This window comes from Martes martes (assembly GCF_963455335.1).
Source record: "Martes martes genome assembly, chromosome: 10".
In the NCBI taxonomy this organism is placed as follows: domain Eukaryota; kingdom Metazoa; phylum Chordata; class Mammalia; order Carnivora; family Mustelidae; genus Martes; species Martes martes.
The window spans coordinates 46,920,086-47,208,443 of record NC_137898.1 but is presented as its reverse complement, the minus strand read 5'-3'; the positions used below and the strand labels follow the sequence as shown (position 1 = coordinate 47,208,443).

The following is a 288,358-nucleotide window of genomic DNA, read 5'->3' as shown; positions in this document are numbered from 1 at the left end:
TAAAAGCTGGCTTCAGTCTGTCTCTTCTCCTTCCATCTCTGCGCTCCTGGGGAGCCTAAAGCAGGGTAGTTATTTGTATTCTGTAAGTGTCTCTTGTCTCATCAAGAAAGGGGCCCATCCAGGCTTATTTTCGGGTGCGTTTGGAACCTGACACCCAGGAGATGGGGGTAGCAGCAAAGGAATCAACCAAGGCATCTATGAAGGTGTCAGCCAGGCAAGATCCATTCCTCTGCAGACTCTTGCCAGGAGGGAAGAGGCCATACCATTATGCAAAGGAAGATCTCATAGAAGTGTGTGATGCATTTAAACAGAAATGCATTCTGTCTTCCATAACTTGGCGGAGTTGCTATTGCACTGGGATCGGGCTGACATGGGATTGGGGAGGCTTGGGCTATGGTGTGACTTGTCACACTAAGTACACTTGTCTCCCACGGCAACGGGTTACTGGGCAGCAGGAGACAGCAGGGCTGGGAAAAGCATTCAGGGGAATGGTCAACAGGGAGCCCTTCTTTGCATATTTATCCGGCCCCAGATTTGGCTGATGGCTTCAGAATGTGTTAAGCGGTCATCAGCATTCCCTGCTGTTTTGCGGACAAGGCTGCTCTGGAGGAAAAAAGAATCAAGATCGGCTTCCTGATACTTGTTACAGGAAAGTCAGACATCCGGGGAATCCAGCCATGAAGTAGGTGAAGTCCAGAAGGTATGTGAATGTAAGGACACACACATACAAATACACACTACACTGACTCTCCTCAGGGCCCTCACACTCACATAGTTGATGTGTAATAAATATTTACTCCCTCTTACCTTGCTGTCTCTAAAGAACCTCTCTTAGAGATCTATATGTTTCATCACTGCTTGCTTACAACTGTCTCTGCCCACCAGACTGTGGATTTTGTGGGGAACAGAGACTGTGTGTTCTTCTCTTAGTATTCCCAAGATCTAGCAATGTATGTGGACCTGGTGTGTGCCAAAAAAAAAAAAGAAAGAAAGAAAGAAAGAAGAGAAGAGGAGAGGGAGAGGAGAGGAGGAAGGAAAAGAAAAGAAAAAAGAAAAAAAGAGAAAAGAAATTTGAACTAAATAGCATGTTAAGGTTGTATATAACCTTTTAGCTGGAATTCTATTTAATTAAATTATCCCATCAAGCCCGTGTGGGCGGTTTTATTGTTCCTATTTTACCAGACGAGGAAACTGATGTTGAGAAAGGTTAAGCAACCTGCCCAAGGTCATATGGTTGGTGGAGCTGGCATTGAATTTCAAGTTGAGCATCTGATGGGTGATTAAGACTCACATAAAAATCAATCAACCTATTATCACATTAAGACACTAACTAGGATGACTGAAAGAAAATGCCTGAAGCTTCCAGGAAATTCAATATCATCAAAGAGCTTACATTAATTGCCTTCAGACCCATGGCACTGAGCTAAGTGCTATAAGAGATAATCCACGCAGGTGGCATGGCTCTCTAGTGGATTTTTTTTTTAAATAAAACCTACACATAGAATATAATTACGTGTAAGAGGAAGATTAGTACCACCATGAACTTGAACCAGTTTGAATGTGGACCAGATGGACGAGAGCTCCCTGAAAAAAAGGACTGGGTCTTTCTAGTCACTGTGGTCCCAGGGCCCTGCACAAGCTGGGCACAAAGCTGGTAGCATTAAGTGCTGCGGAGAGGGATTCCATTTTCAGTGTGAAGACTATGTAATCATTGGGTCTGAAATACAAAATGTCCATCGGTAGGGTCAGCCTCAAAGTGAATGTACCCCTCCTTGCTAGCCTCCCCACTTCTGCCTCAGGTCTTATCTGTAGGATTTCCAGGGTGTTCGTCTCACTGGGCTTGAAATAAAAGCATCTTCTTAACCGGAATGTTCTCGAGGTTAACGTTGCAACCCTGACCATAGGCATAGATGGGGGTACCTAAGGGTCAGAGGAATGGAAGACAAGTTCATCACAGCGTTAAGACTATGTCTTCCCCTCCATCCTGGAAGCAGGCTAGGGGTGCAGAGAAATCACCAGAGAGGTAGGCTAAAGATAGGTTTGGAGGCTCTGTTACCAGAGCCTGCGGGGTGCCTTAGAGTCCAAGGACCAGCACTAGGATGCGGATGACAAGCCCCCAAACACAGGGCTGCCACTGGGCCGAGCACTTCTGCATATGGGATTGGTTGTAAGTGCAAAGCAGGAACAGAGCATACCCCAGAGGGGAGCCTGGGTCCCAGATTGTGCAGAGGAGGACTGGTACAGAGTGGGGAGGGTGAGCTAGGAGACCCACAAGTTCTACAAGGTGTACCATGTGCTTGGAGGTGGGCCTGGGGAAGGCTAGAGGCAAGCTAGGGAATAGGGGAAAACACTGGGAATTGAGGCAAGAGCAAGCTCCAGGATTTCACAGTAGAGAGAGGAAGCCAACAGTAATTTCAGGTGACAAGTGGGAAAAATAAAGATGGAATAAAGTATGGACCTAGAGGGTATTATGCTTAGTGAAATAAGTCAATCAGAGAAAGACAATTATCATATGATCTCTTTGATATGAGGAAGTGGAGATGCAATGTGGGGGGGGGCGGTTGGGGGGAGGTAGGAAAAGAAAAAATGAAAGAAGATGGGATCGGGAGGAAGACAAACCATAAAAGACTCAATCTCATAAAACAGACTGAGGGTTGCTGGGTGGGGGGGACAGGAGAGGGTGGTGGGGATATGGACATTGGGGAGGGTATGGGCTATGATGAGTGCTGTGAAATGTGTAAACCTGGCGATTCACAGACCTGTACCCCTGGGGATAAAAATACATTATATGTTTATTAAAATAAATAAATTAATTTTTAAAAAAAGATGGAATAAAGTACTATAATTTTAAAATTACAGATGAAGAAGGTTACTAAAAGCTATTATGTGCCAATAGTTGAAGAGATTTGGGTTCAAATTCTAACTCTGTCATAAGGTTTGTGATCTAATGTAAGTTACATGAGCCCAAATTAAGCTTCTGTAAAATGGGTACAATACCTCATGTTGCCTCATCTGTAAAATGGGTAGAACACCTACCTCACAAGGCTTTTTAAGGATTAAATGAGATACATGTAAAGTGCTTAGACACGGCCTGGCGTAGCAGTACTCACTGAGTATTAGTTGTTACAGCTAGTGCTACTACAACTCCCACTCACCAAGCACTGGGCCAAGGGTTTTATGCTATTTAAGTTTTTTAAAAGATTTTATTTATTTATTTGCGAGAAAGAGTGTGTGAGTGGGGCCGGGTGGGGCAGAGGGAGAGAGAGAACCTCAAGCTGACTCTGTGCTGAGCAGGGAGTCCAACACAGGGCTTGATCTCATAACCCTGATACCATGACCTGAGGCAAAACCAACAGTTGGGTGCCCAGCCGACTGAGATATCCAGACACCCCTATGCTATTTCATTTTTAGATACATTCTGTAAGCCAGTTATTTTTATTCTGACTTAGTACATAAGAGCATCAAATCTCAAAGTATTTAACTAACATAGGTAATATATAATAGATCTAGGACTCATCCCAGGCATGTCCAGTTTTAGACACACTACTCCATTCACTATCCTGCTGCTTTATTATTATAAATATATTCATACATATCTATGGAAACTGCCTAGGATAATGCTTGGATAATAATCATAATGATAAAAATTATAAACATACTCTTATTTCGTATATTAGTAAACATTTATAATATTCATAGCAAACTATGTATTTTTAATTATTATATTTAGAACAATTATTATGTATTTGTAATAATTATTATTATAATGGTTAGTCTGTAAGGGAGGTACTTTTCATACATTAGTTCATTTAATCTTTATAATAATCCCATGAATCAGGAACTATTAATATATCCAGGTGACATAAAGTGACTTGCCCAAGGTTACATATCTGAGGGCACCTGGGTGGCTCAGTCAGTTAAGCATCTGCCTTCAGCTCAGCTCGTGATCCCAGAGTCCTAGGATCAAGCCCCTACTGGGCTCCCTGCTCCGTAAGGAGCCTGCTTCTCCCTTTCCCTCTGCCTCCTGCTCCCCTTGCTTGTGCATGCTTTCTCTCTGTCAAATGAATAAATAAAATCTTAAAAAAGAAAAAGATTACATGTCTGTTAAATAGTAGAGCTGTGTTGTGAATGGGGGAGGGGAGACGCGGACACAATGGGTGGGGCTTGACTCCAGATTTCACTCACTTTATAGTCGTGGGACTTGCTTCACTTCAGTGCAGAAAATTTTCTATCTCTTTCTCTGATTTTTCCTTTTTCCTATTTCTCATCCTTTTTCTTTCTTCCCACTGGTGTCTCAAGAGCACCTCTCACCCATTTCTATCATCAGGTTAGGGAATCACCCAAACCTCCAAAAGGGAGCACAAATCTGAAAAAAATAGCATTTACCCTGACTGATAAGCAAAGAAGTGCAAATTAAAAATGAAAATGGCGTGAAGGCAGTCAGAAAATTTTGAACGCAGAACCCCAAGTCCATGGAGAAGCAGGTCCCATTTCCTGTGACAATGTAAGTTGGTAGAGCCCTTCTGGTGGGAATTTGCATTAGATAGTCAAAGCCACAAGAGGACAATTTCTTTTAACAGTCATTTACTCACTTACCATACAGCAATACAGCAGCTTGGGAATTTACTATAACACCATGAAGGAAATTACTTTCTTCTTAGAGGAGTTCCACTTAAGAAGGGGTTGAATGTTACTCTTTACTCTTTTCCCAACCATCTGTCATTTGGGGGACTCCGCTGGGGCTGGCTGGGAGAGGCCAGCTTCAGGGTTATGGTCATTACCCCAGCCCCCAGTAAGCGAAAGGTATTCCCTTCCTGATGGGGGGAGGCAGTAGATGGAAACCTTAGCTCCTTTATTTTTTTTAACTGAGCTATCATTTTAAAAAATTATTTGTTTTCAACTTTACGGAGGTATAATTGACATATAACATTGTGTGAGTTCCAGGTGTACAATACGTTGATTTGATACACTCAGCTATTGCAAAATGATTGCCACTGGCTTCCTTGGTGAAGGACTGCAGAGCTCTCCCAGGTAGAAGAGGCTGACTTTGTCACAATGATTTACATCCCATCATTGCTTCTTGCTGACCTGCCGCCAGCCCCGCCACGCCTGCCTGGGAAATACTGGTTTCTCCTTAACAACCTTACTCCATTCTGAGTGTCCCCACTGGAGGGAGGGACCGTAACACTGTGCCAACCATTTAGATAAAAAGAGTCTTTCATACCCCCAGCTGGATCCCACCTCTTCCCAGCAGCCTGGAGGTCCTGAGCAAATGAATCCATGGTCATGACCTTTCCCTGGAGCTCCGTGGATCCAGTCAGCTCCACTGGGATGACCTCGAGGTCTGGGCAGCACACTTTAAAAGCTAAGTGGTGTTAGCTCTGCCTGGGGCCAGGGCCGGGCCACGGAAGGGGGTGGAGGGCCATGCAGGTGTCAGGGAGCCCAGGCGCTGAGCATTCTCCCGCATCCGCTATTGCCGGCTATTGATTTTCTCCCGCCCTCACTCTTCCACTGCCCTATAAAGGAGCCAAAGTAGTAAAGCTGTCAGGACATTTTCTAGAAGAAAGATGTGCTAAATGGAAATGTTGTTAGTGTGTCTTAAACAAAGAGGGACAGAGTGGCTCAGCGGGAGCCGCTGGCACTGCCATGGGCTGCGCGAGTGGAGGTGGGTCCGGAGAGACAGCCGCACTGTCGGGGGTGTACCTGCTGATGTTTCTAGAGCTGAGGGGAGCATCACAGGCTAATCCTCTCCCCCAGGGAGGAAGCACAGCTCACAGGAGAGTTGCTGTACCGCTTCAGTTCCCCAACATGAGGCTGAGCATTTAAACGGCAGGGAGTCCCACAAATCAATGTAATTCAAAGTCTCTGTCCCTCCTTGGGTTGCATCCCCATTCCGGAAAAGAGAGAAGGCTCTGAGGACTGGAGGTATTTGTAACACACAGAATCAGTGCATCTTGAGAAGCACCACTGTCCACCTGCATTAATGACAGGATGTTTGTTATGACGCTCTCAGATCAGGATTCGTCTCAGCCATTTACAGGCTCTGTGATCTCGGCCAAGGGGCCAAGGTATACAGGAGCCTCAGTTTCCACGCCTTTCAAAACACTGATGCTGATACCTACTTGCAGGGCTATTAGAAATCTGAAAGTTGAATCCTATTTTATTTATTTATTTATTTTTAAGACATTTATTTATTTATTTATTTGACAGAGAGAGAGATCACAAGTAGGCAGAGAGGCAGGCAGAAAGAGAGAGAGGAGGAAGCAGGCTCCCTGCTGAGCAGAGAGCCAGATGCGGGACTCGATCCCAGGACCCTGAGATCATGACCTGAGCCGAAGGCAGAGGCTTAACCCACTGAGCCACCCAGGCACCCCTTGAATCCTATTTTTAAAAACCTAGTCTAGGGGCATTTGGGTGGCTCAGTTGGTTAAGTGTCCGACTTTTGGTTTTGGCTCAGGTCATGATCTCAGAGTTGTGGGTAGAGCTCCACGTTGGGCTCCAAGCTCAGCAGGAAGTCTGCTTGAGGATTCTCTCTCTTCCCCCAACCCCCACTCTCTCTCTCTCTCAAATAAATAAATCTCTGTTTAAAAATCTATTCCAATGTTTTGCACATATGTGCTCAATTAATGTTTCCGTTGACTCGTTTTCAATCATTGGCCAGAGCCCTTAACACAGTCTCTGCATGGCCTTTTATGTTTTGACAGGGTGTTATGGATGTTCTAGGACTTGGTGTCTTCCTGGTTTGTTTGTTTGTTTGTTTGTTTTTTAAGATTTTATTTATTTGACAGAGAGAGACACACACACACAGTGAGAGAGGGAACACAAGCAGGGGGAGTGGGAGAGGGAGAAGCAGCCCCCACCCACCCCAGCCCCACTGAGCAGGGAGCCCGATGCAGGGCCCAATCCTAGGATTCTGGATCACGACCCAAGCCAAAGGCAGACGCCCAACAAATGAGCCACCCAGGCACCCCATGTGTCTGCCTGGTTTAACATAGCTCCTCTAATGGCTAAAAAAGCGTTCTTGTACCAGAGTATAAGGCAGTATACCACATCAATTAAAGCAGGAGACTGACATTATTAATAATGACCTCAGACAAGTAATATCATTTAGTTGCTCATTTTCACAAAAATGCAGTGTTTATAAAAGTGCTTAGCATGGTGTCTGGCCCAAGCATCAGTAAGCGTGTGGTAGGCAGAATTCTAGGATGGCCCCCGAGATTCCCTGGTATGCATGTCTCCTATAATTCCCTCCCCTGGAGTGTGGCAGGATGCAGTGGGGGACTTGTGAATAGTGATGGATTTCCCTCTAGTAAGGTATATGGCAAAAGTAAAGGGATTTTACAGATATAATTAAGGTCCCAAATTCATTTATTTCAAGTTAATCATAAGAGACATTATCCTGGATGGGTCTGCCTCAAGTAAATGAAAACATCTCCTGCTGGCTTTGAAGGAGTGAGACATTATGAGGTCTACAGCTGCTGGAAAATGAATTCTGCCAACAATCACATGAACTTGGACAAGAACCCTGAGTCTCAGATAAGACCAAAGCCCTTGATTGCAGCATGCAACACCCTGAGCAGAGGACCCAGCTAAGCTGTGCTCAGACTCCTAACCCATGGAAACTCTGAGATAAGCAACACTATGAATGGTAACATTTATGGTAATATGTTATGCAGCAATAGAAAACTAACACAAAACTGTAGACATTTTTAAAAATTACCAGTAGTCGTGGAAAAAAAAAAAAAGAATCATTCAGATGAACCATGGTCCAGACAAAGGACCATATAGATCAAGATACTAAGATCATTTTTCTAGAAAATGCCTGCTCCCCAACAAAATAAAACTCCGTTCCTTCAATTCCAATACCTTCTTCTGAGCAAATGCCCCTTGCAACCCAATAAAGTTCATCCTAGGAGCGAGCATTTCCAAGGAGCACTACTAGGTGGGGGAAGCGCGGGCTTGATTCTGGACCCTTGGAGTTGAGATCAACCTAAATACGGAGGCAAAATGAGGCACGATCAAATGACCAGAAATGGAGCTTATTCAGGAACAGCAGAGGAAATGCAATTCAGGAAATGCATGCTGTCAGAACAGGCAACGGAGGACTCTGGGCTTGAAGAGTAGATTAGGAAATAATCAAGTGAGTAAGGGCCAGGCAAGCCCACTGAAGGTTTGGGGAAGGCTGTATTTATGGACCAGACATGCAAAGGCGGGGAAGTCCACCCAGAGTTGAAGCAGTAAGTTCACTGGCTTGCGGATGGAGAGGGATTCTGGGCAGATGTTCATTGGTCAGGAGATAAATCTTGGTCTTCTATAAATCAGGCATTTAATGAAAATAAATCAGTCTCTCAGTTCCTAAGTTCCATTCTTCCGAGGGACCATGCATGAGATGCTCCAATTCTTATCTTCCAGTTCCGCTTTAGATTGAAATCCTTTCACGTGGGAAACAGGAAGCAAGTGTACTGGGGTAATATTTTGAAATATGAACATGTCCTCTCCCTCCATTCCCAAGAGTGGACATTCTCTTGCTCAATTAAAATTTTCTGAGTTCCTAGTCTCCGGAGTGAAATGAGCCCCAGAAAGAGAGAGAAACCAGAAGCTTTTCTGCTCTCGGTTTTCAGAAAGCCAGTCCTCGGGGGCAACAGGAGGACTCTGGGCCTGAAGAGTAGATTAGGAAACAATCAAGTGAGTAAGGGCCAGGCTCTACTTACTTCCAACTAGAAAGAGTCCATGGGGTGGGGGAACCACCCAGGAAGGCATAAATGCATCAAAATTGTGGCTCTCTGAAGAAGGTACTCATTTATCTTTTAATCAGGCTGAGTTCAGGACGGATGCTCCAGAAAAGTTGAGATGAAAGACTCTTGTCTTATTTCCTGTGTGGAACTCAAAAGTTAGCAAGACTTCAGGAAAAGAAGAACTGCATAGTGTATGGACAGGTCCTTCAGCAGCCCCATAGAGATTCTCACAGCCTAGTGGGGGCATAGGGGTACAATAACTGAGAGCACCACAGAGCGGCAGAATAGTAGCTGAGAGGTGGCCAGACTTCAGGGGACCTGCATGGACCCTTGATAGAAGAACCAGAACATTCCACAGATGTCATTATGAATAGACTGACAACCCATAGCAGAAAATGTCTCCCCAGCCCTGGAAGTTGGATGGGACTACCAGGAAGTAGAAGGAAGAGGAAGAGTAGAAGAAGAGGAAGCAACTAAGAATGAAATTTAAATTTTTACCATCCAGCAAGAAGGGTGTATGTGTGGGAGGGGAGGCACTTTCAATAAAATTTATACTGAGTTTAACCAAACTGAGTTTTGCAACAGATTTACGTGCATTGAACAACCAGTCTACTGGGGAGACCCAGTGAGAAGCAAAGGATAGCTTTCCAAGATCCTGACAGAAATGGCCCCAGGTAATTATGCTTGCTTATCCCATCTCATTTTACACCCTCTCCCATTGCCTCCTGTGACCTGCTTACACTGATGGAACTATAACAAATGTGAGGGAAACTGAGGCTTGAGCTTGCACATGGGTCCGTGCCCTACGTCTTGCTGCTTTGGGAAGCCATCTACCAGAGGAAGAGTCCAGGCTAGCCTGGAGATACCCTGCACAGCCAACAGAGAGCATCAATGCGTGAGAGAAGCCTTTTCAGATCATCCAGCCACAGATTGTTGCCACCAGATGACTTCAGCTGCACTCACTGTCGTTAACTAATCTGCTGACCCACAGAATCATGAGTAATCAAAATGGCGGTTGATGTCAATTGCTGTATTGTGTGGTGGTTTGTTATGCAATGAAAGATCACCAATATAAGGGCACGCAGGGCAACTATCCCAGTATGACCCACGAAACTGGGCTCCAGTTAGGATAGCTCAATGCAAATGAATGAACCGATGAACCAACTTAACTGTACATTTTGAACCAGGAGCCTATGATTCCATCTGATTTCCCACACTGGCCCTGTGAAGTGAGATTTATTATAGGTGAGACAACTCAGACCAAAAGAGTTGTGTGAAAGCCCCTGGTTTTCCACGGAATTCAATCTGTGTTCTAATAACGTGCCTGGAACTCTTACAGCACTGTAGCATGTACCAGAAGGTGGAACCACGCACTGGGGTGGGACCCAGTAGGCATAATAGCTAGGGCTTTTTCCCTTTCTTGTTCTTTTGGAGACCCAGCCCCCAAACCTGCAGCCTATCTACCATAAGCCCTTTCTCCCCCAACCTGGACAAACAGAAGTTAGAGGAAAGAAAGAGGGAGGGAGAGAGCCCTGGGTGAGAGTTGAAAATCACCATGGAGCTCGGTGGTCTCATACAAGACAAAGGCATTCAATTCTCTTCTGTTTGGACAGCTGAGACTGGGCCCCTTCTCGTCCCAGCATGCATGCCAGGAGACCCAGGCTGAATCCTAATGTCAAGCATAAGAGGGGGCTTCTCAGGGAAGATTTTCTACAGCAAATAGGTGAAGACTCTCTAGTGACCCAATGCGGTCTTACAAGAATACTTAAAGAAAACTTCTGGCTCTCTTTTCTATCACTCCTCTGACTTTTTTCCCATCAAACTCCGAGAGCTGAGTGGTATAAAAGCAGAGAATGTGCTGAAGAGGGAGGGGGAGGAGATCTCTGAAGAAATCATTGAATTCACAGAGTTTTAGATTGGGAGATTCTCCTGGGCCTTGTAAGCCATAAAAAGAAGCATCTCTCTGTCCGAAGGCCCTTTCTCCAGAGCAGCTCTGACCCAGCCTGTTTGCCCTTGGAAGATGCTGTAGCCTCTAAGGCATCCAGACACCATGAGTCAGCACATGGTATCCTCTCCAGCTATGCTCCCAGAAATGCTGCACCTTCTACTTTTCCCTCAACTAAGAGAAAGGGTTTCATATGCAGAATGTGGCAGAGAACCCTAGCTCCCTGACTCACAGGGTATCACTTTGGCCCTGAGCTTCCTCAGCTGTAAAACACAGATAATAATGCATGCTTTGCTGTGTAGTGTGAGGACAACATGGGATGGTATGTGTTAAGTACTTGGCTTGGGTTCTGCACATCTTGGCTACCTCCTGGCACTGACACTCATTGCAGGCCATCTATGAACATCCATTCCACATATGTATTTATTGGAGTGGTGGAATGGCCAACAGCTTATAATTTTTATTTTGGTCAAAAAGGCAGGAACTCTTTATTATGTTTACAGAAGACAGGAAATCTTCATTTCTTATTTCTTAAAAAAAAAAAAAATCTTTCCAAAGGCTCTTTTGGTCCTCTGCTAAATTGGAAAACCCAATCAACCCCTCTGGTGTCCACTCGGTTGATTGCCCCCCCAGCATCTATTTCTCCCCCACTGTTATTTCCTTTTCCTTTTCCTCCTGTGTTTTAGCTGATTTCATACAGATATTCATGCTTCTCCCTGGACATGTGCTTCAAGGAAAGTAGCCCCTGCCCCAGCTCCAGGGAAAGATTTGGCTTGGTCTAAGTCAGGGTTTCTCAACCTCAGCACTACTGATATTTTGAATGAGATACTTCTTTCTTCTGGTAGAGGCTGTCCTATGCATCTTAAGAAGGTTTTTCAGTATTGTTGGTTTCTGTCAACAGGAGTGCTGTTAGCACTCCCTTCCCCAGTCATGACAATTAAATAGGTCTCAAGACGTTGCCTGGTAGGTGGGCTGGGGGTGACAAATTCACCCCAGTGAAGAATCAGCAGTCTAAGCTGATCATAGTGGCCCCACTATCCCCACCATTGATTAATTTAGACATTGGTATGTGATGTTCTGGCCAATATAACTGAAGGGAAGTTTGCTAATGCTTTTGAAAAAGGTCTTCTCACTCTTTAAAAGAGAGTCACAGAGTAGATAACTGCTTTTCCTTCCACTGGACATTTGGGGTCTGGTCATAAGGATCAGAACTATGCAGCCATCTTATAACCATGAAAAACTAGCCTGAAGTTAGAGCCCACTCGCCAAAAGATAGACTGAACCTGAATCCTTAATATACTAATGAGCCAGTGTTGATCAAGCCTGGAACTCACTTACTCTTATATGAGATCATTCATGTCTTCACTCAATACATATCTCCTAGATGCCTACCATGCACAAGCTACTTTTGTAGAAAATGGAGCTGATTGGTGAACATGATGGGAAGATTCCTGCATTTATGACACCTGTATTCTAGTGAATTTAGTGCCTAGACAACTTTGAAAATATTTTCTATTACTTGTCACAGACAACCAAACTAATACACCTACCAAATGCTAAAACTCTAAGCATCTCTTGGGCCTTCAATAATACCTAGGAGATTTCTTTGTTTCTTCTGTTTGATTCCTATCTCATTCTCCACACTGACTGTTCCAAACCTTCTAGGCTTTCCTCAAACCCCTGACTACCAATGTCCTTCTCCAACGTGGCCCTTATTTTTGAGCTACTAACTTCTTATTATTCCCCATAGCATCTTGTGCATACCAATTCCATTGCATTTGTTCCATCATATTGAATTGTCTATTGATTTATCTTTGTAGGTTCCAAGTGGAAAGGAGTAGCTGGATGGACCTACAGAGTGCGCTGAAATGCTGAATGTTACAGAGAAGCCACATAGAAGACCATGTCTATTCCATAGTAGACTGAAGTCCAGAGAACTTTCTATTTTCCTTTTCAGTTTCCATATGTTCTTACTATACCTTTATAAAAAAAGGATCCTTCTTTTGAACCAGCCCTAAGGGTAGCTCTATTTGAGGGATCAACAAACTATGACCTGTGGACCAAAGTTAGCCTCTGTCTTAGAAGTTAAGAATATTTTTTGCATTTCTAAGGGGTTCAAAAAATCAAAAGAAGAATAATATTTCATGAACCATAAAATTATATAAAATTCACATTTCAGTGTCCATTGATAAAGTTTTATTGGAACACAGCCACACTCATTTGCTAATGTATTGTCTATGGCTGCTTTTACATTACAATGACAAGAGTTGAGTAGTTGCTACCAAGATCAAATGACTTAAAAGCCTAAAATATTTATTACCAAAAGTTTGCCAATCCCTCCTCTGTTTCACAAAACAAAAAGGTCCCTGTTTAATACATGTACTTTCCGAAATTAGAGGTTATGAGGATCTTTAAAATAGAGAATGTTTACTAGATCATTTAGCATATTTCCGATTGGGTTTCATGGAATCATCTTCTGCTCCTAAAAAAATCCAGTTAGAAGGCAAAAGCAGAGAAGGAACGTGGATTTAGCCTGGCAGAGATATGGCTGGCCCCCAAAATAATTAATTCAGGCACTTCCTTCTTTTGTCAGTTGTTTCCCAAGTGTGTTCTGCTAAGACTCCCGGCATTTTTGAATGGTGAGGGTTGCTACACAAATACAGTCAAGTAGGACAGTCAGCCCACACTGTCCATGTAGCAGAAACAAAACCCCAAGCCATGCCTGTACTCCCTGAGCAACTGAGTATTCCTTGTATTTCTATGGTTGACTGAATTCATTAGATTTTTCATATCTTAGATACATACATATATTAGGAATTGTGCAAGGAAGGCTGGAAACCAACTGAGCAGAGATGTGCAAGAAATGTCAAGATAAAAAAAATAGACTTTTTTCTTCTGTCTGGAAGGGCCCAGCATTTGTGGCTGAAGGAGGGGCTGTAGAAATAGAGGATGACAGAGGGAAAACAGAGCATCTCTTCTTCTTGGCTTCCATCTTTGTCAATGAGAGAGCTTATTGGACTGTAAAGAGTGAAACTGATACTGGCATGAGAGACCTGAAGTCCAAGAAAAACTATTAGAAAAATGAGCCACTCATGAAAAAGTGCTCAACGTCACTCAGGATCAGGGAAATACAAGTCAAAACTACAATGAGATACCACCTCACACCAGTCAGAATGGCTAAAATTAACAAGTCAGGAAATGACAGATGCTGGCAAGGAGGCAGAGAAAGGGGAAACCTCCTACACTGTTGGTGGGAATGCAAGCTGGTGCAACCACTCTGAAAAACAGCATGGAGGTTCCTCAAAAAGTTGAAAATAGAGAGACCCCTTGACCTAGCAATTGCACTACTGGGTATTTACCCTAAAGTTACAAATGTAGTGATCTGAAGGGGCACGTGCACCCAAATGTTTATAACAGCAATGTCCACAATAGCCAAACTATGGAAAGAACCTAGATGTCCAACAACAGATGAATGGATAAAGAAGATGTGGTATATATACAATGGAATACTATGCAGCCATCAAAAGAAATGAAATCTTGCCATTTGCAATGACGTGGATGGCACTAGAGGGTATTATGCTGAGAGAAATAAGTCAATCAGAGAAAGACAATTATCATACGATCTCTCTGATATGAGGAATTTGAGAGGCAGGGTGGGGGTTATGGAGGGTAGGGAAGGAAAAAATGAAACAAGATGGGATTGGGAGGGAGACAAACCATAAGAGGCTCTTAATCTCATGAAACAAACTGAGGGTTGTTGAGGGGTGGTGGAAAGGGATAGGGTGGGGGTGATGGACACTGGGGAGGGTATGTGCAATGGTGAGTGCTGTGAAATGTGTAAGCCTGATGATTCACAGACCTGTATCCCTGGGGCAAATAATACATTATATGTTAATAAAACAAAAAAGAAAAAAAACTAAAATGTGTTAACCAAAACAGGAAACAAAAAAAGAAAAATGAGCCACTCAAAATGAGGCCAAATCTTCTGAACTGAACAAATTACCCACCTCATCAAGAAGGTAAGTTGTCAACAAGATCATGGGCATGTAGATGGTGGAACTGTGGGGGAAATCAGAGGTGCTAGAAATCAGAAAACAGTGAAACATCATCTTTATTCTATAACACAGAAGAAGATGGAGTCTTCGGACTACAGTAGTGGTGGTGTTGATCCTGGTCAGGATTCTAGGACAGGTGTATCCCTTTGGAATCACATGTGTCTGTTAGTAGTTGAAATCCCTAAAGAGTAACTTAACCAATTTAGAGACTTACTTTTCTCATTCTGTGAACAGCCCTAAGGCAGGCGTTGGTTTAGCAGCTCAAAGATATCAAGATTCAGTTCTTGAGATCCTCTTGGCCTTTCCTTCATTGTCACCCCATGGTACCAAGATGGCTTCTCCATCACCAACACAAGTTTCTGTGTGCTGGGCAGAGGAAAGGGGAAGGACAAGAGCAAGTTGACTCTGCCCCTCCCTCCCCACCTACTCCTTAAGGAACTTTCCCCCAGAGCCCTATCCAGCAACTTCCACCTATATCCCGTTGGTGAGAATGAGCCAGATGGTCCACAATTTCTGAAACAATTGGAGGATATAGTTGCTTTTACCTGGGCATATTGTTCCCCTTTCCAACAAGACCAGGGACTTGTTAGTGAAAAAAAAGGTGATTGTTGGTGCTGATTATACATCTAGCAGTCTTTCCAACAACAGATTTTCTGAGAAACAGGTTTAGTAAGTACGTTAAGGAGAAAGAAAGGGAGAGAGAGAGAAAGAGAGAAAGGGAGAGAGAGGAGGGAAAGAAGGAAGGAAAAGAAAGAGAAGAGAAAAGAAGAGAAGAAGGAAGTAAAGGGAGAAAGACTTGATCATTGGGAAATGCCATGAGTTTGCAAAGGAACTGTCAAAAGAATTAACTGACTTTTCTTCAGTGAAAATGATCCTAGGCTGGTAGAGAAGGAAATATGGTACATATAGTCAGTGCATTCATCATCAGCAAGGCACTTAACAAAGTCACTTATAATGTTCTTAGAGATAAGATGGAGAAATATAGATGATGTGACAATAGAGTAAGGTTTTATAACTGGTTAAAAGATTTATAACTGGTTAAAAGACTCAGAGCACTGCTGCTGCATAGTCAATGTCAGCTCTATTTATAAGCAATAACTATAAGTGCCACATTGTATTATTTTAATTAATATCAGGCTTTAGAACAATAATGATATACATAACTGGCAGAGATTCAGGACTTGTTCCAGTCACGTTTATGTCAATTTCTAGCATGAATATCTAGCAGAACTTATAGACTTGAAGGTGATATAAATCTGGAATGACAGATTCAGAATCCAAAATTAACTAGATGGGCAAGAATGGTGGACCAAATAATATTAGCCATCATTCACTAAACACCTCCTACATGCCAGACATGATGCTAAATGCTTTTCATGTGTAATCTCTTGTCCTCTAAATAATCCTGAAGTGTAGGTCTTTCTATCATCCTCATTTTAGAGATGCAAAAAAACCAAGACTCCGAGAGTTTGAGTTGTTTGCTCAATATCCCATAATTGGACATAAAAGAGCGAGATTCCTTCCCAGGTCTATCCACCTTCAAAACCTATTCTATTCCCCTATGCCGTTCTGCTTCTTATGCTAATAGATGTAAACAAGTCCTATATTTCAGGACCACGCAGGGGATGGAGAACAAATAGGTAAGAGGAGGTAGCAGGTAAGTAAAGAATTTGGAGGTTTGGGTTGGCTGCAAGGTCAGTGTGTATGTCTTCAACTTGTTTGAAATAGAGCTAACAAGGACAAAAGAAATGGTAGAGGGACGAAGTGATGGATTTGTGATAAAGCATGATCGTTATGGAATCCGGGTAGTGGATATGTGGGTGGTAATCATACGATTTCTTCAACTTTTACATGTTTGAAAATTTCACAGTAAAATGAAGCCAAAAGTCAATGTCAATTGATGGCATGATGTGACCATGTTTAGATGGGGAAGATAACAGCCTCTCTCTTCTGGAATAACACAGCCATACCTTAAATTCTACATTCAGACCTTGGTGCCAACCTTTCTCAGGGTGAGTGACAGGATGCAGCTGTCCTTGGGAGAGAGAAGAGGATGGTGATGGAACCAGAAACCATGTCTAACCTGGAAAAGAGAAGAAAATATTACCACGTGGTAATTTTTAGCAAACACTTCAGGAATTATGTATGAGTCATCTGTTGCTGTGTAACAAATTACATCACAACTTAGTTGCTTAAAGTAATATTTATTATCTTATCATTGCTGTAGGTCAGAAATTCAGAAGTAGCTTATCTGTGTGGCTCTAGCTTGGGGTCCCTCACAAGGTTGCAGGCAAAATGTCCATACAGGTTTCAGTCCTCCAAAGGCTTAACTAGGGCTGGAGGACCCATTTCCAAGACCGCTTACTCACGGGGCAGGAGGGTTCAGTTCCTGTTCCATGGGTCTCTCCATAGGGTAGCATGAATGTCCTCATGACACAGCAGATAACATCCCCCAGAGTGAACTCTCTAGGACAGCAATGAAGAAGTCAGAGTGCCTTTCATGATTCTGTCTCTGAAACCAGTTACCGTAACTTCTGTACTATTTTAATCATTAGGAGTAAGTCACTGGATCCAGCTCACACTCCTGGGGAGGAAGATTAAGCTTTACCTTTGGAAGGAAGGAGTCTCAAAGAACCTGGGGACCTATTTTTTTAAAAAGAACAGTCTACTTCTTGGCAGAGAGTTAGGTCTATTCTGTAAGGATCCTAGCAAGGTAGTTTTTATTTCAATAGGAAGAATGTTTGCCTAATAATTAGAGACACCTAAAGGGAAGACACCCCCTTTAGTCACACCCTTCTCTGTGCTCTCATTAGTAGTTAATATATATGATTCTTTCTTTTACAAATATCTGCTTTGTCTGTCTTTGCAGCTTCTGGAAGGCAGGAATTATGCTTTATGTGTATACTACCCTCCTCCCTTCACTCGAGAAACCCAAAAGGAATCTGAATAGGTAACTGGAGAGGTGCTATTCTTTCTTTTATTCAATCGCTATCTGGGGAACATTTGCTACATGCCGTGCACTGTGCAAGGAGATGTAGGTGCAACAGTGAGTAAGACAGGTGTGGCACCTGCACTCATATGGGGTTTGCCCTGTCCCCAGATAGGGAACAAGCAAGTCAAATAATTTCAGATTGTGATGAGTGTTATGAGGGCAATAAATAAATAGGCTACGCTAAAGTTCTAGGGAACTACTTTGGTTTTATAGAGTTTATAAAAGAGATTAAGGAGCCAGATAATCTTCTAGATTCCTTCCAGTATAATGATGGTGACTCATTCATTCCTTCATCTAATTCTTTATTCATTCAGCAGACCCTTAACTAAACATCTACTATATGCCAGGCACTGTGCAAGGCATTAGGGATACCAAAGAAACAGTTCCACGATGTAAGGACCCTGGGGTCTTCTAAGAGATACCAAGGGCTCTACATGGATGGTGATCCCAGGTGGTAAGTACTACAGGGATCTTGCACAAGGAGCCCGGTGCACACCCGAGTGACAGCTCTGCCCAGGGCATCTGTGAAGGCTTCATGGGGGTGCCATTTAAGCTGTGTTTTTCAAGGATAAGGAAGGGGACTGACTATCCGCATAAGAATCTTTCTAAAAGGTCAGCTTCAGAGATGCCAGGATGTGTTAAGGAGAGCAAAGGAACAGAGACAAAAGTGAAATGTAAGTTTAATGAGTTAATGGAGCCTGATGAATGAATGCTCTCTGAATTCTGGCTTCTGTATCACACCATTAAAGTGCACTGGGCCGAGAACTAAAGCTCATTTCACATTTAAATCTTCGCAAGAGGAACTCCCAGTGCCGCAGGCTCATCACAACTGTCTCTGTCGTGACAGCTTCCCTCGTGATTCCCTGCCACGGGCCTTCTGCTCCAGACCAAGAGGTCCCTCACCCCTCCGCCTCCTGTCCCTGTAGTCTGTGCTACTCAGGGCACCTCTCCCCCCTCAACTCTCCACATCCTACCCCTCCAGCAGGCCCTACTGCTCCCGAGAAATTGTTTGGACCACACCAACCTATAGGGATTTCTCCCTCTGGGGACTTCACAGGAAACACAGAGACCATTTGTCTTGCTCTTTAGCTGCCACTGACATCTCTCTTACAGATCTGCATGGGCTCTCAAATAGACTGTGACCTTGGGCAAGCCAGTCAACTAACCTCCTCGTGCCTCACTCTGCTCATCTGCAAAATAGGGGTTATAAAAGTAGGTTGTCGTGACGATTAGATGAGTCCACGTATGGGAAGTAGGCCTGCCTGGGGCCACGCACTCTGATTATAGCAAGCCCTTTGTAGGCAGGAGGCAGGCCCTGCCATCCTTCGGAGACACAATAAAGGGCCCAGAATTGTCAATGTCATCACTGTTTAACAAATGAATAAAAAGTGCTTTATTCTTACTCTCTCTCTTAACCCTCAGACCCATAAATTTGGTTTCAATTTTCCAAGAGAAATGAGTTTGGGGCTGAACAGTGTTCTGGGGACTTTTCCCCCCCAGGTCCTCGCCCTTTTGGTATGTATTTGAAGTAACAGTGGGAGGCAGCTTCGTTAAGCCATGATCCAATCCATAAACTTGACACCTCAGCAAGAGTATGTTCCGGATTGGGAGAGGTGCAAAGCTTGGGCCACAGTTAATTGGAAGGCAAAGAAGGCTTTGTTTGCAGCACATACACACTTCATTACGGTACTAGGAAGAGAGAAGCATCTTTTCCTCTGCCCTTTCTTCGTTTCTCCTGTGTATGCCTTTTCATACCAAATACACGTTCTGGCCATTTCTATGTTCTCCCTTGACCTCCTCCTCTTTTTATTGTGTCTCCTTCCCTCCCTCTGTTTCTTCATGGCATCAAGCTGAAAGGATGTGGGTCCATTTTCCTCTGTCAGTGCTTCCTTCCAGCCCTGGGTGTGAGCAGAGGAGCTAACAGCCAACAAGCTCTGGTAGTTCCCCAAGGCCACAGATACACACCTTGCAGGTGACGCCATCTAACATCCTACCTCTTTGCTCACCCTGGGACACAGCTGTGACCGCCATATATGTCACCCGGTGAGCCAGGTAGGGGACACAGAAGATTATTCTTTTTTCTATTAGCATTCTAGCAATGGCACATTTATCAAATTGGCTTCTTTGTTTGGAAATCAGAGCACAAAGCAGAGAGGAAGCAACAGAGGACACCTAAGCTTTGAACGCATCTTAAAGGGAGGGTTGGGGCACAAGATCTTACCAACTTCTGGGTCTCTGTCTCCAAATCGCACCTAGCTTCGGAGCTGGAGACCTATAACCTTGGACAGTCTACTGTCAAAGACAGACCTTTGAAAGACCCCTAAGATGGGACATAACCACAGGTGCATACATATAATCTTCTACTATCCTCCATTCCCACACACGCTGTGGCTTCTCTTCTTGAATCCATTATCTCAAGTCATTCTACCACCATGACACCCCCCCCCCCACCGTGGATCAGGGAAGAACCCACAGAGCTCTCCAGCTCCCTTCTCTCCTCCTACACATCACCATGCACTATGTCCTCTTCACCCTAAAGAACCCTTCATGTCATCCTTTCTCCAGCCTCAGCTGTGGCCCTCCTACGGACCGCTGTTGAAGCCTCTGAGCATATGCCCATGACCCACACGCTCACTGACAACCCATCGTCATACAGTGCCACTGAAAAGGTCGCTCTATTACCCCAAGGACACATCCTGCCTTTTCACACACCTCTGCTTTGCACTAGCCATTCCCTTTGCCTAGAACACCTCATCTCTTGTGCAATCAGTAACTTTTCGTCTGTCTTGCAAGAGGGCGTTGAGTGCCTTTTCAAATGTCACATTTTCCTGGGCCCTCACCCCAATCAGAATCAGTCACTCCCTTCTCTGGGGGCTCACGAATAGTATATACGATTCTTTGTTTTACAAATATCTGCTTTGTCTGTCTCCGCAGCTGCTTGAAGGCAGGAATTATGTTCTATGTTTATACCACCTTCCTCCCGGTTGATCAATAAATGTTTGTTGAATGCAAGGATTCAATTTCACCAAAAATTCACCAAACATCTACTTCATGCAGACCCATTATTCTAAACACAGTGGAAAACCCAATGACTCTATTACAAAAAAACAAACAATCTAAAATAAGCCCTTGGAGGTGACCTTATGAGCTCCAGTGTTCCTTATTTAATATCGCTGCATGTTCTGTTCTGTATCAGCAGGTGGCAGTAGTGTGCCATGGTCATGTGGTCTAAGCTATGAAGTTCCCAAACTTCAAGGAGGTGGCTTTGCCTGGTGGCGGTGGCTGGATTCAGAGCAAGAAAGCCCCAGAGGGAGTGTGGGCTGAGTCTGGGTCCCATGGCTGAATTTGCAAGGGCTTGTTCTTGGTTACTGCCCATAGCTGCACCTCACATGCTGTATTGCATTCAGACGCGATGCTCTCTCTTATCCATAAATCCAAAGCAGGGAGGCTGAGAGGTCTCCAGGTTGGGACCAGGTCTGCACCTTAGGCCTTCGCCTTAGACCTGTTCCCACTGTGCAATTCCCTTTAAGTTCTTTTAGTGGTGAGTTCCCATTCAGTTGTGCAATGACAGGGGTCTACCTGATGACTTGTGTCTAGCCGAACTCAGACGATGACTACAGCAAGTTGGAGGTCTTAGGTGACCTCTGTTGGAACAGTCATTAAGAGATATGAGCTGATCCCAAACTGCATCACATGTGAAAATGAATAAAAACGGAGGGAGCGGCAGTGTAGCAGGCAGGGGTGGGGTGGGGGGAGCATCTCTTTCAATAATCCTGGCTCTGAAGCACAGTAAGAAAATTGCTGGAGAGGGAGAGAAGACAGGTGAGATGTCCAGTGATGCCTAGTGCCGCCTCCCTCCTCATTCCTGATCCCACCCCAGGATGGGGAGAGACTCACCCACTCATGCATGCCTGCAGGCTGTAGACATGAACAGGAAGGGAAACTGAAGTCCAAGAGGCGGAGAGGTTCACAGCCAGATTAGCGTTGTGCAGAAGGCAGGAGGGAATTGAGGACAAGACCACAGGTAGGGGAATCGGCCTTGGAAGAATCAAAGAGTCAAAACCTTCTGCCTTTGAGGCAAGAGATGAATTTGGGTTTTGCCGATTTGGTGCCGATGATAGAGCAGACAGAGATCTAAGGAAGTTTTGTCTTCTGTTTGGGGGTTAGAATAAGAGACCAGGTTATCCCCTCCTTCCTACCAAAGATCGAGAATATCAAGGGTGATTGAGCAGGTGATTGAGAAGGTGGTAAGGAGTAGAAGAGAGACGTAAGGTATTGGGAAGAATGGGAGAGGAAGCTGGCTAGGAATCAGTGTAAAAACTGTGGTTAAGAACAGAGTTCAGGGGTTTGTAGTAAGGCAGTTGGTGGGGTTATCAGGCTTAATGCAGCAGGACTCAGAAGTACGAGATAGCACCATGGTTCTGTTTAGTTGATCTAGGGTTGGGGGTTAGTCAGAGAAGATAGCCAGAGAAGTAAAAGAGATGATGTCATGAAGAGCCTTGGTGAGGATGTGGTTAAAATGGTTAAGCATGGTGTCCAGACGGGGTGGGAAAGGAGTTGACAACAAGGTGGGCTGGGAAAGTCAGAAGTGAGTAAGCAATAGTAGGTCTCAATGACACAAAAGGGTCAAGGGGGTGAGGACGTGGGAAAGCTACAAGTGGAATGATGGAGGGCTGCTGGGAATCCAGATCTCCAAAGGGAGGTTTCTGTCACTGATGGCTGCTGACAGGGAGGGAGCCACGCTCGTCGGAGTAGAAGAGGGTAGACAGATGACCGTACAGCGCTCAGACTTTTTAGTCTCCCAAGACTACAGCAAGTGTTAGGGTGGGCAGGAAGCCTCTGGCCAGTGGCAGAGTTACCTGTGGCTGCAGGAGAATGACCTGGAGGCTATAGATGATGGAGGTAGGACGAGGGGGAGGATAAAGAAGTATAGCCTGGATGCTTTAAAGTTAGAGGGACTTTTGTAGGACATTTAGAACGCCAATTTGGATGCAGCAGTGGGAAATAGGTAGAGAAATGCTCAAGGAAGGGCAAAGCTGAGTGGAGGTCAAAGGACTGGAGAGATCAGGTGAACAGAGACCTCACAACTCAGGTGGAATTGTGATATGGACCCAATCAGCTTCAGAATTCCAAAGGTAGGGTCGTTACATAGGATATGGCTGATGCCTGGAACACAGCAGGTGCTGGGTAAATATCTCTTCAGTTAATTGATTTTTTTTTTTTTAAGTAAGTTCTGCACCCAACATGGGGCTTTGAACTTACAACCCTGAGATTGTGAGTCACACGCTCTATTGACTGAGTTGCCCAGGTGCCCCATTTGATTTTTCTTGTATAATTTTTTAAAAATTTCCTTCTTTTTTAAAGATTTATTCATTTATTTAGGAGAGAGAACAACAGAGAGTCAGCACACAAGTGGAGGGAGGGGCAAAGAGAGAGGGAGGGAGAGAGAGGGAGAGAAGCAGACTCCCTGCTGAGCTGAGAGCCCAACACTCACTTGATCTCACCACTGTGAGATCAAGACCTGAGCCAAAATCAAGAGTTGGCCTCTTAACCAACTAAACCCCCCAGACACCCCTAAAAATTTTACTTCTTGTATTCCTCTTCCATAACTTAGTCCTGAAACATATTGGCTCACCCGTAGACAGCTTCTCTGCATGAAAGGTTACAAATAGATTTTTCACAGTGATTCAGCTTCCGTTATTATCTATCTACTTTCTTTTTCTAGAAACCCCTTTCCATGGAAGCCTCTGAGTATAACTCTAGGAATTAGAGAACGTAGGTATTTCCTGATTCTTGTTCTAAATTAATGAGAGTAACAATACTAATTTTTGCATTAAGTCATTTTGAGGTTTACAAATTACTACCACAGTTACCCATTTATTTCTCAAAACCCCAGGATGAAGGCAAAATGCATGTTACTATTTTCAATTTTGTACATTGAAAATAGTTTAAACTGGTCCTGTGATGCCAAGAGCACTCAACTTCGCATAGCCAAATGTGGGAAAGCCAGACTAGAACCCTTGCATTTCAAGTCTGAGGCAGTGGTTTCCTAAACTTTGGCTTGAATTTGTTCGAAGTGCAGATTCAATAGGTCTGGGGTGGGATTTTGGAGTCTGCTTTTGAGGCAAACATCTACTGCTGATGCTTCAGTGGACATACTCTGAAAAACACTATCTAGAAACTCCTTTTCCCCTTCTCTCTTAAAGGAAAAAAAAATAAGGCTGATCTCACCTCTTACCAATCAAAGGAATTTTTTTCTTTTTGGGGGGGGGTCTTGGATAAGTAGGGCCCCCAGCTCTTCTTTTCTGTGACTTACCCACACACACTGATAAAGTTAATTATCTGCCCAGGCTAAATGACTTTCCCTAGCAACACCCTAGCAACTAACATCAGCTCTGCCTTAGGCTACAAAACTGGAAGGAGATTTCTTGAAGTCCAGTGTATTTTACAGCAGAACAAAACATCTGAACAGGAAATTACATAGAAAGTAAACTGGATTCATAGCTAAGAGATGAGACACAGACACACACGAAACAGTTCATGATGATCCATGAGAACACAACAGTCAAAATACAAACTTTCTCCTTGTAAGTTCTACTGAAGTCCAGAGGAGAGAATGCAGGATCTCATTCCATGGAGGAGAGAATATAAATGGATCGTGGGAGGGGAAGGTATTCTAGGTGATGGGAAGCTACTGGCAAAGATGTCAAGGTAGGACTGAAAGCAGGGGACACAGGGAACCCAGCTGGCAACTCTGAGAGCTTAGTCTGGGATCTATATCCAAATCATGGAGGGCCTTGAAGGTCACTTGAAGAACTTGGGCTGTGAAACACTTTTTATTCCTAGAACATGATGTGCGTGGAGAATAGGGTGTTGAACCACAGAGGCAGTCCCTACCCTTACAGAGCTTAGAATCTAGTGATGGAGACAGATGTGGAATAAGTGCACAATGCAAGAATCAAACATAAAAATGAATATGGAATTATAAATCTTGGGAATATTAAGAGAAAATATATCCGATTCCAGGAGAGCATATAAAGAGGAAGCATATAAATAGGCAATCAGGAAGGACTCCTCCGAAGAAGCAGTTTTGCATGGAGATCTGAGAGGCTCAGGAGTTGGCTGGGGATGGTGGCAGGTGGGAGAGACTCGAGCGTGGGGCGTCAGGCAGAGAGAACAGCACAGGCGCACGCTCAGAGCACCTGGGACCCCTGGTGACTGGAGCCTGCGACAGAAGGGGTGCATGGCCCGAGAGGATTCCGGAGGGCATTGGAGGCCATGCTGAAGGTTCTTTCTTTCTTCGGAGAGCCCCAGAAAGCCACTGAAATGGATTTTAACCTTGGGATTAACATTCAAATCTGCATTTTAAAAAAGGATCATTTGGGCTTCTGTGCAGAAGGCATATTGAAAGGAAACAAGAGTGGACATGGGCAGCCCAATTAGGAGGCTGAGAGATGGTGACACCTGACTGGTGTGGTGGCAGAGGAGAGGGAGAGAAATGGACAGGTTCAAGAGGTAGTTAGAAGGTGCAACTTGGTGATGGATTGGTTGTGTGGAGAGAGAACAGAGGTCTGACGTGGCAGCAGAGCTGGGTTGGGAAATCTAGCTTGGAGAGTGGCACTTGGGCTGCTTAGAGCCTGCTGTCATAGCCCAGATGACGAGGTCAGCACTGCGTAGTGGTAAGGACCCCATTCTGGTGCTCGGTGAGACCTATTTTGAATCTTGCGTCTTTCCCCCTTACTAGCTGTGGGACCTAGACACGAGACTTTATAGGTTCCTAATTTGGGAAATGAGGCAGGAGGGGAAATGGACCTCCTTCTTGACATGGTTTTCCTGTCAACGTTTAATAAAAAATTAACTCTTACATCCCTGCCCGCTCCATCCTTGTCCAGATTTGAATATGTTGATTTAGATGAAAAGAGCACATATTTGGGTTCTTGGACATAGAGTAAGATCTGTAAAGACAGAAGCCACATTTTATGCAACCCTGTATACTCACTGCTGTCCTCTGAGATAAAATCTCACACAGTACTTATTTTAGTTTGTAGCATATATCACAAGTATAACTTGAAAAGATTCTGTAACTATGTATTTAATGTTTCCTTTTCTCCCTGAATTGTAAGATCCATGAAGACAAGTAATAAGTCTGTCTTGCTTCCTGGTGCTGAGCACACGGAAGGCCCTCAACATGAATGAATGAACAAATGAATGAATGAATAAACGAATGAATGAACGAACGAACAAATGAATGAATGAATAAACGAATGAATGAATGAATGAATGAATGAATGGATTTTTTCCCCTGTGGTGCCCACTGCTCAGCACAGACTGGGCCCCAAATCTGCACTCAACAGAAGCGTCTGGATGACTGGGACTGTGCACCACGGAATCTAGCATCAGCCCCAGCCAGTGACACGGGAGATAATTCACTCGGGACACAGACGTGAATCCGAGTGTCACCTCTATAAAGGAGGGCTGGTCAGCTGGATCAGGAGCTGCTGAAGGTCAAGGAAGTTCAGGACTGAGAAAAGAGCAGAACTGGCTTCAGTAAGGGGACACTTGTGGGTGACTTCCCAGAGAGGGTGCCCAGTCAACAGTCTTAGCGGGAGTCCCAGGACACAGACTGAAAGTTAAATGAGCAGGTGTGGACGAATGGAGATCTCCAATGCAGACAGCTCTTCTGAGCTATTAGTGTCGTCAAAAGGAAAAACCTGACTAGGAAAGCAAAGGAGATTGCTTTTTAAATGTAGGCCCTTAAGATGTGCTGATGACCCAGGGGGAGGAAGGGGGGGTCACTAAAACTCGTGAAAGCACCTGGAGAGGGGTGCTTGTGCACACTGAGGGGAGGCACGGGCCTTAAGGCATCTCCCGGGTGGGCCTGGTCTTCCCTGCTGTGGTACCCAGAACCAGCCCAGACCTACCCATGGGGATGGAGTGGGGGAGCCCTGGAGCCTAGGCCTGGTGTTTTATCTGGGTCATTTCCTGGAACTGTAGCACCGCCTAGAGGAAGGGCGTATTAGCCTGGAGGCGCACGCAGGTCCCTCCAGACCAAATAAATCGCCAAGGCCTCACCGTAGGTGAGGGGCGGGACTAAAGTTTGCTTCAAGTTTGTCCCCAGGGAGACGCTGGGAGCGATTCCTTCACCTGGGCCTTTTCCCGTCTGGCTTTCGGATTGATGCCTCAGGCTCCGTTCCTCTCTAAACATCGGTTACTGGGGACGGAGAACCTGAACCAAACTCTAAGCCAAGAAAACACAGACTTTTCTTTGAACCTTTCGAAACTCCTTTTTAGGGCTACATGAGGACTTACCCGGGACTTGGGCACTTTTGTCTTTGGGGTCTTGGGGGTCTCTTTCCTTCTTAAAACAATAGTAAACATTCTATTTTATGACTGTGTAGGTATAAGTAGAAATACATTAACATTATATAGGATAACATTTTATTAGACCTAAATGGTTTTTTCTTCTTCTGATTTTAAAGAAAATATTTTCAGGAGTCTCCAAAAATATTTCAGGCCGTAGGCGCTGTGCCTACTGGGCGCAGCTGGGTGAGTCATTCTGCTCCTTTCTCATCCTCCAGTCTGACCTGCTCCAAAAGAGCAATAGAGTCAAACAGTCGTGGCGTCCGACCCTCCCTTAACTGTTCATAGCAGCAGGCCTCAGTCTGCTCATCTGTAAAATGAGTGAAAGTGCGGTCCTGTTTGCTGTGTGCAGGGAGAGTGGAGAGTGGAGCAGATACCCTTCGCCAACCCCCAGCATACTGGTAGGCGCAAAGTAGGTGTGCAACAAAAGTTAGTTTTCAGTCTTTCCCTCCCCGGAGCACTCTACCGCGCAGGGTGCAAAGGTGTAGCTGGGGTGGGGACCTCAGCCTCCTTGGTGGTGGGACAGAACCCGTCGCGTCCCCGTGCCTTATGATTTCCTCGCCAGACCCTGGGAATCCGGCGTCGCAAAACAAACACGGCCGCGCCGCTAATCGCCCTCTCGGAAACAAAACAGCGCTGCGCTCGGGGATCTGGGCAAGATCAGCCCGCCCTCCTCCCCCTACGCCGCCGCCCTCCCTTCCTCGCGCGGCTCGGGAGCTCAGCTCAGCTCAGCGCAGCGCGGCGCAGCTCCGCAGCCGCCAAGGCGAGACCGGCACGGTCTCCCGGTTGCCAGCGCCGGCTCCGATCTCCCGCTCCTCGCCCGGGCTCCGCCGGGTCTCGCTTCTACGGGGACCCTCGGGCAGGCGTCGCGTGGCGAGGGCCGGCGGCAGCCGCACAAAGTTGAGCGCCCGCGAGGATGAGGTTGGCCCCAGCGCCCCTGAGGCTAAGTCGGAGTCCAGCGCTGCTGGCCCTGGCGCTGCCCCTGGCCGCGGCGCTGGCCTTCTCCGACGAGACCCTGGACAAAGTGCCCAAGTCGGAGGGCTACTGCAGCCGCATCCTGCGCGCCCAGGGCACGCGGCGCGAGGGCTACACCGAGTTCAGCCTCCGCGTGGAGGGCGACCCCGACTTCTACAAGCCGGGAACCAGCTACCGGGGTAAGTGGCCCGGCGTGGCGCGGGGGGCGCGGACCCCGGCCCCCGGAAGGGCGCCGACCGCGCGGTGCCGGAGGAGGGCGCACGGTCCCCGGGCGCACGGTACCGGCGGAGCCCGGCCGGGGCCCTCTGTCCTGGCTGCCCTCAGCCCCTGTCGCCGCGAACCCTGCGCGGCTCCCGAGCCAGCGTCCGGGGCCGTCGCGGGGGCCGCAGCCAGGCGGTGCAGCCCCAGTTCGGAAGCGCGGTCCCCGGGCGTGGGCTGCAGTCGAGCTACGCGCCACGCCGGCCTGGCTGGGAGGCAACCTGGCTTCCCCCCTTCTTCCCGCCCCCTAGCCCGCTCCGGGAGAGCAGTGGAAACCCGTCTTTCTCCAGATCCGCCTCTGGAGTGGAGGAACCCTGGTTTCTCTCTGTCGGGTCCCAGACCAGGTGGGGGACAGGCTTCCCCCTCTCCCATCCCTGAAGGGTAAGATACCAGCTTCTCTGAGACCAGCCCCCGGGACGGTCACTCCAGCTTCCTCGGACAGACGCCTTCAGGAAAAGGGACTTAGGCTTCTCCCTTGACTGGTCCCGTGGCACGGGGAGGAGAGGAGGACGAGCATGAAGCTTTGGGAAGGGCCCTCGGAAAGAACTCTCAATTATTTTCCAATGGTCCCGGGCGAGGGAGGAGAGTCTGGATTTCTAGGACAGGCTCCCAATGGAATGGGCCTCCAAGGAGCGCTGTGAGGGTTTGGAATGGGAAGGGAAACCCCGCGAAGACGGAAAGGGAAGCCCAAATTCCCGAGACCTGCTCCCTGGAGGCCGGAGGATCCTGGCTCCAGCCACCCCGAGGTTCTGCTGCGGGGGGTGGGGTGGGGTGGGGGGATGTCGCGCCTACAGTCCTCCGCCGAGCGCGGGCTTTCAGGGGCGCGGGCTTTCAGGGGCGCGGGGAGGGGATGTCCAGTCAGGTGAGCGCCTCCTGGGCAGGAGAGCCGCTCGACCCGCGCATACCTAAAGCCCCCTGACTCCATCCCCACGGCCCACCACCTCTCTCCGCAGCCCAGCATCTTCCCTAGACCTCTTTTCCCCTCGCAGCAGCCGCCGTTCTCCAGTTGGGTGACAGGACGTGGGGCAGGGAAGGAAGCCTGCCGGGTTTCACCTGGGGCTCCGCGGGCAGGGAGTGACGGGCTGCGTGTCCGCCCCCCCCCCCCCGCCTCTTCGTAGGGCAGCCCTGGCGCCTCGCGGGTAAGAGCGGGTCTTGGGGGCAGCTGGTGGGCTCCAGGCCGCCGCCCTTGCATCCCCGCCTTCCGGGTTCCCAGAGCGCTGCGGCAGGAAGCGGTGGAGAGCACTGGAGAAAGTTTGGGCCACTGTCAGCGGGCGCACCCGCCGCACAGGCCACCGTAAGCAGCCGCTACCCTTCTCTGAATACTCCTCCCGGTTCCCCCGATCATGTCCCCGGGATCGTGTCCCAGACCTTGTCCACCTGGAGCTTCCCAGAGCGGCGTCCGGGCGCCCCCCTCACGCAGCAGCGCTCAGAGCGTGGCGAGCCCCTCTGACCCCCGCGCACAGACCAGCGGGACCCTCGGTACTGCGCGCAGAGGGAACCCCCGGCCCAATCCGGGAAGGGAGCCCGCGGGTTAGTGGGGCTTGCGGGTGCGGCCTCAGCCTTTCCGAGGAGCTGGGAGACAGCCAGTCCTCTCCGTGGACCAGAGGGAGGAGGGAGTACTCCCCTTGGCCTCTTGAGGCCTCACCAAAAACCCAGGACCTGGTTTCCCTGGGGAACCCGCCCAAGCTCCACGTGGCAGGGAAAGAGGCAGCTTTGGAGTCAGACAGACTCGGCTTTAGTAGCTGTGTGACCTTGTGCAAGTCCTTTAATTTCTCTGAACTGATTTCCCAGCAGTGGAAGTAGCTATTTACCCAACCGCTCTGGTGGTTGTAGGGAGTAAATGAGATGACAAAGATGAGTCGCCCGAGGTGCCCAGTACATGTTTGCTTGAGTTGGATATGAGGCCCTTTTTGGTTTAATAACAGAGGGATGTGCCTAGTCAGATTTGATTTTGATGTGTGTGTATGTAATTAAAAGTAGGTGTTCTCAGCACTCCTTAGTCCACTCTACAAGTGAATGGTTATCTGGGTTCTCATGAATTAATGGAATGAATGAACGAATGATTTTTTCGTACTAGCCCAAGATTGTTCTTAGTATAAGCCCAAGAGGATATTTTTAGGTGATTTAGGCAAGTCGAGGGGCCCATGCACCCTGTCCTACCAGGCATTTCTTTCCACACAAATCCTCCCTGTTGGACTGAGCATGGGCAGCAGGTACCCTAACCCTGGGGAGTAGAGGTCCCTGGTATTCTCATGATTGGCAGAGTGTCCATGACCCGGAGGTGAGAACCCGGACTGGGGGTGGGGAGCACCAGACTTCCACCGACAGGTTTTTCCAGCCTAAACATTAGCCTTTTGGACTGTGACTCCTCACTCAGGCTATTGGCCTGCGGTCTCCTTTTCTCCCTTCTGGTGCCTAAGAGATCTTGAAAGGAAGATGTTGCAGCAACCATGCTGGGGCCTTCTGAGTAAATACCCTGAGATTAGCAAACCTGATTCCACCACTCAAAGTTAGGAGGAAAAGGGTGCTCGCCTAGTTAGTTTGTGACATTTTCTGTTGGCTTATACTTCCTTAGAATAATTATGTTAAAAGTAAATCGAATGCATTCTGTTCAGGGTATTGACTCAGGGCCGTGGGAGTTAACATTCCTCTGGTGTTCTGGTTGCTTTTTTACTTTTTCTTGAGTTAGAGCCCCTCACAAGCCTTGGAATCAATGGCTTGTTTTCCTGCCTGAAATCTTTGTCTCCAGAATTCTTGTTCATCCCTGAATAGCTTCTGCTCTCCATGCCCCCCACCCAGGATCTCCTTTAGGTATTCTACACTGGATTAAAATGGGCACTGTGTTAACTATATATATATATATAGAGAGAGAGAGAGAGAGAGAGAGAGATGAGATTTCTTCTCAACAGCCAGGATCCAATGGAGATTATTATTCAGGCTTTTCCAAGTTGTTAGTACTATATTGACTTCCTTCTCTCTCTCACCACTTCTCTCTACTCTCCCTCCCTCTTTCCCCTGTCCCCCCTCCCTTGGCAATAACTGTGCTTTAGAAAGCTCTGAAAGGCCTGCTCTGTTTCTGACCATGGCCTCCTTTGACAAGGAGATTACAGTGATTAAAAATAACAAGTTGAGGATCCTCAAGGGGCTTCCCATATAGGAGGACAATTTGCAGGACCAGCCATTCCCAGATCACAGTTTCAAGCCAAATAGAAGAAAATCAGCTGAAATGTTCAAGAATTGATTGAAAATAAAAGAGGCTCTTTTGTCTAACGAAAGGTCTGTTTATGAGGAAAATAAAGCCAGACCCTGGCTAATGAGAGTGGCTTTTCCTAGATGCTCTTTAAAGGGAAATTTCAAGGAACTTGATGGGAAAAGAATGTCCAGTTGAGGTTTCAAAAGCTTGTCCAACTTCAAGCACAATTGGGGGATTTATTCTAAACAGGGAGGTTTGGAGACCTCCAAAGCTGCTTGGTTTTCTCTTTCTTTATCCCACCCTGGGGCACACAATGCCATAGGAGTGGGGGTCCCAGAGAGCCCCATCTCAGTCTGGTAGAAAGAGCGTAGGCTTTGATGTTGACTGGGTCTGTTTCAACTTCTGTTCGGTCGTATATTCACTGTGTGACCTCAGGCAGGCTACTTCACCTCTCTGAGCCATAATTTCTCCAGCTGTAAAATGAGAGAGCTCCCCCACTCCTTACAGCATTGCTGTGAGAGTCAGAAATAATCTGTCTGGGGGGGGGGGAAGCTGTCATAGAGTAAGTGCTCAAAAAACATATATATAATAAGATGATTATTTTGGAAATAGAAAAATAGAAAAATACTTGGCAGGGACACTGGATGAGCCATTGTGTTAAGTACTTCCTACTCATCTCACTTATTCTTTCCAGTACTTTGAGGTAATTTATTGTTATTCTTATTTTACAGATGTGAAGACCAACTCTCAGAGAGGTTTAGTAACTTGACCATGATCACACAGCTAATAATCAGTAAAGTCAGGATACAAACTAAGGGATGTTTGACTCCTAAACATGTGTTCTTAACCAGCCTTCTATATTGACACATGAAAATGAAGGGGGAATAAAATGAATTCACTGTAGCTACCCTCGGCTTTCTGGATGGTGAGTCTTCATTGAAGGGAAGAAGCAACATTTCAAGATAATAACTGACATATCTTGGGATACAAAATATAAAGTGGTGGCTCCTTATTTACATTTGCTTTTTTTCTTTTTATAGACTTCAGGACTGCATTTCCTCATAAATCAGAGAATTAATTTAGGAACATGAACAACCTTGTCAATCTATAGCCAAGTCCTTTTGTTTGTGGGGAACCAGAAACAAACTGGATAGGGAAAAAGCCCTAATTTGATGTTTGGTTTATTTTTACATGCAGATGTATACCACCATGCCTACCATGATGGATTTGGAAAGTACATACAGAGAATCTGAGAAATTTTAACTGGATAAGGTCTTTTAAGTAAACTATTTCTGCTCTAGTGGGGTTTTAAAAAATTAAGTACTGGGGCACCTGGGTGGCTCGGTGGGTTAAGCCTCTGCCTTCAGCTCAGGTCATGATCTCAGGGTCCTGGGATCGAGCCCCACATGGAGCTCTCTGCTCAGCGGGAAGCCTGCTTCCTCCTCTCTCTGCCTGCCTCTGTCTACTTGTGATCTCTCTCTCTGTCAAATAAATAAATAAATAATTTAAAAAAAAAATAAATAAAAAATTAAGTACTGCTGATGAAATTGTAATGCCTGTAAGTCGCCCCTCCCACCTCTCCTCTTTTCTGCTACCATCCCCCTCTTTTTTAATCACTTACTTAATTTTTTAAACTTCCACCCCTTAAATAACTATTTAGTTCAGATTGATAAAAATTAAGAGTTTCATGAAATACAAAAAAAAAAAAAATTAAAACTTACCCAAAAATGAAAGCATATCAAATGGACATTTGTGAAGGTTAGAACTTGGTACTTCCCCACGCACGGTGCAGTTGTCATTCCATTGCTGCCGACTGACTCAGCTGGAACCATAGGGTATAACTGCTGATATGTCCACCAACATGGGCTGACACAGCAAGAACGTTTCACCATTCCTCTCCATTTGCTTGTTTCACAGAGTGTCAGATGTAGGCCAATATTAATTTTTGTGGGGGAGGAAAACCCCTTACCATGTTATATTAGTTGAGATACAGGTTGAGCTCGTGTTCCAAAGAGACCCCAAAATACAGTGTTTTAAATAAGAAGTAAATGGGAAGTCTCAGATGATGGACAGCTTTGATCCACAGGGTCAGCCAGGAACCCAGATTCCTTCTGTTGTGTTGCTCGGCCAATCCCCTAGCACTCTGCTGTCCCATAGGTGGCCACGAGTGACAGCACCTGAAATGTAGCTAGTCCACATCGAGATGTGCTATGTCAAGTACATACTGGTTGTTGAAAAATTAGGACGAAAGAAAAATAAACTTCTCCAATAACTTTCTATGTTGATTACATATTGAAGTGATAATTATATATTTTAGGTTAAATAAAACATAGGGCTAAAATTAATTTTACTTGTTTTACACTTACATCTACCAGACACTTGTTAACAAATACAGTGACTTTCACCTGCCTTGAGCTTATTGCTACTGGACAGCACTGTGGGAGTGCTGTAACCAGCACATCATTCATCAGAATGGTTACAGCCGTGTCACTACCAACACAGCTGGGTTCCAGTCAGCTGGCAGCTTTCTTTTGCATCACGTGACCCAGAATGGTGCCCAGCACTTCCAAACACACTCCACTGGTAAGAATGTAGTGACTTCACCACACCTAGCTGCAAGGGAGCCTGGGAAATAGAACATTTGACTGGGCAGCCACATGCCCAGCCAAAACATGGGGAAAGGACTCATTGTTTTCCAAAAGGATGAAGGTGAAAATGGATTTAAAGGCACAATTAGCTATCTCTGCCACATGTTTTAATGCACAGTCGTATGAAAACACAGTATTTTGAGTCCTCTCACTTAGTGAAAGGTATCTAGACGGTCTTCTCAATAGCATGTGAGGTTGATATACTTGCTAAATGAGTCCATAGGGAAAGGAGTGTGCCTGTGTGTGTGTGTGTGTGTGTGTGTGTGCTTGTGTGTGTGTGGTATTGATAAGTTTCATAATGAGAAGTAAAAGAGGGCCAGTATGTCAGACTGGCCTGTTCTGTCTCACCTTCTCCCTCAGTAAAGGAGGAAGCTATAAGGAAAGAAAGGAATGAAGGTGGAAGTGGATAAAACAAGACAATGAGAGCGGAGGAGGAGGAGGAGGAGGAGGAGGAGGAGGAGAGGTGGAAGAAGCGGAGGAGGAGGAGGAGAAGGGGAAATAAACTAAAAGAGAAGAAACAAAAGCTCCCTGGGGTATATATTCAGAATGAAAATGAAAGACAATTGGAGGAGACAGGAGACCCAGGGTTAGGTTCAAGAGGCACTATGGAAAGCAAAGATCCCATAAGTCAAAATTATTCCTTAAAAATCCTTTCAAATTGTACATAAACTACACGGGTAGTAGACTCAAGGTAGCCTTATCTGTGTCCCCTTCCAGACAGTTCTGTTAGTGGGGAATGGAAGCAAACCAACATTTCGCAGAGGTCCAGCGCTTCTAACTGTCCTTCCAGCACTGGAAGGGATCAATGCTCCCCCAACTGAGTAACAGGTAAAGCAAGCGGTTTGCTTGTCCTCAACCACTGACGTGACAGGTACGTAATACTGTGATGGGGTGAGGGGATGAGAGTCTCCTCTCATGCACACTCAAGCACGTGTGTGCATTGAATGAAGTGGCAAGTGGCCCAAATTACCAAAGGTGTTCTTTCTTCTATCTTCCTCTGACAGCGTACAGTTGTGTGTGTGATGACGTCATAGACGTCTACAGTATCAGGGAGCTCATCACGTCATAGAACGCTTTCCGCATGGCTGGCCAGCTCTTGCTGGTATACATTTCCCACTTAATAGGGTGTCTTGGCTGGGCTGGAGTTGGGGCTAGGATGGGAAGAGTAAGGAGTTAGGTGACATCACCAGATGTCCTTGGGAGCTCGACATAGTCAAGGCTTCTAACTTTCACAGAATATTCAAAACTTCCATGAAAAGTTCTGGAAAAGTCAAACACATCTATGGGATTAGCTGAGGCCCGGAAGACCCATGGGAAATAACTTGAACCCTGTCTACAGTTGTGGCTCAGTATTTGCAGATATGCATCCCTGGACTTCAGGAGGGCAAGGAAGGGCTCCACGCACAAGCCACCGCATGTGGGGGGTAGGAGTGTGGGTGGATGGGCAGACTCAGAGCAGGTCATGAAAACTGGATGGTGATTCTAGGTGCTATAGGAAGCTCTTATGATCCTCCTCCTCTTCTCTCCTCCTCCTTTTCTCTTTCTCCTTCTCTTCATCCTTCTTCATTTTCTTTCTTTTCTTTTATTTCTCCCCACAGCTGCAACATTACCCTTTGAATTTTACAGACACACCAAGCTCATTCCCACCCCAGGGCCTTTGTACATACTCTTCCCCATGATGAGAATGGTCATGCCCACATCCTCGCCCCTCATCTTTTAAGTTCAACTCAGATTTTATCCCTTTAATGAGGCTTCTCTGACCACCCGTTTATGTTCCCCATTACCTTTGCCTGATTTTGTTTTCATTATAGCCCTTATCACTCTCTGAAATTATCTTGTGTATCATCTACCTCCTCATGCTAGAATAGGAGCTTTATGACAACAAGGACTGTGTCTTTCTTATTTGCCATTTCTAGCACCCAGAACAGTCTGTGGACATAACAGGCACTAAATCATCATTCTTGAAAAAAAAAAAAAAACCCAACAATGAAGAATGCTGGTGTGACATCTCCCTCTAAGAGACTTAGATATGAGAAAGAGAAAGCATTTCTCTCTCAGCCAGAGAAGTAAGACCAGGGATGGGGACCAACAGCAAGGAGGGAGCTCCAGGTGGTGGCAGCAGAGAGAAAGGATGCCCGGTGCCCTGGGGGCATTGGCTGGGTGGTGGTGCGGGGCTGAAGGCAGGCAGATGCCTGGGTCCCAGGTGAAGACTGTTGGGAGGAAGGCGATCGGCATGCTGGAAAGCCAGGTCAGGGATGGTTCAGAGGTGAAGAGCAGAAGGACGGCAAGCAAAAGAGCAAAGGGAAGGGGCTCCAGCTTCAGACACTGGCTCAGATTGAATGAAAAAGAGGGCAGAGCGGATTCTTGATCCATCAGACCTAGACACCAGTTATCAAGTGACTTTCCCTGGAATAACCACTTGGTGGGATTATTTGTGTGGTTTCCAAACCTAGCTATGCATCAGAATCACTTGGAAAAGTAAACAAACAAACTATAGCTTCCCTGGACCCACCCCAGACAAAGGGCTGGATTCCAGAAATCTATTATCTGCCTTTTTTTGCGGGGGGGGGGGGGATGATGAAGAGGGAGAGAGAAGTGGAGGGAGAGGGAGAAAGAGAATCTTAAGCAGGTTACACGCCCAGCACAGAGCCCGATGTGGGGCTCGATCTCACGACCCTGAGATCATGACCTGAGCTGAAATCGAGAGTCAGACACTTACCCGACTGAGCCACCCAGGCGTGTTCCCCCAAACCTTTTTTAAAATTTTAAAACAAGATGGGAAGAGACAAAGAGAGGGTGACCAAAAGGTAGTCACTTTTCTATGAGCATGCTTCCCCACCACAGCCTCTCCCAGCCCCACCACAGCCTCCCATGCTCTATGTAGGTTAACCCTGCTCACATCACTGCCCTTTCTGTTACAGTGAGTGGCCAGTAGAATGTCCTTGAAGCTAGCATGATAGCAGCCTTTCCCTGCCTTGGCCATGGAGTGGTGGGGAGAGGAGAATCGAGAGCTTCCTTTAGGCGACGACATTCCCAAACCAGCGGAGCCTGAGGCACAGCTGGGCTGGTTATACTTTCTTCTTGCCAACATTTCCCTTCCGTGTAACTTCTGCTCATGGGTCCAAGTTTGGTTGTTTGGAGATGAGCAAATAAGGTCTCCCCCTTGGTGACGTGTCAGCCCTTGAGGTATGTGTGGAGAAATACCAACTCCAACGTCTCTTCTGACTCGAATGCCCCCTTTCTTCAGCCATTCTTTCTAGAGTGCTGTTTCTCGTCCCCCTGCACTTTGTACTCCAGATGTGCTCTGATAGGGATGGAACATGAGGAAGGATTATCTTCCTTGTCCCGAACACTGTGTTTGTGTTAAGCCGGGTCTGGCGTTTGCTGCTTTGGCAGCTGTCCTGTGCTCTGGGATTGCGCTGAGCTTGGTGCCAGCAAACATTCCTGTGAACTCCTGGGAAGGCTTGCATCCCTCCTCTCCCGGTACTGGTGTGACTGGTTCTGGAACCTAAGATTTGACACGATTCCTCCTGACTCAGTCTTAGCCTTCCTCAGACTTCATCCAGCATGTTTGGGCCCCTCCCTGTAGCTGTCAACCACTCACGAATCTGGATTCTGTCACTGAGGGATAGAGCCACATAATCTAATTTTGGATTATCTACAATTTTGATAAGCAGTCTTAGAAATCTCTATCAAAGCTGATAAGAATAGTTGAGCAGGTCAGGCCTCCTTTGACTTTCCTTGAGTTTTTCCCTAAAGTTGACATCTAGTTAATAGTTTTGAAGTCAGCTGATTTGCTGTCATCTCAGTGACCTTTAAGTACCAACTGCCACCTTCCTGGTCAGCCACCTCGGTTTAGCCACAAATACTGTTCCCCCAGACTGCTAAGGAATCATAGAGTCTAGCAGAATTACTTTCTTTCTTTGTTTCAAAATTAGTGGAGGCTCTTTCCATGCAACGTGACAGGAACAAAGTTAACCTAAGTAAAGCAAAAAGAGAATTATTGAGTCTCATATTTGGAAAGTCTAGGGGTGGATCTGGCTTCAGGTATAAATGGATCTAGGAATGCAAAAGGGTTCTCTCCTCCCTTCTCTGCTTTCCACACCTTCGTTCTACCTTGTCTGTCTCACTCCTCCCGTCCTTTATCTCTTGGCTGTGTTTCTATGATTTGTCCTCATTTTTCTTACTACAGATAAACTTTCTCCAAATAACAAGGAGGAGAGCTGCCAAGAACCTTGAATGAAAAGCCTTTCAGTTAGTTCTGTAACTAAAAGAAAGGCCCTTGTCCCTTTAACTGTAAACTGGAAAATCTCAGGGAAGGATTCTGATTGGTCCATCTTGGGTCATAGACCCAGGTGACTGGGATGTGGAGAGAGACTAAATTTGGGTCACAGTCATTTCTGTGATGTTATGTTTCAGGAGGGAGATCATCCATCCCCAAAGATCATCCAGATAGGGGAAGAAGTGAGGCTCCTGGGCAGTGTGCAGGCCTTGGCGCTACCTGCCCTCACCCGTGTTCCCAGCTACACTCTCTTGACTGACACATTTCCAGGTCCCCAGGAGCTTCCTTCCCACCCATCCTGCTTCCTGTCCATGCAATGGTCAGTTCAGAACTCATTCATCTGGCTCCCAGCTATCCCATGAAGAGGGAGCACACAAGGGAAAGAACGAGCTTCTCTTGAGCGTTGCAATGTGCATCATACGCATTCCCTCTTTTCATCCTTACAACAAACCCATTAGATGATAATGATGATCCCTATTTTATGGAAGAGAATGATTTATTTTTAAGACAGCTTATCACTTTAACATTTATGTATACTCACTATTACAAATATTAATTCATTGTCATAATAATAATATGAGATAAATACTATTACTGCCATTTTATAGGAGATTAGAAGCTGCAGCCGTGAGAGGTGAAGTCACTTGCCCAAGGTTGCACATAGGAAATGGGTGGGGGGACTCAAACCCAGACTTATTAGCTACATCCATTGTAGAAAAACAGTTTTTGATTTTTAGATATGTGTGCTATTTCATTTGGAATGGGAGATGTTTCATCTCTGGCCGGGGATGCTGCATCACTGGCTAAAAGATCATCCAGGGGAGGAGGGTAAGCCAACCCCACCATACACTCTTGCTCACCTTTAGATTTTCAGCCTTATCTTCACGTCTGTCAACCCATCACTAGCATCTCCTGTCTGATCCGGGCTGGGTCGGTTCAACTGGGCCAATTTCTAAGTGAAGTGTATGAGTTGCAGCTTCCTGGTGCTCTGAACGTCACACAGAGCAGGGAGGGGACCACGGTGGCTTGTGGACTGCTCCAGCAGTCCTGGGAACCCCCCTGTTGCAAGTTAAGGCAGAAGTTAAATTCCCTGTAGTTGACATGTGGGACATGAGGACTGGGGCAGCTCAGTTATATTTAGCAGATGGATGGTGGATGCTGGCCCTGGGATGGAGCTGGGGTCTGGTTCGGGGTATTTTCACTGCTGTTGGGGCCAGGGAGTCTGAAGCCCACAGGCAGAGTGGGGAACATGATGATAGTAGGTGAGCTCCAGTGAGGGTGATAGGCACAACGGAGGAACTGGGTAATAGCTCTTCAGAGTGTGTGTTACATGGTCGATGCACCAACCTCTGAAGGACCCAGAACAGTTTTGGGGAACTGGGGTTTGCATATGGCCAGTGTACCCAGGGCTGGGGAGAACTCAACCTTGCACAGAGATGTAAGGCCAGGCTCCAGGGTGAAACATCGGTCCTCATACAAGCAAGGCAAGCCAGAGAGGCCCTTGGCACTGGTTAAAGGGAAGGGCTATTATTCAGTAACCACACAACTTCTAGCCTCATCTTCCTAAAACATAAATGTGAATATGACCTTCCCTAATTAAACCCCCCTTTCTCCCCAACCCAGGACTCCCTCATCACCTCCAGAGTGGTATCCCAAGGCTGTGAAGGCTTTTAAGTTTCTACTCCCTGTTTGCCTTCTCCACCTGACCTCTAGCATACATACTCGTCCTCCCGGCTCGCATTTTATGAAATAGAGAATTTCTTCCGGTTTCCAAAGCTGAGACTGGCTTGTCATGCCTTTCCCTCTACCTGGAGTGCTGTTAGTCCTCTCGTCCACTGAACAAACTCCTGTCCCTCATTCAACTTGGCGCTCAAACGCTTCCTCCTGGAAGCCTCCTCTGGCTCCCACAGTAGACCCAGATGCTCCTCCTCTGGGATCCCAGAGCACTTTGTTCTTACCTCCGTAACACCCATTGTATGCTGTAAAAAATATCTGCAGATGTGTCATGTCTTTTTTTTTTTTTAAAGATTTTTATTTATTTATTTGAGAGAGTGATCGAGAAAGAGAGCACGAGATGGAGGAGAGTCAGATGGAGAAGCAGACCCCCTGCTGAGCAGGGAGCCTGATGCGAGGCTGCATCCCAGGGTCCTGGGATCATGACCCAAACCGAAGGCAGACTCTTAGCTGACTAAGCCACCCAGGTGCCCCCAGATGTGTCTTTTCTTCCCAGCTTTTAGATTCTATGATCCTAGAGGGAGAGGCCCTGTTTTTTCTCTGTGTTTCCAGAGGCAGAGCCCTGGGCTGGCAGAGACAAATGCTCAGTAACGAAAGGATGAGGGAGGCTAACACACTCCACATAGTAACCCAGGGGGACTTTGGAGGAGGGACCAGAGCAGGAGGGAGCCCACTGTACATTGAAGACAAACGAACACCTTCTCATTCATTCATTCAGTGAGTCTTTATTGAGCATTTACTGTGTGATAAAAGGCACACTAAAGGCTAAAAATACAGTGCAGCTTAAGACAGACTTGATCTCTGCTCTCATAGAGTTTACAGGTTTTTAGAGGAGACCAGCATTTAACATATAATTCACAAGTAAGTATATACTTAAAACTGGGTGGGAGGAATTCTGGAAAAGGGAACGAGTGTTGGAAAGTTATATAGTGTGGGGGGCTGAGGGGACTTCACAGCAAACCCTATACTGGGTGTGATGAGCTACAGGAAAACTATTCCTTACAAGTGCTTACCCAGATCTCCCCAGAACCTGGCCTGTGAGGATCGTCCCCAAATCCTGTGAGGATGATCCCCACTGCGGTCCTCTCAGGGGTCCTCCATTGGCACCTCCTAGAGTTTTTCTTGGGTGGTTCAGTGATTGTCCCTGCGGACCAGCTTTTTGAAACCCATTGTTGGTTCAACAGCCTATTGGGCATCACGATCTTTGTCATCATAATCATCACCTTTGTCATCATCATCTTCTTCAGCCCCAACATCACCAGCACCACTGCCAGCATCCATTACAGGTCTCGAATCCTTTTATGCCAGGCTCTGTGATAAATGCGTATTTAATCCTCTCCACATTCCCACAAGGAAGGCAATATCGTTAACTTCTTTTTAAAAATGAGGGAACAGGGAGGTGAAATAACTTGCCAGAGGTCATGTAATTAATAAATGATAGCTCTAGGGTACTCATCCCAAATCTTTGCTCTTAACCAATTCCCCAGATGTGCTCACAGGATGGCTCTGGATGGACCTTTTTTGTTTTTTTCAAATCCTTCATAAACATTTTTTCTTGAATTTCTTGGGTCTCTTAATGGCCTCTCTTGGGAGGTGCTTGGGAGGAGTCATTAGAGAGAAGATTCTATTATTTATTGCCGAGCTGTCATCTTCAGTCATTACTGGGACTCAGAACACACTGCACTTTTGTTTCTTTCAGGAGAGTCATATAATGGGGTTCTCTGGAGGGCTGGGATCTCCTGTCTTCCTTCAGATTATACGGTGTACCACCATCGTCACCAGTGATAATTAGGGATCAAAGCCCCACACTGAGCTCTGCCTCCAGAGCCGCCATCTTGTTGGTTGTACTCAGTGAGGGAGAGTACCCCTCAGTGTTTTGTTTTTGTTTTTAAGATTTTGTTTATTTATTTGAGAGAGATGAGTGAGAGAGAGCATGAGAGAGGAGAAGGTCAGAGGGAGAAGCAGACTCCCCAAGGAGCTGGGAGCCCGATGCGGGACTTGATCCTGGAAGTCCGGGATCATGACCTGAGCCAAAGGCAGTCGCTCAACCAACTGAGCCACCCAGGTGCCCCCCCCCCCCCAGTGTTTTTGAACCAGCAGGAATGCAGCACTCTGGGAAGCTGAGTTTATGGTTAGCCCTTTAAGTGCACTACCCAGATGTACAAAAAGGTGAATATTTATCATTCAGAAACATTACTTTATAATATTTTTATCAAAATATAACTAACCTGGGGAAAAGTTCACAAATCACACAGCTCAGTGAATTATCACATGTTGAGTACACTGGGGCAACCAGTCCCCAGATCGAGAAACAGAACATGATCTGTGCTCCAGAGGCATCTCTTGTTCCCCCCACCCGTAGATCAGTTCTGACTCCACTTTGCCTCATGGTAACTGCTGTCCTGACCTCTGCATCCTAGATTACGTGGTCTGTTTTTGAACTTTGTAATCATCCCAAGTGAAAGAAGACACAGCTTTTGTATTATTTTGAGTGTCTTCTTTCACTCAGTTATGTTTATAAGATTCATCCCTGTTGTATGTAGTAGTAATTCCTTCCTTTGCATGACACCAGTGCATTCAATTATACGACTATGCCATGACTTACATACCCATCTTACTGATGATGGACATTGAGCATTTCCATACAATGTTACTATGAATCTTCTGATGGGTGTTGTGTGGTCCCCATCTGTATGCATTCCTGTTGATTTAGGGTGGCATTACTGGATCGTAGGGTGTGTATGTGTTCAGCCTCAGTAAATACCGCCAAAGAGTTTTCCAGTGAAAATTGCTTATTTTTGTTTCACCGGTGTGGGAAAGTTGCAGTTAACGTTTGATATTGTTAGTCCTTTTATGTTTAGTCAACCTGGTGGAAATGCAGTAATTTTTATCTCCCTGTTGGCTAACGAGGTTGGGTGTCTTCATATGTTTTTTGGCCGTTTGGAGACCTTCTTTTATGAAGTTTTAGTTCATGTGGTTTGCCTGTTTTTCTCTCTTGCGTTGTCTATCTTTTTCTTATTGATCAGAAAGAGGCTTTATATGTTTGGATTAAAGTCAATTGTAGTTAAATGCATTGCAAATACCTTCTTCTGCACTCTGCCCTGCTTGTTCCTAATGGTGTCTTTTCTTGAGCAAAATTTTTATATCATCTCATTTATGTATCTTCTCCTTTATTGTCAGTGTTTTGTTGTTGTTGTTTTGTATGTCCTGCTTAAAAAGTCTTTCTGACTCCAAGGTCATTCATATTTTATCCTTGGCCAGCTTCTGAAAGCTTTGTTGTTTTGTTCTTCACATTTACTCTGCCGTCTGTGTGAAGTTTATTTTGTGTGTGATCTGTAAGACCAAGAGTCGCTTGTTTTTACCTGGTTGTCTAGTTGCCCCAGCGGCTCTGTTGAAGATAATTGTCTTTTCCCCCAGCTGCCCTGCAGCCCGTCCTTAATCATACGTCAAGTTTCCAGGTACTCGTAGAACTTTTGCTAGACCCCAACTATACAATTAGCTTTTTTCCCCTTCCTTGCTAGAACACACTGGCTGAACTTCTGTAGCTGCATTCGTCTTGACTCGTGGTAGCCCAAGCCCCCCAACTTTTCAGCTCTCTAGACGGCCTTAGATATTCTTGACCCTTTGCATTTGCATATATGTTTGCAATCAACCTGTCATTTCCCCAAAAAACATGATGACAGTTTAATTTAGATTGCACTGAATCTATAAATCAATTTGAGAAGAACTGACATCTTTATAACAGTGAGTTTACTTGTCCATGAACACAATTCAGTAAACTTAACCGCACATCAACTCTGTGCTAATCCCTGTGCCAAGCCTAGATGTGGTTCTCGCTTTTGAAGGATTTGAACAAGTAGGTAAACAAACACTTATCCACAAAATGCAATGTGATCATCTCATCACTGATAATAAGAGCTAATATTTATTAAGTGCCTATTATATTCCAGGCAGGATTTTAAGAACTTTACATGTATTAATTCATTTACCCTTCCCACTGATACTTGGATGTAAGTGCTGTTATCATGCCCATCTGTAGGTTTTTTAATTGCAGTGAAGTCGACATACCATATTATATTAGTTTCAGGTGTACAACATAGCAATTCAATATTTCTGTCCATTACAAAGCAGTCCATGATCAATCTAGTTACTACCTGGGGCCACATAAAGGTTTTACGATATGATTAACTGTATTCCCTATGCTGTATGTTGCATCTCCTTGTCTTATTTATTTTATAACTGGAAGTTTGTACCTTTTAATCCTCTTCCCCTATTTTACCCATCCTTCCCACTCCACTCCCCTCTGACAACCACCGGATTTTTCTCTGTTACCGTGAGTCTGTTTCTGTTTTCTTTTATTTGTTCATTTGTCACCCCACTCTAGATAGCCTCAGACTGCTTTAAGGCCAGCAGTCTGTCCCTCAGGGATCTCCGCTCTTTCTTCTGACGTCATAGTCATCATTCTCTGTCGGCTGCTCTTGAGCACTATACTTTCCTGACTCTATTTTACTGGGCTTTTCCTCTCACCCTTTCTTCCTTACTAGGAAGGTCTATTTGACCTTTTCTAGACATCAGTAGCCAATTAGAATGCTCTACTGCTTTTATGGGATGAACTGACCAATTATAGCATGAGATTTGCAATCTTTGCGTCTCAAAGTCCTTCCCTGAGATGTCATTGTGACCACTGGTGCCTTATCTAAGATGGCTGTTTTAGCTTTTAGGGTTTGGGGGTCCTTTCTTTTTAGGACTGAAACTAGAAGACTAGAATATCCTTCCCTGACAGGGGGTTGCTTATCAGAATCATGTAAATGTTATATGTTAAATGAATTGATTTTTAAAATTTCAAAACTTAACCCTGTGGAATACCCATGCTATGACTAATATACTCACTATGTGTAATTCTGGGCGGAATGTTAAGCTGGGGAGGGAGTCTGGCCCTAAGTCTGCCTCTGGGTCATCTTACCACCTTGGGGTGTCTGTTGACCTCTCTATGTCTTTGTTTCCTATCTGTGAAATTAGAAGGCTGGAATGGAGGATTCTTGGGAGAGGCTTGAGGCTCTAAGAGTCTATAATTCCACGTTTGAAGGCCAGAATCTTAGCACTTTAATCCACACAGTAATTTAAATCTCAACTTACATAAATTTCAAGAAACTGGAATTGAGTTTTTTTTTTTGTTTTTTTTTTTTTGGATGTCAGGCTCTGTGCTAGGGGATAGAGATACAAAGAGAATTAAAATGAATTCCTCTCCAGCATAACTCACAGTCCAGTGGAGGAGGCTGGTAAAAAGAGTATTGCAATGCAATGCAAAAATTGTGAGAAAGCCTTTCCATCTCGGGAGATTGAAGATACAAATGAAGAGGTGACCGTCATTGCTGAGTAGACCCTTGAGCTACATTTTCATGAAAACATAGTTATATTTTATAACTGTAGTTTATTTCCAGTTCATGCACAGTACAACATGGATATTTCTGATCCATGAGTGATTCTCTGTGTAGTTATTCAGAAACCCAGGTTCCTTCCCTCTTGTGGCTCCACCATCTTCTCCCACGACACCAGAGTCTCCTGCTGGATCCCTTCTGCAGCCATAGGTGGGAAAGCAAGAGTGGAAAGTTTGTGTGGGCCAGGCTGGAAGTGGGATTCATCATGTCTGTCTGTGCTTTCCCTTGACAGAATGAGGGTGCAAACAGACCTAACTTCAGGTGAGGCTGGGAATATGGCCTAGCTGAGATCCCACAAGAAAAAGGAAGTATGTTTTGGAAAACATACAACCGTCTCTGCCCCCACAAAGGACTTTGTAAGGGAGTCTCTGCTGTGGGCAGCTAGGTTTCCCTCGGACCAGTCTAATGGTGAAATCTAACATGACACAGCTGTCAAGACGGGACTACTGACCAGGGACTCTCTTTATCAAATTGTGGATAGTTGGAGAGAGCTCACTGAAGCCTTTGTTGGTTCAGGGGGGCCCAACTGAGATCATAGTTGAGGCATTTCACAAGTTCTGAAATGTAAGGGGGAGCAGGGTGGAGGGTGATAATTCATGACTCAAAGGGATAAGGCTTTTTCACTGTCCACGGCCCGTCCAACCCACAGGTCTGGCATACTGATGGAGAACTCGTGAACATCCATTTGTCAGATGGAAGCCAGCTGATTCCTGTGCTCTTAATTTGCTTTCTTCTCTCTCCACAGTAACGCTTTCAGCTGCCCCTCCCTCCTACTTCAGAGGATTCACATTAATTGCCCTCAAAGAGAACAGAGAGGGCGATAAGGAAGAAGACCATGCTGGGACCTTCCAGGTAAGACCCCTCTGGGCTCCTCTGTGGCCCCCGTGCCCTCATGGGTGGAAGCCAGGTGAGAGGCGGGCAGACTGAGGAGCTTAAGTGACAGCAGAGACCCAGGGGCCAGAGGTGGCTGAGGTGCCACTTCCTGAGGGCACTTCCCTTGACCACAGGCATGGCGGGTCAGGTCTGTTGGAAAGATGCATAAAGGAGTAGGCAGCAAATGCCGGAAGGCCTTCGGGCCCGGCCAGCAGGCAGGGCTCTTCTCTGGGTTCCCAGTGCCTGCGGGCGGCGGACAGCCCAGCTCTGTGGGAGCGCTCGGAGCCCTGGCGGGCCCGGCTGTTTTTCCTGAGAGCCCTTTTGTGACTGACCGGCAATTCTCAAGCGTCCACGGAACGAGAGCTTAGGATGGCCCGACTGGAAGGAATACGAGGCATAGGAGAAGGACTATTAAAGGGACGAAGAGATTGATTTATGAGAGGAGATTAGAAGAATTAAACATGCTTTGCTTGGCTAAATGAACAGGGCTGAGTGTGAGAGGTGGTAATGGTCTTTAAATGTCAGTCCTCACAGAGCAGCCTCCTCCAGGGGAGGCTGCGTTTGACTTTGTACAAAAGGGCACGGCAAGACGAAAGTGGGTCGAGAGAAGAAAGAGAATCGCAAAGGCGAGGGCCCTGACAGTGAGTCATATTTCACCGTGGAATATTCTTCCAAGGGAAGTGGCGGGAACATCATCCCCTTTCAGAGGTTTAGAAAAAAGGCCGTCCAGGCGTCAGAACGTGTCCCAGAAGGATTGGGGCCATCCTAGGAGGAGGCCTGGCCAAATTGGCTGGAACCATGTCTCATCTTAAATTTCCATTGTTCTAGAATCCATTTTTTATCTGGCATTTGCAAACTCAGAAGAACAAAATAAAACCTCAGAAATACTTACACACGTAGTTGACTGCTGGGGCCTCTGGTGCAATAGAGGGTGCCGTAGAGGGCCCTGCCCCAAAATATCTTCCCCATCCAAAGATATCTTTTAATCTTTTTGTAGCCAGGTTGTAATTTTGAATCCCCTGTTTTAAAAAATGTCCATTGCTTTGGCTTATGGGCCTCCGGCCTGGTGGGACTGTTAATTCAGGGCTCATCGTAATGTCCTTGTACTTAGATAAGAGCAGGAACTTTCTTGGCATATATCCAAAGACGTTACCCAATTATAATACTAACGATGGCCAATATTTGTTGGGTTCTGACCCTATGCCAGGCATTAGGTTAAGTTCTTTACCTTATTTTGGTTTCTCTCTTAATCTAATTAGTATCCCTCATCTCGCTTCGGTTCTCCAAGCAACCAAGTAGATAGGAACTCGTATTCCTGTTTCATGGATCATGAAATTGAAACTAGCCAGGTTGCATCATTTGCTTAATCAGCTAGTGAGGAGTAAGGCCAGGTTCCTCCACCAGGTGTCTGATTCCAGAGACTGAACTGTTTAAGCTCTGAATAGTGCCGGATAAGCTCCAGGCACAAGTGTGTTTGCACAGCATGTGGGTGGGTGAGGTCGTCATCATTGCGGAAGAGAGATTCAGCCCACAGAGCACTGAGGTCTAGTCCCCGGTCCTTGTGCTAATTTACCTGGAGGTGTGGATGGTGTTTCAGACTTGGGCAGCTGAGAGATCTGGGTGCCTGAGTGTCAGGAGGGGTAAAGTTCTACGAAGGGAAGAGGTGGGGGGGGGGGCGGGGCGTGTGACCTTAATTGTCACCCAGACAAAATGTGTCTGCTCTAAAAGGATGCTTAGAGATACATGCTCAAAAGAGTTGAAATCAGGGTTCAAACAGAGATCTGTACACCCGTGTTCATAGTAGCAGTATTCACAGTAGCCAGAAGGCTAAACAACGCAAGCACCCACCAAAGCAAGAACGGATAAACAGACATGGTGTACACACACCATGCAATATGAATTCTTAAAAAGAAGGGGAATTCTGGTGCACGCTACCACATAGGTGACTTTGAAAGACACCGTGAGAAATGAAATAAGCCAGTCACATACCATATGGACAGTATGGACAAAAGGACACATACTGTATGATTCCACTCATGTGACAGACCGGGAGTAGTCAAATCCCAGAGAAACAGGAAGTCCAGTGGTAGGTGACAGGGGATGTCCAGGAGGAGGGAATAGGGAATTATTGATGAACAGGTACACAGTTTGGGTTTGGAAGATGAAAAAACATTCTGGAGGGGGGCAGGGGTGATGACTGCATGAAAATGTGAATGTACTTGATGTCACTGAACTGTGCACTTAAAATGGTTAGGATGGCCAATTCTATGTATATTCTACCCCCCCCCCCCACACACTCACAAATGATGCCTGAGTTAGGCCTGATGGGGACATGATGTGGAGTTAGGTGTAAGGAGTTACAAGGCTTCTTTCTTTAGAGGCTATTCTGTTTTAATTTGATACACTGATAGTCCTCTCCAACTCACTATCCTTCCTACTCCGCTAAATCTTGGTCCCTTCAACTAATGAGTGAATATGGGGCCCAGCTCACAGTGGGCAATGAGTAGATGTTTGTTGAATGAATAAATGAACATGTTACTCTTTCCACTAGTGTCCACTGCTCAGTCCTATTTGGAATTTTCCAGAACTCCTATCTCTTTAAGCATCCTCCCTTCTTCCTTCTTTTGGAGCTTTGGACATCATTTCTTGTTACCTCACGATGGTTCACCACCAGAGTGTGGTCCCTGGACCACCCGGTCACCACCACCTGGGCACTTGTTAGAAGACAAAATCTCAAGGCCCACCCAGACCTACTAACTGCGAAACTCTGAGGGTGGGGGTCTCCGTGACCTCTGCTTTCCCAAGCCTCCGGGTGAATCTAGCATCTGCTAGAGTTGGAGAACCATATTGAAATGAGACCTGGATCCAGCCCATCCACCATGAACCACAGATCCATCTGCTCCCACATAGCCTCGCTCCTCCCGCCAGCCCTGGAGGAATCAAAGTGGGAAACAAACACAAAACATGCCGAGCAGACAGTAATAATGCTTGTGTGCCTGATACTGTTCTAAGTGGTTTACATTTATTAACTGATTTAATCCTCAGAGCAACACTCTGGATGGGAGTGTTGTCCTGTTTTTCGCAGAGGAGGGAATTGTGGCACAGAGCAATTAAGTAACTTTCTTAAGACCACTCAGCTCTGAGTGATAAAGCTGGGATTCAGACTCAGCCAGTCTGGCTGCAGATCTCTGCTCTCGACCACCCGACCACGGTCTACACTGCCTCTCCATGTGTCCGCGTTCAGTGAAAACATGAGGGTCTACTACAACTTTTTTGTGGGGGTAGTTTCTGTGCCAAGGGCTTTACATGCATTGTCCTCTTTAGTTCTCACAGCAACCCTGGGAGGTCAGTGTTGTTACCTCCATTTTCCAGAAGATAGAACAGAGTCTCCAGGGTACTAAGTAAATTGACCAAAGTAATCCAACTCCTCCGTGGGGGAGAGGGGCCAGACCTTGTGTGGGTGATATTCTCACACTTCCTGTCCCCTCCCCTCCGCCCCTGCCCTGGTGCACTAAATGCACACTACACTTCCGTTCCTCTCATCTCAGAGGTTGGAGGGGGAGGAATTACAGCCCATGTCTCCGCCTTCCCTCTCCTGCTTCAAACACCGCTGTCTCTATCCTCGCCCCTCCCACTCTATCCTGCATGTCTTTTCTCTGTCTACCAAAGCTGTCATCTTGGGGGTCACTCATTTATTCGTGAGCATTTATAGAGCGTCTCCTGCATGCCAGGCACTGAGATAGGCACTGGGGGTAACAGAGGTGAGAACAGCAGACGCAGCCTTGCCCGCCTGTGGCTGACGGTGGCCTCCTTAGAACTGGACCCTTACCTTTACCTCTGTGACCAACTGGCAGCGAGTCGTCAGTGGGAACCGAGCAGGTGACCAGAACCTACAAGTGCCCTCTTGATTTTAACAACATAACTCGTAGCAATGAACACATATTTCCGTCTACTTTGTTCACACCCTCACTCCAAAGACAACAATTTTGAGGACTTTCACAACGGAAGCGAAATTCTCATCCTCTTTAAATCTGGTCAAAGATGATATTCTGAGTTCTAAAAAGTGGCTCTGGGAGTGGGGGATTTTGCTTCTACACAAGGGAGCCCTTATGCAGGGCATATAGACTCACCAGGTACAAACAAATGTGAATTTTAACGCCCCTTTAGACTCGGCGGGGGAGGGAACAGGGTGGCTGGGTACAGGGTCACGCTGTTACCAGGCAGCAGAAGGCCCAAGGAGACGGGGGCGGGTTGCTCCTCTGCTTCCGACAGCGGGTCCAACATGGCAGCCTGCACCAACTAGGGCGTCTGTCCCTGGCCGCCAGAAGGGAGAGACATGGGAATCTCTCTCTGATGAGCGAGCTCGTGTACTTACGGTTAATTGGAACTGACAAGGAATGCAGGGGATGGACGGCCTGCACAGAAGTAACCCGCTAATCCTTAAAATTGTATTTCTAAAGCCCAGTTGCTCCCTGGAATGCTCACAACCCAGCCAACTGTCCAGCTCATTCTCCCATTCCCTTCCGGTCTCTGCTCAGATGTCTCTTTCTCGGGGAGGCCATCCGGCTCACCCCATTTGAAACTTCCCTCCCCCTCCTCCTTCAGCTCCCGGGCTGGACTTCCGAGCCTTCTTCTTCCCCACTTAATCTTTGTCTTGTTGCCTTTATTGGCACCTGATGGGCCATTTGACTCGTCGACTTCAATGCTCTCTGCCCCCTTCCATTTCAATTATAAGCCCCATGAGAAAGGGATTTTTATTTATCTTGTTTGCTGCCATATTCCAATACCTACAACTGTGCCCCACATGGAGTGGGCACTCAAATATTTATTGACCAGATATTAAGCTGCTAATTTATAATGCCATCCCTTTATTTTATCCTTAAGGCCCGTATGCATCAACCAGTTTAGGTAATAGTCTGCCAATCAGAGGAAGAAAACCTCATTTATAAAGTGTTGTCTGCCTGAGAAGATCCCTTATCAATACCATACAAACAAGTATCTTTTTAAGAATGAATTATCCCATACTCTTAGTCACCTGTTTCTAACCCGTTTTCATTTTCTCTTCATTAATAATCTGTGTTAGCATCTAATGGGTCCTGAGCCATGTGAGGAGCTCAAAGAGGTTTGGACACACTTTTCTAAAAATAGGAAAATTTTCTCTTCGTATAGCCATCCAAGCTTAATCATGCCCGGTAAAAGATACTAGGTTTTTTCAGTCTGTGATTCACTGTTATAAATAATGGAGTAAAAACATCTTTTGAAAGTGTTTTCCTTGTTTGGTAATATTTTGCTAGAATAGATTCCCAGAACTATAATCACAGATGCAAAAGATACAGACATTTTAATGTTTTTGATATGTATTGTACAGGTGATTATAAAATTCCATGCAGCACTCCTTTCAACAACCTGAAATGGGCCTTTCATCGTGGTAACCACACCCACCTACGTGAAGGGGACAATATATTCCCATGTCAGGACTAGGATTTGGGCAGTCCTCAGTTATAGGTTTGGCATAGGTCAAGTTGATAGACCAGATATAGCAAGACGAAAGCTAATGGAGGAACACAGAAAGTCACCTACTTAGATCCAAATAACCAATGGCACATATACAAGAAGAGACAGTTGAATTTATGGCAGCACATTAAGCAAACAACAAAATACCTTAGGATTTTTAGTTACCTGTAAGTTCAGAATGAGTCACCTATGAGATAGCACCATGAAAAGCTACTGAGGTCTTAGGACCCATCATAGGAGCATAAACACAGGAGTTAGATTATCTTATGGGATTCTTTTTTTTTTTTTAATCATATAATGTATTATTTGTTTCAGGGGTACAGGTCTATGAATCATCAGTCTTGCACAATTCACAGCACTCACCATAGCACATACCCTCCCCAATGTCCATCACCCAGCCACCCCATCCCAACCCCCCACCCCTCTGCTCCAGCAACCCTCAGTTTGTTTCTCCGGATCAAGAGTCTTTTATGGATTCTTAATCCATCCCAAGAAAGCTCACAATATTCTCTCTATATATAGAGTATACCTTCCTAGTGAATGAATATTACAGTGTTAAAATATGTATTTCATTCATTCATTTATTCAGATAGTTCCTTAGCATTCATAGCTCTCTGTACTTTTCCTTCAGCATGGTTTTTAAAACTTATAGTTATATGTTTCTTTGTTGGATTGTTTAACATTGCTCAACCCCTACCAGATTGTAGGGCAAAACTGTATCCATTTTATACACTAGTTTATTTCTAACAATCAGCACCATACTGGTGGACACTAAGTAAATGCTGGCCGAGATGCATTAGTGAAAGCACTAATTACCAGCGATGTGAAAGGCAACACACTAGGCTCTGAGCACACCGAGATGAATAATTAAGGCCTGGCCCCTGGTATCAGGAGGTCGAGATCTACAGCAGAACTTCCCAACCCTGGTATGCTGGGTATACTGGAGGATCCCAAGTGGGTTATAGGAACACCTAGATATTTATTTCTTTATATATTGTGGTGGTCTCCTTTGTTTACCCTAGGGAAGTTCTATCATTTTGCACCTGTGACAAAGAGCAACCCAACTGCGCATGTACAAGAAGAGAGACTTGGCTTTGTGGAAGCACGTTGAGCGAATAGCTAAGAACTATATAGAAAGAACCATACTGCACTATGCTAGGTACTGGAATTGCTGCACGTGTGCAGATAAGAAAGCAGGCATCTTCAGGAAGTGAGGCATGAGTGCTGATTTGGGAGGAAAGAAAGGACAGAGAGGTGATTACTTTGAGTTGTCTCTTTGGCTGGTTAAAGCTTACAGGCAGACAAGGGGCGAAGATGAAAGGGATGTGTGAAGACCACTCTGCTCTTTCCTCACACCTCTATTTTAAAACTTTCCCTATTTAATGTTTCAATATATCATCTTTGATGAGTGCAGAGAGCCCAGCGAGGATGCAGTAAGTTTTCTTTTCTTTTTTTTTTTTTTTAGGATTTTATTTATTTATTTGACAGAGAGATCATAAGCAGGCAGAGAGGCAGGCAGAGAGGAAGGGAAGCAGGCTCCCCACTGAGCAGAGAGCCCGATCTGGGATCATGACCTGAGCTGAAGGCAGAGGCTTTAACCCACTGAGCCACCCAAGTGCCCCCACAGTAAGTTTTCTTACGTGAATGAATGAATGAATGAATGAACAAATGAACCAGGGGATGAAAGAGGTCTTTCATGCCATCCCTTTCCCTTCAGGAGCTCACTTAGTATAAAATGTCTCTGTAGAGATGGGACCTAAGAGAACCATCAGAAGAACACATTTTGAAAGCAATACCTCTTGTTCAACGCTTAGCTTTCTTTGTTAAAATTACTGTCTAAAATCATTTGTAAGAAGAGTGAGAAGCAGCTTGCCTTGTGAATACCTGGGGTAGACATTGGGTCCTCAGGCCTCCACAGCCCCAGTCTCTGGTGTCTGCTACCAGGAAGGACAAAAGGTACTTCCAAGCAAGCAAGTAACTAAGTCTGAGAACCAGATGCTCTGTGGGGACCGGAGCACAGAGCATACCCTTGTTTTGTGTTGAAGAATACAGAAAAGGATAAATACAGAGAAGGATAAAGAAGAAATAAAAAATGTCATCTTACAGATAATCATTACTAACATTTGGGTACGTTTCCTCCCAGATCTTAAATATAGATGTATATATAGAGTTATTCAACAAATATTGGAACAAAACTATATATAGGGTCTTATATCCTCTTTTATTTTTCATGAACATTATATTTCAATGCAATTAAACATAATTCCACAGCATGAATTTTAATGGCTTTATAATACTCCACTATTCCATTGAATTATAATTTATTCAATTGTTCCTCTATTGTTGGGCAACATAGGTAGTTCTAGTTTTCCTCTTTATTTTTTTTCTCTTTACTCCTAAAAAAAGCCACTGCAAGAAATATAACACGTAAATCTTTTTTAGTATCTGTGAGCATTTCCTTATTATTAATTTCAAGAATTAAATTACAGGGTTCAGAGCCTCTCTTTCTCTCTGCACACACACACACACACACACACACACACACACACGTCTATGTTTACAGTGTTATTATGCTGCTGGGTTATTATGGGTTATTATGACAGAAGAAAGCAGTTCTATTTCTAGGCTGATTTTCTTCCTCAAAAAGGACCATGCATTCCATCATTCCCCCAATTCTAGCTTAACTTTTCTATTTCCAATACAGCAGACCTGGGCTCAAATTCTGTCTCTACCAGCTAGGTAAAAAAATCACTTAATGTCTTTGAAATCTTTGTTCCTTCATCTATAAAACAGGGATGATAAAGGTTATTTTGAGAATCAGAGGAGATCATTTATGTAGAATTCCCAACACAGTGGACCCTCAATCAATGTTTCTTCCTCCTGAGCCAGTAGCTCAGTGCCCTTTCCACGTCCCCGTGGCCAGTGAATCACCAACCCCATCCCTCCGGACACGTGAGCAGACACCCTTCTGAGGTAAAACCAAGCCGCTGTCTGACGCCACCAGTGAGGGGAGAGACAGGCTTGTCTCACTCTTTCTACCTTCATCGTCATATGACTGAGAAAGCTCTAAAGTAAAATGGAAAAACTTCAGGGTCGCTGGATCCAGGATGCCCAGTAAATAAATGCAGAACTCTGGTCAACGAGGGTGCTGGGTGGTTGGCTCGGCTCCATTACTGGCTTTGTGAGCAGACAGTAGCCTTACTGAAAACTGGTTCAAGTGATACATTGACAAAGGCTGTGCATGGGGGGAATGAACAGAGGAAACCACACCTGTCACCTCCGGGTACGAACTAGTCTGTTGGTTTAATTCTCTCTCTCTTTGCTGTGAAGTTCCATGAAGGACCGCCCATTTCGCTCCCGACAGCACACCCAACAGGCACTCAGCACACACTTGTCACATAAATAACTAAATGTACTGATTTCCTGTCCATTTCTGACCTTCCCATGAGGTAGGCACTGTTGTCATTCACGTCACACAGGCCAGGTAACACTAGAGTGAAACAGGTGTGACAAAGGGCACAGGGCCACAGACGGCCGTGGACCGGGATGGAGACACGTGAGGACAGACTCTGCTATTTCATCCTTTCAGCATCTCCAGTAGCTGTGGGAGGAGAAGTGTGGGAGGGACACACACAGGTTGACTCTTTGTCCCCTAAAATCCTTTCAGGGTCATTCCAGAAGCACACAGCGTTTATCACCCTACAGGTCCTTCCTGTGCCATCGCCCCTGACCCCACCTCCTGCTTCCATCCCATTTGGAGTCTGGGCCCCTCCCCCATCTCTGAGCTCTCACATGCTTGGCGCCTTTATCCCAGTTCTTCACACCCTGTGGCCCTCCACGAGTCTGCAGAGTAGCAGAAATCTGGGCCGTGGCCATCTCTGTATTCCCACGGCCTTCCCAAGGCTTGGCACTCTGGCCAGTTGATAAATGTTTTCCAAATTGATGGATGACTTGCTGCTGGAATTTCTGGCCCTTCCATCTTGTTTGTGGGCATGAGTTGGTCTCACGCTTTCTTGCCTGGGAACTAGTATTGTTTCCATCTATCTTTCTAAAGGTCTGGAAATCATTCTCAAGTACCTTGTAGAATTGTGTAGCAGACAATAGATACCTGTTACTGCCCTCAATGAACTTTTATCAGGTATGTGTTAAGTAGCTTAAAAATGCCCATAAGCACTGTGTAGCCTTGCAATCCTCTCATTTTTATTGTTCACTTTTGTTATTGTTATTTTTAAAGATTTTATCTTTAAGTAATCTCTACACCTAAGGTGGGGCTTGAACTCACAATCCCGAGATCAAGAGTCACATGCTCTTCTGATTAGGTGCCCCTATTTTCACTTTTAGATTTTTATTTTTTTTATTTTTTTAAAGATTTTATTTATTTATTTGTCAGAGACACAGCGAGAGAGGAACATAAGCAGGAGGAGTGGGAGAGGGAGAAGCAGGCTTCCCACGGAACAGAGAGCCTGCTGCAGGTCTCGATCCCAGGACCCTGGGATCATGACCTGAGCCGAAGGCAGACACTTAATGACTGAGCCACCAGGTGCCCCTATTTTTTATTAATTTAATTGAAGTGTAGCTGACACACAACGTTACATCGGTTTCAGGTGTACAGCGTAGGGATATGATAACTGTCTACGTTATGCTGTGTTCACGTCTGTCCCCAAGCAGCTCTATTATAATACCATTAACTCTGTTCCATAGCCTGCCCCTTTCATCCCTGCAAGTTCATTCCGTAATTGGAAGCTTGTATCTCCCACTCTACTTCACCCATTTTGTCCGTCCCCCCAAATGCCTCCCCTCTGGCAAACATCAGTTTGTTCTCTGTACTTACCAGTCTCTTTCTGCTTTTTGTTTATTCATTTGTTTTGTTTTTAGAGTTCACATACAAGTGAAATCATGCAGTATTTGTCTTTCTCTGTCTGACTTAGCATAACTTCGGCTAGGTCTATGCATGTTATCCCAAATGTCAAGATCATATCCTCAGGCTGAGCAATATTCCATTATATAGAGAGAGGCCTCGTCTTCATCCATTCCTCTATGGATGGACTCTTGGGTTACTTCCATATCTTGGCTCTTGTAAATAATCCTGAAATAAATATAAGGGTGCATGTATCTTTTCAAATTAGTGGGTTTTGTTTTCTTTGGGTAAATTACCCAGTAGTGGAATTCTATTTTTAATTTTTTGAGGAACCTCTATACTGTTTTCTTTTTTTCTTAAGATTTTATTATTTATTTGAGAGAGAGAGAGAGAGAGAGAGAGAGCATGAGAAGAGAGAGGTCAGCGGAAGAAGCAGACTCCCTTCTGAGCAGGGGGCCCAATGCAGGACTCGATCCCGGGACCCCAAGATCGTGACCTGAGCCCAAGGCAGTCGCTTAATCCACTGAGCCACCCAGGCGCCCTCTATACTGTTTTTGACAGAGGCTGCACCAATTTGTATTCCTGTCAACAGTGCACTAGGGGAGTAGGGGTCCTCTTTCTTCACATCATCGCCAACACTTGTTATTTCTTATCTTTTTGACTCTAGCCATTCTGACGGGTGTGAGGTGACATCCCATGGCCACTTGGCTTTGCATTTCTCTTCTAATGATGAATGATGTTGAATATCTTTCCATCTGTATGTCTTCTCTGGAAAAGTGTCTATTCAGGTCCACTGCCCATTTTTAATCAGACTATTTGTTTTTTGATGTAAAGTTGTCTAAGTTCTCTATATAGTTTGGATTTTAACCTTTAATCAGATATATCATTTACAAGTATCTTCTCTCACTCAGTAGGTTTCCTTTTCATTTTATTGATGGTTTCCTTTGCTGTGCAGAAGCTTTTTATTTTGATGTAGTCCCAATAGTTTACTTTTGCTTTTGTTTCTCTTGCCTCAGGAAACGTCTAGAAAGATGTTGCTAAGGCCAATGTCAAAGAAATGGTCTCCTGTGGTTTCTTCTAGGAATTTTATGGTTTCATGTCTCCCATTTAGGTCTTTAATCCGTTTTGAGTTTAGTTTTGTGTCTGGTGTTAGAAAGTGGTCCAGTTTCATTCTTTTGCGTGTATTTGTCCAGTTTTTCCCAACACCACTTATTGAAGAGACTGTCCTTCCCCATTGTATATTCTTGCCTCCTTTGTCAAAGATTAATCGACCCCGTAAGCATGGGCTTATTTCTGGGCTCTCTGTTTTGTTGCACTGATCTACATATCTATTTTTGTGCCAATGCCTTACTGTTTTGATTACTACAGCTTTGTAGCATATCTTAAAATCTAGAATAGTGATACCTCCAGTTTTGTTCTTTCTCAGGATTGCTTTGGCTGATCTTTTGTAGTTCCATACACATTTTAGTATTATTTATTCTGGTTCTGTGAAACATGCTGTTGGTGTTTTGATAGGGATAGCATTGAATTTGAGGATTGTTTTGGATAGTACAGACATTTTCACAATATAAATTCTTCTAATCCGTGAGCATGGACTATCTTGTCCTTTGTTTGTGTCCTCTTCAAAAGAATTTTTATCCCATATGTATTAAGTAGCTTAAAAATGCCCATAAGTCAGTGTGTGGCCTTGCAATCCCCTCATCCTTAAAATGAGAATAATGAGCCTCCATTCCAGATCTAATTATTTTATGGGACAGATCTTAATTCTGGTGTTACAAACATTTAAACCATCTGCTTGCTTTTTAAAATAGAGTTAAATCCAAAGAGTGAATGGATGATAGTTTACTTAAACAGTAGCCTGTTGTAGGAAATTTTGGTATATTTTTAAAACATTAGAAAAAAATTTGTGTAAAGAAATCCCTTTTCATTCATTCATTCCACAAATATTTATTAAGATTAGTATGTATGAGGCATGTTATAGGCTATGAGGCTATACCTATGATCAAACAGACAAAAATCCCTGCCCTGTGGACATGACTTTTCTATATTTGAGATCATTTCCATGGGATAGAACCCTGAGTTTCTGTATCAGATAGTTTTTAAGCTCTTGATGTATATTATTATATCACTTTCTGTCCCATCTGCCCAAGTAGGAATTTGAGTAGGAGCCTGATTCAGATCTTACTTTCAGAGAGAATGTATAAATAACTTTTGCCAAGTTACTTCGTCTTGGCGAGCTCCCTTGGATGCAAAAGCTAACCCCTCCAATTGCCCCCTACTGATACCTGATGTTCCATAGTTCTTTGTTTTGGGGAGGCCGGAGTATTGGCTAGAAGGAGTTCCCATCCATTTACCACATGGTTACTAAACCACAACTTGCACAAGCCCATTCTTGTGCAATTAACTTCTTGAAATAAAGTTCAAGACCTTAGATTTTTGCCATGATACATTGCTTGTTCAATGTGGCTCATCTCTGCAGCATTTCTTTCTTTTTTTTTTTTTTTAAGATTTTATTTATTTATTTGACAGAGATCACAAGCAGGCAGAGAAGCAGGCTCCCTGCTGAGCAGAGAGCCCAATGCAGGACTTGATCCCAGGACCCTGGGATCGTGACCTGAGCTGAAGGCAGAGGCTTTAACCCACTGAGCCACTCAGGCACCCCTCTGCAGCATTTCAAGATTCTACTAGATCTGGCATCTTTTATCCAACAAAGTTCATCACTGTCCTCACAGCTTTCCATCATCCGCAAATTGAATGAGCCTTTATTTTCAGCTACGCCACTGACGCAGGCTTCAGGGACTCTTTATTTCCTCTTCCCTCTAACCAGGATGCTCTTCCCCCAGGTATCCAAAAGGCTCTCTCCCTCACTTCTTTCAGGATCCTGCTTATGGGTCATTTTTGTCACAGTCCATTTCTGACAGTATCTTATAAAAACAATACCCCCGTTACTCAATCCCATTCACCCTGCTTTGGTTCTCTTCTTTTCACTTGTCACCACCTGGCATGTTCTAACTTGAGGACTTATTAGCTATTTCTCCTCACTGCAGTGCCTACTCTATGAAAGTAGGGGCACTGATTTGTTATGCACTATCACAGTGCCTGCCACATAGTAGGCATTTAATAAATAGCTGTCAGTTTCTTAGACGTGGCTTTTTACTTACTTGTTGATTTCCGGAGAGAGTGAGAAAGAGCGAGAGCACACACACGGAGATGGGGAGGAGCCGAGCGAGAGAGAGAGAGAGAGAGAGAGAGAGAGGATCTTCAGCAGGCTCCACGCTCAGCCTGGAGTCCAACATGGGGCTCGATCTCATGACCCTGAGATCGTGACCTGAGTGGAAATCAAGAGTCAGACGCTGAACTTACTGAGCCACCCAGGTGGCGCCCCTTGTGTGCCTTTTAAAATTCAGCCATCAATTGGCTGAATTGTTCTTTTTGACAATAGAAGGACACTGACTTTTTGGTAAAAACAAGGATTCTGGTGCCTACTTTCAACCCCTTCTCAAACTCCGCTGACATCCTAGAGTTCCTTCATGTGTATCCATGTGAGGACACACACGCTTACCCACACCTCCTGGCCTCTTTCCAAAGCAGCCTGTCCTTGTGCAGCTGCCTTTCTGGAGCCTAGTATAGGACTTGGCCTGCCTCCCAATTTAATTGTATCATTTTCGTGGCAACATAGCCGCTCTACCCCTCACTGACTGCATACGCTTGTGCCACTTAATTTAACCTTGCTAAGCTTCAGTTTCCTTGCCTGTCAGTTTGGAAAAATACTAACTCAGAGAGTTAGAATGATGAGATAAGGATTTCCAGTTTCTGCCTTGACATATAAAGAGCTTGGAAGTCTACTCCTGTCCTTACCAGAGAAAAGCTGAAAAACTGAAAATCAATAACTCTAATTATATCCATCAGTGAATTGAGGACACAAGACGAACTGCTCCTCCTTACCCCAAAACTGGAGAGACAGGGGCTGTTGAGAATCACAGCTTCTTAGGAGCAGAAGCTGTTGGAGACAGTAGCTGACATGGTCACTGACAGAGAGCTAGAGACTGAGTATAGACTAGCTTGAGAGTTAAACTCCTCAGAGCCCAGTACTGGGTGATCTCCACATTCTGTGAATTTTACCTCTGAAAACCCCACCATATTCTTACCTGGTGAAGATCAGAGAAAAATTCCCTTCCTGCTTCAGGCAGAGGGAGGGGGAAAAAAAATAACCGTTTTGAAATATATCCAGAATAATCTCCATAGTAAGATCTGCCCTCAAGTGAAACTACCAGAGCCTTATCTGGGCTTTGGGAAGGGCAATGAGCCAACTCTAGTCTCCTCTAGCCTTCCTATCTCACATAAGGGAGGGAGAAAAAAAAAAAAAGGCTAAGAAATTCTTCTGAAAGTCATAGTCCAGATACAGACCCAGTAAAGAACTGAGATTTAATCATAAGGTTAAATACTGTTTCTCCCTCCCTATACATTATTGTCCCATCAATAGGACTCTAGTTTGACAGTGGACTATAACCAAGAGAGATTCAAGATACAAACTCTATTTAAGAAGGAGTTTTCTAGAGAAAACCAATAATAGAGAAGACAGAAAAAAAGGATACTGGAGGGAATTGAAGCCCCTGACACTTACAGCCACGGCAAACATTAAACACAGCCTAACTTCCAACCAGATAAACGGTAAACCTCACACTAAAGTTTTATTCATCTCGGTTCCTGTCATCCTGTAGATCGTGTCTGGCTTTCAACACAATTACAGGGCATGCTAAAAGGCAAGAAAAACACCATCTGAAGAGACAACGCAAGCATCAGAACCAGACTTAGAGCAGAGATTTTGCAATTATCAGACTGGAAATTTAAAATAATTGTGACTGATAGGCTAAGGACTGTAATGAAAAAAGCAGACAACATGCAAGAACAGATGGTAATGTAAGCAAAGAATTTGAAATGCTATGAAGGAGTCAGAAGAAAATGTTAGAAGCCAAAAACACTGTAACAGATATGAAGAATACCTTTGTTGGCCTCACCGGTAGATTGGACATGGCCAAGGAAAGGTATCAGTGAGCTTGAAGATCTGTCAGTAGAGGTTTTCCAAACTGAAATGCAGAGAGAAAAAGGAGTGGGAAAAAAAAAAGTGGGGGGTTGGGGAGAAGATCAGAATGCCCTAAATTGTGGGACAATGACAAAGGGAGGGTCAAAGGCAATCTTTGAAAGAGGACTTACTCTTGACCAGGGTGGGAGGGAATGTTTCTTTATTTGAGGGTAGGAGGAAGGCAAAGGAAACTAGTGAAAATATACAACAATTTGATGAACTAGAAATGAAGGTGATAGAATTCACGTAGGATGCTCTCCACATAATACAGACTTTAATAGTAATACCTCACTCACGAGATTATTGAAAAAATCAAGTAATATATACCACTGTTTTTCAAATTGTAGTGAGCATCAGCATCTCCCGGGTTGTTCATAATGCACCTCTCTGAGCCCCAACCCAGAGAACTGGATCCTATGCGTGTACAAGGGTGAAGACTTGGGGCAGAGAAACGCCCCAGGTAAATTTACAGGTGTCCCGTAGACCACACTTCAAGAAATATATAAACATTGAGGACAGCTTGGCCAGAAACGTGCTCAACAAGTGTTTTTCAAGCAGGTAGAGGCAAGCTCATCTGTAGAGGAGAGAGGACAAGGCTGAGGGCTAAGGAGCTGGAAGAGGCTGGAAACAAGGGCAGGACTAAGTATGAAGTCTGTAAGGTGAATGGAAAGACCACCGAATGTCAAGAGAGACCCAGTTTAGAGCACTCATTTCTAGCAGGAACCTTCAGACTAGATGTGAAATTTTCTTCATCAGCCCTCAAGAGCCTGGTTGCAGGGGCCAAGGGAACAGGTGGCATGAATTTTGCAGGACTGGCAAACCCAGGGGTACAATGGAAGATGAGAAGGCACAGGCATCTAGCCAAGAGAAGTGGGAACCAAAGCACCATGGAGAAGGCTGGTCAGGGGTCCAGGTTGGGTAGGAGGCAGTGCCGCCAGTATCTCCTATCCTTAAAAAACCCAAAATGTCCTAGAACTGCACATCTCCTCCCACTACTACCTCGTTTCTCTGCTCCCCCTCCAGAGCCAAGTATCTCAAGGGAGTTATGCCCACACATTGTTTTTCTTCCATCTTCATCATCCATTCACATCTTAACCCCATCAGCCTGGATTTAGTCCTGTGACTCCACTGAACTGTTTTTTCAGTGGGCTCCATGTTCTCAGTAGACACTTCTCCATCATCTCCTTACATATCCTTCAGCGTCAGAGAGGACTAACCTCTCTGGGGACTAACCTTCTTTTCTTTAGGAAACTTTCTGTTTCCTAAAACACTCTCCTCTCTTGTCTTCCCTGTATTCTTTATTTTTCTTTCTGACCATGGGCTTTATTTGCTTCTCCTCTCTACCTGACCTCTAAATCTGTGCCTCAGACTCGGCACTATTGACATTTGGGATCAGATCATTCTTTGTTGTGGGCAGCTGCCCTGTGCATTGAAAGGCATTGAACGTCATCCCCGACCTCTACTCACTGAAAACCCTAGCAGCCCCCTCCCCCCACACACATACACAGTTGTGATAACCCGAGAAGTTTCCAGACAGTGTCAAATGTCCCCTGGAAACAAAATTGCCCTCACTGAGCCCCACTGCTCTAAATGTTGCATTCCCCCAGACTCGATCTTGTGTCCCTTTCCATTCTTTCTCTACAGTCTAAGGTAGGCTCATCTGTTCCTATGGCTGCAAGCACCATCTACATAATAATGATGGCCATTCATGCTTCACTTAAATGTCTGTTGCCCACTGCCATGTTCTAGACTTTGGGCTGAGAGGGAGGATAAATTAAGACTGGGTTTTTGAATTAGATAGCATGGATTTAAATCTCTGTTCTACTCTTGCTAACTGTGTGTCTTGAGTCCTCCTAGTTTCCATTCATTTGTCTAAAGAATAGAAATAATGAAGAGGTTAAACCCATAAGCAACTATCAGAAGCCTGGGCCCATAATAAGTGGTTCAATATTAGTTATCATAACTTTCATAATCATGAACACAGCTCCTTAGGGTAAGCATGACGAGCTTCTGAAGCACAAAAGAGGTCTGGTCATCCCCACTGGGTCCAGTAATACAGTGTTGACAGTTCACCTCTTGAGCCCGAGAGACTTGAGTTCAAATCCTGATTCTGCAACTCCATTCCAGGCCTCTCTAAGCCCAGTTCTTCCTCCCTGTAAAAGGGGGATGGTAATAATGGTACCTACTTCATTGGGTGAATCAAAGGAGGTAACTCTAGGAAAAGGATTTCCCCTGATGTCTAATACATTGGTACTTAATAAGCATTAGCACTTTTCATTAGGGGAGCATGGGAGAAGCCAATCTTTGGCTGAATTTCATAGCTTGTGGAGAGGGAGGCATTGGCAGAAGGAAGAACAAGTTGCTAGTGCCTAGCTTGGGGCATGAGAGGAAACTGATGAAAGCCAGAATCTAAATCCCCTTCCATGCCAGTTTAGGGTGATGGACTCTATCCTTTTTCCAACTGCGGAGGCAAATATGTTTGTTGACAAGAGGAAGAGTTTTAGACTAGGGAATGACATTTTAATTAATTATAAGCAAATCCGCATTGGGGAAGAGAACTCTTATTAGTCTAGAAGAATTTGGAAAATCTGTAAGACCAAAGGCAGGCTGGCTGGCTAGGAGGTTGTGGCAACAGCCATAGGAGAGATGACGAGACCCACCCATCAAGAGAGGTATATTCCCTGACATTAAAGAGCCTGCGTGGCCGGGGTTCCTGACCAGCTAAATACTGGGAACAGATGAAGGGCTTAGTAGGATTCAGAGGTTTCTTGCTTGGACCATGGGTGGAGGGCAGCCTGTCCACGGAGCCTTCTGCTCTCTTTCCATCTCACTGCCCCCTCCTCTCTTCTTGCCCCTGTTCATCTAAACTCAATGTCCCACTAATTCTCCTGCTGGAACTCAGAACCTCCTTACCCCTGTCTTCACACCTACCTGGCGAGACTCCAGTGCTGAATGAGTAAGTCTTCTGTTTCTCTGTGTGCTTGCATCTGGGCCCTGCAGAAAGTCTCAGTGCAGTACGGGTAGGTGGATGGACATGGTCTGAGTTTCCTGGGGCTCCTGTAATAGAATACCACAAACTTGGGGACTTAAACAGTAGAAATTTATTCTCCTGTAGTTCTAGGGTCCAGAAGTCCAAAATCAGTTTCACTGGGCCGAAATCAAAGTGTCAACTGGGCCGCATTCCCTCTGGGAGATCTAGAGGAGAATCTGACCTTAGAGGGCCCTCAACCTGGCTGGCAATCTGACTAAATTATTCTGGAAGGTTCTATTTCCCATTTCCCTACTGTTGATTTCCTCTAACTTCTCACCTTTCTCTACCTCTTTCTACATTACTCTCATCAAATGGTCTGGTCTTTTTTTCTATAGGAAAAATAACAATAACAACAACAACACAAAAAAACCAAAAGGGAAATTCCTGGACCAAAACTCCTTAACTTGTTGGTATCAAGTTAATCGACCTACCTGCATCTTTCTTCACCGTCCTCCCACTAAGGTGACGGAGCACATTCTCCCTCCTCCCAAGGCCAGGTTCTCTACTTGGGCTCTGAGAACCTCCCTCTCTAACCTTCTTGGGAGCATTCAGAGGACAGTGGCCCCTTCTCCTTTTGGTAGAGCCAGTCTTTTCTTTCCCCTTAGACCCTTTCCTTCAGCTCAGGGTTTACATTTCTTCCTTCATGACTCTCCCTTTTTAAAATAACAACCAAAACTCTCATAATAAACAAAAACTGACCATTCTCTGACCAATCTACCACTAAGTCCTATTGATGGTGCCTCCTCAGTGCCCTTCTCGTTCACCAGCCTCCTTTCTTCTCAGCTCAGTCTTAGTCCAGTATATTGTCACGTATGCTGGGTGAGCACAGTGACCTCCCTGTCTCACTTTTGCCACCTCACCGTGGTTCTGCTGAGGACCCTTCAGTGCCTGTAGGACCCATATGTCAGCTCCATGAGGTCAGGACTCTCTTTCGTCTTCTGCTATATTCCCTGTGTCCCCAGCATCTAGAGAAGTGCCCAGTAGAAAGTGGGTGCTCAATAATTATTTGTTGAAGGTAGTCAATTGATTACTAAAATTTCAGGAAGGAGACAAAATTTCACACCAACCTATAAGGCCTAGCAAGGTCTGGTCCCTACTTCTCTCTCTTGCCACTTCATCTCCCCCTTGCTCCCCAGGCTATAGATACACTCATCTTTGAATAGTCTGGTTTCCCTCCTGCCCCAGGACCTTTGTAAATAAATGTTTTTGTTGTTGTTTGGAACACTCAACCCATCTTTTCCTACCTAATGTCTACCCAGTCTTCAGATCACAGCATGTATGTTGTAACTGCTTCCATGGAAAAGTTTTCCTTAGCACCCTTATATGCTCTCATTACACATATATCCTTCCTTTGTAGAAAATGCACAGCTATTAATCATGTTTGTAATTAAGGACTATGTGTTTAACGTCCATTTTTCCCATCAGTTGCTGACTGCACCATTATATTCCTAGCACTTATCATGTTGTCTGACACACTTAGATGCCCCAAAAATACATATTGCAGGAATAAATGAATGGATAATGGAACAGTGGTGGGGTGGAGGTCAGATACAGGAAGAAAAGAGAGATTGGTGGAAAAGTCACGACTCTGTCTTGCCCCTGTTAGAAGGCCCAGCAGATAGTTCAGTTGGAAGTGTTCATTGTTGGTTGGAAATTGGAATTGGGAGCTCAAGACGGCCTTCAGCCTGGTTATTTGGACTTAGGCTGTTAGTGAAACCATGGTAGACAAGAAAGATTAGTGATACAAGAGGATTAGCATCTGGAGATGAGAGCAGGGTGGGATTAGGAGCAGACAGGGAGCTCGTTCTGGAAAGGAAGAGGCACAGATGTGAGAGATGGATGTGGCGGAGAGAAGTATGGGGCGGGAAAGGGAAGGCAGAGTTGGAGGGAGACACGAGGCAGAAGGTGAGGCCAGTGAAGGTGGAGGGGTTTGGGGAGGATGGGAGCTTGCAGAGAATGTGGAAGCTTTACGTTTGCTCAAAGGAGGAACGCTCCTGCTGCCGTAGATGAAACAGGTAACCTACGCGAGCGCATGTGTGTGTTCCCTACAAGTGAGTGTGTATGTCTGGAAACATGATTATGCTGTTCTCAACGTGAGCCTGTTTCTCAATAGATCACGGCTCCCCAAACTCACTGAGGCAGGTAAGCCAACTGTGATGATCTTTGCTGTCTGTATGGTATAGTAAGTTGGAGTTATAGCTTGTGCCTATGTTTTTTCCACTAAACCACACTTCCTCTGTGGAGCTGCTACTCTTCCTCCTCTGCCGGCCCAGCCCCTCCCCAGCCACCGTAGGCTTCTACTGTCCTTGGTTTGGGTGAGTTTTCCTTTAATTTGTGCCTCTTGTCTTCATTCTCCTAGAGTGCAAGTCCCTTGAAGGTAAAGCCTATTTGAAATCATCTTGGGATCTCCAGAGTCCAACGCCAGAGAAATTAGTTCTTGGTAGTTAATTAATTAATAACAGCTTGTTGAACAAAAAGGTAGCTCTATTTCATGTTGTGTTTCTTAGTTATCAAATATTATATATGTCTGTTTATATATCCTGCCTCATTGGAGAGGTGCTGCCTGTCTCCGCACAAAATGGTCCCCAATGACTGTGCTCTTTCTCACATCTTTTCCCTGTGGGTCTGTTTCTAACAGCAACCCCATCCTCCAAACATAATTTCACACATGTTACTAAATCAGTTTGTTCCAGCCTGAACCTAGGTTCTTGCCTGTCCTTCAGAATCACTTGCAGGCTGGAATATGGATCCAGACAGTCCCAGAGGCCCGTGCTCACAACTCCTGCTAATTCTTGGGCTGATTATGCAGGTTATTGAATAGCTAGTCCTTGTGCTTCTTGGTCTTTGGACGCACTCTGGGTAGCCTTGTCTGCTTCATTGGTAAGGGCATGGGGGTGGTGCTCAGAGACCGAGAAAACCAAGCCCACTCCGCTTCCTTTTGGGTAGCTTTTATCCTAGTTTGGGATTTGGGAATAAAAAAAAATCTGACTCTATTAGTAAAGGAGTTATAATTGGTCATTTTAGAGCTACTCTCTGAGTAAGACTTGCAAATTAATCCACTTTGGCTATTCTGTTTAAAAAAGGGGGGGGGAATGAAGGGGCTTTGTGACAATTGTTTTCCTCAAATTCTCTGGCCCACCAGTGGTTTTGTGGCTGCATTGGCCCTATGTTGCAACTTGCCCTGTGTTGCCTGGATATTGGGTAGGATCTTCCCAGGGTCTGTGCAATTCAGATGCAGTGTTGGAAGCTGCCTGAATTCTGTTCACTGTGTACGCTGCCTCTTAAACTCCCAGTTTGCCCAGCCGGGGGAAATCTAGCTCACCTTATTAAATTTCTAAGTGCATCCCAGAGCACTTGTTCTTGAGGAAGGTAGACTCTAAGAGACAGTTCTGACATATCTGGACATGTCAGCAACTTAAAAAATTATTCACTTTTATAGATTGAGGCTCCGTTGGGGTCAAGCACACCCCCTAGAGAATGTGTTAATAGTTTCACTGCCTTTATCCCCATCCAACTCTTCATAATGGCCAGCACTGATTGAGTGCCCACTGGATACCAAGCTATGCACTGGGTGCCCGTATCTCCTTTACCTCTAATCTTTACAAGCCAGCTGTAAGAAAGTGTTATAAATATTTTAGAAATGAGGAAACAGACTCTGAGGGATTATTCACTGGCTCAAGCCCACACAGCAAGGATTCCCAAACTTTGGGCTGTTTTTTTCCCTTGGGATTTTTGTAGACAGGAGAAAGAACGTTAAAGCCTCTTTGCAGTTGCTGTGGTCTTAAGAGAAAGGGGAGCATTAAGCATAGTAAAGTGAAAAGGCTGGTTCTTTTGAAGCTTTGTCTGTAATTAAATTAGAAGCTTATGCAGGGGAAAGGCTGTGTGAGAGACCCTGTCCTGCCCCTCTCCCAGCCCAAGCCGCCTGTGGTCTACTTGAAACTGCCAGCCACTTTCAGATCCTGGCTCTTCTCCCTCTTCCAGCCCTGCCCATTGACTTCTCTCCGAGCTACGGCTTCTTCACAGTAAACGGTTCTGGTAGCAAGCACAGAATGCCATGGGGAGGGCTAGACAGGAGGGGCCATCACAGACCAGGGCGGGCTATGGCAACTTCCGCTGATTCTGAAAGGCCCATTTTAAAACATGGTAGTGGGAAATCAGAATACAGCTTATGATTGATAAGCACATGACACGGAGGAGCCCTTCTCCCCAGATAAACTGTGACGGTATCACTGATGCCTCCTACCCTCGGTGGCGTCTTAGATTTGAGGGTTTTGTCCCGTGTGTCGGTTTCTGATCAATTGGTGGAGACCACGTAGAGTTCAGGAAGACAAGAGTCCAGTGCCATGTTCTGGGGAAGAATGATAATCTGGGGTGTCTGTGTGCACGGGAGATGGTGTGGAACCCCGGATGCCAGGCATTTGCACCTTTGTGCCCTGTCTTTGGAAGTACATGGAGGAATGAACGCCTGCTGTATCTTTCATTGTAAACTGAAGGACATAATGCGCGTTAGACATTTCCCAGGGACCAGGTCAAAAGTTTGCCTCGTCTTAGGCAGATTTGTGACCTGGTCCTTTGAAATAGCTTTCATACCTTTGAAGTAGTAGTTTAATTATAAAAATAGTACATTCTTGGGACGCCTGGGTGGCCCAGTCGGTTAAGCCTCTGCCTTCGGCTCAGGTCATGATCCCAGGGTCCTGGGATTGAGCCCCACATCGGGCTCCTTGCTCGGCAGGGAGCCTGCTTCTTTCTCTGCCTCTGCCTGCCACTCTGCCTGCTTGTGCACACTCTCTCTCTCTGACAAATAAATAAATAAAATCTTTAAAAAAATAGTACATTCTTTAAAAAAAAGTACATACTTATAGAACAAAGATATAGAAGTATGAAATTTTAAAATTTCATTGTATAGACTATGACTATATGACTATTAATGGCTCTTTCGTTGCATAGATTATTTTTACATCTTTTTCTATTGCAAACCAATATGCATGTTCATATATGTACGTGTGCACACTCGTGTACACACCGGTATATGTATAAATTTTAGAAGCAGATTTCTGGGTAAATATCATTTTTAATAGGCCCCAAATAGCCCACTTAACATTTCCTCATTGAGCTGTAGCTTGGGGATTATTTTCTGTTTTTTTACTTATATAAATACTTGGGGAGAAAAAAAATAATCTTTGACCAATAAAGCTTTTCTTATGTTTTAGATTAACTCATGAAAATGGTTTCCCAGAAATGAAATTAGTCTGTTAAGAGCTATGAACATGATTAAGCTTTTGATAATTTGTGAATTGATGTTCCAAAGACTTGGTTGATTGACACTTGGAACTATGGATACATCCAAGCTTGGAATAAAGACTTCGTGTTCCCACCAAAAACAGCACGAGAAGATACTGGAAATATCTCAGTGCTCACCATGTTGGCAGTTTGGCAGCAGCTCTGCCTGGGAGTTAGAGCAAGTCCGTGCTGTCCCTGTGTCGTGTGTCAGGGACTCGGGGTCTTAGGAACACCCGCAGGGAATATGTGGGCTCTGGGTCACCTCCGGCTTTACCTGCCCGCAGAATTGCTCATGGCAGACTGGGGAAATGCCCCCGCTGCCAGGACTGTAGGAGGGATCTCTGGAGTGCCAAACCATTGCCTTTCCCTCTTAGGGGTCAAGTGTGGGTGGCCACAGAGGCCTGGGGAGCTGAAGACTTATGCCCCAGGGTCACCTAATCTTGGGACAAATTCTTTTTCTATCCCTTGGCAGAGAAGGGGAAGGCCGAAAAGGGGAGAGACTCTCATGGCAGGCACTATTGCTCCTGGATACCCTGTTGGGGATGCCTCAGGAACTTTCTTTTCTCTGTGGGTGCAATGCTAGTGTCTACCCTTCATGGGCTCACTTAGGTTTAGAGCACTTTTCACAGCCTATCTCATTTACTACGATTCATTTGACTGAACCACCGAGAAGCTAAGTGGTTTAGGAAACGAGGAAGGTGGGTCTACCATCTGTGAACTTCCCACTGCACTCACCTGTGGAAGGTTTAACTGCTGAAGCCAACGGAGGGGCCAGAATGAGTCTTTGGTGCTGTCTCCGCGTTCAGCAAGAAGGCAAAACCATAGGCATCCAGGTGGACATTTATACCAAAATAACAGCCAACGTATTCATGCATTGATTTGGAAAAGGGCCCACAGAGCTAGAGCATTGGTTATATTTTTTTCCTAAACTTAATTAGTAAAGTCAGCTGAACATACTGTTCACTTATTGCTAATGGGTGCTTTAAAACAAGTTCTGAGTAAGGTTTTTTCCCTGCTATATTTTTATACTCACATGAAAAAAGAAATGTAAGCCCAACCTTGTTCAAAAGGAATATAAGATAGCTCCTATCTGGTTTAATCTAAAATTAACACGTTCAAAGTAGAATTTTAAAGTGATCATTTTAGGAGCGCTTTGGGGACTGGAGTTGGGAAAGTCAGGAAGCTTGGTGTTGACTCACACAATGACTTCGATCTCTGCAGAAGGGAATGTGCCCTTGCTTCGCTCCAATCCAGGCACCCCCTGGTGATCGCTTAGTAAGCCAGGCACCACGTTTGGCCAGAGAGACCTGCGTGCGACACTGTGTGCCAGGCGGCTGCAGACCGCTTCCAGAACGACGTGAGGCACTGCAACTCTGCGGGGGGTCTTTAGCCCCGCTTTTCAGGTGTCCGTGGACTGCTGGTCCCCAGGGGGACCTTTGTTCAGTCCAGTGCCGCTGCCGGGCCCATTTGAACTGGCAATGGCCCTCCTGGCAGAGAGTTTCGTTTTCCTACGTTCCCATGAGAAATTTAATTTTGCTCTCCAGCAGTACTCATTATTAAGGAAAATATTACAAACCACTTTCCAAGTTGAGACTGAACATAGGGCCAAGTATAACTGAATTCAGGGCCCTGAAATCACGACATTGTCTCTTTAGAGCATTTTCATTGAGATGAAAGCCGGGGAAGTTATAAATAACAACAGTTGTTTAAAAAATTGTTTTAAAAATTTCCCACCCCTTTAGTTAATAGGGAAAGTGAAATAATTAAATGAAACAAACTGATTTTAAAAATCAGTATCAGTGTGGTTTCTTTTTTTAATTAAGATCCCTGTTTTCTAGACTAAGCATTCACTGAAGGATCTTAAAATTAGTTTATCATTATTTCTGTTTAATAATCTGTAAACAAAGCTTCTCTTTTTTTTTGTTTGGCTCAAATAGGGACTGACCCTTTTGCAAAATGCGTCTTACATTTCTAGAAAACTCAGCAGTGCTGACATCGTGTTCCCATCCACAGTAGCCCTGTGGTGGAGACAGAACTGTGTTCTTATCCACATTTTACAGGTGAAGAATCAGAGGTCGAGCGACTTGCTGGAGGAGACCAAGCCAGAAAGTGGCAGGGTCAACCAAATTTCATGGGGCCGTGCTGCCATTGTAAATAGATACAGAATTAGACCCTCGGATGGAAGGTCTCCACAACTCTGCTGCTCTTCAGCCCATTGCAAAAATTAATTATTGGGTTCACGAGGACTAGCTAGGTGTCTTGAAAAATATGTACATTCTGATAACGGAGGCATCACATCCACTATTTTCAGGCTCCTTGTGTTTTCATACTTGTTACGTCTTTGTAATGTTATCGACCAAACGCATGAGTCATGAGCTACTTAGAATGAGAGCTCACTATTGTTGAATGCTGTGTTTGGTGTTATATTTTATTGATCGTCTGCCTGATTGATTAGCTTACACTTTACTTGGTTTTAAGAAGTCTTTGCCAGAGCTACTGTGCAATTCTTTACCTCTGTTCTCCTGTGAAATAACCCTGGGGCAAGGTACTGTTCAGAGTCATTGGATCTTGTTGTTAATTTGAAAGAGGTGAAAAGGGTTACAATGCAGGGATAAAGTCGATCAACAAAGAGGCAGAGGGCTTCTGTGGGAATTTGAAGCACCTTTGAAACAACCAGCTCCATCTCTTAGCCCTGCAGAAAGTCCTCACTAGGTCCCAAATAAAAAAAGCGATCTCCTTTGCCAAAGTTATCAAGCCCGAGATCTTTTTTTTTTTGAACAGATTTTATTTTTTATTTTTTTTAGAGAGAGAGAGTGAGCCCAAGTGGGAGGGCAGAGGGAGAGGAAGAGAGAGAGAGAAGGTTCCCCCACCCAGTGCAGAGCCCGAAGCTGGGCTTGATCCCACGACCCTGAGATCATGACCTGAGTCAAAATCAAGAGTCTGATGTTTAACATCAGATTGACTGAGCCGCACAGGTGCCCCTCAAAGATGAGATCTTAAAGTAACCAGGTAGTCGCTTGGGAATGGTGGAGAAAGAAGGGATTCAAACATACTAGAGGTTGGAGTTTGGTGTGATGTTTAAAAGAGGAGTCGGAAATTCCTGGTCCAATGATGCCCATAATAGAGATAGAGAACAGAGGGAGGGCAGGGGGAGGGGGAAGGGAAGGGACGGAGTTTGAGGAGTTTATAACCTGGTCTGGGAAAGCAGGGTTGACAGGGGGAGGGAAACATAAGCAAATCGATGATTAAACTACACTATAAGGGCAGCAGGGAGATTGGCAGAGCATGCTGGGAGGTCAGTTCGGGAGTGGCGGCGGTGATCGGAAGGCCTCCTTGTGGATGTGACACTTGGGTCACATTGTAGAAGAATTAATTAGGGAGGGTGTAGCCCTCCTCCCAGCAAAGGAGACAAGATAGTATTCAGAGACCCAACGTAGGAGAATGGCCAGTAGATCTGGGAGTTCAGTGGGTGGGGGGGTGGTTTTGGAGAAGGACAAGACAATGGGGACTGCCTAAGCCATGAAGAGTCTGGTAATAGCAGCCAGCATTTATTAAGCATTTACTGTCAACCAGGCCCCAAAGAATAGCTCAAAATATGTTCAGAAGGTAACTGATTGGCCGTGGGCGAGGAGAGAGGCACAAGTCCAGCGAGACTCCCAAGTTTCTGCCTTGGTCAGGAGGGATAGTGTGGAGGAGAAGCCCGTTTATGAGGGAGGAGGATACTGAACGCCCCTGGGGGCACATTAAATCCCAGGCCCTTTATCATCCAGGTAGCTGAGAGGGGGTCTGACATTGTATTCGAGCATATGGATCCTGAAACCAGACAGCCCTGGTTTGAGTCCCAGCCCCGCTGCTTTGGAGATTTATGGCCACGGGCAAGTCCCTTAGTCCTCAGTGTCCTCAGCAGTAAAACAGGGGTAATAGTAGCACTTCAGCATTTCCCTTTTGGAGTTGTAGGGGATGCTCGTGGGAGGAGAGGAGAGGCAAAGAAGAGCCCGTACAGAAGCGGGGGGGAGAATTTCCAAGAGGGCGCGTCTGCGGGGGTCCGTGAGTCAGAGCTTTGCACAGGAAGAGGCTGGAAAGAGCTGTCAGATTTGGCAGTGAGAAGGCTGTCGTGGTCATTGCCAGAGAGATTCCGTGGCGCCAAGGGTTGAGAAGGGAACGGCAGTCTCTATCGAGTGCAGTTGGTGGGAGTGCAAATCAGTTCAACATTTCTGTTGGTTTGGCAACGTGTATCAAACGTAGAACGTTCATACCCTTTGACTCTAAAATTCCGCTTCTATGAATGAACCCAGCAGGCAGAATGAGATGAGTACAGGCGGATACAAGCAGAAGAATGTTGACTGCAGCCTTCTTTATAACCAAAGAGAAAGAGAGAGAGAGGTAATTGATCTAAAAGTCCATCATATAGGATTAATGAAAACAAACGATGGTACATTTTGGCAACAGAATGCTGCACACAGTGGCTGAGAGCTGGTGTTCCAGAATCTGGCTGCCAGGGTTTGAATCCTGGCTCTGCCATTGGCCAGCGGCATGACCTCGGGTCTCCGGGAAACTTCCTGGGACTCTCCATTTCCATAGCTGTAAAGTGGGATAATTATAATACTACCTCACAAGGCTATGCTAAGGATTAAGGAACCTGATACAAATGAAATACAGAGTATATGTCTGGCACATATTATTACGCAAGCATTTAGAAATACAGGGTAGACATAGATGTATGGAAGTAGCTATTTGTGCGATATTAAGAGAAAAAACCTGAAGCCACGGAACTGCAAGATAATACGATCCAGCAGTTAAACAGTGCTTTTTTTTTTCTGGGAAGTGGAAACATGGACACAGTTCACTTTCTGCTCTGAAAACGGAAATACAGAAAATAACTTTCTGTATTTCTTACCTTTACAACACAGTTGTTTAATGTCCAATTCACCTGGCTGACTATAACGCAGGAGGGGCAGGGGCCACTTTTCATTTTGTTTCTGTGTATCACAGTATCTGGCACATTGCTAATAGGTGATCGACATTTGCCGAATGAATGAATGAATGAACGAATGAATGAGAAATAAGAGCTTGTGTTTCGGAGCGAGCTGCATAGACCAAGATTGCAAAGATGCAGCTGTTCTGTACCGACGAAAGCCAGGGTGTCCTCAGGGAGGAGGTGGTAGGTAGAGCAGAGCTCCGGGCTGAGGACACTTGTCACCAGCCTGGATGCTGCTGTCTCCCAGGACGGGGACTGCATGAGGAGAAATCAGGCTCCAGAGCCCCGGAATCCAGTCCTTGGTCTGTTCACTTCCCAAACAGGCTGACTCTGACAGCAGAACCCTATACTGCCTGACCGCAGGGGATTTCTGTGCTACAGAGCCATTTCTCACAGGAATGCACCAAAGCCCGGAAAGGTTAGGGGAGTTCCCTGACTGCCCCAGAATGTATGCCTCCCAGTTCCTGTTCGATGCTGGTTCCTTCCTCCAGGGACCTACCAGTGTGGGTATTTCTGATCTAAATGAAGTTGTTGTGAGAGGACATTTACTGGATCCCGGAGAACCCATTTCTTGTATGTAGTATGACTTGCATTACTCAAGTTCACTGATCACCCATGCCCTTTATTTGTAAGGAACAAAGGGACTAGGCGCAAAATTAACTCACCCACATCTCCCATTGTCCTTCAGTCTTTTGTGCAAGCACTGATTGTTGTTTCTATTGTTGAAAGTGGGATTGTTCTCTTGGCAACAGGCATCCCGAAAGAGAGCTTGGCGGGAGGCTCAGCAGGTGACACTGATGCAATTTGACCTTTAGGTTCCAGCATAAAAGAAAAAGGCAGAAAAGCACGAATAGAGCCACAGGGTCATTTTGAATTGGTTACCAAGCTAAACTAGAGAATGCTTTGGGAGAAAAGACATTGGGTTATTTTCAAGTACAGTTAGGAGTTCAGAATATCAGCCAACTGAGCTCTCAGGTACAGGCCCTTAAGGGATCCGATGTAATGAATATTTAAGAACAACTTACTGCTGAGATATTACAATTAGTACAGGTAAATGGAAGCTTCAGATGTGCTCTTGGAAAACAGCCATTTCTCACTTTTATATCTTATATCTTTTATCTTATATCTTATATCTTTTATATCTTATATCTTAATCGTGACTTACCCATACATTGTTGTTTACTCTGAGGTGTTCCTCCCCACCTGGGGGCACGGATGGGGGTTGGGAGTGGCCAGGAGGATGTGCTGAGTCAGGGAAGACGGGCAGCTGAGAGGGAGCCGGTGATTTGCCATCAGCCACAGCTGGATAGAATAGTGGCTCCATCCATTAGGAAAGCTGTGTGTTCCTCGGGAAATCACTAACTCCCTGGGACCCCACTTTCCTCCTCGGTAGCAAAGGTACTACCTATCTCAGAGGGGTGAGCTGCTGATCCAATAAAATCATGCTTAAAAGCCCTGGCGCCTGGCTCAGTAAATTCTAGCTTCTTTCCTCTAAACTTCTGTTCCCTTACCATCTAAAAATATCGAGTTATAAATTCCCGCAATCTTTCAGTAGGGGCAGAGCAGGCAGCGTACTTGGCTCTTTACCACATTTCGCGTAGGCATTGGACTTTATCTGCAGAAATCAAGTTGTGTCCTTGCCCTTCCCGCATCAGTACATGCAGAAGCAGAGGGAGGAGCAAAACTAAAAGCAGGTTCATGTCGGTTCACCTGGAAAACTAGCTGCCACCCAAGTCTGGAGTATATCTGAATTCGTTCCTCGCTCTTTCCCTTCCTAATTCTTGAAGATCTCTGGGTAGGATCACGTAGGATGGAGACAAGCCCAGGGAACCCCCAAAGGCTCTGGAGTGGAGCATATTTAAGAGGGGAGCATGGTGGGCCGATCAAGAGTGGCAGGAGGTGATGTCCGGGAAGTTGGCCGGGGCCGGTTCAGGTGGGGAATGGTGGCTGGCGTCCCTGAGTTTGGACTGTCAGTGCAGTGGAAGGCCACTGGGAGTCGTCACACAGGGAAGTGACATGATTTGATTTATGGTTTTCGGTGTGCCCTCTGGCTTCTGTAGGAAGATTGGATTGTGGGGGTTAAGGATGGAAGCCGAGAGAGAAATGAGGAGGTGGCCACTGTGTTTGCGGAGTGTGGGTACTCTCTGGGTGCTGGAGAGAGATTCTGTGGAGGCACTGCTGGCAGGCAGTCAAGGCGAAGCTTGAATAAGACAACGTCGCTAAGACACGAGCATGTAGTACACATTTCACAAACGTGAGTTCCCGTCTTCCCTGGCTGGTGCTACAACTGTGTCTGCAGAGCAGTGCTTTTCTCTTTAACTGGATTTCAGGGGATGATACATTAATAACTAAATTTTCTGGGCTCTGGCTCTACGCTTTGGAGCGAGGGCTGACCAGGGGACGAAGGCTGGCTCCCGCTGACCAAGCCTGCCTCCTGGGAGAGCTTGCCAAGGGAAGGAGAAAGTAAAGAGAGGCAGGAAGCAGGGAAAGGGGTGTGGGGGGGGGAGAGAAGTATGTAAAAAGCCTGAAAGGAGCAATCCAGGGGCCTCCTGACCCATGGAAAGGTGCTGAGTGCGGAAGGTGCTGGCATCAGAGCTGGGCTCTCATCCTTCAAAGTGACGGTATAGGTACGATGTGGCAGTTGGCTGTCATTCGAACTGGAAGGAATCCTCCAGGCCATCTCACCCAATGTCGTCATTTTAGGAAACAGCTCCAGAGAGAAGGAATTTGTGAAAAGCCACAGGGGTGCCTGGGTGGCTCCGTCGGTTAGGCATCTGCCTTCAGCTCAGGTCATGATCTCCAGGTCCTGGGATCGAGTCCCAACGTCACATTGGACTCCTGGCTCAACAGGGAGTCTGCTTCTCCCTCTCCCTCTACTTCTCTGCCTGCTTGTGCTCTTCTCTGTTTCTGTCTCTCTCCCTCTCAAATGAATAAATAAAATATTTTTTTAAAAAAAGGCCACATAGATAATGGCAGAGGCAGGGCTGATAGCAAGATATAGTGGGAAAAGATTGATTTGTAAAAGAAGAGAGATCAGGGACATCATCCATACAGGAAACCTGTACTGAGCTCCTGTTCTGTCTGAGACCTGGCTCTAGGCACCGGGAGCCGACAGTGCAGTCAAACAGACAGGGAGCTTACCCCCCTTTTATGGCAACTCTGCCACCACACACCAGTGATTTTTGCCTCCATGATTCAGTTTCCTCCTCTCTGAAAAAGGAGTGGTAATACTTGTCTAATTTTAATTAATTCATTTATTCGTTCTGCAGAGATGGATTAAGTGTAGGGGATGTGCCTGGCACAGGGCTGGGGGCCGGTGACACAAAGGTAAGTGATATTCCGGCTTTTGGATATGATGGACTAGACTCAAGATGGTTTTCATCCCAAGCATCCATCAAAATCACCTAGGTAGGGCCTTTGAAAAAAGCACTACTACCCCAGTCCCACTCCCAGAGCTTCTGATTCAGCGGGTCTGGGTGGGGCTCAGGCTTCGCTACTTCACAGAGACCCCAGGTGGCTCAGGTTTGGATTCAGACTATGAAGGAGCACTGGAGACGTGAGGATCCAGGTGATGAGGGTGGAGCAGGGAGAGTGCAGCACAGCTGGCTCAGGCCTGGAAGGCTTCCCGGAGGAAGCGGCATGTAAAGTGAGATCACAAGTAGAAGCCAGTCTGGCAACGAGAAGAAACAGGGTCTGGGGTTGCTGCAGTCCCTCTGGGAATTGCCCTGAGGGTCGGAGGGATCACAGATAGACACATTTAACACAGTCTGAGGCCAGAGAAGAGCACTGCATCTATTGTTCCTTTGCCTGTTTCTCTCTTTCCCTTTGTTCTTCCTGGTCCCACACCCTTCCCATTAATGTTCTTTCTCCTACAATACACTGTGTTGGCCAGACAATGGCTGATTCTCCAGCTTCTAGTAATGATCTTGGAGAACTTCCTCATGCCCTCATGAGCTGGTGAACTGCTCTCCTGTGGGCTCCCTGCCCACTGCCCCCAGCTCAGGGTGCCTCACTGTAACAGAGGGGAATGCCTCACTCTTCTCCGCATGATTGGATCGGTGTTTTCACCCCAAGGCTCTGCCTTTAGGCACACAGAGACCAAATGCATTCTCCCCAGATATTTGATTTGTTTTGCAAGTGCTCAGCCCTCACAGACTGCTAACCACCTTGGATGTGTTTGACAAATAACCACTGAGAGTTAGTATAAATCCACTCTCTTAAGAGAGACCCTACCTTACTGTTAAAATCTAACTAGACTGAAGTTTGGCATTCCCCCAGGGGTGGAGAAGTTCACAGATATGTACTGTATCCAGTAAGATATAATAAGTCCATGCACGATGTCTGCTGTTTTCACGCTAAAACAAACAAACAAAAACAAAAACAAAAAACCGAGAGGGAAACCTGACATGCTTTTGTGTCCCGGAGAATGAAGGCATCCCGTGACCTGTTTAAGCCCCTTGTGCAATAATCCTCAGCAGTACCTTACCTCTTCCTCAAGGTGAGGGGCTAGGGGGGAAGGGACCAGAATTTTGATCCTGTGATCGTATCTGCTGACTTAAGCAGAGTACAACCAAGCATCAGAGGTAAGGAGGAGACTGGGGCATTGGAGAGAAAAATCAGTTTTCTGCTGGAAATGTCATTGTCCGATGCTAGGGTAGGGGAGAGTCAGAGAGTCTCACTTTGTTATTTTTAATCTTCAAAATGCAATGGAATAAAAAAAAAAGAATTATATTCATTTTTCTGCCTGTAAGGTGGCCCCATCCTTTTCCACCTCCCCCCTCCCTACTTTTCCTCATTTTGGGTCATGTTGACATATGGGTGAGACCAGAAACAAAGGTTGCTGGCTCATCCCAGCAGCCATCTGTCCGCACTTGCCAGTGAACTAAATTTGCCAAGAACGCCCACTCCACAGGCTCTTGGGAGAGGCAGTCTGATAAGCTTGTGTCTCCGATAAAGCCCACGGCTTTGGATGATCTGGACAGGGTGGGGAGGCTGAACCTGTGGGGGAACTGGGGCCCCCATGGAGCCAGTTTCTGTCTGGAGGTCCTGACACTGTAAGAATGATGGAAATGAGGCTGGGGTGGGGGGTCAACTCAAATATTTAAAGAGCCAGAGCATCAAATAAAATCTGGCAGGGATTCGTTTTTTTCTGCATCTGACCTTCCCAGAATCCTCTTTCAAAAATCTAAGTCTTCTCTGGGCACACAGGGTGTTTCTGGAGGCTGGTGATGTATGTAGTAGAAGAGCCAGGGGTTCAGGGCCGGCCCACTGGGTATGAGTCCCCTGTAAGCCTGGGGAATCTGATTCAGTGACCCCATTGCTCTGAGCTTCAGTTTCTTCTGTGAGATGGCAGAGTCCCCTCCCAGAACTGTTGTGGGCTTTAGATGAGCCAACACGGGTAATGCATGTAAACTCCAGCACAGCGCCTGGGACACAGAGGGTCCTCAGCAACCTGAAACTTCACTCCTAACTTTGTCCTTTGCTAAATGAAGTCACACCTTCGAAAGTCCTCTCCGTGTACGAGAGCCATCCATTTGTCCATCCCAGAAGGTGCTAGCACAATAGAAAAAGGCTTCCCGAACAGCCACAGGCAGAGCAGGCTAGAGAGATGTGCGCTTTGCTGAGCTGATCATAAATCTGAATGAAATAATTATGTATTCAAGAGCAATTCAGTGAGAAGATGCCTCATCTGCCTTGATGGGCTTTTCAATTACTCATTTTTAGTACTGCATTATACCATTCTCTGGCAATAATTATTAAACATTTCAACTGGATTGCCATAGAAAACTTAAAAGGCTGATTTATTTCCTAGGCACTAGACTACCTAGTATAATGTCCTCCAATTAGATGGTTCTGTTTGTTTAAACCTATTTATCAGAGTGATTTTCTAGCATTGAGTCAAAGCTGGCACAGGCTCCCTGAATGTAAGATGAAGGGACAATGAGTTAGAGCCAGTGGATACAAGCACTAATCTTGGGGTCCTGGGGGATGTGAGCCCAGGGTCCCCACTTCCTAGGCCCAGCTTCTGAATTCACAGGCTTGCTGGGATGATGATGTGAACATGAAGTGTTAGCAACAACATAGAGGGTGGACTCAGTAAATGTAGATGTTATTGCTATGGCTGTGCACTGTGGGTAGCCCTGGATTTCCTGCTTATTCACACGTGTGTCAATCACCTGCTAGGCTCTGGGCACTAAGGGTGCTACCAGAGCCCATTCTCTGTTGTCTCCAAGGGAAGTCACAGTTATTGGGCACCTAGCCCTCCCAGGCACCTTGGAGATCTTCCTTTGTCAGCACTACACTGCTATTTACACAGGTAAGGACACCAAGGCCCAGAGATCAGTTACTTTTTTCAAGGTCATTCAGTTACTAAGACAGAAATCAGACCCAGGTCTTCCTGGTTTGCAAGCCCAAACCTCATACTCTCTCTACCACCCCATACTGTCTCTCAGGACTCTGGGAGACATATTTCACTTGGTTTGAAGGAGAAATCTTCCTTCTCTTCCTGGTTCTCCTGAAGGAGATGCCTCGTCTCTTACTGGGAATTACCTACCCCTAGTAAATTACCAGTTCTCCCCAAGTCCATTGCTGCCTGTCTTAGCATCTCCCAAGTTATTTTTTTTTAACCAAGGGCTGTACTGTAGATAGAGTGATCAGGCAATGACCCCAACACACACACACACACACACACACGCACGCATGCACGCACGCTCGCACACTGGCTCCACTAAAGTTTGTCCACTGTACTTGAAGCTCCCAAGCCAAGCTGGATAGAGGTGCAGGCCAACTGCGTTGGTGCCAGGATAATAGTCTATAAGAATCCCTACAACATCACTGGAAATGTAATGAGATGTGAGAAAATGGGCTTTACCAGAATTAGAGAGAGTAAGCATGAGATGAGAATAATGATAGTAATGATATTTATTATTATACACAGTACACCACAATGATAATACACACAGGGATAGCTTCCTGCCAGGAATATCTCTAACTATTTTACATATATTAATTCATTTAAACCCTTCCAGCCTATTGAGGTCAGGACTATTGTTATCTCCCACTTTACAGATAGGAAGACTCCTTCTGGAAAGGTTAAGGAATTTGCCAGAGTCACACCACTAATAAACAGGCTGTTGGGCTCTTTCCCAGGCCCTTCACCATTGCCTCCTGTGTAGGAGGCAAACTCCCAAGAGTGTTTAAGTGACCAGAGATGGTGTCTAGGCTGGCTTCCAGGCTTCCTTGTAGCCAGGTGAGGTGTGCAAGTTCAGGGCCAGGAGCTGAACTGCTCAGAGCAATAAAGAGGGAACGAGTGCTGAGCCAGCAGTCTTCCTGCCTCCTCCTACACAGCACTCATCGTCTCCTCCCAAGGAATGTTGGGCAAATATTTAGAGACTATCCTTTTGAAAAGAGGCCAGATTATTAGCCTGCTCAGGACACCCATGTGTCCTGGTCCAGCCTGGCTCCCAAACCTGGCCTGCTGTGTTTGCTCTCAAAATGTGAAACAGCCCACATAGTAGGGAGGGTTAATCTGCTCTTCTGTGGGGAACACCATACATCGGTTCTCAGTACTCAGCATCTGTGGATCAGAGGCCATGTGCCCAGGACAAGGTGACAGAGGGGCCACCTACAATGCTCATGGTCACCTCTGCCCTGCTCCTCCCCCAGGTCCTCACATGTTCTCAGGTCTGAGAGGTGGTGTGCACACCCCTGGCAAAGAGAAGATGGAGCAGAAAGGGTAAAGGAGATGAATAAAATGAAAATAAGAATCTGTTGGAAGAGATGCTAGTGCAGAAAAGGTTGATGGTAACTGGTGAGAGGGTGTAGCTAGGCACGGAGAGGTGAGGGTCTTGGTAGGGAAAGAGGGCAAGATTTCGACCTAAATCGTCACAGCCCAGAGGAGGGACCATCCAAAGCTTCCCTGCACAGTGCAGCCAGTCCAGACATTCAGATGCTGTTTCTGATGTGTCTAGAAAAACCTGCAAATGTGGGAGCTTCTAGGACAAATGGAAAAAACAAGACACAACATTATACACACAGTACAAACACAACTATCTGCAGATTTCAAAACAGCAAGAGAGAAAAGTCTAGAAGGAAACAAACAGACCAAAATGGCTGAAACAGCGGGACTTTCCTCGCCTTTACTTTTCTGTCTTTGTAAACTTTTCTAAAATGTATTTACGCCTTAGAGCACTAAAGGCAAAATCCTTCTTCAGTTTTTAAAAATCTGTATTGAAAGCTCTTTCATAAATGACAAAGCAGCTGTCTTTCCTTCCATGACTTTTGCACTAAAAAAAATAATAATACACATGGGAAACTAGAAAGTGGTGATTTAATGACCGGGATTATTTTCTTTGGATCCTCACTCAGATTTTACTTAAGTAGTTCAAAATCCCTTCCTGGAAAGACCCATCAGTAAAAACCTACATTAATTTCACTCCCAGAAAAATTAAAAATATGAAATTTAGCCATAAGGGATGATCATAATAGCCTAAAAATGTTAAGCAACAAAATGTTCAATGCTCTGAGGTTTTTTAAGTAAAATATGGAGAGTCCATACCATAGCTGCTATGTAGTCATAGAAAATTTTATTGAGAAATATACTGAGTAGGAAAGAAAGTTGTTCATGATGTGCTATTGAGTGAAAAAGCAGGTCACAAGACAGTAACTATCATATTTTCTAAAATCCCATATATGTGTGTATATATATGTATAACCTGAAAAGATACACATCAAAAGTTTAATAATAACTCTCTTGGGGGTAGTAGAATTACATGTAGTACTTGTTTCATAGTGTTTACTTCTCTATGTGTTCTGATTTTCCTACACTGAACAAATATCTCTTATGTAGTCATAATAAAAAGTTTAGACCTGCTTTACCTCTTCAGGATGTCCTCTTCCTATGTTAATATGATTAGCTAGCAGAAGCTGTTGGGGGAGCATTTCCCTCCAGCTACAAAATACTGAGTGCTTGTTATGGGTATTGAACGCTTTGTAAATACAACCTCATTTATTCTTTATGGCAGTCAAGCAAGATGGGTTTTATTATCCGCATTTTTCAGATGGGAAAACAGACTTGTAGAGGTCAAGTGACTTGGCCAAAGTCATCCATCTGGAAATTGGCAGAGTCAAGATTTAATCCAAATCTACTTGACTGAAACGTTCATGCACTTTCCATCTACCATACTACTTTGCACAAATATCCAAAGAAAACATATTTATGAGATGATGCCAAAGGACATATTTTCCTTCATTCAGCCTAACCCACCCCACGCGTTATTGTTGCCTGCACTCTCGGACGCAATAATCCCTATTTAGATATTCTACTGCCCTCTCCCTCAGACTCAGCTCACCCACTACCAAGATCAATAAGGACTTGAGGACAGCATGCTTAAGCAACCACTCTTCCCAACTGAGGGTTATCACATCACTGTCCCTGAGAGGCATCCTTGGTTGTGGTGCCCTGTGTTGACTAGTGGGCTCCTGAGTTGTTCTCCTACTCCCATCTCACATCCCCCTAGGAGAAGTCCCTTCTTAAACTAAGGTCCAGGTTTCCAAACCTACCCTCTCCTGCCGGCTCTGCTCTAAGACCATGTTCATAGGGCCAGTTTCCTGTTGTGGGTGCCATTCCAAGTTCTTGTTCCAATTATCTGACTTATCCTTGGTTCTCATGTGGGAACTGGAGCCTCAACCCTGACCACCAGCCCTCACCTCTATGCCTAAGGCTCTGCTTCTTGAAGGCAAATGTCCAAGATGCCACCTACCTGAATTTCTGGATAGTAATTCTCCCAGATATCCCACTGCCATGGTCCACCCACTTCTTAGAATGCCCAAGACTCCATCTGGGGCCTTGACACTGATTAGGTTAATCTCCTGAGGCTTCTGTCTGTCAGACCAGAAAGGGTGAGACAACATACCAGGAGAAGACCCAGATCAGAGCTGAGGAGAAGGATCAGGATTAGATTTAAGAAAGAAGTATTGTGTTTTGAGTCTGAAAAGAAAGCGAGGCCACAAATATGATGAGGAAGGAGTAGATACCCTAATGGTAAAGACGGGTCCTGAAGCAGCTTTCAAAATGGTATGGCATGTGATTCAGGACGAAGAGTGTGAGCAATGAAAAGTTTTAGAAACTCTCACAGGCATCCTGAGGAGGTAGTCCAGAAAGCCCCTAGTATTGAAAAGGTCTATTCATGACCAGATGCCCAACCAGTTCCCTTAACTACAGGTTGCCAAGCATTCTGGAAATTAAACCTTGTCCCCCTGTTTGAACCTGGATTTGTCTTACATGCCTATCACACTTGGCTGGATGGGGACTGGCCACAGGTCCCTTGAGCTCTCTCTTGAAGGGAGTCAAGCAGCCCACTTTAGCAGCAAATCTCTCCCAAGTGACTTTAAACTTAAACTTAGCCTCAAATAGTTTGTTTCAGCCTATATATATATATATATATATATATATATATATATACACACACATATATGTGTGTATATATATATATATATTTTTTTCTTTTTAAAGAACAACAACCGGGGTTTCTGGGTGGCTGAATTGGTTAAGATTCCAACTCTTTTTTTTTTTTTTTAAAGATTGTATTTATTTGACAGACAGATCACAAGCAGGCAGAGAGGCAGGCAGAGAGAGGCGGAAGCAGGCTCCCTGCTGAGCAGAGAGCCAGATGACCAGAGAGCCCCTCTCTCTCTCTGCCTGATTCTCTGCCTACTTGTGATCTCTGTCTGTCAAATAAATAAATAATAATAATAAAATAAAGTAATACATCATCATTGTAGAAAATTTAGAAAAAACAAAAACATAGAAAGGAAATAAAAATCACCCATAATACTACTACCAGACCCAAACGCCTGTTGTAATATGTCTTAATTTTCTGGTCTGGGATACTCAGAAAAGAAATCACAGATTGAAATGAATGGTGAACGCTTTATTTAGTCAGATTAGTTGATGGCTAACATGGTGGCTCTACTCAGACCCCAAGAAGGGTGGAGATTTTGGGAGATGGGGCAAGGTACAAGCGCAGGTTTTGATAGAATCAAAGCTTATTGGAAGAAGCTAATATTTTCTGAAAAGCAAACGACTTTGGGAGCATTCTCTGAATTGGAGGAAACAACTCCTTCTGTTCAATGTCTAATTACCATCTGGCAACGGAGGTTGTGGATAAACAATCATATTTACCTGGGGTGGCTTCAATGTCTTGGAAAACATTCTTTGTTTCAGTACTGGGCCAAGGGTCTTGGTCTTACCCCAGCCTGGGATCTTCGTCAGAGGCAACTAGAAGGCGCACAGGTTTTGGCTTCAGACAGTGCTAGGTCATAATGGATCACCCCGAGCTTCATTTCCTCACCTGTAAAATGGAAATAATTACTCCCATGAAGGATTCAATGATGTGACCATGCTAAGTAACTGACACATGGAAAATGTTAATTAAACATTAATTACTTTTGGCTTTACTGATATAGTCACCTAGAACCTCCCAAAGATTGTAAATATTTAGGGTTAAAAGTTCTAAAAGTTGGGACACCTGGGTGGCTCAGTCGGTTAAGTGTCTGCTCAGGTCATGATCCCAAGGTCCTAGGATCGAGTCCCACATTGGGCTTCTTGCTCAGCAGGGAGCCTGCTTTTCCCTCTGCCTCATGCTCCCCAGGCTTGTGCACACACACACACTCTCTCTCTCTCTGATAAATAAATAAATAAATAAATAAATAAATAAATAAATCTTTTTTTAAAAAAGTTCCAAAAGTTCTCTGTGACTCCCAGTAAAGGGGGTTCTCACTGGAAGCCAAGTGCACAGGTCTAAGAAAATCACAATTGTTTGGAAACCCACCCTCACAACAATAAAGCTGCAAGGGAAACTAAGTGCCCTCTAAGAAAATCTCAAGCAAAGTACTGTTTACATTTACCAAGTACTTATGTGCATGTTGGAATGGGGTATTTAGTTGTGGGCTGGTCCAATGTATGTGGTTCCGTGGGACTAACCTTGACTAGAGAGAAACTTCTTACCTAACATGAGGGAATGACACTGTTAGGACAGCCTGTGGCATAGGAAAGGAACACAGAGATTAGAGCCAGGTACAACTCAAACCCTGGCTCTGCCCCTGTTGGACTTGGACAGTTTATTTAACCCATCTATGTCACAGTCGTTTCTTGAAGGATAGGCTTATCAGTTTTGGGGGGAAGTGGAAACAGTATATGTAAAGTTCTTGGCCAATATAGTCTCAAAAATGGTAGTTATTGTTATTATAATTAAGGCTATTATTTACCATCTAGAAAAACAAAGTCCAAAGTCAGAAGGAAGTCCAGGGAGTTGTCTAAGAGAGCTAAGGCAGATATTACAATCCAGACACAGAGCTGGGAATCTCACAACCAAAGGGAGGAGGCAAGTACACCAAGTTCTTCAGCATACAACTATTATACAACAGGTTCTGTGCTAAGTACTGGGGAAACAATGAGAAAAAAATTAAGAGACATGGTGCCTGCCCTCATGTGGCTTACAGGTTATTAGAGAAATAGACATTAATCAAGGAACAAATATACAAATATATTCAACAAATATATGTAAAATTAAAAAATAAAGTGTCTGAAAGGAGAGAGATGGGTCATATGAGAACATATAAGGGAAGAAATTGCCATAGTGAAAGAAAACAGGGAAGGCTTTTCAATGAAAACAATGAGTGAGCTGAGGTGAAGTAAGGAAAGGGGAAGGAGGAGAGGGGAGAAGGAGGGATGAAAGGAATGGGGAAGATGGAGGAAGGGAAAAGGTGGGAGGGAAAGAGGAAATAGGAATTGGTCAGTCTTTGGCAAGAGAAAACACGAGTTCAAAGTAGCCAAGTACAAAAAACAAAGAGGTACAGTATGAGACTAGAGAAGTAGGAAGGTAGATTCAACTCTAGTAAGGACTTCAGTCTTGATTCTAGAAGCAGTGAAAATATGTAAATCATTCTAAGGAGGGAGATATTACAATTAAATTTGTGTTTTTAAAAGATCACTTTGGCTGGCCATATAGAGAACAAATTGGAGAAAGGCAAGAGAGAATGTACAAAGGCTACTTAGAATAACTTTATTTTAGTTCAGATTAAAAATGATGTAGCTCAGTCTGGATAGTAGTAGGGATGTTAGTAGGAATTCAAGAGATACTTGGAAGGTAAAATGGGCAGCATTTGGATGTGAAGGGGAGAGGGTAGGAAGAGCCAAAGAGGACATCTAGTATTTCTGACTTGTACAACTGAAGTAGGGCCAGGCTAGGGAGAACATAGTTAAGTCAGTTGCTGATGAGGTAGTTTGAGGTGGTTTTGATCCAAGAGGAAATGCAGATAGAAGATAGAAGGTCAGAGAGATATGTCTGGAGATCAGAGGAATGACCAAGACTGGAAATACAAATTTGTGAACCATCCACACATAAGTAGTAATTAAAGCCGGTTGAATAAGATCACCTAAAGAGATAGAATGAAGTCAGAATTAGAGAGGGTTTAGGACTAACCTTGAGCAATTACAGAGTCAAAGGCCAGTAGAGGAGGATGAGCAGTCAAAGAAAGAAAGTGGAGAAAGGAGATAAAGTGGAGGCAAAGAGGAGGGCAGGAAGGAGCCATGGCACTAAAGTCAAACAGGGAGAGAGTGCTTTGAGAAGAAAGCCTACAGAGGATTTACTGGATTAAGCATTGCTGAAGGCACTGATGGTCTTAGCTAGAGCTGTCTAGGTACCATGATGTTCCCAAAACTCCTGGGATTAAGCTGAGAAGGAGTGGGAGCTGAAGTGAAGACAGTAAGCATAGTCAACTCCTTCAAGTCATTTGATTGTGATGGACAGGAAAGAGAATACCCGCTCCTGGGGAGGAACAGAGGGATAACTCAGGGTCACTTAATTTTTAAATTGGAGAGACCCAAACGTGCTTAACAATTATGCTTAACAGGCTAACGGGAATGATTCTACTGGGACAGAAGTTGAATCTGGCGGGGAGACAGTCATTCTTTTTTTTTTTTTTTTAAGATTTTTATTTATTTATTTGACAGACAGAGATCACAAGCAGGCAGAGAGGCAGGCAGAGAGATAGGAGGAAGCAGGCTCCATGCTGAGCAGAGAGCCCGATGTGGGGCTCGATCCCAGGACCCTGGGATCATGACCTGAGCTGAAGGCAGAGGCTTTAACCCACTGAGCCACCCAGGTGCCCCAAGAAAGTCATTCTTAGAGTCAGGAAGAAGTAATGAGGACAAAGCAGAAATGTAAGAAAAGTAAGGTTCCTTTATTATAACAGCAAAGAGGAGGACAGAGCAGATGCAAATGAGAGAATGAGGCACTGTACATCTAATGACTTTGATTTCTTCTGTAAAGACACAAGATAAAACAGTAAGTGAAAAGGAGAGATAAAAGTTGGAGGTTTGGGGAGAGTCAAGAAGTTCTGAAATCATCATTGTCAAGAAAGGGAAAGTAAAATAACAAATAGGAAGTATTTGGCCAGAATCTAACCTGCTGAGGTCTTAATCAGATACACACAGCAGTGCAGCAGGGCAGACTCAAGACTAGAAGTCAGTTAACATAGAAGACAACTGGCCCTATCATGGAGTGAGTACTTTATCTAAGGTTGGGATATCATCACATCCGGAAGATAAAATGACAGAGGTAAGGGAGTTTTTAGAGTTTATATACTATATATGTAAAAATAAAGACCTACAAATAGATAATACCATGTTGATAAGAAGAGCAAGGAAAGGTAACTTGCCCTTCTAGAAATAAAATATAGTGCCATGGGCAGGGGGTGGGCAGGAGACTAGAACAGAAATTCCGGGACTAAACATCAGTGTTTGGGAACCTGATATATGACTAGGTTGAATATATGCCCCATTTGCCTGGGAAAGTCTCAGTTTTGCCTGTTATCCCAGAACAGTGATTAATAACAGCCTTTTTATCCTTGTTTAGACAATAAATTATGTTGTCATTCTATATATGACTGAGGTGGCATCACAAAAAAGTGGGGGAAAGATGAATTAAGTAGCATAAAAATAACTCACAGTGTGAACTCCTGGGGTCCTATCCCACGTGTAAGAAGAGGAAGTCAACACTGCATTCTAACGGCAAGTAAAAAACTAAGCAAACTGAAAAATCAATAGCTCTTAGATCCACCAGAGAGAAGTAAGTCCACAGGGCAAACCACTGCCCCCAATATTGGGGAGACAGGAGGACACAGAGGATCACAACTCACCAGAGCAGAAATCTCCACATGCCAACATAGGAAAACCTCAACTATAATTGCTAGATTAATATTAGAGGCTCAGTGTGGACAATTCTGAGAGATAAAAACTCCAGAGGCACCCAATCATGGGGCTGTGGATGGGGGACAAAATTTTGAGCTTTACCTCCAGGAATTCGATTAGATTCTCAAAGTGAGTATCAGAGAAAAACTATGTTGTGCTTCTGGCAGGGGGAGGAGAAAAGAAACCATCTATGAATACACCAAAACATTCTGTTCTTAAAAGAACCTGCCCTCAGGAGAAACTATTTTACCAGAGCCTAACTTGCTGAGGTTTTATCAGAGCCTAATCTATTGGGGGGAAGAGAAATACTCAACACCAGTCCCTCTTGCTTTCCATGTGGTGGAAGGAAAATACACAACTACAGACACTTCAGCCATCCAGTACCAACTAAGGCAAAGGAGGGTGGTCACAGGGATGGCTGAGAAGCCTAAGTGAGGTTCACAGTCCAGGGGCACAAGTCACCAACCAACAGACGAGACCTGATCATAGCACTAGAGAACACATCCCCTCCCCAACAACTTTCTACCACATTACTAAAGGATGATTTATTTTAATTCCTTTTACCCAGTACATCATGTCCACCTTTCAGCAAAAAATTAGAAGGCATACTAAGAGGCAAAAAACACAATTTGGGGGGCACCTGGGTAGCTCAGTGGGTTAAGCCTCTGCCTTTGGCTCAGGTCATGATCTCAGGGTCCTGGGATCAAGCCCCACATAAGGGCTCTCTGCTCAGTGGGGAGCCTACTTCCCCCTCTCTCTCTACCTGCCTCTCTGTCTACTTGTGATCTCTATTAAATAAATAAAATCTTTAAAAAAACACACACACACAATTTGGAAAGACAGAGAAAGCATAAGAAGCAGGCATGACAGAGATGTTGGAATTAAGACTGGGGATTTAAAGCAAAGTGATTACTATGCTAAAGGATCTAATGGATAAAGTAGACAGCATGCAAGAACAGATGGGCAATGTAAGAAGAGAGACAGACACCCTAAGGGAAAAAAGAACAAAAGGAAATGCTAGAGATCAAAAACCTTGTCAAAAATGAAGATTGTCGGGGTGCCTGGGTGGCTCAGTGGGTTAAAGCCTCTGCCTTCAGTTCGGGTCATGATCCCAGGTCCTGGGATCGAGCCCCACATTGGGTTTTCTGCTCAGCAGGGAGCCTACTTCCTCCTCTCTCTCTCTCTGCCTGCCTCTCTGCCTACTTGTGATCTCTTATCTATCAAATATAAATAAATAAATAAATAAATAAATAAATAAATAAATAAATAAATAAATAAAATTTATTTAAAGATTCAAAGATTATCTTTGATGAACTTATTAGTAGACTGGACACAGCTGAGGAATCTCTGAGCTTAAGGAAATATCAATAAAAACCTCTAAAACTGAAAAGCAAAGAGGACAAAGACTGAAAAAAACAGAACAGAATATCCAAGGACTCTGGGACAGCTATAAAAGATGTAATGTATGCATAGTGTGAATACCAGAAAAGAGAAAGGAACAGAAGAAATATTTGAAACAATGGGGACTGAGAATGTCCCAAAATTAATATCAAACACCAAACCACAAATTCAGGAAGCTCAGAGAATGCCAAGAAGGATAAATATCCAAAAAGACTGCACCTAAGCATATCATTTCTAAGCTAAAGAAAATCAAAGGTAAAGAAAAAAATCCTGAAAGAAGCCAGAGCAGGGGGGAAATTCTTACCTATATAGGAATAAAGATAAGAATTATATCCAACTTATCCTCAGAAACCATACAGATAAGAAGAAAGTAGAGTGAAATATTTAATGTGTTGAGAGAAACAAAACTCTGAGAATTCTGTACCCTATAAAGTTATTCTTCAGATGTGAAGGAGAAATAAAGACTTTCTCAGACAAACCAAAATTGAGGGAATTTGTCATCAGTAGATATGTCTTGCAAGAAATGTTTTTAAAGTTCTTTATAGAGAAGAAAAATAATATAAGTCAGAAACTTGGATCCCCATAAAGAAAAGAAGAACATCAAAGAAGGAATAAGTGAAGGAATAATAAAAAATTTTATTTTTCTTATTAATTGATCTAACAGATAATAGTTTTTCAAAATAATAACAGCAACAATTCATCCAATTATATATGTTTATGCCTACATACATACTTATGAATAAGTAAAATGAATGACAACAACAATGCAAAGGAATGGAGGAAGGAACTAGGAATATTTGGGTATTATAAGGTGACTGAACTATCTGTAAAGCAGTATAATGTTATTTGAAATTAGGCTTGAGCTAGTTGTAAACATATACTGTGCACTCTAGGATAACCACAAAAAAGCAAATAAAAAAGGAAATATAATTGATTTGCAAAGAAAAGAGAGAAAATAGAATCATATAAAAATGGTTAAAGACAAAAATGAAAATAAAAAGGTAAACAAATAGAAAACAAGTATGGCATATTAATCCAGCTATATCAGTAATCACCTTAAATATTAATAGTCTAAATATGCCAACTAAAAGATTATCAGAGTGAATCAAAAACAAGACCCTGATATGTTGACTACAAGAAACCCACTTTAAATATAAGGCACATGTGGAGGTCTGGATGGCTCAGTGGGTTAAAGCCTCTGCCTTCAGCTCAGGTCATGATCACAGAATTCTGGGATTGAGCCCTGCATTGGGCTCTCTGCTCCGCGGGGAGCCTGCTCCCCACCCCCCACACCCTCTGCCTGCCTCTCTGCCTACTTGTGGTCTCTGTCTGTCAAATAAATAAATAAAATCTTTAAAATAAATAGAAAGGCACATGTAATTAAAAGCAGAATGGAAGATACACAATGCAAACACAAATCATAAGAAAGCAAGTGTAGCTATATTAATATCAGACAAAGCAGACTTCAGAGCAAGGAAGGTTATCAAGAACAAGAGGAGCATTACATAATGATAAAGGGGTCATTATTCTAAGAAGACATAATAATCCTTAATTGTAAGCACCTAACAACAGAGCGTCAAAAATATGTGAAGTGGAAACTGATAGAATTACAAGGGGAAATAGATGAATCCACTGTCATAGTTGGAGACTTCAACACCTCTCTATTACATATGGACAGACCCACCAGTCAGAAAATCAGTAAGGACATAGTTGGACTCAACAGTACTATCTATAAAGTGGTTATAATTGATATCTACAGACTACTTCATCTAATAATAGCAGATTACACATTCTTCTTAAACTCACATGAAACATTCACCAAGATATACCACATTCTGGGCCATAAAACACACCTTAACAAATTTAAAAGAACAGAAATCATATAATGTCTGCTTTCAGACCACAGTGAAATTAAACTAGAAATCGGTAACAGAAAGATAGCTGGAAAATCCCCATTAACAACACATTTCTAACCAACACATGGGTCAAGGAAGAAATTTCAAAAGAACTTTAAAAATATTTTAAACTAAATGAAAATGAAAATATAACTTTAAATTTTGTGGAATGCAGCAAAAGCAATGCTTAAGGGAAATTTATAGCATTGAATGTATATATTAGAAAAGAAAAAGATATAAAAGCAATGATATTAGCTTCCTCCCTAGAAAAAGAAAAGAAAATTACATCCAAAGTAAACAGAGAAAAAGAAGTAATGAAAATGAGAGAAGAAATCAATGAACCAACAAAACCAAAAGATCGGCTCTTTGAAAAGATCAAAAAAATTGATAAGCACCTAGCCGAGCTAACTAAGAAAAAGAGAGAGAAGACAAAAACTGCTAATATCAGAAATGGAAGAAGGAACATTATTACGGATCCAGTGGACACTGAAGGAATAATAGAGTTCTATTATGAACAATTCTGTGCCCACAAATTTGATGACCTACATGAAATGGACCCATTCCTTGAGAGACACAATCTGTCAAGACTTAAACAAGAAGAAATAGACTGAATCTAACTCTGAATAGGCCTAATCTATTAAAGAATTGAATCAATGATTAGTAATCTCCCAAAACAGAAAGTACCAGACCCAGATGGGTTCACTGATGAATTCTACCAAACATTTAATGAAGAAATTACACCAACACTCTACTTTCTAACTCAGTCTATTATGCCTGTGTCACCCTAACACCAAAACCAAAGACTGCAAAAAAAGAAAACCACCGACTCCTATTCCTCATGAATATAGATCCAAATTTCCTCAACAAAATGTCAGCAAATCAAATCCAACAATGTACAGGAAGAATAGATACCCTAACCAAGTGGAATTTATTCCAGGTAATGCAAGGCTGGTTCAAAATTTGAATATCAATTAACATAATCCATCATTTCAACAGACTAAAGAAGAAAAATGTGATCATTATCAATAGATGTGGAAAAAGCATTTGGCAAAACCCAACACCCATTCGTGATAAAAACCCTCAACAAACTAGGAATGGAGAGGAACATCCCAACTTGATAAAGAGCATCTACAAAGAAAACCTGTCCCTAATAGCATACTTCCTGGTAAGAAACTTGAAGCTTTTTCCATAAGATCAAGAACAAGGCAAGGATATCCCCTCTCACCACTACTTTTCAGCTTTGTACTGGAAATTCTAGATAATGCAATAAGACAAGAAAAGGAAATCAAAGGTATACAGATTGGGAAGGAAGAAATAAAACTCTTTTCTCAGATGACATGATTGTCTACATAGGAAAATCTGAAAGAATCGATAAAAAACCTCCTGGAACTAAAAAGCAATTATAATAAAAGATTACTGGTTGTCACGGGTTGGAGGGAGGGAAGGATGAACAGGCAGAGCACCAAGGATTTTTAAGGCATTGAAACTATTCAATATAATATCATAAAATCTCAGTGGTGAATGCACGTTATTAATCATTTGTCAAAACCCATAGAATAAACAGCACCAGGAGTGAACCCTCATATATACTCTGGACTTTGGGTGCTGGTGATGGGTCAATGTGGGTTCATCAGTTGTAATAAACGTACCAGTCAGGTGCTGGATGTTAGCAATAGGGAAAGTTGTTCATGTATGGGGACAGGGAGTCTATGGAAACTCCGCATTTTCTGCTCAATTTTGGTGTAAACCTAAACTGCTCTTAAAATAGTGATTTTTTTAAAGTAGCTCACAGTGTGGAGAAAATGGAATTGGAACCCTACTCCACTGTATTAAAAAATAAACTCTAAATGGATTGAAGACCTATATGTGGAAGGTAAAATTACAAAGCTAATGGTTTAAAAAAAAAACCAAAAACTGGAAAATATCTTTGCGGTCTGTTTTTTAGGCAAGACCACAAAAGTGCAAGCCATAGAGAGAAATTGGTGAATCTGACTAGATGAAAGTTATTTCTGTCCAGTGAAGAATTCCAAAAGTAAGATGAACCTCTGGGGGAACCTCCCACTACATGGTTTATATTACTGAGAAACTCTCATGTGGGTTTGCAAGTAGAGCAGCATGAAGAGCTTCGTTGCAGCAATGTTTGTGGAGGTAAAAATCTGGAAGTCAGCTGACTGCACGTCACTGGGGGAACGGACAGGTGCAGTAGAACGGTAGGGCGCAATCAGAAGCAATGAATTACATTCACATATAGTAACTTCGACGTACAGGTATCCCCACTTCTTGAAAGTTCATGTTATGCCACTTTGCTTGTATGGAAGACCTACACTACTACCTGTTTTCACCACCCGAAAGAAGTCCCAAGAGGATTTTCACTTTTATGAAAAGGGCAAAAAATGCAAATAGCACTCAGCTTTTGTTTTACAGTGAGCCGTTTAGAGGCAGTGCAAAACAGCAAGAGAGATAAGGCCAAGCTCCTTCTCCAGAAACTACACTCAGAATCTCAGCATCAAGCCCCGTGTAGCTTTGAACTGTGTCTGGGAGCATCTGTGTTTTATCTTGATTGATTTTGTGCATCTGTTAGCAAGATGTGTCCTAAGGTATCAGAAAAGCCTGAGAGAGGTTATTTTTGGGGTATGGGAACACTTAAAAAATTTTCCATATAAATTAATGGTAATTGCTTCTTCAGTTTATGCCATTCCAGCTTACAAAATATTTCATAGGTATGCTCTACTTTCAGATAGTGGGGGAAACCTGTATCTTAAAAACATAAAAGATTAAGTGAAGGAAACATTAAAGTACAAAACAATTCTATGTAACTTCAAGTAAGTTACATATGTATGTATATGTACATATATACACACACACAATATGTATATAATACATACATATATTTTATGTATACATTATGTATTATAAACATTTGTATGTTTATGTATATACACACACACTCAGAAGAGCATATATAAGTGGGAGTAGGATAAAGAATGTTGAGATAAATACTATATAAAGAAGAGTGCTTTTGCTTCGTCCAGGGGTAAAAATATATGATGAACTAAAGAGTTTGAGTGACTTCATTGTTTTTTTTTTTTTTTTACCTGCTATCCTAAAAGAAATATGATTTTTTAAAAAAGATTTTATTTATTTATTTGACAAGTAGGCAGAGAGGCAGGCAGAGAGAGAGGAAGGGAAGCAGGTTCCCCACTGAGCAGAGAGCCCAATGTGGGGCTTGATCCCAGGACCCTGAGATCATGACCTGACCATGAGCCAAAGGCAGAGGCTTTAACCCTCTGAGCCACCCAGGCGCCCCAGAAATATGAATTTTTAAAAGTAAAATAAATACAATATGGATGTTATCATCTTATTAAATTTTATTTGAAGATTAAGTGAGTAAGTCAGATAAAGCACTTAGCTTAGTGCCTACCACAGACTAAACACTCAATAAATGTTATCTGTTATTGTTATTAGCACTACTCATGATACAGCAAATACCAGTGAATTGAAGTTGGCACTTGGATTTAGATGATTCCCCCTGAGAGATCCTTCCAGGTCTAATAGTCTGTAATAATACTAGAGGGGTAGGCAAGTTCTGGCAGCATTTCAGGGGAAATGCTGAACCAGTCTTGGGGAATGGGAATGGCTACCAGATTTTTCGCAGTGTCTGCGGAAAGCTTGATGGTTAACTTGGGAGACCCCTGACACAGTGCACAAACTCAGGAGATCGAGACTGCCAAGGAAGTAGTGCTGTGAAGCTGGAATAGAGTTTATGTACTTTGGTGGACTTCCTCCAAAGGGGTGTTTTCTTTTAGCATTTCGATTTCGAGTTATAAAACTGTAGCTGAATTGCAAATTTTAGCTATTTAGAGAGTGTTGGCTTTGGATTATCCCCTCCCCCTCCTCTTCCTCCTCTTCCTCCTCCCCTGAAGCTGGACGCCATTATGATAGCGAAATAAGCAAGACCATCACCTAGTGACCTGTTCCTCAAAGTGCTGACACCAGATCCTGGTCCCAGAGAGCAGAGCACAGGTGCCAAATCGTTGCGCTCATGTTAATTCAACAAGCATTGACTGGAACTCTGTGCCAGGCACTATTCTGGTGTCAGGGGATATAGGGCTGTTAACACAAAACAACAGGTTTAAAAATAAAATTGAGGGAGTGTCAGCTCGGAAACTTAAGAGACTTCCCAGAGTGACGTTGCCTTTTAATGTGTTTACTTTCCACAGATCATAGATGAAGAAGAAACACAGTTTATGAGTAACTGCCCCGTTGCGGTCACGGAAAGCACCCCACGGAGGAGGACACGGATTCAGGTGTTCTGGATAGCGCCCCCAGCAGGAACAGGCTGTGTGATTCTCAAGTAAGTGAACCAGGGGGCCGTGGAACACTTCACTCTCCCTCCCTGTGGTCTGTCACAGACTTCATGGTAGGGTTGCAGAAGGAAAAGTGGCTTTGTTGGGGCATCAGGTGAATGGCATCATCTCTCTCCCCAGGGTTATCTTAACTCTGAAATGGGGTCAAAGGCCATCACTAATGCAGTGCTGTAGAAAGAACCATTTGCGGGGTGCCTGGGTGGCTCAGTGGGTTAAAGCCTCTGCCTTCGGCTCAGGTCATGATCTCAGGGTCCTGGGATCGAGCCCCGCATCAGGCTCTCTGCTCAGCGGGGAGCCTGCTTCCTCCTCTCTCTCTGCCTGCTTCTCTGCCTACTTGCAATCTTTGTCTGTCAAATAAATAAATTTAACAACAACAAAAAAAGAACCATTTGCCCAAATCTCTATTTTTAGAGATTTCAGTGATTCTCAAATTCAGTGATTCTCTTGGCCACGCTCCGGCTTCTAGAGATATTAATACTAGGGCTGGCTAAGAAAAGTTACAAATCAGGTAAGGATGCTCTCTGACTTCCTCCATCTGGAATTTAACTATCCTTAAATTTCGCTAGGCTGACCGGGGACCCAAATGTAACCTCCTTAGTCTCTGGCCCTGCTTTATGGTTTTATTTTCTTCCTCCTGTCTCAAACTGCCCTCGTGGGCCACTTCCTACCTGGTCTCCTAATCCTCCCTTTGTTAAGTTACAATACATGATAAGAGGTATTAACTTGGGGCACCTGGGTGGTTCAGTCGGTTAAGTGTCCGACTCTTGGTTTGGGCTCACATCATGAACTTGGGGTCCTGAGATCGAGTCCCACATGGGGTTCTGCTCTCAGCTCAGAGACTGCTTGAAATTCTCTACTTCTCACTCTCCATCTGCCCTTCCACCCACTTGTGTGCACACATGTGTGCACGCATTCTCTATCTCGCTAATAAATAGAATCTTTTTTTTTTTTAAGAGGTGTTAACCAGCTCATAGTTTTCCTGTGTAAGGTAGCATTATCTCAGACCTGTGCCTCCAAAATGGTATGCCATAGGGTCATGTTCAGGGAGATGTAAATAGGTGGGCAGGAAACCAATTTCTGCAGTTAAATAAGTTTGGAAAACGCTGTAAACTCTATCCCCTTCTTGCAGATTCACAACTATTATTAGCAGATTCAAGGTTTTATGAAGTCCTACTCAAATGAAATATGTTTAAATTGGTTTCACCAGCATTTCCCAAAGTATTTGACTCCTTTTTCTCCTGAGACATGTGTTAACATTCACCGGTTTGGGAAATGCAGCCATATCCTATTTTAAATAGATTTAAAGACCATGTAGAGGGATATTGGGAATTTTAAGATTTCAGACTGGCAAATCGTCATAGGTAGATGGACAAGGCTCCAATCTCAGCATCCAAGAAGCCATTTTCCCATGAGCATAAGGGGCTGGGACCTTCCCAACCATCTTTCTCTTATTTGAGTCCCCTGGGGCCTTATTTTATATATTTGCACCTCCAGCAGTTGGACATTTCTACAGTCTTAGAACTGCGACTAACTCCAGCCTAGCTCTGGGGAGGGGCTTGTAAGGAAGCATTCCATCAAGGCAGTTTAGACCCTGCAGCTTCTGGATGCAGCTGTGCCTGGCTTATGGGAAAAAGGAAAAAAAAAAAAAATCCCATAGAGGTCTCTGGAAGCCTCTGTCTATTGTCCAGGCCCAGCCCTGTCTTTGTCTAGCCTCCCTTTGCTGCCATCTGTCCATATATCCCTCGTTTCTTGGTTCGGTGCAAGCTGAACGGGCTTACTCAGATTCCTTGAGAAGATTGTCTCTTGGCATCAGTCTGTATCAGTGAATTTAAAAAAAAAAGAATTAGCGGTAGAACTTTCAAAAATGAAACCTTATGTACAAACCCAGTACATAACACGTATCTAGTATTTAGTTAAAATACGGGAGAAGGCCCCTGGAAATAAAGGCCCCCGAAATGAGAACACACGGGGGCTATTTATCAAGTGCTGACTGTATAGCTAGGGAGTCAGCTGCCACCGCTAGCATTTGGCAGGGACTCCAAGACCAGAGAGGAGTGGGAAAGCTTTATAGGGGAGAAAAGGGCAGACTATAGGTATGTTCTGATTGGAGGGTAGGGGATTAGCTTGGGGAGGCTGGAAGCAGGATAACTAAAAATGGAGCATCTTATGTGATTGGTTTGGAGAGCATGTTTGGCTTCCCCTTGTTAGTCCTGAGTTGGAAATAGAGGAGGCTGTGGGGGCAAAAAATTAAAGGAGCTGGTGGTCACTGACAAGTCCTTAATGTTCTGGGCTGACACTATAGGGGTGTGTGGTTTCCAGGCTGATTGCAGCCAGATTTGGGGGTCAGAGTTCTATTGTTGTGGTCACATGTGGCCCGCCTTTTGTCCATTGGTGTTTCTGGTGTCTCAGCCTGGAGACCAGGTTCCCGGCGTGGCTTTCTGGTACCCACACTCTGGCCCCGGGCTGCCCGGTCTCTCGGCAGACTCACTCCGCAGAGCCTGGGGCTCTGAAGAAGAAAGTTGGAAAATGTTAGATTTATGTGGTGAGTCTTCCTGCTCTGAAAATCCTGATCCTGCTGGCCCAGAGCTCTGGTTTTCTTTGACTTATTGTTCTCACAAACCAGAAGTGTTTGATCTTCCTGGCAGAAGCCAGAAAGGCATCTCTTGTTTACCCGTTAACAATGAACATATGCGAACATATGTTTATCCATTAACAATGGACAAGTGTGGCTTGTTCAGTCGCTCGTTCTTTCAGCAAATGTAACTGAGCTTCTTTGTGCACAGACATGCAGGATATATAGACAACCTACATGTATTCTTGGCCCTCGGGGTTCCACGGGCCAAATGGAGGAGAGAGAAAAGGTCAACCAATACTTTCTCTGTACCAGGAACTCAGCAGGCACATCTAGCAGGTTTTTTGGGTTTTTTTGTTTTTTTTTTTTTTAAGATTTTATTTATTTATTTGATAGAGAGAGAGAGAGAGATCACAAGTAGGCAGAGAGACAGGCAGAGAGAGGGGGAAGCAGGCTCCCTGCTGAGCAGAGAGCCTGATGCGGGGCTCGATCCCAGGACCCTGAGATCATGACCTGAGCCGAAGGCAGAGGCTTAACCCACTGAGCCACCCAGGCGCCCCAACATCTAGCAGGTTTTAACAGATTTAATCATCCTAACTACTTCTATTTTACAGAGGAGATCCCGGGAAAATTAGGCGAATTTCTTGAGTCACACATCCATTTAACTCCAAAGTCCTGTGTTCTTCCTTTCTTTTGTTGTTTTTTTTTCCTGTTTGTTTTTGTTTTGTTTTGTTATGTTTTTTGAGAAGGTATGGGGAGGGGGGACAAAACAAAGATATCCAGCACAGATGGGAAATGAAAATCTGCTTCTGTTTCTCAAAATGGCTAGTTGGTTATCCCACATCCGTTTATTGAATGTTTGTCCTTTCCCCAGTTGCTTGAAATGCTACTTCATCTGTTCTGCGGGTCTTTTTATCTATTCCTGCACAAAACGCACACCATTTTATAGCACAATTTTATTTTGTATTTTGATAGCAAGTCATCGCCCATTAATCTTCTGGTTCAAAATGTTCATGACCATTCAGGCAGATTCGTAGTTCCAGACGAATCGTAGAATAAGTTTGTTGTAGTTTAATAAAACTTATATTGGGATTTGGAATGGGGTTGCTTCGAATTAATAGTTCAGTGTGGGAAATGTCAGCATCCCTACAATATTTTTCCCCAGTCAGAAATATGGAATATCCCCTATTTATTCAGGTCTTTTATTCCTTCAGTAAAGTACTGTGATTTTTCTTCATTGAGATTGCACATTCTTGTCTGGCTTTTCCCTCTTAGGGTATTTTATAGTTTTAGTGCTTTGGGGAATGGGCTCCTTTTTTGTTCCTGTTATATATATTATATATATTATTGATTGCTTGTGTTTAGGAAAGCCATTGATTCTTATTTTCTGAGTTTGAATTTGGACACTGTTGAACTCACTTGATAGTTCTAATGGCTTGTTCATTCATTCTTTTGGGAAATTATGAATAAGTATACCTTGTGTTTCCTTTTCATGTTTTAGTTTATTATCTGTCACGTCTAGTAGACCATTAAATGGTGGTGTTCCTGCTCATTCTTGATTTTAATGCGGATTCTATGATATTTTACTTTTTTAAAAAATATTTTATTTATTTATTTGATAGAGAGAGATCACAAGTAGGCAGAGAGGCAGGCAGAGAGAGAGAGAGGAGGAAGCAGGCTCCCCGTGGAGCAGAGAGCCCAATGCAGGACTCGATCCCAGGACCCTGAGATCATGACCGGAGCCGAAGGCAGAGGTTTAACCCAGGCGCCCTATGATATTTTACTTTTTAAGTATAACATGAAGTACAGATTTCAAATTGATGCTTTAATCGAGTTAAGAAGGACTCTTTTTTTTTTTTATTTTTAAGAGAAGGGGGAGAGAGAGTGGGCTGGGGGAGAGGGAGACAGAGATTGTTAAGCAGATTCCATGTCCAGAATGGACACAGGACACGGAAACCCTGAGATCGTGACCTGAGCTGAAATCAAGAATTGGACACTTACTTGACTGAGCCACCCAAGTGCCCCGAGAAGGACTCTTGATCTAGCTGAGAAAGTTTCCTTCTTTTCACATAGAAGGCAGCATTTGGGGAATTGGCCAACCAGTATTTCCTGGGTACCTGCCCTGCACCCAGAGCTCGGGAAAGACACAAGATAAACAATGATCCTGACTTCCAAGGTATTTTTGATCTGGTTGTGGTATAAATAAAAATATGTACGCCAAGGTTAGCAAGCCCAAGACAAGCGGGACTTGGGGACAAATTAAATGTGGTTAGTCAGAAATGAGATGAGTGAGGAATGGAAAAATGGTAGCACCGGAGTTTCTCGGAAAGTTAGTGTATCTTGAAGGCTGTAGTAGGGTTTGGATAAATGCACAGAAGGACGAGGTTATTCCAGGTGACAGGGGTGGATCTAGGGGAACTGAGGTGAGAGGAAGCATGGCAGCCCGGGGGAGACAGACTGTGAGATTAGAAGGTCTTTGGGGGCCGAAATCCATTGCTAAGTCCTGGAGGTCTTCTAGTGTCAAGATGAAGAGATTGAATTTGATTCAAGAGGAACCAGGGAACCATTAGTGGTTGTTAAACAGTGGACTGACATGCTGGGAGGAAAGTTCATTAAAAAGGTAGGAAGGACACTTAAATCTGGCCTCCAGGCTCAGGGCAGATGAAAGGGGAGATGCCGGCGTTCTTGCAGAACCCTCGCTTGCAAAAAGGAGCATTTGGGCTGCGGTGTTTGGATACTATTCCTGGTTGAATAAGGTGTGGAGTCTGCTGAATGTCTGTGGGTGACAGCTCTGAAGGCTGCTCGGTTAGTTGTGTTCCTTTGCCCAGGAGGGCAGGCGGGGAAGCACATAGCAATTACGACTTTCCTTTTGGCGCAAACCTGACAGCATTTCCATTTTCCATTTGGATGCAAAGATTTGAACATTTCTAAATTACAGGCTTTCCAGGCAGACCTCCTTATAGCCTTCTCCCTACAAATGAATGACCTAGCACTTAGCGTTGCCCCAGCATGCTGCATGGCTGCCAGAATGCTGTAAACAGGATGGCAAAGTAGCAACCGAGGGACAGAAAGGGCCCCTGTGGATAGAATGGCTGTGTACAGACCCCACCGGGGGGAAATCTCGTCTCCTTAAATCTGACAAACGTTTTGTCCCCTGAAGTGATCCTCTCTTTTCTTATATTTATTACCTTTATTACCTACATTTATTACTGGGTTTCTTACACCCATCCATAACTTTCTGGGAGGGTCTGAGATGTGGGTCCTCCAGCTCCTGAGAAGATAGTCGCTTGGTGAACCACTTGGGAAATTCCACCTTATGAAACGGGCTGGTATGGGGTCCAGGGAGTACCAAGAGCCTAGCCCTGTTCTAGGGGCATTACAAATACTTGGTAATCCTCACAGCCACCCTCTGAAGCATATACTACAGAGGACACTGAGGCGCACAGGAGAGAGTAAGTGACTTGCCCAAGGTCACAGGGTACATGACCGAGCTGGGATTTAAACAGAAGATCAGGGCTCCAGATCTGATTAGATGTCCAGATCCGATCTCCAGTGCGATCTGCATTCTACCATCGCAGATCCACGCTCCTGGGTCAGGTTCAACTCTGACTTCACTCTCTCCCCCTACACTGTTAGTTGCCAGATCTGTCTCTTCTGGCTCACACTTGCTTCCTATTCGTGGCCTCATCCACAGACACTTCTTGCCCCAGTATTACAAGAACCACCTCTTTGCTCACTCTGGTTCCTTGCCCTCTGCTCCTGCTGCTGGGGTAGGACTTCCTGTCCCCATTCGCAGCCGAGGCACACCCCTCACCTCTCAAAGCTGAACAGGGCTCTCCGTCACCTCCAAGATAAAGTCTAGAATTTTAATCAGAGCATGTAAGTCTCCCATGTCCTTTACCAGAGTCCCTGATCAGATTCTTCTTGCCCTGAATCCCTCTGTGAACCCTGTGCTCCAGCCAGGCTCATCTGCTCGTTCTCTTGGTAACGTTTAGCGAGCGCCTCCTGGGTGTAGGCACTGAGGACTCAGAGGCTGGCTGAGGATGTCACACGCAAAACAGTTCAGGTGCATGGTCTTTCATCTGCATTTTGGAAATCCAAGAGGCTCTAACATCCAAATGATTTTTTTTTTTTAACTCACGAGGACCCCGACCTGCTCTGAACTGACTTGAAGTTGTTCATGGTCTTTTAGTGTAAATATTCATGTGCAGAGGCTGCCCCAGACCCTGATAGGAAATATTACAAAATATATGGAATTTGCATTGCATTGTCTTTCTGAAATCCAAAAATATTCTGAATTCTGAGATGCACCTGGCCTTGGGGGTATCAGATAAGGAAGCTTTGCACTGTGGATACAGTCCCGGGTGGGAAGTTTGGTAATAACAGGTATCACTCCCAAGGGTACAAAGGAGGTAGCCCCGTGGGCAGGACTGGGTTATACATAAATGTTAAAAAAAGAAGCAACAGGGGCGCCTGGGTGGCTCAGTGGATTAGGCCTCTGCCTTCGGCTCAGGTCATGATCTCAGGGTCCTGGGATCGAGTCCCGCATCAGGCTCTCTGCTCAGCGGGGAGCCTGCTTCCCCCTCTCTCTCTGCCTGCCTCTCTGCCTACTTGTGATCTCGCTCTGTCAAATAAATAAAATCTTAAAAAAAAAAAAAAGAAGCAACACATTTCTTGCTCAATTTCATCACCTGTTCCCAGCTGCAGCTGCTACAGGATCTGAGAACTTATTCAGTGTCGCCCATTGCCAAAAAATACAGTTAACGTGGTGTCCCAGGCCCTTCGTGACTTGTTTTAGTCACCTGGACAGCCTCATGTCTAGGTGCTGAGACTGAGCTCAAGAGGGGAATCAATTTTACTCCTCTTTGTGGCCCTGGTGCAAGGGTTGGCAAATCCAGCCCACTGCCTGTTTTCGTGAATAAAGATTTATTGGAATACAGCCACATTCATTCATTTATGTATTGTGTAGGGCTGCTTTCATGCTATAGCAACAGAATTGAGATGTTGCCACTGTAAAATATTTTTTCTCTGGCACGTTCTAGAAAATGCTCTAATGCGTACCCCAGCACTAAATCCTTTTCCAGGTTCTCTGAAAAAAGCTGGGTTTTTTTTTTCAGAGACAAAGGCTTGTATTCAGGTAGTTTATTTGGGAGGTAATCCCAAGGAGCAGGGGAAGGGGGTGGTAGGGAGGACGGAATTGAGTAAAGTGTTATTAACTTGCCCATCACTGTAGGCGACTGGTGCTTGATCCCACTGGAACCTTTTGAGAGCCCTTATGACACATGTCTCAGAACAGTGTGCCCAGGAATAGAGGAGAAGGCCATTATCCATTGGCTTCCATCCTCCATTGATCAAGATTGGCCCCACAAACATGAACTCGGGTCTTCTGGGTTGCAGCGCATGTGAGCGTCTGACATATTCTGAACTCGGGCTGTAGCTTCAGCGAAGCTCAGGGACAGGAAGCAAGAGCGCCCCATGTGGACGAAGTGTGCATCCTGCAGTTGCGGTAGGGAGAGCTGGTCAGGGCTACCCCCGTGACTGGGGTCAGAGCTGGGATGGGAGGTTGAGAGGAGGTGGGTGTTCAGAGGTGCCCGATGCATCAGTAGTGTGCCTGACGACACGAGTAGCTCATATTCCTCACCAAGCACTGGGCTACGTACACTGTGTGCCTTCTCTCACTTAATTCCTGCAAAAGTCTCTGGGGTCTTCTTTCTTTTCTCTGTAGGGTTTTCTGATTTTGTTGCTGAGAAAAATCAAGGTTTAGAGAGTTCATATTCAGGGTAATAAAGCAGCTGGGACTTAAACCCACTTCCACCTGATGCCAAAACCTTTCTTGTTAACGAAACATCACTGAACTACCCTGACTGAGTTCAACCAACCCCCACCTACCCTCCGCCTCTCACCTCAGTTGGTCTGTAAGGTCTGTGAGTTCAGAGCCCCTTCTGTAAACCAGGAGGTAGGGGACTCTCTGTTGGGGGGTCGGAGGCGGGGGTTGTGGGGGGGGGGGGGGGGGATGTTGTTTCCCCAGGGAGGAAACTAATTGCCATTTGGCAAATGGAAACAAACTCTGCACCTGGCAAGGGAAAGGCTTATTCGTGGGAAGAGAGGCTGGGTATTAAGGAGGAATTAGGGAACACTCATAATACTTTGTAACTTCATAGAGCTCACCAAACCTTTTTATCTTAGAAGGAAATAACAGAGGAAGCCCACATGAGATGACTGTGTATGATTTAGAGGAAGCTGGCAGCGTTAGGAGGACCTGGGGTGCAGCTTCCCCCACAATTTTTCTGGTGTGAGGTATTGAGAAGAACTACCACATCTTTGTTATAAGTCAGGGGGGCTCTTCCCACGGACCGGCCGGGGCATCAGCAGGACCCCACAGGGGAGGAAGCCAGGAGTGGCCAGAACAGAGCTGGGAACCCCCGAGCCTGTTGAAGTGGCTGGTCCTGGAACAGCACTCGAAAGATGGAGGCGATGGCTAAAAGGGCAACATGTGCTCGGCTTAGGAAGACTTCGATGCCCAAAGACCTATCATCTATTGGGTAGAATCCAGATGCAAGGAGTTCCTGGGAGGCCGGCAGTGGTGCGGTTCCAGGAGAGCGGTCCAATGGCAGCAGTCGGATTCAGCAGCTGGAGTGCCAGGTGCAGGATCCAGCCGCCTGGGGAGAGACTGGCAAGCACTAAACAGGAAGTGTAGGCTGCAGAGAAGCTCCAGGCACAGCAGTAGACTGAGGTTCAGATGGAACCCTGAAGCCCTGCTCTACGGATGGCGCCAACGTTGCGAGGGGCCGGGGGCGTACACACACAGCCTGTCCCGTCCCCATGGTGCACCAGGGCCCCACGTCTCCCACACCAAGATGGCTTCCAGTCCTCCCCCACTGATGGAGCAGGAGGTGCTGATATCCTCCTTGCCCCGGCTAGGGTGGGATCAACGCAGGAGGTTTTGACCCGTGGACATTTTTTTAAAAAGCTAAGATTCAGTTCAGGTAACGTGAAATTAACCATTTTGAAGGCATCAGTTTCGTGGCATCTAGTACATTCGCACTGTTGTACAGCCACGCCCTCTGTCTAGTTCCAAAACATTTCCATCGCTCTGGAATAAAACTCCTCCCCATTAAGCAGTCTCTTCCCATTCTCCTGCCTGTGGGCCCTGGCAACCACCAATCTGCATTTGTCTATGGATTCACCTATCGATCAGATAAATGGAATCATACAATAGGCGGCCTCCTGCATCTGGATTTTTTTCCCGGAGCTTAGTATTTTTGAGCTCGATCCATATTGTAGCCAAGTATTGGTACTCCTTCCTTCATATATCTGAGAGATGTTCCATTATCTGTCTATACCACAGTTTGTTTATCCTCGTGGGCATTTTTGACATGGAATAATCAAAGGACCAAACTAGAAATGTTTGGGCAACGGTGAAAAATTCCCCGTGGTATCACACCTACCTATACTTAGTCTATTTTTTTTAAACTGGGCGGTAGACGCGAGAGATGTGTCGCTCCACTCCTGAGCCACACCCCATCCCTGAGAAGGACAATGATGACTCGGGGACAAGGGTAGAAAAGGACAAAGAATGGGTTCCATGTCTACTTTGGCTTTCAGGGTCATGAAGTATGAAACAAGTTAGCATCTTCTACCCTATCAGCAAAATGGCTTGATGAGATCATTCGCACCCAGTATGGAATGGTACTATCACCAAGTCATATAGACCTGGGCATTCGTTACCGCACTTGGAAGGGGTGGGGGCGAAGCCCTCCATAGAATTGGATGATGCTGACAACAAGCCAAAGGTCCTCGGTGCCATAGAAGACATTTCCTCCGAAGAGACTCACAGCTCCACCACCATTCATTTTCAGCTACTAAGCAGAGACTTGCCCCTGAACCCTGAGCCTCCCTGGAAGCCTGCTTGCCAGAGACAGCACTCAACCTAAAGCCGATGGAGAAACGAGATGGTGTAAAAAGAAAGAACGTTCCCCATTCCTTCCATGATTGATTAGTAGGCCGATGGCAGTCCCATTTTTCCCTGGGCATTTCCCGAAGATTTCGCATCACACAGGCCCTGGAAGCCAGGAAAATAGGAGCGAAAGCTCCCTTCTATCTTACTTCTCTGCTATTCATAAATGAAAATCTTGTTAATTCAGAGTTTGACAGCTGTGGTGCTTTTGTAAGTCCAAGGCAGCTGTCATCGGCACTCCGGCTTATTTTTCAAACAGATGTTTAATTTGACTTTAGTGCTATTGCCAATTTTTTTAGGAGAAAAAGAGGGGGAAGCAGAAACAGAAATAATCATTATATTCATCATTTGGTTTCCTTTCAAAACCTAAATCGGCGTGATGAACGATGACCTCAGACTTTCTCTAATTGCAGTTTTGGGTACGGGAGTGGTTAACTACCACCTCCTACATGGTCCAAGGTCCATCCTTCCTTTTTTTTTCTTTTTTTCCTGAAGTCAGAGGCTGTTTTGTGATAATTACACCCAGACTCTGAACAAAGTCCCAGCTACCCAGAAAAGCCTTCCAGAGTGCAGAAAAAATGGGGGAGTGGTGAGCGGTGGGTGACTGGGCCACAGCCCCAGATGAAAGCCACAGGGTTGAGTCTCGTCTTGCGGCTCTGGAATCGGGAGACCAGGCAGAGCCCTCGGAATGGCAGCCAGGTCTCCCACTCACTCTCTTCCTATCTCCCATGCTTCTGTGGTTCAGGCAGCTGGGTTTGTGCATGCTCACAGTGTGCAAATCATTCTCAATGTATAAAATTAAACACATCTGTGGCTCCACGTAGAAATATGATGAGTCAGAATGTGCTCGAACAGGCCCCGCTGTACCACGTTGCTTGGAGGACTCTCCTTCACACCAGCTGTGTTGCTAGGTAAACCGACTTCCCAGATCTGATGTCTCTACCTTTGCTTTTTTGTGTGTGGCTTTCAGTGGTCTCACTTGGCTCCTACTTGTACCAATCGCGTGTTCCATCCATGGCCCTCTTTGACAGTACCTCCGTAGCCGGGACACTGGAGGCAATAACACACTTCCCGCGTATCTCTGTACCCATCTCTTTGGACACTGGGATGGAAGACACCATTCCTTCTTCCTCGGTCAACAACTGTGACAGGTGCTATGCTAAAGAAGAATCCATCCCAAGGAAAAATTTGGCAGACGTCCTGGATCCCGGCTCCGAAGTCATGGTTTGAAGGAAGAAATGATCTACAGCTTTATCCAGCTAGCGCTGGGAATGACAAGACGCTCTGAACAGAACCAAGGTGGGCTCCCAGGGCCTGACTCCTCAAAGAGGGGGGCCCTACATCTTTTTAAATAGAAAGTAGTTTTTGAAGATTATTAATTAAGAGCTAATTCTTTCTGAACTACAGATATACCAGGCTTCTGCCATGGTGACCACCCAAGAATTATGGAGAATCTTTAGGGAATGATTACATACATCAAAACCTCCTGGCTATTGCTTGCCACAGCAGCCATCTACCTAGGGCTAGACTATGGGTCCATTCCTCAGGCAATTTCTCCCCAACTTTGCTCCCTACTTGGAGCCCTGTCTCTTGGTACTCCACGTCATACCTAAGGCCAAACCACGAAGGTTAGTAAGACATTGTTGAAAGCTTAGGGAGTGTCAGGAGGGAATTATAGCACAGAGAAACTATAATTGACTTCTAGATTTTGGCTGCTGCTAGGGCCCAGAAACCCAAGCTCATCCTTAAAGGTAGAAGGTGGGAGGAAAGAGGAGGAATTCCTGCCCCTCATGTTTGGTGAGCATCGGGTTCTCTGCCTACCCTCGGTGGCCAGTTTCCTAACCCCCGAAAGAATGCCTTTGCACAAATGCCTATTTCCCCAAATTCCAGACCTGACTCCCCTCTGGACTAGTTCGTTCAGCATTACAGATACAAAGGTGGAGTCACAGGGCAGGTGACCTAAGACTGAATTCTGGTTCTGCCACCTAACTAATGACATTAGGCAAGTCATTTTAAAATTCCCAGGGCCTCACATGTGGTGGTGAGCACTGGGTGTTACACACAACTGATGAATCATGGAACACTACGTCAAAAACTCATGATGTACTGTAAGGTGGCTAACTGAACATAATAAAAAAACTTTAAAAATTGAAAAAAATTAAAAAATTTCCAGTGCCTCAGATGCCTCCCCTTTAAAGTGGGGATAATAATAGTACCTGCCTCTTGGATTCACCTGAAGATGAAAGTGTTTAAGAACAACATCTGGTCTAGAAGTTCTATAAATGGCCACATGACTGTTGTTGTGATTATTGCTTTACATTTGCAATAAAATGAAGAACTCACATACAGCTTCTCAGACAAAAGTAGCGGTTCATCCTTGGCTGTGATTTCCGGTTTCGGGGCTCTTAGGACAAAACCAGTACATTCTGAAACCCGGTGTAAAGCTTGAAGCCCTATTAGGTTTCGGTCTCGCTGGGTCTGCTTTCCGTTTGCTTGTCCGCTCCTTGCCAATTCCCATATGGAATACGAAGTGCTATTAAAAACCACATAAAACAAAATAGTCATGTTAAATTTCAAACCTCGAGACCAGGGCAAAGAAAAACTTTAAAATCTTAACATCAAGAGGAAGACCAAGTACAAATAGACAAGGGCTGTCTGTCCCCACAGAGTGGTAAGAGTAACGTCATGGGTTGCGGCCCATTCAATAAAATGGAGAGCCGGGGTTGTCCGATACGAGTCAGCACACGAGCCACTTCAGTGAATGAATGAGTAAACAAACCAACAAAGAAATTTGGAAAGGTTGATAAGGAACAAGATGTTCATATCATCCCCAAGTCTCTGCCCCTAAAATGGATAATGATGAACAGGAACGTCTGGCAGACACCAGTGATGGGACAAATCTAAACTTAAATCGCGAGCCCCCTGATAGGATGCAATGAGAGGAACACAGCGTCACGTCTATGATAGTCCCGCGGAAGATGCGTAACCTGAATCTAATCGTGAGGAAGCGTCAGACAAGCTCAATCATTTCATAGAATTACCTGACATGTAATCTTCAGAAAGTTTCAAAGTCGTAAAAGTCAAGGAAGGACTGAGGAACTGTCCTAGTCATAAAATCCAAGTACATGCTGTGATTCTAAACTAGATCTTTTGGCAATAAAGGGACAATTTAAGTCAAAACTGGAATAGGGTTTGAGGGTTGGGTGTATTGATGTTAATTTCCTGTGTCTGGTGGCTGTGTGTGGTTACACAGGAGAAGACCTTTGTTTGCAGGAAATACACAAAAAAGTACTTAAGGCGATTGGACGTCGTTCAACCACCTGCTCGCAGATGCTTCAGGGGAAAACAAGTTCTTTGTGCTATTCTTGTAAGTTTTCTTTAAGGTCGAAGTGGTTTTGAATTAAACAGGCCCAGTGCAAAGGCGGGGGGTGGTGGGGTAGAAAGGGAAAAGGGAAGAGCTGCATTTGTATCTTTCCTTCTAGATTTTTCCCTTTTCTTCCTGGTTTCCGCCTCTCAGAAGGCTGGGCTAAGGTGTGGATGAGAACATGCTGGGGATCAATCAAGAATATAGACAAGGACTCGCCAGGCCTGACCTCCAGGCTAAGTTCATCTGTTCCTTGATTCCTTCCCGTGGCACCATAGGTCTGTACTAGGCACCATGCCCAACACGAGGGCACGGCCTCGGGAACAGTGGCAGGAAGAGGGCTATATGGTGTAGAAGGAGCCACACGGGGAAGAGTGCAGGACTGGGGTGAGTGGGCACCCAGCCGAGTCTGGAGTGGTACAGAAGGTCCAGGGAGCACAGCTGGTAACCTGACAGACAAGGCAAGAGGGCAGAGAGAGGGAGGAGACAGAGTGTGGGATTGTTCCTAGTCCAGAGAAAGCAAGGAATGTTTGAGAACCCTCATGTGGCTCCAACTGGTGGAACAAGAAAGAGGGCCAGGTTGAGGGGGGAGAGGGTGCAGAGGTGGTGCTCAATTGGCTTTGTTCCCTTCTCTCTCTCTTACCTTCACCAATACATCCTTTCTTGGAACATTCAGCTGGGTATTGCTCTAAATTTTTATTTTTATTTTACCAAACATTAATTTTTCAGTGTTCCAAGATTCATTGTTTATGCACCACACACAGTGCTCCATGCAGTATGTGCCCCCCTTAATACCCACCACCAGGCTCACCCAACTCCCCACCCCCTTCCCCTCTAAAACCCTCAGTTTGTTTCTCAAGAGTCCACAGTCTCTCATGGTTCGTCTCCTTCTCCAATTTCCCCCAATTCACTTTTCCTTTCCTTCTCCTAATGTCCTCCATGTTATTCCTTATGCTCCACAAGTAAGTGAAACCATATGATATTTGACTTTCTCTGCTTAACTTATTTCACTCAGCATAATCTTCAGTCCCGTCCATGTTGATACAAAAGTTGGATATTCATCCTTTCTGATGGAGGCATAATACTCCATAGTATATATGGACCGTATCTTCATCCATTCGTCTGAAGGGCATCTTGGCTCTTTCCACAGTTTGGTGATTGTGACCATTGCCGCTATGAACATTGGGGTACAGATGGCCCTTCTTTTCAGTATATCTGTATCTTTGGGGTAAATACCCAGTAGTGCAATTGCAGGATCATAGGGTAGCTCTATTTTTAATTTCTTAAGGAATCTCCACACTGTTCTCCAAAGTGGCTGCACCAACTTGCATTCCCACCCACAGTGTAAGAGGGTTCCCCTTTCTCCACATCCTCTCCAACACTTGTTGTTCACTGTCTTATTAATTTTGGCCATTCTAACTGGTGTAAGGTGGTATCTCAATGAGGTTTTGATTTGAATTTCCCTGATAGCTAATGATGATGAACATTTTTTCATGTGTCTGTTAGCCATTTGTATGTCTTCTTTGGAAAAGTGTCTGCTCATGCTTTAAATTTTTAATAACAGAAATAATCAATAAAATATGTGCCGACATACCTTCTTATGACAAAGGGAGTATTGTCCCATTTTATGGAGAGGAAACTGAGGCACATCAAGTCCAACATCGTAAGCAATAGAGCTGGGATTTGAACCCCAGATAGCCCAACTCCACAGCCCAAGCTTTTGTTTGGCCACAGTGTATGAGTAGATTGTTGATGAGGCTGAGTTCCCATGAGGATTACTGGTCTTCTGTAAAAAGGATTGTTGGGTGGTTGGGTTATGGACACTGGGGAAGGTGTGTGCTATGGTGAGTGCTATGAAGTGTAAACCTGGCGATTCACAGACCTGTACCCCTGGGGCTAATAATACATTATATGTATAATGTATAATGAAAAAAAATTTTTTAAAGGATTGTCTTTTATAGCTAGTTCTTGAATGGTAGGGGCAAATGAGAGAGATGCTTGGGAACAGTGGTGGTCGGTACATCTTACCCACTGGAGTCACTCCCCTCTCACCTGCTCAGGGCCTCCCCTGCCCACACTGTCAACAGTCCTGTGAGACCTACTGTGGCCCCAGGCAAGCCCGGAGCCTGGGCTGGACCTGGCGATGGCTGGACCCTGGGGGGTTCCAAAGCTGACACAGCTCATGGTGGTGGAAGGAAACAAAGGGTCAAATCACAGAAGAGAGCCTGAGGGTCAGGTCCGGACCCTGGGGGGTTCCAAAGCTGACACAGCTCATGGTGGTGGAAGGAAACAAAGGGTCAAATCACAGAAGAGAGCCTGAGGGTCAGGTCCGAAGGGCCCTCGGTGGGAAAGGCAGTCACAGGGGGAGAAACAGGGCACCGAGCTGGATCAAGGCGAGCAGTTCGGATGGAAACTGTAAATAAGGCAAAGGTGTTCAAGGCCCCTTGGCGTGTGGTGCCGTAGGTGGCCCTTGGCCTCAGGGGGAAGGGAGGGCACTGTGTCTTTCTCCACACCCTAGCCCTCCACAGGACTCAGGTATTCATCCTGACAAACATTTAGTGAGCATTTACTGTGTGCCGGGCTTGTGCTCGGGATGGGGAGGGATGAAGAGGGAATAAGGCTGAGGGACTGGCACACGAATATTGATCTGAGAACAGGAAGTGCCGGGTTCTCTCTGGAACAAGCCTGCGTTTCCATTTTCACTTTAGCCCCTGGAACAAAGCCAGGATGAGACAGAGATCGCCTGGGGGCAAGGGGAGTGTGGGAGGGAAGAGCAAGCTCCCCCGCCCCTACCCCGCCCCCAGCAACCACTATTACGTCCATTTCTAAAACATTGCTTTTTACAGAGAGCCTAATTTCTCCGGCCATCACCACAGATTCCATCGCTAATCCCATTTCGCAAGACGGTTCTTGACGGATTGCAATGTCACATTAGAGAGTTTGCCCCTCGCAGATGTGGTCTGGGTCAGTCAGGTCAAGGGTCGCGTGTTGGCTCTGCCATGTCTGAGCTGGTTTTCCTCCCTCTAAGACGGAGTTGAGGAGCTAAGGCATGGGGAGTTCCCCTTTGCGTTCTTTAAATGGGTCTACGGTCTACAGACCACCTGCCCAGTACTCTTGCCAACTTGACTGCATAGTCATCACGGGGAATTAAGGCTCAGAGAGGTACTGCGAGAGGTACCACTTTTAAACAGAAAGGATTTGCTGTGCTTTTGCTCCTTTTCTTTTATGATGATCAAAGTCACTGTAGAATGCTGGGGACACCGACATAGACCCTCTTTGCCAGGAGTTTTAGCTCGGAATTTCCTTATTGCATGGGAGTCGGGCGAGCCCCGTGAAGAAAGCTGTGGTTTATGGAGCCAGCCTCGCTGGGTTTCTAATCCTGCCTCACTGATTAAGAGTAACGTGAACCTGGTTAAAATGCTTGGTCCCTCTGTGCCTAGGCTTTTTTTCATCAGTTATGATCGTACTTACCTCAGTGACGGGAGAATTAAACAGGAACATCTATGCCAGTGATTTTTCAACTTGGGCTGCACATTAGAACCACCAGAGCAGCTTCTAAACTCACTAGTGTTCTGGCCCCACCTCTGGAAATTCTGATCTCCTTGGTCTAGGGTGGAATCAGGGTGTTGACGCTTTTTAGAAACTCCTCCAAATGATTTTAATGACTAACCAGGGCTGACATTAACAAGAAAATCTCAGGCCCAAAATGGTGTCACTTAGGTTAAGACTTCAAGTCAGTAAACCAAGACTTAATACCTAACCTAACTACAGTTAACCTAACTACAGTTACACCCCTCATGGAATATAACTATTTTATTTTACTATTTTGGGGGGGGGGTAGGGGCAGAGGGAGAGGAAGACAGAGACTCTTAAACAGGCTCCACACCCAGCAAGGAGCTTGACCTGGGGCTCAACCCCATTACCCTGAGGTCATGATCCGAGCCGAAATCAAGAGTCGGACATTCAGACAACCAACTGACCATCCAGCTGCCCCCAAAGAATATAACTTTTAATGAGTCTCTCAGGAATTTTCTGGTCAGCACAATAAGGTAATCAGTTCCATGGGCCCTTTTTATCCCCCAAAGGAAGATAAAGTAATTCAACCATGAAACCCCCTTTATCCCCAAAGGAAGGTGACCACACCTGAAACAATCCTTTTTTCTGTTTTTTGTTTTTTGTTTTTAAGATTTTACTTATTTATTTCACAGACAGAAATTACAAGTAGGCAGAGAGGCAGGCAGAGAGAGAGGGGGAAGCAGGCTCCCTGTCGAGCAGAGAGCCCGATGCGGGGCTCGATCCCAGGATCCCGGGCTCATGACCTGAGCCAAAGGCAGAGGCTTCAACCCACTGAGCCACCCAGGTGCCCCTTTATGTTTTTTGTTTTTTGTTGTTTTGTTTTGTTTTGTTTTGTTTACTTCCTTGCCCTGCCCTTAAAAAATCTTTGTCTTTCTGTAGCCCTTTGGAGTTCTCCTCTACATGGTAGATGGGATTCTGCCTGTTTCATGAATCCATTAATAAAGCCCATTAGATCTTTAAAATTTATTCAGTTGACTGTTTGTTATTTAACACTGAGAAGCCTTGAAGTATATGAAATCCTTACTACAGGGTGCCTGGCACATGGTAAGCACTCAATAGATGTTAGCCATCAAGGCCAAGGCCTGCAGACTAACGCTGGTGAACTGGTATGAGCCTCCAGGGGGCCCCAGCTACTGGGCGGAGCCCTGGGGGTGGGTACTGAGATGAGCAAGAGAAAGTCCCTACTTCTTAAGGGTTTAATTAACTCTTTAGAGGGGTAGAAAACACACACAAAAAAAATACATGATAAGTTAAATAGCCACATGAGGTTTAAAGTCGAAAGAAGAGGGGCGCCTGGGTGGCTCAGTGGGTTAAAGCCTCTGCCTTTAGCTCAGGTCATGATCTCAGGGTCCTGGGATCGAGCCCCGCATCGGGCTCTCTGCTCGGCAGGGAGCCTGCTTCCCTCTCTCTCTCTGCCTGCCTCTCTGCCTACTTGTGATCTCTCTCTGTCAAATGACTAAAGAAAATCTTTAAAAAATCTTAAAAAAAAAAAAAAGTTGAAAGAAGAAAAGAAGATTTGGCATAGGTGCTTTCCATAGTGGTTTAGTTCATTAATGCTCACAAGAGTGGATATGAACCCAAATTTGTAGGGGAGGAAAACTGACACATAGCTGTAAATCATCTGACACCCTGCAGAGGTAAATCCAGGACCAAACCTGACTAGAAAGGTCTTTCTCTTATATCATGTCTTTATCATTCTGATTTCATGGTGATTATAAAGAAAAAGTAATGAACTAGCTGGGATTAGAATTTAGAAGGTTTAAAAACTGTCCGTTATTCTGTTCATCATTCTTTCCATTTATCCTTCCTTCCTTCTGTCCGTCCATCCATCCAGATCGGTTACCCAACATGGCCATAAAATAAAATTTTTAGGGGAGCCTGAATGTTTCAGTCTGTTCATCATCCGACTCTCACTCTCAGGTCTTGATCTTAGGGTCATGAGTTCAAGCCCTGCATTGAGCTCCATGCTGGGTGTGGAGCCTACTCAAAAAAGAAGATGTTTAGGGGTGCCTGGGTGGCTCAGTGGGTTAAGGCCTCTGCCTTTGGGTTCAGGTCATGATCCCCGGGATCGAGCCCCGCACCGGGCTCTCTGCTTAGCAAGGAGCCTGCTTCCCTTCCTCTGTCTCTGCCTACCTGTGATCTCTGTCTGTCAAATAAATAAATAAAATCTTAAAAAAAAAAAAAGAGTTTTAGTTTCATCCAATATTTTAGCAAATATGCCAAACTTTGGGGTATATTGGGGGTCTATTTTAAGTGAAGTTTAAATGAAGTTAAAAAAAATTATCATTAAACTTCACTCCCAGGAAACCAGAGAGGAATAGCATAGCTGAGGATATGCTTCAAAGATGCTAATGGCATCAGAGTATTTAGTGCAGATTAACTACCCCTCCTAAACAGTAATACAAATAGAGGAAAACAAAATTAACATGATTCAGTACATTCAGAGACTATTTATTCTGTTAATTGTTAAAATTTAGGCAACAGTCAGGCTGCAAGAGACTTGCAGCTGCAGCTCAGAAGAGCCCGTCCTCCCCTCAGCTGCCGCTAATTAATGCGATTTTCCTAATAACAGTTTTCTGATAGCAGAGAGACAGTGGTAAGTCAAAACAACTTCATTTTTATGCTGATAAGCCCTGACAACAACAACCGAAAGAGCCCAACGGGATCCACATGGAAATGCTGCTCGCTGCTGGCTTGTAGGTAGGATTTGTCAGGCACAGCTGACCTTCAGGGCTGGAAACTTCTCACACTCTGTGCACGGGTGTATGGGACAGCACGGCAAGTCCCGTCAGCACATCGGCTATGGCTGTACTGGGTCATGATGGGGTGATGCCACAGGCTCCAGAAAGGAGCAGAAGAGTGCTCTGGACACTTGTCCATTGCCTGTGTCAGTGACCCATCTTCTTTTGATTTGTCTGACTTTTTTTTTTTCTTTACCCCCGAAGGACAACTCAACGAGGCCAGTTTGTACCATTCAGTATGCAGAACTCCTACTAGGCAGAGTTAGCAGGAAAACAGCTCAGAAGTTGCCAGCTTCTCTGTGGCCGCCTTTGATCTCTGTATTGATCCCCAGTCAGTTACAGTCAGTTGGTTTTCCCAAAATATGTTACACGAATCAGAACAATGTATTAGTCAAAGAACTGGCTTGGCCTTCCTAAGGAGGGTACCAGACACGTGGAAAGCCAGGATCTATTAGCTCTTTCTCCTGACAGTCCAGCACAATGTCTTCCCAAACTGGGCCGGTCAGTGGCATTGAGACCTCTGGCTGTGGGGACAGCCGGTCCTCTCTGGGACAGCTCGAACAGATAAGAATCCAAGTCAGCAGGAAGTTGAATTCCAGATTTTCAGGACCAATGACATCAGTCCAAAGGAACACTATGCATGTCAATGCATTTGGATTCTGTGGGATTACACAGAGTAAAAGTGTCCTTCACTGCAAGGTCATTACCAAATATCCTTCTAGGATAAGGATTCCGCTCGTTCGTTTTCTTGAAATGTATCCTACTTTGTATCAGAAACACCGACGTGGAGCCATTCAGAAAAATAGGGAAATGTGCATTCCAATCCAGATGGCACGAACTCAACCCCTTGCAAACACAAAACAAAGTAGTGCCCGGGGCAGAGACCCTGGAAAGAGTTCCACCCGTGGGTTCACCATGCTGTGAGGGTCCAGCTTCCAGGACGTGTGTTGTGCTGCCCCCTGGAGGTGGCCACCCTCTGATTTTACTCTTGTTCCCTCATAGAGATGGGAAAACTGAAGCTTCCCCTCCCTCCCTCTCGTCCTCTCCATCTTCGAGGTGACTTCTGTGCATACTCTGTGAAGGTTCTAAGCATTTCCCAGGGACACATGCTTTCGAGCTAAACATCCTTATCTCTCCAAGATGCACAACATGTAAATGTGGTTACACATTCACCTTTGCCAGAGATATCTTCATTGATTTGTTGGGTTTTAACATATTCCTTGCCTAGTTGAGGAGAAAAAGATTTGCAGTACCTTGTTTAACGTGGATAAGAGGCTCACTCTTAACTACCCCCATGTCAGGAGTTAGTGAAAGTTTTTTTAATTTACCATATATTTTTCAAAGAGAATGTGTCACTTGCATTCTTCTCTGCACTAAAATGAGGTCTCATTACTTCTCTTCCACATTATTTTTCAGAAAAATAGAGCTCTTGGCTCACCTGCTTTCTCTTTCTTGCTCTCTTTCCTCCTTCCCTCCCTCCTTCTTTCCCTTCCTTTCTTAACTTATCTCGAAAGTATTCTCTACGAGAAAGGGTAGAAAACAGGACAGATCATGCCCAGATTTTGTGGCCTACGTGTGTTCTCATGTCTTTGCTCTGGAGCTCTGGGGGGGTCCAGTGTGACCACGGCATAAGGCTAATGAGCTCATATGACATAAGAATGAGGCCAGATGCTACGAGAGGGCTGTAGATGTTGAAAAGAAGAAACCTGGGACAAATCTGGAGTGAGTCAAAAATGTAAGGCCTATGGGTGTCTTTTTTCAAAGAGTCAACTCAAAGGATGAGCACAATGGCGTGCATAGTGCAATCAGCAATGGTTTTTCCATAAGGAAAGCCCTGTCCCGGGTTTAACTTCCTTCTGGCAGACGTATCATCATTCTGCCGATGCCCAATGTTGTGAAGGGATTTTGAATTCAACCCGAATGGTTCCTTTGGCGAACAATGGCTGTCATCGGCCAAACAGCCTGGCTTGAACAAAGCAAAGCAGACTTAACTAGGCTTTATGCAGTGGGAAATGTTTTGTGACTCAGGCCAGTCACTGTTTGCTGTTCACCCAGCACTCTGGGTGGCACTGCTAACACAAAGGACCTTACGCTTCTTGCCAGATCATGGACATATGGTAGACACGCAACACGTTGTGTTGAATATAAAAGAGTTGACTTACGGGTATAGACAGTAATGTGAAAACATATCTCATCGACGTGCCTTCGGTGCTTTTTACTCAGAAGGCACTATGTCCTGGGCTAGAGGGGCCAGTGTGTACAAAAAGTCCCTTCCCTGAAAAACCTCAGAATTCCGCCAGAAGTACAAAACATAAACACACAATAAGTTAAATGGTAGGACAAGACATTAAAGTCGAAGCAGACATCGAGTGTCTGGTGTCTGAATGCCAAATGAACGAGAAAGATCCATGCTGTTCTAGAAACCCAGAGGAGTTCGCTGCCGACAGTCGCGGTCAATGAGACTCTGGGGCAGCGGTGAGATGGTGACAGATGGGGGTGGGGGAGTGCATTCTTGGCTTATCAAGTAGCGGGGGCAGAAGCCAGCAGGGGTTGTGTGTCACACGTTCTGCACCCAGTGACAAGGCAGGGCTGAGTTCAGGTAGTTGGGAAGAGTTGGGCTCAGTGGGGGTGAAGGGGTGTGTGGCTCAGACCTGGAAGGCAGCTGGCATCCTCGTGTTCAGGAGTGTGGACATTTATCCCAGAGTTTGGACCATGATCTGTAAGGGAGAGAGGTACCTTTGTGTAGAAAGGCCTGCTGTGTGCCAGACCCTGTGCTAGGGTGGAGTGGGGCAGGGTGGAGTGGGAGATGACATCTTAGGACCATGGTGCCACTCTGCCTTAGAGTTGGCGAGAGGAAGTGGTCATGTGCCGGAGGTGATGGTTCATCCCCTGGCAGAGCGTAGGTGAATTGGATGGGTTGGCAAGGAGAGACGATGCATTAGGAGGTCACCACCGTAATTGTCCGGGGAGCCCTTCCTTGACTCCTCTGGGCATGTCTTTCCTCGGACGGGGAGGGAGGTGGGCCTCCTGTGGGGGCTAACTGGCGAGAAGACCATGACTCTGAACTTTAGAGCAGTGCTGCTTATAGAATCTCTCCCTAAAATAGTTTTGCAGTTTTTTCAGGGACTCAGGAATCTTCTGAAACCCATTCATGGGCATGAATCCCTCGCTAAGATCCATCATCACCACCCCCCAGCCCCACCACCGCAGTCCCGAGCCCAGCCTAGAGGAAGGAGACTCTCCCAACACACAGATCTGCTGCTGTCCAGTCTCCACAGCAGAAAGCCGTGCATGGCAGGGAGACTCTGGGAGGAACGGAAAGGATGGCAGGTGCCCTGTGCGGGAGGACCTTGCTCTGTCACCTGAATGACTTCCTTACATTTGCGAGAGCAGTGCTGCCAGCCATGGCTTGTGGGAGCCCACAGAAAGGGGAGGCAGCGGAAGCCACAGCGGAGCGGGACCAACTGGGGAAGGTGATGACTTGTATGTGCCAGCTGGGAGCACCTTTTTGTGTGGCAGCATTTCTTGGAGTGGAGAGGCTGGGGACAGCCGTGCCCTGTCCAGAGCAGCAAGGCCCGCAAGGCACGCTGGAAACCCCAGGAGTGATGCTGCTCTTCTGTCTCTTGTTATCCGGCGGAAGCAGGTTCTATTTGGAATCAGAGCATAGTCTGGAGAGAGAGAGAGAGAGAGAGAGAGAGCAGTTGAAGCCTTGGGTGCTTGGAATAAAAACTTAACCTTTATCTTTAGAAAAAAAAAATCCTATATCTTAGTTGGAGGCTTTATTAAATGCAATGACAGTCCTGTGATTTCACGTATCTGCTATCCTTCGTTTTAGACCTAATAGTGGTTCTGAAGCTTTTCAAGGCCAGGAACCCCTTTGAGAAACAGAGGAAGACTATGAACTCTTCCCCAGACCTATGCACTTGTGCACATCACACAAAATTTCATCATCCTGAGACCTGTCTGCAGACCCCCAGATTAAGAACCCCGGGTTCAAAGAGCCTCCGCCAGATCGTCTGCTAGTTTCCAGGCAGGCAGCAAAGAAGAAGACAGGCGGTTCCAGGGCTGGAGGAGCTCACAGTCCGCGGAGGGTTTGTAGATGTAAAGACGATGGAGGGAACAGTGAGGCAGGCGTTGACCAGCAGCGTGGCTGGATGAGACTTTATCCAGCAGAATCATGGGTTCAGTGGTATCAGAGAAGCAACGAACCCAACTGTCGGTTGTCCCCACTGGTCGCACCCCAAGTACCAGTAGTCATGTTAGGGAAATCTGAGTAGCTTGCTAAAGCTGACTGGGGAAAAAGAAAAAAAAAAAAAAGGAATTTGCAGGGACATCAAACCCCAGGCTCTTGTAATCTTAAGAGATTTTTGACCTAAAGATGTATCATGACATAGTGCCTTCACCCCAAGCTCAACAATTAGATACTGTTGAGCTTGTTGAGATTGTTGAGATTATACCTCTTTGCAAGGTGAAGAAATGTCACAGATCGGTTAAGCCAGGGGGAAGAATCCATGAAGGGTCAAAAGATGCTGAAAAAATATTGATAGTTTGGTTTAAAACAATTCTAGAAAATAAGAAATAGTCCTGTTCGCTACCCATAACTACCTGCCTGTCAGATCTCTAGCAACTGGGAAATGCATCCTGCAGTCTATTTATTTTGTCCATGTGCGTTTATTTAAGATTTTTCCAACAGATGACAAATTTCCAGGCAGTGATCTAACAGATTCCCCTAAGGGATCCTGCTGTTTCCTCAGCCACAGCTCACAGGCATGTAAAAGCCTCCTTCGGAGAAAAAAAAAAGCATATTTCACTCTCCTGCGTCAAACTCCTGTCAAACTCCCACCCACCCTGCTTCCTTTCCAGCACGTCGCTCTTCACACTGGCTGGTACCTGCAGGCCTGCCTGCTCTCTTCCGAGTCAATGTGAACAGGCCCCTGTCCCTGGTGTCCCGTCGAAAGTCCCAGCAAGGGACAGAATGATTTCCCACCAACCAAATCCACAGCATCTTTCTCCAAGACTCTTAGGATCAAAGCATCTCTGCCCCCACTCCCACCAGCATCCTCCAGTGGCTCCCCAGTGCCATTTTCTGGCCCGGTACCTAGGGTCAGCACAACGGGCTCTCCCTCCCTCTCCCTTTTGAACCCCTGTCTCCTGTGCTCCCACAGTGGTTTGTTCGTACAAACCTCTTTCTGTCAGTTAGGCGTGCTTTTGAGAGCAGCGCTCAAGGAAACTTGACTAATGACAACGTCAAAAAAGAGATGGTTTTTTTGGTTTGTTTCTGTTCTAACACAAAGGCCAGACCTTAGGTGACTGCTCGGATGGTTTCTGTAGCTAAACAATGTCAGGGCCAGTGTCTCTGCTTTTCTCCTTGGCCTTTTCCTCGTGGCCACAGAATGGCTGCTTTGTTTCACACATTGTGTTGGTAGTCAAGGCTAGAGAAAAATAGGACAGGCAAGGTAGGTCATTAATTTTTTTTTTCATCTGCAAAGCAAAACTTTCTCAGACGGTCTCCCCTCCATCCTGCAAACCTCCCCTTCTGACACTGAGGCCGTGTGGGAGGCGCATGCACCCGTTCCCCAGCTGCAAGGAAGGCTGGGACGGTGAGGACAGGACTGTCATGGCTGGCTTACCCAGTACCAAAGATCGGGGTTAGGAAATCATGGAAGACGGAACCAGTGGGTACTGAGTGGACGCCGGCGCTCGTTATGCTGGATTCTGATGAGACAGATGGCGCATCTCTCTCTCTCTCACAGGCTGTTGACTATTTGATGTCACACTAGGCCTTCTTTGTCTTCGTACCTCTACTTCCTCACACAGCTCTCTGGCACCTACTCTGATCCTCAAAACACAAGAAAATGAAGGCCTGTCTGGTTTGAATGCCTCTGCTATCTAAATTAGCTCTTTTAAGACAATCCAGTTTTATTCTTTTCTTTTCCCCTCTCTCTTATGCAAATCAATTCCTCATTGTTAATTTCCCACTGGATCTGGGGCAGGTAAAATGCACAGTGATGGGAGTAATAGTATCGACAAGCTATGTGATAAAGATTAGGTTGGAAATTGGGACAATAATAAGAGAAAAATGGAACCATGAAAAGCTCGTTATCCCCAGGGTCACGGGGGTCATTCTGAGAAGAAGTAAACTGTGTTTAAAAATACTACTTCCCCAGTTTTTGTCAAAATTGAAACCAAGGCTTTGTAGACCTAACTACGTCCAGTGATGTGAATCCAGAGCTTGAGAAATCCCGTGATCATCGTACAGGGTTGGGAATGGGCTGTAGTCTTGTTAAGAACTGAACGGACCTCTCAGCCAGATTCTCATCGTAACATAAGCTGTGTGTGAACGCGCAGCACTGTATAGAGCCGGTAGCCTGGTTTAGGTATAGAAAGACCATGGATGGGACGCCCAGGTGGCTCAGTTTGTTGAGCATCTGCCTTTGGCTCAGGTCATGATCCCAGGGTCCTGGAATGGAGCCCTGTGTCGGGCTTCCTGCTCAGTAGGGAGTCTACTTCTCTCTCCCTCTCCCTCTGCCCCTCCCCACTGCTCATTCTCTCTCTCTCTCTCTCTCTCAAATAAATAAATAAATAAAATCTTAAAAAAAAAAAAAAAAAGAAAGGACAAAAGGACCATGGATGGTAGACCTGCCAAGGTCTAACTGCAGCTCTAACTGCAGCAAAGTTCCCATCCCTAGTCACAGACTCAGCTTCTGTGGCATCTTTCCAAGAAGTTATTCTGATGGACCTCATTCCTACCAATAATTCCTCCTACTCTGCCCCTACCTCCACCTCATCCCAGCCAGAGACGGCCTGCTACCCCTGTGTCACCGTGACACTTGTAGATGATTCTCCGTTTAGGGTCCTAACATACCATGTGTTCTGAGAGTTATTCGAGAATGTCCTTTCTTGGAGTGTGGCAGCTTGTCATAGGCGCATGACATCTTTAGGATGGCATCACCTGGCCTCACCTAACCCTATTATACCATTTTGCTACTAGATTCCAGCCTGATGGATGGTACTAGTATCAATATCCTCACTATAACATTGCATAGACTGAACTTTTACAAAATGTTACCATTTGGGGAAAATTGGACAAAGTATATGGTTTCTCTGTATTATTTCTTAAAAATGCATGTGGATCTGCAGTTTTCTCAACACAAATTCCAAAAATTAAGAAAAAATAAAAAGCAATACCCTTTTACCCCTTTTGTCTTTTATTTCAGTGGTTAGCATTACCATCCCTCCCCCTAGTTACTGGGGTTTGTATATGGGCTGTCACTTCACGTGCTGCCCATTGACCGTTGTCTCATCATAAGACAAGGATAATGGTAGCACCTACTTCATGGGGTTGTTGGTTTTGATTAAGTGAGTTAATATTTGTGAAGGACTTGGGTGTTTCCTTGTTAAAGAAACGAAAAACAAATAAACTCTCTTGGACTCAACCTCCTCTTTCTGCCCCAGGTCCTGTTAGTTACCCAGTCCTGATAAATTTTCCCCAACATGTGCCTCACATTCCTATTTCCCCTGCCCCGATCTTCATTCAAACCTTCAGGGCCGCCATCATTGCCTCCCGTCAGAACTTTGCCAAGGCCAAGTTAGTCGCTGCTCTTCTGCCTCCCATGGCTCCTCCATCATCTCTCTCAACGTCGATTTCCTGTTTCCTTCATTTGTCTTTCTCTTCTCCCACTGGACTAGGATCTCCTTACGAGGAAGGACTGTCTTTTATTCATCTTTGAATTTTCAGCTCCTCGCAAAGTGTCTGACACCAAGTAAGTCCTCAGTAAATGTTTTATTGATAACTAAGCAGGAATAATCTCATGGTGGTTTACTAACATTGCTTTTTCGCAATAATGGTAGATGACTATACCAGGCTCTGAGTCTGTAGCTTTGTGACCCCAAACACAGATTATGACTTTACTATTGGGTAGCAGGAGTTCACATGGGGGTTTTAGATAAGGCCCTGCAGATAAGCTTTCATTTTTCTTCTCCCATGAGCACATTATAATGGCATGCCAGGGTGCCTATTAACTCCTGGACATGGCTTCATGTCCCGACCTCCACCTAAAGCCATATAAATAATTGGGAGGAGTTTGGGTTACAAAATGCACCAATCTCTCTAAATATTTGTTGTTTAACATGAGACCATGGTCAGGTTAGTACTTGGCATCCTCATGAAGTAAAACAAGGCAGAGAGCCTCGGCCCCTGATGGTATTACCGCTACTGTGACGCTAATATTTTATTTCTGGGTGCTCCCACAGAGGTGTTCTTTCACTGGTAGAAGGAAGTGATGCCACTGGTTATAAACTGGACTGCTTCCAGGAGAAAACGTCCCTGAGATCATAGACAAAGTTTTTGTTTTTGTTTTTGTTTTAAAGATTTTACTTATTTATTGGACAGACAGAGATTACAAGTAGGCAGAGAGGCAGGCAGAGAGAGAGGGGGAAGCAGGCTCCCTGCTGAGTGGAGAGCCCAGTGTGGGGCTCGATCCCAGGATGTTGGGATCATGACCTGAGCTGAAGGCAGAGGCTTTAACCCACTGAGCCACCCAGGCGCCCCATCATAGACAAAGTTTTTAAAGCACCCCAAGAAATGTTCAGGAGCAGGGATGTTACTGGACTTGGGAAGAGGGTTGGCAACCTTAGTCTGGAGGCCACAAAACTGAGCTTCATTTTGACCCTTCATTATCTCTGCCTGAAGCAGCTGACCGAGGTAGCACCCTCATTCCTCTCTCCACAAGCCAAGGAGACAGACCCAATGTATAATAATAGCTACCGTTTACTAAGTACTTCCAGGCACTTGCTAGGAGGTGATGATTTAACAAAAGTAAGGTTAATGGCTACCACATAGTGTCTATTTACTTCATGCGACACCCATGTATTAAGGACATTACATGAATTATCTCTATACACCACTGACCCAGCCACGGAGGATCCATGTGAATTTTGAAGTCATTTCCTGGCCTGATTTCTCCCAAGTCCTTCAGTTTCTGATGTCTCCCTGTCCCTTTTCGGTGAGAGCAAGGGTCCAAGGCTTAGCCTGAGACAGCATACCCACAACTTAGCAAGCTCTGACTTTATCCCAACAGGAAAATTCCCCCAAGGAAAAATAACATCAAATGAATAAACCTGCAGACAGAAAAGGGTCAAACGTCTAAGAGATCCAGGATGGTGTTTCTAGAAATGTTCCACCACTTGAGGTTTAAAAGAAACTTATGGAAATGATTAGTAAGTTATTTAGAACCTCAATATTGCAAAGTTCGAGAAGCTAACATACTGAGAAATTTAATTTAGATTTCCTTAACACGCTCTCTCATGATAAGAGAGCATTCAGCGTCTCAGCGTATAAATGCTATGCAACAGGACTGCCAAATTGCAACACAGAATGGGAGAAATTTGTCATTTTGAAATGCTAAGGGAATTCTTACTAACAGCTTTCTCATCTTGTAAAGCTATTATTTTTCTGAACTATAATATGATTTATAAATCTCAGCTGAGTTTTATACTTTTGATGGGAACAGACTCCAAATGAAATGCATTTTCTCAGAATATAAATTTTCTCAGGAGTTGACCGGATGAGGAATAAAAAGAAACCTCTTCGGCAACCAAGCGTACCAAATCTTGGTCTCTACCAGCATATCCACAGGTGAATGTTGGTCTTCTCCAGAGTTCTGGGTTCAGCCTCTCTTCTCACTCTGCACACTTGCCCCGGGTGACATCAGCTGCTTCGGAAGCTTCACCTCTTACTTCTGCCCTGGTGACCCACATGCCTCTGCCCCCCACCCCTCACAGCCCTCCTGAGTTACAGGTCCCTATGTCTAAGGTCGACTAGATTGGCCACCATCATGCCCAACAGACCACTCAACCTTAAATCCTTTCCTTTCCCCAAACTCTGTCCCTCCTCCTTGAATCCCCGTACTCCAACAATACTAACATCAACAGAAATAAGGAAGATACAGTTCCTGATCTTGAGAAGCTTAGAAACTAGCCCAGGAGATAGAAAAATAAATAGGCAACTATAGTACAGATTATTAAATGCCGTGTGGGACAAACCCAAGAGTCCTCTTCATAGGAAGAGCAGCCAGTCAAGAAACCAATCCTAGTGGGTATGAGTTCTGGGTAACTGAACTGTGTGCGTGTGTGTGTGTGTGTGTGTGTGTGTGTGTGTGTGTTATGCTCATATGTGTGTTGAGGAGTCACAGAAAAGGAAAGGAGTCCCACAGACAGAGGCCCAGGGGCAGAGATTGTGAAGGCAAAGAGAGGGTATGGCTTGGACAGAGTGCTCAGGAGGGATTAGATAAAGATGAAGTCAGAAAAAAAAAAAAAAATGAAGTAAGGTCAGAAAAAGACTCCTATCCCGCATTTGATCTGCACAGTTTGGAATCCAAAGGGCATGACCAGAGGTTTGGCCGAGCCTGGGCATGGAAATATATGCTCAGTCTTCATGAAGAGCTCCGGGGGTCACAACCCGGGCTCCAGGGAGACCCACCAGAGCCTCAGTTCTTCACAGTGGGTTCCATGAGATGCTAAATGGATCCAAGGGAAATCAATTTGAGGTTACATTTCATAATAGCACTTACCTCACCTGCCAATTATACTTTTTATATGTGATCTTTAATCCCTTAAAATCATGCTAGGCAGGTCATGAGCTTTGGGGGTCGAAAGGGGAAACCTTAAAACCTTGAGCGGGCTCCTTGCCTCTCTGCATCTTGGTCATCATCACCGGTAAAGAGGAAAATAAGCTACAAACCTTCATCTTAATCCTTCTAAAAATAAGAGCATTTTAACAGGTTTGCTGAAGTTGACCTAAACTGACAGGAAAGCTATTTAAAGTTTTTATTTACTGGCTTTTTATGAATATTCTTACATTTTGCTATGGAATATGGATGGGCTTGATTATGGGGATGTTAATAGTATATTATCATCTTAACTTTCTAATACCTGAAAACCTCCAAATTAAAAAAATGCATCTAACCCAAGAGTTTGGGATGAGGAAGGAATTTAAGAAGCTGTAATATATGTAAAACATAAGATATATAAGGTAATGTATATGTATTTATGATATTTATATGTATGATACATATTACATATACATATATACAATTATACATGTTACAAATATATTATACATAATATTTATGTATAAAGGGCCTCCCTGACACGCTGGCTGGCACACAGGAAGGGCCCAGAAATTAGAACTATTATCAAAAAGAGAGAGTAAATCATCATAGACTTCATAAAACAAGACATGAGGGAAATGAAAACATCTTAGAGGAAATACATCTTAGAAGAAATTTTTCTCTCTGGCTCCCCACATTTTTATAAATATACTTTTGAAAATTTGGGGTGATTTAATTTTTCTAAGCATGATCATAGGCTTTGCCATTGTTCTCTTGTTCAAACCAAGAGGAAGAAAATTCAGAGTATTTACAGATGCTAACAAAGGCAGATGTGGGGAGATTCTGGGAGAGGAAATAGCACCAGTAAGGGCCCAGTAGAGTGGAAGCAGTGTTCAGATAAGGGGAATGAACTTCTCAAATTCTAGATTCATGCCAGGGAGCATGGCACAAAATGAGGACAAATGAAGTCAGAGGGGCATTGGGGAGAAATTTTATGAAAACCCTTGAATACGTGGTAATTTTGTATTTTATCCTATAGATCAGGGATTTTCAAACCATTTTAGCAAGAGAATGTCATTTTGTTCTGTTTTAAGTAGGCTCCACGCTGGGCCCAACGAAAGGCTTGAACTCAAGACCCTGAGATCAAGACCTGAGCTGAGATCAAGAGACCAACACCCAGCCGACTGAGCCAGCCAGGCATCCCAAATGAATTTTGTTGAAGTAGAATTTAATTTGCCTGAGAACTCTACACTGCAACCACCCACCAACTCATTTTTACTCTACGGTCCAAGTTCTCTTTTTATTTTTATTTACTTTTTTTTTTTTTTTTTTTTAAGAGAGGGGAAGAGGTGGGGAATCCGGGCAGAGGGAGAAAGAGAATTTTAAGCGAGCTTCATGCCCATCATAGAGCCTGAGATCATGACCTGAGCCACAATTAAGAGGTGGATACTTAACAGACTAAGCCACCAAGGCACCCCCCAAGGGCTCTTTTTATTTTTTTCCTAAGATTTTATGTATTTATTTGAAAAAGAGAGAGCACAAGCCAGGGGAATGATCAGAGGGAGAAGGAGAAGCAGACTCTCTGCTGAGCAGAGACTCTGATGTGGGGCTCGATCCCGAGACCCTGGGATCAGGACCTGAGCTGAAGGCAGATGCTTAACTGACTGAGCCACCCAGGTATCCCCCAGGTTCTCTCTGTAAAGGAGCAAATCTGATTATCTCACATCTTCGGATGCATTTGTCAAAGAGGTCTTATCAAGCTTGGTATAAAATGCCATCTCCCTGCAGATTCAGGGTGAGTTAGCCCTGCGCACCTCCCCCACTCTTCTCACACCCCCTTCCTGACCTAACCATGGGTCAGTTCTGCAGTGAGCTATGAGTCTCCCACCCCAAAGATCTTTAAAGGAGGTCCTCTCCTTTGTTTCTCCCTCATACTTGCCCTAGTAAGTGCCTACCCTTTCCAGTTGGAGCCTTCTTGTCTGGGGGGAGTCTTCCCTGGCTTGGTCAGGACCCCTGTGTTATTCTCTCCCACACCCTGGGAACGTCTCTGTTGAGCACTTAATCACAGTCATGTTATATGATTAGCTGTGGATTTAGCTGTTTGGTGCTTTCTGCCCAGTATTTTGTTGATTTTGAGAATGGAAAGCGGCCCCATCCGACTTGTTCACAATGGTGTCCCTGACCAGTGTGTGGCCACCAAGCAGGCCTCCAACAGCTGTTGGTTGAAAATACACCAGTAAATACAACAAGAAGACAAATGGGGGAGGAGACCACTTTGGTAGGTAAGAGAGTAAAGCCTTTAGTTGAAATGAGAATGCCAGGCCTGGGCTACTTCCCACAAGTCCTTCTCCTCACCTTCCGCAGGGGTCCCTGAGGCACTTCCTGGTGGGCTACACTCAGGAAGTGGTAGGTAATGGGATGCTCTGACTAACAAAAGGCTTTGTAATTTGGCTTTGGGATTAGTGTTCTCAAGAGGTTTTCTTGGCCTGAGGAAACTTTCTGCTTGATGGTCAACAGAATGGATCCATGATCAAAGTAGCTTTGCGGAAACAAGAAGCATATTTCATTCATTTATTTCAACATCTCATCTCTCTTGGGTAAGAAGAGACTATAAAAGACATCTGTAGGGTGGTCTGAATTTTATTCTTTTGTGCAAGACTGGGTTTAGAGTAGATGTTTCTTTGGAAAATAATCTTGGCCCGGCCCACACCATCAAGAAAGCCACCTCTATATTCTGTAGAGCGGTGCACATGTGGGCCCCTGCCTGGGTCTGCAGTCATGTGACACAGGGCAGATCATGTGACCCTAATCCTTCTTTAGTGTGCTTAGCTGTAATGGAGCCAAGGGATCCCTTTCTCTTTGAAATAGGGCCCATCAAAGTAAAAATTACCTTTTGATTGAGTAACGTTGCTGAAGATAATCAATAGAAGGGGCTCGAAATCCACTGGTACTGTTTCATTGTTAAGTGCTGTAGACTTCACACGCAGGAACGCTGGGTTTCGGGGTTCACCGTCTACGAAGCCAGCTGAAAATACACAGCAGAGTGGGTCAAAGGAGAAGGAGTCTGTCTGTGCAGTCCGAGATTAAGGAGAAAATATGTGCTGGCCAGAAGTAATTTTCAACCTCCAAATATTCTTTCCAGATTCTAAGATCCTGTGTTTGACATGTTTAAGAGAGAGATACAACAGCTGAAATTGTCTTTGTTCAGAATGTAGGAGACAGTTTCGTCTAGACTTTCAGGAAAGATAGAGAATGACATTTTCAGAACAAATCAAAATAGATTTTTAAATTCTCTTTTTCCCCTTCCGGAAGAGGACTTGACATGCTTTTCTGATTTGAATTTGGTGGGTCTATAAATGGCTTCAGTCATTTGATACAAAACTAGAATAAAATGAGCCATTGAGAAAAGTTACTGAAAATGACATTACTTCCCTTTCTTACCTTAACAATACTATTAGCCCCACCACCGGCAGCACAACAACTAATATATATTGAGTGGTTTCTAAGTACGTGCTGTGCTCTTGACATACATTTTTTTTATTTAGTTCTCAGAGCAAACCCATGAGCTATGCATTATTATGAATGCCAGCTTTCCAGTGATCAAACTGAGGCACAGAGAGTGGGGGTGACTTGCCCGAAGCCACACAGCCATAGGTGGCCAGGCCAGGATCCGATGTCCCTCGAACCTGCTCTCCTCACCACAGCACTCGTGTCTTCTTTCCCAACAGGGCCAGCATCGTACAGAAACGCATCATTTATTTCCAAGATGAGGGTTCTCTGACCAAGAAGCTCTGTGAACAAGGTAAGGACTGCAGGTGGGGGAGGGGTCGCAGAAACAGAAGGGGGCTCATTCCGCTGGTCCATGCAGCGGCAGGACTTACATGACGGGCTTTCTGAACTTCTCCAGGTTCTGCTTCCTCCCGTAGTGCTGATTTTTAATCTGGCTCTGCAATGGATAATTGGATCCACCGTAAGCTCTTAATTACTCAGCTTGAGTCCCTGGGTAGGAGATAATGTACCTTATACTGGTGTCGTCTTCTTATTTTTGTGAAACAGTGATGATTCTAGAGAGGTTCCTTGGAATAATTCACAGGACTTAATTAAGAAATGCACAATTGTGTACCTTTAAGATGTCTGTAATGGTTTTCCAGAATAATCTCCGGCAGAACTTGTGTGGCAGCTGGGCCACATGGGAGGATTTTACCCAAGAAAGACAGGTGGGAGGTAGGACTGCCAAGGGGTCACTGACCTTGTGAATTTTCCACGTTCAAGGACATGGCCCTTAGATTTGCAAGCTTATCGATGCCCTCTCCTTGGGCTGAAGGCATTCTAACAAAACTCATGGAGATCAAGTAGACTGGCGGGTCAAAAAGAGGCTGGGATTCAGATCCAGCCCGGGTTTGAATCCTCCCTCTGCCCTTCCCAGCCATGTGACTTAATATATATATAAAATAGTACAGCACCTCCTTGGCACATAGTAAATGTGTGTGTGTGTGTGTGTGTGTGTGTGTGTGTGTGTGTGTGTGTTAGCTATTGTTATCTGTACCCAAAAGCTTGTTTATTAATCTATCATAAAAAATTCAGACCTTAAACATCTGAATGTGTTTACAAGTCATTAGAGAACTAAATAAAAATAGAAAATGTTCTACAATTATATATCTTAACTGTCTAATTTCTATTCATTTTTGCAGAATTTTTATTTGCATTTAGAGCAGTTAGCAATTTGAGAGAAATAATCTTCTCCAATTCTAGCAAATCATAAGCTACTAAGAAAAAGAAAGGTTTGTAAAGGTCTTCTGGGAAAATTAATAATAATAGCTAATATTTTTCGCAGGCTGCTATATGCCAGGCACTATTCTAAGCACTTCACGTGCCTTGCTCACGTGCTCTGCACAGCAGCTCTATAGGGTGAAGACTGTTAGATCGTCCCTATTTTATAGACGAGACGTCTGAGACACGGAAAGTTTTGAAAGCTCGCTTAGCATCATACAGCTAGTGGTCAGGGGCAGGGTTTGGACTTAGGAGCCAGCACTCTTAACCACTGCCTTCCTGTCAAAGGGACTACATTTCAAGGCATTGTACCAAAGCATAGTCCCTCTGGATGACTGAGAGCAGAAACGAGGTCCTATATGGAAGATGGCTTGGAAAACATGAAAAGAGCAGAGGGAGAGAATGAGATGCCCTCCATTAAGGTTATCCCTGTTACAAAGGCCAGAGAGGTAGAAACTGGGGGCCAAGTCCCTGGTCAGTTTTCAGGCGGACATGACCACACATGGCTTTGGGGGTTTTCCTTTTCGTCGTTAATTGTCCACAAGTTCACGCAGCCTTTTTGCAAGTACAGAACATCTTGACTGCTGAGGCTCTTTGTTCCCAAAGTACGGTCCACTTCCTGCCCTGTGCCCAGGAGATGATGTCCAGGTCCCTTGAGTTGGAGTCAGAGCGCTCTGGGTCACCCGTTTATATAAACGGCCTCTAGGTCTACACCCACAGATAACTAAGCACAGCCCCTGCAGTCTGGTTTTGTTAGTTTGTTATGCAAAGGAGAGTCTCATTTCCCAGATTTGAGGATTCTTAGGAAACACCTTGTCATCCCCACCTACGGAGAGTAATCATTAACTAAAGTGCATTTCCTGGAGCCTCAGCCCTGATGTTGTGTGAAGCCATACAAATATGCAAATTATGCAGATGCTGTGTCCATTGAATGGCATGGGAGTCTTTATGGGTTATCCCTTCTGAAGCAGAGATCCTATCAAAATGACTAAACATGCCTATATAGAAAAAGACCATTTTCTAACAGCAACTTTGTGGACCCAAAAAAGGTCCTACAGGCCCTGAGCTGAAGGATAACGTGAAGTTGTAGATCGTCCCCAGAGAGAGCAGACCCATGAGGAAACCCCACAATTAGCAAAGCAGATTGTATTAAGAAAGTCTTTAATTTGTAAGCAGAGAGCAAAGGGATTTCTCTTAAATGTGTGTACCTACTTAATTATCTCTAGCTCTTTCATTAAGGTCTTTACGGTCTCCGCTTCCTTGGCGAGTCAAATCAAATCTATCAAGCAAGGGGAGAAAGAAACCAGTATCGAGTGTTTTTCCTCAGTTGAAGCTGTATATCCATAGGGGGAAAAGTAACAACTGCAAACACAAAAGGCAATGGCAATCATTATTTTTTAAAAGAAACATAAAACATTAAGTTATTCACAATTAGGGATGGGGAGACATAAAATATTCAAAAAGGTGACCTATAATAAACACACGCAAACCCATGCTTACTTTAATACCACGTCACAAATGATGAAGAGAGAAAGACAGAGGGAACGCAGGGAAGGGAGGAAAATGTCGGAGAGAGGGATAAGGAGAAAATGAAGACTAAGGGGAGAGCTGAAAAAGGAAGAAGCTGGCGGATGGAGAGTAGAAATGAAAGAAGGGGCAGCTGGGGAGATCCGCAAGGCCAGAAGTCCCCCATTGTTGGGCAGACCCTGCTGCGGTTAGCAGAAGACGGGTGATAAGATTTTACTTCTTTATTTGTCAGGGGAGGGAGAGAGAGTGCGAGTGCACGCGAGCAGGGGGAGCAGCAGGCGGGGGGAGAAGCAGGCTCCCCACAGAGAAGGAGCCCAATGCAGGGCTCCATCTCAAGACCTTGGGATCATGGCCTGAGCTCAAGGCAGACGCTTTACGATTGAGCCACCCAGGTGCCCCAGAAAATCTGGTTCCGTTCCTTTTCTTTCTTTTTTTTTTTTTTAATTTTTTTTTAAAATTTATTTATTTGTTAGAGAGAGAGCGAGCGAGCACAGGCAGACAGAGTGGCAGGCAGAGGCAGAGGGAGATGCAGGCTCCCCGCCGAGCAAGGAGCCTGATGTGGGACTCGATCCCAGGACGCTGGGATCATGACCTGAGCCGAAGGCAGCCGCTTAACCAACTGAGCCACCCAGGCGTCCCTCTGGTTCCTTTTCAATAGGCTTTTCCTTGTAGGAACAGTATGTCTGTTTTTAGTTTCAAACTTGGGCCTTATTTTTTAAATGGAAGCTAATTTTCCTTTAGAATTCCACAAGATTTATTTTAAGTGTATTCCCCTGAACTCCTGAATATATCTTTAAACTTACTACCCATATCTGAAAAGATACGTTCAGAAAAGATTGAGAAGGTAAAGCTACCAATTTGCCTTATTTTGAGAGATTGCTTTCTCATCAAATAGCACCAGGAAGCTACGGTTGAAACCCCAATACATAGCTCTTAGCTTGGAATCCCTTTTTCAAAGTTCATTTAGTTCTTTTGCAACATAGCTGGTCATAATAACAATAATGGAAGAGAAAAAGGAAAAAAATCCTTTAGAGTTTTTAATTTATGCTGCCTTTCCTGAAATATATTCAACAGGGCTTGTCCCTATCAAAGTAGCTGACGCAGGAGTGGTACCTGGATTTTGTGTGCGTCAAGCAACAGAGAGCCTGCCCCCAAGCACAGACAATGTGCGGGCTTCTTCCAAGGGTACAAAAGAAAGAGCCAAACTAGGATTTCTATTTTGGGTGCTTTCAGACCTCTTCTTTGGTGCCGCCATTTAGAAATCCTGGAGCTCTATAGGGAGGTCATTTTTTTTAAATGCACCAGCCTTCACTTGAAAAAGCATAAAGAGAAACACACACACAAAAAATTACTCTCATTGGTGTTTATACAGACCTATCCAGCAGAAGTTCTTTCCAGGAACAATACAGTGCAAAGATTAAGAGCCTGGGCTCTGGACTCAAAAAGGCCTGAACACCATCCAGTTCTGCCCATAACACCTACTAACCCCATGACCTTGCACTGGTTACCTAATTGCCTCAGTGTACTAATCTGCAACATGGAATTAACTAAAGTACTTACCTCCTGCGGTTGCTAGGATTAAATGAGACAGTACCTGGAAAGAGAGCAGCACCTATAAGGACTCTATACAATATAGTTATTATTACCATATTTCATGCTTTTATCTCCATCCTTCTCTTCTACCCATCACTGATTTTGCTTGTTCAAACCAAAGGAACCCAGTGAATTCCACAAGGAAGACTTGTAATATGCTCTCCCTGACACCCGGAAAGATTTTTATACTGTCAGTGGTCTTTATATAATATTTAAGAATAAATGTCCAACTTGTAAAAAAAAAAAAAAAGAACCTTTATGTTAATACCACTGGAAAAAACAAAGAAAAAGCAGCTGAAACACGTTGCATCTGTAAGCCATTGTTTTGGTCTTGCAGGAAGCAGAACAGACTGAAAGCAACAAAGCACAGTTAGGGATGTGGGTTGACAATCGGAAATAACTGAATTTATTCATCTAATCTCTCTTTCCGCACTTATCAGCTATTCACAGATAAAAATGGGGGCAGAGAGGGAATCTTGTTAAGTTTTTCCTGGCCGCTCCTGTACTCAGAAGTAAACCTGAACTTACCAACATAGCTCTAAACCCCCACCCCTCCCAAGTCTCTGAAAGCTTGATAAGAAGGGATGTGACTATAGATGCATTTTTTATAATAATTTTCGGCAGTCCTTTATGTCTGTCTACTTGTTCACACTGCTTCTCTGCAAAGCTGCTCCTTCTGGTCCTGGCAATTTGGCCCCAGAGAACATTTCTTAGAGAAAACACACACATGCATATTCCTCTTAAAATCTAGTGGAAAAATCCTATTGTGGGAAAAAAGGATAACTGAGTCAATTTTATCCCTGGTTTCCTAACTATTCAGCCTTATTGGTCCCACAGGTCTCCTCACATTGTTAGAGCAAAAGTTCTGAGTCTTTTTTATTGGCAGAATATAATTACCATACTTAGAGGTATATAAAGATCCTTTACAGCCCAAGTAGTGACCTGGTTCTGGGTGGTGTTAGTCAGTGGAAACCGCACCTCATCTTTTTTTCCCAAGCACTGAGGACAGGACAGGACCAAGAGAGTGCTGCCTTATAAGTGACCCACATTGGTTTTCTAACGTAGTGATTTCCCTGTTTCAGACTCCATGTTTGACGGGGTAACTGACAAACCCATCTTAGACTGCTGTGCCTGTGGAACTGCCAAGTACAGACTCACATTTTATGGGAACTGGTCCGAGAAGACGCACCCAAAGGATTACCCTCGTGAGTAGAGTAGCCACTTCATGGATTGGGGGGAAGGTGCGCGGTGAAGTTCTGTCTGGTTGTGGGGTACACCAGCCGAAGTATGTCGGGTCTGTTTGATTTTAACAGCTGACTCATGAAATACACGTTCCCAGGAAGTGAAAGTCATCAAGATAAGCAGATACAATACTGGTATGCTTTGAGCTCTCCTTATGTAGCATTGTTCTAATCTGTGATTTTATTTATTTTTTTTTTAAGATTTTATTTATTTATCTGACACAGAGAGAGATCACAAGTAGGCAGAGAGGCAGGCAGAGAGAGAGGGGGAAGCAGGCTCCCTGCCGAGCAGAGAGCCCGATGCGGGGCTCAATCCCAGGACCCTGAGATCATGACCTGGGCGAAAGGCAGAGGCTTAACCCACTGAGCCACCCAGGTGCCCCTAATCTGTGATTTTAAAAAATACTCCTAAGGTCATACTGCTTATCTTCAGGTCAAGCGTTTGGTGACCTCGGTCCCCCAAAGAGGCTCTATCTGTGAATCACACAGTAGATCTATCTGTGCTGGAAATAGGTGACAAGAGGGGACTGCTCTTGACTCCACTTATCAAGGTCAACAAACATTCAACACCCTCAACCATAATGTTGGTAATCTATCTGCATACCCTTTCCCTATAAATTCCAGATACCACCTTAGAATCCTTCATGACATCGTGCTCCAGATAGCCAATACCAATCCACTGGAGTTGTTAGGAAGCCCCAAACTTGCTATTTTAGAGTAGATCCTTAATCAGGACCCTAGAAATTCCCTTTTATCATACCATAGTCTCAAAAAATGCCTAGCATATGCCAGGCACCATGCTAAGCTCTAGTGATATAATAGTGAGCAAAAAAAGACGCAACCCACATTTTCATACAACTCAGAGATTCGTGGGGAGACTGGCATTTATCAAATATTCACACACAAAAATGTGAAAATTCTAACAATGAGTAGTGGACTTACTGTGTGCCGAGCATTTTTACTTATGTTATGTCATTTAATCCTCAAAATAACCTGTGTTTGTGGATGAGCTCACTGAATATCAGAGAGATGTCATGATTTGCCCCTAGTTAGATGCGAGTAGTGGATCCAAGATTTGAAAAGGGATTTGTCTGGTTCCTTGCCCTGCCTTTCAGTTGGACTGCTTTTAAGACCCAGTAATGCTCATTCTCTCTAACTGTGGGTGGTGGGATGTTGGTGTGTGGCACTGAACATGATTTTTCTGTTCATTGTCTGTTTTATTCTTGTTCATTTCACTTTGGAGTTGCCACAGCTGGGAAAGACAAGCAGAACTGGGAGGAGATTAAAAAGAGGGATTTGGGTCAGCCCCCCAAAAAAGGGGGAGCAAAGGGTATGTGGTTGGGACTTACGAAGACCTGGTCCAGACCAGAGCCTCCACGGTTCCCAGGCAGCCCACCCAGCGGGGACTTGGCAGATCAAGAGCTCTATTGTTTAATTTTACCCACATTGTAATCAAGACTTGGGATCTTAGAAGCATCTTACTAGTTCATTCTTCTCACTCTGGGATTCAGCTTGGTTTGCTTCAGCTGGTGTGGGAGACCTGCATGAACAAAGTTGGACTCTTTGCCTGGGGGGGAGGAAACCACTTGGAACAAGGATGATGGAAAAAAAATGTCCTCCAGTGCCTCCAGTCCATTAACCCAGAGGAAATAAAATGTTAGGGGCCCATTACTCGTCTTCCATAATCCTAAGGAGCTTCTGGTGCTGTTCTGTTCTGACATTGTTATCCAGAATTTGAAAAAAAAAAAAAATACTGACCACTGTTTCTGGGTCTTTGAGCCAAATCAAGTACAAATCTATACAGAATTTCTGTGGAGTTGTTGGGAGTTTCTTAATAAAGCAGACATACGCTCTAGATCCCCCCAGGATTGTTCCATTGTCAGATGTCAGTGTGTCTTAATTTTGGGTTGGAAAAATTTGGTCACTATGTACAAAGGAGTGTTTATCACATTGGACTGTAAATATTTCTTAAGGAATCTTTCCTCTCCATCAGGCAGAGGAGTCCTCCAGGACAAAAGCCGTGACACGCTCATCTTTCATTCTTAGTGCCTTGGAAGTGCCTGGTGCCTTTCCAAGTATTATATACTGATTGTTGAACCCAGAGTAGCAGTCACTGAGACCTAGGAGGCAGATTTCTAGCTCCCGTCTAGTCACCATGGCCAATACTGCTGAGCGATTATAGAACAGACCCTCCTTAGAGGGAAAGGTGCTCAGGGTTGGAGCCAAATGGAAGGGCACAGAGAGAGTCTAATAAGGACTGAAAATTCGATGCTGGTGGAAGTGATTTCTACTAATCTTAAGTAATAGATGACTTTCCCTTTGGTGCTCCAGGCATGATCTTGTCTTGATAACCAACCCTTGACATGAAGCCCAATTAAGACATGATGCTTCCCAACCATGGTGCAAACTGATAGATGTCATGTTCCCCTCCCCTTTGTTATTACTCATCCCAAACACCACTTTGCCCACAAGGATCTCAGAGCAGCAACTCTCAAGCTTTGTAATTTTAAGATGCTTTTTGCATACTGAAAATTTATTGAGAACTCAAACATCCTTTTGCTTATATGGGTTGTGTCTATCCAAATTCAACGTATCAAAAATTACAGATGTTTTAAAATACTACTTATTAATTCATTTAAAAAGTAGCATATAATGAATTAGCAATGATAAACTCATTACCTGCTAACATATTTTGTGAAAATAACTATGTTTGTCTAAAACAAAAGAAATTTAGTGAAGGAGCCTCATTGTTTTACATTTTTGCAAATCTCTTTATTATCTGACTTAATTAGAAGACACCAAGATTCTGATATTTGCCTCTGCACTCAACCTGTTGTGGTATTTTTTTTGGTTGAAGTATGTAAAGAAATTCTATCTCAGATATATAATTGGAAAAGGAAGAATATTTTAATAACTTCTTCATTAATTACAGATAATCTTCTTTGAAACTATACCAAAACCTTACAAAGAGTAGTTTCTTTTTTTTTTTTTTAATTAAGATTTTATTTATTTGAGAAGGAGAGAAAGCAGAGGGCACAAGCAGGCAAATGGAGAGGGAGAAGCGGGCTCCCCACAGGGCAGGGAGCTGATTTGGAGCTCCATCCCAGGACCCTGGGATCATGACCTGAACTAAAGGCAGATGCTTAACCCACCGAGCCACCCAAGCACCCCTACAAAGGATAGTTTCTAAAAGGATAATTACAGTATAGAACATGAAACCATATCAGTGAACTTGTACTCTGTTACATTAAAATGCGTTGCTTTACTTTGTACTTGGAATGAATCTTTTGTAAATAAAGGATTTTGTGACATCATACATTGGTCATTTGGAAAACACTGGTTTACCAAGCCACGCAGGTGGTCCAGATGTTGAGACATTTCATTATACAATATCAAAAATCACATTCATTAATATCACTTCCAATCTCATTAGAAATGTGTTTAAGAGGGGCACCTGAGTGGCTCAGTGTGTTAAGCCTCTGCCTTTGGCTCAGGTCATGATCTCAGGGTCATGGGATTGAGCCCTGCATCAGGCTCTCTGCTCGGCATGGAGCCTGCTTCCTCCTCCTCTCTCTCTCTGCCTGCCTCTCTGCCTACTTGTGGTCTCTGTCTGTCAAATAAATAGATAAAATCTTAAAAAAAAAAAAAAAAGAAATGTGTTTAAGTATTGGAAAACTACCAGATTCATAATAACAGATATAAGTTTTCCAAAATTCTTTTCTTTTTAGGATTTTATTTATTTATTTGACAGAGAGAGACAGCCAGAGTGGGAACACAAGCGGGGAGGAGTGGGAGAGGGGGAAGCAGGCTTCCCGCTGATCAGGGAGCCCGATGCAGGATCCCAGGACCCCGGGATCATGACTTGAACTGAAGGCAGACGCTTAATGACTGAGCCACCCAGGCACTGCAAGTTTTCCAAAATTCTAAGTTTTGCTTGAAAGTTTGAATTTTCTCCTTGGCAACACATCCTGTCCGTTGTTTTCCTTGAAATGACAGGCTCACTTCATTTTTGAGAAAATGTCTACCACATTCTCCAGTCTGAATAGCCATAATTTGTCATTGGTTCTTTCAAGTAAAAATGATGTTTATGAAAATAAAAATGTCCAGTCCAGCTTGCAAGAGCATTTACTAAAGACCATCATCGCATCCCAGTATATAGGGAAGTGTTTCGTGGATGTTCCCCAGTTAGTCACACAGAATGGGAGAAAACTGTGTACTCAGATGTACAGAAACTAATAGATAACATTAATAATTCTTATTGTTTCATCAAAAACATTCCAAAGTGAAGCTGACTCTTTACATTGTTCACAGCCGTTCCTGGCAGTGACTATGGGCGCCGTTCGAGGCCACTGCTTGGATGGGCACTAAGTGACAGTGGTTCACACCGTACTACTTTGACACCACCAGGGTGAATGCCAGCATGTGGCAAATGTCTTGGTATTATTGTGAAAATAGTTTTCTCCTCACAGACTCCCTGCAAGGGCCTCAGGGTCCCCAGAGGTCTGTAGATCACACTTGGAGGACCTCTGCCGTAGCATAGGATAGCGGCCTAAGGTGTCTCCTTCTGTTCTCTATGGGTGACTTGCCCTGGAGAATCACATCGGGCTCTTCAAGAAGATCTGGCAACACACTTGTTCTTCAGTCCTCGCTTGTGGGGGCCACACTGCTATCCATGATGGTTGGCTCCAAATGCTATTTCTGGGGTTCCCTTTCTTAGAGATCAGGGGACTCTGCATCCACCACAGCCCCCTCCCTGGGAGAGGCTAGGCGTGGTGAAATCAGGAAGGCCAGGGGACGGCCCAGACTGACATCCCCTCTCCATTGTAATGCCATAAACTCTGCTGGCCATCTGGAAATCGTGAAATCCTTTTAAAACACCCCCAACTGGGTTGTTTCTAGAAATCCGTTTTGAGGCTGGATCATGCAAGTTCTACCTCCTAATTTTATAAGTGAAAAAAATGTGAAACGCAAAGGACTCAGATCACATAACCAGAGAGTTTCAGAAACAAAATCAAAGCTCAGCTCTCTTGATTCCCTTTTGCCTTCTTCTGGGGGCTGTCACAAGGCAGTCTTCTCTGCTCTGCAGTGAAATTAAATGTCTTCTACACAAAGCATCTTTTCAGCATCTGCTGTACCAATGTGGACTCAGCCGATACTAAATTCCGAACAGCTTTGCCCCACTGTACAAAGACCTCCTCTACAGATCCTGACTTAGAAGTTAGAAAGGGAAGGTCTGGATTCACTGAGCCTGAACAGACTTCCAGAGCCCTGGAGTGTTAGAAGTGCCAGCAAGCTCCCCCACTGTCTATCCTCAGCAGTCTTTAGTACCCAGCAGTGGTCCAAGAGCATGCGTTTTTTTATAGGAACATGGCGACCACGCAGGGTCAGCTCAGAGGGGACGTTCCAGGGTTTGGAGACAGGCTTTGTCTTTGCCAGGGGACTGGAACTTGCCTAACAGATGCTGAGTCATTTTGCTCACTTACTCTGAACACGGCTCCCAGATTTGTTTGTTGTTTTTTTAAGATTTTATTTATTAATTTGAGAGAGAGAGAGCATGAGTGAGGGGGTGGGCATAGGGAGAGGGAGAAGCACACTCCCTGCTGAGCAGGGAACCCCATGCGGGATTTGATCCCGGGACCTGGAGATCATGACCTGAGCTGAAGGCAGATGCTTAACCATCTGAGGCACACAGGGGTCCCAAACTCCTAGGTTTTTTTGACAAATGCCTCCACCCTGTAGAGACTCTGTAATGTACCTTGATGAAGTAAACTGCACAACGCTCCCCATTTTTATATGGTATCAGTTTTAACGCTGTTTAACAAATACATGTTGGTGAAAGGAACTTTTTCCGGAAGCCAATTATTTTTGTTTCATTTGAGGACACATCACCTAAAATATAAACATGGCCATTGGGAAATACACCCTACAGAATAAAAGTTGCTTTTACAGTAAAACTTGGCCATCTTTTCCACTGGGCCATGTTATTTAAAAATTACTAGTTATTAAATCCAATCACATAAAAGACTACCACTCTGACGCTCGGCAACAACTCTCATTTCTTCATATGTTCATCCACATACACAGTTGCACATTTGGAAACATTGCATCCTACTTTGTGCATTTGGTTGTGTTTCCATAGTCATAATTTGTTACACCAGCTTGCTCTAAACCACTTATCTAACTGTTCTTTTATTGAACATCAAGGTGATGTCAGGTCTTTTGCCAACATGGAAAGCACTACAACAAAAAAGCTTTTTTTTTTTTTTAAAGATTTATTTGAGAGAGAGAAAGAGGGGAAGGGGAGGGAAGAAGAGACTCCTCCAGCAGATTCCCCGCTGAGCATGGAGCCCCACACAGGGCTTGAAGCATAACCCTGAGATCATGACCTGAGCCAAAATCAAGAGTTGGCCACTTAACTGACTGAGCCACCCAGGCGGCCCAAAATAATTTAAAAAAAAAAAAAAAAAAAAAAAGGCAGTGACGTCTTCTTCCTCCCTTTGTCCTTCCTTTAAATCATTTCCTTGAAATAATTTCCTAAGAGCCAGACAGCCCAATCAAAAACTATATACTTTTTATGGGCTCTTAAGACATTTTGCCAGATTCTTCTCCAAAATATTTCTATCCATTCACAATGTTACCAGTAATGAATAAATAGATCTCTTTCCCCCAGCCTCCTCAGCATTTAACTTAACGTCTTCTGTTTGGGTTTTGGCAATTAATGGCTATAAAAAATTAATCGCATTATTTTAAATTGGCATTGGTTTAATGACTTACACGTTTGAATCTTTCCTCGAGCTTATTGCATTTGCCTTTAAAACCCCTACGGCACTGACAGGCATCAAGCCTGCTTTTGCTCAGTATCTCCTCAGGGATCAGCTCATTGTCTGGTACTTTGAAAGCCTCTAATGAATGAATGAATGAGAAGCAGTTACAAAATGAGCAAGGAAGAGGGTGGAGGGAGATGAGTGAAGCCACTGAAGAGATTGGGGCAGGAGAGAGAGGACCTTATAAGGCTGCTAAGTGGGGAGCAGATTGGATGGTTCTGGCAATAATTGGGAAGGTAGGTGAGGAGGCCATTACAGTGATGGTGCTATCTCGGACTAAGGCGGTGGGTGTGTGATGGAGTGGATGGACGGACTGGAGATAGCTTTCAGAGGTAGATTCTGTCACGTATTAGATGCGGGGGAGTGACAGAGAAAAGCATCAGAGCCGACAAGTACTCTTGCTTCTTAAAATATTCCTCAATATTATTGTCTCTCTGTTTTTGCAAGTGATCATGAAATCATTTTATCAAATTCTGTAAAGGATCCTGTCAGAATTTTAAATGGGATTGCACAAAATCCCTCAATTACTTTTGGAAGAATTGTTAACTAAATTTATAGTATTGAGCTTGCTGGGTTTCTTCCCATTTATGGTAAGATAACGTGTGGGTTTCGGCAGCCCAGCGCCTAGAACGGTGATGAGTCACAGGTGGACCATAGGCCTCTTCTCCCCATCTAACTTCAGAAACAAAATGAAACATTCAGCAAACAATAATCCCACTCCTTCCCACCATCACCGGGAAATCCCTCTCCAAACTGAGTAAATGTGCCCAACAGCGCCCCCCAGTGGTGCCACCGCCAGGCTGCGTATGAATAGAGCTGTGACTGGGAATTCAGAGTTTGGTCCAGAGTACATGCCTCACCATACACAGTGTTAGTGTCTGGCAGAGCAAAAGAGAAAGGATTAAATAGCTTCTTTCCCCCTTTTCTCCTCTCTTCTCTCCATCCCTCTGGGAAGCCTTGCGGCAACAACTCACTGTGTTATGCACCGGGAGTGGGGAAGGAAAGTCAGTTCACCTGGTCTTCCCCTTAAACATGCCAGGCTGAATGCAAGCATGAATTGCTGATCTTTCCTCCAATCCCATAAAGATAGCACTAGAAGAATAAAAAATAAACTCACAAAGACAAGAAAAAAGGAAAGAAGGCCCCGCCCTTTCAGAGAGATTGCCAGTATCTGGGGAGCTGGAGAGGTAGGAACTCTCAGCAGAGCAAAGAATGCAGAATCCGGGGCACCTGGGTGGCTCAGCGGGTTAAGCCTCTGCCTTCAGCTCAGGTCATGATCTCAGGGTCCTGGGATCGAGCCCTGCATCGGGCTCTCTGCTCGGCAGGGAGCCTGCTTCCCTTCCTCTCTCTCTGCCTGCCTTTCTGCCTACTTGTGATCTGTCTGTCAAATAAATAAATAAAATCTTTAAAAAAAAAAAAAAGAGAGAGAGAGAGAGAATGCAGAATCCTCCGTAGCTGCAGGGAGGGTGGTAAGAGCCAAGCCCACCGTTTGCACCAGGAATAGGCTCAGGACCCAGGTATTCAGCACAGAGGATGAGAAAATCCACCCGTCCTGAAATTTTAGAATAATGGGGATAGGGACAACCTAAAAAGCATCCAGAGAAACAGGCAACAAAGACTCAGACCTCTTCAGAACCACACCAAAGCTACCACACAACGGAGCAGTGTCAAATTTCAAACTCGCGGTTATGAATTCTGAGGGGGGGACCCTTTTTGGTCAGCCTGGAGACCGGGCTAAGACAGAGCAGCTCTGGTGTTGTCTCCATGTGCTCCTGGGTTTCTTCGTAGATCGCTTTTTCACTGCAGTTTCTTTCTTTTGTTTTGGTGAGAGAGTATGTAATAGAACGTTTCTGCTTTTTTGTGCATTTACAGAATTTGCTTTGGTTTTTTCATGACCTCATAGATGTTTAGCCTTTTCTCTCATTCCACACAGGTGCTGAGGGATGTGTTACTTACTTCACAGCACACGAGCATTCTTGGTCCATTCAGTGCCCCTCTGGCTTTATTTGCTTTTTGTAATATTCCATGTACCCCACATTGGACGACTGTCGTATTCAAATCATTCCGCCATCTTGTTTTATATTTGCTGACTATAATTTCTTTTTGTTTCTTCCTCTTTTTTTTTTTTCACCACTTCTTTTCTTTCCATAGCCTGCATTACGTTTTCTTCTGCTGGTTTAGGCAATATTTGATCTATGTTGTTGTTCTTGTCATGGTTGCCTCTAATTTAAAACACATACTTGGGTTGATTTATCTGTATTGATTTCATAAACATTTCAATATTTGTCTTCCTCTGAACAAAACAAGAATGTTAGTGTGTTCTCAGATTCCTTCGTTGTCTACCACCCCTCGACCCAAATACACGCTCATGCTGGTTATTTTCGAAGTGAGTCTTTGATCTCCTGTATATTTCAGTGTCTCTGGTAGTTCCATGGGTCTGTGTTTCTGAAGTTCTCCAAGGTTGAACTCAGAGGAGTGAGGCGTGGGTGCTACCAAGATTTTTTGTTTATGGTGTTCAATCCATTTAATTCTTGGCAGTATCTATACTCACTGCTGTATGATGGTAAGTTTAATTATGTTTATTCAGGCTCTATTACTTGATCATTTCTTCTTGATTTTTCATGTTCTGATAATGGGGTATTAACGCCTTGATCTAAAACCGTGTACTTATCATTTCTCCTTGATGTATAACAGATTGTTTTCCATTTGTCACTATGTCTTTGGAACCTATAGCATCAAAGCATTATATCCTCATGATTAACTCTGACTTTCAACATCGCATAATTAACATAATTAGCTGGCTTTAATAACTTTTGCCTTAAATACTGTCGTGTCTGAAACCTCGCCTGCTTTTTCTTCCCTTTAATTAATTTCCCTTTTCAGTGTTTTTTAAATTTATTTTTTCTTATTGTTAGGCTCTCTATGCCTTTTAAAGATTTTCCAGTAAATTATTGCATTCATCCCATTGGAAGGGCTTTTGTGGGGTTTTGTTTTGTTTTGTTTTGTTTCTTTTTTGGTTTCAGTTTTTTTATTTGTTCTGTTTTGTTTCTCAACATGATTATTTAGACTTACACTTATTTTAAGCTCAGTCCTAGACAGTTTATGTTCTGCCAGTCTACTTATTTATCTCTATTGTTATTGTTAATTTGTTTTCTTGTTTCTAGATTTTCTTTGGTATTATGTAGGCAACGAGCACGTATCTGGCTTTGGTTTTGCTTATTTTTATTTCATTTGGCAGAAATCTTAAGTCAACTAGCTGTCAATTTAAAACGTACAACAAGGATATTACTTCTACATTATCAATAGACCCCTGTCTTATCAGGATAACATCTTTTGATTCACTCTTGTGAGAAACCTTTGCTGGCTTTTGTTTTTCTCAACTCTTTTCTTTCTTCTGTTCTCTACTTACCACTCAGTTCATTTCTTTTTATCCACTTTAATTTTAATGATTCTCCTCATTCCCAACTCCCATCAGTGCTTCTCTGCTATTGTACTTACCTCTTCAATAAAGATATACTGATTCAGAGTTTTTTTTACTATTTTTTTTAAAGGTTTTATTTATTTATTTGACAGACAGAGATCACAAGCAGGCAGAGAGAGAGGAGGAAGCAGGCCTCCCACAGAGCAGAGAGCCCGATGCGGGGCTCGATCCCAGGACCCCGGGACCATGACCCGAGCTGAAGGCAGAGGCGTCAACCCACTGAGCCACCCAGGCGCCCCTTTTTTTACTATTTTTAACAGCGTCTTTTTTTTTCTCAGGTCTTTCAAGATCAGATTTCTTTTTGAAATAAACTTGGAATCCACCACTAATCGCCCATTAGTGGGCGATTAAACTTCTTAAGACTGAAATTCTGTGTGAGTCTTGCATTTGGCTAACAATTCAACTGGGTAAAAGCCCAAATTATACAGTTTTTTACTCTGACTATGGTTTATCCATGGCTTTCCATTTTAGTGGGGAAAAAAACCTAGTCCTTATTCACTTATGGCTTATAGTCCTTTGCATGAAATCTATAACCTAGCTCCGTACACAGTGCTTTCTTCTTCTCCTGCAGCTAAAATATTTGATGATGCCCACTATTCTAAACGAGATCTTTAATAGGGCTTTATGTATACCTTCAGCTATTTTATTAGTGGTGACATTATTCTTCGAGGTCATCTTTTGTTTTTTTTTCCTAATCTTTGATTTGTTGTTGCTTATTGTTTGTCCAGTCATTCCACAGATCTATTCCGAGCATCTCCTGTGTGCAGGCGGCATGTCAGTTCATTCCTGTTTATTCTCTTTGTTTCCTCAGGAACTGTGTGCTCTGCATTGTTTCCCCTGGTTCATTTCTCTTTCTCTGGTTAGTTTCCTGTAGCATCCCGTCCGTCCCTGGACCCGTGTTATCATTGTTGGCGCCTGCCCACTCCTTCCTCCCATAATGAGCCCTCCTGAAATAGGTATATTTAAAAAATAGATTGCAGCGCTTCTCTAACTTCTGTTCTTGTTCTCGTTTTGTTCCATGGTTTACCGCTTCCCTCCCTCACCCCCATCCTGTACCCAGCTTTTTTTTTTTTTTTAAGATTTTATTTATTAGAGAGAGACATCACAAGTAGACAAAGAGGCAGACAGAGAGAGAAGGATGCAGGCTCCCTGCCAAGCAGTGACCCCGATGTAGGACTCGATCCCAGGACCCTGGGATCATGACCTGAGCTGAAGGCAGACGCTTAATGACTGAGCCACCCAGGCACCCCTGTACCCAGCTTCTTAATTCAGAGTTCTTCTCTCATACTGCCAAACATTTATAATAGTTCAAAATCATTTCTCCCCCTTTTACTCGTTTTTTTTTTCCTCGAGTGATGATTATGACTGCTATTCCTGAAACCTTTGTGGCAGACTATTTTATTGGCATTTAAATGGGACTTGAAATTGGAAGGTTCTGGCCTCTCGGGCTGCCTCCCTCCTCAAGGTCCGCAAACTATTTCTCGAGCATACCCTTTCTTAAATAAGAGACGCCCTTTTTGGACTGACCATTTAGTATAAATTATAAAGTATTACTCTCCTTGTATCTGTCAAGGTACAGTCTCATTATCACCAATAGGGGTAAATTAATTTATTGATGACTTATTTGCCATTCACTCCTGCCGGTCGGCGATTCAGAGAGCACGTGGTTCCTGCCTCTCATTCATGCGGCTTCAAGGGCCACCTGTTTGGAACTGATTTGAGGAGGAAGAAAGATTGGATTCATTGGCAAGTCATGGATCAGTTATTATGTAAGTTCTAATGCCACCAGTTCCCCTGGCAAAATGGATGTGATTAACATTTAAGTATGACACCAGCCCATGCATTTTTCATGCAGTATTTCCTTCAGACTTGTTTGCCAGTACCTGTGCGGGGACTCCAAGAAACGCCTACTTTAATCACAAAGACTTGATTTTCCCTTTGCATGAAAATACCCAGAACTCTGAAAAGCTTTATGAAACTGAAGGAGAGGGAATATACAAAGCCCATTAAACCAGACCATTGAGTACGGTTACCCAGGAATTTGCACACAAAACTTGGCTGTAGCGAATGGCATTTTTGTACTGAAGTTTTCCAAACAGCAAGCTGAAAAACCTACCCTCAAGAATTGTTTATGCTGAGAAAAGGACGACTATTGATAATCACGAGTGGAGTTTCTGCAAAGGTCTGTGCCAGGCACTACAGTGCTGGCAACCGTCCCTCCCAATTTGCAAGAACTCTACTGTTTGGGGCTGGAAGTGAAGCATGAGGACAAAGAAATACTTGCAGCTTTTGCCCAGCCTCAGTTAAATTTCAGAGCAAAGAACAAACACGAAACAGGACAAAGGATATAGGAGATCACAGCACAAGCAGCCCTGCCTTATTTTTAGTAAAAAGGATTAGTAAGGGCCGCCCTGCAGCAAAGCGGATTGCTAGGGATCAGGGAGTAGGATGGTTGTAATCTCTTTACTAGACCGCTGAGTTGATTGATTAAATTAAAAGTTATGAGTCAAATGCTCCCCAGAACGTCTTGGAACCTTTCAATCTCTGAGTATTCATGTGATCCTAATGACCTTCGGTTGGAAGGGGAAAGTGTGTGCTACCTGGAGGGAACCCGGGAAGAAAGGCTTGGGAGCAAGCTAACCCTTTTCACAACCGCCAGCAAGAGCTTAATTAAACTCTCTAACCTAATCAGCTTGGTTGAATTTAAGAGCAACGTGTGCCGTGTTTTCCTTGCACATGGAGCGTCCCAGGGTCCTGCAGCTCGAGTGGAAAGAACAATGAAAAGCAGAAGGCTTTCTCTCCACATCTGGCTCCTTGAAATGGGGCTAAGAGGCTTTCTGGAGGCTTTTGCTGACTGGGACAGTTAGTGTTTACAGATGTGAGTGGCTTTCTGTCATTGAATGCAAATTGCGTTTGCTTTGTGGTGCCCACCCTGGGAAAAGCGAGAGGAAGAAGAGGAATAATGTTCCTTTACCCGCCCACCCACATTGACATTCAGGGCACAGTCTTTTCAGGTTTATTGGGTCCCTAAGCAACCTTTGAAGAGAGCTGTCCATCTGTCCGGCTGTCCCTCCTGCAGCGGACATGGATTCATTTGACTTCGCTTTTCAAGTCTCTGGTTCCATCTTGGGTCCATTGACTGGATTTTTAGGTAAACATTTCTCGCCTGCAGACCTAAGTGTTTCCCCAGCTCCTGGGCTAATTCTGCCTCCCTCTTAAACTTTGATCTGTATTCTGAAGGCGAGCTCATCAGAAAAGAAAGTGAAAGAGGACTAGCTTTTCATGTGAAGGCTAAAAGCCAGAAAAATAAGCTAAAGCAGGAGGTGGGAGAGAGCCGCTTCTTGCTGGAATAGTGAAGCTCAGCCCCAAATATAAGAACGATGTGAGAGCTGAAAGCGCATTTCTGTGGTGAGAGGAACCCTGAGCCAGGTTTCTCTTGCCCCAAAGATTGGCCAGTGGTGAGTGCTCTCCTAAAAAGCCGTGTACACCATGTAGAGTTTAAACCATCGTGGACCTGGAAATCAGATCCCACTTGAAGTTCTTGCATCTGACACTCTCTCACAGAGCCTTATGAAAGTTGCTTAACCTCTCGGTGCCTGCGTTTGCTCGTTCGTAAAGCAGGGAGAATCAGAGCACCTACCCCATGAAACTATTTCGAAAATGCGCCAGGGCTCAAATCTAAGCTCCTCTCTTCACTGGCTGTAGGACCTTGGAAGAGATACGAGCTGACCTTTTGGGCTCTGATTTTATGTAGTAAAGCCAAAATCTACATCACTGGATTATTAATATTCTTACAACTCTTCAAACAGGATTGGTGTATAGTGGAAGCTCACAAAGTGTTAGTCATTGTCAGTTTTAAATGAGATAACTCCTAAGTGGGTTTTTTGCTGCTGTTGTTTTTTGTTGTTGTTGTTGTGGTGGGGGTTTTTTGTTTTGTTTTGTTTTGTTTTGCTGTTTGACAGAACCAGACACACAGCAAGTTCTGTGTTAACTGGGCTATAATGTGCTTATTTCTAACCTGTCATTATTCCCACCCACATTCTCAACCTTTACATAAGGATTTATGAGCTCTGATCTCATGTTGAAATCTTGGACAAACCCTCTCATCTGATTGGCTTCCATCACCGGGTGAGAATTTTCCTGAAGTTTCCACCTGGCTCCTAAATTTCCTCCATGTCCCAGGGGAGACAGGGCTGAGTTCCAGGTACATTTTATTGTCCCTAACCTTATGGATACCAAATACGAAAAAGATGAATAGCCCCAAATTTAAAATGCAAAGATACCTTACAAAAGATCTCCTACGGTAGATCGCCCAACCAGCAGTGAGGAAATAGAGTTTGCATCTGTGACAGTTGTCCCCACTCAGAAAGGAATTTAATAACAAATACAACATACATTTCACAATCAGCCAGGCAAACACATGGAACTAGTCAGCTAATCTTGATTACAAGTTAGTATTTACTGACTTGTATTTTTGTAAATAAGCTAAGGGAAGTAAACAGAGTTTGAGATTTATGTGTTCTGTGATTTCTGTTGATGAAGATTGGTTTTACTTAGTTTCTCTCCCCTCTCCCCACCTCCCCCTATAAGCACATAAAAAATTCTTAGGTGGGATTTGCCTCTAAGTATACAGGGACCTGAACAGCCCCCAACTAGAGAACAAGCAAAGCTGGGATAAGATAAGGAAACCACTTAGCTGTTGAGCGCAAAGGCTCCTGGGGTCTGCACCATCCCCTGTCATGAAGTCAAGGAAATGTCACATCGGATAGAATCTAGACCCTCTCTAAAAATCTACCTTAGTTAAGTGCATCCCTCTTCTTTTAATCCAGGAGACCTGGAAAAGTCTCTTTCCTCCTCAACGTGGGGGCAGGCAATTATAATTAGCATCTTCATGGTACTATGTATATCAGAGAGAACATTGGGCAAACTTCCTATATGATCCTTTTCCTTACCTTATCTCTCCTGTGTCCTCTCTGCCTTTTCCCCACCTTCTACAATGGTTTTATGCTCAATCCTTGGAGGAGCTGGTTGGGGCCATCACCGTATCTCCAGTTTCAACACAGCATCTGATCTAGAATTAGTGCTGAATACATGTGATTCCATGGGCTTACTGCAAAAATCTTCTTCATTAAAAAAAATATATTTAACTACTTAAGACAATCCTAGGAAGGGAGAATATATATGTTCTAGAAATCTTAATAAGGTTACTCAGATCATATGCACAGAACTCTACTGAAGCTAACAGCATTTATGTGCTTAAAGTTTTCCAAACAATGAGTTGAAAATATACCCTGAAGAATTGTTTATGCCAAATAAGGCTGAGTATTCATGGTCATGACTGAAATGGCTGCATGTTTTCTGCCAGCCACTGCATTCCTGCCAAACATCCTCCCAATTTGCAAGGATTCTTGGGTTTCACGATGGAAATAAAGCAGTAAAATGCCTCGTCAACCCAACTGACGTGGGTCTTATTCTTCATTAGTATGTACTTAGGCTACCCTGAGCAGAGCAGCCTCCTAACTCTTGGAAATGTTTATTTAGGTTGACAAAGTGACATGGATTTTCAGTGGAAGAGCATGGAAACAAGTTAACAGAATTGTGATGCCGATTTGGGTGGTGAACACACAACACTTGGAAAATAGCTCTTGCTGCTTCCATGCCAGAGGCACCAACTGAGATGTTGTCAGTCAGAGACTTCCATCAGCCAAAGCAGGAAACCAGTTCCCCATCCTGGGAGCCAGTGCACTAAAACTTGCAGGGGTGGGGGGAGGGGATGGGGAGGACAAAAGCCAGAAACTGGCAGACCAAAGTCATAGATTTGCTAATTGAAGCTACTAGGGGGGATATGCTTGAAGAATAACTCACAACAACGAGCACTTACAGGCAAAAGCACTCCTTGAAAGTGAGCCTGCTGAAGACCCTCAGCCCTGTTTTCAGATTCAGTGCGGCCCCCCAGAATTCCAACACCAGAGATTCTCCTGGTGAAGAATTTTGCAGGAGTTAAGCAATCCATCATTGGCTCAATTCTAACAAATCCATCACATGTAAGAGTAGAGTGTGGTCTCTCGAACCAGACTAAATCCTGCCTCCACCACTTACTGTCCATGAGATGTTAGGCACGCCCCTTCATTAACCTCTCTGTGCCTCAGTTTTCTTATCCATAAAGTGGGAATAATGATAATACTACCTTCACAGGACTCTTGTAAGGATGTTAGAAGAGCCTGACATATATGAAGTGTTATATAATTGTTAGCCACTATTAGAATTCATTCTATGTGATCCAATTCTTGCCTTGAACTCCAATTCTCATAATTGGATCTCAATCTTTACACCATTCATTGATGCCATAGATATTTAGGAACTGCCTACCATCTGGCTGACCTTGCCCTTAAGGTTGCCTTGTTCCCCAGTGAGACCCATGTAGGAGCCCTCTTTGCCCCACCAAGGATGAGGTCCTTCCCTTGCTCCTGGAATTCTACCTCTTAGAGCAGCCAGACCGGCCTGATGGATGCCCAGTGTCCCTGGTCTCTTTTAATATTGGGGCTCCCCAGCCTACCTACTCATCTCCACAGTCTCTCTTTCTCATCTGTAAGGTCACTGCCTGGTCTGGTCTTGATTCTGGCAGCACCCTTGAAATTTGTTCAAGCAATGAATAATTATTCAACCCTTTATTCCCCTCCAAGGAAGAACTAGGAAGCCAGACCTTATCAAGTCAAAGGAATTCCTGCTGCCCCTTTATGCAATAATTTAATCTCTAAAAAGTTGGAAAAAAAAACAAACCTAAGGAAATAGCCCTCTAATCATAAATGATCCCTCTTCATCAAGACAAAACAGACTTTTCCTGCTTAGAATTGCACGAGCAGAACTCTTCCCTTTCACCAGAGCTCCAGGGAATAATAGGCCACCAGCTGCCACCTTGGGCTGCAGGTTTCGGGAACTTGGAAAGGGAATTTTCCACCCTGATTATTGCCTTTGCAGTGTTCTCAGCTGCCAGCACATGGTGGTGGGCGTTGGTATGAGCCAACTTTTGTGTTCCTAAATAATAAGGCTGAGATGCTATCCTCCTTTGCTATAGAACCCTGGACACCCAACAAGCTGCCAACCGTGGACACCCATCTTTCAACCAACTCTCCTACTTTACCTACTATGTGCAGGGCTTTAAAAAAATAAGTCACCTTTTTATATATTTTAAAAAGCATTGGAAGGGAAGCTAATACTCAAGGCAAAACTAAGAAAGTTCTAATACTATCAAAGCAGAAGAGACTTGACCAAGGTCACATGCCCCAAGAGAGGGTGATCCAGGATTTCTTTACATGAGCCTGGGTTAAAAAGCTAATTCTTTGGGGTTGCCAGAATTGCTCAGTGATTAAGTGTCTGCCTTCAGCTTAGGTCATGATCCCAGGGTCCTGGGATCAAGCCCCACGTCGGGTTCGCTGCTTAGCAGGAAACCTTCTTCTCCCTCTCCCACTCCCCTGCTTGTGTTCCCTCTCCCACTGTGTCTCTTTCTGTCAAATGAATAAATAAAATCTTAAAAAAAAAAAAAAAGACTAATTCTTTAGCAGCATTAAATTTACTGAGACTTAAACAGCCTAATTTCTTGCTCCTCTGTAACTGGTTTTTTTTTTGGATCCACCCCCATCTTATCTTCTCAGACTGCACACTGCTTACTGTGACCTCTGGGCCTTTGCACTGGCCATTTTATGTGTTTGCAACATTTCATCCAGCCCCCACCTTCTTTTGCTCTCAGCTTAAACCCCACTGCCTTGGATAGACTTTTCCAATTCCCCAGTCTGGATTAGCAGCCGCCTCTTTCCTGCTCTAGCCTCGTGGTTATCCTATCGTGTCACCTTCTATGCTGCATTGCAATTGCCTGTTCACATGTTTGATTCCCCCTAATATTCTAAGACAGGGCAGGGCTCTAGTCTGGTTTGCCTCAGAATCCCCAGGACCCAGGATTCAGAGCATAACACATGACCAGTGAATATTTATTGAATTAAGAGGAACAAAGCTCCCTTTCTACCAAGCTGCCTCCCTGACAGGTCAAATCCCAAAATAAAGATACCAGCTTTGCAATTCTTGGCTAATGGCTCCATGCAGGCTGAGCTCCTGCCCAGAACACCTGACCTCTGATTCTTAAAATGTTCTGAGGTAAGCTTTGAGTTCCCACCTCTACCTCTTACAAGCTCACAGCTCGTCCGTGTCATTTCCCTGTCACCATTCCCATTACATGAGATTAAATTTTTCATTCCGATACAATGCAGCTCAAGCCTAGGGTAGACCAGAGTGAGCCTTGAGAGACCAGCAAAGAAAGCTAACACTGCTTCTACCTTCACATTTTCCTTTTTAAAAGTGAACTTTTAATAGAGGCATACATACATAAAAGTGGGTCCATCCTAAGCGTACAGCCCACAGTTTCCCATTCATTTGAACACATGCATGTTAGCAATTCCAGAAGCCTCCTTTTGTCCCTTCCAGTTAGTGCTCCCCCACAAAGGGCAGCCACCATCTTGACTTCTATCATAGATCCAGTTTGCCTGTTTTTAAACTTTTTATAAATGGAATTTCATAGCATGCACTCTTTTGTGTTTGGCTTCTTCTATTCAGCTTTATGGTTTGTGAAATTCATTCATGTGACAATGCATAATTTTGGCTTGTTCTTTCTCATAACTGCGTAATATTTCACTGCACGAATATACCACGTTTATTTCTTCCATCCTATAATGGATGAACATTTGGGTTGTTTCCAACATGGAGTTATTTTGAATGTGCTGTCCAAACATTCATGTGCATGCATTCTGCTAAATATATGTACAGTTTCTGTTTTTCATCTACTAGGAGCGGAATTGCTGGGTCATAAGATATGTAGCCCAGCTGTAGCAGAGATAGTTTGTTTGGTTTTTTTTAAGATTTTATTTATTTATTTGACAGACAGGGATCACAAGTAGGCAGAGAGGCAGGCAGAGAGAGGAAGGGAAGCAGGATCCCCGCTGAGCAGAGAGACCAATGCGGGGCTCAATCCCAGGACCCTGGGATCATGACCTGAACCAAAGGCAGAGGCTTTAACCCACTGAGCCACCCAGGCACCCCTGAAGCAGAGATTGTTAAACAGTTTTCCACAGCTAGAGAAATCTGGTCATCTACATCTTGCCAACACTTGACATTGTTGGTCTTTTCATCTTAGCTACCTGGTATGTGTGCCGTCGTATCACATAGTGATTGTAATTTGAATTTCTTCGGTTTTGAATACAATGTTGTAATTGGTCATTTGGATAAATCTAAAGTGTCTATCAGTCCTTTGACCATTGTTTCTATGGAGTTGTCCGCCTTTTCCTTGTAGCAGTTCTTTTTATATTCTAAATATAAGTCTTTAGTCAACTACATGTATTCCGAATATTTTCTCCTGTTCTGTGGTTTGCCCTATCACTCTTCTGATGAAGAGAAGGTTTTAATTTGAACATAATCCAAGTGATCTTTTTTCTTCATTAGCACTTTTTGTATCTCTTTTAAGAAATCTGTTCTTCTCCCACAGTTATATATTTGCTTCTAAAAGTTTTATTGCTTCTACCCTCCATATCTAGGTGCTGACTTGATCTGTAATTAAAATTGTGTATGGTGTGAGATAGGGGTCAAGATAGTTTTGTTTTTGTTTTTGTTTGCTCGAATCATTTATTGGGATGCCTAACCTTTCCCTTCTATGTTAGTCTTGACTTTGTCATGTCTTAAGTGACTATATGTCTGTGGGTCTATTTCTGGACTCTGTGTTCTGTCATTCTGTTTCATTAGTCTATTTGTCTATCCTTCACATCTAGGAACGTTAGTTCTCTATTCTTCTTCAAGATTATTTTGACCATTCTTAGTCCTTTACATTTCTGCATAAATTTTAATGTCATGATCTCAATTTTCACTTTTAAAAAACCCACTAGTATTTTTACTGAGATTATGAAGAACTTACGAACAAAGTAGGGGAGATTTGACAACTTTACATTATTGACTCTTCTAATCAGCAAGTATGTTCTATCACCCCATTTATTTAGGTTTACTCTCACTTCACTCAATAATGTTTTATGGATTTCTGTGGAGAAGAGGTTGTATTCATTTTTCACTGCATTTATTCTTAGATACTATACATTTCATACTTAGCAAGTAATAGCTTTTTAAAATTTCATTTTTTTGTCACTGGTATGTACAAATGATATTGATTCTTACATATTGACTTAGTATTCAGAGACCTTGTTAAATGGACTTATTAATTCTATTAGTTTATTTATAAATTATTTTGGTTTTTGTTTTTAAAGATTTAATTTATTTCTTTGAGAGAGAAAGGGCAAGAGAGAAGAAGCACAAGGAGGATGAAGGGCAGAGGGAGAAGCAGGCTCCCCACTAAGCAGGGAGCCTGATGTGGAGCTTGATCCTGGGACTGCAGGATCATGACCCGAACAGAAGGCAGATACTTAACTGACTGAGCCATCCAGGTGCCCCTATATATAAATCATTTTGGAATTTTTACATACATCATTATATCTTCTGCCAACAATACCCTTCCAATCCTTATGCCTTCTATTTCTCTTTATTGCCTTGTTTCACTGGCTAAAAGCTGGTAATAGTGGGCATTCTTGCCTTCTTCCCAATCTTATGGGGAAAGCTTTTAATATCTCATTTTAAGTATGATTTTTCTATGGTTTTTTAATAGATTTTTTTTATCACATAAAGAAAGTTCCATTGTATTCTTAGTTTGCTAAGTATTTTTTTAAAATCATGAATGGGTATTGAATACAATCAAATACTTATTCTGTATCTATGAAGATATACATATAATTTTTCTTTTTTTCTGTTAATGTGATGAATCATATTGATTGAATTTTGATTGTTAAACCACCCTTGTATTCTTGGAATAAACTCTGCATGGTTGTGATATGGCTTAACCAGATAGAGGGTTTGTTAATATTTTGTTTGAGATTTCTATATCTACGGTCACAAGAGATACTGGGTTTCTGTCTTCACTTCCCCTTCGATTCTGAGGTGGAATTTTTTACCCCAGCCTGACTCCCCTTTTATCCTATATATAGACGTGTTTCAGTAGGCTTTGCTTCTATTATTAGCTTAACAAACTTTCCCCTAGGTCCTCTATCTTCTCTCTCACTGGCAGAGCAAAAAAAACCTCCCCCAGAGACAAAGCAATCATGAGCCAAATGCTGGTTCAACCACTCACTGACAATGTGTTCACTGACAAGTTACAGATCTTGGAGCCTGTTTCCTCATCAATGAAATGGGATTGAAAAGTAGGTTGGATAATAACATACAAAAGCATCTGGTACCAGTGCATACTCAGGAGTTCCTATTTCTACCTCTTCTATCTACTGCGTAAAAACTTTCAAATACATAACAGCATTGGCTGACTTATTTATGGAGTTTAGCTAACAGTTAAGATTCAAACCTGCAAATGAACTAATGGGGAGGAGAGAAGTCCATTCTTTTTGTTGAACTCTAAAACACAAAGCCGTTATTTACTGTTCCTGCTAAGTTTTTAAATACGAGCTCCTAGATTTTTTTAAATTAGATAAACATTGCTAGAATTTATCATCCAAAGTACTATGGTTCCTTCCCTAAGGCTTCAAACGTGGGTATTAATGGTGTATTAAACATTTGGAAGTTGTCCAGAAATATGGCCTCTCTCCCATATAGAACAGTATTTATGCAGAAAAGTAAGCTTGAGAGGACACTTTTAAATAAAGTTCCTCTTTCTAAAAATTAAACTGTGATGCTATTTGTCAGTACACAATAAACCTATAACCAGGCTCTAGAGTACCAACAGGGATGGGAGTTTGGTGGTGCTCTGAGATAATGTTTTTTGCCTCTGAGGTGAGAATCAGATAACTGGCTGGGTTTTAGAAATAGCCACATAAACCAGGAGTCAGAAGTTCAGAAAAACTGGGCTGGGAAGACTGAGTTCAAAAAAGGCAGAAATTTATAAACATCAAGAACCACTACTTTCTTTGTTTTCTGGAGCATTGGACAGAGACCACCCTACTTATCCCCTGGCATCCCCACCCTAAGAGCTGATTCTGGTGACAGCCATGCATGACATCAGAATGACCTCCTACCTAAATTTGGACTTGACTTAGGCTTTCTACTCCATTGGAATAGAAGGGACATGGCCTTAAGTTTGACAGACCTGATGAGAATTTCAGCTCTGCCACTTACTTGTAGCTCGGTTACCTCTCTGTAACATGGGGATGGTAACTGACCCACCTAGCAGGACCATTGTGAGAATGGAAGGGTGTTACCTAATGCCTATGAAGTGCCTGTTGCAGGGTATGTGCTCAATAAATGGTAATGATTGTAGTAATGATGATATCTGTAGTGATAACAATGGCAACAATTATGATGACAATAACAACAGAATCAACACCCACAGCTTTGGGTGGAAGGGTGCTGAAGGACCATTTATATTCTATAAGATTACTCTGCTTCCAGAAACAGGAAGAGTAGCCCCAACTGGCTCTTGCTTAATCTCCAGACAATGATTTTATGGATTTCTGGGCCCATATGCATGATCTTGGTTGAATGAGCCATGTTGAATTTCCCCAAAAGCAGAGCCTCAGGAAAGGACTTTGGTGCAGGTGGTTTTTGTAGAAGGTGGTCCAGGAAGCAGGACTGGGGCAAAATGACAAGGAAAAAGGAAGAAGCAACTTGAGTGTATTTTGAGGTCATTGGCATCAGTATACCTCTGAAAAGTGTACAGAATGTCTTCCAGAATTGTCCACTAGCACCCACCCCTGCATAGGCTAAGATTGTCTCCAGGAACACTTACTTCCCTATACTCCAGGTGCTTGCTTGCTGGCCAAGTGGGTTTTCAAAGCTTCAGAGAAGGGCTTGAGGCCGTAAATGGAAAGAAGCACAGCGCACTTGAGGTGGACACTCACTGATAGTAGGAGTTGTGTTCTCACACCTGCCACTGCTTCCTTGTCAGCCTCCAGAAAACAGACCTGACTCCAGAAAATAGATCCTGAACGCTGACTGTAAGCCTGTGTCAGAGGCTCTGCTGCTTGCTTTTGGAAACTTCTGTCTGTTCACCTGACTCATTCTGCTGCTATTCTCCCACCACTTGTTCCACTCACCCAGTGGGCTTCTACACCTGCCCCCTCCCAATGCTGACTGCCCCTGGGACCACTGCAGCTAACCAGACTAGTTAGAAAATCCAGCTATCCTCTAAGACCTTGCCTTACCCTAATGGATAGACTCTGAGCATGCTCCAGTTTTCTCCCAATCTCTACCTTCCCTGGAGAAAATGGAATATCAATATTAAAAGTAAACATTTATTGAATGTTTATTATGTATCGGGAACTGTACTATTTTTATATGGATGTCCTTCTGTGACACCCATTACAACCCTAGAAAGTAGGTACCGTTGTTGTTACTGTTTCACAGAAAAAAAAACTGAGTCTTAAAAAACTTAGGTTGCTTATTCAAGGTCACACAGCTTAGTAAATGGTGGAAACAGGAGTGTAAGAATGACCTTAAACCAGTAGAAGATCTCCTTTTTCTTTTGAGACATTTGAGGCAAGGATAAACCGATAAATATAACAGCATGGATGAATGTTAAATGCATTATATTAAGTTAAAGAAGCCAGACTCAAAGGGCTACCTACTGTATGAGTTATTGATACTATATTCTTGAAAAGCCAAAACTATAGGGACCAAAAACAGACCAGAGGCTGTCAAGGGCTGGGGATGGAGGAATGGGGTTGACTACAGAGAGGCACAAAGCAATTTTTTTTAGGTAGTAAAACTGTTTTATATCTTGATTGTGACATGATTGCAGGCATTTGTCAAAACTCACTGAAAGATACATCTGAAAGGATGACGTTTATTAAATTTAAAATATGCTTTTATTTTTAAAAGGGAAATAAAGCAGACAGTAATGTTCTCTTGATTGACCCACACAATTGTCCAACTGTGCGAACAGAGGGGAGCAAAAGTTAAAAGTTTCAAAGACTGGGTGGCATAAATGAGTTTAGGTGGGAGCTCAGAATCAGGTTGCAAGGATCTAAGAAAAGGATTTGAGGAGAGGAAGTGGAAACAGTGAGCTTAACCTCCCCCAAAAGCCTAGAGGTGTAGGAAAGACAAAAATCAGTCTTTGTGGGAAGAGAGCATTGACAAGAAAAATTTTTTCATTTACCATGAGGAAATTTGAACCTCTTTACTGCAAGGGAGAAGCTCCTTAGTGAAAAAGAGATGAAAGGTGGAGTGTATGCATGTATTTACCGTCTCTAGCACTCTTTTTTTTCCTTTATGGAGATCTGATTTTATGTCTGTTTTCATTTCCCTTCAGCCAGAAGTCCTTTAATATTTCATATACAGCAGATATGCTGGTAATAAAGTCACTCAGCTTGCCTTTATCAAAAAACTGTTTTAGTTCACCCTCATTTTTGAAGGATATTTTTACAGGATATAGAATTCAAGGTTGACAGTTTTTTATTTCTTTTAGAACTTCAGGAGTGTTCCTTCCCTGTCTTCTGGTTTATCTTGGTTTTGAAGTCAGCGGTCATTCTTATTTTTGTTTTTCTGGTTGTCTTGTGTCTTTTGGGCTCTGGCTGCTTCTAAGACATTTTCTTTTTCTCTAGTCATCATTAATTGCTTTTGATGTGCATAAGCATAATTTTCTTTGTTTTTATCCTGTCTGCAGTTTATTGGGCTTCGTAGATCCTTAGGTTGATATTTTTCATCAAGTTTTGGGCAATTTCATGTGCTATTTCTTTAAATATTTTTATAACTCAATCTCTTGATCCTCTCCTTCCAGGATTCCATAAATCTTACATTAAACAACTTACTGTTGTTCCAAAGTTCACTGAGAATCCTGTTCATTTTTTTATCTTTTTTCTCTGTGCTTCATTTTAAATTTCTATTACCCTGTCTTTCAGTTTATAGACCATTTTCTTTGCCATTATCCTATTACATATATTATATTTTTGAGTTCTAGATTTTTCATTGGGTTTTTAAAAACACATCAGGCTCCACACTGGGTGTGGACCTGCTTAAGATTCTCCCTCTCCCTCTTCCCCTCCCCCACCAACTCATGTTCTCTCTCTCTCTCTCAAAAAAAAAGAAAAAATTTTTTTTTCTCTGATGAGATTCTTCATCTGTTCACCCATTATGTCCATCTCTTCCTTTAAGTCCTTGAACTTGATAGTAGTGTTTTTAAGGTCCTTATATGGTAATACCAACCTACCCGTCATTTCAGGAACTCTTTCTTTTGACTTTTTTTTTCTCATGGTTATAGATTATATTTTCCTGCTTCTGCATTTGTTAATAATTTTTGATTATATGATGGACATTGATGAGTAACTGAATTTATTATCTTTTTTAACAGGGTATGGGATTTTCATCTGGCAGATGGTTAATTTACTGGTATATCTGCTTGTTTTCCTTTCGAGGCTTGTTTCCAAAGCTTTGTCAGGCTAAGTCTAGACTAGCCCTTAGTCTAGTGCGAAAGTATTTTTCTCCTAAATTGTGCCTTTTCCAGGGTCTCAGTTGAATGCTCAGGATGGGCAGCAAGGTCTCCCGAATATGGGTGGTTGGAACCCCAACATCTTCAGCATTGTGTGACTTAGGCAATCTCCATTCAGCTCATAGCTCCCCAGTAGCTGTATTTCCCAAGCCTGTGGAGTTTTGTCCTACCCATGTGCACCTAGGTGTTTGGTCAAAGACTTAGAGGGACTCCTATGCATGTTTCTGAAGTTCCTTCTCTGTGCAGCATCTCCCTCTCTCGCATTCTTACCAGGAAATCTTGTCTACCTTGGCACCCTTGAAGTCCTGTCTTTACCTCCTCAGCTCGGCCAGATTGTCATGCTCTGTTGTGTTCCACCTTCCTATACCACACACCAGAAAATGTCCGGGACAAACATGGTGTTCACCTCTTCTGTTACCCTTCTTTCAGGGGTCATAGTGTTTTGCTGTCTATTTTCTAATTTTGGAAATTGGTGCTTCATACATTTTACCCAATTTTACCATCCCTTATGTTGAGAGGGCTAGTCCAGTATCATGTAGTCCATCAGTGCGAGAAGCAGAAGTTGTGTGAGCATATATAAATTTGGAAGCTGTAGACAAAACAATAATATTTTCCTAGGTAAAATAAGAACTTTTTATTAAGAAATTCATATCCTTCTGATCTGCCTGGCTGACTGGCTTCATCATTGATCATTCCATCTTTACAAATACTTTCTCTTTCTTTCTTCCTTGACCTGCCTTATAGTTTTCCATGAACCTCTGGTTTTCTCTTATTCTCTGCTTTTGCATATCCTGGTCCTACTACAACAAATACCTTCCTCCTTCCCCCTAACTGCCTTGTTATCTCCTACTTAGCCTTCAGAAAGTAGGTCAGCTGTCATCTCCTCCAGGAAGCTCTCTCTGGTATAGTCTGGGTTGGATATCCCCCATTTGTGGTTTTTTTTTTTTTTTAAGATTTTATTTATTTATTTGACAGACAGAGATCACAAGTAGTCAGAGAAGCAGGCAGAGAGTGGGGGGAGAAGCAGGCTCCCCGCTGAGCAGAGAGCCCGATGTGGGACTCGATCCCAGGACCCTGGGATCATGACCTGAGCTGAAGGCAGAGGCTTTAACCCACTGAGCCACCCAGGCGCCCCCCCATTTCTGATTTTATGTCACTCCGTGTTGCCTTTATGAAAACTGTATCATGTACACTCCATTGTAATTACCTGTTATGACCTTTCCTCCATACGCTTCACCCCACCTTCTGGACTGAACATCTCAAGGACCAGGACCAAGTCTGATTTAGCTCAGAGTCTCCATGGACTAGCACAGATTTTATCCAAATTTCTCTAAAAGGACCAGAAAGTAAATATTTTCAGGTTTTCAGGCCAGGCAGTCTCTCTTATAACTACTCAACTCTGCCATTGTAGCAGGAAAGAAGCCATAAATAATACATAAATAACATGTGAAATATACAACTTTATTGAGGGAAAAAAAGTGGACTATGGCTTGTTGACTTCTAACCTAGCATATAGTATGCCTAGTAAACATTTATTTAGTGAATGAATTAAAAGAATAGCATGTTATTATTAGAAGCCTCAGAGGAAATACAGAAGAATACAATCAATTCTTTAAGTGCCAGGGTTTTCCCCGGAATGGAAAAGTGGCACTTTTCTTAAGACCTAAAGGGAGGAAGAAAGGCTAACTGAGTAAAGAAGGCAGAAAGATAGAAAGTAGAAGAATTTCTGGCCAACCTGACAGATCTCCGCATGCAGGGTTTTTTCCAGGAGGCCATCCTGGGACAGGATCTTGAAAACCTGAATAGCTTGATCAGAGTGAGCTCCCACAGCAGCCAAGGGCAGGAAGAGCCAGAGGGCAAGTACAAGCTGTGTCCTGGGTAGCACCCAGGGGCAAACCCAGAAGAGCCAAGTCCTGCAGCCAAATCCAAAGCGTCAAAACCCAGGCAGATCCTGGAAGGGAGCCTAGGGTGAGAACAGCAACGGCAAGAGCGAAGTGAGATCCAAGACAACTTTTATGAATGGAGCTGGCAGGCCCACGGCATTTTGCTGCTGGTCACTAGCCACATGGTGCCTGGATAAGTCTGGATAGGTTGACCTGCGTCTCCTTGGAAGAGTTAAGTGACAAGGTTATCCACTTAGACATAAAAGGAGGACAGCCAGCAGGACTTAGGGACTGGAGAAGCTTCAGTGCAGCGACCATAGCAGATCCATAAAGACCCAACCAGAGGCAAAAGCCAAGATTTGCCGAGATACAGTGGGTGAGGCTGAGGTTGGATAATGGGAGGTTGTCGCAATCTAGACACCAAGGCTGTAGGACATTCTCCGGGGAAATGCCGTGAATGTTATATCAAGGAAATGCGTGGGTGACTTTCTGCGGACTGAGGCTGGCAGGGGAAGGCAGCAAAACTGGGCTGTCACCAAGTGCCTGCCATAGGCAGAAAACTTCAGAGAATCTGTCCACGTGCTGCATGCCTCCTTCATCAGCACTGGCCTTTTGGGCATCCTTGTAAATTTAGGCATCACTGGTAACGTAACACTAGCAATGACCACAGAAAAGGTGTCAAGTGAGATTACAACACACACCTTCAGGATGTCTCCCTGGAAGGGCTTTTCAGACCTGGTTGCCCATCAGTATCTCAGACTTAAACATCTAATCATTTCTTCCTCCCAGCTTCCCACCTGCCTCTGTCACATTTTTGCCTCATATAAACTATTGAGAAAAAACATCTAGGCCCAGGTATGTGTAGGCCACTAGAACACTGCTGGAACCAGAGAGAGGCATGCTAAGCCAAAGAGCTTCGGCCCTACCTGAGAGCCAAAGAGGTTGGCAGTAGTCTTGTTTCTCTGCCCCTGCCCCCAGGCTGAAGCCCTAGTGTCTCACCAAGGACCTCAGCCGTAGCCCCCCTGAGCATCCGTTTAAGAAAACCAAGGTACGTACATTGTTTCTTTCTCTCCAGGCCTCCCAGTACCTGTGGTTTCTCCCTCTCCTTCCTGCCTTACTTCCTGGAGGATGCTGGGGCCCAGTGTTGCACTTCTCTGTGTCCCAGCTAACTGGGTCTGATGAGCCACCTCATTCTCAGGCCCCAGGCCGCCGAGTCCCAGTTAGAGGATTCCCTCCTGGTTTTTCTTTCAGCTTCAGGTCCTTGCATCTGACATTCTGTCATCTCTACCCACTCATTCTAAGCCAAACTGCCCTCCAGTCACCTGCTCAGGTCTTTTTTGCTTCCCGTGTCTTCCAGAAACTTGTCTGGATTTGCCCTGTCCATCCTCTTCATATTTAATTTGACTGGTTGAGATTTATTAAGCCCACATTGTGTTCCAGCCACTACTCATGACTTCATGGACTTTAGCTTCAGAATAACACCAGGAGACTGGTTCGTGTCAATATCCAGGTGGAGAAACTGAGTTTGAGAGTGATTACTGACTTGTCCAATCTGGAACTGAGCTTCAGAACTGAGCCTAGAATATACGATGGTCTGATTCAAACACCAGAGCTCTAACTGCTTCCCCAAACTGCCTCCCACAGTCTGCTTCCCTCTTACTGGCTCATACCTCTGATCCCGTGTCTGCATTCCCTCCCCACTGCCCTAAGTCCAACCCTACACCACTCACGCAGGGAGTGTTGATGGGTCTCCTCAACCTGGGCCTCTACCTTCCCACCACTGGGCATGGCCTGGATGTGGTGTGATGGAGAGCATAGCTCTGGCCCTAGGCAGGTTTGACCTTGAATCCCAGTGTCCTCACTCGTTGACTCTGTGATCTTGGGTTAACTCACTTAACCTCTCTGAGTCTGGGTTTCCTCATGTGAAATATGGGAAGCCTGATAGCCTCCGTGTCAGAGGAAGCTCTTTTTCTGAGTGTTTAAGGAAATAATGTAGGTCAGTCCTTGGCACAGTGCCTGGCACTTACTAAAGGCTCAGTGCATATGAACTATTATCGTATGATTCTTCCCTGAAGGAAACTTCTGTCATGTTTTCCCCTCTCACCGTGGGCACTCAGCACTCTCCTCAACCTCGTCCTGACTTTCTTTTTTATCTTCTCTTTTTGCCTTCAATTCCTCCAGTTCCCCAAGCAGTGTCCTCTCCTGCTTGACCTCTCAGTGCGATATAGGGACAAGAGCGTGTGCTCTAGGGTCAGGCGGATTGGGTTTGAACCCCAGTTTGACCCTTGCTAGCTCTGTGAGCTTTGGCAGCTTCGTCAACATGTCTGGGTCTCAGTTTCCTTAGCTAAAAAATGAAATGAGGGTGTAGTGAGGGTTACCCCCGGAAAGCATTACACCTGACACCTAATTGGTGTTTAATCCTCTTATCTGCATTATCACTGGAATTCCTGCTTCTCCTGTCCTGCCGGGCTTCCCATGGGAGTCTCCTTCCACTGGGAAAGTTTCCTTGCTCCTCCATCATAGTTGGATTCCTCTTGTGGCTTCCCATTATGCTTTCCGTCCATAATAATATGGAGAACTTTGCATTGTACGTTTCTTTAAAGTTTTCATAGCCACACGCATGAAGTCATCGCCCTTCCTAATGTTGCAGATTGTTTTCCATGGGTTCCTGCCTTGTCCCCCCAAGGCAGGATAGAGTCTGGTCCCTCCCCCTAGCCTAGTGCCGGTCAGATATCTATTATGTGGTTGATGTCATTCAGTGGGTTGGAATTTGAATTAATGTGGCGATTTGCAAGACCGGTGTAGGAAATCAACAACTAAATTGATCAGAAAGGTGGACTGGTACAATGACATATTATTCAAGTGTAAGAACCCGTAAAGACGGAACCGACTCTTGAGGCACCTGTTTCTCTGTATTCATGCCTTTGGACTTGGGCTTTTTGGATTTGGGGACTTTGGAGTGAGCTGTTCCATCCCCGCTGCTCTGTGTTCTTGTTTCTATAATGTCCCTGCCCGTGCTGGATTGTAAGTGATCCGCTGAACCATCTGTTTCCCCGCCCCCAGACTGTGGGGATAAGCCCCTGTCCAATTCCTGTCAGTGTCCGGGACCTGCCACTGTGCTTGGCACACGGTAAACGGAAGCTGAGGGAAGAAATCAGAAAGACCTATCTGGGTCCATCCCCTCGTCTTCCTAGGATTGTGCTCGTTCCTAGTCTCTTGCTTATCCCACAGTATGTAGATTTCTTGTCTTCTGTACTGAGTAAAAGGCAGGTTTCATGTTTTACTTGTTTTTGTAGCCTCCCTAACAATGAGGAAAGGAGGAAACTGTAATTACTGAGTGTCTATTATGTGCCAGTAGTGATTTCACATATATTATCTCAGCTTTTAGAAATTGAATTTAATTCTTATAATAGGTCGGTAAGATAGGCATTATCAGCCTTGAATTACAGAGGAGGGAGCTGAGACTCGGGGGAGCAAAATAATTGGAATTTGACCAAGTTGACCTAGCTAGAAAGTGGCAGCTCTGGAGTGTGAATCCCTGTCTGCCGGCTGTAAGGCCAATGCCGTTCTTTGTTGGTTGGCAGTGTTTGTTTTTAACAGCACGCAGGTGAGCGGAGTGTGTTAGCCCAGTAGGTGTCAGGAACTCTGCTGAGCTGAGACTTGAATTTAATCACATTGAATCACATCTGTGCAAGCCTGCTCCCAAATGTTTTGAGCACATATACTGCCTACCTTTCCCTTTGATTGTTTGGATGAAAATTTTTTGAAAACATGCACTGAGCACTCCCAGTGCATCAGACACAGTGCTGGGTGCTGGGAACATGGCGCTGAAGACAGGCGTCCTCAGGGACAGTCTGGGGGGGAGACAGACCTGCAGCAGGGACCATACACGTTATCTGTGCTGTGGGGAGACAGGAGACAAGACTCAAGTCAGTCTGGGGGTACCGTGGAGACTTCTGAGTAGATCATGAAGGAGGGATGAGAGTTGGCCAAGCCAAGCAGGAAGAGAGCCACAGGGAACAGCATGTGCTAAGTCCAGGAGGTACAGAATGGCAGGTAGGATGGGTCTGGGGAAAGGGGGCATTTCGGCTGAACAAGGTAGAGGGAGCAAGGGATGCTGAACCTGGTCTCCCCGTGTTCACAGCAGGAATCGAAGGTCATGAGTGGCTCCCAGCCCTTGCCCCTACACCAGCAGTGCTCCTGGGTTAGACAACAGCTAGGACAGCCGACTCACTCAGGAGTGAGCTGCAGGAAGAGCTGGCCGTACATCCATCTGTCTCTAGAGAACTGATGAATGAACCCAGTGTTTGCATTTCCCTGATGTGTGGGAAATAATGAGTAAGCGATTGGGCCGGCTGACCTAGTGATGTCATCTGCCTGCCGGTGGAGGGTGGGGAAGGGCATGGCTGCCCTCAGCAGGCTGGGAGCGGGGCTTGGTGCCCAAGTTCTCGATGTGCCCCTGCAGCAGAGGGCTCTGGGGTAGCAGGGAGCCAGTGTAAATGGGGATCAGGTCCCGTTCAGAATGGCCTTCTTCCGTGATGGGTGGAGCAGAGAGTTCTGTCACTGCGGGCCACTGGGTGCTAAGCTTATGTGTCCCTTGTGTCCACCCAGCTCCAGTTTTCCTCTTTACTATGCCTGAAAACATTCTTTAACTCACTCCTTTATTAGCCAACCAAGAATGGCTGAGAGCTGAACTGGTCTTATGATGAACTGTATGTTACTTAGCCAGTAATTATTATATATATATGTGTGTGTGTATATACTTACTATGTATGTATATTATATGTGTGTATACGTATTATATGTATGTGTACATGTGCATGTGTGTGCGCACATGTGTGTGCGTGTATCAACACTCATCACATGCAGAAACAAACTCAGCGCAGTGCTGATCCTGACTTTCCGTTCCCCTCCTTCCTCCCCCCGGCACTTCGAAAACCCCTCCATTAGTTTTGTCTTGGTCCTGTCCAGATCTTGTTCTGTTCTCCCCTGCGGCACCCTCTGTTTCCCTCCTACACCCCCGACGGGCCTCCTCCCCGGTGATCCTTAGCAGCCCACCGTGGACCAGTCCCTTCCACATATCCAGACTGCCTGCCCCCATCCTCTCACACGGCCAGCTCACCTGCCCCTCATCCCGGAAGGCACAGAAAAGCCAGCTGGAAGTCAACCATGCTCATTTCTGAGAATGGCCCAGGCCTACTCCCCACCCACTCCCTCTACCCCTGGCTCCGTGCTCTCCCGCCACAGCCCTACACTCCTGTTTTGCTCCCTCTAATGCATTCTTCACACTGCTGCCTGGATGGCTTATCTAAAATTCAAAGACAATCATGCCATTCTCCTGCCCAGGATCCTTCCGTGGTTTCAGACCCTTTCAAATGACATCCGAACTCCTGAAGCATTTAGAGCAGAGCTGTCCGTGATCAGGCTCCTTCCTACCTCCCTGGCATGGCTTCCTACCTCTCCCCTGACAGTGGGTGACACAGCAATGCTAAATTGCTTATGGCGCCCCCAAACACACAGTGTTATTTAATGCTTCTGAGTCTGCCAGAAATAGCCTCTCCTCTCCATCCTGTCTTACAAATCTGATCAGCCTTTCAAAGGCCTTCTCCGAAACCCTCCCAGACAGAAGTCATGGTTCTGGGCTGCCTCGGTGTCTCGCTCAGGCATCTGCTGTCCTGTCTCCAGATTCCCGATACCTTCTTGCTTCCACAGATGGTCTCACTCCTCTCTGAGTAGCAGAGGACCTAGCAAAAGTGGGTGCTTAGCCAGCGCGGTTGGAATGATGGTCGAATTGCACTTTCTTCCGAGCATTTAAGGGGCTCGTGTTTTCGCCACAGCCACACTGATCCCTGCTCCCTGATTGGCTTTCCCAGGTCGGGCCAATCACTGGTCTGCAATCATTGGTGGATCCCACTCCAAGAATTACGTGCTGTGGGAGTACGGAGGCTACGCCAGCGAAGGCGTCAAACAGGTTGCGGAATTGGGCTCACCCGTGAAAATGGAAGAAGAAATTCGGCAACAGGTAAGAAAAACAATCACAGAATGACCGAAAACTAGGCACGGAGTCAAAGCATCCGTTAGATTTCTGGGGGCTAGAAGTTTATAGTCCGGTGTGTGGGGAGATCGGCGCCCTAGGAAGCAAAATCTGTTTGCTGAGTTTGGGGCGGAGGGGCGTGGGAATTAAGTCGAGTTGAGAACAGAGACACACAGGCCCCTCTTGTTGTCTCAGATTTTCCCTGACCGGATTTGCGTGTTCCCCAGTTTGTGCTAACAGCTGCTGCTGGGGCCTCGCAGGTGGCATGTGACATCTCTGGTCTCCTGAGAGTCGAGTCGCTGGCTTTCAGTTTTCTTGCTATGATCCTTGCGGGGGTAAGGGGAGTGACACCGAAGTTGTCTAAACCAAAATCGTCATTCAAAATCACCATAAAAACAAACTGTTTATCAGCACATGCATTTTGTAACCGTGCCTTGAGGTGTTTGACAAATTCCTCGGTCCTTAGTCACAATAGTTTCAGACGGCACAGGAGCATCGTCTGTGTACCACCTTACGTGGGCCCAGGAACCGTGCCATCATCTAGGTCCCCACGCATCCCAGTGGAGAGATGAAGGAGGAATCGCCCATCGTTCGTTCTGATTTGTGTGACTGACAGTGCTATTTCGTCCCCCGTGGAAAGCACTAGAAAGAGGCCGAGGAGGGATCTGGAAAGAAGAGCTGCAGTTTTTCTGTGGACATTCACGGCTGTACTGTGGAGAGGTGACGGGCCAGCTTCAGCCGTGGCCGCCCATGGAAACCCTTCAGGCCTGAGAGAGCTCTGTGGGCAGCCAGGGCATGCTGCCTGCAAGGTTGCTCAGGAGGGAATTAGGAAGGAGCAAACCACGCTCGGGCTGTGGTCATTTCACAGAACAGGTCACTGCCAAGCTGTCCCACATCCGAGACTGCAGGAGGCCCTGGAGACACGGGCCCAGGTGTCACAATGTGTATGTGCCCACAAGCCTAACCACCACAGGAGGGTAAGCACAGCTGAGGCCCCCAGTGCTTCCCTTTGAAGTCGCCCATGGGGACTCCAGGCTGCCCACAAGCCTTAAACTGAAGGCAACAGAGGTCACCCTGACTCCTTCTATAATCCCCTGAGGAATCCTTTTGGACCCGAGTCCAGAAATGCCCCAGAATTAGCTTATGTTTCTTCTTAATATGATTTAAAACCTTTTCTACATTCTTGGGGAAAAAATGTTTAACCAGATGTTTTAAGATTGCATGCTATTCATCACAAGGGTATCCAACCAATTAGTGTTTCTCTGACTCCGGCTGAGAGTGCCTTGTGACTGGCATGGCTCATTCAGGCGACAGCACAGAACAGACATCTGTGAAGCCATGGAGGGCTTGAGCTTGGTGCCGGTCTGTCCAGCCTGTCATGGGGGAGGGTCCTTTGTTGGGGACCATGAGGGTCCATGTTCCTGGGTCTCGAGCATAGGATGGTGGTACACTGGCTTATCGACTCCCATTGTGTGGTATGGTAAAGAAAAAAAAAATTTGTTACAAATAATAGTTGAAATACTAAAGTTTGCAAACAAATTAGGTCAAGGTCAAGGGCATCTTCCTAATAATGCCAGTCTCCTTCATTGTCTTTCTTGAGAGATTTCTGGGGAGAAGAGAGTCATGTATGAGTCATGAGAAACTGGGATCAGTTGTGCCAAACCCACTATTTATCGCGTGTCATAGCCTCACAAAGGTTGGAAGCTGATGGATAGGACCCCCAGCCTTGGATTGTCCCCCTTTGGGAAATATTCTTTGCTTGGCGTGTTCCTAACCATGGAATTAGCTTCTGTGCCACACAATCTGCCTCTCCCAGGTCACTAGTATTCCTGATATTAAATCATAATTATAAACCTAATGATGAGGACTGCACACGGGATTTAAAATTCCACAGAGCATATCTTAGGGTGTGTTGCTGCCTTTCAGGTCCCCTGGTGCTGGATATCTACTTTTAGCTCTCACGTCTGGTCTGAGAAGATAATAGTATTATCCCCATTTTACAGATAAGGAAAGTGAGGCACAGTCAATAGCTAGAGAATACTAGAACTTGAACCCAAATCTGCCTCGCTCTTGTACACAGTCCCACATACATAAATTGCAGGGTCTCATGCAAAGTGGGGTCACTTGTTCAAGATTTGAGAATTCTAAGGTGGTGATACTGTGAATTTCACAGCATGGGGCCCTGGGAGGCTGCTGGGCACAGCCCTTGTAGCCAGCCCTGCCCATCCACTTCCCTGGCCCCCACAGCTGCCCCACAGAAACTCCTCTCAGCAGCTTCTGAAATAAACCCTATTTCCAGAGCTCCACCAGCAATGCATCAAGCCCCCCAGCCCCTTGGAAAGTCAGCCAGATAGAGTGATTTCCAGATCCCTTCACTTCCAGACATTTCAGAGTCCTCAATATTGTTCCCTGCAAACACAGAATTTATTATATTTTTCTGTAAGTCAGGTAAGGAACAACATAAAAAGCAGCAAGAATATGAATCCTCCTAGAATATAAAAGTGTCCTCTGAATAACGGGGAACTTGTTTGAACACATCTACAAACTAACACAGTGTTCTCAGCCTTTAATGCCTTATATCCTACCAATCTCTCTATCAAAGAACCTGAGTCCAACAGGATGAAAAAAAAAAAACCCTCTTTTCCCAAGAAAGACATTTATATGCTTACTCGCATTCTCTTATTATAGACCTATCGCTCACTGGCAAGTTTCAAGGGCATTAAAAATCACAGTAGATATTGTTGGAGGTAAATCTTATGCTAATGGCTTTCAAACATAAATGAACAAAAATAATAATCCCATTAGTAGGGGAAAATTGTAATAATATTATTGAGTATAAATTTTACTGTTACTATAACTACAAAACAACCAAGAAAATTAATGAAAAATCACAGTAACGTTATTGCCAAAACACTGGTGGTCAGAGAGGGTGGGGGAAGGACGCAAGGCACACATCTTAGCAGAGAGATGGTGTCCTGGTGGGGAGCAGGGAGTGTGGATTAGAACTACTGAGCTTAGAGTAGACTGATAAGTCGCAAATTGGCAACCCAAGGCAGGTGGGGCAGTAGGGAATGGCAGGTCATATGTGTAGGTAGCCCCAGGCACTAACAGTGAGCAGGTGTGTACTCACTGTTATGAAGATGTTGTACTGAGTCCATTGCATGTTATCAAGCACACACTTATGGCGTGTGTACTAGGTGTCTGGTTCTCTGCCAGACGTGGCCCTAAGATGGCACCCCGTCCACCACATTAGTCATGCTGGAAACGTACCCATCATCCTGGATTCTCTTCCCTGCCCCAACTCTCACCTTCTGTCCTAAATTCATCCAGTTCACTTCCTCATCCCCACTGCCCCATCTAAGCCATCCTCATCTCCTGCACTAGTTTCCTGATCTCCCTGCCTCCAGTCCTCCTCCTCTTATCCACACTGCTCCAGGGCCATTTCAATAAAACATAAATCAGATCAGGCCATTCCCTCTGACTAAGATGTCCTCATGGACCCTAGGACCAAGTTCAAACTCCTTACCGTAGCTAGAAACCCCAGCATGATCCAGCCTTGTCTTGCCTCTCCCGTTTTATTTCTTGCTGCAGCTCTAAGCTTTGCCCATCCAGAACCAAGTTCAGTCTCCCCAAAGAGCCATGCTGCTCTTGCATCTGGGTCTTCCCTCAGCCTGGAACATCTTCCAGCTCCCCTTCCCCTGGTGAACTCCTAAGTATCCTTCCAGGCTCAGCTTAAATGTTGTTTCTTCCTGGAAACCTTCTCTAATTCTGTACAAAACGGGTGCCCTTGCCGGGAGCTCACACAGCACCCAGTACCTCCCCTTTGTCACCACCATTGCATTTACTCTAAGTCCTTGTCAGATGTGTCTCCTTCACTAAACTGCAAAGCTCCAATCTGTGCTTCCATCGTCCTGTCCTCTGAGCTGGGCAGTGTTAGCTGCTTCGTGAATGTTTCTTGACTGTATTCATTTATCCACTCAACTTTATTGAACACTAACTAAATGGCAGGCATTACAGATACAGCAGTGAGCAGATGATTCCCTGCCTGCATGGAGTCTATGTTCTAGCAGGGAGACAAGAATGAAATTAGTTAAATAATTAAAAATTAGAGTAAGTTAGAAGAAACCAATAAGAGGGGACACAGAAAGCAGTGTTAGGGAGGGACCTTGGAATTAGGGTGCCCGGGAAATATCTCCCTGAGAAGTGACCATCATGCTGAGGCTCCAAAGATGAAAACATAAGGAAAAGGTCATTCTGAATGGTGATAACATGTGCAAAGGCCCCGGGGTGGAAAAGAGCTTGTGCTTTAAGAACCCAGAGAAGACCGGTGTGACAGGAGAGGGGAGAGCAAGTGTGGCCCAGCATGAGACGAGTTGAATGGCGGGCCTTTTATCTCCACGCTGGAGAAATTCACAAGTGGGGGGAAGGAGGCAGGTCCATGAACACCTATTCCCATATAAGGTGCTCGGACTTCAGGGGAATCTCTGCGTCAGCTGGGGGAGTGCAGGCATTGGACTGTGGCAGTCCTTGATGTGCCATTTTCTGAATCACCCCGGGCTTTCATGGCCCCTGTCCCTCATGGCGAGAGAGACACATGTTAGTTTCCATATCACATGGGGAAGCTGGGTCTGGAGCCCCTTCCCTGGGCATCCTTAGCTCCCTGTGCAGACCCTCTCTTAGACTGGAATGTCCCCGCTCTTTCCTTTTCTGTCTCCCAGGTAGAAAGTGTGTCCCTTGAAGGCAAGAACTTGTTGGTTTTCCTCACTGCTGGAGTCTCCTTTTCAAACCCACCTCTGCTTCTGTTCATGCCCACTCTGTCGTTTGTTATGGTTTCTTTTATCTCTTCAATATTAAACATGTCTAATTGTCTCGTTCAGATTACTCTGTTATCGGGGGGTCTTAGGGACCAGTCTTCCTTTGAATTGAATGAACCTGATGTCTCTCCCCATCACTAGTTTCCTCCTTTGCTTTTGGGTTGTTCACTCACGTCCAGCAGATGCTTTTCTTTTTTGCCAGTGGGCAACCTATGTGCCCAAATTGTGGTGTTTGTTTGGTTGGGGGGGACAGCATATTTTCATCTTGTCAACTCCCATTTTGATGTCCTTTCTCAACTTGGAGATCCCCCCTGAACCCCCAGTGTAAATACGGACTCTGCTCTTACACACCAGAAAGCCCGAGGCTTCCAATCCCTGAAGGAGAATTTTTACTCAGGGGCCTAGACGGGGCACAAGCTTCCGGGCGGTCTTCCTAAAGGTGACTGGTAAATGTTGCCCTATCCCCAGTTCGCACACAGGACAGCCCTTCAAAATGTCTAGCTTGATGCCACCGGTGTGTGGGTTTGAAACCTCCGCCCTGCCCCTGGGACCCACATCCTAGTCCGTGGCCCCCACAGGGCACTGGGTGCCAGCCTGCTTGCTGCTCTGGGTTAGACTTTTCTCCCCCAGTGCTGGCATCCAGGAGATTTTTCTAAATGTGTCTAAGTTTTCAGTTATGTATTTTTTAAAATTTGCCCATTACATTTTGTCTAACATGTTTGTGTCTGAAGCAGAAGGGAGAAAGCTGGGCTTTTTGCATCAGCTCAGTATCTCGTATTTCTAGATGTCCACCTTATATCTCCAGCACCTAACACGGCGTCTCTCGCATACTAGGTGCTCAACACATATCTGGACTGATTCATTGACAAACGAGCCATGAATGTTTTTTGCATAAAACCATGAGGGTTGAATGGCCACTTGCTCATGGAAAAAACACCCTGGCTTTTATGTAACATATCAGTCTGAACATGTAAGTTATATATAACTTATATAACATATAAGTCAAGATTCGAGACTTCCCCGACCATAAGAAGTCAGCTAATGGTGGGCCCTAAAATAGGCATTGATCATTTCATTTCGGGAGGCCTCGCTTTGGCAGATAAGCTAGCCGGCAGGACTGTCACAGCACCTGTGGCATAAGAATCAATGAACAAGCAGGTGTTCTTTTTCTTTAAAGTTAAAGTAGTGTATAGGGCTCCGGGAACTTGCAGGAAGGGTTTGAGAATTTTCTTTTCTCATCTCCTTTAAAACAAAGCACTATGGCTACCGAACATTTGTTTCTCCTGGTTTTTGAGTTTCTAAAATTTGATCACTTCCCTCTAATTAAAACCCTCACCTTATTTCTCATGTTTTCCATGGATTGTGACATGCTGCCTCATTTGTGTGAGAAAGCCACCCACTCGCTCATGACCAGCTTTTGTTTAGAACAAGAAGGCTCCCATAATCTTCAGTACTTGTGAGGGGTAGGACTATATATCCCTAAAAGCATTGGCTCTGAATTCATATTTTCTGTTTCCAATCCTGGCTCCGTCACTTACTGTGTGACTTTGGCAAGTCACTTAAGCCCTCTGTGCCTCAGTTTCCTCTTCTATGAGATGAGGGCGGCAATAGTGCCCACTCCAGAGGGTTACCATGGGGACTAAGTGTACTGATATGTGTAAAGTGCTTGGAGCAGAGCCTTCCCTGTAGAAAGTGCTCACTGAATGCTACTTATCATTGCCATGGTTTCATTCTTGGGTCTTCATTTCCTCATCAGTAAAATCAGGGGTTGTCCTCGGATGGAAGAGTCCCTGCAGGCGCTAGGAAAGCTAGTGACTCTAATTGTTCAAGTTCATCATGTCATTCCTCAGCCTGAGAACACCCACAGAGTGCATCCCCCAGGCTCTGCCCCTGCCTGCCCCTCCTTTCCCTGCTGAACAATGCCATCTCCCCATATACCCTAACCCTCTGTCCCAAAGTTGACCCTAAACAATTTGAGGACAGTAACTACACCCTCATATCAAAAAGGAGCCACAACAAAACTCCATGTGCATCCCAGCCCTATTCTTGTCATCAGACTCTTCCCCTTCCTTGGAACAGCATTATCTGGATGTCCGCAGGAGCTAGTTCAATGCCACCTCCAGAGCAAGGTCTAATGGCAACTAAAACCAGGAGGTCTTCCCATATGCAATGGGACACAGCCAGTGGCTAGAAATGCAGACAAGGCTCTCAACCTAAGGAAGGAGATGGTCTAATAAGGCTTCTTGATGATGAGTAACAGGAACCTACTCAAACTAACTCAAGAACAAAGGAGACTTTATTGTAGGGATGAAATAGAATTTAAGAGAACACAAGTTAATACGGAGGGCAAAAAGCCTCATGAGAGCCATAACTGGAAGGCATCAGGCTGAGACAAATTATTGCTCTTACCCCTCTCCTAACCCCACCACCCCCCAGAGTCACATAGTCTTTTCTATGTTCTCCTATGTGAATCTCTTCCCCCACCCTTTCTCAACAGAACCCCAGGATGCAGAGCTAAGCCGATCAGACAAGAAAATGCTGAGTCTAGATTGGTTCAGCCATTGAAATGGGACAAGGGGAGCATCACTAGACCTAAGCATGAGGATTTGGAAAAAGAGAGGAGAGAGAAAGGATATGGGCATAGAGAGCACCGTCGGGACCGCAAGTTGCCCTTGCCACCCGCTACCTTACACTTTAACGTGGTTTCCTAAGTCTTTGATCTTGAATAAGTTACCTAACCTTCACTGAGCCTTAGGATCTTCATTTGCAAAATGGCGATAATGAGCATACGATCTACATATGTTGGTTATGAATGAATATGTGGAACCATATACATGTAGTGACTGTCAAAGTGTAAGCCCACTATTACTCTTATTGTTGGGACAAAAAATTAAATTTGAAGGATTTATCATCCTCTTTTCCTCCCACCTTCTAAGATGCTTCAGTTTTATTGGGAGGAAATACAACTGGAAGAGGTACAATGTGCTCCACTCCAGCTTCCAGAGAGTGAAGACCAGGAAAGAGAAGTGTGGGAAGAAGGAAGGCGGGAAGCTGAGACAGTATTAGAATTTTACAGAATGTGCAGAGACATATTTGAGCAGCTGCCATTTGGAGTGGAAGTTGGGGAGAGAAGGAAAGACCCAAAGAAGATTTTTTGTTAATTGAATTTCTAGGAAGAGCCATCAGAAGGTAATATTTAGCGGTCCACTTTGCAAAACATTGTGTGAGGTCATTTACCCTCTGCTGCCCCCTCAAGTATCATTCAGTAAAGACCTGTGGTACGTTTCAAGCTTCGCGGAGTCAGGTTGGGTAGATCCTTTGAGGTACATCATCCATCTGCCCAAGGCCCCCAGTGGGGCCCCAGTTTTATTTGGTTCACATTGATATCACTACCCATACCTCCTTTGTCCTTCCCATCTCATTCAAGGCTTAACTCCATGGATTCTGCCCAAGTGGGCATGCGGTCGAGAGGACTAAGGTGATTGGAAGGGTGGGGACCCGGAACGAAGTTAAACAAAGATTCTCAGTCACAGACACTTGATATGGAAATTAGAACATCCTTTGAAAGGTGTGGTTTCAGTCATATGAAGCCTCTTGTTTGCTTTCAGTTGAGTCTTCAAACAAATCCAGATCACAGTAGGACAGGCAGCCCGAGTGACTGAGCAATGCCTATCCTTTAATAAAACTGGCGCGGGCTGCCTTTGCTGGAAGGAAGCAGAGCCTGCCTATTAGCAGCAATTCCCAACCTCTGCAGTTTTCCCTCAGAGCATCACTGATCCCTGGAGTTTTTCCAGAAAAATCTCTCTGTGAGAGAAATGGGGGACAATTTAACTCAAAACATAGATTATTTAACTCGCTAAAAAAAAAAAAAAAAATCTATTTTTAGAACTGACCCAAAACATGGCAAACAGAAGGCAAATCTAAATGGGCTATAATTAGTAAGTTGCCTTAATATTTAAAGGGCAGTTTGGCAATTGTCAAAATTGAACATTTTCTTTTTTCTTCCTGTGACAAAAAACACATAACATACTATTTACCACCCTAACAGTTTTTAAGTGTTCCATTCAGTGTGTTGACTATATTCACATTGCTGGGTGTATATTTTCTTTATAACTCAACATAGCATATCTGTATCTAGGAGTTAGTCTTTAAACAATATTCTCACACAAAGGTATATGAGGAAGGACATTCATTACAACATTGCTTATAAAAATAAGCAAAAGAAGCAATCTTTTATCAATAGGGAACATACTAAAAATTCAGGCTACTTTGTTATAGTTCAACACCATGCAGCTATTAAAAAGAATAAGGCAGGTGTGTATGTACTGATAGAAAATGTTCCCTGGTATGTATTGTTGGGTAGGGAAAAGCAGGACAGTGTCTCTGACTTGTTGCCATCTGGGAAAAAAGGCAGCTGGGTCAGAGTCAAATGATTATATGCACATATAGCATTTTATGTGCATAGAATATCTCTGTGAACATATACCAGAAACTCATTGTCTCTAAAGCAAACAGAGAGTATACGGGGCAGAGCTGAAAGGTTGTTTACATTTTATCATATACTCCTTTGTACTATTTAAACATAAACATATTGCCTTTTTAGATGAATGTTGTTTAAATAAATAAAGAATACTTTGATATGAAACTGAATATTGTAAAAAAGACCAATGCTCCAAATTAACCCATAAATTTAATATCCTCCCCCCAAAAATCAAATAACTTTTTAACTTATACAGGCTGATTCTATGGAAATGAAAACTAATTAGTCAAGAATAGCCAGAAAATGTTGGAAAGATAATAATGATTAGAGGGGAGTGGAGAGAGAAGACTAGCCAAATTAAATATTTGTAAATGATATATCCAATAAAGGGTTATTACCCAATATCCAAAATATGCAAAGAACTTATACAACTCAGCACCCAAAAAAAAAAAATCTGGCTTTAAAAATGGGTAGAGGACCTGAATAAACTTTTTTCCCAAAAAAGACATACAGAGGGCTGAAGACATATGAAAAGATGTTCAACATCACTCATCATCAGGGAAATGGAAATCAAAACCACAATGAGATACAACCACCAGTCAGAGTGGCTAGAATCAAAAGTATAAGAAATAATAAATGTTGGTGAGGATGTGGGAAAAAAACAACCCTTGTACAGTATTGGTGGAAATGTAAATGGACACAGTCACTATGGAAAACAATATGGAAGTTCCTCAAAAAATCAAAAATAGAAATACCATATGATCCAGTAGTTTCACTACTGGATATTTACCTAAAGAAAACAAAATACTGATTCAAAAAGATGTAAGCAGCTCTAGGTTTCTTGCAACATTATTGGCAACATTATTTGCAATAGTCAAGATATGGAAGCAACCCAAGTGTCCTTTGATAGATGAATGGATAAAGAAGATATGATATATATCTCTCTCTCCTTCTCTATATATACATATATATATACATATATACAGAGGTACACACAGATGCATGTACACATGCCATTATGCCATTCCTGACAACATGGATAGAACTAGAGGATATTATGCTAAGTGAAATAAGTCAGAGAGAGAAAGACAATAACCATACGATTTCACTTACATGTGGACCCTAAAAAAACAAATGAATAAACAAACAAAAAGCAAACTCAGACCTATAAATACAGAAAACAAATGGATGGTTTCCAGAGGGCAGGGGGTAGGAGGAATGGACAAAATGGGTGAAGGGGGACGGGAGGTACAGGCTTCCAGTTATGGAATGAATAAGCCTCAGGAATAAAAGGGCATAAGGACTATAGTCAGTGATACTGTAATAACATTGTCTGGTGACAGATGGTGGCTACATTCGTGGTGAGCATAGCATAGTGTATAGACTTGTTGAATCCCTGTGTTTTACACCTGAAAGTAATGCCACATTGTGTACCACTATACTCAAATAAAAATAAATAGAGAAAAATGAAACTACATTATCAAACCACATTAAATAAAACTGTGTCACACTAGAGCATGAATGAACAGATCGATAGAATTTGACAGGATGTGCAGAAATAAAACCAAATTCATTTGAAAGTAAGCATATGAGAAAAGTATAGTTTCTATCAGTTGAGGAAAGATGGATTATTTAACAAACGGTAATGGCACAACTGGATGCCATGGGGAAAAAGTAATTGGCTCCATAATTCAGTCCTCAAAACAGAATAAACTCCAGATACATCAAAGATGTAAGTATTAACAAATGAAGACGTGGGGCACCTGACTGGCTTCAGTCAGAAGAGCATGTGACTCTTGATCTTGAGGTTGAGTTTGAGCCCCACCCTGGTGCAGAGATTGCTTAAATCTTTAAGGGGCACCTGGGTGGCTCAGTCGTTAAGCATCTGCCTTCGGCTCAGGTCATGATCCCGGGGTCCTGGGATGGAGCCCCGCATCGGGTTCCCTGCTCAGCGAGGAGTCTGCGTCTCCCTCTCCCTCTGCCCCTCCCCCCACTCATGCACTCTCCCTCTCAGATGAATAAATTAAAAAATCCTTTTAAAAAATAAAGTCTTTAAACATAAATAAGTAACCAAGTAAAATAAAAATAAAAAATGAAGATATAAAAACACCAGAAGAAAACATGAGAGAATCACTGTTAGAATCCAGAAAGTCCTTTCTAAGCATATCACAAAACACAGAGGTCATTGAAAAAAAAAAAAAAAAAGACTGATTAAGTAAGCTAAAAGCAACTTTTTAATTACAGAAAATACTTGAAAATCTTAAAGGACAAAGTGGGGGAAATATTTGTAGCCCATACAATAAACAGAGGACTAATTTCTTTAATACATAAAGAGTTCTTAAGGGTTGCTTTCTGAAAGATCAATAAAGCAATAGAAAAAAAATCTCAAAACACACGGTAATTAGATGGCTTTTAGATGTTTTAAAAGATACTCAACCTCATTCACAATTATGAAATCCAAATTCATTCCCCAGAGCTGCAACTTTTGACCTACTAGGCTTTTGATACCCATACATTGACCATAGGGAAGCAGACACTTTCCCTGCTGACAGCAGCAGTACCAACTGATACAACTTTGGGGAGGGTACATTTCTCTGACTCAGTAGTTAATATCCAGGAATCAATATATGCAGAAAGACTCACACATAGGAAGGTGTTATTTACTGAACACTGTAACAAAAAAAAAATGTGAAAAAAATTTAAATATCCATTAATAGGGGACCAGCTAAATAAAAATGAGAATTTGAAATTAAACATTGCCAAGACAAATCGTTTAGTTAAAAAAGAAAGTACAGCAAAGTATTTATAGCGTGCTCCATTTGGTTGTCTTTTTAAAGACGTATGCCTACATCTCCTGAAGGGTGTATGAGAACATGAATAGTGGTTCCCTTTGGGTGGGAACTGAGAGATTATGGGATAGGAATGGGAGGGGGGCTTCCCATCATATTCCCAAGGTGCCTTGTGAATACCGTACCATGTTTTTGCAGTATCTATTTGAAAAAGTGATTATTCTTTTTTTAAGAGATTTTATTTATCTGATAGAGAGCACAAGTAAGTGGAGCGTCTGGTAGAGGGAGAGGGAGAAGCAGACTCTCTACTGAGCAGGGAGCCTGATGCGGGGCTCGATCCCAGGACCCTGGGATCATGACCTGAGCCGAAGGCAGATGCTCAACTGACTGAGCCACCCAGATGCCCCCCAGCTTAGGAATCTTTAAACAATACCATATAAGGAAGCATATTGTGTGGTCTTGGTAGATTGTCCTATCCTGGTAATCAACAGGCTTGTCTAGACTCGCCAATGTGGTGCCTGTGTGCCCTGAAACCCCATACTAGTTTCCCGGGGACTGGACTGGTCAGAGGTACGGATTTATAATCCAGGTGGCCAGAAGCAGTTTACGCAGAGAAAGAGTACAATTCATAGCCAAGGAGGAAAGGTCCAAGTCGGTGCCTGGCATTAGGCCTGAGGGGAGAGGCCATCAAAGGAAGTCCATGGAAAGGCCTGGAATGTGCCCAAAGCCTCTCCTGGTGTGTTTGCAGCCACATGGCTTAGAACAGCCTAAAGGGTCAGAGGGGACCAGCTAGACCTTTCTCAAGGCTCTGGAAGTGATCACAACTATCCCTTTTCACCTTTGTAACCACCAGGCGGTAGGTCTAGGTGCTTAAGTGTTTACCACTCTGTAGATGCAGAAGCTTGTCAGTGGAGTGTCCCACATTCAGGGGCCCTGCTGGAGCCTGTGCCAGCCTCTGTCATAAGAGTATGAGCTAAGTCAGCATCATGTAAAATGTGGTCTGTGGAGTGGCACCTGTCTGCAGGCCATTTGCTACCGGCCCATGATTCTCTAAGTCCAGAAACTAAGAAGCATTTAGAAATAGCACTTTAACAATGTCTCATGAATCTAATAATAAAAAAATCAGAACTTGGATTTTATATGCTTTTATTTACTTCTCTTACTATTACATTTTAATTTTGCCAAAATATATTCTGCAACAGATGACATAGTTTAAAAACAATAGCAACAAGCTGGTCTTTCACTACAGAGTTGAGAAGCATTGTTCTAGAAGCTCTCCCTGAGCCATTTCTTTACCCCCAGTACCTGAGTCAGGGCCTGGGATAGCGTAGATGCTCATACATGTTGACCACAGGCCACAGGATTTTTTGAAATGAGAAAACTGAGGCTTGGAAAATAATGTGTGACTCGCCCAGATGCTGATGACGGCATAGAACCATATGCCAGAACTCCTGACTTCTGCTCTGGTGCTTTCTCCTCTCTCTGCTGAGAGACAGGAAGCATAGGCATCCCTGAAAATCTCACACTGTTGGAGGTACTCATCCAGTTTCCTGAAAAACTTAGTTTTCACCAGACTCTATCTGAGACAGTTTACAGCTAGACTTTCCAAAGAATATTTGCCATCTGGTGGTAAAAAAGGTGTATGCACTTTGCATAGACTTCATTCATTCATTCATGTGTCAAGGCACCATATTTGCAAAATCACATGTCCTTAAGAGGCGCGTGGTCTCTTGAGAAAGACTGACATGGATATCAGTGACGACAACACAACGTGACTTAGGCAGGGGAGGTCAGTAGAGGGCAAACTGGGAGCACAGGGCAGGACCTTCCCTGCTTCGGATAATGGTGGTGCCACGAGCAGCCTTAAGTTCGGTAGTTTGATGCTCAAAAAAATATTAGCTTCGTTCTTATCTTGTTCATCCTGGACCATCAGGATAGCAGTTTTTGTTGTCACCTTCTCTGGGTGAGGATGAGCTCATGAACAGAGCGTGTTAGGAACACAATCAGTCCATGCCCTTTGGCTGAATGGGGTAGCGTTCCCAAGGGCTGTATCCCTAGCCGCCACTGCCTCTGGTCTTCAGGTCCGCTCCAGAATGCAGTGTTCGTTTCCCACCTCTGATCAGAGTGTCTGCAAAGGCCCCTTCTGGCCATGAAGTTCTTTGGCTGGCTGATCCTGTAGCTCTCCTGAAGCCAAGATCAGCATTCCCCCAGCAAACGAATTCGTCCAGCCCGTAGAACCAAGAGCCATCCACTCAGTGGTCCTGCTTGCCCGCGGTGAGGGATGCCTGGCGTACCGGGGTAAATGGCTTTCCCTGAGGTTAGAGGTTGGAATCATCTCAGGAATGAACTTGAATACCAGGCCGTGGAGATTAGATGGAGCTAGGGGGAACAGGGCAGCCATTGAGGTTTCCTGGGAAGGGAAGTAACAGAACAGGGCACTCATCCCTTCAACGTAATTATTGACATTTCGTGTGCAGAGCGCTGAGTGAGTCCCTGTGCGAGGCCCTAAAAGCACAGAGATGAGGAAGACCTCGTGTAGGAGACACATCACACCATCCCTCTGGGTTATAATGTGCTCTTTACCCCATGCAACAATTTAAAATCCTTGTCTCAGGGAAGGAAAGAAATTACATTGTCTGAGAAACTTCCTACTATATGGAATTAGCTACAGAAATGATAAAGCCATACATCAGACTTCCAATTGTTCTGAAACTATGTAAACATAGCCATTTTTCCTTAGGATCAAACCATAAGCACACAAACGAAAGAGGGCACAGGAGTCCCAACTCATGGAGAGATGTTCTGCCGCCTCCTCAGGTTCTGTCCTCGCATAAGAACACGTCTCATTGACACCACGTAGCCAACGAGGCTTGTAGGGCCTGGCTTGGAGGGCTGAGGGAGCAAAGGGAAAAGCAAGCAATCATAAGCTGTTGAGTGGGGTGTTCGTTATGGTAGAGTTTTGTGGAAGGTTATGTAGGGGCACTTAGGAGAAAGTGTCGGTCCTGTCCAATTCTGTCTTGAATGAAGGACCTCACGAAACCATGAGCTGAATTTTGAAGGATGGAGAGAGTTTGCCGGTAGACGAAAGGGGAGGGCACACCAGACCGTGTGACTTCATGAACCCCTAAGTGGTGGGAGAGCAGCAGGAGACCGAATAGGCAGGACACGTTCATTCACTTCATTTTTCCACAAAGGTGCCCCTACTGCGGGGCCTGCACTCAGGTAAGCGGGAAGGCAGTCACAAGGGTGCAGACACAGATCTTACCTTGAGAGAGCTCAAGTACTCGGAGTTCAGATAGGCAGAAAACCCAAAAAGCAGGAAGGCAAAAGGAAGGCAGGCCAACGATTCTCTCCAAGTCCTCCTAGTCAAGAAGGGATTGTATGCCATTTACAGCATACCAGGCACTCTGGTAGACTCCGTACAGACTATCCAAAGGAATCTTCACAGCAAGCCTGAAAGGTGGTTATTAGTAATGTCATTTTCCAGATGAGGAAACCAAAGCCCCGGAAAGTTGGGTAACTTTTCTAACCCCAGGTCACACAGCTACTAATCACCTGAATCTGAGTTCTTTCCTACTGGCTGGCTCCTTACCTTTGCTCATGCTGCTTCTCCTTCCCTAGAAAGGCTTTCATTCCCCATGTGGATAGAATTCCACTCAGCCTCCCATATGCCACCCTGTCATGGTGCCTGTCCTGGCCCGTTTCAATTCATGTGGCTTCCACCTCCTCAGGTCTTTCAGAGTAGCCTGAATCCTAATCTGGCCCATTTCCTGCCTCATATTGGGGGCGTCTGTGTCTGCCTCTGGAAGAAAGAACATAACGTAGGGGTCCGCCTGAGAAGGGCTGTGCCCCAGACCCACTCGTTCCTCTCCCCAATGGGGCTTTCCATGCGGCTGGCTCCTAATGCATTTGTGAGTGTCTGTGGAATGAAGTGAAACCCTTCAGCCCCGGGTTCTCGGACAGGAAGACTGCTTTAGCAAAGGCAGCCATTTGACCAACTTTGTCTCCATAGTTACCACCATTCTCCCAACGATACCCTAGCTCCCAGTAGGCTCCGGTTACAGTAATTCTTAATTTGTCTTCCTATTAGAAAGGAGAATTACTGCTTCATTAATCAGTGGGTATAGAAAAATCAAAAGTCTATTAACTGGTAAGCCAATGCTGTTCCAAAGGGCATTGATTCATGTATGTTATGGGCACCCTGTTCATTGGCAACTGCAGTTCCTGAGAGCAGCTCTCTGGGGCAGTGTTGGGGGGACTGGGATATTTTCAGCCTTTAATGCATAGGCACATTCGAATTCTTATTGGGATTTTTGGGGGGTGTAGGAAAGGGGAGACTATTGGCTTGTCAGTAATATGGTGGAGAGACTAAGCACATGATAGGATTTCATAGATGCATATATTTAACCAACAAGCACCGATATATATATATATATATATATATATATATATATATATATATATATGTCTCCTGGAGCAAAATTAACTTATTCTTTAAAGTATAATGAATTCCCTGCAGAATATATTCAAGAATATCAATCAATCCAGACCTAGAGAGTATGCTCACCTGGCTAATGATCTGGAAATACTGCAAATACGGTTGGGTCTTCCTGGATGAGGATTTCCTCTACGCCAACGCCCAAAGGGTTATCTTTTTCGAATGAACCTGCTAATTATTTAAAACTCACCCCTTTGAATGATCTACATACAGAGTAGTGATTCCAAACTTAAGCAAATATAAGTATCAAATACACATAATGTACAAAACTAACCACAAAGACGTGGGTCTGAGATGAACTCCAAAGCCCCCCAGATTGGAACCCAAGACAGTGTTTGTTGCGGGTATGTGGTCTGGCTTAGGGCTTTATTTTATTATTCCAACCTGCACAGAATTTTGCATTCTTTTACAAGATGCATTGTTGAATCACTGGAGTCTAATATATTAGTGTGGAATATACTTTGCTTCTTCTGGGACAATGCAAGGACCTTAGGACATTTTAAGTCCCTGCCCCACTGCTGCCTTAATAATGCCCAATAATGGAATTTTATATATATTTTATATATATTTTACATATATATTTATATTTTTTTATATTTTATATATGTATTTTATATAATATATATTTTATATATATATTTGGTCCTATGAGACATTATTCTTATTATTTCTTACCATCCATATTCATTTGGTTTTACCTCTATACTTACCCTCTTTTGTTGCCCTTCTTTCCTTCCTGCATTTCCATTTACCTTCCAGGATTATTTCCTTCTACCTGAAGAACACGTGCGGGTAGCCTTGTCTTTAGTGAGAATTTGAAGGCAAAACTTGTTTCCTGTCTGTCTGCAAATATCTTTATTCGGCCTTCATTTTTGAAGGTTATTTTCTAATAAGTAGTTGGCAAATACTTTAAAGACGTGATTCCTCTGCCTTTAGCTTCCATCGTTTTGTTGTGAAATCACCTGTCAGTCTGACTGTTGTCTTTTGAAGACAGCATGTACTTTTCTCTAGCTGCTTTTAAGCTTTTGTCTTTGTCTGTGGTTTTCAGAAGTTTTACTCTATGCTTAGGTGCAGTTTTGTTTGAATTTATTGATTCTTTGGTGGGTGGTTGTAGCACTTCTCCATTCCATGGCTTCCTGTCTTTTGTCAGTTTAGGGGAAATTCTGGCTATTGTTTCTTCAAAGATTTGTTCTACTCCTATTTTCTCTCTCCTTCTGGAACTCCAGTGACACCTATGTTAAATTTTGTTATCAGTTCCCATATGTTTCCTATAGGGTTTTTTTTTTTTAATATTCTCCATCATTTTTGCCCTCCATACTCTAGTCTGGATATTTCCTAATCCCCTCTTCTTCTGGTCTAAACTACTATTAAACTTGTGAGTTCTTAGTTCCAGTTCTCATATTTATCAGTTCTAGAATTTCCATTTGAGTCTTTTTTACAAATTCCAATGTTGCTAAAATCTTCCATTTTGATTTCTGTCTCTTTGTACATGTTAATCATAATTTTTGTTTAAATCCAGGTTTGGATTTAAATAATATAATATCTGGATCATCCATGGGTCTCTTTCCATTGTCTTTTTTCCTCGGCCCAGTATCCTGGTACGTCTAATGATTTTTTTACTGAATGCCACACATTATATGTGAAAAACGATAGAGGCTCTGGATGCCATTATCTTCCTTCACAGAAGATCTACTTCCACTTCTAGCAGGCAATTAGTGTAGGGTAGATCACTTTATTTTTTTTTAAACATTATTTATTTATTTATTTGACAGAGAGAGATCACAAGTAGGCAGAGAGGCAGGCAGAGAGAGAGGAGGAAGCAGGTTCCCCACCGAGCAGAGAGCCCGATGCGGAGCTCGATCCCAGGACCCTGAGACCATGACCTGAGTGGAAGGCAGAGGCTTTAAACCACTGAGCCACCCAGGTGCCCCGGGTAGATCATTTTAATCAAGTCTTGGATTGGGCTGTTTTGAAGCTGAATTTCAATCTTTGTGGGAGCTGTTATATGTAGGGTTCACCCTTACTCCAAGGGGTCCTAATGGAAAGCCTGGGGTGCTTACCGATGTCTCTCTTCCCTCTGGGTTCTGACTTACAATTTTAATCTTCTTGAAACACGAGGCCAATGAAAGCTTTGTTCAGTCTCTCAGCTACTAATTTCTACTCAGATTTGCAAACCTTCTCTCCTGTGACTTACAAATCAGCCACTGCCTCAGAAGGAAAAGCGGTGCCAAATGTTGGGCTGGCTTCTCTGTCCTTCCCTTCTCTTCAGGATCTTGGCTCAGGTCATTTTCTCTCCCCAGTCCTGCCAAAAGTTATGCTCAGCTTCTCAGCCTTTTAGCCTCATATGGCTGATGGAAAAGCCGGTGCCTAAAGGGGAAAAGCAGCTCAGAACATCTGACTCACTTCTATGCATCTCCCTTCTCTCCAGGATCTTGGCCTTCAAGTCCTGGCTGGGTTGAGAGCTCTCCAGTCCTTTAAAACAAGTTGTTTCGCTTTGGTTCATCCGTATTTTCTAGCTTTGGGTAAGTTGTTAGGCTGATATAAGCTAGTTCACCATCATGGGAGGTAAAACTAGAAACTCTTCTCTTTTTTTCTGGTTTATTATTATTCTTTTAAGATTTACTTACTTATTTTAGAGAGAGAGAGAGAGAGCGGGGGGAGGGGCAGAGGGAGAGAGAGAATCCTCAAGCAGGCTCCTCAGTGAGTGTGGATGGAGCCTGATGCGGGGCTTGATCCCAGGACCCTGAGATCATGACCTGAGCCAAAATCAAGAGTCAGCTGCTCAACTGACTGAGCCACCCAGGTGCCCCTTTCCGGTTTTATTATTATTATTATTCAATGTATTCAAGCTAAAAACAAAACAACCCAAAACACAGTTCCTCCATTTTCTCCACTCTCTATGCCCCACTTCTAGCAACCACCAGTCTGTTCTCTGTATCCATGAGCTTAGTGTTTTTGTTTGTTTGTTTTTAGATTATTTTACATAGAGGAGAGATCATATGATATTTGTTTTTCTCTGACTTACTTCACTTAATGTATACTCCCTAGATCTGTCCATGTTGTCTCAAATGGTAGGATTTTTCTCATTTTTTATGGTTGAATAATATTCAATGGTGTATATGTATACCACAATTTCTTTATCCATTCACCTATGATGGACATTTAGGTTGTTTCCGTATCTTAACTATTGCAAATAATGTTGCAATGAATAAGAGGGCCCATGTATCTTTTTGAATGAGTGTCTTTGTTTTCTTCAGGAAACTGGTGAAGCCACTATGGGAAACAGGTATGGAGGTTCCTGAAAAAATTAAACATAGATTACAATATGACCTAAAAATTCCACCTCTGGGTATTTACCTAAAGAAAACAAAGATGCTAATTCAGAAAGATAGAATCTCTTCTTTAAGCATGTGGATTCTGTCTCTCCAACATACCGCTGGGTCTCTGACAGCATTCTCTCCTTTGTCTTCCATCCCATCCCACTTTCTGGCTTTAGTACAAATGTGCTAAGTGTGGAGAGCTCTAGGGTTTTCTGACTATAACTCTTCAAAGCTCCCCCTTCAGGCACATTTGCTGTCTAAGTTATATTTGCTATTTGTTTCATTCCTAATTGATAGTGGAAAGTACAGTATTACACCAGGTAGGACTTCTTTCAATGTGAGTGATTTGGCAAAATTCTGCAATGGGGAAAGGACTTATGATGTTCCAGTACTTTGATCCATAGGCTTTCCTCTGCATTGAAATCTCTCTCCTGCTGGTCAAAACGTTATTTTTCTGTGTCCACCTCCCACTCACATAACCCCAGTGTGAAGGAACCACCTGCCCCTGAATTTGAACTCAAATTATCTGTCTTGGAGCTTTGCTTTCTGTCTTATTGATTTCCATTGCATATGAGTGACAGACTTGCTAAATATGTCATCATAAGTGCTAAGAAAATTGGATTTTGACCTTTCCAGATATTCAGACTGGTAATAAAAAAAACTTTTTTAAACTTCTGTGGACTTAAAATAAATAATATTTTACAGTAGTCAACTAGTAGGACTCTGGTTCTTTTAAGATGTTATAAAATTAATGCCATGTTTTCTCAATTGTTGAGTCATTAGAAGTGAATTAGGCATTATCAAAGACTTTCTTGGTATCTTTGAAAAGGAAATATATTAAAATAACACAGATTTTTTGAAAAATATAAAATAGGCTGTGTTGGCTATATATTGAGCACTAATAATGCATACATAGGAATGTCTAGTTTGGTAGATGACTTCCAATCCAGCTCAGTTGCAAGCAGTAGTTAATTACTGTAATCTAAAAAAGAATGTGCTAAATCAGGGAATTATAAAAACGAATACATGAACATGTCAGATATTTTAACTTAATAAGTATACTTTCAGTCACAAATACAAATCACTCAAAAAATTCACCATTCCTGATTTCCTGTTTAGGCTTCTTGAAAGCAGACCTAGTACTTAGAGATACTTGTAAACTAATCTGAGTGTACAACCCTCAATGTTTCCTTCTCCCAGTCTTTGACAGTTATCTTGTTCTCACCTAATCATACAATATTTTTAGTAACTTGCCTGAGTTGAGTCCTTCCAAAGCAGTCCCAAAAGGACAGCTTCCTTTTTCTCACTCGTTTCTCATCAATTTCAAAAAAATAACTAAATGATGTAAATTCAGTATAGGAATACCTAGCAGAAGGAGGTTGGGGGACATACACAACTTGGTAAACACACAGGTCTGCTGTGGGAACGTAAGCATGCTGCTGTCGCAAAGGATGGCACACAGCTGACGCCTTCTGCGTACTGTGGACTCTGTCAGCATTTACCACAGAGAGAATGACAAGCATTGGATAGTCCTGCAAGGAGGTGAAGTGGCAGTTAGCGAAGAAAGCCTCTACCATCCTGGTAATGGGTACAGTTCATTTTGCTCACTTGGGTTGAATCTTGTCAATTTGAAGTCACCCTTCTTGCCCCCTGCACCCCGTTCCTCATATTCATTCACTGGCATGATTTCAGAATGACTGGAATTAGCTCCTTCAGCACTTCGTAATATTGCCTAAATTTGATAATAACAACAGTGACAGTGCGGTCTGGCCCTGTTAGCAAACACACAAATCATGCACATCTCACTGAAACTTGGTCCCCTTTTTAGGCTGTTCTATTATGATCCTCATTTTATACCTGAGGAAAATTGAGACTCAGAGGACTGAAATGATTTGCTCAAGGCTTAGCTGGAAATGGTAAATGCAGAATTCAAATCCAGGCCATCAGAGTCCAGAACCCACATTTTTACCCCACACTAACCTGCATGCCTTGTTGCAGAACTCGGGAGTTGGTGATGGGTCCTGCCTGTGGTAGCCTACTGCTGCTTCTCAGGCTGGGACCAGCTCCCCGGGCTGCCATTTTCCCCTTTTTGGCTCCAGTCGGCACCTGTAAACTCAACTCATTTTCCTTCCCTTCAGGAGTTGATAACCTCCCACTCTCTCATCCTCCTCTCCCAAACCTGGCAAAGTGCAGAGTTCCAGCGTCTGTAGCTCCCTTTTTCTTCATTGATTCTGAAGGCATATTCATGAGCTCTTTGTGATTTAAGGAGTTTACTGTCATCACTATGGAGACACAGAGTAAGACAAAAACACATGCAAAAAAACAAGTTTCCAGAAACTTCCAGCGTATTTGAATTCCGGTTCCTGAGCTCATGCAGTAATGGGAACCAAATGCACCCTTGGGTTGTTGTCCTCCATATTTAGTCCTGAGAAAGGGGCTTGCCAATTCCTGACCTCCCTTTGGCAATAGCCCTTGTTACCTTCACACCCGGAAAGGCTCTTTATCCCAGCACAGATGACCCCTTGTTGACAGGGGGGCTTGTACTCTAAAGCACTTCAATCTGGAGGCTACCAATTTTCTAGGAATTCTGCCCAACACATGCAATAGTAGTAATGATTTTTCTAAGCATTACCTAATGCTCACTGTTTAGTCACTAAATATCATGATTTCTAGAAAAGCTCATAAAATGTCCATATTTTACCTGGCACTCTTCAGGTTGAATGGGTAGGGAGGAGAGCCCCAACATCAGCCACTCTTAACCATTAGCTCTAGAAACAGATTTCTTTCTCCAAATATTGTCACTCACCAAAATGACAGGAACTCAGAGAAGGCCCACACTCCTAGTTTAAGCTGCCATTGTCAAGCAACCTAATGTGTAGCTCAGTGTCTACTCCCCAAAACCGTTTAGTCTCAGAATACCAATTGTTAATTGGATACATGGCCACCCAGAAAAAGACTACATTTCCCAGCTTCCCTTGAGTTAGCCTGGCCATGACACTAAGTTTCTGACCAATGAGATGTAAGAAAAATAATGTGTGCCACTTCCTGGTAGGGTACGTAAAAGGAATGTACATGCCCATCTTTGTCCCCTGGATTGTCCACCTACAGAACTTTTACATAAGAGACAAATTTTTATTCTTGTTTTAAGTCATCATATTTGAGTTTCTGAGTTATACACAGTCAAATCTATTCCTTATCAACATAGGTTAGAATTCCAAAAATATTTCCGAGATTGAGATAATAGTTTCTCATTCCCTTTCAAGGCAATTATTCTGTGAAGTATATTTAGATCAAGGATTCTCTAACTTGCTTTTCTTTCACTACGCTGTCCTAACCACACATATACACTTTGGTCTTAAGTGACTAGCAAAGAGCCATTTGTTCTCATTGGTAACCACATTCTCCACAAAATTCTTCAATTAAATGAAGATTTAAAAGTCAGAAACAACACAGAATCTTACACAAACATGGTCTCATCTTATATTGCTCCTTTACTCAATTGTTGCCTACCTTGCAAGGAAATAAGAATAGATATTTCCAGGGCGCCTGGGTGGCTCAGTGGGTTAAAGCCTCTGCCTTCAGCTCAGGTCATGATCCCAGGTCCTGGGATCAAGCCCCGCATCGGGCTCTGTGCTTGGCAGGGAGCCTGCTTCCCTTCCTCTCTCTCTGCCTGCCTCTCTGCCTACTTGTGATCTCTGTCTGTCAAATAAATAAATAAAATCTTTTTAAAAAAAGAGTAGATATTTCCGCGACTGAACCATCATACACATGAAATCGGTGATAAATACAATAAATGCCTAAATAAATCATGGCTAGAGTTAGTAAAGTAATTTCTTACCATCAGATGGTTCTTGTAAAAAAGCACTAACGTGTCCGTCTATGTGAAGCCCCCAGCCCCATTTCAAGTTATCTGTTAATTACATGCCCCTCGATTACAGAGTGCCTTTGCTATTGTGGCAAGTGTCTGGTGTTTTATCCCATCGCTCAATAGATTTTAATTGCAGCCACTGCTCCAGACACCTCAAGATGCATTTCCTATAGAGACCGTGGCAGCCTGTAGACTGGTCCAGTGATGATTAATTTCAATGACTTGAGTCACAGAGGAAGAGGGAAGCGCTTCCATTTTAATTACATCTACAAGAGTGTACCACTTTCACCCCTGCCTAGTGTCCTGAAACAAAAGACTTTCTGAAGGGAAAATAAAATCCGGGGTGCGGTGGTCTCTACTGACACAGATCTCCTTTCTCATTGCGCCACAACTCAGCCAGCTTTGTATTGGGAAATACTGGCAAGCCATTGAGATTTGCAAGCAGATTGGAAGTCATGAAGAAAGCAGCGTTCAGTTTATTTTTGTTTATTTTACTTGGGCAATTAAAATGCAGTGAGTGGGTCAAGATATGAGACAGCATCTCCCCATCATTGCAGATGTTCTGCATAAAAGGGTCAAGAATAATTAACCCTGGCATGCATATGTATTTATTTATTGTTTTGCTGAGACAGAGCCAGAGACACTCTTGGGTTTTCCAGAACACTCCATACTCATTCATGCCCTTGGGTCCTGGCACAGGCTCTTCCCTTTTCTCTCCTTCTCCATTTGGATAAACAGCATTTTCCAGCACAGCACAGCTCAATTGCCACTTCCTCTTTGGTTCCCTGGGGATGGTGTAGGGGTGGGAATAGGAAACACAGAAGACTTTAGACAAGAGACATCTGACTGGGAATGCCAGGGCTGGGTGACCTTGGACAAGTTACTTAGGCTCTCTGAGCCCCAGTTTCCTCATCTGTACGCTAGGGAATGAACACTCTCCTAGTTCTTAGTTGTTATGCATATTAGATGAGATACTTTATAAAGGAAGCCCTCAGGATAATGTCTGGTCACAGAAGGGGAAGGAAAGTTATCATTCATTGACTTTCCTCTTCCATACCTCTAACAGCAGCACTTTAAAATCTCCTTTATGATGTTAATCAATTAGCAAGTCAGAAAACAGGGATTCAGATTTGACTCTGTCCTTTCCTCCTACCCCTACCCAAGGAAAAGGTGATTAAATTCAGTTGTCTCTTGTTTCAAGTCCATTGCTTCCTCTTGGAAGTCGCTGCTAATGACCTTGATTCACGCATGCTTTCTTCACTCATGCAGCGGCCTCTTTAGACCTGCGTGCCTCTCATCTTACCCCCTCCTTGGCATGTCGGTGAGGCTTCCACGGTGACCGCTCCCGTCCCTCCCCTTCAGGGTGATCAGCATCCCAGTTTGCCCAGGACTGAAGGGGTTCCCAGGATGTGGAACTTTGAGTTTTAAAATCAGGGCAGTGCTGGGCAAAGCAGGAAGAGTTGATCACCCTTCATCCCCTACTTAAAATCTCTCGCTGGCTCCCGAGCACTGCAAGATGAACTAACATTAGTCACTGTCACACACAGAACAAATCCCTTTGTCATCTGGCCCTGCCTTCCTCTTGACCTCCATCTTCACCACGCCCTCCCTAGTTGCTATACACACACACACACACACACACACTTACTTTCTTAGGTGATATGGGGCTTCCACAGAAGTTTCGTGCTCCTTCCTGGCCCCGTTTTTGCCCTTGCCCTTGACGTTCCTTCTACTTGCCATGCCCGCTCCCCTACTCATTTCACCTGGCTCACTCCTTCAGATCCTGACCTCTCGCCTCTTCCAAGAAGTCTTCTCCGGCTCCTGCTCTCAGTGCTCCTCCACTATGTGCCCGTAGCACCTGGTTTTGCCTCTGACCTGACATCTACTGCCATCTTCTGTGATTCTGGTCTGTCTCCCCAAATAGACGGAGAGGTCCCTGGGGACAGGTGCTGTGTCTTCTATATCTTTGTAACTCTAGGAGCTGACACAAGTCAGCGTTCACTGTTGAAAGAACGAACGCATGAGGAATACACATTTGCTCCCCACTCCCACAACTACATGACCTTCTTAAAAGCAGAAAGGACACCTATCTTGATTTTCTTTGGTTTCTTGGTTCTCTCCTCCAGTACCTGGTACACAGCAGGGCTCAACTGATATTTTGAATGAATGAGTGGATGAATGGATGAATGGATGAATGGATGAACGGATGAACGGATGGAATGAATGAATGAATGAATGAACAAACGAAAACATCTTATCTTTAGATAGGAGCCAGATGATGAACTTTCATGGTGAAATAAACTTCCCTTCGGTTTGTCCCCTGCCCTAACCATGGGCCCCTGGACAAGGGACCAGTTGTTAGAACCAAACATGGCTCCATGCTGTCCCTAGGGAGCTATCAGCTAAAAATTACCGGGGTTATGCCTCCCTCCTATAGACACAAACTCCAGAAGAAAAATGATTTCTGCCCAAAGGCTGATTTCACATAGAAGAAAATTCTCAACTAGATTCCCTACACAGTTGAGTATAAAGGCCACTAGCACATGGAGAAGAAAGCTATACCAGATGGGTTTCCCACTACAAAGAGATGAAATATGGGTCATTTCCACTTCCACAGTGGTTGAGTCTTTTTGGAGCTCAGCACTAAACAGCTGGGAGCCCTTTTTGACAATGTGGATTCCACTGCCTGATGGCAGGAAGTCAGGCAGCAGGCAGGGTCTGTCCATTTCCTCCACCCACCTTTCCAGCCAGTAAGCTGTAACTTTCTCCCCTATAAAAGTTTTATGGCAAGTTGAGTAGAAAACCTAGCAGGGATTAAGACCTCAAGGGGTTTGGCAGGATGGAGAAAATGAGAGCAGATTGGAACATGAGTGATTGTTTCTGGAAATAAGTGTGCAATGGAAAAAGATGCAAGGGCCTTGTGGTCACACAGATCTGGGATCAAAACCTAGTTCCATGTAGAAGCTGTGAGACCCCACTTAACTGGGCCTCGGTTTTCTAACTCTACAGTGAGGAGATTTACAAAACCTGCTTGGCACAAGGTATGTCCTGGACATGTTAGCTTTCTCCCCTCTCCTGACTCCTGTCTTACTGGCTAAAATGATGCTTCTTGTCTGGCGAAGGATTTTCCCCCCTCATTTGTAGATTTCTTTTTTTTTTTTTTTAAAGATTTTATTTATTTATTTGACAGAAAGAGATCACAAGTAGGCAGGGAGGCAGGCAGAGAGAGAGGAGAAAGCAGGCTCTCCACAGAGCAGAGAGCCCGATGCGGGGCTCGATCCCAGGACCCTGGGATCATGACCTGAGCCGAAGGCAGAGGCTTTAACCCACTGAGCCACCCAGGCGCCCCATTTGTAGATTTCTTGATAATGATAACTCCCATAAAGCTATTTTAAATGGAACCAAATTTAGATTTATGCATTTTTAAAACTTACTTGCTTTTGAATAGGAAGACTAGAGTGTGTTGAACAGGATCTAAGTAGAACTGTCCAGGGGTGTCTGGGAAATGTGGTGTTTATTCAGGAGCAAACCATGAAAGCAAAAAAACGGTGGTTTATTTAAAAAAAAAAGTGTCTGTGAGTCTCTGGGAGGGTCTAGAAACACCTGTGTTCTGCTTTGACTCCCATACTTGTGCTCCTAAGTCTTAGAAATGGAGAAATGGAGAGGGGTCTCTAACACCTTAAACTCTCCTATATACCTCTTGCCATTTGTCCCTTAGACCCCTTAATTCCATATCTCATTGTTTCTGATAGTTACTCATTCACCTCCCAAGTTCAATCATCTTTTAAAACCAAATTTGAATAGGCATGTGTGAGGGAAACTTACTTTCAAGCAAAAATCTTCCCGTAGGGAGCTGTAGAAGACAATCCAGCAAGACTAAATGAGACAGACTTTCAGAATCAGAAGGCCAAGTTCAAATCCTGGCTGCTTCATCCTGGCACAGGAACAACGTCCGTGTTTATCAGCCTTTAGGTAAAATCTCTAAACATCCATCACCTAGCCCAAGTTCTCATGCAACACTAGAAACCACTCCATCACATTCCTAGCCCGTAGTCACCCTACCAGACCTCCAATGACAGGGACCTCCCTTTTCTGAACTACCATACGTGGTTGCGCACTTTGGCCCCCAGCTGAAGGACCCAAAGAGGAGTTGGAATCCTGTCTCCTTTCTGTTTGTCAAGCTGTGTGCCCCAGCTTGAAGGAATCCTTTTTCTAATCTGACCATCTCCAAGGGGCTCCTTTTTCCACCTTCCACAAAGGCATCATGTAGACTAGTGACCCTTGCAAGTCAACACACTCTTAGAAGGGTTACTGACCGCCGAAGAGTAGAAGGGACTCCAGTTTCCATCGTGAAGTTGTCATTCCAGATGCCAAGTGGCAAAACTTTGTGTCCTTTGGATCCTCTTGGCAAGAGCCGGGTCCCCATATGAGTCCAGATGTGGAGGGACCAGCGATTTGTCAGCGTCCAAGCTAATGTTGCGGCAAGGGGAGAATATACGAATAAACAAGGACCTATGGAGGCAAGCTATGCTTGATCATTTATCAAACTGCAAAATCTTATCCATGACTGTGAAATGGCTTTATGGTTAGGAAAATGTACTAATAATTTTATTAGGCAGCAATTAAACTTAAATTCCTTTTAACTGTATTTGATGTCATCCTTTTTCTGGGCCCATTAGAGTAACATTAAGGTGTTTGTGCAGATAGCTCAGTCATTTCAAATTACTTTCCTGTCTAATGTGGGAGCCTTTAATAGCATACTCTTAGGTTGAATTCAATTTTGGAGACACCAGGCATGCTAATTAGATTGTCTCAGTGCTCCTCGCAAAAGAAACCAAAGAAGAGCTATTTTTCCCCCTCTTTTGCTTAGCGATGTTCATGGAACACAACTTTCTATGCAATTAGAGGTATAGACCCTGTACTGCACAAAATCCCACTTGAACCATTAAGTATTGCTAGCAGACACAACGTCTGGTTAATATGACACCATTGTTGAAATGTTTTTAAGATCTAATTAGAGCCTCTAAGTTTTCTCTCCTTTTCTTCTGAATATCATAGTTAGTGTTTGTTCTGTCTCAGCCTCTAACATTAGAATTGAAAGAAGGGTAGAGGGAAGGAAGGAACTTTTATTAGGCACCATCTGCTAAGTTCTGGGTAGGATGCTTAATGCCTATAACAGCCCTATGAGCTTGCCTTATTATCTCCACTTACAGATGGGAAAACTTTGGCTCAGAGAGGGTATTTAAAGTGCCCAAGGTCACACAGCTGGCAAATGGTGGAGTTGGGATTTAAATTGTCAGCCTCTCTTTGCCACTCAGTGGTTCTGGGAACTCGGAAAGTCACTTCAACACTCTGATCATCAGGATCCTCATCTACGAAACAGGAATGGTAATAATACTCATCCCCTCACAGTTGTATGGATGGAAGGTGATAATACATGTAAATGGCCCTTGAGATGAAGTGTTATCTGGAAGTGATGGGTAATGTCTCCTGAGGTCTTGGGCAGCATCTGCCTTCCTTCTACGAAGTTGAAACCATGTATTCAACGCCACAAGGAAGCCAGAGAGAGCACAAGTTAAACCTTGTCCTTGGGACTCAAGGTAAATGAGATCCAAAGGGAAAGAGGAAGACGCCGTGAGAAATTGAGTTGTTCATGGTTCCAGAGGTAATTGAATGGATCTGTAAGTCCCTCGGTGACTCAGTTTCCCCCTCCGTATACAGGGGGTGTGCAGGCTGATCTGTGGATCAAACAACATAGTGTCATAGAAAGCATCCAGCACATTACCCAGAATTGAAACACTCAACAAAATCATTTCATTTCACAATTATTTCAGCCAGGCTTAGTCCCTGGCAATCTTCCCCCTCTGTGATCCCCGCTCGCTTGCAGATTCCCTCTTCCAAGTCTCTTTCCTCATTGATCTATTAACATAAATTCTTTCTCCAAATAGTCATTGTACTTGGCATCGATCTAGTAACTTACAGCTATTACAGCCATGATTGCAATTACCGTTGGTCTGGGCTCCTTGCAAGGCCATCATCATTTCCTCCCGGTTACCATGATAAATGTTCCTAATAACTCCTGCCTCAGATCCCTTGTGGAATGAAGCAAGAGATTAATTTATTAATTGATTGATTAATGGCTCATAACTGTTATAATCATCATTAATTGCTATTACTTTTGAAGCATCAAATGGTCACGGCAGTTGAGAACGAGGCTAAAAGAATGCTTCTTCTTCTCCTGCGAAAGGTGAGAGCTGTCACCCGCCAGGTAGGGAAAGTGAACGTCACCTTGGAAGTGCAGCAGTCCCCTTTATCTGCTGGGGACACATTCCAAGGCCCCCAGTGGTGCCTGAATGTGGATAATCCCAAATGCTATATGTACCATGGTTTTCCCTCTACATACATGCCTGTGATAGAGTTTAATTTATAAAATAGGCACAATAGGAGACTCACAGTAGCTGATAATAAAGTAGAACAATTCTAACAAAATACGTAATAATAGTTCTGTGGGTGTGGTCTTTGTCTCAAAATATCTTACTGTCCTACACCCACCCTTCCTCTTCTTCATGCCATGACGTGAAATGGTAAAATGCCTGCGTGATGAGATGCGGTGAGGTGAATGACGTCAGCACCATGACGTAGTGTCAGGCTACCGCTGACCTTCTGGGGATACAGCAGAAGGAGGGTCATCTGCTTCCGGCCCCCAGCTGACCCCCGGTCACTGAAATGGCAGATAAGAGGGACGACTGTTCAAGCATGTGAAGGCAGGCACGGCACAAACCATGGCGGCGGTGGCCCACTCCCCTGTGCTCCCCGACTTTGCCTGGGGGTTCCCCATAACTCCACTGCTACACACCTGCAGCCCAGCACCGTCGGCCCTTCCCTCACCCCAAGACCCTTCTCTACCCAGAAGTTTCTGAGAGCCAGTCGGGCAAAGTAAGAGGACAGTGGGACTGCTTGTACGGCCAGCCTCCGGTCCCTGCAAGGTCTGGTCAATGCAGCGTGGAGCTGCGGTCTTGTCACCCCAACTTTGAGAGGGCCCTCGTCCTCCAGCACCCGGAACCCATGGAAGACAAGCACTGCCTACGCTCAAGTCAGCAGCAAGACCCAGCAAGCCCAGAGCCTTCCATCAGCCCCCTCTGCCCCACCCCCCATCACAACCAGCTCTCACAGATGACCAAGGGAATCCTGGAGTCACACAAATCTCTCAGGCAGTTCTCTCAGCCCTGAGGCATTTCCACGTTGACTCGGGAGTAATGCTGTGCAAAGCAGTGCTTTCCCCGAGTTACTCCCATCCAGCAAACAGGGCATTGCGCGTCCTCCTTGTCACAGGGTCTATCTGTAATTCCCCCTCCGTCAGCAAAGCCTATCATTTTCTCTTAAACAGTGTAGGCAGTGTTCCTTGCTGCTGGCGGCAGAGTTCCGCCGGCACTTTTGCCCATGACATATACCCCCTCTTTCACTCTCCAAGATCTATAGGAACTATTTTCCCTCCCTTTAACACCAGCCCTGACTTGTTCGCTGTGCTTCCCGCCCCTTTTTTCCTACACAGCCTTTCCCAGTCAGACTTGGCTGGACTCCCAAGTCATCTATGGAATCTTGTAACCACTTTCCTGAAAGAATCGTGGGAACAGACCAGGGGCTTGGTTCTGAGTTCAGCTCGGGATAGGAACCTAGCACTCCACTGCGTTTCACTGAACTCTGTGTAACAGCATTTAGAGCTTTGGGTTTTTAGGAACCCCATTCAGCCTTCCTTGCTTGTGTTGTCACTGGAGATGATGGTGGCAAGGCAGTCAAGCTGCTGGGTCCTGCCTTCCTAGGACAGCATCTATGGAAGCGTGTGCGTGTGTTTCCATGCTGGGCCCCATAAACAGGAGAACGCTCTGTACAGAGTCATCGGTAAAATGTGTTCTGTGCCTGCCCGCCCCAGACAGCAGGATGCTGGCCAACCCGTGAAGGCGTTGATACTCCTTTATCTCCGGAGAGATTCCTTACAACACAAAGGGTAGCGGCAGCAGGCGAAACCTGAACCTCCATGGCAGGATGAATTATATGCCGTTTCCCAAAGAGCTGTAAATGTACACAGCCCCCAAGGATAGCCTACAGACGGCCCTTCGGAGTGGAGGTGGATTAAATCTGTATCCCTCCAAACAGGGTGTGGGGCAAGCCCTCCTCGGCTTAGGCCAGCTGAGTAGATCCCTCCTGCACCTCCTTGGTCCACCTGTGTCTTCGGGATGGTTCTGCGGTTTCAGGTGAACCAGAGCTGGCGGCCAGCTGATCAACCCACCTTCGTATCAGACTGTCAACTTCCTTACGTCAGAGCCCACGTTCGCACTGCAATGAGTTCTTACTCTTTTTTTTTTTTTTAAGATTTTATTTATTTATTTGACAGAGATCACAAGTAGGCAGAAAGGCAGGCAGAGAGAGAGGAAGGGAAGCAGGCTCCCTGCTGAGCAGAGAGCCCGATGCGGGGCTCAATCCCAGGACTCTGGGATCATGACCTGAGCCGAAGGCAGAGGCTTAACCCACTTAATCACCCAGGCGCCCCGAGTTCTTATTCCTTCCATTAGTCCAACTGATCTGACATGACTGGGGGGGCCTTTCCAGGCCAGATTTTGCATCTGATCTTATAGTCAATAAAGATTATTGAGCTGGGGCTTAAATCTGAATAATAATGTGCATCTCCCCAGGTTGTATGAGGATCGAATGAAATAATACATGCAAAATGAGTTTGAAAAGCATATGGGCCTTGTTGTCACTATTTTTTTTTTTCTAAAAGGGGCTCTCCCCTGGTAGTGATTGCTGGCTTGTCCTTTGGACTCCCCTTCAGAAAGGCAAGCCAGACACATGTGACAAGTTAAACAGGCATAGAAGATATTTTTATCTGTTTAAGCCAACAACAGTAAATGCATCACAAGACAGTATGTGATTAATTGCCAAGTGATTTGTGAGAAGAATAATTGCCAGAAGAATATGAACAAGAGAAGGCTTAGCTCTAGTTGGTGGGGGAGGGGTAGAAGGAGGCTGCAGAAAGCCCGGATAGAATAATAGAGATCTGTTCTGGGTCGTGTAGGACAGGTGGGATTGGGGTTAATGGTGGGGAAGGCATTCCAGGTGAGTAAGATAAGTTATATGGAGATGGGGGGCGCCTGGGTGGCTCAGTGGCTTAAGCCTTTGCCTTCGGCTCAGGTTGTAATCTCAGGGTCCTGGGATCGAGCCCTGCATCGGGCTCTCTGCTCGGTGGGGAACCTGCTTCCCCCTCTCTCTGCCTGCCTCTCTGCCTACTTGTGATCTCTCTCTGTCAAATAAATAAATAAAGTCTTTAAAAAAAAAGTTATATGGAAATGGGTGGACAGAGAAGCAATGGGATGTTCAGGGGGAAAGTTGCAGGGGCCTTCGGGTTTGACAGCAGGCAGAGTAGAGAGCACGGATATAGTGGGAAATCGTGAATGATGTTTGCTCTGACTTTACACCTGCAAACAAGCCCAACACACCTAGCCACGTGCTCTAACCAAGTGAAAACTTAGCTCCACACTCTCCGCACCTGACCGTGCCTTTTACCCAACACCCTGTCCTTCTTGTTCCCTACCTACCCTATGCTGTTCCGGGTCAGCTAGACCCTTAACCTTGCCTCCATTTCCCTGCTCCAGCCCTGAAAACCCAATTCTAACATTTGACCGTTTGACATGCCTCCCAATCACTAGCAGCTTGCACCCTTTTATTGCCTAAATGCACCCCTTTGGTTCTTTCCTCTTTGGTGACCCTTGATAGGAAGTCTTACTCTAGTCAGTCTTTGGAAACCTAGACCCCACCTCGTGCTGCATTCCTGCTGCAAATCCCTGAGTACCGAGGACATGGCACAGATAGGAGTTCTCAATGGAATGGCTGGTTTAGGGCCTTGGAGACTCTCAACACCAACATTTATATTTGATCCTAATGACAACTCCCAGCCAGTGAAGGTTTCAGGATCATGATAATCATAGGAAATAAGATAGTCAAAACCCATTTTTTTCAGAAGATGAATGCTGGGACCCAGTTCAGGACTGTCCTGCCTGTCCCATTCTGGGCTATGGGGAGGTTGCAGGAAGAGGCCACAATTTACAGCCTCTCTTGTGGGCCAACGCAAGCTGATAAGGGTCTGAATTAAGGTGGTGGTGGTGAAAATAAAATACGATGATAAAAAATCAACCCATTTCACTGGGAAATAAAGTGTATTTCTCCTGAAATGAACATTCTCACCACCAGTGTGGGGTTACCTGTAAAGAATCAGCTTCTGGCTTCCTAGCTCTTTGGGACTCAGAATTTATCTCAGGTGTATCAGTGTGTCTTGGATTATTTTTGAAACCATTAGAGGCCATACAATTGGGAGGGAAACTTCAGCAACCAAGCTTATGGGCAGGGCCCAGACAGGCGTGGGTTGGGAGTGGCTCAGCTAACCACATGGCCTTGGGAAAATATTTAATCTTTCTGAGCTTGTGTCCTCATCTGTCAAATGGGGATACTACTGTCTGCCTCACAGGGTTGTTGCGAGGATTAAATAAGACAGTGGATAGGAAGGCTATGATTAGCCCAGAATAAACGTCAGTTTTTATACTATCATTTCTTAGCCAAACATCTCATTAAAAGCCCTGCATAATCACCCATAAAATCTTGTTTGAAATAAAAGTGATTGGGTTCAGCCAACCCTTTGGAAAGCAATTTGGCTTTCCAAACGCTTTCCACTGTGTATGAAGACACATAAAAACGTTCCTATCCTTTGACCCAGTTGTTCCACTTCTCGGAATCTATTCTTAGGAAATCGTCCTCGATACAGGAAGAACGTGATGCACAGAGTTTCACTGCACAAACAGCTTGCTACAGTGAAAAATTCGAAGCAACCTGAGCGTCCAGGGACAGACACGTCTGTTATTAGGCTGGTGGTCTAAAGATGCTTTGAATCAGTATTAAATACAGAGCTCATAACCATGATTTAGGCTGGGGAAGGTCAATCAAGGATCAAACACCATCTTTTCTTCAGTTTGTGGACCAAACCCTCCTTCCTGCGGGGCTTTCCTGCCTAGTCCACAGACCAGCAAGTCTAGCCCCTTTTCCACCAAAGTCCTGCCATCTGGGCATTGCCCCAGGGCCTTCATGCCAGAGCCCACCATGCACAGCATAGGCACCTTACCCGGCTGCCTCTGCCCCTCTGTGGCTTCAAACCTCAGTTCCTTCTCCTGAAGACACAGAGCATCTCTCCACGACCCACCGACCGGGGTCCTCTGGCTCGGCTCTCTCTGTGTCCCAGGGCTGCCTTGCTAATGCGTCTTCCTTGACCCTGGCCCTTCTCCACCTCACGTCCCTGCTCTCTGCCCACTCACAACCTCTTTTCCATTGCTTCCAACATAGATGGTGTGTCCTTCTAAGAGAACGTATTTTCTTGGGTGTCCAAAATTTGTTCATCCAAATACACTTAATGAAAGGGGAGAAAGATTAACTTCAATGTTAAAGGTTACTCAGAAGCCTGTTTACACTCAGACTCTGAGTCTTAAGGCTTTGAATACTTGGTGAAATCCCTCAAGACAGGACTGAGATGTTATTCAACCACATCATCAAAGCTGGCATCCATGAAGTTGAAAACATGGGCATTTCACTGGTAGAAAAGAAAGTTCAGGAAAATCACTTGGTCTACCTTTATCTTGTATGCTGGAGCTTCTTCTGATCCCATCTAGGGGGATGAGCACATAGTTTCTCCTGAGTTTGTGTAATTATGCACATTTTTCAATTTCTTAACTTTGGCACGCACCCAATAGCATTTGGCTTCAGTGCCGTCAACTCTAAGGGCAATTCACTGCTGGGCTTTTCCAGACAGCTCCAGCATCTGGACCTGGAGTGGCCTGAGCCCACCATGTGGGGGAACCTTCTGTGACCCTCCTCAGCAGAGCACAGGACAAGCTTCCCAGGGCTGTGTTCTTCCCTCACTCCCAGAAGCTGAGGGCACAAGCCTTGTACAATTGTTGCACAGGTTATGGGCGCATTTGTAAAAGCAAAGAGAGTGATCATCTTTTCGTAATGTTGTTTTACTGGTTGAATAATAATCAGTCAGTATTTCAGCTCCACATTTACTCAGCACCTACTGCATGCCTGGAGTCTCGTGGTGAGCGCCGCAGATAGGCAGGGAGCGCAGGCTGGCCCACTCTGGCCCACCTTCTTCCCTTCCTCCCAACTTCCTTCTTTCCTCCTTATTTCCATTCTTCCTCCTTCCTTCCTTTCTTTTTCCTTCCTCCTTTCATCCTTCCTTTTTTCCTTTCTTATTTACATAATGCTGGAAAACAAAGAGGAAAAAGCCCTTACAATCCCACTACTCAGTGTATAAAGAAAATATGGAGCTTCTTTCCTTTCCTGTCCCACCTCCTAAAGCCCAGAGGTGGTGACTCTCCTTAACAGACTGGTGTGTGTCCTTCCCAACTTTTCCTTAAGTTTATGTAAACGAAGCTCTCTATCTCTCTGTATCACCAGACATTTCTTGGAGAAATAGAATGACACCATACTTATTAGTCCCACGATTTTGAAGGTTGGCTAGGCAGCCAGCCCTGCACTGGACTTCTGACATGCATCGTTGTGAAGCTGAAAACCCCGAGATGAGCTAAGCACTCTTATCATCTCCATTTGACAGATGAGAAACCCCTGAGGCTAAGGGTAGATCAGCAACTCACTTGTCCAGAGTCAGAGTCCAAGCAGCACAGCTGGGATTTGAACACAGTTCTACTGGCTCTAAAGCTTCTGTCGGTTCCACTCTTCCAGGCCACCTCTCACAAATCAATCCTCCTACGTGCTCTACCAAGCTTCCGAGGCTTAACTTTCTTCTATGATGATTCTGTTCATCCCCAATCTGCCTCAAATGGTCCACAGTAGCCCTGGGCTGGGAATCCAATTCCTGTACCAAGTGGCCCCTGAGGACACAGAACTTGGACAAATAAGAACCAGTCTCTGCTAGGAAGAGCTCGTAGATTAGGTTTATAGACAGTGCATCGACAGTGTTGATTTCCTCCTTAATTTATAACCCTCTGCCTAAGCAACCCTCCCCTCCCACAGATCTTCCCACTCCCACCTCCTCAAGTAGGACTCCTTTCGTGCAGAGAGACCCATTTCTCTCTTCCTTACCCATACACTTAAAATGGTCGGGCACATTGTGTTCTTCATGAGCTTTCGGGACTGGGCACACGTTGTGAAATAATAAAAAGAAGGGAAGGAACAACAAGGGGTGCGTGACTTTCTGGCTCCAGAAATTTTCTTCCAGGGTAAGCTAGCATCCAATTCACTCTCACAGAGGGTCTGGAGCCAAAAGATTCCAAATCAAAGCAAAAATCTATCAAGAGGACTCTGATTTAAAACTTAAGAAAACAGCCCGTACATATTTTTAGAACAATTTAGAAAACATTACATCTGTGACTTGAAACAGCTGGAAATGGGCTTTTTTGCCAAAATGATGCCGATTGCGAAAGTCATAACGGTCAGACAAGACACATTCGAGATCCAAGTGGCCCTGTAGTTTTGGTAGATTCGAGTTTCAAATGACCTTCACTATCGCACATTGAACACGCATGACCTCTCAACTGCCTTTGAATGCCGAATGCCAGCCAGCCATGTAGTTTGTACAGCAAGGTTTTACGATTATTTGAGGATTTTATTGCAGTTTGCCCTTCTTGGCTTAGTAAAAAGAGTAGTAAAGTAAAAGAACAAGCCAGAAGGAGCAGAGGTCTTATAAGCTCATCATATGCTTAAGAAAAGAAAAGAAATTATGAGGTGTGTTGAACACACAAGAGCGTTAGCCTCAGATAGTTGTTGGACTTGAGCCAGTCAATCATGCGTTCCATTCCAAAGGAAAACAACAACATGTGTTGAAAACGTTGATAGCAAATTGTGGGTGAAGGACAAGGTGTCACTGGGGAGCTATGTTTCTTTGAGTTTACTGAAAATGAAGGCTTCTCCTGCTTGGGACCCTGGCAGGTAGCAATGGGGAGAAAATGTTGGTAGCAAATTGAAGGCAAAAGGGAAGGTATCACTAAGGAGTTGGATATGTGGGGTTTTGTTTGCTGAAAATGGAAACTTCTCTTACCTGGGACCCTTTTCTTATTCACTATAATGTCCCAGCACCTTCTTTGCACATAGTAGATGGACTAAATTCTTTGTTGAATAAATGAATAACGTAAGTCGGGTGTAATGTTTTAGAGATTTCATTGTGCATAAAAACAGGAATACATTATCCCATCCCTAAATATAGGAAAGGAAGCAGGAAAGAATGGATTCCAGCCTGCTCAGTGACTGTGCCTTACGATGGACTGGCATCTTATGGGCGCAGAGAGTGCACTTGAGCAGAGAGGGTGACAATGAAAACCTTTTGTCAGACTGTTGTGCAAGTACTCTCCACACTACACCCCTCCTCCAAGTCCCACACACAAACCTGACGGAGGTCAAGCAAACTACAGACCTGGCCAGGCCAGGTGTCCCAAGGGTAAAGAGTAAGGTACCTCTCATCAGACGATGCAGTGTTTGGAGAGCAGATAGAACTGGAAGGTATGCGCAGAAGGAAAGCCAGCACCAAGATCAAGGTCATGATGAGGGCGTAATGAAGACATTATGCTAAGTGGGATAAGTCAGAGGAAGACAGATACCATATGATCTCACTTATATGTGGAATCTAAATCTGAAAACAAAACAGCAACAACAAGAAACAAGCTCGTAGATACAGAGAACAGATGGGTGATTGCCAGAGGTTGGGGAAAGGGAGGTCAAGAGGGAATGGATGAAGAGAGTAAAAAGGTACAAATTTACAGTTATAAAATAAATAAGCCATGGAGGTATGATGCACAGTATGGTGACTATAGTTAATAATGTGTTGCATATGTGGAAGTTGCTAATAGATCTTAAAAGTTCTTAGCACAAGAAAAAAACCTCCTTGTATCTATGTATGGAGACTAGATTATTAACTAGAATTATTGTGGTGATCATTTCACAATGTACATAAATACCGAGTCATTAAGTTGTATACCTGAAGCTAAGGTTATATGTCACTTACACCTCAGTAAGAAAGAGAGAGAGAGATTAAGGCCAATAATCCAAGCCAAGGAATAAAATGAAAATTCATAGCCAAGGCAAAGAATCAAATCAGAGATGCTAGGGAGTGAGGAGTATTCAGAGAGACAAGTCTGGAAGAATTCTCAAAGTAGAGTGGAGGTGTCCAGACTGGTATTTCCCACCAACTTTCTGTGTGCATTGAAGAAACGAGCAGAGTGCACATTGCCACTGTCCGAAAGGTGGATAAATGACAATATGAAAAAAGAAAGTCTACACTGCTGCCCCAGAGCAAGTCTTTGGAGTATTAGCTCCAAAAGTAAATAATGAAGCCACAGGTTGGATACAGTTGAGGTCAGCCACTGGAGAAATAGTTTTTTGGTACCGACACCACAAGCCTAGAGGTAAAGCAGTGTCCGCAACAGGTGAGCCCAAGAACAAGGTCAGAGCAAGGTCAGCCCGAGATTCCAAGATCAGAGCCTACAAGAGCAGGCAGGAAGAGCCAAGGGGGGGGGGGGGGCGGGGATCAGGATGGCTCTGCAAGGACAGGGCCTCCTTAGAAGGGAGGACGGGGCCTCACCTCCATTGCCACACCACCCCAGTCTTGAAGGCGTCATACCCCTGAACTTCCTCAGTGATAGTCTGTGAACATGGGCAAGACCCAGAAGGCATTGTGGGAAAAACACGTGCGTACCTATCATCCTGCTCCAGGACTTCTGGGGATGACGAGCCCTGCTTGACCCAAAGGTAAAGGGGGGTGGTAATTCACTTCACTTTAAGTGGCCTTAAAGTTTTAGGGTTTTTTAAAAGATTTTATTTATTTATTTGACAGACAGAGATCACAAGTAGGCAGAGAGGCAGAGGAGGAAGCAGGCTCCCCGCTGAGCAGAGAGCCCGATGTGGGGCTGGATCCTAGGACCCTGGGATCATGACCTGAGCCGAAGGCAGAGGCTTTAACCCACTGAGCCACCCAGGCACTCCCCCCCCACCCCGTTAAAGTTTATTTTGAGTGAATTTGCATTCATTGTGTCTTGCCTTTAAAAGGTTGCTCTGCGAGATGCTGGGGGAGGGAGGTTTTCATTCTCCACCTTCCTCTACCTGTTCTTCCCCAGACAAATGGAGCTGGGACTCTGTCCAAAGCACAGGGGTTGCCTACAAGCCCCAGGGGGGTGCTGGCTAGGGATTCCCACCAGCTAATCCTACTACTCTGCTCTCAGAGTACAAATTTTCTCATAAGATAAGCCACGTGTTACCTCAAACCTTAGAAAAGGAAAGCACTACGAGGTGGAGGTGTGGTTGGTGTCCATGCAAGGAAGTTAGTAGGATGGACGCGTGTTCAGAATCTCACCGCCTCTCTGGCAAGGCCTTCCACGGGGAACTCGAAGCCGCGTCCTAATTCAAGATCTGTCCTGAGCCTTGGCCCCACCTGGGTCTCCAGGGTCACCTGTGTCCTGCTGTTCCTCTCTCCTGCCTGGGAGGACATACTGAAAGACACAGTCAGTCTGTACTCTCCCCTCCCATAGCCAGGGATGTCCTCAGCAAGGCGGCCCCACTCTGAGGCCTTGTCCGTCACGGGAGACTTGCAGGAGACTTGCACAAAGTCCTCCACAGCAGTGGGCATCGTGGCTCTAGGGGTTTCCTGCCGGCCTGCTGGCTCTTTGGTGGCTACAGGACCCCAGCAGTGCTTCTAAAAGGAGTTTTGGGGCGCTTGGGTGGCTCACTCAGTTGAGCGGTCGGCTCTTGGTTTCGGCCCAGGTCATGATCTCAGGGTCTTGGGATTGAGCCCCACCCCCACGTCGGGCTTCATGCTCGGGGGTGGGGGGGCGGAGTCTGCTTGGGATTCTCTCCCTCTAGCCATCCCTTTCCATCCCCCGCACCTGTTCTCTCTCTCGTTAAAAAAAAAAAAAAAAAAAAAATTTAAAATTTAAAGGCAGCAGTTTCCAAAAAGACCCCTGTCCTTTACAAAAAGACCCCCTAGTGAGCCCAGTTGCTGTGCAGCTTGCCCCAGGAACATCTTTTTCTAGAAACTTCTTAAGACTCACTGAGACCAACTGTAGGCAACAAGCCTGCCCTGGTAGCCGCCAGCGCAGGCCAAGGGTTCCAGCCCTTTGGGATAAGGATGATTTTCACCTCTCCCAGGTTTTTGTCTTCCTGCCTCCGGCCCCCAATCAGTGAGGCAGAATATACCTATCAAACCTTCCCATCCATGTGTAAGATTTAGTCTCTGGGGTATGCTCTAGATTCGTCTTCACTGGGTCGTATGGAAGCACATACCTGTGGGCATGTCCCTGATTCACCTGACAGTCTTAAGTACCCTTCAGCTCCTTTGGCAATAAATGCAAATTAAACTTCCTTAGTGACTCTAACTTGAATGGCAAATATCAGCTACAGGGTCAGCTTAAAGCTTTGGGACAGATTTCAACAGGAAAATGCCCTCAGCAGAAGCTCAAGAGGGAGAATGCTAAGAGGGGAAGGGACAGAACGGACGAGGAGCCAGGCCCGCCGCCCCACGTAGGGCCTGCCTTGGCGGGCACGGTTGACCTGTGTGTTTACTTACTCACCCAGCTCATTACAAAGGACCAATCGCAAAGATATTTATTTTGTCTTCTCTCCTGCTCTGGTAAGCTAATTGCAAAGTCATTCAATTAGCTACAGAATAAATTGGTTGTTATCAATGTGAAAGCCAAGGCACTCTTTTGAAAATTAGTTAGGATAAAACACTGGCTCGCACGATTATTCTAGATGGAGAAATATCTTGTTGATTTCTCTTACGGATGTATTTATTATTCCAAGAGGAAATTTAAGGGTACACCTGAAAGAAATACTTATTCTCTTCTTAATAAATGACCCCCCCCAAAAAGGAAAGTGTGATTGAATCCTTGGAAGCGCTAGAGGGGGCCGGCTATGTGGAATGTTTACATGTCGCCAAGACACGGAAATGTCTTCAGGGGTGGAAGTTAGGGGGCTTGCTGTCATCATTGGACATAGCTGCGTCACCACGTGCTGCCAACAGCAAAGGGAGAAGTAGTGCCTTTTTCAAAAGTGTGTATTCAGGGGCGCCCCGGGGGGCTCAGTCAGTTAAGCATCCAACTCTTGGTTTCAGCTCAGGTCATGATGTCAGGCGAGGTGATGTCCCGCTCTGTGCTCAGCACAGAGTCTGCGTGGAATTGTTTCCCTCCTCCTTCCCCTCCCCCCTCTCCCCGCCCCCACTCTCTAAAATAAATAAATAAAATCTTTTTTTGTTTCAAGTGTTCCGCCCTCTTTAAAATTACGGAAATACAGAGCTTCATACTCAAAGTCTACAGTCCCCTTCCATTAGATGCCCAACTGTGGCAAAAAGGGGCTTCCTCTGATGGGTCGGTTTGGCAAAGCCCTTAACGAAGGCATTTCCGTTCCATCGCAGCAAGGTAGAGACGCCTCGTGATCAAAGTGTCTGGCTTTTCACTCCCTGACATGATGAAAGTTATTTATGACCTGAAAGAGTGTGGTTATTAATGGTGAAGACAACAATAACTGAAGAAAAAAAGTGTCTAAGGATAAAAGCTGGCATCGTTAAAGATAATACAGGAAAATCCCACAGTCAGAATAATGCAGGTCCACTCCAATCCCGGGAGCATCCTGCTTTCTGGGGGAGGGTAGAATGTCGGGCCCGAAACAACAGGACAATTACAAGATCAGAGAACAGTATTGGGCAGAATAAGAATTTGTGGGTCTTAGCGGGCAGTGAGGCCAAAGTCAGTGGCAGAGAGAGGGCTGTAAAAAGGCTGGGGCGAGTGTGGACAACATGAGAGAATGGGGTCTAGAATAAGGATTCTTAACTGGGGCTTCCTGTGTGGGATTTAGATGTCAGACAATTTTTTTAGGGGCGGGGAAGGAAAACCCAGGGAACATAGGTGATGTGTCCTCAGAGGTGACAGTAGAGCTTGGGGGTAGAAGGGAGGGATACTGATATCTATAGCCACCCATTCCTGGCCTTAGGCCTGATGCATGACAGGTGCCCGGGAATGTCCAGCACAGGCAAATCTATAAAAACAGAAAATAGAAAATGTTTTACATTGATGTGGTGGCGGGCACACAACCCTGTGAACAGATTAGAAATCTTTGAGCTGCTGACTTTACCTTAAAGATTTTATTTATTTATTTGACAGACAGAGATCACAAGTAGGCAGAAAGGCAGGCAGAGAGAGAGAGGGGGAAGCAGGCTCCCTGCTGAGCAGAGAGCCCAATGTGGGGCTTGATTCCAGGACCCCGGGATCATGACCTAAGCTGAAGGCAGAGGCTTAACTCCCTGAGCCACCCAGGCGCCCCTGAGCTGCTCACTTTAAATAGGTAAGTTGTATAGTCTGTAAAATGTATGTCAGTAAAGCTGCAATTAAAAAAATAGGTGTTCAGTAAACATTTGTGGAAAGAAGGAAGAAAGGAAGGCAGGAGATCAAATATCCCCATTCCCTGAGTCCCAGCGAAAGGCTCTTCTTTTCTCTGTGCACATGTCTGCCGTGGATCTTAGCGATGGCTTTGTGTTCCCTCTGTTGGTGTTTCCCTGTTTTCGGCGATCTGCCTTTTCTCAGAATTTAGGAGTAAAACGTGAAAAAAGGATCTAATCTTTATGCTTTTATATTTCCTAGAGAATCTAGCTCAGGGCTGGCCACAAAGTAGGAACTTGATAAATGTTTGTGTACTGAATTCCTAGTGAACTGTAAGTAAATCTAATATTAACTAATAAGGCAGTGACATAGTATTATTTCCTAACATTGATGCCTAATTTTCCGCAGCTGTCAGCTCAGACTCTGTAAATTAGGTCGGCGGTTGCACAGTTTGGCATTTTGGCTGTGCTGACTTCCCTCCTCGAGTTTCCCTGCTCATGCTGAGCGGCCACAGGTGGCCCATTTTGCCCCGAGTTTCTGGAAACACGGAGCTAAATTTAGGGCTCAGGAGTAGTGACTGCTGTCTACAAGGCCAATCCTGAATCGGTGGGGCTTGAAGCTTATTCAGTTTGGGAAGGGGTCTTTTTTTGGGGGTGGGGGCGGGAGGGAAGAAAACACAATTGTGAGTGCAAATTAAATGCAGAGCCTCGGAAGCTTACACAAGGAAGACCCTCAACGTCAAGCTTCCTTAGCCCCCTCGTAAGTCTGCCTCTGGCCATGTTCATTTTCCTGCTCCTTTTAATTGCATTTGATCTTGGTTTTGTGTTTAAAACGTCCAATATGAGAAGCGTTTACCATTCTTAGCCTCCTAGCGTCTCCAGTTCCTCTTAAAAATAGAGTTGAAGCGGTTGCTTCATTAGCTCCCCTTGCCACCATGCAGATAATTAGGATGATGACAGGCGCTCCCCTCTGGAGTGAAGGCCAGACTCTACAAACCAGTGCATAATGTGAAAAATCACACCTGATCCCAATCGTCCTTAAAGTCTCTGAAATCGCCGATTAAGCACAGAACATGGAACTTTACGGGTATGACCTTGAGTTCTCTCTCCTTGAACACTTTCTCCCACCTCTCCTCCACCGTGTTAGCAACTTCCCATGCCTCAAGACACCGTTGAAGAACCCCCCAACCTCCAGAAAACCTTCTAGCCACATCCCTCTCTCCCGTCCCGAAGCTCATTTCTGGCTCTGTGCTTATCTCTAGCTTGTCCCATGAACTAAAGTGTAAGCTACTTGAGACTCGTGAATTTGGATGACTAATTTGTAAGACCTCGGGGCCTTGCACAGGGCTTTGTATCCTAGGTATTTGCTAATGTTTGGTATTTGTGGAAGGAAGAGAGGAAGAAAGAAAAGGTGGAGAGGGACGCCTGGGTGGCTCAGTTGGTTAAGCAGCTGCCTTCGGCTCAGGTCATGATCCCAGCGTCCTGGGATCGAGTCCCACATCAGGCTCCTTGCTCCGCGGGGAGCCTGCTTCTCCCTCTGCCTCTGCCTACCACTCTGTCTGCCTGTGCTTGCTCGCTCTCTCTCTAACAAATAAATAAAAAAATTAAAAAAAAAAAAAAAAGGTGGACAATCAGAGCTGTCTTCAGTTCCTTGCCATTAAAGCCATAGAGAAGAAAATATGTTTAGCATCCATGTAATTAGCTTCTATAAGATTTTATTGCTGACATTGTGCATTTTTAGTCTTTATGTAAAAGACCTTTGGGCTTATTTCCTTATTCTCAATTTTGGTGATTTGTTTTAAAGTTAGGCAAAGATTTCATAGGAACCCGTTGTCCTCCCAGATTCCAGAAGACGGTCCTCCGTAGGATGGTGGCTGAGAGGGTGGGCTCTGAAGGGAAGCCCCCCCTTTGAGTCCCTCTTGGCCACTTGCCATCTGTGCAGCTTCGCCAACTTGCCTCTCCTCCCTAAACCTCAGTTTTACCATCTGCAAGATGGGGATAATGAAACCAACAACTTCCTAATACTTGCTTAAAATTTAAGTGGGAAAATACAACCAAGTAAATACACATAGAGCTGTTCAAAAATGATTACTATAGACAAAATCTAATATATCCCATCTTAAGTTATGGCTTCATTAGTAGGTGACTACAAACTAGCAGATTCTAATAAAGGAGAAACAGAACATTCACTGGGAACAGAGAGATAATGAGGTGATGGGGAAACCATTTTTATTCTAATATGTTTAGCTCATTTTCTTATAATTAAGCTACAAGATTATTCTTCCACCTACAAAATGGATAAATTTGTCATTGTATTCACTTGTTTGAAAAGATAGCCTAGTTTAAGTGGAATGAATTTCCCTTTAATATGATTTCCTAGCAAGATTAGATTCTAATACGGATTAATATCCTGAATAGAGAGCTCTAATGGACCAATGGAGGAGTGAAACATGAGTCAAAGACATGGTCCCTTTCTACATATCCATCTCTGAGGAGACATCCATCAGGGTGTCGGCGGGATCTCACGGCGTGGAGCACAAGAGTAATCATAACTGACATTGACGGAATGCTCGCCGGGTGTCAGGCAGCCCAAGGCAGGCTACCCAACCTCGCTGAAGCCTCACGCGACGCCAGAGGCTGACTTTCCACTTACAGTGAGGGAAGGCGCTGGCTGGAGAGCAGAACGCTCCCTTCTGCTTGCTCGTCCGCCCCGAGCATCCTTTTCCTTAGACTCTGAGCACCCGCAGCCTGTCATCAGCGTGGATCCCAGCAAAGGGGGGAGGAGCTCTCCAGGCTCAGTCCTCCAGACGAGGGGGAGACTTGGAAAGCTATGTGCCTCGTGTCCTTTCTGCAGAACACCCTCCTCCCCGTCCCCAGCCATCCCCTGTATTTCCTCCACAGTACCTATCACTTTCTGAAATGATCTTGTACCTTTGTTTATGTTTTGGGGTCAGGAAGCCTCCACACACCTCCCGTGCACACCCTTCTGTCTTGTTCCTTGCCTCTGCCCTCTGCATGCCTAGGACAGCCTCTGGTCCAGAGCCGTGCCCGGTGAATGTGTGTTGAATGAAAACAAGGAAAGAGAACAGGGCAGGGAGGGGGGCGGCACCCCTCGTGGCCGGCATTCTCACAGCCCCAGAGCCCATGCTTGCTAGTCCGGACTGGGTCCCACTCCACTGAAATCCGAGTCTGGGGCTCTGTTCTCCACGTTAGTCAGCCCTGTGTCCACCCTCACCCACCCCGGCTGACCTCTTCTTCCTTTTGAGCCCAACTCACTGAGGAGCCTTCGGTTTCTTTCACTCTCAGTCATGCCGAATCCTGTTCTTCCTGCTTAACCCTTAGGGAAACATCCCGTCTTTGAGCATTTCTGCAGGTGTCTAATACCATCGATTATTTGACTCATTCAACTCTCAGAGGGTAATCTTCTCTTTCATTCGAGTTTCAAGCCCATCTCACTGTGCGCTCCCAGATGTCACTGATGACACAGAGCGGAGTGGAGCAGAGGTGTTGGCACTGCTCCTCACAGAGTCGTCTGGAAGCGGCGATGCTGTTCATTTCCACTGTGTTCGTGCTGATCGTGTCTGTCTATGATCAACCTCCATCCACCCTTCACCACGCCAAGAGGAAAATGCCAGACGGCAGGAGCACACTAAAGGCAGCGCTTGGGGCCCTGAAAATCCCCTCACCCGCCCCGCCCGGGCCCAAGATCTCCTGATTTAGGAGGTCGATCTTTCCTCTGATTCCTCCTTAGGATGTACTCCCAGATCAAAAGCCAGTAGTTAACATTTCTCTGCAAAGGAGCAGACAAAAAATGTTTTTGTTTGACACAGCAGCAGTGGAAACTAGACCATGTTTCTCTTTTATGGAACCTCTGAGAGTAATTCATTGAGATCCTGACGTTTAAAATCACGCAGTCACCACTCCAGCAAGATATTTTCTTTGGCTCCATCAGCCCCACACACAGACATCGCTGCTGGCACTTACCAGGTCTTGTTGTTATGTTAGGTGGGCTGCTTTGAAGACGCAAGGCAGGATTTGGCAAGAAGCAGTGGCACCTGCTTGACTGAAAGACATCTTCATATGTTACCCTCTGAAAGAGAAGTGTGCGATGTAAACGTCCTTAAGAGATGATCGGACATCAAGAGGTGATCGGACATCAAGATGTCCCTTCCAGAAAGCATCATACCGGACGCCCAGCCACATACAGTCACCGAGAATGGAGGCAGCAGATGGAGAAGTTGAGCTTTTAGAGAAAACAAATCTATAAACTCTAAGTGCCTGCCTATTTCTGGCCAATACCTAGCCAGGTCATCTGAGTGGTACCGGTTGGCTTAGAAAGGAGCTCCACACCTCAGAGAGGGCTGGGGGAGAAGGCAACCTTCAGGTGCCTGTGGCCCCAGGTCTCCAAATGAGCACACCACAAAACACACTGCCTCCCCCGAGAGATTTGTGTGCACGGATTAAAAGAAAGGATTGAGCATGCAAGTGTCGCTCTCCACGTGAGTGTAGGTCCCCCAGCATCAGGGGACACATGACCACAGAGGACTTTTCCTCCCCACCCTTCAAAAAACTGGAATAATCATTCCAGCTGTGGGAGCAGGGAAGTCCAAAATCCATAAGGCTTAGCAGCTCTGGTACAAAGAAAATGAAATCAGAAATCTGGGATGTTTTGCTGTTACCCAGCCAAGGGCCTCTCTTCGATAAAACAGCGACTTTTAAAATTTCGCATAGTTTGACCCCAACGAATCTGACTGAGACGTTTGCTGTCTGCAGTCCTTGTGTGGCTCTTTTGCCTACAGTTGTGCATTCTAAGTGCTCCACGGACCCTCAGGGTCTGAATTCCAGGGTGTGGGGGGTGCCCGGGGGTGTCTTCAGCCCCCACTCCTCTGCTCGGTCAGGTTCTCCTTTCATCTCTTCTACACGTCGTGCTTCCAAGTAGGAAGTGTTTTGTGATTTAGAAACAGAGTTCCAAAAGGACCGGCCAACAGGATAAAATCTGGAGGAACCCTGCGTGTTCTTCATCGTAGCTGTTTCTCAGACAGCCCCCCTCCCCAGTCCCACTTAGGTATGTGCAAGGACCTTCCTGTCCCTTGCTGGGGAATGTCTCTGTTCTGTTCCCTCTGCCTGGAACGTCCTCCTTCTTCTCTGCCAGGTGGATTGCTATTCTTGCTTGGAGACTGGGTTCAGAGCTTGCCTTTCTAGTGCTCCTCTTCCTGCATTCACAGAAATTAGCCATACTCCCCTAGCATCCGTGTATGTGTTGATGCATGTGTAATTATTATGTGTCTGAATCTTGGACCCATCTGCACACTCACAGAAGATAGAGTCCATGTCTTATTTCTTTCCTCCTCCGTCTTCCTCCAGGGCTTGGCATGTGGTGGGCGCTCAATAAATATTTGATGGATAGATGTGGAGCTGTTTAATTCACCACGAGATAGCAAGCTGGCATTTTCCCAAACAGCTTTATTCAGAAGGAATTCAAAGACACAGAGCCACTCTCATACCCAACTCGAGCGTCTCTGTGTTAACGTAGAACCCAACTTCTTTTCACTACTTCTGTTTCGATCTGAATTTTATTTTTGTAAAAATAACTGTTAAAACTTTAAAAGAAGTACTGTACAGAGGTCACACGTTGAAAACCCCACAGACAATAACAAGTCTCTTAAATCGACATGGCTTGACCCCGCTGATCTGAAGTCATTTCACTTAAAATCTGTGCAGCTCCCTGTGGCCTATGGCTTTCACGTTCCTCTGTGGGGTTCCTGGGGGCCCTTGTCCCCAAAGACATCTGTGGGTAAGGTCTCCGTGGAGATCTGACAGGGAGGGTTGTGGCTGTGGGTCGCTCACCCTTTGCTATCATCAAAGAGGTTTCAGGGCACCTGAGTGGCAAAGTCGGTTAAGCCTCCGACTCTTGATTTGGCTCAGGTCATGATCTCCGGGCCCTGGTATCGAACCCCTGGTCAAGCTCCACGCTCAGCGGACAGTCTGCTTGAGATTCTCTGTCCCTCTGTTCCTCTTCCAACTCGTGCACATGCATGTGCATGCGCGCGCGCTCTCTCTCTCTCCACTGGGGAGCTTAGTCGGTTGAGCATTTGCCTTCGGCTGGGTTCAAGACCACGGGGTCCTGAGATCGAGTCCACAATGAGGTCCCTGCTCAATGGGGAGCCTGCTTCTCCCTCTGCTGTGCTCTCTCTCTTTCTCTTAAAAGAAAAAAAAATAGTAATAATAAAACTAAAAAAATCTTCCAAAAAAAAAAAAAAAGATTCCACAAAACCCAAGTGTTTAATGTCTTGTGTTTTCAGTTTTGTTTTTTATTGCCTTTGGTTGAGCTCGGACCCACAGTTGCTATTTTGTTTCTACCCATCTTCACCTTCCTGATCCCAGCTATCATTTGAGTCTGTGGCAAGCCCAGCCCTGGAAGAGTGCTTGTCATTTCTCTGACCTCCCTTCCAGGCCCGGAGCACGCACATCCTTGTTTCTATAGAGTTGCTGTCATGTTGCACACATCATTTTGTATTTTCTTTTTTCGCTTAACACCATACTCTAAACATTATTCCATTACGTGAGACACATCTTTTGTGGTTACCTTTTTAAATGACAAATGTTTAGGTTGGTTGGCTCGAATTTATTCAAGTCTCCCATCACAGTTAAAACAACTTTTTATTTTATGCTCTTTATTTTATGCTCTATTTTATGCTGTGTTGAATATCCTCATACCTATGACAATTTTTCTAGAAATAAATGTGTTCTTATTGATTTTAACGGGTTCCTTATATGTTACAGATTTTCCTTTTTTGATGCAAGTATTTTCTCAGAGTGTGCTTTTTCTTTTCATATCTTATATTTTTTATGACTAAAATACATCAAGTATTATCCAGTGGAATCTTTGGATCTCTTCCACTGTTATTTCTTCTATTGCTTCAAGCCTTGGAAAGTTCTTCCTGGTTCATGACTCATAGTTCCCAAGCTCTGATGCAATCTTGGTTCTCTTTTCTTCTGGTTGTTCTGTGGATTTAAAAAAATATATTTAACACTTTAATGTATTTGACCATATCCAATGCATGTTTCGATATAACTGATATTTTAACCCATATTGGGGCACCTGGGCAGCACAGTTGGTTGAGTGACCCATTCTTGGTTTCGACTCAGGTTGTGATCTCAAGGTGGTGGGGTCAAGCCGCAGGTCAGGCTTGAGCCCAGTGCAGACTCTGCTTCAGATTCTTCCTCTCTCTCCCTCTGCCCTTCCCCATGCACATGCTCTCTCTCTCTCTCTCTCTCAAATAAATAAATAAATCTTTAAAAAATTGATATCATCTATTAAATATCTTCTCCTTGACTCATTGTTTATCATACTTCTTCATGTATTAAGTTATTATATACAAATGGGTTTATTTTGGGGCATCTGGGTGGCTCAGTGGGTTAAGCCTCTGCCTTCGGCTCAGGTCATGATCTCAGGGTCCTGGGATCGAGCCCCGCATCGGGCTCCCTGCTCAGCAGGGAGCCTGCTTCCCTTCCTCCCTCTCTGCCTGCTTCTCTGCCTACTTGTGATCTCTGTCTCTCTAATAAAAATAAATTTTAAAAAATGGGTTTATTTTAGCACTTCTGATTCTCCTTTACTGTTCTTTATGTCTGGTTTTATATGAGTAGTGCACTGTTTTAATTACCCTTGCTTTGTAATACATATAGAATTTATAGTTCCAGTCTTGCCCGATCAGAAGACTTCTTTTTCAAAATTTCCTTTCAGGACACCTGGGTGGCTCAGTTGGTTGAGCGACTGCCTTTGGCTCAGGTCATGATCCTGGAGTCTTGGGATCGAGTCCCACATTGGGCTCCCTGCTGAGCAGGTGGTCTGCTTCTCCTGCTGACCTTCCCCCTCTCACGCTCACTCTTTCTCATTCTTTCATTCTCTCTCTCTCTCTCAAATAAATAAATAAAATCTTTAAAAAAAAAAACTATCCTTTCATGTTCTTGACACTGCCTAATAAATGTTAGAAACATGTTGTCAAATTCTAAGAAAAGGTGGTGATTTTGATTTAGAAAGCATGAAGTCATTATACTTAACTTCATAAATCATTGCATGTATCCTAGGTGTCTTATATTCTTATATCATCACATTTTTATGATTCTAGCTCTTTACTGCTTATGTACAGTGCTATATATAGTATACTGTAGTATACTGCGTAAAGTAATGCTACTGATTTTTAACTTGAATCCCGAATCTGCCTTCTTTCTGAGCTTGTTGATTTAGTTCCAAGTGTTTAGCAACATCTTTGTAAATATTTTTCACTTCTTTTCCAACAGTTGTTCTCTGTGTCTTTTGCAATGTGCCTAAAGCAGTATTAAATCATAATGGTAGTAACGTTTTTCTTTTGGGCCTATATTTGAAAGAAAAGTGTTTAGCGTTATTCCATTATTGCTTCATGATTTTAAATAGTATGTTTATCAAGTTGAGGTCCTAATTATTTTTTTAAGGTCCTAATTATTTTACTTAAAAGAAAAGGTTTTATCAATTCCTCTTTTGAAATATGTTGAAATAGTTTGCATCATCTAATGTTAATAGATTTTCTTTTATTGATTTGTTTTCCACATTCCTGGAGAAACCTTCATTAAGATCAGACTTGTCACAGGGAATACATTGAATGGAGTCCGTCCTAGCCTGTGTTTTGATCAAGTAGCCTAGCTTGGAAATTGTCTGTTCCTTGGGAGTTCGAAGAAATCCATTAAGTCTATGTGCCTTGCTCTTTTGAGTTTTCTGAAAATTTTTTAAATTTCTTTCTCTGTTACTGGTTTAATAAGGTTTCCTACCTCACTGTTTCATTTGGGGTATTTAATATATTTTTTTATTTTTTTTTAAGATTTTATTTATTTGTTGACAGAGAGAGAGAGAGATCACAAGTAGGCAGAGAGACAGGCAGAGAGAGAGAGGAAGCAGGCTCCCTGCTGAGCAGAGAGCCCGATGCGGGACTCGATCCCAGAACCCTGAGATCATGACCTGAGCCGAAGGCAGAGGCTTAACCCACTGAGCCACCCAGGCGCCCCAGTATTTAATATTTTTATTACAAAATACTATCCATGTGTTGAGGCTTTTAGTCAAAGAGGATGGAATTGGGGCACCTGGGTGGCTCAGTGGGTTAAGCCTCTGCCTTTGGCTCAGGTCATGATCTCAGGGTCCTGGGATCGAGTCCCGTATCGGGTTCCTTGCTTAGCAGGGAGCCTGCTTCCCCCTCTCTCTCTGCCTGCCTCCCTGCCTACTTGTGATCTCTGTCAAATAAATGGATGAAATCTTAAAAAAAAAAAAAAAGGATGGAATTAGGTATAGTTTTCACATATGCGTTTATCCCCTTTTTATATTTCATATATGGGATGGGACCTGAATTGTCCTCTTGCTTCTACCACTAATTTATCAATGCAACTTTGACCAAGTAATTTGACTTCCGACATCATTTTCCTTATAAATAGGGGTCATGTTACTTCCATCCTGTGGTTACTTTATTACAGATAATGTATGTAAAAGTTCTTAGCACCGTGCCTGTCCTCAAGTCAATGGAAAATATCACAGGGTTCTCTTTTTTAATGCTATGGGTCTCCTTTCTCTTCTGTTCTGTATTATATTTGCATGGACTTTATATTTTCCATAGTCTTTTCACTATTTTCAGAAGCAACGTATAAGCAATGGGGGGTGGGGGTTACTGAAGGATTCTGAAGAAAGAACACCAGCTCTGGTAATTGAGTGTCCGAGCTGGGTTTGTGCACGGATCGTCAGAAGATGGGCCTATGCTGTGAGGAACGACACAGTTGACAAGGGGCCAACTAGAACTTTCTTGCCAAGTGGGAGGTGGAGGTGTAGGCTTTACATTCAGAGTCCGTGAACACAGGCTCCAGAGCTCAGGAGAGGCCCTTTCAAGGGCTCCAGGGAGTGGGAAATTGACCAACTGGCCCCCAATTGTTCTGCTCCAGCATCCAACCCTTTGGGGCCTAGAAACAGACGCTGACAAACACCATGACCCAGACTAAACCCAGCTTTTGAATGGGACAACAAAACAGGCTTTGTTCATCCTTTTGAAGTGGGGCCCAATTATGTTTGATTAATAAATGAAACTTTGTGTCCAAATAGGAGGGACACTGTAGAGAAATGGTCAGAAGCACTTTGTGTAGAAAAGGCTGATGAAGTTTTCAGAGGGTATTCATTTGCCTGGAGCTGGTCTGAGACGGAGAAATTTTCAGCCTCCAAATCCTTCTCTTGTGTCTCTATCCCCCTTTTTTCCTGAAGTATGTTTAACTCTTCTGCTTAAGGTTTATTTTGCCTCATTGGTGATGGATTTCTGTGTTTATTCTGTCATTTAGAAAAAAAATGCACTGTTAGAAACATTCTTGATCTGTTTGTAAATGTCAACAGAAAAATAAGCCAAAAGGTTGACAACAGTAATTAATCAAAAGGTATTCACTGAGCACTTTCTATGTACAAATCACTGTAGTATATGCTATGAGGGAAGAATTAAGAAATAGTCCCTACCCTCAAAAGTCCTTCAATCCAGTTGGGGAAATGGCTAAGTAATAGACTGGCTTTAATACAAGAGAAGTTGAAATAAATGCTATGATCAAGTTGTAAGGCGCAGATCAATGGAATGGATCGAAAGGACTTTCACAAGCAAGGTGCAATTATATTGCATCTTGGAACATATATAGGCTTCCTATAGGGGTGGTTCCTTCTGATTCTTTTGGAGGAGCTGACCCGTGCCCCGCCCCCCGCCCCATGCACTATGCCCCAGATATCAATAGACACAAGCAGCTATTCTGGGCTATTCCACCAGCTCCATGTGTGCACACATGCATGCAAACACATTCCCAGTTCACATGTGTTTGCTTTCCTCTCCCTCTCTGCATTTGTCGAGCCTCAAATCCTCATTCCCAGATGGCCTCTGGCCCTCCTCAGCTTGATGACCTCCAAAGTTGGGCTTCTTAGATCTAGTTTTTTTTCCATAGTTTTTGGTTCTGCTCCTTTCCTTGAGTTTTAGCCCCTTCCTCTGTGTCATCTTGGGAAAGAAACTCTCAGTGTCAGTCCTCTGCCCATGAAGCCCTCAGCCCTAGCCAGAAAAACCTTTTGTCAAGGTTAACTGTTGGAAGAATTCCATTCATTCTCCTTCTAGGACTCATGGGGGTTTTCAGGCTCTCCTCCCCTTCCCCGCCCTAGGGAAGGTGAAAGGAGGTGAAGGGAAGGCAGGTGAGATGATGTGCAGTGGAATTCCACCCGCAACATTACCGGTCAGGCTGGAATGCCTGGAGGTTGTGTGTCAAGTTCCAGGAGAACCTCAAGAGAAATCAGCCATTCCCAACCAGTAAATTTATTGAAGAAGTAGGAGTCTGGTTGCAAGCCCAGCTAAACGCTCTTGCTCCTGTATCAAACTCTTCCTGAGAGGCAAGATGGCGGGGGAGGGAGGGAGGAATATGTCTAGAATGCTGTCAGCCACAAGGAACAGAAAACTTAGCCGAGAGTGGCTGAAACAACATGGACTATCTCACTGAATGAGAAGTTTGGAGATAGCTGGTTCCAAGGTTAGGACAGTGACTCGCAGACGTCATCAGGGACTAAGCTACTTCTGTCTTTCCTCTCTGTCATATTTAAAGGATCAGCCATGGCTCCATTCGTGGCCACGAGATCAGTGCAGCAGTTCCCCACGTGGCCGCCTCGTGTGACAACCTGGGTGATTTCTTCTGCTCAGAGTGCTGTTAACCAGGGTACTCATGGTGTTCGGCTGATTAACGGACCAGTCTAAGGGATCTTCGATGGCATCATTCATATGTCTGGAACCTTGGAGGGGGGTCTGGAAGGCTGGGACTGTCTACTGGAATGCCCTTACATGGCTTTGTCAGCACAGTGGTCTCAGGGAGTTAGACTTCTTGGATGATAACTCAGAGCTCCAAAAGGGCACGTTCCAAAGGACAGAAAGTGGAAGCTGCCCCTTTCTCAAAGCCTGGGATGAGAATTTGACCAAAGCAGTCACAAAGCTTCCCACATTCAAGGGGAAGGAACATAGACCCCCACCTCTTCGTGGGAGTAGTGATAGAATTTATGGTCATCGTTGACCCATACATAGGTTGTAAACTAAGCCGTTGTAATAAAGAAACCAGAAATACGGTTTTTAAATCCTGTTGAAGTTTATTTCCCTCACACATAGTAGTGCAGCGGGGAGCGACACAGTGCCGGTGGTCTGTTTCTGCCAGGCTCCGCACATGGCTCCCAGATCTGGGTCCACATCAGCTGCTGTGGTTCCTACTCCTTTCCAAGCAGCAGGAAGGGGTCATGAAAACAGACAGCAGACAGCTTTCTTAAATAAGGTGATCCAAGAGTTATACACATCCCTTCTGTGTGCATCACATTGGCTAAATATTGGTCCCATGGTCACACCTGACTGCAGGTTATTACCAAATAGAAGATGGGGAGAATGGGACTGAGAGACAACTACTTCTTGGTCTCTCTTGACAGCTGGAAAATAAATAGACAGCAGTGGATGAGTTTGGGCTCTAAAGAGTGAAGCTGATATCTGGGGGTAGTTTATGAATCACATAATCTCTTCACATCCAGGGCCGGGTAGTGAATCACAGGTACTCCGAATATACCTCTAAGGGTGGGGCCACTCACCCACGCAGGAGCAATGTGCAGGTAACCCCTATTAGGAGTGGTCCCTTGCTTGAACCCCTCACTAAGTACTAAGGATAATTATCAGTTGCGTTCATTTGGTGGGGTCCTTCTCCTTAGGTATATCCAATGCAGCATCTCACTCCAGACTTCACAAAGACCACAAAAGAATTCGTTGAAAAGTCATGCTCGAGCGCTCGGTAGTTCGCTGAATGGGTATACAGTGTACAGCAGATCTAACTAGCGTTAAAAATAAAGAAGGCCTGACAAGCAAGCAGCCTCACCTCACTTCTTAGGAGAAGGTGGCAGGTGTCATGGGTGTTCTCTGGGATTTCTTCAGCCTTCTTCCTGGTCCTGAGAAACTCACTGAGCCACTTTTGCCTCCCACCAGAGCTGGTCGACTGGATCTTGCTTGGATCAGAGCTGGTGGCATACCTGAGTGGCTCAGCAGGTTAAACGTCTGCCTTCAGCTCAGGTCATGACCTCAGGGTCCTGGGATTGAGCCCCGCATCGGGGGCTCTGCTCAGCGGGGAGCCTGCTTCCCCTAACCCCTGCCTCTCTGCCTACTTGTGATCTCTCTGTCGAATAAATAAAATCTTAAAAAAAAAAAAAATCAGAGCTGGTGCTTCTATGGGGACAGCTCTCCCTCTCCACCCGGAAGTGCTCACAATCCAGTCCTTCCAGCACCAGCGTTTGTTTTAGAAGTCTAAAAGCAGCCCTATTCCTCTCTGCTTTATATATCAGGGTTCTGAGTATACCTCTGCTTAAGAAAATGTGTTCCATTACTTTAAAAAAAAAAAAAAAAGGATTGATGACTATTGGCTTAGGAGGCTCCTTGGGCTCAGGGCACAGGCAGCTTATGCTCTCATATATTTTCACAACTGTTTTCAAGAAATAAATGGTCTTTCCACTGGCTCTGGAGGGATAATTTTAATAATATATTTAAGGACATACTTGAAATGGAATGAGAGTATTATGATTCTAGACTTCACTTATTTATAGTTGAATCTCTTTAGCTTCTGTATTTAAAAGAAGAAAGAAAGAAAGACTTCTTTCCTGAAAGGCAGAATGGAGTGACAGAAAAAACATGAATTTTTTCTACTCAAAAGACTTGTTTTAAATATCATCTCTGCCACTTACAAGCTCTGTGACCCTGGGCAAAATACCAGGATCTCTCTATTTATATCTGCTCATGTCTAAAATAAGGGCAGTAATGGGGCACCTAAGTGGTTCAGTTGTTAAGCATCTGCCTTCGGCTCACGTCATGATCCTAGGTTCCTGGGATTAAGCCCTGCATCGGGCTCCCTGCTCGGCAGGAAGCCTGCTTCTCCCCCTCCCACTCCCCCTGCTTCTGTTCCTTCTCTCACTGTGTCTCTCTGTGTCAAATAAATAAAATCTTAAAAAAAAAAACCCTCATTAAAAAAATAAAATAAAATAAGGGCAGTAGTAAGAATCCCCACCATATCTTGCTGTTGTGAGGGTTAAGTTAGCTGGTTTATGCAAGCTGGTGCACCCACTCAGGAAAACAGTATGGAGGATCCTTAAGAAGTTAAAAATAGAGCTCTCCTATGACCCAGCAATTGCACTACTTGGTATTTACCCTAAAGATAAAAATGTAATGATGTGAAGGGGCATGTGTACCCCAATATTCATAGCAGCAGTGTCTACTATAGCCAAACTGTGGAAAGAGCCTAGATGTCCATTGACAGATGAATGGATAAAGATGTGGTTTATATATACAATGGAATATTACTCAGCCATCAGAAAGGGTGAATACTTCCCATTTACATCAATGTGGATAGAACTAGAGGGTATTATGCTGAGCTAAATAAGTCAATCAGAGAAAGACAGTTATCATGGTTTCACTTATATGGAATATAAGAAACAGCTCAGGGGATCATAGGGGGAGGGAGGGAAAACTGAATGGGAAGTCATCAGAGAGGGAGAAAAAGCATGAGAGACTCTTAACTATAGGAAACAAACTGAGGGTTGCTGGAGGGGAGCGGAGGAGGGGATGGGGTATTTGAGTGATGGGCATTAAGGAGGACATGTGATGTGATGAGCCCTGGGTGTCAATGCAACTGATAAATTATTGAACACTACATCTGAAATTAATGATGTACTATATGTTGGCTAATTTAATTTTTTTTTAAAGCACAGTGCCTAATACCATTAATACCATCATGTATTGAACGCTTACTGTGTGGCAGGCAGTGTCTAGATCAGTGGCTTGGGAACTTGTTAGAAATGAACATTCTCCTCAGGCCCCACCTCCACTCCACTGAATCAGAACCTGGGGCCCATGGGTGGGGGGGTGGGGTCCCAATACTCTGCTTTCACAAGCCTGCCGGGTGATTCTGACGTGCATTCAAGTTCACAGACCCCCAGCCTAAGTGTCCAAGAAATAGGGACTATGATGTTCTCATTCACCTGACACGACAGCTAATAGTTTGTGCAGAAACAAATGCAGACATGCCCTCTTCTGTCCTGTCCGGTGATGGCCTCAGAGTCTTACTGACTCACTGCCACGCGAGGCTCTCAGAACGATTCCTTACAAGGAGATGAAAGGGAAAGCCAGATAGCCCTCCTCCCTCCCAGGTCCTCTGTTCCTTCCCCAGAGGGTCTGCCTCCTGTGCGCCAGGCAGTTTGTAAAATACGTTCAGAGAGGGCACCTGGGTGGCTCAGGGGTTGGGCCTCTGTCCTTGGCTCAGGTCGTGATCTCAGGGTCCTGGGATCGAGCCCCGCATCGGGCTCTCTGCTCGGGGGGAGCCTGCTTCCCTCTCTCTCTCTGCCTGCCTCTCTGCCCACTTGTGATCTCTGTCTGTCAAATACATAAATAAAATCTTAAAAAAAAAAAAATACGTTCAGAGAACTCAACCGCTCCAGAAAGAGTGAAGAAGTCCTCCTCAGAGCAGCCCTAACACCCATATCTCCCCGACTTGTCACTGTGTGTTCCGTCTGTCCCCTTGATGAAAGAGGAGCTCCTTGAGGGCAAGAACCGTGTCTTAATCATCTCTGGGTTCCCAGCACCTGGTACACATGGAGGACACCGAATAAATGGGTGGCGAATGAATGAAGTGTCAGCCCCAGATATCACAGGGTCATCTGTTCCAGGAGCGCTCAGGTGGCCGGTGGGTGTTTGCAGCCAGTATCTCTCTGGCCTGGTGACAGGTAGGCCCCAGGATCACCCAAGGACCTGGGAAATGTTACCGGAGCCATGCCTCCTCCAGCCTTCGGCTCAGTTCAGTGCCACAAGGAAGGCTGTGTGACAGGCTCTCAGGGCAGATCAGAACCACATCAGAAACCGCCTAGAAAAAGGAAACCGCAAGTATCCATTTCTTTGCTCTGCCATAATTGTTTTCCCAGTGGCAGGTGAACTTGAAATCAACTCTGTCTGTTGACTGTTTGGGTGGAATTACTTTTCTGTTTCGTGAATCCTGAACAGTGGAGGACTGAATTCTGCTCTGGGCCGTGGAAAAGGAACAAAGCACTCAGTGGGATAGATGGGAGCTGAGCGCGGCCTTAACCGAAGAAGATTTGGCCCTGTTCTGGGGCTTTCCGTGGATTATTGCTGCCTCCCGGGTCTTTTCATGGTGGGTGGGTACAGAAAGCCATGCTGCTCCCCAGCCTGTCCCCCTCCCACTGCCACCTAAGCCGGAAGCCATTCAGTAGCTCACTCGGAAGAACCAGAATAAATATAAATTTCTTCTTCCACACGTTAATTTATGAGACTTTCCTATTTCATTCTCACTGCAGTGTGCCTACCTGCTGCGGTCACATTCAACTTTATTGAAAAGCAGCAGGGAATTCATCCTCTGCTAGAAAATGTTGACAGTTAAGTTCAGGAGCTAGCTATCCCAGGTGAGCACCTCTCTAAGTGAGAGTGTAGACAGGTATTGGGCTATGGGGAGGGGGCCCCCATAATGAGGAGAGCAGGCACCCTCTAGGAGTTGGAGGAGGAAGATTTGGTATTGAAGGGTCTGAGATCTGGCGATGAGTGGGAGATGGCCAGAGTCCAGCCATCATGATGACAGGGTGTCCTACAGTCACATTTGTGTGGTAAAACTGCCACCTATTTGTAGTGTGTTGTAGCCTGTCTGAAGGAAGGCGCAGGTAGAAAGGAGTGGTCTGCATGGCCTCTGGAAAGATGGTGGTCAAAGAGAGAGAGGTGGTTAAGGTCTAGGAGTAGATACCATGTCCCACAGACATGATGGTTTTGGTCTACGAGGTGGGTCTGTCCCCATAATGGAGGTAAATGCATTGACTAAGATAGCTCTGTGACTCTGCCCACCAAAGCCATTCAGCTCCACTCCCCTCTCTTGAACTCTGTGCTTCCCAGGCAGCATTCAGTTAAGATGATTTCTTCTCAAAAAGGCTTTGCTACCCATGGAGGCTGTGCCATGTCCCTTCATATTTCTCACCACTGATCAGCTCTTCTAGATCTTGAGAGTCTGGGTGGCTTTAGCTAGCCCTCTGACTGACCCCCTTGATACACACCACCAAGGTCAAGGTCCTGGGTCAAAAAAGGAGATGACTCTACTCTGGACACAGATCAGCCAACGTCCCAGGTGACAAAGCTCTTGAATTCGACTGTGGGAAGGGGGGGTTTCCTCCCCATCTCTGTCTACAGAGGGCCAGTGTTAAAGTTAAATAACAACCCAAGTCTCTTCTTTTCTGGTCTCAGTATGGGGGATTTTTAGGTTGTTTAAGCACTCCTTTGAAGTGATTTTGCTCCTGAAACTTCTAATTTCTGTTCATTATTCATTTGAAAAGGATTTCAAGTTGCCTGGTGATAGAAAGTGAAAACACGACAAGCTCTGTACACTCTGACCTTAAAAACGTCTGTAATATAGCATCCTAAAATATAACTAGAAATCATTTCAACATCACATTACAGATCTAGGACTGAAAGGTAATTTCTGTCATTTGAATATGATGGTGAGCTGATGGCTGAATTGGATTCTTAAGATAAAAACAATTCATCCTGCATTAGGAGTTATTACTTTAATTGAATAATATCTGGATCATGCCAGTGGTGATAATGTTAATGTTATTACCCATTATCTTGGTGATGTTCACCCCACTGTTTCCAGAGGAAATATAGCCCATTAAATAGACGGAAGGATTAAAACAGAAAAAAAAAGCCACAAGCTTTTCATGGCTCCTTATGCCAAGGTCAGAACAAAGGAATAGCTCTGACCTTGAAATAGGACAGAGGACCTGGCCTGGGCTACGTGTTTGAAAGAATTGGAAGAGAAGTCCTTTCAGTTAAGGCAGAGTGCCATGAGTTTCCTCAACCGTATATTTCTGAAAATTAGCATTCATTCATTAATTCGTGAATTTGCTTACACATTCATTTCTTTAACCAGCTCATTCATTCATTCATTCAACCAACATATTTTGTTTATCTTCACAAAACCATGAGTGGTGACAGATCATTAAGATTTGGTCAAGGAGGGAGGGTCAGGGCTTATGGAGAACATATTATATCTCCAGCAACATAGTGGGTGTTTCCAAACAATATCTAATTTATTCTTCACTAAAACCCATGAGATGGGTAGAGTTACTCTACCCATTTTATACCTGAAGAAACAGGGTCAGACTGGTAAAATGACTTGCCCAAGGCCTCACAACTAGAAAGGGAAAGAATCTGAATTCAGACCAAGGCCTGTCTTATTTTAAGGTCTAAGTTGTTCTCCTTACACTTGGAATTTGGACTTAGGATATAAACATATCTTTAAAATATTATAATGCAGTGTGATAAATTATGCCAAGGGCACATAAGTCACATGGAGCCAGACAACCGTGGTGGCGATAGCCAGATCCCCACTCTAAGTGGACTCATTGCACTTCTGGGCGGTGGGAAATGTCTGGGTGGCTTAATGTATCATGCAAAGCTCCCATACCTCCCTGCCCCATCACACAGCTCTCTTCCCATCTCTTCTCAAAAAACCTGGTTTCCGCGTCCCCTTCCCATCCTCCCAAACAAGGGGCATTTGTTCTCCCATATACCATACAACTCAAGGCAAGAGGAGTGGTGAGGTTCTACTTCATCTCCATGACCTCCTCTCCCCTCATCTCACAGAAAGAACCGTGCTCCCTTGAGGCTCTCACACCCACCCACCCAGCCTCTGTCCTCCTGGTCGCTGCCACCTTCCAGCCTTCTGGTAACTCCCAGGCTTCGCTGAAGATTTTGGCCCTGAATTCACTGTCTTCTCCAAACCAAATGAGCAGTTTTTACTGGGCCTGGGACCACGTCCTGCTGTTATGGGTGCTGGAGTCATGTGGGCCCCAGAAGCTATTTCCTTGTCCTGTGGAGTCAGGAGCTCAGAGGCAGGGGATGCAGTAGACTAATAAGTCCAAATCAGAGAAGTCTGTCTGATAAAGCTTTACATAAATCCAAAAAAATGTTTTCAAGCCACACCTTTTCCCAATGTCATGTTTTAAAGCCTGTTTCTCATTTAGGTTTTGTACCACTGCCTCCGTCATAACCCAGATCCCATCAAGCCACAACAGGTGACAGAGGCCTCGTGTGAAGAGGCAGGGGGCTTGTTTGGGAAATCTGTGACCTCCTAGGTGTACCTCCTCACCTTCTTTTTGAGGCATCTTAATACCTGGAGTCACATGACAAAGGTTCCATTGACCTGAACCATTTCCCAAACATTTTTTTTTTTAAAGATTTTATTTATTTGACAGACAGAGATCACAAGCAGGCAGAGAGGCAGGCAGAGAGAGAGAGCGGGAAGCAGGCTCCCCGCTGAGCAGAGAGCCCGATGCGGGGCTGGATCCCAGGACCCTGGGATCATGACCTGAGCCGAAGGCAGAGGCTTAACCCACTGAGCCACCCAGGCGCCCCTTCCCAAACATTTTTTAAATGACAGGTTCCTGCACCCCACCCAGAGATTCTAATTCAGTAGCTCCAAGGTGGGACCGGAACGTCAGTAGGTTTCACAGGTCTTCATCTGGTTCTGAAGCACAGCCCGTTTGGGGAGCCCTGGGCATTCAGGGCCCCCCCACCCCATGAATCTGGATGTTCCCTACATCTTGACACCAGGTGACCATAGTGAGTCCCCCTCCCTTATGTTCACCATCCTGAGGCCAAAAAATACCATCAGCCTCCAGCTTAAATGCCATCCCCTTTCCCACTGCCTGCGTGATTGGCTAGTGAATGTTTAACCATCAGCCTCAAAAAAAAAAAAAAAAAAAAAAAAGAGAAAAGAGAAAAGAAAATCCCTGATGGGTGGGGTCTGCCAATGGTGTAGATAGCCAACTGCAAGCTACTAACGTGATATCCCTAAACAGAGCTGGGCCGAGTTGTGTCTAATCAGCTCTCGTGAACCAATCAGTCAGCCCCGCCAAGCCGCTGCTGTCCCACCCACCCACTTATCTTATCTCACTTATCTCCAGAGAGCTGACCAGCTTTCGGCTCAAGGAGCCGGGATCTCAGATCCCACAACACAGCCAGGGCTCCTCAGAAGTCAAGTTATCCACCCCCCTTTTTTTTTAAGTTCTCAGCCTATTAACAAGTGGGGGGAAAGGCTGTAACAGGATTGACAAAATCGGGGTAATGCTGTAACCAGAAAATCTAAGGCCATAAGATTGTGCTAATCTCAAGATCATTTAAAGAATTATAAAAATATTCATTTATACTTCATCGGAGGTGGGGTTGATCAGGAGCAGGACATGTTCAGAGTTATTCAGAAGCCTTTCTTCATTCAGTCCTGTTTGGTGTATCTCTGTGACCTCTGGAATCGTGCCATATTCTCATCTGAGGCTTTTCTGAAGGTGAAGTTGGCCAGAAGGCCCCCCAGGTCCCCGCTTGCACCTCCCACCCTAATCCCTGACCCCCAAGCCCCCTGTCTCCCCACTCCCCAGATGTAGTCCACTGGAAATAGATTTTTCCCTCCTGCCTCTATTCTTTGCCTCTCAGGAATTTCCAAAGCCAGGTAGCCTGTGTAGGGGAGGAAAATAATTTTCCCTTACCCATTTAGGTTCTTGACTAAGACATTCCCATCCACCCCTGTAATAAAAGAAAGATTAACAAGAGGGAAAAAATTAATTACATACATAACGGGAATCCCTCAAAAGGCAGCCAGGTAATTGAGGCTTATATACCATCCTGAGCTAGGGGAAGGGATAAGGGTCTGGGGCTTCAAAGGGAAGGAAGGCAATCATGGGAAGGCGAGAAGAGGAAATATATGATAAAATTTGCCCCGCAATGCAGATAAGTCTCTCAGATGAAAATGCGATCTCTAGTAATAGCTCTCTTGCTGGTCCAGGGCCCCTCTCTAAATGTAATTTTCCTTTGCAAAAGGGTAACTTTTATTCTATTTTCAGTGCTTCTCCTGTGTCTGCAGTTTCTCAAAATAATCTTTATGCCAAAGAGGCGTATTCTGGGGTGGCACAGTCTCTCACCCTTCACCTGCCCCTGGACCTTATCCTGATGACAAAATGACCAAGTGACAAGAGTTAAACACAACAAGGAAAGGTCAGGGCACCCAGCTCCCTCTGCACCGCTGCGGATCAGCGTTAGTTACAAATGATGGGCTCTTTCACGGGGCTCCTGCCTGGCAAGGGATCTGGTGGTGAAGATTCTGGGTTTCATTTTCCTTATTTCTCTGAGCTACTTCTGGCAGGAACATTATAAGCAAATCAAGTTTTGATCGGTCAAAGTCTCTAGGAGCTGCTGCCCATTCGTTCGTTGATTAAACAAACATGTGTTTATTATCTCCCAAATCTTGTGCTAGACAGTGGGAAAGCAGGAAATAGAGGTGAATGAGACATGGTTCTCCCTTTGAGGGACTCACAGCTGCGGGGGTGGTACGTGGATGCGTGCCTGTAAAAGGATAACTGCAGTTCTGTGAGGTGGGTCCTATGACCAAGGTCAACATCGGGTACCTTGGATGCACAGAGGAGGGGCAGCTACACTAAGCCAAAGCTTGAGCAGCATTCTAAAGGACCAGGAGGCATTAGGTGGATGAGAAAGGGCTAAGAGTCACCTTGGGGAGATGCAAAGGTATAATAGCTTGAAAAAAGCATTTCTGGCTCAAGAAACTTCAAGTAGTTCAGTAGGGAAGCAGGTATCTGAATGCGGATGCTTTGACATCAGAGGACACTGAGCTCAGGCTCTGGCTCCTTTGCTTATTAGCCACATGCAAGGGAGTGAATCGTTGGGTTTCTCTTGAGCCTCATCCATAAACCTCACCTTATAGGGCTGTCGGTGTAGACATGAGCTAAGGTCGTACTGAACACATAGACCACAGCCAGTCCTGGGTGGCCAGTTGGGTGAGGAGGATGAAGAGGGCGGTGACGGGGATTGAGGGTACTTGTGGGGGAGGAGATGTGAGGCTGGAAGAGCAGGCAGAGCCAAAGCATGAACTCTGCGTTCCATGCTAAAAAATGGCAACGGTATCCCTAGAGCCAAAGGAAGAAAAGTCAAGAAGCGGAGTGAGCTGGTCCATTGTATGCTCTAGAAAGGTCCCCGTGAGGGACTGGAGTGGGAGCAGGAGAGGAACCCTGGAGGCAGGAAGGAATTAGGAGGCCCAGATACTCACAGGACGGCAGGACGAGGGCAGCACAGTGGGGTGACCTCTGAGAGAGCCACTGACGGAAGCCGTGGCCTGTGATTTCCCAGACTTCCGGGCAGCTCCGTTCCCTCACAGCAGGGCCTGACTGTTGGGTCCCCCAGTAATGGGTCCGTGATTAAAGGAGCGAGACTGATATAAAGCGAAGTTCAAGCAAAGCTTTATTTCGTGCCAAGCATGGAGAATCAAACCAACCGTTAGGGGCCATACTTCTTACAGAGAGGGCGATGACTCCCTGCCTTACAGACTAACTTTTATAGAGCAAAGGCCACGTGGTTGGGCCTGGCCACAGACAGGTGGCCAATGAGATTATAACACACAGAGAAAGCTGCACAGTCATGCTAGGTCCCACACGGGTGGCCAATTGAATTACAATTCACCCCATAGTAGCTATTTGAACGAGCCTATCACCTTAGTCAGAATTGGCGCCCAAAAGGCGGGGTCCACACTCCTTGGTAGCTAGGGAGACAGTATGTGTGCTTTACTGATTGGATGTCTCCACCTGACCTGACCCACCCTGGTATTTAGGCTTTGTTACCTGGGACTGGCTTCCCGGACTTGCTTTTAAGTAAGTTGGCCGGGGTGGGGGGGGGGGGGTGGGGGGGGTGGGGGGGGTCAATTTAAGTTTTACTGCATAAACAACAAAATGGCTGTTTAACCTGGGTGGGGCTGCTCTGGCTGATTAGGCCCTTACACTGACCACGTAGAGGAAGAGAGAATCCAGGCTCCTGATATCGTTGGAATTCGCTGCTTTGGTGCTTCCACAAATGTCCCACTCAGGCACACTAAAGTATGCTTTTTCGGTTTAAAATGGAAACAGTAACAGCGGCGAGCTGCGGGTGGTGGGATTACAGGTTGTCTCTATATCACTCTTTCTGCCTTTCCCAATTTTCTGAATGTTCTACAATGAACATATTTTTGTAATAAGAGAAAAATCCATTATAAAAATGTTTTCTAAAGAAACAAAACTACACGTAGTTTCAATCAAAACAGCAATTCTTTCCTTACTACCTGAGTAGGGAAATGCTCAATTGAATTACAAATGGGGGAAGCAACTGTTGAGAGGATCCAACTCAAACGCTGAAGGGTGTTTATTTTCTTCCTTTTGCTTTGAAAGATTGTGCCAGTGAAGACTCCAGAGACCTGTGGACAGTCTTGAGTTTGAAAAATAATAGTCGTTTTTATTGTGATCGCTTCAAGTACAGCTTCTTTCCATGATTCTTACTTCAGGAACCTCAAAGGACAGGAAAACTGCCCAATAGTTAGAGGTGATGGGCTGGTTGGTGTTCTCTTTTTAAAGAAAACAAACGTCTCTTCAAAGAGAAGTCCAAGTGACAATAAGATCTCAGTGTGGGTTGTAAAAATAAGGAATTACAAGTGGGTCCTGGGTGAAGTTTAGTGAAATTCAGTGAGAAGTGCAGACAGAGATCTAAGAACTGAATTTTCAGCTCCGTGCTCCAAAACATTGAATGGCCATGCCTAGGTCCCATGTTCATGGAGTCGCCTCAGATAGACATTTTATGTACCATTAGGCTGTCTTCTAAGAGGTAGCATCTTGATTACAGTCTTCTACTTGAGTTTGTTTGTTTGTTTGTTTGTTTTAAGTAACTATAATAATAATGAAAAGAATCCACATAGTTTTGTGGTCCATCAAGTGTTTTGGCTTGTAATCCTCACAAGAAGCTTACAAGTTAGCTTGAGTCTCATCGTAGAGATGGAGACAAGGAGGCTCCAAGAAGCTAATCGACTGGCCTGAGGCCACACAGCTAGAGGACAGAGAATCAGGCCTCTGATCAGCGCTTCAGACTCGGTGCTGTTCCCTCCTCTCCTCCCTTCTAACGACTGGTCTTGGTTACCTCATCTACACTAGACCCACTCATTCAAGGGCAAGGAGGGCCCAAGGTATTAGTATTAGTATTAATACTAATACAAGGATAGTATTAGTTCCTATTGCTGTTACAACTAATTACCACAGATTAAGTATCTTAAGATGAGGACACTTCTATTGCAGGCCCCCTGAATAATCCAGGATAGCCCCCCTATCTCAAGATCCTTAATTTAATCACAGTCACATCTTCGGAGTCCTTCTGGTTATAACGTAACATTTACAGGTTCTAGGGAATAGGGCATGGATATCTTGTGGGGGATGGGAAGACATTGTTCATTGTTCAGCCTACCTTGGGAATATTTACTGAATGGTCCTTAAGTATAAAATTCTCTAAAATTGAATTTAGGTCATAGCTCTTTTGAGTTTTCTCTTTTTAACCTTTTGCTTTCAAGTGCCTTGGGGCTGTCATGTTTGCTTGCTTGCTTGTTTGTACTTTGAAGCAAAAGGAGCTCTGACTCCCCACCGGAAGTAACCTACCTAAAACTCCATCCTCCTGCCATCTTTCCAGTATGGTTGCAGACAGCAGGGCTTCGCCAGGCTGGGTTTGACAAGGGCCTGGAGAAAGGTAGCTTCTCTCCTCTTGGGCCTCTCCTGCCTGTTGCTGTTTACTGAGCACCTACTATGTGTCAGGGACTGTGCAAGCACTCTGCATTCCTTTCTAGCTTATTTAGATCTTGCTGCAAGCCTGGAAGGTAGTTCTTCTCATTAGACCACTCTACAGAATGAGAAAATCGAGGCTCAAAGAATTAAGTAACGTGTCCAAGGTTGCAGAGTTAAACCACAGAGCCTCTAAGACCAAAGCTCTTCATACCGTGCATTTGCAAAATTCGAATATTCCCAATCACAAGTAATGTACGGGCCTTTTTTTAAGGGGCATATGTAACCTCACAAACCCCTAGGGTTGAGTTGTAATTATTTTCATTATCATATTATTTAAATGTGTGCAAAGATAACTGGATATTAACTCTTTATGCTTATAGCTCTCATATGACCATAAAAGCAAAATAAGGATAATCATACTAATACAAACCACAAACTTTTTAAAATGCTAATTAGGAACATTGCTTGAACGTGGTGGGTGATGCTGTTTTGTTGAAACGAATGTCTCACGATCCAGATTAGAGGCTGGCTGCCCTGACAGGGTCCTTCAGAGTTGACTTCAGAGTTGACTTCAACTTCAGAGTTGACTGTGCCTGTACATCGGGGTCCCTCGGCCAAACTCCCCTGCCCCGACCACCTATGGCACACCCATCATTTGGGCTTTACCTGTCTTTACCTGTAGAGAGTGTCATTGATGTGCTACTCATTGATGTGCTAACTCTGCCTCTCCTTTTCCACTAATTGTAGCAGCTGGGCTCTCTGGACAGCCCGCAGAGTCCAGATTGGCATGCGTGAAGTTAGGGACCACTCCTAGGAACCACACCTGGGTGGCAAAGGGACGGGGGAAGGGCGGCAGACAGGAATGGGCAGGGGGAGAGGCTGAGCTGCATTGCATGCCCAAAGAGGGCCTCTGCCAACATCACACGAGGCAGTTTTATTCGTCCAGTGCGATCCGGCAAAAGACCTGACAACTGAGGGCCGCGTGTTTGCAGTTTTCCTAGCGGCTGGGGAAGGGGGCTCTAGGCAGAGAGCATCACGGTCCCCAGTAAAGTTGTACAGAGGAGTGGGATATAAACACAAACACATCATGACTGCTGGAATTGCCTGGCACTGCTAGATTAAAGAACCCTCAAATAAAGAGAATATTTGGGGAGAATAAAAACTTTCATTTACTGGACATTCAGTATATTTGATTACGTACCTGTTGTGTGATGGGAGCTTTGCTGGATACCTTCTGGTGGGAAAGACACATAAGTGAGCAAATACTCATGCAAATAATAATAATGCAACATGGTGGAGGTAATGGAGAGAGAGGATCTGGGGGTCACAAGAAGGCATCACCAGTGGGGAGAGGTGGAGGAATGGAAGATGTTGGGCACAGGGTACAAAGTTATAGTTACAGAGGGTGAATAAGTCTAGAGATCTAATGTACAGCACCGTGACTACCGGCTAAAATACTGTATTGGGGGCACCTGGGTGGCTCAGTGGGTTAAGCATCTGACTCTTGATTTTAGCTCAGGTCATGATCTCAAGGTCATGGGATCAAGCTCCACGTCAGGCACCGCGCTCAGCAGGAATTCTGCTTGAGATTTTCTCTCTCCCTCTGCCTCTGCTCCTCCCCACACTGGCTCTCTCTCTCTCTCTCTCTCTCTCTCTGTCTCAAATAAATAAATCTTTAAAAAATAAAAAGAAATAAACTATTTTATTGTATACTGGAAATTTGCTAAGAAAGTAGATTTCTAGCACTCTCACCACAAAAAACAAAAAGGCAACTATGTGAAGAAATGCATATGTTGATTAGCCTGAGCGACCATGTTTCTGTGAGCCGTACTCCTCATTTTATTGCCCTGGACTTTATTGTCCTTCCCAGATACTGCTTCCCTGCCCACCCCCACCCCCAACGGAAGGTTTGCAGCATCCCTGCATTGCGCAAATCTTTGGCATCACTTTTCCAATGACATTTGCTCACTTTGTGTCTCTGTGTCTCATCTTGGTCATTTCTGCCAATTTTTTGGTCATTTTTTTCCTCAGTAACTTTTTAGTAATTCTCATCAAACTTTTTTGCTGCAATTATATTTGTTGTGTTGATCGGTGGTTGTGACTCTCCAAAAGCCCAGATGCCCGCTAGCATTTTTTGGCAATAAAGTATTTTTTGATGACGCACGTTGTTTTTTTAGACATAATTCTCTTGCACCCTTACCAGACTTCAGAGTGGCGTGAACATAACTTTTATAGGCACTGGGAAGGCACAAACTCATTTGACTCCCCTTATTGTGATACTGGCTTTTTTGGGGTGGGCTGGAACTGAACCCACGCTTTCTCCAAGGCAGGCCTGTATCTCTATAGCAAAGCATGGTGTTGTACACCTTAAATACATACATTTCTACTCAAAATATTAGGCCTTTCAAAGGAGGAGTTGCTTGAGAGGATAGGGATATGTGCCCACAAGTGAACAATCACATGGAAGGAAGGGGCTTGGAGACATGTGCATTTAGGAACTAAGTATATTACCATTCTCCTGGCCCTCTACTTATGCCATCTCCCTTAACCCTCATGTACTATGATTAATCTACTAGAGGACATGCCCACAAGAGCGGGGACTTTGTTGTCTTGTCCACTGCCCTGTGCCCCGTGCCCAGCACAGTCTGACCCATAAAAAGAACTCAACAACCCGTGTTTTATGCATGAGGAGTCCTCTCAGAGAAGATGAGCGACTTTCCCAAACTTACACAACATGTCAGTGGCTGAGCCAAGACTGGAACGTGGGTCTGACTTATCCCACCACTCTGCTCTTTAATTCCTGGTCCCCGGTGCCACAGTCAGAACTAGAAGCTGGTTTTCATGGCCAGGGAAACGTTCACTACCAGGGAAAGCCTGGCAGAGGCCAGCTTCTTACTTTCCCGGAGGGACACCCCTTGAGTGTCCCCGCAGGGCACAATGTCTCCTGTTACCTCTGCAGTCTGTCCCCAACCTCTATGGGGACATGATGGGGGTTGGGTCTCAGGAATGAGAAGGGTTAAGCTTTTACAGCTTCCTGAAGCTGTTCCTTTGCATTTAAATAGCACTATTGAAGAAAGCAGCCTTTCTGGAATCTTATTTGATGCTAACGTTCTGAGCACCTTAAGGCACGCCTATTTCTCCACCAGTCCAGGTCATTTGGAGCTTCATTACTTAATAATTTGAAAGCTTTTTATGGAAATCAGTGGATGAAGGGAGCTAATGAAGTGAAATGTTATTATGTTTAAGGACCCAGCAAAACAGGCTCACAGGACAGTACTTGAAGCTTCTACCTTGCTTTCTCATTCAGTGTAGGGTATTTTAGAGATCATCTCATTAGTGATACAGCTCTTTTGATAATGAACCCAAAGACCACAGACCAATGTAAAAACACACACATATATGCTTTTATATCTTTTTTTCACTTTGTTCTATGGTCTTTTTTTTTTTTTTTTTTCAGATTTTATTTATTTATTTTAGAGAAAAAGAGAGAGAGCCTGTGGGCAGGAGGAGAGGGAGGAGAGAGTCTTACACAGACTCTCTGAACACGGGGCCGATGCAGGGCTCGATCTCATGACCCTGAGATCACAACCTGAGCTGAAATCAATGCACCACCCGGGCACTCCTCCTCCGTGGTCTTCAGAGTCATCATTAAAGGAGCTATATCACAAACAAGATCATCTCTGAAGTATATTAAATTATAGAAAACAGGGTACAGTTTGTGTACTCATCTATTTGTGTAATAATCTCGCTACTATTGTGCAAATAAATGGTAGGGTTGAAACACCTGGGTGGCTCAGTCGTTAAGCATCTGCCTTCAGCTCAGGTCATGATCCCAGGGTCCTGGGATGGAGCCCCATGTTGGGCTCCCTGCTCAGCAGACTCTGCTTCTTCTTCTCCCTCTGCCTCACCTCTACTCATGCTCTCTCTTGCTCGCGCTCTCTCTCTCTCAAATAAATAAATAAAATCTTTAAAAAAAGAAAAAGAATACTTGAGTGGCTTTGTTAGTGAAACCGTCCTCACAACCCCACCTCTGCAATCCTGGCCCTCCCTCTCGCACCCTCCCCTGCTTTGCTGTCTCAGGAGAGTTCATCAAAGTGTGCGCCCTGTGACTGCTCACCGTGCAGGGAAGGCAAGCTCGCTGAGGCAGGGACCGGCGTCACTCGTGTTCAGACCTCACAGTGGAGCCTGGCAGAGGGTGCGGGCTCTCCCAGGATCCGCTGCCTATCCCCCCGCCTCCAGCAATGCCCATAACCTCAGCCATCAGTAGCCACGCCACCGCGCCTGGCTCTTCCCTCCTCTTGCCCTGGCTGGAAGGCCACCCCTCCATCTCGGGTCTGGGTCTGGCTTCTCATCTTATCAAGGACCCCACGCGTGCAGGTGCACCCGCCTCTCTCCCACAGCAGCCCTTTCTCTTTCTATATTAGATTATACCCTTCCACATACAAACGAGTCGTAATGTCACTCATCTTTTAAAGAACAATCACATGTCCTTACTGCTACCGCCAGTTTTCTCGCCACGCCGCACAGCAGACTCCTGCAAAGAGCTGTCTGGGCTCATTCGCTGTCTGGGCCCGCTCCGTCTGTGCGGCCTTGCCCGCTTGCCTTGCCCGCTTGCCTTTCCCATACCCGCTTCAATTGCAATTTCAGCAGTGACCAGCGAGGCAGGGGTGGCAGCAGTGAACAGGTAGCCGGGCCTGCCTCCCTAGGGCGGAGGGGGCAGTAGGGACAGCAAGGGGACAGTGGGGACAACAGAAGAGCTTTGAAGAGGCCCTGGGGCAGAACCTAGTGTCCTCCTGCCTCACTGGCGGTCCCGAGTTAGGCTCTTTTCCATCCCACCCTCTTCTCTCTCTCTGCTTACTTCCCAGGTTCTCTGTTGTGTACCTTTAACTACCACCTATATGCTGATGCCTTTCAAATTTATATCTCCAGCCTGGACTTGTCCCTTGAACTCCAGCCTCATATATCCAACTGCTGACAAGACACCTCCCCTTGGAGTCATCCTTGACCCCTCTTTGTTTTACAACCCCCATCCATCAGCAAGTCCTTCTGTGTCTCCCTTTAAAATAATGCCTTGCTTCCACTGTCTCCTCTGCTCCTGTCGCTCTCTCCTGGTCTGATGCCCCTGCCTGCCCCCTGCTGCCCCCTGCTGCCCCCTGCCACCCCTCCCTGTGCCCCACTAGCATTTACTCTCCCACAGCCATCAGCAGAGCCCTCTGAGCCTATCGATCAAGTCCTACTCTCCTGTTTGCAGACCCTTCGGCGACATCCCAGTCTGGCAGCGCTCCTAAGAAGTGCCCTCGGACCCCTGGGAGGGCAGCATGGGCCAGAGGCTTCTTCTAGCTTGTCACTAATTAATCTTTTAATTAACTCACCCGTTATTCATCCCTTAATCGTCCCCTGCACACCCCCTCCAACCCAAGCCGATGCTGAGGGCACAGGGAGGACACAGTCCCCAGCCCTGCTCTCCCACTGGCTTCTGGGACCAGACCTGGACTGGAGCTGTCCTCAAAGGAAGGCAGGGTCGGGGGGTGGGGAAGGCAGGAAGAGGGGCGAGGGGTGTCCGCTGTGCTGTGGAGGGCTGGGGTGCTGCTCTTCCAGGTCGTGTCACAGGCACCTTCAGCCCGACCTGACCTGGCTTCCTTGGGGCCCCTGCCTATTGAAAAGCAGACAGCTTCTGCTGAACGTCCCCTCTCGCGTGTGACGTCAGTCTCGCCTGGCCTGGCCCCTTTTCAGTGTCTCTGCTCTGGCCCTGGCACTCCGTTTTTTCTGATGGCTGGAGACAGAGTCGAAGGTGGGATAGAGGGCGTGGGAAGAGCAGGTGGAGAGAGGGGCCGGTGGGACGGAGAGACGGACAGGCCCCAGCGACCTCCCCAGCTCCCTCTGCTCCCTGGGGCAGACTTTCATGAGCATTACAAAGGACAAAATGAAAAAGTCTGGAAAATGAGGTTAAACCCGGGATTGACACTTCGGTCACCAAAGGACAAGCTAAATCGATGCTTGTGGCTAATAGAAGCACACAGAAGGAAGGCGCTCTCTCTCAGGTCACGGGGTGATGCCCTTCCCCAGTGCGCTCCACCTGCCGGAGTCAGGTGAGCGAGGAGGGGCAGTGGGGCGGACCCGGGGGGCGCCTCTGATGGGCCCTTCCCCTCCGGCTTCAGAAATGCCCGGCTGCTTTCACAAAACCGTCTCCCTGGAAAATTGTTATCTACGGCCATTATGCAATTTTCCCATCGGAATTACAGGCTATGTTTGAAAAGAACTCAAAAGAAATTGAATTTGAAATGCTTCTGTGCAACCACATCCTCTTCTTGGGGATCTGTAAATGGGCTTCACATACCTTCTCTGGCTTTGAAATAGCGGCTCAGACAGTGGCTTGTGATGGCAGCGGCTGCCTGGGGTGAGGCTCCCTATGGGCCCTTCGGCATGGCCAGCCCAGGTAGCTGGGGGACCACCGGCGGCTGACTAGGGTTTGTGAGCTCTGACCACGGTTCCTAACGCAGCGCCCTATACTGGCCCTTCCCTCTCCCTCGAGTTCAGGCCGTTCCAGCAGAGCCTCCGGCTGGCACTCTCCCCCACCCTGCCCGTGCCCGGGCCCACCAGCCCCGTGCTGAGATCTCTGAGCCTCCCTTCCCACGGCTGGGCCGACAGAGTGCTGGTGGACCAAGCCTCGGAGAACACCGGCCCTTCCTGTTCACAGCCTCTCATCCATTCAACAAACACTGTTTGAGCACATTCCAAGCACGGTCCTAAGTACTGATGCTACAGCAGGGAGCAAAACAGAGGAACGCTCTTGCCCGTGGGGGCGCCCCTATTCTAGCAGGGAGAGATAGACCATAAAAAGTAAATAAGCAGGGGTGCCTGGGGGGCTCAGTCGGGTAAGCGACCAATCTTCATTTCTGCTCAGGTCATGGTCTCAGGGTTGTGAGATCAAGCCCCACGTCCAACTCCTCACTGAGTGTGCTACCTGCTTGAGACTCTCTCTCCCTCTCTCTCTGCCCCACCCCCTGCTCATGCACGTGCTCTCTCTCAAAAAAAGGGAGGGGGGTGCCAGGTGGCTCAGTCAGTTAAGCCTCCGACTCTTGGTTTCAGCTCAGGTCATGGTCTCAGAGTCATGGGATGGAGCCCCATATCGGGCTCTGTGCTCCATGGGAGTCTGCTTATAGGATTCTCTTCCTCTGCCCCTCCCCCAGCTCCCTCCCTCTTCTCTCTCTCGCTCTCTCTCTGAAAAAAAATAAATAAATCTTAAAAAAAAAAAGAAAGTCCACAATATATTGGACAGTGACCAATGTGATAAAGCAAACACAATTGGATAAAATGATGGGGATATGCTGGGTTGAGGAGCCAGCAGGGGACTGCTATTTTTTTTTTTTAATTCCTTAAAAAAGAAGGAGAGAGATCGAACTCACACAAGTGGGAGAAGGGGGAGAGAGGAGGGAGAGGGAGAACCCCAAGCAGACTCCATGCCCAGTGCAGAGACTGACACGGGCCTCGATCTCATGACCCTGAGATCACGACCTGAGCCGAAACCAACCGTGGGTCACTTAACCAACTGAGTCACCCAGGCGCCCCCCAGGATTTCTAGTTTTAATAGTGGTGTCGGTGGAGACCCCAGGAGAAGGTGGCATTTGAGCAAACACCCGGAGGAGGCAAGGAAACGATGCCATGATACCTGGAGGACGGCGTTCCCGGCCCAGGGAACAGCAAGTGCTAAGTGTGGCCGGAGTGTCTGAGGACACACGAGATGTCCCGACCGACCAAACCAAACAGAGCGAGGGACAGAGTCCTAAGGGATAGAGTTAGTGAGGTAACAAGGGGTGGCATTGCCACTGAATGGGCTGGGGAGAACTGGGCCGGCCAGGCTGGGGCAAGGAAGGTCACAAGTTTGGTTTCAGAGATGTTGACACACCGATTTGACACACCAATTTGACATCCAGATGAAGATGTTAAACAGGTGATATACACGGTGGACGATTAAACTTCAGTCATCGTCAGTGTAGATGTAATGGTGTTTGGAGGCATAAGACAAGCTGAAACGGTAAGGCAGCATGGAAGAGGGTCAAGGGCTTGAACCCTGGTGGTTGGAGAGGGGTCAGCAGAGCAGACTGAGAAGGAACGGGTGGTGAGGTGAGAAGAGACAGAGGTGCCAGAGCCAGGTACAAAGGGCTTCCAAGCAGGAGGAGGGACCAGCTGTGTCCACTGCTGCTGAGGAGGTCATGGAAGCTAAGAGCTGGGCGCTGACCCTGGGCAGCGGTGAGGATGTCTGTGACCTTGACCAGAGCAGTATGAGAGGAAGGAGACATCTCAGTCACTTCATCTGAAAAATGGGAACCATTTGCCTGCCTACCTCAGAGTTCTGCCATGCGGACCTCAGGAGACCACGGGCAAGCCAGAGAGCACCACCAGTAGGAACTATCTGTTTTTATTTATGACCCAATAAACCCAGAGCCTGTTGAAATGATGGGAAACTATGACGTTGGGCACAATTGATTTTAAAGATGCTTATAGCTCTATTATCACCTCATAAAATGGCTCATTTCCTGCTGCTCATCACCAAGACACCCACCAAGGGACGAAAAGTTCCCTTCAGACATGGAAGCCATCAGGGTTGATGTTTTTTATGGGTGGTAAGTGGGAATCCTGGGAAAGGATAGAAGCGCACGGAGGAGCCGAGCACCGTTTGCCAGAGACCCTTTACCTAAGATCCCAGGCGCTGCCCTCACAGAGGGATCTGGGTGACCTATGCTCAAATTTCTTTGGGGGAAACTATCCGCCAGGGGCAGCGACGCTCTTGCTGAAAAATGAACAAAATGGAAGAGAGACGAGCACAAGATGGAGAGGAAGAACAGGCAAAGTGAAAAAAGCAGGAATTTTGGAGTCAGAGGCATCTGTATTGGAACCTTGGTTCCTGGGTGGGCTTCACCAAGTCACGTGACTTCTCTGAACCTCCGTTTCGTGGTCTACAAAATGAGATGATAGCTATTCCCAAAGGTTTCCCTACGAAACAAGCTGATGAGTGCAAGGAAAGGCACAATTTGGGGGGTGGGGCTGTCTGTGCAAGCAAGCGGATCACTGAGTGTGCATTTCATACCGTTGGATTTCCCCCACTTCGGGAGCAGCTGCTCTACAGCCCAGGAACCCGGGCCCTCCCCTGCTCTGCATCGGAACCAGTTCTCAGGGCAGCATTAACACCGCCGGTGTCCTAAACACTGTCCAAGTGTGGCTGTAACATTCAGAACTCAGAGTGAGCTAGGACATGCCCCGGGACCGGCAGAGGCGCCGGTGGACAGGGGGTGCCCCGACCTTCCTCGAGAGCCTGGCCTTTCTGCACCTCAGCTCAGCCTCCCAGCTCTGCTCTGCCTGGCTTCACGGGTGACCGGTGCAGTCTCCAGAGTCAGACCAAGGTTGAATTCTAGCTCTGTAATTTGGCCAAATAGATGTGTTTCTGAGGATTAAAAGTGTCTCCCTGCCTACCTTGCAAATGCGTTGTAAGGATTCAATAAAATGCTCTATGAAGGTAATCGGCAAGATGCCTAGCACATCCAAACAATAGATCATTGTTGTTACTGTTGTTTCTTCTACTTGTTTTGATCAGTTTCCCTCTGTGATTATGGACTGCACCCCATTTCTCTTCCTGTGGGGAGGAGGCAGGTTGTCCAGGCTGACTCCCAGACGGTAGGGCTAGGGCAGGACGTGCTCAGTGCCACCGGCAGCAAAAGGGGCATTAGGATGAAGAAAGAGGTTGTGGTTCAGGATGGGGAGGTGAAGGTTCAGGCAGGCGTAGGCACACAGGGCAGAGAGGAGGTGAGGAACAAGGCGGGGAGGAGGTGACGGACCCTGGCCCTTCACTGTGGGCATGACTGAGATGCCCAGAGCCCTCCAGCATCACCCTCCATGGGAGGGTCAATGTTGGGCGGGATTGGTTCTGACACCAGCCCCTACCCAGTCCTTTAGACCCACATTCTTACTCTCAGCTCTGCTCAGACTTGCTGTCTTCCTAATACCAATATGATTTCCACCTCCAACTGTCCCTGGCGTGCTTTCCCCCTGCAACATGACCCTCCTTCCTCCAGATCTGACCTCAGCCTGTGGCCCCTTGGGAGCTGTGTGATTCCCAGTTGGTGTCAGGGGCTCTGAAGTCAGAGTACGGCTATAACATCTTCACAGTATTTTTACCAAAAGCAGGACAAAAGAACTCATCCCCGTGAAGATGGACACGAGTGACCTGTGGTTTCTTTGGGGCTTTTAATTTTAATTGGCATATCTCTGGAAAAGTGCTAATGTCATCCAGAAGAGGCATGAACTGTGAATACCCTGAAATACTTGGTTTGAAAAGAGTCCTAAGGGAGATGTAGAAGGGCTCTAAGGATTCTTGAAAGATCCTTTCTGTGCCTCAGAGGCTTGTTAAAACAGCTTTTCATTTAAGTCGAAAGTGTGGATTGCTTACTCTGACTTTAAATCCTTCATTCTTCAGAATGGAAAATGCCCACCCCACCCCCACCCCAGCGGCCCCATCCAAGGCTCACCCAGCTACATAAACCTCTATCATATGCTCCCTGAGACTCAGAGCTTGGCTTTAAGTGAGGGAGTGTTCTCCCGAGGCTTGGTGGGTTTGGAGATGCAACTGTGTGTTTCACAATCTGTACTCAAGCATCGCAAACTGATTCTCCCACCAGCTTGAGAATGTAAATGAGAGTAAGAAGAGTAGCTAATATATGCTTATTCGGGCACTGTATTAGCACATGCTGTGAATTATGTCAGTTAGTCCCACAACAACCCCATGTAGTAGAGATTCTTTTTATTTTTGTTTTTAAGATGTATTTATTTTAGGGAGGGGGCAGGGGCAGAGGGAGAGGGAAAGCCGGAATCTCAGTAGAGCCCCCACTGAACACAGAGCCCGACACGGCGTTCCATCTCACCACCCTGAGATGGCAACCTGAGCCACAGCCAAGAACCAGCTGCTTCACCAGCCATGTTGCCCTGGTGCCCCAGGACTGAGACTCTTTAAATCCCATTTCACAGGTGAGAAAGCTAAGAGAAGTCAAGGGACTCACCAGAGGACACAGAGCTAGCTAACAGCGCAGTCTGTATTTGAACTCAGGTGTGATTCTAGGGTTTATGCTCTCAAACGCACTCCTCTCCCACGGACTGGCTCAGTAAATTCTAAAATGTTTGATAGTACTCAGGGTGCCCAAAGTTGTGGCAACATGGGCACCTATACATTCTTGCGGGGGGGGTGTAAATTGGTACAGATTTTTGGAGCACAATTTGGTAGGTGCTACCAAAATGATACATTTGCTTCATCTTTTAACGGTCCTTGGCAATCCGTTAACACAGGAAGCCTTGGGTTTGTAAATAAACACATATGCGAGTGTTCACCATAGTATGGTGTGTGGAAACAAACATCCACCAATAAGGCTGGCGAAGTAAATTACAGAACGTCTGAGCTATGGAATTCCACTATACATCGAACGCTTCGCTTTTTCAACAATTTGCTGAGTATCCGTCGCACTGGAAACGACCATGAACAGGCAAGCCAGGCACTCTCCCACCCTGCAGAACTTGGGTTCTGCCAGAGAACTCGGATGCTTCACAAATTTTTAGTTTAAGTACATTTTCCATAATGCTCCTGCTTTCTTAGTTGAGTGAATAACGTAGATGATCCCAGACACGTGACAACGAAGCTGTTGCCCGTGAAGTTGGCATGCCACGGCTAGATGGAACAGTTCACAGCGAGAAGCTGTCCTAAGGCCCACCCACGTGCATGCACCACCCTTGGAGCCTCCATTACTCTCAAAATTATAGGTAGAATTTCATCGCCGTAAATAAACACTAACAGAGTCCGACCAACTTTTGCTACATTATATACTGCAAAAGTAGAATCAGTATGTCCTTAGTTGGGGCTTGAAAACCAAGATTTCAATGCAATGCAAGGGAAACCTGCCGGGCTAGCTGACTCGGTGGCCATCGGACCTCCACGCACATTGATTTTACTTCTTAGTAAAGTATTCTTCAAGGGCAAAGGGAGGGGTGGTCATCAGACAATATCTCATGACTTGGATCTCCCAGCTTGGATTTCTCTTTACTACATCTTGACTTGGTTTACCGTAATTTGAAGATCTGAAACACCGAAAAGCAGCCAAAAGATTGCTGTGATACAGTGTCTACTGCCATGGGAAGTTTCCCATGATATATTAAGGAAAAAATTTTAAATTATGGTGCAGAATAAGATATTCGGTTTGATGCATTTTGTGGGGAGAGTTCTGATGCGCGCGCACACACACACACACACATACACATAGTTGCACACACATAGTAAAAGGTCTGGAACGATACACACCAAACTGCAACATTCTGGAGAAGGAGGCAGAAGGCAGGGGAGCTGTTAGGGAGGAATGTGGTCCACGTTCACACTGTGTGCTTCTGTGATGCTAAATTTGTCTACAGTAAGCGTGTACACTTCTGCTTATGCAATATTCCGTATCAAAGGAAAACAAAGTACACCAGAGCTGGATGATGAAGACCGTGTTGGAGAACTCAGGAATCAAGATGTTATCATGGAAGTGGTGGGCAGCCGCTGAAGGGCCGAGGCAGGGAATGGAGACCGTGGGATTTGCAGCCGTGTGGAGGGTGTACTGGGGGGGAAGGAAGAAAGTGTGGAGGCTGTGGAAGGGCTCACAGGGCTTTGCAGACCGTGAGCTTGGGCTTGGACTTGGAGCCTGAACTCTGGGAGGGGCAGGAGATGGGGAAATGGAGGCATACTGGAGGAGGAGCAGGCTTCTGGGGTCAGAGGCTGGGCTCAGAGTGGGACACGGGACGGATGAGATGATACAGGGAACCCGGTCACGGGAGACCCCTCGCCTGCCTTGTGTCTCACACGTGACGTCATGCCGGACAGCCTCTCAGAGCCCTTCCCCAGATATTTGTTAGAAATGAGTGAAGGAGGGGCGCCCGGGTGGCTCAGTGGGTTAAGCTTCTGCCTTCGGCTCAGGTCATGATCTCAGGGTCCTGGAATCGAGCCCTGCATCGGGCTCTCTGCTCAGCGGGGAGCCTTCTTCCCCCCTCCCTCTCTGCCTGTCTCTCTGCTTACTTGGAATCACACTCTCTCTCTCTCTGTCAAATAAATAAATAAAATCTTTAAACAAACAAACAAACAAAAGAAATGAGTGAAGGATGTGTTCCCAACCAATGAACCAGTCTCCCACGAGCCGTGTAAACCACTCATTTGGGACTGAGAAATGCTCTCCTTGCAGCCACGTGATTGTGGGGGTGTCTTTGTATCCAAAGATTCTTCCCCTGACCCAAAGAGGAAACTGTCAGGGAAGCCTGAGCTCTGCCAGCTTGTCCCCAAACCCTCTGTGGGTGCCAGAGCCAAGCTGGATCTGGCGGAGCTCCCGTCCTCTTAAAGGGCCACCCCCCCATGGGCTGCAGGTGAGGGGCTCCGGACCCAGAAGGCTTTTCATAATCTTTGCACCTGAGCCTGGGGACACCTCTGTACTCCTTCCAGTTTCCTCGGGGCTGTGGGATTTTCTGGGCATGGTCCCCACCAATGAGAAGTTCACCAGTTCACCCTAAGTATGTTCGAGGCACTCATGCCAGGCATGGCTCTAAGGACAAGGGCAGAGCACTGAGCCAGCCAAGCAAGCTTCTGCCCCCCGCCCACAGCCTGGAATTCAGGGACCTGTTCAGTCGGCAACAGAGTTCTTGCTTCCTCTTGAAATGGTGACATTTCAGGTTTTTCTGGACATAGTGGACGGTGGTGTCTGAGCGCTGCTGGGCCCCACCAGGGGAAGGGGAGATCCAGGACCACCTGAATCCCCTCCAGGGAAGGTCCCTAGCCCAAGCCACATCTGGGCCTGTGGAAGTCTTCAGCCTTAAAAATGTTTATGCTATTCCTGTGCCCCGATGTGTAACTGAAAATAAAAACCCAAACTGCAAAGTTAAGCAAGATCAACAAAGTTCTGATTTTTGCCCCTCATTGATGCCTTAATGCGTTCCTTCAAAATGCTAATTATCAAATTCTTCCCAAAAAAAAAAAAAAAATCATTTTAAGTGCCCATGCCACACGCTGTCCAGAACAAAATAGAGCAGAATAATATGAGGAGCATGGGGCGGGGGAGGGGGTTGGCCCCAGACTCTGTTCTGACCTCCTTGTCCAAGGGAGTCTGATCACGCGTGCAGGTCTCAGCAGCAGGAGGGGCCCCGGGAAGGACAGGCCTCCGGAGCGGGTGTTGGCCACACTGCAGCTCCTCATGTAGCCAGTGCCTGACTGCAGAGCACGGGACCTGCGCTCCAGGCTGGCCACTGTAGAAATCTGGCCATTCAGAGCCGAGTCCAGGTCAGAGCTCTGGCTAGGGTGGGGGAGGGGCGGACGGAGCTGGAAACCAAAGTGGGGCTCAGGGGGCCCATGCATGTGCACCACTCCCACCCCCTGGGATGGCCGAGGCTGAGGCTGGGGGCTTTCCCTGGGGGGGGGGGGAGGGATGGCTCCCGGGGAAGGGGGAGCTTCAGCAGCAGGTAAGGGAGTGGACAGCGTCACCAAGTCAAACCTCTCTTGGCCCAGGAGCCCAGCTCTCCTCACTGAGTATCTCTTGTCCTTTTTTTGCAGAGTGATGAGGTCCTCACTGTCATCAAAGCCAAAGCGCAGTGGCCGGCCTGGCAGCCTCTCAACGTGTAAGTAGCAAGCAGACCCCGGCCACGGCCAGCTCTGGCCAAGCCTCGCACTCAGAGCCGCCAGCCCCTGGCTGCTGCCTGCCCGTGAGGTCAGCAGTGCCTCTCAGGCACACGAGCGTGTGTGATTCACTGCCTGCCTGTGGGCTCCCACACCTGCCCCTGTCCCCTCAGGAAAACAGGCTTGGTCTCTGTTTCCCCCCACGGCTCTACCACCACAGAACCAGACACGACGATTAACCGTTCTGTGTCCGTTCATGCTCTCGGCTCAGGCCGAACGTGCCTTTGTACACGGGGTACTCACCTGAGGCCAGGGCCCCCTCATGGAAAGCCAGATTTACCCCAGGTTCCCTTCTCAATCCCCATCTCTGTTTTGTCTACCCTGTCTCTTCAAGATTTCATCCTCCCTGGCATTTTGGTGACCAAGGGTGTGCTCAAGGACTACTCCCCAAAGTAGCTTTGTAGGTAACTAGGCAGACATGTACATAAGTAAGTAAAAGGATCAACCATCCATCGGTTTCTTGGACACCTCTCTCTAGAGGCGTACATGGACCTCAAACTCATCATATCCAAAATGGATCCCATCACGAAGTCCCATGAATCCTGCCTTCTTTGTATCGCACACATCAGTCTCCCCTGACCCTTCTCCCACTCTGAGTTTGACCGCCATGTTTTCTCACCTGGACCACTTCAACTCTTCCCTCTTCCGTTACACTGTCACTGGAGTGATCTTCTAAGAATCCAAATCCGATTGTGTCCTGCTCTCCTCAGAATCCCGCCATGACCTCTCTTAGTCCCCAGGATCCCTTTGTGAGGCCACCAGGGGCCAAATACACTCCAGCCCTTGCCTCCTTTTCCTCAGGGCTCAGGTCTCGCTCCTCCCTACTCCACACCTCGCTCCGGCCACACTGAGTCCCATCCGGTTCCTTGAGCGGGCTCTGGTTTCGCCCATCCCCTGAGGATGCCAGATTGGGAGCAGAGTTCTCGCCAGCCCCGTAAAATGGTTTGTGAAGCGTGGCTCGGCCGGCTAGTCTCTGGAGTAGTCTGTATCCGCTAATGGTGGTATTGACAAAGACAGCGACAACACGGGCAATGCTGAGATTCTGCTCAGCGGCAAACTCGGAATGATAGGAAGGGAAGCACGAGGTGAGGTAGCAGGTGCGGCGGGACGCACCGGGAGCAGGAATCGTGCCATGCCAGGCGCCCGGTGGCCACCTCTTTAACCATTCGGCCAGTCAGCGGTTTGTTCCCCACAATGTGCCAGCCCTATACCAGTCCCGCCCTGTGGCATGCCCAGCGGGGGCATGGGGTGGGGGGAGATGGACAAAAAGCAGAGTGCTCCCATTCCAGAGCTGCCCTTTGCACACGTTCAGGTGAGACCACATATAAGGACTAGATAGACTATGACCTCATCATGGTAGCCGTGGACGATCCAAGAGGATAAATGTTATGATGAAGCTTTCAGTGGTTCCTGGAGACCAGAGATGGGGCGCAAGCCAGCCGAGGCTTGGGGAGAGGGCACGAAGGCCTTGTTCAGGGGGTGTCACAGGGCAGAGTCTGGAAGGATGCTTCTCACCCTGGAGAGGCCCAGATCTGGGCAGTTCTGAGGCCCACACTTGGACAGCTGACGCAGGGCTGGCTGCGTGGAGGCCTGGTCTAGCCTGCTGCGATCTCCTCGGAGGAAACTGGGCCCAGAGTGGCTGAAAACCTGCCAAGCCCTGGAAGTGCCTTTCCCGGAAAGGAGAAGCCACAGAGGCCGGCCCTGCCGCCCTGGCTCTCCCATGGTAGGTGGGCGTCTGTCTGTCCCTGGCCTGTCCCACCAAAAAACACTGCTGTGAATTCACAGAGGCCCTGAGCCTCCTTCACGTAACTATCATCAATCGGAAAGAAAAGTCCAACCATGAATCCTGTTTGCTCGGGCTCTCCTCAGCTGCTCCCAGCCCCCATAAGCTGTATGTGCGGGAGTCCTCCCCTCTAGCCCTCAAAGCAGGCAGGGGCTCGAAGCCAGGGAGGGCTTGGGGCCATCTGAGCCAGAGTTTGTGGATGGCGATGTTGACACCACTAAGGGACCCTGAGCCCAGTTTTCCCTTAAGGAGCCTGGGTTTAGGAGGGCATCAATGACAAAACAAGGTGCTTCCAGAAGGAGAGAGGAAAGAGGGAAGAGAGAAAAAGAAGAAAGCCGAGCGCTGACCTTTTTTGTCTTGAGCACCTACTATGAGCCAGGAACCCTGCTGGGCACTTCTGTTCCTTGTCCCACTTCATCCTCATACGTACCCCACGAGGTAGGGATTTTGAGCCTCACTTCGCAGACAAGACCGAGGCTCCGAGGCAGGTGCAGCCTCAGTGTGCGTCTCCACCGGCAGAGGAGCTAGCATTCCAACCATCTCCAGCTGCCTCTGCCACCTGTGACCTTCACTTCTAACAGAGTCCCTCCAATTAAGTGACAGCTCACTCAGTGTCCATTTTTCAATCCATCGAGACGTACAATATATGTGTCAGTCACACTTCGGGCCAGAATGAGATGAACATGGTGACCACAACCAAACACTCTGACTCCTACCCCAAAACAAAACAGACTCTTGACTTTCACTTACCTCGAGTCCTTCGTCAGGGCTGACCAAAACATTTTATGGCCTCAACAAATACTTGTGGTGGGCCTCTAAAGGGAAGTACTTCAAAGGTGCTTAGGAATACAGCAGAGTTTCTCCTGCACTCACAGTCTGGTGAGGGAGAGACATTAACCAGATGATGACAGACGTGATGTGTGTACAAAGTAAGGATACAGAGTGCCAGGAGGGTGTGTGAAGGGGACCCTGACCCAGCCCGAAGGTCAGAGAAAGCTTTCTTAAGGCACGGCAATTGAGCTAAGAGTTAAGGAATCAATAGGAGTTTACTAGGTAAAGAAGCAAAGCTAGAGGAGAACATTCTAGAAAGTCTAGAGAGACCATCATGTGTCAAGACCCTGAGGAGGGATTGGCATATTTGAGGTACTAAATTGCTGTGGTGTAACTAGGTCCAGAGATCACAGGTGAACTTGGTGGGGTGCCAAGCCATATGCAACATGAGGGATTTTTATTTTTACATGAAGAGTAATGGGAAATCATTGAAGGGTTTTAAGCAGGATGGCAACACGATCAGATGTGCATTTCAAAAAAGAAAAAAAATCAGAACAGTAACAACACTCTGGCTCCAATATGAAAAGGTTAAGTAAGAACAGAGGAAGCAAGACCAGTGAGGAGAATTTACTAATGCAGGGACCTTGACAAGGATGGTGCGGGGGAGGGGAGTTGGGAGGTGTACAGAGATCTCAGAGATGCGTAGGAGTCGAGCCCCACAGGCTGCAGTGATAGGTTGTCTAAGGAGGGTGAAAGAGGCAGAGAGATCTAGGTCAGTAAGTTGGCAGGGCCTCTTACAAGGTTTAGAAGAGTACATGAAGTCCAGTGGGAAGGATCCTGAGCTCAGTTCTGGGTGTGCTATGTTAGAGATGCCTTCACGCTATCCCATCGGAGGTGCTGACGGTTCACTACAAAGCTCTGAAGCTCGGGGAGAACTCTGCACTGACCTATAAAATCGGGAGCCATCAAGGAGTAGAAGACATCAATGCCAAGGTCACGGATGGGAGAGAGCCTGAGAATAAGTCAAAGGTTTAAGGCTAAGTCTCAAGGAGCAACAGCATTTAACGCTGAGGAGGACCTGCCTGCGAACGAAGGAAACAGAAAATTCAGTAGCAAACCGATGGGGGAAGGAAGCTGAGTGTCAGGGGAGCCAAGGGAAGAAAGCTGTGCCCAGTGCGGCTGAGAGGTCAAGTAGGACGGGGGCTGCAAAATGCTGGTTGGATGGATCCACATGAAGAAAAGCAGTGACCTTACTGAGAATCCTTCCAGCTGAGCAACGGCGGGAGGCCCTGAGCAGGGTGGACTGTGAACAGAAAGGGAGTTTACAGAGTCCGTGTGTACAGACGAGGCTTCCGTGCAGTTGGCTGGGAATGGAGAGACACTGAGCGAGCGGCAGCTCTCAGGAGACGAAAGAGTCAATGCAGTTGATTTGGTTTTGCCTTCTTTTTCAAGATGAGAGAGACTTTCTGAAAAGTTGGGGGGGGAAAAGACACAAAATACTTGGGGACACCTTCCCACCCTTCCCCATCCCCCCAGACTTCCTGAGACCCCCATGGAACAGAATGAATCACTGGCAAACATCAGACCTCCCAAACACGCAAACCCTCTCCGCCTAGCGCTACCAGCTTGTTCAGAGAAAGGGATTTTCTTTTGCTTTACCCATACCCCAGCCTCCCTTCCCTCTTCCAAATCGCATTAGGAAGTCAAATTAGGAAGCCTCCGTAGCAGCCAAGTTTTGTTTTGCAGTAACAGCTCTGCCCCACGCCCCCTCACTGAGCCCACAGGATCGAGGTTAATGGGATTCTAGCCTCCCTTGGGCCAGTGGAAAGCCGGGGTGACCTACTTTGTGAGGTCCTGCCCTGGGAAACTGACTTGCTTTTCAATGATCTTCATCTTTTTCCCCAGGACCACTTCTCAAAGAACAGCCATGAACGAACAAATTAGCTGCTGACTTGTTTAGCTCAATAAATCAAGCTGTGGCTTGTCAGCCCCGAGCGTAGGTAGAGACAGAAAAGACAGATGCTGAGCAAAACCCACATCCTTCACTAGTTCCTCTGGCGCCTGAGCAGAAAATGACCAGGTTTCCCGCAAATCGATTCTGAATTTCCACCACCCAGTTCCTCCAGCTTCATCTGGATACTAGGAATTACTGGAACTTTTTAAAAAAAAATAATTTTTTATTCTCATAATGAATCTTGTAAGGGACTGCAGGGCCCTTCGTGATTCCCAGCCACTCTGTTTAATTAATATTTGACAAGACAACCGTTCATGGGTTCTCGACAGCTGAGGGGAGAGGGGAGGGTGGACCAGAGACATGTCAGCCTCTCCAGAAATCCTGCCTCTGGAGGGTCAGTATCCTGCAAATCACCCAAAGCCGGGGCTCTCCCCACAAGGACAGAGGCATCTCTCTCTCTCTCTCTCGGATCGGGGCTGAAAGTTGCAGGGCAGATAGAACGGGACAGACGGACCGGAGTCCTACATGCCTCCAGGTTACCAGCAGCTTTCAGAGGCAGGAAACCTCACTCAAACCTGCCTCCACCCACCAGCGGGGGAGGGGGGTGTGGAAGGAGTGCTTCAGCCTCACACGTGGCTCTGGCGTCCTCTAGTGGTTCCTTGGAGTTCCTGCAACTTCGAAAGCTCTTTCTTGGGGATTATTTGAAATACGGAGGACACAGAACTCAGCCTATGAGTGACCTGCATCACCAGCGACTTGAGTCTCACCAGTGACCCGACTCACCCCAGTTTGGTTCTGAAATTTCAAAGGAGCATAACAATCCCTTGCTGCCTCTTTTCTTTTATGGTGTTTTTCAAAAGTTTTGTTTGGAAAAGCTGAATGAGTAGAAAATCAACATTTGCCAAGTCCTGTGCTTTGCGGGTCACAATGCGAAGCAGTTTGCTCATGCAGAGCCCTCGGGTGGATGTGATGAGGCTCCTGTTTTGCAGCCCTAATAACTGCAAAGCATGCTGGGGTAAAAAGCCCGTGGCCCACAGATAGCAAGGGGCTGAACCCAGATTCAGATCCAGCGACCTCTTCTAATACCCTCTGGTCTTCCCTGCACCCCACGCTGCCTATCAGAATGGAAGAAGGCGAGACACTTCCTCATGTCTTCGTTTGCTCTTCCTTTCCCGTTTTTGTGGTGCAGACTGTCTGTTCGTAGCTTTCCCTTATCTGCTGAGACGGTGGCATTTTTCTTGCAGATGTGGATTCCTTCTTTGTCTACTACAGATAGTCACATTTGTTAGTCACACCGCGTGGAGACGTTTTGGCCAATGTGCCATTTTTCTTTCTAATTCAGCACTGTTGTTTCACTACACAGATGTCTTTAGTTGGTGTATACACTTCAATTAGTTACTTTTGTGATTGCTTTGTTGTTTCAAAGCTGAAAAAATTAACATTTCTCCAACAGATTGGTAAACTTGACTTTTTTCCTATAATTTGATTGCTTTCTACTTAGCTCTGAATTATTTATTTATTTATTTTGGTGTATGAGACTAGATGGGAATCCCATATTTTTTAACTGCAGTTAAGTAAGCCCTCTGTTGCACTGTCTTTCCTTTTCCCCCTAATGTGAGAAGTCTGTTTTGTGTAACACCTTATCTAAAGTTTCTGGGATCTCTGATCTCTGCCACTCATTTCTATTTCTTTCTTGCCCTGAATATGACATCAATTATCATGATTTATAATATACTGTTATATGGTATGCCCAGATAAACTCTCTTTGCTAGAAAATCGATAAAAATTTAAATACCAGGGGTGCCTGGGTGGCTCAGTCAGTTAAGCGTCTGCCTTGGACTCAGGTCATGATCCCGGGGTCCTGGGATTGAGCCCCACATCAGGCTCTCTGTGCAGTGGGAAATCTGTTTCTCCCTCTCCCTCCCCCTGCTTGTGCTCTCTTTCTCTCACACTCACTCTCTCTCAAATAATTAAAATCTTGTTTTAAAAAAATTTAAGTCACAGAATAGGAAAATAAAACTAAATTAACAAAATGTCATATAGGGGAAAACATCACATATAAGCAAGCAGGAATGTGAATTTTTATTATAGTTTGGACAAATTAAAGAACTCCAGTCATACCTCACGTTTCCCAAAGAAAACTCACATATATTTCTATCCATTTCATCATTTTAAATAGCATTTTTATTGTAGAAGTAATGAATACTTTGAGGTGATTTTTAAATTAAATTTGAAGGTCAAAGGAAGTACAAGAGTTCCATATTCATTTCCTAAATTAAGTAATTTACTGAAAACAAATATTTGAGGAGATCCCACTGCATGCCAAGTTCTGAGCCAGCTCTGGGATATAGCTATAATATGCAAGACAAAAATCATCTCTACTCTATTGGAACCTAATGGGCAAGATGGAAATTAAACAAGAAACTCCAAGCAAAGAGTGAGCTCAGCACGCTCTGGGAAAGTGCACCAGGGGTCCTAAAGGATTTGAGGAGAGGTCAGGAAATGCTTCCTCCAGGATGTATTATATGAGCTGGGGGTCAGGGGACGAATTTTCCAGTTAGGGGTAAGAAAAAGGAGCAGAGCACACCTGAAGATGCAAGAAAATTGCTAAAACTGCTCCCATGTCCTTACAGATTCAGATTTGCCCTATTACCCAACCTCAGGTCAGGCATTTTGTGCAGGGGTTGGTTGCCCCAAATTTCCTCTCCTTTAAAACTCACCAAGGTCTGGAGACCTCAGAGTTGGCCCAAATGCACCCGCAGACAACAGTTTGCATGGTCCCTTGTGAACCCAGGAGGTTCTTAGATGGTCACTTCTACCAGCTGAGCAGAGTCTCAGGATGGCGTGTGGGGTTTGACTTGGTTCTGTTTCCCCACCAATGGATCTCTTTGCCCCTTAGTTGTCGTGGTGAATAGTGTCACTCACGGTTTCCAGGATACAAGAGACTAACCTGACTCAAAGCCACCTGCCCAGGGAGAGGGGAAGGTAACGGGTGGAGGGGTTGGTCTCTATGGCAGTGGAAGAGGAAGTCCACCGGCCACAGCCACAGCCACGGCACTGCCGGACCCCCAGGGGGCCAAGCCAAGAGGGCTGGGGCCTTCAACAGCCCGTGGAGATGTCCACGCTCTTTGCTTCTCGTGGACAAGAAGGTGGGTCCTGACCCACGTCCTGTTAGCTGCTGGGTGAGCAACCCCGCAGCGACCCAGACCACCCTTCTCATAGAAGGTCCTTAGGTCCTTAAAGAAGCTGTGAAAACCACTCACGAGGAGCCAGTAAACGTACACCTTAGGAAGAGAAGACGAAAGCCCCCAATTCATGCCTGTCTACACAGCAGACGATGTCGGTGTGGCACATTAGCTCCAGGAAAAAGTATCCCCTTGGAGCCTCACAGCATCCCTGCAGGTGGGGTCAGACCTGAAGCCAGCGAGGGACCTGCCAAGACCTAGAGCCAGCGGTGGTCGTGGAACTCGGGTCCTTACACACTGCCCTGTCCAGCCGGCCCTCGGGGCACTGGAGGACTGGGGGACCAGGGGTTCCTGGCCTCGGGGAGCTCCCCATCTGCACGGGGATGACCACATGGTGACGGAGCGATGGCAGTCGTTGGGGTATGGCTGCAGAGACTTTCAGAGTGGTGGAAACACAGACCCCAGGCACAGCGGGTCCCGGTCAGGGGCATCAGAGGGGCTCCAGGATGAGACGGCTCATGATCCAAGGCTTGCAAAATGAGCAGAGCGACGGTTCTCAAGCCTGAGATGCATTCAGTCAGCTGGAGGGGTTGTTGATCTAGAAGGCTGGGTCCCACCCCCAGAGTCTCTGATGTAGTAAACCTGGGCCAGGGCTTGGTAATTTGCCCAGGGACCACTCCGTGTGCGCCCCTGAAGACAGGTGTCCCCAGCAGCACAAATGCCTGTGGGAGCCACACCGTGGCTGGCCTGGCCAGGGCACCGGGCAGGGGGGGAGGCAGGAGGCTGGAGACAAAGGCGACACTGAACCTTGCTGAGCTGTGGACCCCAAAGCCGGGGCTCAGGCTCTTCCGGCACTCATGTACCAGAACCCAGCCTGGCAGCGGGCTATGAGGTAAAGTCGTTTCAGGAAGGCCTCTCTCTCCTTCCCTCTTTTTCCTGAGCCCTGTATGACCCTGCACTGCTCCCCTCAATAGAGTTCTTATAGCTCAAGGGCCAGGCACTGGGCTAAGTCCTGCATGTAAGTTCTCTCTTGACATACACTAAGCCTTTGGCGTAGCCATAGGGAGGTCCCCATTTCACAGACTGGGACACTGAGGCACGGAATGCTTCGGTCATTTGCCCAAGGATACGCAGCTATAAGAGGTAGCGTGCCAGGATGCACACCCAGGCTTCCGTCCCTCTCTGCTCGTTGTTTGACCCCCTCCAGCCTGCCAGAGCCCAAGGGGTCCAGTTCTTCGAGGCCTAAGCAGGTGTGGGGTCATTGCTTCAGGGGACAGGTGAGGGCAGCCAGAAGCAGCTGGTCTCCAGAGAGGCACACAGGGACTCCCGAGCAGCCGAGGTGCACAGGCTGCCAGCTGGACGGAGCAGGCGAGCTGGGCCCCAGCCAAGGATTCCCCACGATTAGCAGCCTGGGGGTGTCGAGTCAGGTGGGGCTGCCTCTACACCTCAGGCCCGACCAGCTGGTCTCTAGGTCCATTAACCTTTATATGCTTGCTTTCTTCTCTACAAAACGGGATCATAATTCTAACCCCATGGGATTGTCATGGGCGGTGGGGGAGGGGCACAGAATAACTCGGGCCCGGCACCAAGTGTGTGCTGAGTGAGTAAACACTTTCTTCCCCAGCCCCCTGGGGGGCCACCACCTCCGATCTCACCCAGCCCCAGCCACAAGTAAGAGCTCTTCTTAGCAGCTTGAGATAGAGGTTGAAGACAATCCCCTCTTGTGGCTTGGGGGGCGTCAGGCAAAGGTTTGTGCTGCTCTCGCTGGGTCCCTGCTCACCACCTGGAGGATGGGGCCCGGGAAGTATGGGAGTCCCTGGGGGAGCTCTGGGGCCAGGGCAGGGCCTTGCTGGAGGCAGCCCCATGAGGACAGTGGAGGCAGCAGGCCTCGGAGACGCCCCCTCCGAGGGCACAACAGAGTGAAAGGGGGGCAGGGAGAAGGAATTTGAAATGGATAATGAAAAGCTACTATCTTGAGCTAATATTGTCTTGGGTCACAGTTTCTGTCCGCCATTTAACTTTGTGACGCTGGGCCCATTACAGAAACAACCCCCTGAGCCTGGGTTTCCTCATCCATCAGCTGGTGTCAATCATTCTTCTCTCGGGTCTGTTCTGAGGATTCAGTGAGAATGTCTGAGAAGGGGCTTGGGGTTATTTGTAAAGTTCGCCTCCCACGCAGCAGAGCTGGACACACCATGCTGCTGGCCGAGGGTTAATGGGACCACCCTCGGCGCCAGACCAGGAAGCTCCAGCGGCAGCTCTTTTTACCCAGACCTTTTTCCGTTGCCTTTAAATTTCCCTGACTCTGCTCCTTGGAGGAAGTGGATCTGAGGTCTGGCCTCCAGTCTCCTTGTTGGGCTGCCTGTCACATAAACCCTTACCTGTGTCTGGACCGGTGGTCCTTGCTGAGCACCGGGTGGATGACCTTGGGTTTGCATACAAATGTGGCAAGCCGGCAGGAGATTTGTGCCCCTGGTTTGTTGACCCCCACACTGGTAATAAGAGCCTGCTGACAGGGCGGTTGCCTCTGCTCTTTGTCCTGGGGCCTGTCCTCAGGGCCCCACCGACCTTGGGGTCTGGTTTGGACAAAGGGCTTTGGTGAGTATGTCCTGTGCGGTGGCACAGAAGGTTACTTCTTCCTCCCTGTTGGTCTGGCTTTCTTGACTGTCTTCCTCTCACCCGGCTGCCTCCAATTAGAGGATGTTGCTTCTCCTCACCTCCTTTTCTTAAGACAAGGGTGACTAGTGAACGCTTAGGTTCGGCCAGTGAAGCTCTGACTTTTAGGGAGGTGCTAGGAAGTAGGAAGCCATCTGGTTCAATCGGTGAAGCCTGGAATTTTGTGGAGGAAAAGACTTGAAGGCCATACTCTAGGCCTCATTTGGTTTGTTGTTGGGGCAGCTTTTGGGATCTTTGAATAACACCGGCCACGTTCTAAATGAAAAATGGGGAAGTGACTGTTTGATCCCCATATGCAGCTCTATTCTCCAAAATGGGGCAATCTTTTTTTTTTAACACTGCTTTTTTTAACACTGCTTGGCCACAATATTCGTTAGAGTCTCATGAAAAATGACCAACCAATGGACCCATACATTGTACCACCTTGCAGTTAGATTTGTGTTGTAAAAAAGATTTGGGAATTGGGCCTTTAAGATCCTGTTTGCATTTTGTTTATGTATTTGTGTGTGTCCATATGTGTCCTAAGTGGAGCTAGTTTCTCTAAGTCTGCATGGTGTTGCTAAGATTAATCTGTACGAGAGTTCTATTTAGCCCGTTAAAAAGTTAAGTGCTTATTAGAATTGGGCATTCTAAAACTCAAAGACAGAAACTAACCCAAGTGTTTTTTCACATGATCTTGGAAAATATTCAGTATTAAAACTAACTTAAGGTTGCTAGTTTAATTAAAATGGACTTGTGTTTAGAATTAAAAGCATTAAATACAAAACTTTTATTCTGCCTATGTTTATTGAAAGTCAGATAAGTTCATCTTCTCGCCATTGCAAAATTTGTCCAAAACGGGGAGGAAACCAACACCTTAAGACTTTGTCAAACGTCTTATAAAGTTTAAGGCTCTGAACCTAGAGAAGACTGGCAAGTAGTTTACCGTGAGGCCAAAAACAACAGGTAATTTTCAAGACTTGCCAATATTTACAGAGACCTTTACCAGTTGGGCTGAAGCTTTCCCTCGCCCTTCCCAGAAGGCCTCAGAAGTTGTCAAAACACTTCCAAGCAAAATCCTTCTAAGGTTTGGATTGCTTCTAACAATTCAGACGACCATGAGATAACCACGGAGCAGCGTCTGTGGTCAAAGTCACACAGGTGTGCCCGAGGCCTTGGGCAGTCGATGGCAACACATGCTTCCTGGAGCCCCCAACAGGCTGGAAAAACAGAAAAGGACTGTGGCAAAGATACGCTAGGAAACTCACTTGGGAAAAAGGTGCGTTGGCTTCTCTGTTCTCTGTAGGAGTGCCCCCCCCCCCCCCGCCGCCCCTGAGTGGGCGTGATTTAAGCCTCTATGTTACACAGTTACACTCTCATGACTTAGGAGTTGTGGGCGGGGCTCCCATTAGGCAACTGGGTATGATCAGGCACACTGAGTGGGCAGGTTCACTGCCAGCAGGCGGATGTGCCCCAGAATTGTGCCCTTATGCCGCAGGAATTCCAGAGACTTGGGGTCCCCTAGGACCTGCAGAGCGAGCACGTGGGGGGCCAGCTCCAGCCCCCTTGCCTGGGACCTTGTGGAGTGCTCCTGACCATCCATTCTGCAGTGAGCCTGGAGGGAAGGAAGCCGTGCGTTCCTCACGCTCGAGTTAGGGGAACCCATGGGTTCCCTACAGCCTGTCCACAAGGAGGACCCGGCATGGAGCACCCTGTGGCACAGCCACCCCCGGGAAGACCTGATTGTCTGGGTCAGGAGAGCCAGTCTGAGGAAACAGGGGTGTACAAGCAGCCTGGTTCCAACCAGTCTTCCCGGAGGCTCTCGGGAGAACAGAGTCTGAGCATTCATAACCAAAGTATACAAATCTCGGTCCTGCAGAATGCCGGGTTTCTACCTGTAACTGAAGAATCTTTCTAAAGGCAGGCAGAAAGTTTCCATCCCTCTACCTCTGGTCCTCACCCCATCTCAGCAGCAAGTAACTGGAGAGTTAACCGGAGAGTCGTCCCCATTCCCGCAAGGCTGAGGAATGATCAAAGGACAGTGGGGACAGGAACCCATAACCAAAGGGGTAAGGGGACTGATCGCAGCTGCAGATTAGGAAACTCAGCTGCAACTTTTGAACCCAGACATTTCTCATTTGCCTTCAGAGTTCCCTGAATTTCCTCCTAAGGGAGGTGGATTTGAGACTTGCCCTCCCATCTCCCCATCTGGAGGCCTCTTGAACCTTCTCCTGGCTGCCTACCTTGTGTCTGTGTGATTGTCTTTGCTGGGCATCAGGCGGATGAGCTCGAGTTCAGTTACAGTAAGACAAGATTGTTGCTCAGCCATTTATTCAGACACTTGGACTGAGCACCTGCTCTGCACCAGGCACCGCTGTAGGCACTGGAAACCAAGCTCTGAATAAGTCCGACAAGAGCCGTGCTTTCCCTGGGCTCCCGTCCAGTGAGAGCGGACAGCAAACAGCTGAACAAGCAGCATCTACAGAACAGCAAGTGCTCCAAGCGCACTGGAACTGGATGGGGTGGGAGCAGGTGATTGTCTCCACCTGTGGCCAGCGGAGGGGCTCAGGACAGTAAAGGGTGTCAACCAGTCGTGGCCAAAGGCAGAGATCTATGGAAGACTGAGAATCCACCTTCTTTCCATCCTCTCCTCCCTTAGCCATGGCCTGGCCGGATGTCCGTCAGGGTGTGCACCCCCAGAGCCCCTGATGTAGTATGTTTGGTTTCCAGGAGAGCTGCACCCTCGGCCGAGTTTTCTGTGGACAGGACCCGCCACTTGATGTCCTTCCTGACCATGATGGGCCCCAGCCCCGACTGGAATGTGGGCCTGTCTGCGGAGGATCTATGCACCAAGGAGTGCGGCTGGGTCCAGAAGGTGGTGCAGGACCTGATCCCCTGGGACGCGGGCACGGACAGCGGGGTGACCTATGAGGTGGGTGAGCTCTGCGGTGGTGACGGGTGAACCTTTCCGGGTGCTTCCTCTTCGCCCGGCCCTGCGGTGTGGGGGCCTCGACGTAAAGGATGTAGATGACACACCGGGTGGTCGGGCAGGCCAGCATCGGCTCACCCTCACGTATCACATACGGTGTGACCCACACAGCTGGCCATGAGGCCACGGGAGGGGTCAGAGAGCACTTCCTAGGTAAGCACAGGGCAAGAGAAGGGGTGAAAATGGGGAACCAAAGTTGATGTCCATACATTAGACTAGGCCAGATTCTGGAGGTTTCCAGACATCCAGCCAGGTTAAGGAGTTTGGATTCTGTCCTGAATGTTAAAATTCTTCAGCTGTGGTCAGCACGCCAACTGCATGGAAATGTGAAACCCTTAGAAAACCAGTGGCAGGACCATCTAGAAGGGACACTGATAAGCTATGGTTTGTACGACTACCACCTGAGTCGTAAATTCAAACCCAGCCACCCCAATTACATGTTGTCAGGGGCTGCTTTCTCACTACAACAGCTGAGTGGAGTCGTGGTAGCCAACCCAGGAGGGCCCACAGAGTCTTGAAATGTTTACCATCTTACACTCTATGGACTCGTTTGCCAATGCCTGGTCTAGTAGAAAGAGCTTTGGATTCAGGCCAGCCTGGGTCAGCGGTCTCCTTGCTGGGATGACCTCTCTGAAACCTTTTCTTCATCAGGATGGAATCTTGTGTACCTGGGAGATCTGAAAGCACGGGTCACCGATTTCCTTGCACGGTGCACAGTGGGGATAGAATGGCATCAACAGCCATAATGGTTACACCTGTTGTGAAATCTCCAACACCGCTTTTGTTCTGATCCTATTACAATCCAATTGCTTTTGTGGTTTTTAACTCCTTTGTTTCCCATACTCTGTATCTGTGTTCCACCCCCCTTCCCCCACAGTCACCCAACAAGCCCACAATTCCCCAGGAGAAAATCCGGCCCCTGACCAGTCTGGACCATCCTCAGAGTCCTTTTTACGATCCAGAGGGCGGGTCCATCACTCAAGTGGCCAGAGTTGTCATCGAGAGAATCGCCCGGAAGGTAATGGCGTAGAGCACACCCTGGTACAGACCCTTCCCACCATGAGTGTAAGCAGACTGTACCCCTTTCTGCTAAAGAATCGTGGGGTCCCTTGCATATTCCAGAATCTAGAACTCCTGGACCTCCCAAGGTTTTTTGTTTTTGTTTTTGTTTTTGCCTTTTTAAAATATTTTATTTATTTATTTAACAGACAGAGATCACAAGTAGAGAGGCAGGCAGAGAGAGAGGGAGGAGGAAGCAGGCTCCCCGCTGAGCAGAGAGCCCGATGTCGGGCTCGATCCTAGGACCCTGGGATCATGACCCGAGCCGAAGGCAGTGGCTTTAACCCACTGAGCCACCCAGGCACCCCCTCCCAAGGTTTCTAAGCATGTGAATTATTCACAAGGTGTAAATGAGCAAAATAAACCTAAGGGTAAGGTCCTTCTCAACTGAATGATTAAATCCAGACAATTAGGTTTTAGTGAGTTCCACAGTGAATTACTAATACCTGCCACGAGTCAGGAAGAGGGAAGCTGTGGCTTTCTTGCCATTTCTCTTTCAGTCTGATGGTAAAAGTTGGCTCAGTACTCCACCGTGGCCTGGGATTTGTACACGGGGCGGGCATCCAATTTTATGACCCCCTCCTTCCCCGACACATGCCATTCTTTAATGTGAGCCCTCCTTTGCAGGGGGAACAATGCAACATTGTGCCTGATAATGTCGATGATATTGTAGCAGATTTGGCTCCAGAAGAGAAAGATGAAGGTATGTAGTCGTCCTTCGTCCTTCGTAAACTGACAGTACCTTTTGGGAAAGCAGTTTTCTGAACAGGTGTTAAAAGCTGCAAAAACATCTGGTCCTTTGACCTGTTAATCCCATCTTTGAGGACTTCTGCATGGAAGATCATCCAAAATAAGGCCAGGATTGGGCACAGAGGAGAAGGGAGTTGGTGTAAGTGGGATATGGGAATATGTGTCCACAGGTATCGGGCCTTTGGAAGGGCATCATGGTATCCCCAGCGTGCTCGGCTTTGTCACACCGGTCTGTGTGCCCGGCGTGGACGCATCCACTTCCCCAATGAGGAAAGGGATCCTACCCTTGGGGAAGGGGCAGAGCTGAGGGTGGAGCCTATTTCCTTATGGGATCTAGAGTCACACAACCAGGGCTCTTTCTGGGGCCTTGAACAAGAAGCTCCCATCCCACCACATTGTCCTCCCTATAAAATGGGGATGATCACCGAACCTGCCTTGTTGAGAGTTATTTAAGAATCCAATGGGATGAAACATGGAAGGTTCTAGAATGCTGTTGGCGTTTCCTAAGTGGTCAGGGAATCAGGGCTTCCCTGAGGTGACCCCTGTTACAGGGTCCTTGGAAAGAAGGGACTAGAAATGAAAAGCCCTTCACATATTGAGGGGGAGGGACAGTAAGAGGTATTCCCTGTTGTTTAGATATTATTGCAATGATTAAAATAGAATTCTTCAAGGCCGAGTAGCAGCTTCTACCCCAACAGTGAGTACCCAGGTTTGCTAAGGCCAGTCACGTGGCAGGGATCTCCTTGCCCCCACATGAGCTTGTGTGGGGGAGAGGGCCAGCCCCAGTGTCCACAGGCTCCCAGGGGAAAACCTGTCATGTATTCGTTCCAGATGACACCCCCGAAACCTGCATCTACTCCAACTGGTCCCCGTGGTCCGCCTGCAGCTCCTCCACCTGCGACAAAGGCAAGAGGATGCGGCAGCGCATGCTGAAGGCGCAGCTGGACCTCAGTGTCCCCTGCCCGGACACCCAGGACTTCCAGCCCTGCATGGGTCCGGGCTGCAGTGATGAAGGTAAGCGTGCAGCCCCGGGGGCACCAGTGGCAGCAGAGCCAGAGGAAGGGAGGGGCTACCTGCCTCTGCCGGCCCCTCGTACCTGATCAGTGTCCTTAGGAGGGCACCAGGAACCTGCCTGTCATGGCCAGTGGGGACCACTAGGGAAGACCCCCCCAGCTCCAACAATGTCTCGGGGGCTCTAAAAACCTGTATGTCTTAGAACATCAGAAGAATTCTTGATATTATCCACCAACTCCCTCCCAGCATGGAATCAGTGACCTACCAGTCACTAAAGAGCTAGCAAACATCGTATGACAAATCTAGAACTATAAAGCGCCACCTGCTTCCCCTTCACTCCAGTGTCTTCTGAAGGAACTGGGAACAAGTTGGCCACCATTGAATCCATCACCCTGATTCTGTGTCATTCATGGACCTTCATGTCTCCCTTCCACCTGAGTGAGAGCACCTACTTCTTTTGTCAGGACCGCTGGGCTAATTGCAAGAATTCTGTCTGCTACTGCTCAAAAATCAGACTTGAGCTAGGAGCTCGAACCACTCCAGTGGTGATGGCTCAAGCTTCAGAATGGCACTGAGCTGAGGTCAGCCGCCTGCTTCCCAGGGCACAGCCCCGATCCCCACCTGGACAGATCAAGACTCTCTCGGGACTTTGATCTTAACTGTCTCAGAGGTGCCATGAGGCAACAGGAAGGGAGGCAGAATTGGGGCTGGCTTATGGCAGGAAGAAAACCACTTCTAAGCCGAGGATAATTGAAGGAAGCTTTTCCCACCGCAGGTCATTCACCCTCTGGCCCTTCTCGGGGATGGTCTTAAATACTCCCACAGTGGTCTATTGCTGTTCCTGCCTTTGGTAAGGCCCTTCGGAGGGGAGCGAACCCTTCTATCTCCATGTATTCTGGGTATAAATCCCTTAGCAGATTCAGGATTTGCAAATATGTTCTCGCCTTCTTTAGGTTACCTGTTCCCTCTTGACTATCCTTTTGTACAAGTTTTGAACTTTCCTGAAATCTGGTTTGGCTCTTTCTTTGGTTGCCTGTCCCTTGGGTGTCCTGTCCAAGAAATCGTTGCTAAACTTAATGTCATGAAGGTTTTGCCCTGTGTTTTCTCCTAAGAGCTTTATGGTATTAATTCTGTTTAGGTCTTTGGTCCATTTCAAGGTAATTTTTGACTATGATTTTAGGTTAGAGTCTAACCTCATTCTTTCATAGGTGGAGATCCAAATTTCCCAGTACCATCTGTTGAAGAGACTGTCCTTTCTCTACTGAATGGTCTTGGCACCCTTGTCAAATCATTTGCCCATTGACATGAGACTTTGTTTCTAGCCTCGCTCTCTATTCTAGTCCATTGGCCTGTATGTCTGTTCTTACACCAACACCACCGGGTTTTGATTCCTGTAGCTTTGTAGTAAGTTTTGAAATCAGGAGGAGTGGAGCTTCTTCAGAGTAAGGTCTACCTGTGAGTACGTACTCAGGTAGGTCGGGACCATATTCTGCCTTCCTGGGGTAACGTCTTTCTTACCAGGTTCTGGAAAGCCTGAACTGTGGCTTGTCGAGCCCTGTCCCCTTAACCATTATTACACTGGAACATAATGTTCTCGTTGGGTAGTGAGTGCTGCCTTTCGTTATCCTTGTCTCTGGGTCTAACGTGTGGTTCCAATAGGGATTTCTTAACTACACACACCACTGGCACTATCCGTAGGTTAAATAACCATGCCTAGGCATCACCCATGTGCAAGTGACAGTCACAGACATGGGCAGGCTGGACTCACACTCAATCCTTTCTAGCTTCACCTCCTACTACCACGTATATGCACTCTCTATACAGAGGTGTTTGCGTAAGCTTTCCCATCACCTTAAGTGCAGATACCCTTTACCCAACAAAAGTATACTCAGATGTGTCCTTTTGTGTGAAATCTTCTTCCATACTCCAAGAAGGAGTGCATTTTTCCCCCTCTCTGCTCAATTTCCTGGGCTTACCTTTGTTGTCCTGCTTTCCATACCTGGAATTATTGTGCTCCTCTCTTTCTAAAATGGAACACGATCCAGCTCTTACACATCTTTTTAACTTAAGAGCATACCATGAAGCATTCAGAGCATTCAGTAAATCTTTATTGACAGGAATAAACGGACAGATGAAAGACTTCATTGCTTTTTTTTTTTTAAGAACTAAGCAGGCAGACACACATGCACACCCACCTGCTCACCTCTGTGTTTCCACCAGGAGTGGCACCCCCACCACTACTTGGAAACAGGACTACCAAGCCATGCTGAGAGCTTTGATGATCTTTTCCACCAACCTCCAGAGTGTCTACTATACGATCATGGCCTTTGCTAACACCTAGTGATGGGAGCAAAGCCATATATGCCCAAGATATCAACACAGCAGACTGGTTATGTCCCCTTCTCTAGCACACACAGACATGCCCTCGCCCCCCACCATTTATTCCCCCATTATAACCAGCCTCTGTAGAGGCAGTGAGCGGTCTGGGGTCACTGAGTATAATCAACTGTTTGGGTATAAACCCATCCCGTGTCCATTCTCAGGTCCCTGTGTCCAAAGGCCAGTCACAATCTTCACCCTCAGTAACCAAATTCTCATTAATTTTTCTAGACTGGGAACTGGCAGCTTTAGACAACTAAAAAAAATCTCTGGTTCCTCGGAGCAAAAGAGCTTACCCTGTATCTCAGAATATATATTAATATCTTTCCAGCACCGTCCAGTAGAAGTTTCTGTGATGGGCAAGTTCTGTATCTGTACTGGCCAAAATAGTAGCCACTCATCACACATGACTACTGTGTACTTAAAATGTAGTTTGTGACAGAGGAAGTGAATTTTTCATTTTATTAATGGTCTTAGATGTAGGATAATCCTAGACCATGCAGCCATGTAACTTTAGATTATGGCGTATCTTAAATTTTACTTTATGTACAATAAAACATTCCTTTACCCATCCAGGCAGCTTTCAGATTTGCTCGAATCCTAAGTGCCCCTATGTACCTGGAAGGCATGCCTTCTTAGAGAACAACTCCTGGTTTCAAGATGTATACCTTTTCAGTTCCTGTCCATCCTCAACTGCCTGACTCCCCTTGAGGAGCTATCCTGTTTCACTTTCTTTTTAGGTTTAATTCCAGGGTATTTAACACACAGTGTTATATTAGTTTCAGGTGTACAAGACAGTGATTCAGTAATTCTGTACGTTACACAGTGTTCACTGTGATAACTGTACTCTTAGTTCCCTTCACCTATTTCACCTGTCCCCATCCCCTTCCCCTCTGGTGACTGTTTCTCCATAGTTAAGAAACAAACCAAATAAGACTTCTTTTTTCCTTTATTTTTGTTTCTGAAATCCCACATTAAGGGAAATCCTCTGGGATTTGTCTGACTTATTTTGTCTGGCATTCTACTCCCCACTTCCATCCGTGTTGCTGCAACTGGCAAGGTTTCATTCTTATGGCTGAAAAATATTCCATTAAATACATATCCCACATCTTCTTCATCCATTCACCAAGTGGTGGACACTTGGGTTGCTTCCAGAATTTGGCTATTGTAAACACTACAATTCATATAGGAGTGCATATATCCTTTCAAATTAGTGTTTTTTTCTAATTTGGGTAAATACCCAGTAGTGTGATTACTGGATCATAAAATCGTTCTTTTTCAGGAGCCTCTATACTGTCTTCCGCAGTGGCTACACCAGTTTGCAATCCCACCAACAGTCCATGAGGCTTCCCTGTTCCTCTACATACTTGCCAACACTTGCTCCTTATATTTTTTTATTTTCGCTATTCTGACAGGTGTGAGGTTAATAGCTCATTGTAGTTGTGATTTGCATTTCCCTGATGAGTGATGTCAGGCACCTCTTCATGTGTCTGTTGGCTATCTGTTGGTCATCTTTGGAGACATGTCTGTTCATGTCTTCTGCTCATTTGCTAACTGGATTACTTTGGGGGTGTTGAGTTTTTTAAGTTATTTATTACATTTTGGATAGTAACCTTTTATCAGAGAGGTCATTTGCAAATATTTTCTCCCATTCTATAAACTGCCTTTTTATTTTGTTGTTTCCTTTGCTGTGCAGAAGTTCCTATTTTGATGTAATCCCAATAGTTTAGTTTTGCTTTTAATTCTTGCCTCAGGAGACCTATCAAGAAAAATGTTGCTATAGCGATTATCAGAAACTACTACCTGTGATCCCTTCTAGGATTTTGTGCTCTCAGGTCTCACATTTAGGTCCCTTATGCATTTTGAGTTTGTGCATGGTGTAAGATAAGGGTTCAGTTCCCATGTTTTGCATGTAGCTGTCCAACTTTCCCAACACCATTTATTGAAGAGACTGTGTATTTCCCCTTCAAGACCACGTACTAGCGCAAAAACAGACCTACAGATTAGTGGAACAGGACAGAAAACCCAAAAACAAACCCATGATCATGTGGTGAACTAGTCTTGGACAGAAGAGGCAAGAACAGGCGATGAGAAAGCTGGCCAGTTGCTTCCGGCTCCCTGTCCCGGGGAGCGGGGCGCACAGGCCCACAGTGTCCGCTCGTGTGTTGCAGACAGCTCCACCTGCACCATGTCCGAGTGGATCACCTGGTCACCCTGCAGCATCTCCTGCGGCATGGGCATGCGGTCCCGGGAGAGGTATGTGAAGCAGTTCCCTGAGGACGGCTCCGTGTGCACGCTGCCCACCGAGGAGACGGAGAAGTGCACAGTCAACGAGGAATGCTGTGAGTAGGGGTGCCCAGCGAGTGCGGGGAGGGGGAGGGGGAGGGCGGTGGCCGAGGCCGCAGACACCACCCCAACAGGGCTGGCCTCCCAGCTCCCAGCAGCTGCCTGGTGACCGAGTGGGGCGAGTGGGATGAGTGCAGCGCCACCTGCGGGATGGGCATGAAGAAGCGGCACCGCATGGTCAAGATGAGCCCGGCGGACGGCTCCATGTGCAAGGCTGAGACATCCCAGGCGGAGAAGTGCATGATGCCCGAGTGTCGTGAGTGGGTGTGGGGCTGGGATTGGTGTGGAGGATCCCAGCACCCTTACTACCTCCCCAGCAGCAAGACCGGAGGCTGGGTGGGTGCTGGGAGAAAACAGGGTCCTCTGTCCATCAAGCAGACCCAAAGAGAGGGGCCTCCCTTGAGGAACACTTTGAGCAATGCTGAGATGGCAAACTGGTGGCCTCTGGAAAGCATCCACCTGCAGCTGTGCTGTATAGGACCCCAGAGTACCTTGGTTGTGGGGGAGGAGTGGAATAAGAACTTTCAGGTGGGACATCCAGTCCACAGGTCATAGGTCCCCACTCTTGTTCTGCATTGGCCTTGCCTAGCCTCATAAACCATTACAACCCCAGGTTTATGCAAAATACGCACAGGCCCACACATCTGTACACAAGCATACATATGCACACAAGCGTCCGGACATTCGAAGATTTTAGCAAGTGTCCAAAACTTTATTGCATGGTTCTTAGGGATTGGGTGCTGTTTCAGGCAGGGACTTGGATATTCCTATTACGGAGTTACTTCTGCTGTCCTGACCCCCCAGGGGAGATGCAAGAGTGATAAGAGCCGGAGTCTGCTGAGCCACTTCCTGCTGTGTGGGGTCCCTTGGGGCATCTGAAGCCATCAGTCCCTTTCACTAGACTCCAGGGGCCAGAGTGGGGGACAGGGGGTGGGGGGACAAGGAGAGCAGAGAAGCGAAAAGGAGCCTGTTCTCAGTGGCAAACCTGGCTCTTGGCCTAGATACCATCCCCTGCTTGCTGTCCCCGTGGTCTGAGTGGAGTGACTGCAGCGTGACCTGCGGGAAGGGCATGCGGACCCGCCAGCGGATGCTCAAGTCTCTGGCCGAACTCGGAGACTGCAACGAGGAGCTGGAGCAGGTGGAAAAGTGCATGCTGCCGGAATGCCGTAAGTCCTGGGGGCTCCTGGTGCCCCCCACCCCACCCCGTTTTCCTGTTACCCAGTGCTGGATGGGAGTCCTCCTGCCAGGTCCTGTAGTACAGCTGTCTGCTGGGGAGAAAGAGCATGGGCTTTGGGTCTCTGTGTTAGCAAAGCTGGTGAACTCTCAGTCTCCTCAGCAGCCAAGAGGGGATCCCACTACCGGCTACAAAACACCCAAACTACACGTTGAACTGGCTCAGCACAGGCTCAAGATGCCTTATCACATAGGGCCTGTCTCCCCACCCGCCCCGCCCCAGAACCCTCAGAACTGTCTGATCCACAAGTTTTCCATGTTTTTTACTTCTCTTCCTTCTCCCTGGGACCATTTACCCATGACCAGAGGGTGGACATTAAATCACTGACTCCTATATATTTGCAGCCTTGCCAAGGCAAGCCATGAAAGACTCGATGCCTGACCCCAACTCCCCCAACCCCCACCCTTGTGATGAGCTGTATTTTGCAGATACTAACCTCCAAGGAGAGAGAGCCCATTTCTCTTTTAGGAGGTAGAAAGTCAAACACACTTGCTAGGACCTGTTTTCTGGCTTCCTCTGAAACACACTTGGTTTTTCTTGCTCTGTCCTCCTTGTTACTACTCAGGCTGCCTGCCTGGGTTCAAGTCCCAGCTTTGTCCCTTTACAGCCTGCACAACCTTCAGCGAATGACTTAGCATCCCTGTTCCTCATCTGTAAAACAGCGGGACACACTTCCTAGGTTGCTCTGTGAATTAAACCACATAATTGCCACAACGTGTCAAGCACTAGACCTGACAAGCATAGGCCTCAGTGTTCCACATTACAGTTCCTGCGCTGTTCCAGCCAGACTCGGTCATGGGTGGAGAACACCTGGACCATTAAACTAACTGAGCCTATGGCTTTTAACAACTAAGATTGACCCTGTGTTCAACCCAGCTCACGAGAGCTGGGGTTCCCGAACTCCTGACCGAGATAGCTACCCCTGAAACCATATAGTCACAGGGTTCACTGAATGGAGAAGAAAGATGAACATTTACTGTGCACCAGAAACCGGGCTGGAAGTATTACTTCACCTAATCCTCACAACCTAATGGGGAAAATACCATTATCCACATTTTACAAATAAGAAAGCTGCCTGAGCTCCCAGGGATAAAGGCCCCAAACTACTGACCAAAATGAGTTCTTCCTAGATCCAGCCTGGATCTGTCCTCTGCAAAGCCAGTGAAGAGTCCAGAATTCTTGGCCTCCTCAGAGAGGAGGCCTGAGAATCCTGAGAATCCAACTGTTGGGTTTTCCCCCTCTGCATCTGTGAGATCCTGACTTAGTAGATTTGCTAGAGCCTGTAACCCTGATAAACCGTTAAGACACTACTTGTTCTCACTCCTCTTCTCTACTGAATTCCCCAATTCTGGCTCCTATGTTTTTTGCACAGATGATGTCTAACAAGACAAGCTATAGGGTCCTGCAGCAAAAGTCACCATGGCCTTGGTTTCTGGTCCTTCAGGGTCTAGCTGTGCAAGACCACACCAGTGAGCTGTGCCTTCCCTGAGAAAATCCAAGTCCCTGGGACTGTGAGAGGCCATTCTATGCCACTAGAGGCTGATTTGACAATATTCCAGATAGAGGGCAGGGCAAGAGGCTCTGAACATATCTGCCAAGTTCCCCCCAAAGCATTTTGTCCTGTCGGCACAGCACGTTGATTACGGCCTGGGCACCAAGCCTGCCTCTGCTGCTTACCAACCACACAGGCTGGAGGAAGTCAGTCCACTTCTAGGAGTCTCAGTTTTATCAGCACCTTCTTTGCATTTCTCACAGGCTTGGATTGAGATGTTCAAAATAAGGTGTTAAGTGGCCTTATGTTTCAGACGGGAGTGAGCTACACTCAGGCCCCTCTGTGTCTTGCCAGCCATCGACTGCGAGCTCACCGAATGGTCCCAATGGTCAGAATGTAACAAGTCCTGTGGGAAAGGCCACATGATTCGAACCCGGATGATCCAAATGGAGCCTCAGTTTGGAGGTGCACCCTGCCCAGAGACTGTACAGCGAAAAAAGTGCCGTGTCCGGAAATGCCTGAAAAATCCTTCCATCCAAAAGCTGCGCTGGAGGGAGGCCCGAGAGAGCCGGAGGAGCGAGCAGCTGCGGGAGGAGTCCGATGGCGAGCCGTTTCCAGGTACTGCTCCTAAACGGGAGGCTGGAGTTCAGAGCGCTGTCGAAGCAGGGGTAATGCGAGTGGGTCTTGAAAAACTGACAGGGGCCTGCATCCCAGGCAGCAGGAACAGTACTTGCAAAGGCACAGAAGTGCCAAAGAGCACAAGAGAGTCGATGAAATAGAGGCAGTGGAGCAGAGCCCAAGGGAAGAGGCAGGAAAAGAGGCTGGGGTGTGGGGTAGGGAAGGGGGGGGGCAAACCATAAAATGTACAGTGGCCTGCTGAGGATTTAAGACTTGATTCTGCAGGCAGTTTTACGCAAGAGGGACTTTAACAGACCTGTGTTGAGTGGTCTGGAGGTGGCAAACACAGGCACAAAGGCTAGTCTATTTGTAGCCCAGGAAAATGTGTCCCGTACCCCAGCATTTGAAAAAAAGAGAAAAAAGCCAGCCTGGGGCTTCACTGTTGAATAAGCTGGTCCACAGGCCAGGACTGCAGTATTATTAGCAATCAGATGAGACACTGAGTTGGAAAGACTCATGGTTCAGTACTGGGTATGGACAATCGATGGTGTTTAAATGCCCTGGAGTGGGTGAGGAAGGTACCTTGTAAAGTTAAAGGTTAATGGGTATGGAGTTTCTATTTCAAAAGGCACAGCTCAAGTTAACCCTTTTTCTCTTAAGACATTTCACCTCCAGTTAGGACCAAGAGAAAAATGCAGATCATGAAATGCTCCCCGATAGTTCCCTACCTTTCTGTTAAGGAGCTGTGCACGTATCCAAGTGGTGTCTGTTGGAAACCACAGTCAGTCAGTCATTCAGTCACTCAACAGACATTCATTAAGCCCAACTATGTGCCAAGCAGGCGCTGTGCCATGGTCTTCTCCATGAAACTTAGCACAGTATTGGATGGATAATCATAACAGTGCTTGGTTATACAAGAGTAACATAGAGGGCCATGGAAACATTTTTTTCCAAAAGATCTAACCTAACCGCTGGGAGTCAGGGAAGAGGTTTTTATTTTAGAGAGAGAGAGAAAGAGCACAAGCACAAGCAAGCGGAAAGGTGGGGGTGCAGCGCAGAGAGTGGCTCAAGCTGAAGCCCCATGAGCCCAGAGCCCCGACACAGGACTCCATCTCATGACCCTGAGATCATGACCTAGGCTGAAATGAAGAGTCGGACACTTAACTGACCAGGTGCCCCAGGGAAGTTTTCTTTAAGGCAGCCATATTTACCTGTGTAGAGGCAATAAGAAATTATACCTGAGTTTATAGGAGGCCAAATACATGGGGAGCAAAGCATTAGGAGAAAGTGGTTAACTGCAGCCACAAGCCGCCCAAAATAATCACTACTATGATTCTTGGGCCAGGGACTTGGGGTGGCTCAGCCAGACGATCTTCTGAGGTCTTGGTGAGAACCATGAAGCTCCAGTCAGCTAGAGGCTCAATGGAGCTGCGAGGTGTAGACCGGCCGCACCTGCACTTCTGGGCCTCCACAGGGCTGGCTGGAGCCTCTCCACATGGCCTCTCCAGTAGTTTAGCCAGCTTGCTTACGTGGTGGCGGAAGTGTTCCCAGCAGCTTTTTTCCAAGCCCTGTTTGCTCCTGTCCCATTGGCCGAAACAAATCCTACAGCCCAGCCTAGATTCTGGAGGTGGAGATGCAGACTCCTGCCCTTGATAAAATGCTACAAAGCAGGATCGGTCATTTCTGGCTGGCTGTCAGAGGGGCAGAAGTTCCCTAATAAGGATTAGAGCCATTGTTAAACTCAACCTATCATTTCATTCAAGAGCAGGGAAGCCTAGACCCTTCAGCCTGACAGCTGTGTACTGGAGTTCAGCATTCGGTGGGGTCTCCCGATGTCTGCTGCCCTAACTGGGTTTCCCGTGCTTCCAGGCTGCAGGATGCGCCCGTGGACAGCCTGGTCGGAATGCACTAAACTATGTGGTGGCGGCATCCAGGAACGCTACATGACCGTCAAGAAGAGGTTCAAAAGCTCCCAGTTTAGCAGCTGCAAGGACAAGAAGGAGATCAGAGCGTGCAGTGTGCACCCTTGTTAGCCAGGGTGTAAGTGGTCCAGGGCCGCACCCTAGATTCGTACAGTCGCCAATGGCTGGAGTGTCTGTCTGTCTGCTTGTTGTTTAAGGCAATTTAAATTGTATATGCTAGTGTTCATTTCTGCAGTCCGGTTCGCCCAGTAGTCTTGTGGAGGCCGGGGCCATCCTTTCTGTCCACAGCTTGGTAGGCACAGGCTGCATGGGGCGCCCTCCTCCCCAGTTGGCCCTCCTCCAGCACAGAAGTGAGAAGAGCCAGCCCCCATCCTAGACGGAAATGTGTCCCACCTGGGGGGCACACAGAAGCCTGGCCTTCTCCACAGGGAGGCAGCTGGGGCTGGAAGGGACTCCCAGATCTCAGTCTCGGGGTACAGCAGGGAGGAAGCTGTCCTGCTCAGACGGAGAGCACAGGTGCCTCTCTTTCTTGCCTTCGACCTGCTTGCTCATGTAGGAACCTCTTGTCTGCCCGTGTCCTTTCATTTAGTGGAACTTTAGGTCCTTTGTTGACTCTCCTTGTGGGGAAAACAGCTGGTAGACATGAAGAGCACTGATAGAGGGTGGCTTTTCTTCCAGAAATTCTGAAGTTCTGAATACATTTATGTCCCCTTCTAATGTTGGTTCCTGATATCCCAGAGAAAGGAAATGATGGCTGCTTTACTGGAATGTAAGGTCGCCAGTTATTACGCCTGAGGTAAAAGGTACTAAGTCTAGAAAGTGTTTTTCCCTAGCTTTCTTCTTCTGTGTGTCACAATTCTCCAGGGAAGCCAGCCTTCTAAACCTTCTGACCTCATCCTTACTAGAAACAAGGCAGCAAAACTGGCCTCCCTAGCAGTCCCCAGCCTGAGCTTTTAATATCTTCAGACACACATCTAGCCTTTTTTTTAGTTAACAGTGTCTGCCCCCATCCCACCAAGCCACTGTTTGAACAAAAATACTATCTATACTTTGAAGAGTTTGTTTTAAGCCTGAAGTTTTAGATGTAGAAAGAAAAAGTATTTCAGAGACCAAGCAAGACAGAAATCGAGGGAGAAAGGAATAGTACAGAATTAGGCTGGGTAGGAAAATCTGGGGAAAGCCGAACTTTACCTGGGCTTTCCACACCAGGGCTCTGGTCCTCCAAGGCCATGGTTTTCCCCTTCTGAGCACGCATAAGCATCAAATTCAGGGATTCTCACTATCAACAATTCGTGTAAGAAGACATTTTTACTGAGCTGAGTACAGCAGCCATTTTTACTCATTCGTTGATTGTTAAAACTTTCATTTCTGTTGCAGGTTTATCATTACGCTTAGTCCAAATATGTACCATGGATGAGATGCATTCAGTGTCTTGAGTACATTACTTTAAGAATTTGCATTAAATACATCAGGATATTTCCAAACACCACATATATATGATATAGCCCTGAATCTTCAATAAAAAATTCATTTGGGTCTGTCTTCGTGTTTTTAAACTATTAAGTGTTCAGAAGGTTGGGCCTTTTTCAGTTAACCCACTGATTCATATTCAGCAAAAGATAATGGATTTTTGCTCCCTCGTTGGAGAGGGACCATTATTACCACATCCCGGAGTCTTCTGGAACTTTGAGTTGTTTCCAGTATTATCTTTGTAATCCCCACAAAGGAGCATAATATAAAGAAATAAGAGGTTTAATTTGGACAGAAAGTCTCGATACAGAATCTGCCCACTTGTGCAACATTATGCCTGGCATACTTATTTTTAACCCACAAAAATCAAAGTTCCACACATCAGTGATTCCTATATAAGTCTAAGGACAAGTCACCCTAGTGTCTCATGTTCTTATCAGGTCTCTCTAGAATACATTTTAAGTCCTAATTGTGGAGACCTAAAACCAGGTAACTGGCTAATGGCTGAGAATGGGTAACCTGTTTCTTGTTACGTAAGTGTTATTTCTTTTGCAAGGGGGAATTTATAAGAAGCATCAAATCTCTTTCTTACCAAAGTCTTGGGTTAGGTAGTTTATAGTTTTCCTGGCTAACCAATCCTTTTGGAAATAAAGACTTTTTTTTACTACAACAATGAAATGTTTCAAATTCCACTTGAGATAATAAACTGCTCATAAGACACCCAGTAAGAACTGCCACATAAAGGGGAGCTACCATTGTTGTATATATCATCAATGGCAAACCAGCTGTAACCCAATTTACATTCACATTTTAAAAGGACAGTAAGTTTAGAGATCTGTTCCCCAAGCAGACAATGGGTCACTCACCTGCCACCTTCCTTGCCACTGCATTAATTGAAGGAACTCTGTTGTAACAAAAGAGAATAAAGCCTGGGCTTCTTCAGACCCAGAACTGAAAAAAAATTAAAGATATCGTGCTATGCTTACAATTTAAACTTTGTGTATTAAACATGTCTTAGGCATACTCAGAAGTCTGTATACTTCTTACATTCTTACATATGCTCACAATACTACAATTCTCCAGAAACTTAGTCCAGGTCAAATCTGTGGCTAAAATGTCAATACACAATAATTCTCTATATCAAATGATCTCTGTGACCTAACAACAGCCCACATGTTTCAGGCAAGAGATTAAAGGAGCTAAATATTACAGTGTACCAGGACGGTATGTCCCATCCCCCCCTCCCCGAGTTAAATACACCCTTAAGAAATGGACACTACTGTCCAAGTAAGAGTAAACATACATGTTTTAATCCCTAATTACAACACAGAATCAAGGAAGACACATTCATTCCACTCTTTGGTTATTTGGTGCTATTAATTTTTAACAATACAGTGATTGATGTCATTCTTCATATCGCCCAAAGTAGGGAGAATGAGTGAAATAAATTAGTCTCTTTTGAAAAGGAGATGCTGTAAAACTATAAATAGCAACTGAATGCTAATGAGCATGAAGATAATTCTTCAATTTGAATCCTTTGAAATCTGTGAGCAAAAGATCTGTACAAAAATGTCAGATTTAAATAACAGCATCCCTGCTTTACATCCCTGTGGGTTTGGAAAGTTTTATACACTCAGTGGGGAAGAGAGGCAGAAGTCCTGCCATGGCTGAGCACAGGGAACCCACGTTCAAACCACTGCTGTGGTCCTGAGGAGCCATGAGAGTGGAAGCCAGGTACTTCCCGTTTTCTGGCTCGGGCTCTGACACAGGCGGGCTCACACTAGAGGACTTCTCCACCCCATCTCCCCGGTTTAGCCAGTTCTCATCCTGAGAACGAGTCGTGACGGCACGCTGCTGGAGGAGTCCCTGGATGCCAGTTTCACCCCACCAGCCCCCCACTTCTTCAGAAACCAGTAAATGCCCGCTTTGTGTTGAAGCTGGCCTGACTTGCATCTGTCACCTCTAACTGAAAATGTCCTGACAAAGTATACATGCAATACTTTCAACCCGGCTCTCATCAGACCAAAATGCAATTTCAGATTTTTCATTTAACATTTACAATGTTGAACATAAGATAGCATTCATTAACATTTTCTCATATTGCTCTAAATTCTCATGAAATTCAGAACATGTTCTTAACCACTTCCTGCCCTTAGAACTGACTGGTAATAGTTCTCATATTCGAGGATTTCTCATATGTCAGTTAACGGTTCTCATATTTTAACTATTACGTCTTTGAACAGTTTTCTTTTACTTCCAATGATTCCAAGTATTAGCAGAAGGGAAGAGGGCAAACATCTTATTCAAGACTACTGACTCCTTTACAAAACCTGATGTTTATAAAAGTAGAATTTGTATTTTTCCTGTTTAAAAAAAAGTTGAGTCTGTGTTTTTAGGAGGCAAGCATTTCCTACTGCGATCTTCCCCTGGAATTCATGAGCCTAAGGAAGCCAGAAGGAGCACTTGTGAAAAATACCTCAATCTCCTGCTCCCTTACCCACTACATTGGTGCTACGCAGAGACGTGCAGCCTGCGAACCTCCACCAACCGTCACCAGCCTACAATGAGATACAAAAATTGAAAACGAGTGTTCAGAAACTTTTATAGTCATTCATTTGACATTGCCACAATATCCAAGAGTATGATTATTTTTCTAAGAGTTGGATTTTTTTAAATTAACATTTAGCAAAAGTATCATTCCCCCGCAGTGGGAAGGAGCAAGTTTTCAAACTGGCTGTTCCTGAGACAGTCTCAGAAGTGCGGAACTGCACGCCGCTCACAATCCCCAGGCAGAAAAGGATCCCCCCACCCCCACCCCGCCCCACAAACTGTCAGCCTCTGGATGTCTCCAGAGCATCTGTGTCTACCAGCAATACCTACCTGCAGACCTTAAACCTACTTATCTAGGATTAAGGACCAGGCCCTGGCTCTTCTCACTCCTCTAACATCCAACTGTATGCAAGCAGGATAACTGCCCCATCGTCCTCTGATTTTGCCACAGAATTTCTCAGAATGGTAGCCCACACTTCCTCTACTTCCTTGTCCTCCAATCACACCACAACCACTATAATCTGGTTCCCACAACCAGATGACACAAAACTTTCAGTCTTCAGCAACATCTACACAATCACTGCTGCCTCTTACTCCCCACCATGCCCCACCCCAATATCCGTACAGTACTCACACCTTCTGACTACCCCCCCTTGGCTTCTTTGACAATAATCTCCTGGGTCTCTGGCTGCTTCTCTTGGCTTTGTGCTGCCTTTTACTGTTTTATCCCCAAATGTTCGTCTTCCCCAAAAGTTTTACCCTTGAATCTTCCCTCAAATAAACTCTACTTCAAGCAATTCCCACCTCTTTAATCACCAGATCAAAATAGATAAATTCCCAACCTGCACTTGCAGTCCTAGCCTCCTCTTTGGAGCTCCAGTCCGCCTTCCCGAATACCTCCTGGACTCACCCTGCATGTACCTGCCACAATCAGCATGTATTTTTGCCACTAGAGAGTTGCCTGGGTGCCTTAACCATTCATCAAATGGTTTTTCTGCACATGCCAGGCAATGTGGGTAAAGCAGGAAACACAGATGTGCTCCTGCCCTCACAGAGACTACGACACTCAAGTACAGATCAGACAAGACAGATAAAATCCTCATCTGTGATGTGCCCCTAAGTAAATACAGGCAATGTGGTGTTACAGGGGGCTGGTCTAAATTAAAAGCGAAAGGATAAAACACCTAATTGGAATAGTCAAGTCAATCAATGGTCTGGGAAACTCTGGCACGCCACAGGGTTTAAGAGAGCACATCAGCCTGAATGTGAGAAGCAAGGAAAGGACAGATCCTGCAAGGAGCTTGCTTTATACACTATGGGAAGGAATCTGGGTATTAGTCCAAGTGCAATGAGGTGATGACAGATTTTAAGCAGTACCGTTAACATTTAATTTATGGCCTTAAAAAAGATCCCTTTAGCTGTATTTACAGAACAGCTTTGTGGGGGCAAAATGCAAATAAAAAGACTACTTCAAAGGCCATTGCAATAATGTGGGGGGCAGAACAAACTGGAAAGAGACAGTCCATGACTCTAACAACTTCCTACCTGACCACCCTTCCTCAGAGCCACGCTGTCATCCATACCGCTAGATTAGATCCAGGCACTCCCTGTTCAGAATCCTTGGCAGTTCCCCATTACGTACAGAAGGGCCATCCTATTTAAAGCTCTCCACAACCCAAGCCTGGTCTACTTTATAATTATTTTTTCCCATTGCACTTAGAATCACTTTAGATTAAGGATCCAATCCCAGAATACTCCCTGCATTCTGACAACTCTATGTCTTTACCCAGGCTTTTCCCCAGCCTTCCTTCCCATCCCCTCTCTTCTCCTCTCCTCCCCATCTGAGACCCCACCAATCCATAATGCTCTAGCTAAAGCACCGCTTCTAAGAAGCTCCCTCAGCTCTTCTAGAAGGGACATTACCATCTGCAGGACTGGACAGCCTTGTGCATGCTTCTCACTCTCCTTTAACTATTGCCCTGGCACTTGTCTTCTCACTCGCAGTGGTCCTCCACTAGATACCAAAGTTTGTAGGAAGGAAACGTTCCACGTTTATCCATTTCCCAGAACACCTAATGAAGTCCTGCACAAAGACATCCATTCAAATTAAAATGCCTTTTTTCTAAAACGCTCCTTGACGCTTTATATGCAGTTACTGGTTAAATACTCTTAAGTGGTCAAGTGATACTGAAAATAACCACTTTATTATCACCTATCCTATTTATCTGCCAGTTGGCTATTGAATGAGGTCATTTACGTACAGGAAAGGGAAAAGAAATAAATGAAAACTGGTAGTGATGAAAAGTCAGAAGAGCAACAACGTAGATCTGATGTATATAGAACCTTATTACAGCAAATTCTAAAAGTCAAACGATAAAGGGACCAATTTATATTTTAAAATTTTGAAGCCCCAAATTTAGAGGAATCATCAGTGTAAGATGTAAGGCATAACGTCCAACCCTGAAATACTGTAAATCCCTAAACAAGTAACATAGAGACAAAATTCCTAGGACAGAAATTCGTGACTCTCAATTCAGGAAATACTGTTTGAAAGAATTTTCACATCTATAAAGAGAAGAGATTCTAAAGTTGGGACTGTGATCTCAAATGCTACATGTGCTCTAGAGCAAGATTGGCAAACCATGGCCCACAGATCAAATCCAATCTGCCATCTGTTTTTGTACAGAACAGTTTTTACAATTTTAAATGAATTTTTTTAAAAATTCAAAAGAAGTTTAACATTTTATGACATGAAAACGATATGAAATCAAATTTCAGTGTCCCCACATAAAGTTTTATTGGAACACAGCCACATTCGTTCATTTATACACTGTTTATGGTGGCTTTGGTGATAACAATGGCAGAGCTGGGTAGCTGGGACGTAGACCATATAACCCAAAAAACCCAAGATGACATTTATATTTACCGTACGGTCCTTTAAAAAAAATTTTTTTTTCCCCAATCCCGTAGCTATAGAGAAAAAAAAATGGGTCACACAGACAAGGATTATTCATGCCCCAAGACTGGCCATTCTTTGTTAAAAACAAACAAGATTTCAAATCATAAAATAAGAGGGCTACAAGGCACCTCTGATTGTATGACAGATATCAAATGGGAGAGACTTCAGCTTCCAAGAGAGAAGTAGCAGGAAGCAGATTTACCTCCCTACTGTAGACAACCAAAAAACTGGAATTAGTATGTGAAACACCTATTTTCACCATTGTATACACCAGACAGCACAGGACTACCTTCTCTGATGGGAGAGAAACAAAAAAGTAAGCCTTAAGATTGCCCTGACTGCAGAGTAGATAAGGGATTCCAAGCAGAGCATAAATGTTTCCCTAAGCTGAAAAGACAGTTACTGGAGCTCTGTCCCAGACATTGGGAGTTTGAGGCAGCAGAAAGTTGCAGGGCAAAGTTGTGGAGGGGAGAGAGCTACACAGAAAAAAAGAACTCCAAAAATATGCATAGGGTCTCAAGTCTTTCCTAGATATTAAGATATACATATATAGGATGAAACTCCAGAGGCTGGGCAAAGGATGATCCAGGAGCTATGGATAGAATGGTGCCCCAGAGCTCACATGGGCTGGGAATTGTTTGGTTCCCATTAGCCAAACTGGAGAGTCCTCACTGATTACAAAGGGCATTCAGTAGAGACACTAAGAAGGCCACACCTTAGTAGGAAAGCTAAACCATCCTGCAGTGAGGGAAGATACTTGAGACTGTGTGAAGTTTAAA

The 288,358-nt window shown here is 45.4% G+C and overlaps 1 protein-coding gene across 1 annotated transcript; it reads left to right on the top strand.

Annotated features, from left to right (window-relative positions):
- Positions 1-126,496: 126,496 nt before the first annotated feature.
- On the top strand, positions 126,497-282,142 carry SPON1 (spondin 1; the record flags this gene model as incomplete). Its single annotated transcript, XM_080816289.1, has 14 exons — positions 126,497-126,504; positions 132,697-132,770; positions 137,941-138,063; positions 171,669-171,817; positions 254,327-254,391; positions 267,528-267,729; positions 268,664-268,804; positions 269,473-269,548; positions 270,427-270,609; positions 275,160-275,330; positions 275,423-275,590; positions 276,336-276,500; positions 278,415-278,678; positions 280,548-282,142. The coding sequence occupies 14 exons, from the start codon at positions 126,497-126,499 to the stop codon at positions 280,709-280,711; spliced, it is 1,953 nt and encodes a 650-aa protein (XP_080672415.1). The 3' UTR covers positions 280,712-282,142.
- Between the last annotated feature and the right edge of the window lie 6,216 nt (positions 282,143-288,358).